Here is a 288,358-nt window from a genome sequence, read left to right as displayed (position 1 = left end):
ACCCCATATTACCCACTTGGAGGGTTATGCTGAAGATTACAGATAATATGTGGAAAGAGACCAACATGGAAGAGATGCTCAATGGATGACAGCGACCTAATAAAAGGGAAATTGAGCATTCGACTCATTCCCTACCTCAATTCCCTAAAATGAAATTCTATTTAATTTACACAAGATAGCACAAACCACAGGCTGGACCATCTACTGTAAATCATAGGATTGCAAACTTCCAGTGAAAGAAATAAAACAATCTTTGGGAGGTTTAGGATCATTGATAAACTGGGCCAGAAGTTTGGCTACTGTGTACACAGCTCTTTGTCCTTTATTTTTCCCAGGAAAGCAAGGGGGAATCTGAGCCCGGGAAACCAGTGCTCTGTAGCCCTGTGCCACCATAATCCCTGCTCACAGCCTTTACCGTCCTCAAATCAGGCTGGTCTGGATGTGACTTATTTCTCTACCTCTTCTTAACAAAATGTTCATGAGTTTCTCCCTTCATCTTTTTTTTTTTTTTTCCACTATCTCACACTAGCTTCCCTGGTTCTTGGCCTCTCGAACAAACTGACCCCGGTGCGGGTTATCATGAATTGTTTTCCATCCCAGGCTTCCTCGGTTCTTGGTTCTACCCACGCAGAAGCACTCCCCAAGTCTGACTGGGGTACCTGTTTGTCATCCAGACCGAGAACACAGGACCTTTGTCTGATGTCTGTTTGTTTTCCCGACAGCTGGTACCCAGTAGGTGTTCGTATCTGCCCACCAAAGAAGCTAATTCTGGCTGACTTAAGCAAGAAAATAATTTATTCAAAGGACGTTGGGTCATGCCCAGAACCTCCCAGAAGCCTGAAGATTCCAGACTCTAGATCTGTGTGGCTAGAAACAAGGCCCCAAAGAGCACCCGATGAATGCTATTCCTCAGGGAAAAGACACTTCTGTCCTCTCCACTCCACTCTTTGCTAACAACTTCCCAATTAAAAATCCAGGACATCTACCCACGCCTGCCTGCAAGAGAGGAGAGAAAGTTGAGATCTAGCACGTTCAGCTTCTCACGTGAGCCATGGCCTCCTGCCCAGCAGGACTTAAAAAGGCAAAAAATTCCTACATAGGATAAGGGTCAAGGGCTGGTCAATCAAAATTCAAATATAGCAAATCATTACTGCACCTACTTCTTCACCTTGACCAGAGTCCAACTTTTTGGTGTTTTGGGGGTTTTTTTAGCCCTCACCATAGCACTAGAAAATTCAGTGCTGGCTACCTGTCTGTTGGAATAAATAAATGAACAATGGCTCTAAGGACATTTTCTTTCTTTCTTCCTGGGCTCCCATGACATCCACCCCATTTCCTTTTGTCCTGAACTTTTAAAGTAGCCCTGATTCCCCCGGGTGGGGGGCCCCCAGAGTGGATGCTGAGAAGAGCAAGCTGTGAGCACAGCAGCCTCTCACTCCCTTTCCTTCAGCGTGGCTGGCACCAGCCCCAGAGCTGCCTGGCTATCCCCTCTTTGGCTTTGTCTTCCCTTTTTCATCATCCCCTTGCCCTTTGGACTTGATAACTGCATTTGGCTCACTTACTTTTTGACCCTGGACACTTCACAGTGTTTCTCAACAGGAGCGCTGGTGCAAAAACACTTCCTTGCTGAGCAGAAACGCCCCTTGTTTGCAGACTCTGTGGCATTCCTGGCCATGCTCACTTAAGGCAAGGACTATGGCACGGTCTTGGTGACAACCAGAGAAAATGGATACAGCTTTTCAAACTGACCCCAGCCTTGGTGGGGAGGGGAAGCATTGCTGTGGAAAGACTGCGCCCACAGGCCACCTGCCCCCTCTGGGGCTGGATCACCGCCTCCCAGTGCTGCAGCTCTGGACTTGAACTGAACCCAGCCAGATGCCTACCTAGACAGGAAACTGCCATGTCCCCTTGGAGGGGGAAGCTTGTCGATCAAAACTGACATTGGCAGGAATTATTAAACAATAATTGAGCAGAATTGGATGGACCTGGACTTTGTATTCCCACTCTTCGGTGTGATTTGGGCAAACAATTAAATCACCCTAAACTCAAATGTCTTTGTGTGTAGAGTGGGAGGTGTTTTAGTGCAGGTGCCCTGGGAGTAGAACTCGAATTGGAGACTTTTGTTCAAGCAATTTACTGGGAGAGTGTTCTCCAGAGAAGGAGAGTGGGTGAAGCAGAATGAGGCAGGAAAAAGAAAAACAAGGAAAGTCTGAAGCATAAATTACATCAGAGTTAGTCTGGCCTTGAGATAAGGGGACTGGCCTTTTGTACCTCCTGGGTCAGTCAGGTGTTGGCCAAGGTCTGGGTGGGGAGGGTTCTCATTGGCCAAGGGAAGCTGCCCCTTCCCCATTCCCAAGGATGTGCCAGTAAATTGTTAATGAGCCGTTTCTCAGGGCAGCCAGGGGACTGACTGAGCAGCAGTAAAGGGGATCTGGGCAGGGCACCAACGGCATCTGTTACAGGAAATGATAATATGTCCCTCAAAAAGTATGGTTAGCACCATGTTTGGTACACAGTGAGTGCTCAGTAAATGGTTTTATTGAGTGGCAAGAATTGAGAGCATACTTAGTGCTCTCTAGCAGGTGTGGTGGGCACAGCAGGCGTGGTGGGCACAGCAGGCTAGGTCACCAGTCAGGAGTCCATCAAGTTCTCCTTCCCTCTCAGGAATCCACCGCACCCCCAACCTAACCCTCACTCTGACAGGCCTCCTCTAGCCTCTGGGCCCTGTGAAATATCTATTATCTACCGTTTTCACAATGCATAGAATGCACAAGTCTTAGAATGCCAAAAATATAAATTAGGAGTCATTGAAGGAAGATGATTGTCCAAGCCCTTAGAGCTTCTTTCCAGAGATAAACAGTGGGTGGATTTGCATAAAGAGGATATTCTTGCTTCTATTGGGAAAGGGAGAAGGAAGGAAGGAAGGAAGGAAGGAAGGAAGGAAGGAAGGGAGGGAGGGAGGGAGGGAGGGAGGGAGGGAGGAGGAGGAAGGAAGGAAGGAAGGAAGGAAGGAAGGAAGGAAAATTCCAGGAAACATTTGTGGGACATTGAAAAAGAAAGTCTTACATTTGATGACACTGTGGCAAAAAGAGAGGAAATTAGAACTAATTGACAGGAAGCAGGGACTGACTAAATCCTCTAGATTGAGGGCCAGGTCTTTCTCCAAAAAAGGAGCAAATAAATCTTTCAGTAAAGTCACTCGCTCTGACTGACTGATGAGAAGAGCGAAAGTCAAGCAGAACTAACGGAAGATGATTTGCAAGATCACCCGCAACTTTCAAAGATTTGAAGAGTTTTCCTGGAAATGAAATATTTTATACCTTGGGTGTAGATACAAAGAAAAACACAGAGGGAAGAGACCACTGAGCTCACTGCCATCACATAGTAGGGCTTGTTAACTTGTTCCTTGGGTTTATTATAACCCCTGAGGGCTCCCACAGAGGTTCACTCTATTTGTTCCTCTTCCTAAAAGGCCTTCCCCCACTTCTAGATAGATGGATGAACTCACTCAGCAAGTATTTCCTGGGCTCTACCACAGGCTCAGCACTGTGTTTACAGGCATGGAGAATAAAGTCGTGGAAAAACATAAAGCCACAAATACTTTCTTCAAGAATCTGACAATCCAGTGGGGGGTGAGTTAGAAAAAAAATTTTTTTAAACTTTTTTTTTAAGATTTTATTTATTTATTCATAGAGACAGAGAGAGAGAGAGAGAGAGAGGCAGAGACACAGGCAGAGGGAGAAGCAGGCACCATACAGAGAGCCTGACGTGGGACTCGATCCAGGGTCTACAGGATCATGCCCTGGGCTGCAGGTGGCGCTAAACTGCTGCGCCACCAGGGCTACCCTAGAAAAAAGTTTTAATTGCATTAATAAATTCATAAATACGTATGACAGTCAATGCTCTAAAAACCAAGCATGTAAGTGCTTTTGAGTGTTTTATGACCAGATGTCTTAACCTTGTCAGGCAGACCAGGAAAAGCCTTCTTGGAGAATAATGACATTAAGTGACAAGGAAGCGTTGCTCAGGCATGGAAGATGGGGCAAGAACAACCCAGGTGTGGGAGCAGCACCTCCGAGGACCCTAGGCTGGAAGAGAAGGTAAATCTAAGTCCTACGCTGGCTGAAAGCCAGGTGCAAATAAGCTTTTCTCCTGAAAAGTCTCTGCCAATTTCCCCTCAGGTATTTAGTCTCTCTATCCCCATCTTTTCTGCAAATTGTCCTGGCATTTTGTCACTCATGAAAATAAGAGTAAGACCACCAATCACATTTATTATTTTTTTAAGATTATTTATTTATGTATTTATTTGAGAGTGAGAGAGAGTATGCACAAGCAAGGGGAAGGGGCAGAGGGAGGGGGGGAACCAGATTCCCCACTGAGCAGGGAGCCCAATGTGGGGCTTGATCCCAGCACCTAAGGTCATGACCTGAGACAAAGGCAGACGCTTAACCCACTGAGCCACCCAGGCACCCCACCAGTCGCCTTTGATGGGACTTACCACATGCCATCCCCTTCTGTAAGCACTTTACCTGTTGTTCTCATTTCTTTCCCACAATTTAGTCACCATTTCAGCTGCATTTCACGGGTGGAGAAGCTAAAGCAGAGACTGTTGAATGCATCGCCCCAGTTCTCAGCTAGTATGTAGAGCAACAGGCCGGGAACTCTTAAGTAAGGCCCCATACTGCTTCCTCAGGAGGCTTTCCTCGTCCCTTTTGTAGGCCTCGCCTTCTCTACCAGATGATAAAGTCGGAGAGAAGGGCCCAGAGAAGGTGACCCATTCGCTTGCCATTCATTCCGCCAATGCTCATTCCGTGACTACTATTTCCCAAGTTGGCGTGTGTCTACCTCCACTCTGGTGCCGCGAGGGAAGGTGGGAGTGGATGGTCACACCACACAACCCAGAGAGCCTTGTCTGGAGCAGAAGATGGAGAGCAGAAGCCTTACTGGGGGGGCAGGAGCAGACGGCATGTCTCATAACTCCTCTTGCACAGCCAAGCATTTGACAACCGATTAAGTGGCTTCATGTGTCACCTCACTTCCAGTAGAATAGCCCTGTGGGTAGTTGTTATTCCAACTACATAAATAAGGAAAAGGAACTTTAGAGTGTCTGTGTGATCTGCCAAAGCCCTACAGCCAAAAAAAAAAAAAAAGGCAAAAAAAAAGCAAAGCATAGATTTCCCCCAGCCTTGTCGAGACCAAGGTCTCCTGCTGCACAGCCTCCCAGCCTGTGTTGTGGGGTCTCCCTGGGTAAATGGAAGGGGGTCAAAGGTCTAAAAAGCCTGTCAGTTTCCAAACCGTAGTGTTCCCTGATGAACACACACACACAGAAATGATTACCAGATTAAGGCAGAGCAGGAGCTATCTTGAGTGAGAGAAAAAAGGTACGCGTGTTGGAAAGGGACACTCAGCAAGCTTCCGAGGTGCTGGCTATGTTCTATTCCCTGCCCCACATGGCAATCATATGAGCATTCACTGTATAATTCACTAAGATATAAATTTGTTTGGTGTACTTTTCTCTGTGTGTGTCACCATGATAAAGTTGTATTTTTTTTTAAAAAAAAGATTTTATTTATTTATTCATGAGAGACACAGAGAGAGGCAGAGACACAGGCAGAGGGAGAAGCACCCCATGTGGGACTCCATCTCAGGAACCCGGGATCATGACCTGAGCTGAAGGCAGACGCTCAACCACTTAGCCACCCAGGTGCCCCCCACCCCCCGATCCATGATAAAGTTTTCATACAAAAGTCTGGTCATTTAAAAAAAAAAAAAAAAAGGTCTGACCATTTCTTTCACCAAAATACAGCCTAACATAGATTATAGAGTCAAGTGGTCCTGGTAAGAGAAACACTTGTGTTGAGTTACTTCTCAGCAAGATCCAAAGGGACAAATACTTGAGAAGGTGGCATAGAAGAGAGTAATGTCACCTGCTCCCTGGCCCAGGACGTGGACCCCAGAGATGCTCACCTTGACTGGTGTGTATGAGAAAGAAGCCCAGAACACAAGTGCAAGACATACGGGACCAGGTGATGTTTCCAAACAGGGGTCAGGGAGGGAATGGGATTATCCATTCTGGAAATGTACCAAGAGTAGCTAAAGGACAGCAGGCAAAATTATAGTCTGAAAGCAGCTGCTTGTGCAAGTCACATCACGACATTCGTGCCCCAGGCTGCTGCCCCCAAGTCACCGCCCCAGGGGCTGGAATGTAGGACCCTCCACTACTCCGTTCATGCAAGACAGCAGAGGCTGGGTGGCCAAGAGTGGGAAAGGGCCACAACTTCACAAGAAGAAGAACCGATGGACGATCCAAGGCCAAGTACGACCCACAGAGGAAAATCTGAGAGCTGTCACTCACATCGAATGCCCCAAGTCTCCATCTTCTCTTTTTTTTCCCTTATATTTTTGGCTCATTATTTTAGGTGCGGCGATCTATTCTGGTTTCCCCAAAGCAATATTTTAGCTATAGAACATCTGTCACCTTGAGAGTCTGAGTGGAACTGCTCTTCATCACTCTGTGACTGGACTCTAATATTCAGACACTGACCCCATTAGCAAGTACCAAAAATGTGCGGTGGGCCAAATCCAGAACACCAGAGGTGTGTGTGTGCACATATGCATGTGTGTGTGCACACACACACACACAGACATCCTGCTTCCACATACTTCATGACATGCTCTACGGCCTTTGGGTCCCAAAAGGATACACATCAACTATTTTATTGCTTTTTGCTGCTATTTTTCTTTTTTTTCCCCCACTTAATTCATTTTTGTGATTATTGACAATGGATCACCTCATAGGCAGAATTTTAATTATTTGTTTAGAAATGCCATTGATACGGTACTTTTTCTACTCTCCTGACTACCTTAAAAATCAAATAAACTATTGGCCCTGTATAAATAACGCAGACAGCTGTCACCTGAAAATTATGAGCCCTGGGTGAGTGATTGAACCTCCTCTCTGAGCCTGAGTCTCCTCATTTATAAACAGGAGCAGGAGGGCATGGATCCCAGGACTGTGAAATAGTGAAATGAGATAATATATGTAAATCGGATAGCACGGCGCACTGCAAACATAAGGTGGCTAATAAGTGTAAGCCCTCGCTCCTCGGCTTACTGACGCCTCTGGAGGATACTGCCAATAAACACAAAAAACACAGTGCATCCTGTGGATTAAAAATGTGATGTTCAAAGGCATGGGGTGTTTTAGTTTCTAAAACAACCATTGTATGTCCAAGAACAGCTCTGTTTATGACTGTGTGTTTTTATCCATCTGGGTTCACTCAACCCTCAATGTATCAGTTAGACTTCCACATTCGGTTTAAATTTCATTTCTCCTGAGGAAGTCTTCCCCAGACATTTCCGCTCACAACAAGCTCCCCTTTCTAAACCCCGCCCCCATGTGATAAATAATACCTTATGTGTATGTGTAGTTTGTGTATATGTATAATTTTTCTGAGTCAACCTGTAGACCTCCAAAGCAAGGATTTAACCAATGTCCCTTTATATTTTCAGAATTTGATACAGCGCCCTGCATCCAGGCAGCTATATATAGATGGTAGTTGGTTGGTTGGTTGATCGATTGATTGACAAGGATTTAATTCTTTTGTTGTAACTATGTAACAGGCTTGTAAAATGTAGAGCTCATACAGGGGAGCCACACATCCTGAAGGCATCCAACCACCAATTCTCCAGCAGCCTTCCACATGGCCCCCCTTAGAAGAGTTGCAGAGAGATGGCCCAGGATCTGTGACTTGGGCCAGTTTGAGATCTACTATAAATCCAACAGCTTAATCCACTGCTCCCCTATCTAGGCAATGAGCAGCATTTCTTCTCTGCTAAAAACAAAAACATTTGTCCAGCTTAGCAAATGTCAGAACAGCAGCATGAGGACAAAAAAAAAAAAAAAAATGAGTGCCATTTCCATGAACCAAAGTTACTGGGCCAACAGCAGATGCATCCGTTGGCATCAGGCAAGGTCCATTATGTAAGCAGCAGTAACACCAGAGATCAAGAGCACACAAAGCCCAAGCTTTCAGGCCTGGTCAAAAGGCCCATCTATTGTCTCTGGCAGACAGTGCCAGAGATAAAGTATCCTGGAGACACAATGTAAGGCAGGCTGAAAATGCATGTGCCAAGCCAAAACGAAAGCCAGGCTGCACAATGGGAACTAGTGAAGGAGCAGCTGGTCCTGGTGGCACCAGACTGTGTCTTTCAGCCCATGTCATCAACACTTGTCCATATAGTAAACATTTTCTGAAGAGGTGCCTGTCAGTTTCCATTTATTTATAAATAAGTGAATGAATAGCATCCAACTTACACATTTTTCATGGTCTTCCCCCCACACACCCCTTTAAATTCCGAAACCAGATGAAAAAGGACACCACGTAGCAAAACGATAACAGGAGGTGAATGCAGCTCTGTCCTGGAAGGAGAGTTGATGAGTGACAGATGATGCACTTTGAGACAATGGAATGAGGCGGTTGCAGGCTATTGTTGGAACAAAAGGAGGTCAAGTCTTGTTCTTTTCTCCTGCCAGGTCACAAAGAGTTGATCACAACTTTTCTTTCAAAGGAAGAGGAAGAAAGCATTCCTAAATCAAGGCTTCCCAGGGCAGGGGGGGACAATCCCAGCACTCCTTAGCTACACTATCTTGGTTGGTGGACAAATATTTCTGACCTTTTATAACTGAACTCTAAGAAAATCCTTTTAAATGCAAATTGGCCATAGTCATCCCATTATCCCTCCTCTCAGAACTATCGAAATGACTGTGAAAAGATAAAATGATACGCATCCATCATGGTCCTTTATGACAGTTTTTGAGTCCAATGGCCGCAGAGTTAAGTTTCCAATCAGCAAAAAATGGCCTTGGAGTTCTTTTCTCCTTACTGGTTCTCTCTTTACAAAAGATAAAAATTTAAAAATTGAGTCAAATTCATCTTAGGTCGGAGGATGCGTTGGAAACAATGCAAACGCGCAAAGAATTAAATAAATGCACCTTCTTTGATACCAGTAATGACATATTCTAGGCCCATCTCAGATGATGTGGGGCTTCCTTTGACAAAGACTCGTGGTGCACAGCAAATGGCCTGCCAGGCTCTGGGTTTAAAGCTCAGGTGACACCTACTGGCCAATTTGGTAGGTTGATTACATTAATTTTCCATTCTTCACCTCTTCCGTGTCCAGGTTCTGACTTTGGTCCCAACCATATGACCTTCTTTGACCAACAGGTTGTTATCAGATATGTAGCAAGCAGAGGGTTAAGAAGTGCTTGCATGTTTCAGGGTTGTGCTCCTTCCCTCAGCCATTATCAGGAGCACTTGCCAGGCCTAGCCTAGTAGATAACAGAAGGCAAAGGGAGCATAACTGAGACCTCCTAGTAATCCCAGCCCAAGCAATCCCAAACTGCTGACAGTCAGCTGACGTCCAGGCATGTAAGTAAGCCCAGCTCAGAGCAGAACTTCCCAGCTGAGTTTAGCCTAAATCATCAACCCACAGACTAAGGAACTAAGTAAACACTATTTTAAGGCACTGGGCTGTGTGGGTTTTGTTATGCAGCATAATTGTGGCAAAAGATAACTGATACACTATGTGATACTGGGCAAATCACTTTACCCTGCACGCTTTAGTTTTCTTCAATTTCTTCATCTGCAAAATGAGTGCACAATGACCTCTTCACAAGGTGGCTGCTGTGCTTAAATTTATAAATTTAGACAAGGTATGGGAAATTATTCAGCACTGTCCCTGGCATGTAAGTGACACATGATCTGTGAGAGTTCCTTCTGTGTCTCATGTTCTGCCTTTAGATCTCTCACACTCATGTCCTCACTGTTGACCTCCATACAATGTAGAAGTCACATGAGCCATCGTGGTACCCTACGTTAAACACTTCAATGGAGTCCATGATATAGATTGCCAGACGTTTAAACAAAAGTCTCTTGTGATACCCAAAGTTTCCTGCAGTGTGCCTGGAATTTCTCAGATCGCTTCAAAGACTTAGCTCACTTGAAAACACATATCAAGGTTGAAGTCTAGAGAAATACCATTGGCTCCCACTGCCCTACGACTGTATCTGAAGGTTGGAGCCGACTCTACCTGCAAAGGGGCAATCCAGAAGAGCTATCTCTCAAGTAAAGATAGAGTGTTGAATAAACTCACAAGCTCCAATACACTTAGATGGGATCATTCTGGGAATCCTGGTCTATGCTATCTCCCAGAGATCCCTAGAGGAATTGAATCTCAATTGCCCACAGCACTAATCTCATCTCTAATACATTCTTTATTGGATGCTTTTCTGTCACCTACTTACTTCCTGTCACTCTCCTACCATTTCCTAGGATCACCTCCCAAATAAGCGGCTTGTATTCAAATCCTTTCTGAGATCTGTATCTGCAAGTTCCAAATGTAAATAATTGTGGAAACCTGTCTTTGGATGCACCCATCTGAAAAACCTAAAAACCTAGATCCCAAAAGCCAGAGCTGGCAAAGTATAACAGGATCATTCCCTCATTTTAAAAATATTTAAAGAGGGTAACATTTCAGGATCTCAGTGTCCAAGGATCCAAGCAGGCCCTTAGCATTTCCCTTCTGGCATTTTGTAGTAATTATCTAAGTGATCTCTCTTTTTCCAAGCTTGTCCCATCCCTACCCCTCCACTGCCCATTTTCCACACAACTGCCACGTAACTCCTCTACTTAAAGTTATTCAGTGTTTTCTCGCTGTCTTCAAGATGAGCTGAATATCCCTAGAATACAAGATCCTTTCCGATCTGGTCATTCCTACCTCCCCGTCCTAATGCACTCCTTACCATCTGCCTATACCTTCCATCTTGGCCATACTAAACAACTTGCAATTCCTAACTCAGCATGCTGTACTTTATTTCCATGCAGGTGCATAAGTTGTTTTCTCAATCTGAAATCCCTTCTTTCCACATACCTACTTGCTGAATCCCAATTCCTCCTTCAAAGCCCTGATAGGGAATGTAATGAAGGGGGCAGCCACATCTACTATGCTGCTGACTATCCCTGTAAAACATATCTCTAACCCATCCATTTGCCTCCAGGTCCACTCCACTCCATCTTACCCTCTCATAGCATCACGTACCTGCCCTCAGTACATTTGCCCAAGTTTAAATTTTATAGTATATGTTAGGTTAACTGATTAATGTCTGTCTCCTTCTGCAGATGGTAAATTCCTATGAGAACAAGGCCAGTTCTACTTTTAACCACTAGGGAGTTCCTAGTACAAGACATGCCACGTAGTAAGCATTCAATAAATCTTCATTAGAGTAATTTGTGAATCACTCCCTGCTATTTACAAAATTTTACCTTGAAATCACTTACATCATTTCACATCTCACATTTTGTATTAGTCAGGGTTCTCCAGAGAAACAGAACCAATAGGATATATCAAGATAGCCATAGGAGGTGATTTATTATAGAAAGTGGCTCACACTTTTATGGAGACATAGAAGTCCCATGATCTGCTATCTGCAAGCTGGAGAATCAGGAAGGCTGGCGGTGTAATTCAGTCTGAGTCCAAAAGCCTGAGTATTAGGGATCTAATGCTTTAACTCCTGGTCTAAGTCAAAAGCCCAAGAAGTAGGAGCTCTGATGTGAAGAAGGCAGGAGAAAATGAGTATCTCAACCGAAGCACAGTAAATTATCTCTTAGACTGCCTTTATGTTTTTTTTAAGTATTTATTTATTTTTTTATTTATTTGTTTATTTATTTATTTATTTTATTTATTCATTCATTCATTCATGACAGACACAGAGAGAGAGAGAGGCAGAGACACAGGCAGAGGGAGAAGCAGGCTCCATGCAGGGAGCCTGACATGGGACTCGATCCCGGGTGTCCAGGATCACACCCCAGGCTGAAGGCGGCGCTAAACCGCTAGGCCACTAGGGCTGCCCTTAGACTGCCTTTATAGTCTATTCAGGTACTCAGTGGATTGAGAGACGGATGTCCACTTGTATTGGTGAGGCTGATCTTCTTTACTCAGTCTACTACTCAAATGTTTATTTCTTCTAGAGACACTCTCACAAACACACCCAGAAATAATGTTTTACAAACTATGTGGGCTTCCCTTAGCCCAGTCACATTGACACATAAAATTAACCATCATATATTCTATAGCAACTTCTTGCTCACATGTCAGTCACTACCATGTAATTGTCATCTTGGGGATCCTGGGAGGCTCAGTTGGTGAAGTGTCTGCCTTCCACTCAGGTTGTGATCCCAGAGTCATGGAATCAAGCCCCATGTGGGATCAAGCAGGGAGACTGCTTCTACGTCATCCCTCTGCCATTCCCCATGCTTGGGCTTTCTTCTGCTTACTATCATTCTTTCTCTCTCTCAAATATATAATAAATAAAAATCTTTAAAAATGATAATAATTGTCATCGTAAGGCTCCCTTCACACAGTGTTCCATAGGAATTCACCATTTATTGAGCTCATGCGCTAAATTAAGGTTTCTGAAAGTATAAGATTATAATGCACAGAGAAGAAGTTTCATTAGGCAGGCTTTGGAGGTTAGATAAGGTTTCAACTGGCAGAGATGATGGCTTAAAAGAAATGGCTTGAATAAAAGGGGAAATGCAGATAAAAGGAACTTGTGTAGGAAATAGTAAGTTGTCACTATGATTGGAAAGTAATTGGAGTGTGTGTGAGAAATGCAACAATTTAGCTGACACGTGTTGAGGGTCTATTACATGTCAGGCACTACTATAAACATTTTATACATATTAACACTTTTTTAAAATAATGAAAGTTAAAACTAGAACAATAAATAAGGGTCAAAATATTGAAGGCTTTGAATGTCATCAAGGGACTTATTCTTTATCTAATGACTGATAGAGATTCATTAAAGGTTTCTGAGCAAACATGATGTATCTGACATCTCAATGCCATGTTATCATAATATTAACCAGGTAATAGCAGGCAACAAATCTAGAAGAGGAAAGAGATGAGGGTAGGAAACTACACTGGTCATGTCTAGAGATACCGATGAGAGTTTTCAAAGAAGCCGACAAAACATGTCCCTTTTTCACATGGTATGAGAAGCAAGAAAGAATAAAGATTTAGTCCACAGACTAGATTATGAAGAGTTAACCTAAAGAGTACAAAGCATTAGGATTGAAAGAGTGGGGAATGGCTAAGTAAATTGCTTAATAAGTAATATGTATATTCTGCGTCTCAATCAATTGCAAAAAGGCAAGAAAGACTAGAGGCCAAAAAAACACAATGTTGACTTAGGCTGCAACAAACCAGAGGAGACAAAATTTGGAAATGACTTCACAATTATCACAAAATCTCAGGATTCGGAAGCACACATCCAGTAGTCGTAGAGCTCATTTGATTCTCAAATCTATTCTACTACAACTTAAGCTGAGTTTGAATACCTCCAGTAGCAGGAAGCTTGCTGCTACCCACCAGGAGCCCATTTCATTTCTGGATAATTTCACTGGTAATAAAATACATCCCAATATTGTATTGAAAATTTGCCTCTCCAGAGCTTTTATTCGTTAATTCAAATTCTCCATTGTAGGCTGGTGAGAAAAGTAATCTTTCCCCATCAGAGAGCCCTTTATATATTCGAACATCATTTGCATAGCAAATCTGAGCCTTCGCTCCTCCAAACTAAATACCCCTCTGTCTTCCCACCATTCTATATGGAGTGCTAGAAGAATGGAAAAACCTAGAGTCAGTGAGTCAGGGAATAGAGTAGATAACTATAAAATATATGCTTTTGGAAAACCTCAGCAGTAAAGGTTAGTGATGAACTGAGATGGTAGCTGGAACAATAAAGCTGAAATTTCAGGTGGAAACAGGTATCTTGGGTAGAAGGAAAGACCTGAGCATACCTCTAGATGAAAGGATGTCAGAAGGAATGGAGATGGGACAAGCAGTACGGTATGACTCAAAGTACCCGACAGAGGAAGAGAAGACCAGGGTGAAGAATGAAGAATTTGAAAGGGAAAGAAATAAATAGAACCAAATCTTCCCAGGAAAACAAGTGAATAGGTCATGTGCTTTGAGAGAAGGAAGCCAATAATTTGTGATGAACAATGTGGAAGGAGAGTGTTGTTGGGATGGAAACACAGGTGTTATAGTGACCCCTGAGGAAACAGAAGACAGTCAGTGGGAGTCAAATAGAAGGAACACTTAACTTTGGTGAGGGCTGGGTGTAAGAGAGAGTGGACAGCTTTCAAATTTGAGTGGGTTTTTCCAACAGCATTTAATAACTCAGATTTTCCCACCTCAGCCCATCTTCCACTCGGCCCTCCAATGCAGGGCCCAGAGTGATCGTACTACTGATTACTGGCAGGAGATCGGGAGGCCCATTGGAGGGAGACAGCAGTGGCTCTTTGTCCCTACTTACACCAGAGTGTACCGTTGTGTGTACACCCACAAGAACATGGCCCAATAGAAACATTATGCTTTATGGGCTTATTAGAGATTCATAACGCTTTCCAAAATTTCCCAAGCCACAATAAAGGGCCAGTGTTCAACACTGTTTACCACTTGACCTATTCAGTTAGAAATAATAGGAAATATATTAAAAGTGCTACCTTTTCATGCTTTTAACATAAGGCTTTGAATTTCCCACGGCATCCCAGTGGATTACTATGAATTACTTTGCAGACACAAAATCCTGTTTGTTTTCTCTCCCACCCAAGACTGTAATCTTTGAAAATGTATTTGTCGAGAGCTAAAGTGGCTTGTTTCTCCAGCAGCCTTCTCTGGAGGGGCACATAACAGCCCCACGTAGAAAGCTCAGTGTTTAAAGAGCTAGGACTCTTTCATGTGTAACTCAGTGCTCCTCTTGTTCCTTTCTGGTTGACTCCTTGGTCTCTTCCCCACTCTCATGGCTGCTTTTCTAAAATTCACCCAAGTTCCCGCCTTACCCACTTACTCTACTCTCTTAGCTAGTGTTTTCCTGTTACCTGTGCTGGGACACCCCCCCACCACCACCACACACACACACCTGTTATCTCTGAACCTTTTTCAATAGTTATTACTTTTTAGAGTGCTATGTCTCTGTAAGAGAAGACAGGGAGTGGTCAGACTTAAGACTCATTGAACGGATATGATGGTGCCCATAGCTCCATAAAAACTGTGATATTGGTGTCACCTGCCCAGCTAGGAGTGTGGATATTCTCATCAAGGTTTATATGACTCATAATCGTGGCCTCCCTTAAGTGTTTTCTTAACTGGTGTCCCACCATTTCCTTTCTGGGAACTCAGCATTACTTGACATTCACCTCAACATCTTGCAGCTTGGGCCTAAGAACAATGAACCAAAAATAACAAGTAAAGGAAACATGCATTCTTTGTTTCTCCCCCATACAAGCTCTTTTTCACTTATAGCATTAACCGGTGCCAAGCAAACAAAACCTCTAGCTGAGGAGGAAGGAACCACAGAGAAACCAGGTTGGTATAAGAGTGAACTGTATGGAGAAAATGTTATATTCTTGGTTTGAATGTGGAGAAGGGCAAAGATAGTAATTTCAAAGGTCTCTGCCTTCCAACTGGGTAATCAGCACAGTTCAACCCAATTTTATCTGAACCTAGCCTTTTAAGTCCACTAAGCCTCTTCTTCTATTTTATTGAGAAAATCAAGGCCGTCCAATAAAAACATAACAAATTTCCCTCTTCTTTTTTTTTTAATTTTTATTTATTTATGATAGTCACATAGAATGAGAGAGAGAGATGCAGAGACACAGGCAGAGGGAGAAGCAGGCTCCATGCACCGGGAGCCCAACGTGGGATTCGATCCCGGGTCTCCAGGATCGCGCCCTGGGCCAAAGGCAGGCGCCAAACCGCTGCGCCACCCAGGGATCCCAAATTTCCCTCTTCTTTATCTGGATTATATGGTGGGTTAGAGACAAGCTCTCTGGGCACAGGCAGGCTAAAGCTTTCTCTGACACTTGCTAGCTATTGGGCAAGTTCTTCAATCTTCCCATGTTTGCAAAGTGTTTCCTCATTATCAAAAAGGTAGAAAATAATCCTGTTTCGCAGGATTGTTCTGCAGTGTATCCAACACCCTGGGTCTCTCTTTTAGTATGAAATTAAAATGGTATATGAAACTCTTGGTTCTTGGTCTGTATTTAATCATGTGGGCCAAATTATGTGTTTAGTAAATGGTTATTACTATAATTTCTTTGTTTTCTGTGCTAGAAATGTGGAAAAGAATAAGAAAATTAGCAAATTATACTTGATAGAAATGCTTTGTCACCATACTCCCTGTCCAAAACAATTATAATATAATTAGATTTGACAAGAGATTGGCCCATCTCTACCCACCTGAAGTTATCAAGAACATGCTTTGAAACATGGATTTTTATGCACTCTCCCTGACAGTGAATGCCACTGTAGGTGTATATTAAAATATTCGCTATAGTTTTAGTGAGACACTTAAAATGAAGCAATCAGAACAGTAATGGTATGGTTTTCAGCAAGATAAAAACTGAAAATCAATTTTAAATCTTTTAAATATAGGTTATCTTTGTCCTTTTTAATGTCTGCTTTTATATTTTACACTATACAACAATTACTAGCACAAGCATGGACGTATGCAATTTACAAATAAACAGATATGCATTTAGTAGCAGAACATGCTCAGTTTTCACTGATGGGGCCCACTATCAAAGGTTTAGAGAATATAGTCTACACTGACCCCAACCAGTGTTTGCCGAACTCTGGGTTATGTGTTACTTCCTCATAAAGATCTATCTCTCATAGTTCTCCATTTCCAAATGAACATAGTCTGAGCTCCTTAGATGTGTGCAAGGGCTTTCCCAACCCTCTTGTATCCTTCCAGATCATGGCAGGAAACAGATCAACATAGCTGAAGAAAGATTAATACCGACAAAGATGTAGGTGTAGAGAAACCACAGGGTGGTGACATGAAAAGATAAATGAAGTGTCACTCCCCTCAAAGTGAGGAAGGGAGGAAGCACTTACCCTTCCCTAGAAGCAGAGAGACTGTGTGAGGAGATCCTTACAGAACCCATCAGGGGAGAGATGCAGCCGGCTGGAGGCACCAACTCCTTTCTCTCCCTTAGCTGCTCCCTTTTGGTTGAATACAACCCAGAGGGTAGAAACTGATGTGGTTTGTACAGGTCAGCCTCCCATGACACAGAATTGGATGAAGGATGGAGATTGAACTTGGAGAAACCAATGGCAGATACCCAGACCAGTCTCTTTCCAAATTTTTCATCCATTCCTACATTCATTAATTGATGTTTTCCTTTTTTCATTCAACAAATTTCTATCAATCATAGAGTCAGAGATTGATCTGGGCACTACAGGTACAACAGGAACAAGACAGCGTCCCTGCTCCCAGGTCTCACACTACGCTCCTGAGTGTAATGACAGGTCACAATGCATCCCATGTGACATGTGTTATGTGCTATAATAGGGAATACTAGAGGATTTGCTTCTGGGAAAATGGCCCTGAGGGTAGCCTCCTGGAGGAGGTAAGACCTGAAGAGTAAGAAAGGGTCAGCCATACAAACAGGTAGGAGAGAATGTTTCAGAGAAAAGAAGTAGTAAGTGCAGCAGCTCTGAAGAAGAATCGTGCTTACTTATGATGATCTGAGGACAAAAAGGAGCCCACGTAGCTGGTGGTTGTGAAGCAAGACATGGGCTTGGGAAGATGGACAGGGACTGTCTCATGCCAGGCTCTGCCAGCTAAGTTAAGGAAATTGGCCAATGATGCGTCATTGAAGCAAGACAGCACCATGCTCTTTCTGGACTGCTCATGCTATCCCAGTGTTGCCAACTTTTGTGCCTCCGTGCCTTTGCTCATGCAGTTTCCCCCTCCTTAAGACCCACCCTCACTCCTCTCTCCAACAGTCATCCTTTGACCCAGTTTATACGTCATTTCCTGTCTAAAGCTTCCCTGGGTTCGCTGGGGCTTAGTCACTTCCTCTTCCATGCTCCTTTAGCACTTTGTACCTCTCTCACTGCTTTGTCACTCTACGTTTACTGATCTTATCTCTCTCAGGACAGTGAACACTTTGAAGTCAAGGACTACTCTACCTTTTTTGCATCCCCACCTTTCACCCGCCCAACTGAAGACACCAAGTCTTAATCATGTTTATGTCCTCCCTACCCTCCCTCCACCCCTAGTTCACCTGGCCGGGGCGTGCCCCATCAGTAACACTCAGGAATGCATGCCAAATGAATAAAGTTACAGAAAACAGACTTTCCCCTAACTCTGGCTTTAAATAACACAAAAAGTCTGCCCAGAAGAGGCTATCATGATTCCTTAGAACTTCCTGAATGTGGAAAGTAAGAAGACAGCTGGAATCCATTTTGACATTTGGAAGGGATTTTTGTTTGTTTCTTTGTTTAATAGAGCAAAGACATTTAATAAATTACTTAAGCATTTATAACAAGTCATAGTTTAAGTTGGTAAAGTTGCATAAATAGATTTGCCACACATTTTGCAAGCTTGCCTTTCCCAAGAATGCAAGGACAGTGTCTTTTTTTAAAGCTGATTTTATGTCCACACTGCCCTAGCACATAGTAAATGCTTATTGAGTAAGTATGTGAAAGAACAAGAATTAGACCTGTTCTGTCCAAACTGTATCCGTATTGGTGGTGACTTCAAGTCATGCTTAATGTGTGTATTGGTTATGCACAGCTTCATCACACATAATTTCAAAATACAACTGCTTCAAACAACAAATATTTATTATTTCACAGTTTTAAACGATTAGAAATTTGGTGTTTACCTAGAGTTTAGAGGGCACCTTTAATTTATATGAGGGTATCGAAAGATGAATGGATAAAGAAGATGTGGTTTATGTATACAATGGAATATTACTCAGCCATTAGAAACAACAAATACCCACCATTTGCTTCAACGTGGATGGAACTGGAGGGTATTATGCTGAGTGAAGTAAGTCAATCGGAGAAGGACAAACAGTGTATGTTCTCACTCATTTGGGGAATATGAATAATAGTGAAGGGGAATATAAGGGAAGGGAGAAGAAATGTGTGGGAGATATCAGAAAGGGACACAGAACATAAAGACTTCTAACTCTGGGAAATGAACTAGGGGTGGTGGAAGGGGAGGAGGGCGGGGGGTGGGGGTGAATGGGTGACGGGCACGGAGGGGGACACTTGACGGGATGAGCACTGGGTGTTATTCTGTATGTTGGTAAATTGAACACCAATAAAAATTAATTTATAAAAAAAATTATATGAGGGTAATAATAAATAATATTTATCAAGGGCTTACTATATGCCACGCTGTTCTAATACCCCCATGTATTCACTCATTTAATCTTCAGAACGCTTTGAGATATTTATTCCTATTAACCTATTCTGTGATGCAAAACTTTGGGCACAGTGAGGTGAGGTTAACTAACTCAACAAAGGTCACATAGCCCGTAATAGGTAGGCCTGGGATCCAGACTCAGTCCAGCTCCTGCGCCAACTCTTTATCTCTAACAGACTGCCTTCAAAGATAGGAATATAGCAATCATTTACTCGATGAAGGATGAAGGTAATATCATGAAGGCTCCTCCCCCTTGTCATTGTCTTATATGGGTCACTATATCTCTCCAAGAAAGATGATAGACTTGGATAGATCCGCTGTCCCATATGTGCCTGATGGCTGCCCATATTTGATGGTAACATCAATAGCCATGAGTTTCAACTTACCAAATTAGCTCAAAGGAATTTCACTCCAGAGCTCTGACAGCATTAGAATGATTGGATCAAATTGTATCTTATTTAATGTAAAAGATAAAAGGTTCTGTCATTAATCTAAAGATTGCAGCCAGGACCGCTGACTATACCTAAACTCTCAGCATAAAACACTGCTCTCTCAGCCAAAAAAAAATGACAAAAGGGGCTGTCAAACAGTGCTTTTAGGGTGTAAATCTCTTGTAGATGAGGTAAGGACCCCAGCGCTTAGAGGGTCTTTATTGTCTTCCCTTCTCCATCAGGAAAATAGAAAAATATCCCTCTCTCACACAGATATTTTACACTGGGGGACACACATATTTTTTCAATCAAATCAAGCCAGTCAAAGAGTTGAATGAGCAATGGGTCTTGAGCAAGGAGGACTGAGTTCACAGCTCAAACTAGCTGATTCATCTGATTCATCAGAGACACAGCTCTTCACCCCTCTGGGTGTCAACCTCCTCATTATAAGAAAAATAAATTGGATGAGAAATTCTCTATGATCACATCTAGCTCTAAATATTATTGATTCTTAAAAGTACAAGTCCATATAAAATGGTGATAGATTCTATTACACTTTGTAACTGTTTATTAACTGCACGTGATTAAAAATCTCACAAAACAGGTTATGGAAATGTGTCATTCATTAAAGGCCAAACACAATGTCACTTTTGAGAAAGAGAGGTGGCTTCAACCAACCCGAGACCTGCAGAGAATTTCTCATTATTCTCTTCTGTCACATAACAGGGGAACACAGTAAAAGATAAGACAGACTTCCCCTTCCTTCCCCATCTCTCACTCAGCTCTGGTCATGGACTGGGACCCTCCTTCACAGGGTGTGTTTAGGAGCAGAAGTTACAATGGGTCTGGGACTGAGGAAGGCAGGTCTATACTGTGCTTTCTTGGGTATGTGGAGTATGGGTTGGTGGAGTCAGATTTCTTTAAGCTGTCTTGAGAATTGTCATGTCTATTGATTTTTTTTATGTCTATTGATTAACATGGGAAAAATACTGAATGGAACCCTCTAGACATAAAAAGCAGGAAGGTTTAGAGGGGGCTCAGGAAATGGGAGGATTGTTCTTGACACTCCAAGTATGACGTAGCGGAAATGTCACTGTATAGGGAACCTGGTCCCCCAGGTAACTAATTGAAGGGTGCTGTGTAGGTCACCTTAGCTTCTGTTATAAATTAAGAAAGTTGCATTAGATTGTTGGTTTTAAACTAAGTCCTTAGACCAGAGGTGTCTCCTGGAAAAATCAGGTGGGTGAGAAGGACACAGACCCGGGTGGGTCACGCTCTTGACTTTCTATTCCATCTCCTCCATGATCATCTTTGTTTTTACCTGTTTGGTACTGGAGTTGAACAAGAGTTCATTTATTTTTTCTAACTTGTGCTATTATAAAGAATAAAGAGTTTGAATCTTCCTAAACTGGATGACATCACACATCTTCAACTCTTTCTATGAGTCCCCATGAATATGACCAAATAGGCATATACTTGCTAGCTGAATTCATTTTTACTCCCATGTCAAACACTCAAAGTGAATTAAAAGTAATACTTTTGAATGTGGGCTCTTTCTCCTCTTGTCCAACAGTGAATTCAGGAGCTCCTTAACAAAATATCTAAATTATATAAATCACCAGTGTCTTCTCTCCACTGGAAAATAAGGCTGTTCACGGTTTTTGACCCTAAAACTCACGTGACTTGTTCTGTCAACTTTCTCAAATCATTATTCCCCTTCTGCTTCACTATGATAATAATTATTATCATTTTTATTCATGAAGGCTTGGTAGACTCCTGGGATAATCATCTCTAATATCATACATCAGCCTTCCTATCTCCACAATCTGAGCAGAGGTTGGCAGCAGCCTTCCCAATGTTTATTCCACCAAAACATGGCCACTTTCTGATGATGCAGACTTGAGTCTTCAATTTCCTTGGCAACCCAAAGTTGAACTTCACACGGTCACTTAAATCTTCTTTGGGGTAGGAAAGCAAAAGGCCTCATTCTGAACCTGGGAAAGGTTCAGAGATAGTAGGAGGGATGACAGAGCCAAATGAAATTGAAATGAGTAAACAGAGCGCAGTACAGTCTTTGTGCATAGAATAACATGTGAGAAATTGAGAATGCTCCACTATATCACCAGGTGCTGCCATCTGATTTGACTCCACAGCAATTATCCCTATCAGACCTGTGGAATTTGCCCAGTCTACATCAGGCTGTTTTTCTATTCCTAATAGATCCCAGAACAAAACTACATTGACGTCCCAGAAGGCATTTTGGTTGTTATCAACCAGCTTTGATTCAAATATCATGGTGGAAGGAAGCAACAGTAACAACATTGTATTCTAGCTCTTGGAATCCATTCTAAGTTTTAATCACATAGAGAGTTCCCTCTGAAGTTTCGTGCTCATTCCACATTACAATATTTGAAGTCCTATATGCAGTGCCGTGTGTTGGAACATTTATCCAACTCATTCTCTATACCTGAAAAATGCAAAGGGTCAGCAAATACTAGGCCTGCCTGCTGCCACAGCTCCTCCTGCAACCCAGGTGTGCACTTAAAATCGATGACAACATTCTTTTCACTCACTCCAGGTGCAACCTCAAAAGAGTTCTCTGAGCATCCATTAAAAATTAATCATAGACGACAGTTAAGAAGAAACTTATTCCTCACCCTGGGCATACCCTTGGTATTCATGGATTTAACATTTATAATTTCAGCCATTCGGAAGCACCCCTCAAGATCATGATAGCTAGATAACTTGGCTTAGTCCAGGTAATCGAATCACTTATGATGAAAACATCCCTCAGCTGATGAGTGAGCCTAACCCCTCCCACTATCTATAGCTCAACACAAGTTTTGATTTTTCTTCCTCCTGCTTTCAAAAAAAAAGCATTTTATGAGAAAAAATATGGACTATGGTAGCATTTATTAATTTGGAGAGTTCATAAATGCTCCTGTTATTTAAAAATCCACTGTTATAACTACTGATATTAATAGCCATGCATGCCACCCCCCCCCCCAATTCTAAACTCATTCATCCTCTACTGTTATTATGGCAAGCAATGGCATGAATATTCAAACAGTTGTTTGGAACAGAAATATGGAAGCCAAGTTCCAATTACCCTCTTAACTCCCTTTACCCCAATTCATGAAAACATCCCATAGATTCTGTCTCCAAATATATCATGATCTGTTCCCTAACCTTCCACCTCCATTGCCTCCATCTTGGTCCAGGTCATCGTCATCTCTTTGCTAGAATGTTGGTCCTGACTGGTCTCTTCTGCCTCTCCCCACTCTGTTCTCTATTCTGTAGCCACAGAAATCACTTTGGAAAGTGAATCTAATCACGCCATAACACCCCCCTCCAACTCCCTCACCACCAATCACACATTCACATGCACTAACAATCTTTCAGTGTGTGTCCACTGTATACTCTATGTGCTGGCCTGCAACAAGATAAGGAATGTACATCAGAACATAAACACAAAGCAGCACACTCCTTTTTTCATTGAGCAAGTCGTGCTACGTGTGTGTGTGTGTGTGTGTGTGTGTGTGTGTATAAGCTCAGTAAGACGTGTTCCAGGTGACATAGTTGATTTACACTTGCACAAGCCCTTTTCTTATCACAGACAGGTAGCAGTTGGCAGGCTAGTAGCTTACTTTCAGACCACAAGCTGAATAGCCCGGGCTTCCCAACCCCAAATAAGGAGGCTCCTGCCTGTCTCTCAGACTTGAATTTGAGTCCTTCTTCCTCTGATCCAGCCACAATGCACTCCTTTTGGGTTCTAGACATAATCCTGTTGTCCTAGAGAGGTAATCCCTTAACCACCACCTGTCCTATAGACTTTGAACTTGATTTCCTCAGCTGGGAATGCCTTTTCCCTGGCTTTTTATTTAAATGATACTCAGGCACCTCCTTCCCGGAACACCTATACAAAACTTCCTCTTTATTCCTCATCACTAGTTAGTCTCCAACTTGACACCATTTCTTGTCCATCTGTAAGTCAATATTTATGTATGTTGAGCTGCTGCTTGTTTAGTCCTTTCTAGACTAGAAACTCCATGAAGACAGAGCCTCCATGGGTTTCTCTGGTTTCACTACTCAGAGAACCACTGCTCTGAGCATGACACATCCCTCCGGTGTGTTATGGTGGATGGGAGCTTCGAGAATACATGGCCAGCCATGCTGACACTCCAAGATGTTAATTTATTTCTTCAAGGCCTCCCAGGATCATTTGCAAAATCAGAGTAAGACGTAGATTCTTACACTCAGGTTACCCAATCTCTAAAGCCACATGTCTCTCACTTTATCATCGCAACAAGTCTCAGCTAGTTTGAGGTTAGGCAACTTATAAAGGAGAGACAGAATTGCTTCATGTGAGTAAACAATTCATTATCCTCACTTAGGATTTTCTCACCCTGAGTCACTGCAATGTTTTCATGTGCATTTACATCACTGACATTCTCCTTAGAGACCCCATCGTATAATAGCTGACATTTATAAAGCAGCCAAAAATTCAGATGCCAAACACTGAAGCCTCCCTGGGGAACAAGACTACTCAGACCCACCTTCATGGAGCTTATGGTTCAGTGAGAAACACAGGCAGTAATCAAGTAATAAACATAAGGAGTGGTGGGTGGAGAGAGCACAGTGCTACAGGAGCACAACACAGGACACTAACAGTTCTTAGGGGTGGGGGAGGATTGACATCTGAGGGTGGATAAGGAGCAAATCATGGGGGCAGAGGAGTGACTCTGGCAGCAGGAGGCTGGAAACGGCCAGGGAAACAGAAAAGGCTTGGAAAGTTAAAGTCCGGTGGGGTTGGACTGCAAACCAATGGGAAGGAGAAGACAGGAACAAGGCCAGTGGGGAGCCAAGAGCCACATGTTACATGGCACAGCAAGGAACCTGGACTTTACCCCTTTATGCTAGGGCTTGATATGCAACACTCCCTATCTCCAAACATCTTATCTTTAAATTATTTACAACAATATTGGGCATGAAACATTTGTTAAGTACATGTTAGGGACTATTAGAGGTTCATGAAAGAATATGAAGCAATGGAAGAAAAAAAAACTGAGACAATGTTAACATCACGGGAAGAAAAACTGCAGAGAAAAGGACCCAGAATCCATACACTATGTGGCTCAGCTATGAAGAAGATTTATGTGTGTGTATGTGTGTGTAGCACTAAAAAGGATTTTACCAAATATGTGATATAACTCTCAACTTCTGAGAGATTGCTAGGCAGTCGGTAGATAATATCTAAACTTGGAAAAATCAAGAAATATCTGTAAAAACAGATACTATTTATTAATCATTATATAGAAATATGAAAGTAAATACCAGAAAAAGGAGTTGAAAGATTTGTAAGCAGTTACTTCCCAGGTAAAGAACCAGAAAAGGGAAATGAGGTGGGCTAAGGCACAGCTGGGCACTGTTCTTATTTTATTATAATCCTTGTCTATGTATTACTTTGTTATTTTTATGATTATAAGCTAGGTCTATGTGTGACTTTTTGACAGAAGAATAAACTAAGCACACACACACCCCCAGCCCTAGCGAATACTAAAAAGAATGGAGAGAGGCAGTCATGATGCTTCCTACTGGCCTTCTCGCAGATTCTGTTCCTGAGTCATTTCACTGTCCAGACTTGCCTGGTTTCCTAAACCAATCAAGTCGGCAGCAGGAACAAAAACATGTTCTCCTTTTGTTGGACATGTCATGTGTTGGGCTTCCAGGCAACTTTTGGACTTGTGGTATTAGAAATAACGAGAGCTGCCTGCTTGGATTCCCAGTTGACTCTGTCTAATGAGATCCTGAGCACAGACCAGGGCCCCAGTGAAGGGAATCCTTTGGGAGTTCCAGAGCTCTCCGGGTCTGCAGAGGAAGCCAGGACGTGGAGGGAAGCTTGAACCCCATGCACAGGGAAGCAAGCTCCAGAGGCGGAGCACCTACTCTCTGATTTGGTTGACTCATTCCCTCATGGGAAGGATTCACGCAATGCTGAAGTGTTACATCTCATTACTTCATGCCCCACTCGCTGGAGACGTGTGGTGCTTAACAAGGACAAAATGCAAACTAGTTTTTATTACCTATGAAGGACAAAATAGTGAGAGAAAGGCCATAATCGAAACAATCTATTGCAGACGGGGAAGCTGTTTTTAAGTATTTTCAAGGACTCTAGAAGGACCCCTTTTACTGACAATGTTGGTTAAAAACCATTATTATGTATTAAAGCAATTCCCCCAATTTTCTCTACCAGACAAAATTTTATCAGGCTACTTTCAGGGACTAGATATACTTGAAAGAAAAAAAAAGTGTTAAAATGTTTTGTAGATGAGAATTTTTACTTCTTCAGAATAAGTTTTACAATTGTAGTGTTCTACATTAAGTGTTATGTATCCTAACGCAATTTCTCCACACTTCAAGTCAACGAGGATACTTATCTCTTTGGTGTGTAGAGTGTTTTTTGTTTTTTATTTTTATTTTTTACTAAAAATTGAATGTTTTCCCAAAACAAATGCCAACTATTTCCTCATTATATGTTAAAAGGATAACTTCCATGTAAGTGACTGTTCATGTCAAATGTTATTAAATACAAACAGCATAATAACTAAAAATAGCTCAAATATTCTAGCTACATCTTGTCAACAATCTTGCTCTAGCCAAGTTCCCCATTAATTGCACCATCTATATTTTGGGAAGGACAGAACCTAACTGTTTCCAAACAAAATTTCAAGCCTGCATAGGATTTCCTTCCTCTGGTTGGTTTCAGTTAAATGAATTAATCTTTTAAAAGGAGAATGCAGAAAGAGAGTCTCCTCCAAAAAACTCACTTTACATTTGCATTTTATCAAGGGCTTTAATTATAAAGTTGCCTGGGTAATTTTTGTTACAGTCATCTTTGGAGAAATTTCAATTTTTTAGGGCATTACTTTCATCTTTTGCCTTATTTGTCCATACATTTTGGACAAATAGAAAACAGTAAATGCCAACTTAAGAAAAGATATTTAGTGCTACAAGGATCTGAAAGCAAAGCCAAAAGAATTTTCTAATGCACTTCAAGCAATATTGTATTAAAAAAATTTATTCAATCACCTTTTCTTTTTTTTTAAGATTTATTTATTTATTTATTTATTTATTTATTTATTTATTTATGATAGACAGAGAGAGAGAGAGAGAGACAGGAGGAGGGAGAAGCAGGTTCCATGCCAGGAGCCTGATGCAGGACTCGATCCCAGGACTCCAGGATCGCGCCCTGGGCCAAAGGCAGGCACTAAACCGCTGAGCCACCCAAGGGTCCCCCAATCACCTTTTCTAAAGTAAGAAATCCAAGTTACTTATGTAAGATACTGAGTAGACATTTTCTGAGTTAGTGAATGTTACTTAATCAATTTTTCTAGTACCCTTTCAAAAGGCACCAAAATTTTAAAATTCAAAACATAGTTTATGGATATCTGGGGAATATGAACAAGTGTAGGATCCAGTTCTTACTCCCTAAATTGAATTGGGAGAAATCATCTTATTGTGAGCATTTTGTCTGAACTGTACTAGAATTCTCCATTAATAAGGCACAACTCAGAGGAATTTCAATGATGTTAATGTGAACAATTAAAGGCATCAAAGTGGCAGAAAGAGAAGAGTAGTAATGGGAACAGATCTGCACTGGATCCTGGTGTTTTACCAGTGAAATGTCCTTAAAATGGGATCCTTAAAAGATGCATCCTACTCAGTGATTTCTGTAATTAAGCATACTATGCTTTATATAAATTTGTATTTAATCCTTACAACCTTTTGAAGGAGATCCTCTAGATAGTCCCCTTGTACTATCTAGAAGAAAAAGAGCAAAAGAAAAAAAAAAGAGGGCAATAATTTGCCCAAGATCATGTGCATTATTGAGTGGCAAAGTCAGGAATTAAATCATGGCAGTTTGGCTCCAGTACATGTGCTTGAACAAACATGTGTAGAGTGTTTACACCATTTTGTTTTAAATATAATTATGCATCACAGAAACACAGCTCTGCATGGAAAAAAAGGTGTGTGTGTGTGTGTGCACATACACGTGTAGTTATTGCCATTACAGATGTCTTCTCTGGATGGTAAGATGGAATGATTTTTTTTCTTATTATTATATGAATTTATAATTTGTAATTATAATGGTTGTATACTGTTTATGTAATAAAATAAATACGAAATATTATTTCAAAAATAAAATTAAATGGTAGCAATTCAAGTTGATTTATTTAATGACTAAATGAAGACAAGGGAGGGGTACCTGGGTGGCTCAGTGGGTTAAGCATCAGACTCTTGGTTTCGGCTCAGGTCATGATATCAAGGTTATGAGATTGAGCCCTGTGTCGGGCTCCACACTAGGTATGAAGCCTGCTTAAGATTCTCCTTCTCCCTCTGCCCAACCCCACTCACACACACACAAGCTACCTCTCTCTCAAAAATACATAAAAAGTTTTAAAAAGACTAACCTTAAGAAAATAAAGACATAGGATTCTATTCTCCTATTTTAATAATAATAATAATAATAATAATAGCTGTTTAATAATAAAATATGGGCAGCCTAGATGGCTCAGTGGTTTAGCGCCTGCCTTTGGCCCAGGACGTGATCCTGGAGACCCAGGATCGAATCCCACATCAGGCTCCCTGAATGGAGCATGCTTCTCCCTCTGCCTGTGTCTCTGCCTCTCTCTCTCTCTCTGTCATGAATAAATAAATAAAATCTTTAAATAATAATAATAATAATATATAAAAATAGCTGTTTGGGGGAGTTTTTCAGGATTAACACTGCCAAGTCCTGTATCTGCACCATCTCATTTAGTCCACACAATTTTTTTTTACATAGGTGTTGTTATTTATCACCCTTCCTTTACAAATGATGAAAATGAGACTCAGAGGGTTTATCCCAGGTCCCGTAACTATAAGTGGCAAAACTAACATCTGAAGCCAATCTCCAGAGCTTCAACTAGTAACTGCTCCAGCTGCAGTCTCTCCTGTGAGACAGGAGTGCTGGCTGGGAAGAGAAGGTACTTCCGTTCCAGGCATTTCCATGCTCTGGATTCGGAGACTGAGACATGTAGAGGAATTGGTGTCAGTCTCAATTCAAAGCTAGACAGTTGGAGTCTTTCTCTCAACTCATGTCTTAAGTAGAAAAAAATGAAAAGCCATTTTAAAGGTCTCTTGATTCAGGAAGAGGATTCTCACTAATCTTGAGTATTTTGTGAACATAAAACACTGAGATAGCCAAAATACTTGTCATTGTGTTATGATAAATTTTGTTTGATTTTCATAAAATAAAATACAGAACCTGAGGTTTTAAAAAATATTTCCACAATCCAGGGGCACCTGCATGGCTCAGTGGTTGAATGTCTGCCTTCGGCTGAGGTTGTGACCCCGGGGTCCCAGGATTGAGTTCCGCATCGGCTCCCTGAAGGAGCCTGCTTCTCCCTCTGCCTATGTCTCTGCCTCTCTCTGTGTGTTTCTCATGAATAAATAAATAAAATCTTTAAAAATTTTTCCATAATTTAAATTGTTCTGAATTCCAATTACAAATGGGAAACAGAATTTAATGTATGTTTTGGCTAAGATCCTATATTTGAAGCATTATCTGAATCACCTAAGCATCCAATAAGAGAATACTATGATTCTAAATAACCAAAAGGATGAGTTTAAGAGGAGCCAGTTTTTTATTATTATCCCAGAAAAAATAATTATGGAAGTTTAGATATGTAACTGCATATGGATTTTGAATAAATTATCATGAGACATTAATTTTGAAATTTAAGAAATGACTCATAAGACCTGTTCATCTAACTTTTGACAATATGTATAAAAGCATGGATGATTTTCAATCAACCTGATGTTAACAGATTCTTGGATTCCACAGATAATATGCTTCCAGAACGTTGGTGGAGGGGTTCTCTGAGGTTGTAGTGGCAATGGCGTATATGATTACCGAGCGATTATTAACATATTCTGATATTTTGTTTCACTTGTAGTGATGTTTAACTAAATAAATATCTCCTGAAGCTAATTGTTAAGAGGTGACAAAAATCACCGCCTTGCTCACCACCTAGTTCTTCAGACAGGATGCAAATGCAGCTTAAGACAATTCTTTCCAAGTGAGAGTTTTGTGAACTACTGAAGACATTTCCTCCTAAGAGCAATTTAAAATATTTCAAAGCTTGCTTATTAAGAGGGAATCTCACTTCTTACAGAGGCTTAATTTCATCAAACTCTACATTTCATGTTTTTATCCCCCAGTGGATTACTTAGACTGGTTTACTTCCCAGTACACAGGGAGAATTGTTCATCCGCACTTCTGTAGTATTGGACAGCACTGTGATACATTTCAAGCCCTAACCACATGTGCATGTTAAAAATAATTATATACTGCCTATCACCCCATAATAGCACTGTCTAGTGGACCCATTAAATTGTTCCTAGGTCTTCCTGTGGCACAGAATCTATCAAGCTCTTTGCTTCCTGCTGGAAGGGTCTGAAAAGCCAAGAGACATTTTCCCTTTTTTTCCTCTCCCCGCTCTCAATCATCCTTCCTACATTTAGCTGAGTTCCTAATTCCTTTTGCTTCTTTAGGAGAAAAAAGCGAAACGGCTGTCACAGGCAAAGGCGGTCTTGCTTGCCCTTTCATCTCCAGGCAGATGAATCAATAAAATATGAAGACAAAAGTGCTCCATCTTCTGGCCGAGGATGAATGTTCACCAGCAAATATTCCCAGTTGTAAAAGGAAGCATTTCATCTCAGGGGCCAGATCCTGGAGACAATTATTGATGAATCCTCCAATACCATCAAGAATAAAACAGCCTTCTCCCCGTCTCAGACTTAAAAGAGTTTTCTTCCAATCTTGTTCTCTTTTGTCCTTCATTCATATCTACCAACCCAAGCCAGCTATCAGTGTGGTAGGCTTGGCATAGGACAAATGTGCCCCTCCTTGTCCCTTCGTTCCCAGCACAGATTACTTAACCTTGGGAATCCCCAGTCCCCTCATCTGCACAGGAGGTTTCTACCTTCTTTGTAATTGTGAGGACTAAATAAAATAAGATTTGTAACATACTGAACCCCACATCTTGCATAGAGGAGCACTCAATACATGTGAGTCGCTCTGATTATAATTATTACTGCGACATTTTTTTTCTTTCACTGTCTCCCTTCAATTCAATACAAATTTTTCAACCTTCCTAGGGCCAAGATGCCAAGTGCAGTGGTAGGATTTTTTTTCATTTGTTTTTATTTAAGTTCGATTTGCCAACATATAGTATAACACCCAGTGCTCACAGTAGGATATTTTTTAATGGAGCCTCTGCCTTCAACAAAGTAATAGTCTGCCTGTAGTCACAAAGAAGACCTCAAATGACTTTGATACAAGTGGAGGTATGGTACATGGCAAAAAGGGCTACCAAATGTTCCAAGACTGTGCTCTCCAACTGGACTGTGTGCACCAATCACACGTGGATCCTGTTAGCTGGTTTTGATTCAGTAAGTCTAGGGTAGGGCCTGAGTTTCTGTATTTCTTTTATCTCTTTCTTCCTTTCTTGCTTTCTTTCTTTCTTTTTGAGAGAGAGAGAGCCCGGGCACACATGAGTGGGGGAAGGGCAGAGGTAGAGAGACAGAATCTCAAGCAGACTCCATGCCCAGTGCAGAACCCAGTGCAGAGCTCAATCTCACAACGGGATCATGGATCTCACAATGGGATCATGACCTGAGCTGAAATCAAGAGTCGGACTCTTAACCAACTGAGCTACCCAGGCACCCCAGATTTTGCATTTCTAATAAGCACACAGGTGGTGCTGTTGCTGCTGCTGGTCTGAGGTCTACTCTTTAAGCAACAAAGTTCTGGGATACTGTGTATGATATAAACAGGGTTTGTATTTAGCTCATGTACATTAGCATAGCTGTACTGGTTTCTTAAAATGCTGGATACCCTCTGATAGGCCATGATCCGTGACAATCCTATTGTTAAGTCACTCATTGACTGTCACCCTGGATACAAATACTACAGTACGCTGGTGGACAGCACAGATGTCACATTTGGTTTTAAGGCAGCATACATGGTATTTAAGGACAGCCTTGAAAGATTAGCCAGATTTTATTTATTTCTACTTGCTTGCATAATATACTCACTTTCCCCTTCCCAAACACCATAGTCACTGTTCATTTGGAATGTGAAGTACCTTCTTATAATTTCCTTTAAAAGAGTGTTCCTCTGAACCATTAGACGTCTTTGGAACAGTAATGTCCCAGTGGTTTTTCCCATGTTCTTATGACTTCATTGTAGCTGTTTCTGGCTTTGAAATGAAATTAAACAATAAAAATGTACAGAGGCATCCAATATGTTTGAGATAAAATCAGGGTCTCTCCCAAGCTGAGGCCAGTCGGTTAGTGTGTTCTGGTGGCCCAATACCCACTCTTGACTTGGATACCAATTTTTAATTGGGGGCTTTCACATATAAATCTAGATGCCCAGCTTGGAATATTGGGAAACGCAGCTGCCCAGAGACCAAATTCACACTCAGACTTCTTCAAAGTCTCCATACACCAGGCAAATCTCATTGTCTTTCACACCATGCACTTCACTCTCTCCTACAACTCAGCCTATGTAGGTATTTGAGTTTATGATTCCATCTTCCCAAAGTCCAGGAGTCATTTTGATTTAGAAAAAAAAAAAAATATATATATATATATATATATATATATATATCATGTGTCACTAATGATATACAACCACTCACACATGGTGATTTTCAGAATACAAGGACAACTAGCTTTTTTCTGGGAAAATAAATCTTAATATAATAATCAGATCAACTTTAAAGCATTAGCTTTATTCGTTCACAGTCTTCATCTTTAATCCATGATTTCAGTATTTGGTTCCAATAGTTTCTTTCTTTCCTTCCCTCTTGTGGATGTGAAAGGGAATCTGAGTAAGGAGAAAAAGGGTAAACCAAGGAATCAATACCCCATTTCATGAGCAAAACATTTCTAAAGGTTATGCTAGCAACTTTGTGAGCCACTAGAGAATTCACATAAAGTAAAGAAACCAGAAAAAAAGTGTGAGACTTTCCCTAGCCTGGGTTCTCTACTCTCAGAATTTTATTACCCACTGGATAAAACCTGCATAAATCACTTTGGTTTCTTATGTCTCATTTGCGCCTTGTGAGAGCTCACAAAATAGAGAGAGGGAGAAAAAAAGACTAAAGAAAATATTTTTGAGTCATTGAAAAGCATTTCAGATTGTCAATAATAGATATAGATTTAAATTAAGGCCCTATTTACCCACTTAAAATATATTGAGTTTTTTTTTCCCTTCCATATTTAAAGGTAGTCAAAAACTACAAAACTGTATCAATACTAAGAAGACAGAGCTCTCTGATTTCTCTCAGATACAAAAAGTTTTCCAGTGTTCTCAAATTTTCAAAATAGATGACTCTTCTCTAGCAAAAGTGTTGCACAATTTGAAAAAACAGGCTTCCAGGGAAGACAAGCTAAAAAAAAAAAAAAAAAAAAAAAAAAAAAAAAAAAAAAAAAGCAGCTTCTTTTAACATAGCTTCAAAACACACCACTGCCTCACTATCTGACTGGACAGCCGATGCGCTGGAGGAAGCTGGCTCGTTTCAACGTTAGAAGGTAGCATGACCCCTGGGCCAATATCCGGCCCCATTTAAAATCTATAGATTCATGACTTTACTATATGTGGCCTGAGCACAGGAGTTTGGAGTCCACAGCCCTCTGAATGTGTGGGACTCTGCTCAGCTCACTGGCAAGCCCTGTGCCCCTTACCTTATCGAAAGGCCAGACACAGTGAAGGCCACCTCCCAAGGTTGTTGGAAAGATCCAGTCAAGAGATTGGAAGTATCTGTACGATGGAGAAGAGCAATACAAAAGTAAGACATGATGTGATGAGTAAAACGTTTAGCATAGTGCCTGACACGTGTGTCCTCTTGGTTAAAAAAAAAAAAAAAAAGGTCCTCAGATCTGTGGTTCTACACTATCATGAACTTCTTGGTCATGAGCTACAGAGACTATTTACACTGTTGGCCTTCTTTCCATTCACTACTTATCCCAACCCTAATACCCCTGGAAACGGCTGAAATACAGAACAGACTTGGTCTTGCTAGTACTCTTACCGAAAGGTTATCCAAGACAGATGCTTAATTAATGGAGGACAGCATTTAATATTAAATGGCCCATAGGATAACCAGAGTGCTACCTTAAAGGGGTACCATATAGATGCTGAAATGCAAAGTGCTCTTCGAAATCCCAGCCACTGGGGGTTCTTAGGCTCGCAAACCAGGGGAAAAGGAGGGACTCTTTCCTAGAAGAGCATCACCAATGAGTCCTTCTGCTTCAGCAACCCGTCTCTCCCTCTCCCCGACTTGACCCTTCTCAGCACACGTCCTGCTGTATGCCTGCCTCCTTGGCTTTTTCTCACCTTCACCATGGACAGACTTCCAGCCTCAGAAGACTGATTCCTCTCTCCCTTGTCGCTTCCTGCTCTCCAGTCAAATGACAAGGTGATATTTCTCCATTTCTTGACATGACTTAGATCACACGACACCTACATGTATCAGGGGTGTTATGGATAAGTTGTCACTTCCCTCGTCCTGCCAATGTCAGGTGCACTGCACACTGGTCGGGTGCCTATTGTATACGAGGCACTGGTGAATACAAAGCTAAATAACTTTCTGTCTGAGCAGCTTACAATATCTAAGGCATCTGTGTCATTTTCTCATGTATAAAAAGGTGTATCATATTTTTAAAGTATAATTATATTTTGCAGGAGTGCAAAAGGGAGTGCAAAATTGTCTCCTTGCTGGTTTCTCCATCACTTTCTAGCCCTTTACCTCTCTTTATCTTACTTTATTACCTTACCTCCTATATTCCCTGACATGTTACATATCTACCTTTTTGGTTATTTATCAGTAGCTATTTTCAACTCCCAGAATGTAAATCCCGCATGAGGGACTTTTTTCTTTTTCACTGCTATGCCCCAGCCCTTGCAACATGACCTGGCACAGAGAAGGCCCTCAATAAAAATTTGTTGAAAGCAAGTCTTCCAGAAAAAGTGGTCTTTGAGTTGGGCTTTGACCAGTGAGAAGGGCCTCAATAATTGAGAAATGGGGAAAAGAATATTCCAGCAGGAGGCTTCAGCAAAAACAAAGAGGTTTCTAAGTACAATCTAAATAAGGTAATAAAGTGGTTTTAAACAGAGACATGAAAAGTTATAGTGGAATTTAACTATTTAACTAATCTTAAGAAAGAAAACAATGTTTGCAACAGTATTGTGATTTAGACATTTCAGTGACATTCATGGGCCAATCTAAGTAATTTTAGAGCAATCCAGGTGCCGAACGGATAACCTGCAATGTAGAGATATATGTATTACTAATACAGAGAACAGATTGAATCCAGGAAGTAGGAGAGCTAGGGAGGAGAAGGAGAAAGGAAGGAATGAGAAAGGCAGGGGGAAGGAAGAAAACCAGACACTTGCCATGGCCTGCAGAAAGTCCTTTCCTTGTATTTCATGAATTTATTTCCAAGAAACCGTGTTCCATTCCTGCAGACCCTGCCTTCCTGACCCCACACTTGGGGGCTGCTGTCCTGGATTTGGATTCTTGGTGACAGTCCTGCATTAGAGCAAACAGATGGGAGGTTTGAGGGGAGGCGTTTTATCAGGAGGCTTTGACATTCTGCCACAAGTTTCCAGCATCGATAGAAATCTCATTCAATTCCAGAAAAAATCCAATAGCATCACCAACAGGGGTGATTAATGGGTATGAGGAGGAACAACATTGTATCCTATTTCCGCACACCTCCTTCTCCTTGTGGCAACCTAATGGTGTTTTGTTAAGGAACAAGGTTTACAGCTTTCCAAATAGTATTTATCTGAAAGGTTTATATCCAGATCATTCCTCTGGAAGCTCGTGGCCTTGCTGGGAATCTTTGTCTGCCATACTGCTCCTACTCGCCCTGAATTGGCTGTGACCTCAAGCCTCTGTCTTGCTTCAAGTCAAAGGTAAGTCTCTCTTCAGTGCTACAGATGACTGCACCAGCTCCCCAGGGAACCTCAGCAGCCAGGACGTAGCCCAGGTGAAGTGCCTCCCCAATCTTTGGGTCCAGCTTTCAGCCACGTTGTCCCAGCCTCTTTTCTGGTATGGAATTTAAAACTCACTACATCTCAGTTGCCTTGAGAGGGAGGTTTCCATTGTCCTCACCAGGGAGAGGGAGAGGATTTGGAGGAACTATGTGGAGGAATAATTCATCCAAACTCACCGAGTCTTCATTCTTGAAAGCAGATAGTAAAGACTGTGAAATTCAGAGCCAACTGGAAATGCCCACTTGGCCTCTACAACTCTAAAATAATAAAAACCCTCAGGGAAGACTGCCTTGCTCATTAGTTGCCTGACAAAACAGACTAACACGACAATTCCAGGAATTTGGATATTGAACTTACCAACCATCCACCCACCCCGGGGAGGCCAACCCACAATAGTGCCTGCAATCCAACTGGGTGATGCGGGTTAGACCAACTCTGGGAACATTTTCAATGCTTAAAAAAGAGCCCAAGGGGGACCAAACAGAGAATGTGGTAAAAGGGGCCATTGACTTTTTCTTTTTTTTTTTCCGTTCATCATCCTCTTGAAATAAAAATGGATTTTTTTCTTCCTTTCTTTCTTTTTTTTTTTTTTTTTAAGTGCAAGCTAGAGAATAAGCACTTCCATTCTTGCAACCCGGCCAGGTCTGGGATGAAAGCAAGTCCTTCTGAAAAAGGATGAAACAGCGGCACACAAACCATGTAGGGGAGAAAGGGTTGGAAGATGAAAACTCTCTTCGTGTCGTCAAAACAAAAACTTGATCAAAGCGCACACCTCCCAGTCTTGAAACACGGTATAGAGATTTCAGTGTGGAGAACAAAAGACTTGGGAAGGGAGAATGAAAACAAAGGAATGGCCAAGAGAAACAGAGAGAGGGGGTGAAACAATGACATTCTTCCAAGACCAGGAAGGAAATTCATCCCAGAAATAAAGGGCACAAAAGAAAGACAAGTGCAGAACAGAAATAGAAAGTGCCTGTGACACGTCGGGCCAGGAAGCCGGTATGACAATATTTTCTCATGGAACGACATTCTATTTCATCACCATATGCTCTAGGAAAACCCAATATGTTCCTGACAGACTTCTAACATTTTTTTCCCCACGATGGTTAAAGCTTTAGGGAACGTGTCAAAGATACTTAGCACCCACTGCATTTTTTTTTGAATATTACACATCAGTAATTCTCCGGCTCATGAATTTTAAGCATTCCACCGCGATTGTTTGCCAATCATTGTCCCCGGCCCTGGCCAACAGGAACGTGCACCAGCAGATCCCATTTGGGTTTTGTTCCAAGATGCTGCTGCATCTGCGAGTGGAAATCAGGTTCGCGGAAAGAAATTTTTTTCAAAGAAAACGTATGATCAGGATGGGATGCCGACAGGGCATGAATGATTTCAGAACCCTGGCCGCCGCTGTTTCCTTGGAGGGTCAGTCACCCCATCCCAGATGGGCTACTCCAGACTAAGTGACCCAAGTGAGAAGTAAACAGGGGGTTAAAAGGAGTCACTTGTGCCATGGGCTCCGCAGGCCTCCAGGGGGCCCTTCCGAGCTGGCTCTGCAGCCTCCTCCCTGCATCCACCTGCGTTTGCAAACCTCCAACCACCTGCGGGTCTCTAAGCGACTGCTCTGGCTTTGTCACCAATGACAAACCACACCTGGAAGAGTGCCCAGCACCCCAGATGGTGTTCTGTAGACACCGCATTAGGCGCTGTCCCCTTTGGCAGGGTGTGTCCCTATGAAACTGCGGTCATCTATTTCTCCCTTTCCCCTGGCTTCCTCCTTGCCTTCTTCTGTGTTCTTTCTGCCAGAGGCTCATTGATCCTCCCAGTCCCCTGTGATTGTCCATCACTCTCCTTTTCCTTCGGGGGCCCTCTCCGGTTACCACACTCTGTTAGCTCCCCAGGAACCCACTATCACAGCCTTTGAACCATCCTCCTCTTCCTCCCGTTTCCCAAAGCCAGACTCTCCCCGTCTCAGACCTACACCCTGCTAAAAATTTCTTAATAGCTTCCTGCTCCCAGCTGGGGTCCTCTCCAGTTCATTCCTTTGGTTCATACCTAGTGGATCTTTCTAAAAATGCTACTTGAAGGCTCTTCTGTTCAAGAACAAAAGCAAGCACTATTTACTGGATAAAGAACAAAGTCCCCATATGATAGCCCAGGGCCAAGGCAGGCGCTGGGCTCTTTGAAGCTGCACCTTCCCACCTTCTGCTGCTTCCCAAAACAAGCCCTTTAAGGTAGGTGGATTGTTCCACCCCCAGAAATGGTGCAATTGCCAGCAGCTCCCTGCCCTGCCTGTGGCACCTTCCTCATCTTTCCACCTATGGATCCTAGCTCCCAGGCAGGCCCGGCTAGCTTCTTGTGACACCCTTGCCTGGACACTCACTTGGGGCTTGGGCAAGTTCTGCTGTGTTTCACAGGCTGCAGATGGGTCTTTTATCTTCCCCAAATAGATGCCAGCTTTGCAAAGGAGCGACCTTCAGTGTAGCATTTATTAAGCACCTGCTGTGTGCTGAGTCCTTCTTGAAGTACCACAGAGCTAGAGCGATGTCTTGGTTAGGGCTGCTATAACAAACCGCCACGGACTGGGTAACTTCTAAACAACAGAGATTTATTTCTCACAGCCCTGGAAGCTGGGTCTCCACTATCAAGGTCAAGCTCTAGTGAGGATGCTCCTCTGAGTCACAGACTACCGCCTTCTCATTATATCCTCACCTGATGGGAAGGGGAGAGAATTCTCTGGGGGTCCCTTGGATGAGGGTGCCAATCCCATTAGTGACGCTCACATTCTGATGAAGCCTTTCTTCTGGGTTGTAGAGGGCAGATTTCTCATTGAGTCCTCATAAGATAGAAGGAGACAAAGGATCCCTCAGAGCCTCTTTTGTTGGGGGGGGGGTTTGTTTATTTATTTGACAGAGAGCAATAGCAACAAGAGCAGCAGAGGGAGAGGGAGGAGCAGACTCCCAACCCAGGGCGGAGCCTGATGCGGGACTGGACGGAGGACCCCAGGATCATGACCTGAGCTGAAGGCAGATGCTAACCGACTGAGCCACCCAGGAGCCCCATCAGAACCTCTTTTATAAGGATACTAGTCCCATTTGTGAGGGCTCTGGCCCCCTTGGCTTCATCACCTCCCAAAGCACCCACATCCAGGCACTGTCACCTCAGGGTTAGGATTTCAGCATATGAGATTTGAGGGGCACAAATATTCAACCATTGCAAGAGGGTTATACTTCTTTTCCATCCCACAAATACAAATAGAATACTGTGCATATCAGAGCTATCCAATGCACATTATGAGTGAATTAATTTCCATAACTTTTACATTATAAAATCATGATTTCACAATCAAACTGTCAAAATTAACCCCCAGAAATGCCTTCCTCATTTCATAGTAGGGAATCTATGGTAAGGATGGAATATCTTATTAACCCAATGTATTGGTAACAAAATTAATACCCAAACACACATATTTGTCTTTTATTTTCATGCTCCAACTGGCGAGACTTTCTATGTCACATCAAGAAAGACGTGTCCTAGATTCAACTTTTTCCACTGGTAATTAATGAATTGTTCTTCTGCCCGAGGCACTTTTTGGCTTCTGTCCCCTGCCCAACAAGGCACCAAGTCTTGCATTCTGATCTCTTATTTTTTCATATGCTTCTCCTTATTTAGACTCAATCATAGGAAACTCAAATCCTATGGAACTAAAGCCAAAGTCAAATAAACTAAAATAGATGTTTCTTACACTCACATACACATTGCCCTAATTTATGGTACACAGTTTCTGAGTTTTCTTGATAATTATAGAAATTTCAAAAAAAATGTTTTTGATCACATAACTCAACTAGTTTCCATTAGATAAAAATATATGTGCATCCAGGAGTATTTTACGTTTGTCATAAAGAGACTTTGGTGCAAGACAGATTGATGTAGCACGTGCTTTATCTTCACATCATGTTAATTAAGAAGATGAGAATATGCCAGATGATACATGTTCACATTTGTTTAGTAGAAACAAGTGACTCAATACTGAAAATCAAACAGTCCAAACAAAACATAATTTAAAAATACATACATTTTCAAAAGTACATAAAACAAAAAAGATGCATAGGGGGAAAAAGCAGCCAACACTAAGATACTAACAACGCTCCCCCCCAGGTATATTCTTATTCTTTCATTCATTTATCCATTCATTCACTAAGTGTACAATCTTAGAGAATTTATTAAGTGCCAGGTACCTTATTAGGCAGTAAGTCATGAGCCTTTTTTCAGCTCTCCAAAATTCCACAACATATATTAATTTTATGATGAAAAATAACCTTTTTAATTATAATTACTTGTGATGATTAATTTTATATGTCAACTTAGCTGGGCCACAAAGTGCCCAAATATTGGGTTAAACAATATTGTGGGTGTGTCATAAGTACATATGCACATATGTACCTAATATGCAATGTATGGAACTAGGTAGACCTATCTACTTACTTGGCTATTTATTTGGGGTTTTTTTTTTTCATCAGTAAATATAACGTTTATAGAAAATCAATAATCAGGACTTCTTTAAGATAAAAAAGAAAATATGTTCATTTAAAGATACTACTGGGGGCACTCCTGGGTAGCTCAACGTTTGAGCATCTGCCTTCAGCTCAGGGAGTGATTCAGGGGTGCTGGGATCCAGTCCCACATCGGGCTCCCTGCTGGGAGCCTGCTTCTCCCTCTGCCTATGTCTCTGACTCTATCTCTCTGTATCTCTCATGAATAAATAAATAAAATCTTTTTTTTAAAAAAATTTATTTTATTTTTTTAATTTATTCATGATAGTCACACACACACAGAGAGAGAGAGGCAGAGACACAGGCAGAGGGAGAAGCAGGCTCCATGCACCGAGAGCCCGACATGGGATTCGATCCCGGGTCTCCAGGATCACGCCCTGGGCCAAAGGCAGGCGCTAAACCGCTGTGCCACCCAGGGATCCCTAAAATCTTTAAAAATAAAAAAAAAATTTTAAAAAGACACACTACTGGATGTCTGGGTGGCTCAGTTGCTTAAGCATCCATGGCTCAAGTAGTGGTCTCACGGTGGTAAGATCGAGCCCCGGGTCCAGCTCTGTGTTCAGCATGGAGTCTTCTTCAAATTCCCTCTCCCTGTCTGCCTTCCCTCCCTTCCTTTCTCTCTCTCTGAAATAAATAAATAAAATATTTTTAAAAATAAAGACACTACTGAGCGAGTGAAATGCACTGTACATGGAAGAGGATACTTGTAAAGTTTATCTGACAAAGTACTTGTGTCCAGAATATACAAAGTATGCTTAGAAATCTGTATTTAAAAGACAGGCAACCCATTAGAATTGGGCAAAAAAACTCAAATAAGCCAGTATAAGTGAAACATTCAAATATAATTGAACATAAGAAAAGGTACTAAATATCATTAGTCATCAGGAAGATGCAAATTAAAATCATAATGACTTAGCACAATGCACACTAGAATGGCTTAAAATGCATATAACCTAAGAAATAAATTATACTTGACAGTTCCAAATTCCAAGTGTTGGCAGGAATGCGAAGGAACTGGAATTACTATGCACCGTAAAGGTAGTTTAATGGTGAATGGTAAATGTCATTTTGGAAAACTGGCAGTAGTATCTACGAAAGCTGTGCTTTTATAAGACCTATGATCTAGTAGCTCCACTCTCAAGCAAATGCCCAGAAGAAATGCATGTGTTCGCTGAAAGACACACACAGGAATGTTTATAGCAGTGTAATTATAAGAGCCAAAACTTGAAAACAACTCAAATGCTCATCAATAGTGGATTGAAGAAATAAATTACAGTATTCATAGAAAAGAAAAGGAACAAACAACTGTTACCAGCCACAATCTATATGAACTTCAAAACACTGACTGAAAAAAGCTTGGTACAAAAGAGTATAGGGACACCCGGGTGGTTCAGTCGGTTTAGCATCTGCTTTCATCTCAGGTCATGATCCCCAGGTCCCGGGATAGAGCCTCGCGTCGGGCTCCCTCCTCAGCCAGGAGCCTGCTTATCCCTCTCCCTCTGCCTGCTGTTCCCCCTGCTTGTGCTCTCTCTCTCTCTTTCAAATAAAGAAATAAAATCTTAAAAAAAAGGGAGTATACGTAAATGGTTCCATTTACGTAAAGTTCAAATCAGACATAATTAATGGTTGGTGCTAGAAGTCAGAGTAGTGGCTTCTTCCATGTTTAGGGGATAGAGCAATGAGGTTTTTTGGGTGCTGGTGGTTTTGGGTCAAAGATGTTGGTTAAAAGGGTATTTTCATGGGATAAAATTTCATTGAACTACACACTTAAGATTTGCACCTTTTTCAGTGGGTATGTTATGCCCCAACTTAAGACACAGTTTAGTAAATGGCACCACCCAGTGTGCTAACGAATTCTCATGGAACATTAAGGTCCTTTAGAGATGAGAATCTGGTAAAAATATTCTCATCCCTCTCCAAAAATAATCAGTGATCTCTTCTCTGAATGTTTTCACTAACAATGGCCTTTTGACCTGGATTACGTTCCCCATCTATTTCCTCCTGTCAAAAATTCCTTCTTCCCTTTTAAGACTGAGTAAACAAGTCCCTCTTCTGTGTGAAGCATTCCCTAATTTCCTTAGGAAGCATTTTGATCGTGTTCTCCTGCATCATGCTCCACTGGTCACACGCACTGCTTCTTCATAATTCCCAGCGTACCAGTGGGCACCTTTTGTTTTCTTTTAACTATTTATGCATTCCGCCCTCTTCTTTTAGTTATTTTTATTTCTGTGTTTTCATTGCTTAAAGGGAAAGATTACATATTCATCATTTGTTTCTAATATTATCCTAACCCACAGACTGTCCCTTGAGCCTGCATATACTACTTCTTCTCTCACAATTTCTGAATTTATACCTCCAGCCACCCGTCTCCCCCGTCCCCGGAACTCGTCCTGTGTATCTATCTGCCAAACTCCTTACCCCACTGGGATTCTAAGCCTGACTCACCCCCTCAAACTTGTGTATTCCATTCTCTGAATAAATGGTGACTCCATGAGTTGGCTCAGGCCAAAAACCTTGGCATCACCCCTAACTCCATTCTTTTTCTCTCAACCCCTGTATCTGATGCATCAGTAAATCCCAGCAATGGTGCCCTCAAAGCATAACCCGAGGCTGACCCTTTCCGGATACCTCTGCCACCAACACCTTCTTCAAGTCACTGTGGCCTTGTGCCAGGAATATCCCAACAGCCTCCTGCCTTTGAACTTCCACTCTTCAGTCTGTTCACACGCTGACTAGCATATCTTTTTAAAAATCTAGGTCAGTGGGATCCCTGGGTGGCGCAGCGGTTTGGCGCCTGCCTTTGGCCCAGGGCGCGATCCTGGAGACCCGGGATCGAATCCCACGTCGGGCTCCCGGTGCATGGAGCCTGCTTCTCCCTCTGCCTGTGTCTCTGCCTCTCTGTCTCTCATTCTATGTGACTATCATAAATAAATAAAAAATTAAAAAAAAATTTAAATTTAAAAAAAAAAAAAAAAAAAAAAAAAAATCTAGGTCAGAGCTCGTCAGTGCACCACTGCCAGCACTAAAATGGCTTCCCACACCCTCAGAGCAACAGCCCTTCACTACCCAATCTTCCTCCTCCTCTTCCTCCCCCCCCCCCACTTCCCTCACACCCCCAGGACTCCCAGTGGAAACCTGCTGGCCTCCTTGCTGTTTCTCCATTACCCCCGGCACTATCCCTACTCCAGGATGTCATACCACCATCCCCTCCACCAGAAGTGTTCTTCCTTCTAGAAGCCAAGGGGCTCACTCCCTTAGTTCCTTCAAGACCTTGCCCAAACATCACCTTCGACCTCAGGGCTTCCCTGGCCAACCTACATTGAATTGCATTCCCACTCTCCCCACCCTGCTTTTCCTCTGTCCTGGCCTTACTTTTGCCAACAGCCCTTAACACCGTCTATATTCTCTACAGATGCCTTATATATTACTCTGCTTTGTATTATCTGTTTCTTCCAATGAAAGAAAATATAAGCAGACGAGGACAGACAGTGGTATCTGTCGTATTCATCAGTATACCCCTAGAGTCTAAGGACTGGGCATTTAACAAACTTTTGGTGGATTAATGAATAAATAGTTGGTATTTAATATGTCATCTAGGAATGAATGAGTAAGTAAACAAATAACTCATAGAATTTCATTTCCCAGAGATACCATGTGCCAATTTTTATCCTTCTCTCCAATTTATTTTACCACGTCAGATAGAAATTTTTCTACATTTCACATTAATCTACCTTTTAAAATTGGTGACACTGATACCATTTAACTCTGTCTTTGTGACTCCGAGTCATTGATAGGAACCTACGTTGCTGCGCAGTGATGCCATCAAAGCTTATCGAAACTCAGGAAGTTAGCTTTGCCCCCCATAAGTTCTGCGCCTGCTGTTGTCATTTCTCTCTATCTTCCCATCGTGCTTTCTTTGAATCTATTTTGGTCAAGCCCTTTTCTAATTTGCATTTTCAAAGTCAGGCTTATTAAGCTAGTTAGAAATCTGTCCCCTGTGACAACAAAGGGACTCTCCAGGGATCCCTGGGTGGCACAGCGGTTTGGCGCCTGCCTTTGACCCAGGGCGCGATCCTGGAGACCCGGGATCGAGTCCCATGTCGGGCTCCTGGTGCATGGAGCCTGCTTCTCCCTCTGCCTATGTCTCTGCCTCTCTCTCTCTCTCTCTGTGTGACTATCATAAATAATTTTTTTTAAAAAAGGGACTCTCCAAGGAGTTAAATTCTAATACTTCAATACTTAAGTGGAACTCAATATCCCGTTTTACTTCTGAGAAGTCAATCTGCTTCCTTCCAAGTGTTACTGTGCTGGCAATTGAAATGACAAGGTAAATGACTTCTGAACACTCTAGAAAATGAGCTATTAATGAAATGTTGGGTAATATATATATGAATGAATATGCATTTCTTGGTACGAATATGTGCAGAAGTATGCATAGTGAGATATTTCACAAGTCTTTAGCACTAGCCTTCTTCAACATAAAGGGGAATGTAAAAAATGGAATTTTATTATTCTTAAATTACTTTTTAAAAGAAAATTATGTACTAAAAGTTCTCCAAAATCTTTTTTCAGTTACATAACTCATTCATACTTATTAAATTCACTATTTGCCTTTTCTCAGGTTCAAATTTAACATAAAAATTTCATGATTTACTTTTTAAAGGTCAGAACTATTTTAATTGCTTTTTAGAATATGACGGTCCTAGTTCAATCACGTGGTATTAATGCCATCTCTCTATGCAACTAATTTAATAACCCTTTAGCCTGTGGATGCAGAAAGTAGTTCAGTTTTTAAAGAGTTGTAACCAGAACCCATTTAAGTCCTAGGATGACCTGATTAGGTTAATAAAAGCTCCCTGAACACCTTAGCCATTTCATGGTGAAGCATCCATTGTATGAAGACCCAACACACGAATACATACCTGGCCTCTTCTATCAACATTATACTGGGTCAAGCTACTTACAGCCACAAGATTATTTTTGTTTTGGTTAGTTTTTTCTTTTGTTTTGTCTTACTCTATCAACAATGGAAAAGCAAAACTGCTTCAAAGAAAGATATTTTTAACTTCCCAGGGCTAATTTCTGTCTCTGGTGCCCTTCCCACATGGATCTCCCAATTATGCGTGTCTTCTTTTTTTTTAAGATTTTATTTATTTATTCATGAGCAACACACAGAGAGAGACAGAGACATAGGCAGAGGGAGAAGCAGGCTTCCTTCAGGGAGCCTGATGTGGGACTCGATCTCGATCCCAGGACCCCAGGATCACAACCTGAGCCAAGGTATCTACCTCAACCACTGAGCCACCCAGGAGCACCTTATGCATGTCTTCTATGCCACCTCTGCTCGGTCTTATTTTCTCAACATGTTCTTCTTCCCTCCTCTGCAAGACCCCCAAAATGAATTTAAAGTCATTAAGTTCAGTTTATGTCATAGTGTTGTGGGCTGAACTGTGTCCTCTCAAAATTCATATGGTAAAGTCCTAACCCCCAGGATCTCTGAATATGACTGTGGGAGGGCCCTAATCCAATATGACAGGTGTCCTGGTAAGACGGAGAGAGCATGACACAGATGTGTGAGCACACACAGAAGAAAGATAATATGAGGATCCAGCAAGAAGGCAGCATCTGTAAGCCAAAGAGAGAGGGCTCAGAAAAAACAACCTGCCAACATCTCACTCTTGAACATCCAGCCTCCACAACTCTGAAGGAAAAAAAATTCTGTTTAACCCACCCAGTCTGTAGAGGATCTTGTTATAGCCACTGTGGCAAACTAAGACTGGAGCTTTGCCACTTGTTAGATATGTGATTTCTCTATTGTGGTGATGACCATTCGTACTTTTAAGAGTTGTTTGAGATCTCTACTGCAGCAACTTCTTGCCAGATACATCTCCAAAGGCAAGGGAGACAAAGGCAAAAGTGAACTATTGGAACTTCATTAAGATAAAAGCCTTTTGCACAGCAAAGGAAACAGTCAACAAAACCAAAAAACAACCGGAAGAATGGGAAAAGATATTTGCAAATCTCTCATCAGCTAAAGGGCTAGTATCCAAAATCTATAAAGAATTTATCAAACTCAACACCCAGAGAACAAATAATCAAATCAAGGAATGGGCAAAAGACATGAACAGACATTTCTCCAAAGAAGACCTACAAATGGCCAACAGACACATGAAAAAATTCTCAACATCACTCGACATCAGAGAAATACAAATCAAAACCACACTGAGATACCACTTCACACCAGTCAAAATGGCTGAAATTAACAAGTCAGAAAATGACAGAATTTGGCAAGGATGCAGAGAAAGGGAAACCTTCTTATGCTGTTTGTGGAACTGCAAGCTGGTGCAGCCACTCTGGAAAACACTGTGGAAATTCCTCAAAAAGTTGAAAATAGAGCCACCCTGTGACCCAGCAACTGCACTACTGGGTATTTACCCCAAAGATACAAATGTAGTGATCTGAAGTGGCACCTGCACCCCACTGTTTATAGCAGCAGTGTTCACAGTAACCAAACTGTGGAAAGAGCCCAGATATCCATCAACAGATGAACAGATAAAGATGTGGTCCATATATACGTATATATAATGGACTACTACTCAGCCATCAAAAAAATCTTTCCATTTGCAACTATATGGATGGAACTAGAGGGTATTATGCTAAGTGAAATAAGTCAACCAGAAAAAGACAATTATAATATAATCTCACTCAAATGTGGAATTTAAGAAACAAAACAGAGGATCATAGGGGAAGAGAGGAAAAAATAAAACAAGATGAAATCAGAGAGGGAGACAAACCATAAGAGACTCTCAATCATAGGAAAAAAACTGAGGGTTGCTGGAGGGGAGGGGGCTTGGGGGATGAAGTAACTGGATGATGGACATTAAGGAGGGCAGATGATATAATGAGCACTGGGTATTATATAAAACTGATGAATCACTGACCTCTACCTCTGAAACTAATAATACATGATATGTAAATTAATTGAATTTAAATTTAAAAAATAAATTTAAAAAAGAGTTGTTTGAAGAGGTAACCAAAACATATGAGGTTCCTAATTTTATTATACATGACATTACCAAAATTTTTCAAATTTAAAAAAATTGAACAGCATTATTACATGTTATACAATTGGGGCTCCATGTTCATTGTGCTATAAAAAATATGAAATTCTCAATTACATCCCATTTGAAACATAATCTTTGACCATGGGTTTGCACATGGCCTATAATTTTGTTCTTTTCTTGACAATTGAACCACAGTTGACTGGCTTAAGATCAATAAATGTCTAATTAAGGATAAATTGTCTCCGTTTTTGGCAACCAGATAATTTCCATCTTTTTCTAAATTGAATTAAGTTTATGAGATCAAATTACTTATCATTAAAACCAGCACTCTTACATTTTCCTTTTTCCATTTCATGCATTTTTATAAAATATGTGCAAAAGCACAATAAAATTCAAATTATTGCATAAAGCACTGCCATAAAGATTAAAATGGAGGATGCCACCAGAACTGAACTATGAGCTGAGAGGCAGCTCTCCCAGGCTAAAAACATCAACTTGTCATTCCAGATCCAAATGTCCAAATTTGGCCTGGAAAAATGAATTAAAGGATCAAATGTATAATCATCCAAATGTGGTTTATATGTAAGTAATAACCCTCTGTTGGCTGGGTGCTTTGTTCTCAATAAGCAATAGCTATTATTATTGTTGTTGTCATTTTTATTATAATTTTTGATGTTATTACATAAATATACTCTGTGTCATGTGCTTAAACAGATTGCAAGGGCCCACAGTCTTCCAGCAAGCATTCATGGGAGCCTGACTGTGGCAGGCACAGGACTGGGTGGTGGCTGTATGATGGGCAGGATTGAGCACTTTAGGTGCTCACACTCAAAGAACAAGTCATATAAATGAGCAGATCAGCCCCAGAACAGCACGGCCAATGAGGCAACCCAGGGGTGTCTGGAATGCTCCACCATCACTTGGCCATCTATCTCTTGTAGAAAAGGGTCATAAGAGTAGAATCAGGAGAGACCTGAGAAGAAGCTGAAAACCTGAACAGGGGAGCAGAAATCATGTAAAACTCCTCTTCCATCCCAGTGCTGGCTAAATTATGCATGCTTCTGTGATTACTTGGTCTGTGATTGGTTGGCAAGTTTGCTTTCCTGAGGCCTCTCCCTTTGGCTTATAGATGGCCACCTTCTTGCTGTGGCCTCACATGGTCTTCCTCTGTGTGCACTCAAATGTCTGTGTCAAGGCTTTCCCTTCTTATAAGCACACCAGTCATAATGGATGAGGGCAGACCTGTATAACAAACTATCTTACCTTATTACCTGTTTAAAGGCCCTATCTCCAAATATAATCCTATTTTTCTCAAGTACTAAGGGTTAGGACTTTACCATATGGGTTTTGGGAAGACTTAATTCAGCCCATAATACTGTGACACGATTTAAAGTTAGTGAGTCTAAATTCATTTTTTACTCTTCTCCTTATCACTGTTTATCAATATTCTTTCAACAATTCTATGACTAATCATGCCCTTGGATGTACAAAGACTTCTGTACACATTTTTTTAATCCCAAGACATTGAGTATGAGATAGACACTGCGGTTTCAGGGGAGAAAACCAAAACTCAGAATGCAGTGTTACCTGATAAAGCTTATGTAGTTAGTGGTACAACAGGTTGTCTTGGTCATTTCAAGCTGTTGTAACAAAATACAAATAGACTGGGTGGCTTATAGACAACAGAATTTTCTTTCTTACAGTTCTGGAGGCTAGCTAATCCAAAGTCAAGGTGACAGCAGTTTCAGCACCTGATGAGCCCCTGCTTCCTGGTTCACAGATGGTTGTCTTTTCACTATAACTTCACATGGCAAAAGAATGGGAGTTCTCTGGGGTCTTTTTCATAAGGATACTAGTCTCATTCGTGAACTTTCCACCTTCATGACTTGAATGTCTTCCAAAGGTCCCATCTCCTAATACCATCTCTAGTTTAGGGTTAGGTTTCAACATATGAATTTTGGAGGACACCAACACTGAGTCTATAGCAGAAGTGACTGCCTAGATCTTCTGACCTCCTTCCAGAAGGTCGTCAGATGTCTAGTCAAGTGCACTTTCCTTTATACCATCTTGCCCTGTGTTATTGTGAAGCAACTCTCCTTAGAGCTCTGATAAAGATCACAACAGCCACCACCTTCTCAAATTATCCAAACTGTCCAAACAATTCACATTAATCACAGACTTATAAATAGGATGATAAGGGGAATCCTAAAAAACAACTAGTTCAACTCTCCACATTTCACTGATAAGGAAACCAAGGCCAAAGAACAAATAACATGCCCAAGGTCACATAGGAAATAGCTGGAGGCTATGACTAGAAAACGATCTACTCCTTCTGTCCTGCTGATAATTCAGTAACTTATTAACCAGACATTTGTGGAGCAATACACGTGGCAATTCAGAGGAACAAATCCACAGCCAGAGACTCCTGGATTCAAATGTGTTTTCCATGATATACACCAGTTTTCACTTAAGATTTTAGCAGCTCAGTTTCTCTTCCGAAAAATTGGAATAAAATAGAAAGTCGGAGTTAAATGAGATAATACAGGTAAAGGACTTGGAGTTGTACCAAATATAGTAAGTACTCAAAGAAGGGAACATGACCTGTTCATCTTCATTACATGTTAGGTAGGTACTATGTAGACACTGTAATAAATAGCATGTTAGTTTCTCAGGGTAGGAGAGATTTTGCCAGTCCCAAAGCAGGACTGCGTAAGAGTTTCACAGACCACAAGCCTTCAGCGGCTGTGTTTGGGGTTACCACTCCAAATTTAGAAAATTTAAAGATAGAAAATTGCTGAACCCAGTGAAATGCCAGATGTTTCAGAGGAGTCAGTCTACCAGTCAAGTCAATATCACATCTGGACGAATACTGGTCACTAACATCTTTCTCAATAATATCCATACACTATTAAATCTAAATATTCTTAACAGAGAAAAATATCCTGGCTTTCTGTGTATAATTCCACCTAGCTTTTACCAGTTATAATGCTCAATGCTAGATACATTTTTGCTAGTAGGTTATAACCACACAATTAGTACCCTTTTCTCCTGGTCAAAGAGTCTACATTTCTGACACTGCCAGAGGAAACAAAGCAATTTTATTTTTAAACTATCATTGTTTTTAGTTCCTTTGTCCACAAAACCATAATGAGACACATACAGGGTATCCAATTTTAGATTTGGTGTGCTACCAGGATATTTTCTTTCAGGAGAAAAAAATTAGAGGAAATTACTGTACAAATAATCATGTCCCTCTGGTGACTGTGCTGGTGACCACTGGGAAAAATAGTTTGTTACTCCCGAGACTTTGCCATGGAAACCACCATACCTGAAGGGGCTCCTAAAGAAACTACACATTCTTCATGACCTTCCCAAATGAAAAAATCTGGTTTGAGTAAGCTAGAAAGGCAAGAAGAGTTTGCTCAAGGATCATAGACTTTATAATCTAGGTTGAGTTATTACTTTTCTTAATGTAGAAACTTGGCAAAAGAGATCAAATAAACATTCTGAGAATTTTATAAAAAGAGACATCTCTGGCAATGATTAAGTTCAGCTAAGCTGGAGCCCAATCTTCCAGCTTAAGGGCAGTGAAAGTGGGGAACCCCAATTCAAGCTCATCTAAGCCATTCCTGACACTTGGCTGTGAGTTCAGCTGGTTCCCACAACTTCCTGTTTTGTTTTGACTTGCAGAGATCACTGACACAGTGTCATATTAACTGCAGAAATATAGATTTTTAAAATTAACATACACATATAAATTTTAAACTATATATATATATATATAAATTATAGCAAAAAGATGAGAAGCTATGAATCTATTTCTTGTTTGTTTTTTGCCTTGGGTAAAAAATAATATATATAAAAATACTCAGGGGAGAAAGATCATTATGAAAAAGAAATATATGCAATTTTTACTCCCCTTCTGTTTGTTAAACCAGGAGAATGAGTTCCTCCTCTCTTTCCCTTGAGCCTCTAGACCATACACATGCTCACACATATCAAGAATTTTTCAAATATACCTAGTATCTACATTGACCCTTGTACCAGTTCTGAGAGGGAAGAAGAAATGCATAAGAGAGAAACACGGGATCCACCGGGCACTATTCCAGGTGTTCCCTCCTTCACGGTGTCAGCTGCCTTTTGAAGGAGAAATCAGTAACCCCCTGTAGACCTAAAAAGTGAGCATTGGGGAGATCAGGTGACTCAGGCCAGGAAAGGGTAGAGTGAGAACTAGGGCAGCATCTGCCAATTGTTCTGCTACGACAGACACCTATGGATTAGGACCTGCCTGGTGTAGACATTCCCCAAATGCTGCCCCAACTATGGGGAAGATGACAGTTTGAGCTTATTTTTTAATTGCAATGAGAAAGAAATTTTCAGAAAATAAAAGGAGGGACCCCTGGGTGGCTCAGCGGCTGAGGATCTGCCTTCGGCCCAGGGGGTGATCCTGGAGTCCTGGGATCGAATCCCACATTGGGATCCCTGCATGGAGTCTGCTTCTCCCTCTGCCTGTGTCTCTGCCTCTCTCTTTCTCTCTCTGTGTCTCTCATGAATAAGCAAATAAAACTTAAAGAGAGAGAGAGAAAAGGAGGGAAAATTGGGGGTGGGGAAGGGAAGAGGAGAGGATAGTTGGAAAGAGGAGAAACTGGGAACAGTACCCTTGACCTCTGAATGCTGTAGGTCTAGAAGGCTGCCAAGCTGCTCAAGGGCCCATGAAGAAAGCAAGTCCTGCCCCTTCAAAGAAATAAATGTCTTCAGGAGGAAAGAAAAAAAAAAGTGTCATGAACAGCTTTCTTTTCCCAGAAACTAGAATGTTTTCTCCTCAGGTCAATGGCGATCGGCTAACTGATCATTTTCTCATTTCTGTTTTGGCCCCAAACAACTGAAAATGACATTTGATGCTCAATTTTATTAACTCTGTAGGACCCTCCAGTCTATTTATTATAGCTCTTTACCTGGCCTTGTCTTTTTTTTTAATTTTATAAATTAATTTTATTGGTGTTCAATTTACCAACATACAGAATAACACCCAGTGCTCATCCCGTCAAGTGTACCCCTCAGTGCCCGTCACCCATTCACCCCCACCCCCCGCCCTTCTCCCCCTCCACCACCCCTAGTTCATTTCCCAGAGTTAGAAGTCTTTATGTTCTGTCTCCCTTTCTGATATTTCTCACACATTTCTTCTCCCTTCCCTTATATTCCCTTTCACTATTATTCATATTCCCCAAATGAATGAGAACATACACTGTTTGTCCTTCTCCGGTTACTGTGGCCAAGTTCAAAAAGGTGTTGCCTGAGTTCTCCTCTGGGATTTTGATGGAATCTTGTCTCACATTTAGATCTTTCATCTATTTTGAGTTTATCTTTGTGTATGGTGCAAGAGAGTGGTCCAGTTTCATTCTTCTGCATGTGGATGTCCAATTTTCCCAGCACCATTTATTGAAGAGACTGTCTTTCTTCCAGTGGATCGTCTTTCCTCCTTTATCGTATATGCCTTGTCTTTTTTATATTTATACGTAACTCACTTTTCCCCCATCATTCAGTCAACAAATATTTAATAAGTGTTCACTATATGCCAGGCACTGAACTATCTGTTGGGTTCCCAATGGAAGCTGCACATACACAGTCTCTGTTTCCAGGAAGACATAGCAATTGTTACACAAAAAGTACCAGAATGAGAAGTATAGGATGGTAGAGGCCCTGGAACAGGTAATCCTGAGCTAATCCTGAGGATATCAGGATGGCCCCAGGCAGATGACATTTGAACTGAGATCTATAGAGCATTAACTAAGAGAAAAACAAGATGAGGCAAGGTTGGAATTGAAGAGCACTTCAAGCAGAGAAAACAACATTTGCAAGGCTCTAGAGTGGAAAGAGCTTTGACAGCAAGGTAAGGAAGTGGTCTTGAGATAGAAAGACTATGTCAACATGTGGAGAGACATGTTAACATATAGTGAAGAATATTAAAGAGTTTGGTCTTTATCCCAAGAATGCTGATGAAGATAGTAAATGACTTGCTTGAAGTCATCCAGCCAGTGACTAAAGATGTGTGCGGGAAATAGCACATAGCAAAATTGAATCAGCTTGTAGCCAATAATCAATGCTAAGGAGAAATCTGAAATAATCACTAAAATCATTACATTAGTGCTTTCACATATCCGACATAATGAAAATTGCTGTTAAATCAAAAATTTAACACAAATCCTATTAAATTGTTATTATTAAACTGTTATTAAATCTGCTATTACATACCCCAGTTTACATATGATAAAACTGTTATTCAGAAGAGTTAAGTGTTTTGCTTGAGATTATTCCAGAAAAGGAGACAAAATGGGACTAGGCATCAGGACTATTGAATCAACATCTTGTTCTCTCCATGAAGCATGCTCCACATGGTGCTTAGCTGATCCTTTAAATCCATGTTCAAGACAGGGTATCAAGAAACACAGCAGAGGATATAAACTTTTCTGTGAAACTGCCCTTGAGCTCTATTCTTGAGACATATAAATGACAGTGGAGGAGAAAATGTGAGATAGATTTTATAAATTATTCTAATAAATGGAAAGTCATTATCTAGATTATTCATGCAAATGTATGATCAATCTTGAATTTTTACAAAGGAAAGAAAACAAAACATCTTTCACCACTGAAAGGTAATTTGAAATTTGTTACACTTAAGATGTTAAAAAATCCAGGCAGGCCTTAGCTTTAGATGCTTTGATTTTAAAAAGCTTTCCCTTTTGGGCAGAAAATTAAATGTTCTTATTCCTATCCCTCATGAGAGGAAAAGAAAAAATTTGAAGGAGTATAGAGAAATTGTTTCCTCTTTTCACATAAACAATGTTCTCTGCTGTTAAGTTGTTCTTATTTTTTAAAAAGATAGGTTTAAGCAACCTTGGGAAATGTAAATGGGGTTTAATCAAAATGGTACTCCTGACAATAAGGGAGAAGGACATCTCATGAAAAAAAAAAAAAAAAAAAAAAAAAAGAGCCATAGAAGAGAGAGAAGTGTCCCTTAAAGTCATTTGGCTCCTGAAGCCGAGGGATCACATGAGTTCTTGGAGGTCCTCAGGTATGCTTCCATCAGCAGAACCCACCCCCCCCCCTCCTTCTCTACATAACCCTTTGGCATTTGTTGAGATCCCTTGGGCCTCAGGGAATATGCATATGACCCTTGACACAGGCTCTGTCTCCTTGGCCATTGGAGTTCACTGAAGCTCTCTGCCACATACATCATAATCTGTCTCTTCCCATCACTATCCATTTTGTCCCCTCCTCCACATCTTTTCCCTACCTTACACCTCTACTTGCCAATACTTTTAAATGACCATTGCTTTGGTTCATTTACAACCCTGCTAGATCTCTGTGGCCCTACGGCCTCAATTTACTTGAGTTCTATCCATGGGATGTTTTGGATGTTGACCCCATCCTTCTATATTCCCTTGCCATCTTCCTCGGTTCATACCATGGGAGGAAACCTGATTGGCCTAGTGAATAGCCCTGTTCGGATTTTGAAACAGCAGTATCTAGCACGTTCCATCATTGACTGCTGGCTGGGCTGCTCTAAGATTGCGACTCTAAGTTCAGGCAGTCACCACTCTCCCAGCAAGCCCTAGTTAAGGGTAACAGAGAGTGGAGAGTAACAGAGCACACAGTGTAAGGGCAAGCTCTGATCTGATACCTGGGTTCAAATCCCAGATATGCCACTTACTAACCATGGGACTTTGGGTAAATCTTTTAATGCCTCCTCTATAAAAGGAAGGAGATTGTAACATCTCTCATTGGGTTGCTGTGAGGACTAAATGAAATAACACATGAAAAAACTTATCACCTATTTAGTACCCAGTAAGGGCTCCACTGGCATCAGCTATTATTACTGTGCATCTCCATGGCTGATCCTCAGCAGGTGGCCATGAGCAGTCCAACTGACTTGACTGGGGACCATGGGTCCAGAGGAAGTCATCCATGGCCCAGTTCAGTCACAAGTGTACAACGTCTTCAATCTTGGCTATGCCGGACAAAGCTCACTAACAGATCTTTTTTAGATGGAAAAAATGCTGGGAGGACTTTGGATTTTTTTTTCTATCTGAACCATTTTCAGATGACCAGTTCAAATCTGCAAAATTAATATATACAAATGTGGGTAACTACTGGGTTAGGCTGTCAAAAGTGCCTTCTTCATTTGAGCATTCTCTGAAATATTAGTGGTTGAGTTTAAACAGATTTTTATGGTTGTCTAGGCATTTGTGTATGTACGTGTGTGTTTTCACAAGAACTCCCTCATTATTAAGTGACCTGTTAAGATCTAGAGGAATTATCAGGTAGCTGGGGAAATTAGCTTATTTAAATTTGGTTCAATCAAGCCAGTTAAGTCACATAAGTAGAATTAACTAAATATTTTTGTTTGAATTAGCAACAGTAACTGTTATATAACTATAGAGAAATAGTTTTAGTCCAAGGCAGGGTAATCTTTGACCCCTCTGAACTGGACTAGAAATAAGATGGCCTGTGAGAGCACCCTAATCTTGAGATGACATGAAGTCACTATATTTTGTTGTCTGACTCCAGGGAGCACCAATCACATTATGTTCTAGAATATACCATTTCAAGATACCATGACTTCTCAAGCCTAGACGTTCCAGAAAAATCTCACTAGGGAAGGGAAGGGAAGATGGTGGGGGTCTCAGACTGACCTTTGTCAGAGGTTGAAGCATAGCTCTCTGACATTGACCAAAAAAAAAACCCTGAAAATTATAAATTGGATTATGGTGATTCCCATTTTCATCCTTTCAATAGTACCCGCCTGAGCTCTTAACCATATGTGAGTGCGGCTGTCTCCCTCTCCAGCCCGTGGTTCAATACAGTTCAGCTCCTGTCTCCATCCTATTCCCAGCATATACCAAGGTCTTTCCCAGCTCAGCCATCCAGTCCCATGTCATCCTCTTCCTCACCTGAAATTCCTCCCGCAGATCCAACTCTTTTATTTCCTATCCTGATACACACCTTAATGTATTTCCTGTGTAGCACCTGTCATGATTTATAACTATTTTATTTCTAAGCTCACTTGAATCCTGAGATCTTTGTTGCTAGACTAAAGGCTTTATGAAAGCAGGGACCGGCTCCATTTTATTTACTATTAGGGCTCCAACATTTAGCCCAATGCCCGGCCCACAGGAGGTAATCAATAAATATCTGTTGAATAAATTGAAGACAAGAGAGAAATCTAAGGGCAATTCATGTGCTACAGGGAAATAAATAAGTGTCTCGTTCTATGCAAATTATATGCTACCTGAATTATGTACCAAAAGAGCCATTCTCTGAAGAACAAAAACTCACAAATGGAATCTAAACTCAGGACTTTGAGTTTCCTTCTAGAATTATGGCATGCAACTCTATTTCATGCACAAGTAAAGCCTTAGAAACAAGGAAAAATCGCATTGATACCAAAGAAACGATGAACTGCTACACCATTCAGTGGTTATTAAAGCACAGACCAGCCCTTAACAGAAACTAGAGATCAACAAACCCCAGTTAGAGGGTGGCTGATAATATGCTTGCCTAGGTGCCGAGTCCTGTCATGTCAGCTCAGCCTTTGGAAAACCAGAGACTGGAGGAGGCTAAAGGAAAGTACACTTTGTTTCTATTGCAATGGGACCTAAGAGGTGCTTGGTTGGGGGTGGGAGGGCAGGGGAGGATTATTATCTTCTTCCCATCAGCTTTGTTCAATGCTTGATCTCCTGAAGCATTCAGATGTAAAAATATGATTACAGAAAAGCTTGGGTTTCATTTTTGCTTTCTGCATTTCTGTACCATTTGAATATTGGCAAAGCAATCTATAATTATTTTTGCTCTTATTCAAAGTACTTTTGTGTGGAATGGATAGGTAGATGTCTCAAGCTCGGCTGTATCTGGGCCCTTTGTATGGTGAGGATAACAGAATGTTCCAGTTAACTTAAAATAACCCACTTGGGGGCTGTCTTCTTAGAAGACGCTTGTCTTCCCTATGGCAGATAAAGCTATTTGTGGGATTTTGTGAGCTCTCTTATGGACCCTCAGAGCTTTCTAAAATCCTCTCTGGACAAAGGTGGGCATTGACAAAATAAACCATCAATAACGATAGGATAAATAGGGGGTGAGTTGTTTCTTGTTCCAACCCATAATAGCAAAGTCCCTTGGATTAAAGGAATCAGGTATTTGGTGGAATGTCCTTGGCTTCTTTTTTCATAGAAAATATTGGAGAGTGAAATTCCCTTTATAGAATTAACCATCTCTGAAAGGTTAGGAGACTCCTCAGATGCAGCATCTCCACAGATCCTAATAGCTAATAATAACAAGTGCTCAATTAAAACCAACCTGGATCTGAATCCTAGCTCAACCACTCCTGGGAATAGGAATATTTCCATTAGATGGGCTGACTCATGGATCAAATAAAACAGAATACAGCTATCACAGCACCTGACTCACAGAAAGCACCCACTATGCTATAGTTGTTATTGTTGTTCCAAGAGAAAGTTCTATTAAAATCATATGGTGCGCCCCACACACACCAAAAAATCATATGATGCTCAATGATGAAAGTGAAACCCCTCCAAACCTCAGGTTTTCTATTTTCTAAATGAGAATAAAACATAGAGCAAGAGTAAGAAGAAAATACTTATGACAGTGATCTGTAAATTATACGGCTGCATTAGCCTGATTTAATATATTAGCTTTATCATTGGTGCTATTAGTACTTGAAGCAATCACAACTGCTGTCACACACCACAAAATCCACAACCAGTTCTCAATTTTCAACCTCAGAATTAAAGATGATGAAGAGACACTATTTTGTCTCCTGAAGGGAGGGGGGAAAAACACAAAATAAGAGAATCATTAGGAAACACAATAGCACATGTTACTGTTAATTTTTTGAAAGGGCATATTTAGCTAATGTTTTCAACCTCACAGCACCAAAGAGTAGGGGAAAGAAGTTAAATATTTTAATGTACATGCAGATGGAGTAAGACAGCTAGATTTGGTTGAAAGAAGGATTCCAAATCCTGTTGCTGTCCCTACAGGCAAAATACAGGGAGGATTTGACAAAATATAGACAAAACCATCGAAAAGAACATCATGAATCTGATCTCAATGGCTGGGGTCTCGGAAACAAGTACTAGAGCATCTCCATGGCACAAAGGTGACCTATTTTTGAGGCAAGAGGAAGGAATTCTCAGCCTTGAGTAAGCAGCAGAATCGCACAGAAAGCTTGTTAAAACATAAGCCACTGGGCCCCACCATTTTATCTGAATTAGTAGGTTGGGGTGCAGCCCAAGAATTTGCATTTCTAGCAAGCTCCCAGGTGATGGCGATGCTGGTCTAGGGACTGTACTTTGAAGACACCTGATCAGTCTAACATAGATACTTCTGTAGTAATGCTCAGCTCCACAAAGATGGTTGGAAGAACATGACAGTGTCTTGTTTTGTCTTTTAATTTTATTAAGGGATAATTAACAAATACAAATGTGTGTATTTAAGGTGTATAATGTGATGATTGCACATACATACACATTGTGGAATGATGACCAAGATCAACATAAGTAACTCATCCATCACCTCACGTGCTTTACTCCTTTTTTTCTCTATCTGTGTGTGTGTATGTGTGTGTGTGTGTGTGTGTGTGTGTGTGTGTGTGTGGTGAGAATGCTTATGATCTACTCTCAGGAAATTTCAAGTACACAATATATATCATTAACTACAGCCATCATGCTATATGTTAGATCCTCAGAACTCTCATTCTTCTTATAACTGAAAATTTATACCCTTTGACCTATATCACTCCATTCCTCCTCTGCACCCCCTCCTAATCCCTGGCAACCACTACACTGCTGTTTCTATGAATATGTCTGTCTTTACATTCCACATTTAAGTGATATCATACACTATCTGTCCTTCTCTGTCTGACTTATTTCATTTAGCATAACATCCTCTGGGTCATCCATGTTGTTGCAAATGGCAGGATTTCCTGCTTTTTTTTTTTATGTTTGGATCATATTCCACGGTGTGTGTGTGTGTGTGTGTGTGTGTGTGTGTGTGTGTGTGTGAATATGTGTGTATATACACCACATTTTCCTTATCCATTCATCCTTCAAAGGACATTTAGGTCATTTCCATATAGTGGTGGTTGTGAACAATGCTGCAATGAACATGGGTGTCCAGCTATCTCTTCAAGATACGGACTTCAGTTCCTTCAAATGTATATGACCAGGAGTGATATTGCTGAACCATATGATAGTTCACTTTTAAATTTTTTTGAGGAAGTGCCATACCGTTTTCTATACTGGCTATACTAATTTACCTTCCCACCAATAGTGTATAAGGGTTCCCTTTTCCCCACATTCTTGCCAACATTTGTTATCACTTGTCTTTTCAGTAATAGCCATCCTAACGGGTGTGAGGTGATACCTCATTGTGGTTTTGGTTTGCTTGACGATCAGTGATATTAAGCATCTTTCATCTACCAATTGGCATTCCATTTGTATGTCTTTGGGAAAATGTCTATTCAGGGCATTTGCCGACTTTTTACTGTATTATTTGCTTTTTTGCTATTGAGTTATATGAGGTTTATTAAATATATTTTGGACATTGAGCCCTTATCAGATAGATATATGGCTCACAAGTATTTTCTCCTAGTCTATACCTTGTGTTTTCAGTTTATTGATTATTTTCTTTCCTATGCAGAAGCTCCCTATGCAGTCCCTCTTGTTTATTTTCACTTTTGTTGCCTATGCTTTTGGTTTATCTAAGAAATTATTGTGAAGACCAGTGTCTGTAAAAGACCAGATCCTTTTACCCCTGTTTTCTTCTAGGAGTTTTATGGTTTCGGGTCTTACATTTAAGTTTCTGATCTGTTGGTGAATGGTGGAAGACAGGGGTCCAGTTTCATGTTTTCACATGTAGATATCCAGTTTTCCCAGCATTTATTGAAGAGACTATCCTTTCCATCCTTTCCCCATTGTGAATTCATGGTGCCATTGTCAAAAATTAGTTGACCATATACATATGAGTTTATGTCTGGGCTCTCTGTTCTGTTCCAATAGTATCTCTTTTATGCCCCCTAACACACTGTTTTGATTACTCTAGCCTTGTAATATAGCTTGAAATCAGAAAGTGTGATGCCTCAAGTTTTGTTCTTCTTTGTCAGGATTGCTTTGGTTATTCAGGGTCTTTTGTGGTTCCATAAAAATTTTAGGATAGTTTTTTCCTATTTCTGTAAAAAAATGCCATTGAAATTTTGATAAGGATGTACTGAATCTGTAGATCATTTTGAGTTGTATGGACATTTTTACAACAATAATACTTTAAATCCAAGAAAATAAGATATCTTTCTACTTATTTGTGTCTTCTTCTCCAATATATTTCATCACTGTCTTATAGTTTTCACTGTACAGGTCTTTAACCTCCTTGGTTAAGTTTATTCCAAAGTATTTTGTTATTTTTAATGCTATTGTAAATTAAATCGCTTTCTTAATTTCTCTTATTTACATAGAAATGCAACTGATTTTTCTATGTTGATTTTGTATTCTGTAACTTTACTGAATTCATTTATTAGTTCTAATAGGTTTTTTGGTGGAGTCTTTAGGATGTAACATATATAAAATCATGTCACCTGCAGAGATAATTTTATTTTTCCTTTCTAATGTTGATGCCCTTTAGTTCTTTGTCTTGCCTAATTGCTATGGTTAGGACTTCCAGTACTACGCTAAACAGAAATAGCATGTTTGTCTTTTTCCTAATTTTAGAGGAAAGGTTTTTAACTTTTCACCATTATGATGTTTACTGTGGTCTTGTCAAATAGGCCTGTATTATGGTGAGAAGCATTTCTTCTATACCTAATCTATTAAAAGTTTTTATCATGAAAAGATGCTAAATGGTGTCAAGTGCTTTTTCAGCACTTACTGAAATGTTCGTATGATTTTATCCCTTGTTCTGTTAATGTTGTATGTCTGATTTATCAATTTGCATATATAGAGCCACCTAGTATTCCAGGATGAATCCCACTTGATTATGGTGAATGGCCCTTTTAGTGTGTTCTCAAATTCAGTTTGCTGGGATTTTGATGAGAATTTTTACATCTATGTTTATCGTGGATATTGGCCTGTAATTTTCTTATAGTATCCTTGCCTTGGTGTCAGTGTAATACTGGTCTTGTAAAACAAATTTGGAAGTATTCCTTTCTCTTCGATTTTTTTGGAAGAGTTTGAAAAGGATTGGAATTAATTCTTCTTTAAATGTTTGGTAGAATTCACCTGCAAAGCCATATCATCTTGGGCTTTTACTTGTTAGGAAATTTTTAATTATTGAACATAAGAGTGTTTGATTTTAAATGGAAGCATCCCTATAAAAAGGTGAGGAATGGGAAATAAAATTGAAATTATGATCAAGATGCTGTTATTTGAGGAATATCTATTCTGTGAATCAATGGAAACCAGAGATTCCTCTGATCCTACTGGCTTGCTGAAATCTCAAAGTATTGTCAGCCTCCTAAGTGACCCACGAAAATGCAATTTAAGAGCAAAGGGAAGTTAGTTTGGCCTGATGAAGGCACCACAATTCTAGGCACTGCCACAATCACCCTGTAAGGATGTGAGAAAGTCAGGCCACAGAGAGCTTCAAGGAGGAGCCCAGCTTTGTGTTCTGTGTCTTTATTGTTCAAGTTAGGCAATTTCTGGTATTACCAGATTTCCAGCTATGACTGAATTCCAGGCCTATGAAAGCATTATTGCTATTGTAACTGGGCAAAATTATCCATAATAATGACCAGCACTTGCTTGTGGCTTATAATGCCCTGGGCACTTCATATTCATCATCCTATATAATCCTTATATCAGTCTGTAAAGTAGGAGCTACCATAATTTTCACTCATTTCTTTTAAAGATTTTATTTACTTGTTCATGAGAGACACACACACACACACACAGAGGCAGAGACACAGGCAGAGGGAGAAGCAGGCTCCATGCAGGGAGCCCGGTGCAGGACTCGATCTCGGAACTTCGGATCACACTCTGGGCTGAAGGCAGGCGCTAAACCACCAAACCACTCAGGGATTCCCTTCACTTATTTTTTTTTAAATGAGGAAACTGAAGTTAGGCAAGTACCTCTAAATCAGAAATCCAGTAAACAACAGAGTTAGATTTGAAACCAGAGCTCACTCACTCCTGATCCTGGTCTATATTCAGGCAACAATTGGCACATGTGAAGAATGATGTGTGAGGTACATATCTATAAGATTTCACTGGCACCTGGGGCATCTGGGTGGCTCAGTCAGTTAAGTGACTCTTCATTTCAGCTCAGGTCACAATCTCAGGGTTGTGAGATTGAGCCCGACATCGGTCTTCACATTAAGCTTGGAGCCTGGTTAAAATTCTCTCTCTCCTTCCCCTTCTGCCACTCTGGGTTCATGCTCTTTCTCTCTCAAAACAAATGAACAAACAAAACAAAAAACTTCCCTGGTGCTAAGAACCTTTAGAAAGGAAATATATTTCCCTAAGTATATCTTCTCATTCCTCTTGAAAAACATGATTATTTCTTATTGCTATTATACAACAAACTACAACATGACGTAGAAAGAAGCAAACAGAATTCCCTTTGTTCCATCAGCCTCATAAATATTTCTTATGTTATTACACCAGCCAGAATTCTCTTTGTCCACAGACTGTACATTGATTTCTACCCAGCCTGGGCTGTCCCCTTCTCTTCTTTAATGCGAATCTTGGTCTTTCTCTTAGTCGCCATACATTTCTAAGCTAAGGAAACAAACATCTGAAGAAAGCTCATGGTTGCCATGATTCAGAACCTAAAAATCCTTCATGGCTTTGCTTTATTTAATACTTCCAACAGTGTCCTCTCCTTTCATGCACGAAGAAATTAGTCCAGTAGTATTGGGTGTCATGGTTAATATCTCGGAGCCAGCCTAGGTGCCCACTGAGTCCATGTCCTTTGACGGCAAAGCCGGCTCTTTTTCTTTGCTTATTCTCCTTGCCCTTTCCACTGCTTCCGTTCATTTCAAACATCAGTGCCATAAAACCTAAAAAGGGAGGGGGAGTAGAAGGTCAAGACGCAAAAGAAATGTTTTAAATAAAAATAAAATAGCTTTTCCTAGTTCTTCAAGTCTTGGTAGAGCACTTACCCCAGCACCCCATAGCATTGGGACCACTGTTGTCATTCAGCTGAGGTCTCTGAGGATCCTTTCCCCTTGAATTAGCTAGAGAGCTATGAATTCCGTGGGTTTGCATATGCGACTGGATGAACTGCTAAGGCCAATTGTACTGTCAATGGTTTGTCTACCAGACATTTGAGTCTGACATGGTGAAAAGCAGTCAGGAAGGTACAGACCTCGTCCCCCCCATGTTCGAACTGTGTAATGTTACACTGCCACCTTGTGGTTCCTTCATCACAAGCTCAAAAATGAAGCTGGGGCTTGACAAAACCAGTCATGGCAACCACAGATTTGGAACAGGGGCTGAAGAAGTGGAAGTTTGGGAGAGAGTACAGAAGAGATGTCCTAACTTGTCAGGGAAAATGTTAAGTCGTGTGTCATAAAATAATTTCCTGGTCAAGGACACAGGACCTGGAGTCAGACAGACCATGGTTTAAACCTACCCACTAAATAACTCCTTCTTTGGGCCTTCTTCTTGTCTGTATAGTCGGAATAGTAATCATTTCTCAGGACTGCTATAAAAATTAAATAAGACAATGCATGCAGAGTGCTTGGCCTTGAGCCTGACACATGATAAGTTTTGCTGTTACTGTGGAGCCAAGACAAGAACCTCTCCAAAGCCCCAAAAAGGCTCTGTCTTCCCCATCACTCTTTCCTTTTCCACTCTGCTGTTCTTTGGTGTGAGGCTTAACCATTTCACCTTTCCCCACCCCTGAAGCGTGACTTTGGAGGAATCAAGCAGAACACATTTCAAATCTCATCTTAATCGGCTAGCAGTTTAATGGCCTTTTGCCAAGCCGTGTAAACTGTCTGAGCCCAGATTTCCTCTCCTGTAAAATAGGGTGAATATTACTCATGTCTCCAGATTATAGAAAGAACTGGAAATAACATATATAAAGCATCCAGTTCAGTGTCTCACATAGTCGTTTTATTCTTCATGATTGTTATTATTGTCATTATTACCTTTCTGCAGGCCAATTCCCCAATCCTTTCTCTGCCCTTCAAGAAGCAGCAAAATCTGTAAGCTCCTCTTAACCATCAAAGGTCCACCAAATAATTGGAAGAGAAATAACTTTCTAATAATGTGCCTAATAATGCAGCTCCAATAAAACATTGTTCAAGGCAATTTATTCACATTTTGATGTTTCTGATATTGAACTGTACTTTATAATCAATAGCTACTTGTATACTTCTGTTTCTTCTCTCCAGTCCCCAACTCCCTCCCTCAAAAAAAAAAAAAAGATTTTGTTAAATCAGGATATATCTCATATTCTATGACAAATTAGGACTTAAGAATATAAATGGATTCTGTTTTCACCCACTCCAATACCCCGAAGTCTAGATTTTTGATGACTTCTTGAATGTTCCTAGCCATAAGAATAGGAATTCCCAAACACACAATGTGGAGCCATGATGCTAAGGAAACAGGGAGGGGGGCCACCCAAAGGTCTCGCCCACCCAGCAATATGAAAATTCCCTTCCTTCAGAGTACGGAACAAGATTGGAACTCTTGCTTCTCCCACTTCTCCATATCCCAGAAACAAATGACAAGGCCTGAGCCCTCTAAACTCAGGTGGGAAAAATTTGGCTCTGTGTTCTGAATGTGCCCACATTTAATCACTCCTGGGCTACCTGACTTGGCAGCACAGATGCTAAACAATGAAACTGCCCGACCTTGCTCCCAGCAGGGAGCTGTACATCCAGTCACCAAAGAACAGCTGGGATCACTGCCTTGGTTTCTAATGAATGAGGACTTGTTGCATAATTGAAAACAAGCCTAACATGCTTCATTCATTAGTGTCAGAAGAAAGCAAGAAAAAACAAAATATGTCCTGATGCTAACTTTTTAAAACCCCCTCTGGTCCATTTGCTTGCATGGAAACTAGCAGCCCATCATCTCCAGCCACTCCACAATTTGGCAATGACTTCTTCTTGGCCACCCCTTGACACTGAAGATAAAATGATCTTTGTAGCTGCTTCATTGGAAAGGTAACATTAGTGTAGTCAAATAACTAATAGGGATAAAGGAATAACTAAACATTTTGCTCTGGCCTAAACAGGCTGTTTCAGCCACAGAGTGCAGCGGGTAGGTCAGCCAACCAATACTTTTTGCTTGTTCTTTATAAAAAGAAAAAACAAAAAAACAAAAAAACAAAAAAAACAACAACAAAAAAAATGAAGTGAACTTGGACACACACCCTCAGGGCCCTAGAGAATGTGTTGGCAGCCAAACTGAGCTACGATCAGTAGCTGTGATAACTGAAGTGCTAATGGCTTACTCGTTCTTTTCTCTCCTTGATGCATTTCTCCTGAGGTTCATTCACACTATCATCAGTTGCCCAAGGCCCTCGAGAGGGAGAGACACCTAGTAGGACACAGGGAGGAGCCATCAAATAGCTTGCCACTAGCTGCCATCTTTACCTGAGCTAAATGGAAACTTTGACACCGACACACAGATTTTTTTGTGTGCAAGTCCCCTCTCAAGACAAGCCACTGACAGGCAATTATAGTGAGTGATCACAGCTGAGTTATTATGTCCAGTCACTGCCCCTCCTATCAGTAGCAAAGCTGAAGAGGGCTTGGTTTCAACTGAATAAAGATTTTTCTGAGAGAAGCCACTGCTGGGTTGCCTTCAACTCAACTGTGGGTCTGTGAGAAGTTTCCAACTCATGCATCCCCACAGCCAAAGTCAATCTCCAAAGAAAGCTTATAAAAGAGCTGGTCTAGAGAATGGCCTGCATTCTGGGCTATTCAAAGACAGGAAGACCAAAAAGACCTTAATCCTAAACAATTGAAAACCCTCTGGCTGAAGAGTACCAGACTGGAGAGGGTTAGCAAAAGGAGTAGGCTTGCAGAGCCTCATGTAAGGCTTGCAGAGACAAAAATAGTAAATCATTTATCTTCAAGGAACTAATCTCTCTTGTTGGACAGAGAATTTTACAAGATGAATTAACCATACTCCTAGCATCTTTTAACTCCCTTTCTTTCCCTAAAAGCATCAAGGAGGTAAGCCAGCTTACAACATTGCATATTTCATTTATTCAACAAATATTACCTGAGGTCCTACCACCTGCCAGGCATTCTGCAACAGTGAAGATGCTGAACCAGTCCTAGTCTGCACAGAGTTTACAGTCTATCGCAGCCAGGTCATGCAGCAGTGAAGTAAACTGGAAAGAGCACTGGCCTCAGAGTCAAGGCGTGTGAGGTTAAGATTAGGCTCTGCCACTGACCTTATATATGTGTCCATGAGCAAATCACATGGGTCTCCCCAACCCTTACTGAAATGAGAGCTGTTTGTGAGTTGCCACATCATTTAATTTCTGTTGTGTTCCTCAGAGCTCTGAGCATCTTGGAGACAGAGGTTTGTGGGAGCAAGCTGGCCACACAGATCTTCCACCCTCAACTTCGACCTCAGCATTTCTGCTTGCTTCTGGCTTAATACATCGGAGTTCAGAGTATTTGAGGGAAAAAAAAAAACTTCAACAGCTAAAATGAAGTTTGAAAACTCTTGCCCTAAACAATATTAAAGTCTATTCCTATTCTGTGGTTTGTTTCCCCAAAATTCATGTTTTTGCTTATTCCAGCATACACCAGTCCTTTCATCTCTGGCAGATAAATCACCTAGGGAAATCTCTCTGAAAAAAGTTCCTTTCCTTGGAACACAGACTTCTCTCATGAATATTATCCTGCTACAACCTTGCATGGCTTGTTTGTCTCTCCTCCTGTCCCCACATTTCCTCTTCTCAATCTTCAAATAGAAGTTCACCAATACATGGTCATCACTGGTATGATCAGCTCATTTCCTCTCAAAGTTAAGATACTTGACACCTTTCTCCTTGCATAAACTGCCATGTTTCCTATTTTAGCCAACATTATAGGCAGCTTGTCCTCCCTGGGGAAGATTTCCGTCTTGAGTATTTGCTTGCTTATAGTCTCCCTTTTCCTCAGAAAGGATCCAAGGCAGTTTGTATGAAATGGAATAAGAATGGAATGCATAAAATACAGAAGGTGGAATGAATAAAATACAAGATTGCGTGACATCTTTAACTGATATCAAAATAATTTATATATACACAATTTAGAAAATAAATATTCTTTTTTTAATAAATATTCTGAACAGAATTTTAATAGTCCCACTTCCCAAAGCCAACTACTTTAAATCACTCAGCTATTTTTTTAAATCTTAGTCATTGCTTTCATATCTCTTAATAATATATCAATATTGCTATTTGTTGATTTTTACATTTTTTACCTGATCCATTGATTTCTACTATTACGGATGAGGAGTTAACACTCACCTTCCCCATTTTCCCAAGGTAAGTGTGCCACTACTTTAGTTAAATCAATATACATTTTCTACTGTGCTGATTATGTATATATTGTTTCTGGAAAAGCCAAGCAGTTTGCTGAGCATGAAACTTAAATGGGAATCTAAAAGTAGAGAAATAAAGACTGGGGGTGGGGGGGAGAGAAAGAGCTAGAAATAAGATTTAAATGCATACTCTATATGAGTATTTCTCTGCTCCATGAATTAACCATCACTGAGCTCACTCCCAGATTTATAATGTGCATAAAAATTACATTGTTAAAGTACAGATCCTGATGCATTTAGACCTAAGTGGGACCTGAGATTCCTGCATTTCTAACAAGCTCCCAGGTGATGCCAATGGTGCCAGCCCACAAACTAGGCTTTCAGTAAGATCACCTCTGATGACTTCCAGCTCTTCTCCACAGAGAGCCCTGAGCCTTCTCAATAATCTCATTCTGTTCTGTTTTCTATGCTACAGTGAGAGGCAACATGGCATTAGCCATAACTACTTGCACGGTGGGAGGAACAGGTGTCCCGTCTCTGTCTTGCCGATGGGAAATGTGTTGGCAGGTAAGGGACTCATGTGGAGCTTAATTGCAGAATTCTCTGATATAGAAAGAGTCTTTCAATTTCTGTCTTCTTTGCTCACAGGCTCAGATGGCATTTAAACACTTCAAAACAAGCTAAAGAGCATGTCTACCTTGAGTCTGATATAGGTCCAAGTCACTAGGGACCAGCCATGCTTCCTGTGTCTTTTTTCTCATCCCTGCTTCTTTTCATTTCTCGAAGGTGCACTTTCTTTGTTCATACCCAACTGGGCTGCCAGCCTTCTGGAGACACAGGTTGATGGAAAAGATATCAAGAGATGCCCTCGTCTCCTCTATTATGGCTGTCCTCCACCACCAAAGAAACTTCTGAATATTCTTGGACAGAGGTACCTGTCGTTTATTACGTGGGTAAAATCCAGGAGTATGCTGCAAATATTTTACAACTATCTGTCAAAAAAGAGGCCCTGATTTGTAGCATTTGCTGATTGCCCTGGTGTAAATACTCCCACTCTAGCCAATTTCGAGCAACCAATGTGACTTTTCTGAACACAGAATTAGAAAGGCATGAGCACACTTGGCTCTCACAAGCTGGTCCAGGCTGGCTCCTGCACATCACAAGGAAAGCCTCTAAGTTTAAAGCCAGACAATTAAAGCTGTATATTCAGTAAAGATTTACAGTTGTTTTATCAACCTTCTCATCACCTCCCTTTACCACCAAATTAAGCTGGCCTGGCAAGGTCTCTAACAGTTGATAATTTTTCTTTATTACCAAGCATTTGGCAGAAATTTTCCCACCACATAAAATTAGGCCCCTGGCCTATGGATAGCTTCAATAAATAGCTTTCTTTGTCTCGTGTTGAATTAGTGCCTGGGACCAGAGAAACAGAATTCCCTTCTTGATGGTTCACATGCATTTGGTAACTGTCTGGAAGGATGGAGAAAAAAATCTGCTTACTCATAGGCTGAAATTAAAATTCAAAATCTTCTACTCTGCCCTCATTGTATAACTCAAGGAATTTATTTCGGACATTGTGAAGGTGTGTTGGAAATAAACACATTTATAAACTGAATTTGCTATCTGAAGGAAATTTGAGACAGAATTTTTATACGGGAACAAAAAGATCTTAAGGCTCTTGATCCACTGTATTTTAAAACTTTGTAAGTGATCAATTTCTACCAGTTTAAGAGTAATTAGTTTAAACTGAAATTATAAACTTTAGGCCATATATCTATATTGACAGCTAGTAATAACAGTGATGGGAGCTCAAACATATTTGCCCAAGAATAAATGGAAGGTGACTCTAAGAAGATTGCTAACTGGCTACAAATTATTCCCCTCCTTGGATAGCCATGTCCTTTGCAATATGACTTTGCAACTTCTCCCATCAACAGGTGAGGTTTACATCTAGCTCTTGAACGTGAGCTGGCCTCACAACTTTTATAGCCCACGAGACTATGACAAAGGGCATGTATGGTGCAAGACTAAGGCTCCAAGAGGCCTTACAGGAATTCCCACTTAGGGAACCTGGTACCACATGAACAAACCCAGGTTAGTCTCCTGGGGGATAATAGACTGACTTCACCGAGTAAAGATGAACCCCAGGTGAGCCCCCTGCCCTCAGCCCAGCCAGACTTCTGCTGACCCAGCACCTAATCACACTTGAGCCCAGTCCAAATTGCTGAATGACAAAATCTTCTGCTAAAGGAAAGAGTGTTTATTTAAGCCACTAAGTTGTGTAGTGATTTCACAACTAAAACTATCACAATCACTTCTAGATTAGAGAAATCTCAAAAGGCACACACAGCGGAGTAATAGGTGGATCGTTTCTTTTTTGGGTGATGATTGAAATAAACTTGTAAAGGGACAATGTAAAAGGACATTAATGAGATAAATGGAGAAAATTAAAATGGAGTGAGTATTGAGGAATTATTGCCAATGTTGTGTGATGTAATAATGGCATTGTGCTTAGGTTAAAAAAATGTCCTTATCTCTTAGGGATATAAATATATACATATACACATGTGTAATATATACATATGTATAATAAATACATACATATACACACCTATGCACATATGTACGCATAGAAATATTTAGGGGTAAAGAGCATTATGCTTGGAATTTGCTCCAGCAGAGCAAAGAGAGGGATGGCAGGGAATAGAAGAGATAAAATGGGCAAATGTTAGTGTTAATGTTTGAGGGTTGAGGGTGACCACATGGCAGTTTCTTATACTATTTTCTCTACTTTTGCATATCTTTGAACATTTCCAAAATAGTTTTTAAAAATATTTCAGCTGGGAAGAGATTTTTAAGGTTGTTCCTGAGATTTTCCAAGTACTGGGAAAGAAAGCAATCACTGAATTGAATAGACCATATACTACAACCACTGGCCTGACTGCTCAGAGAAGCCCATTTCATGATGTCACTATGGAAGCAGAAGGAATCAAGTGATAGACTTGGAAGTTAGATTAGCTGAAAAGCCGTGGTAAAAGTCAGACCCAAGAAAGTAAATCAGCCTACAACTGTAAACCCAAAATGCACTGAATGAAAATTACAAAGCTAATAGGGCAAAGACAAGGAAATTTGGTCTTCTGATTTTAGGTCTAAAGTTTCCCCACTGCAACACTGTCACTCCTTCACTTTATGACATTAAAAGTGGCCACGAGTTGCAAGCAGGGCTCTTGCGGTTGCAAGTGAAAGAAATGCAACCTAAATTAGCTTATGTAATGAAAGGTTAACCACTACCTAGGTTAGTTAAGGTATTAATCGCTAGCTGCCTAGTAGTTAAACCCCCAAACATCAGTGTCTTCTCACAATGAATGTTAATTTTTAGCTCATGCCACTGTTCAAGGGTGGTGTTCTAGTCAGATGGCTAAAGGATCCACCCTTTCCCTGAAGCTGCAGACTCTTACTCAATGACTAGGGACATGAAATGAAAGATCCCTCATGGGGTATGTTTATGGGCTAAGCCTGGAAATGGGTTATATGTGCTTCAACCACATTTGGTGAGAACTCCAGGCCATACTCAACTGCAAAGAGGCCTGGGAACCATAGTCTAGCTATGGTGAACTAGAGGAAGAAGAAATGGGTTTTGGTGGACATACTATAATTTCTGCACAAGTGGGCTTTATGCTTGGAAAGGCAGGAGTCCTACAGTAGCCACAACTGGGTCCAGTCCCCCCCCCCCCCAGTTTGATGACAGGTCTCTCTCACACTCTCTTTTCCTATATTGTTTCTATCATGTTCCATCTCAGCTCTGCCTCATTCTGTCTGCTGTTTTTTGTTGTTTTGTTTGTCTACTGCAGGATGCTCGGGCATCACATTGCTTACAAATATAACTAGCAGGGCTGATGTAGGTACTGACTGTTCCTGTATATCACAATATGCAGTTTCAGCCATCCGTTGAAACATCATGGCTTCCAGTAGAGTCCCAGATGACAGAAATTGCAAATGTGACACTCAGGAAAAGCTGAAATAACATGGTCCCTCCCTCTTCATGCTCAGTTTTGTGGGCAGAAGGACATACACATAACCATAGAGAAAACAGAACAAGGTGGAGGGAGTTGAACTAGAATTATAAACGAGGTGCTCAAAGAATCCAGAGGAGAATACATGCATGGCCCAGAGTTGGAAGAACGTCCAAGAAAGGTGATTTCACTTTGCTTTACGGTAGGTGGGATGTTTAGGAAGAGGAGTCAGTACGCACAAAAGCACCGACCTGAGAGACCACGCACATTTGAAGGAGAAAATGCATGTGTTGGAAGCAAAAAGGCCACAGGGTAAACAAATAGCAACAAACCTATAAGGGAGTCTAAGTACATCAGGTCTTATCCACCAAGCTCAAGACTTTGAATTTGTTTTCCCATAGACTCTCTCCTTGACCAACTCTAGCCAGGCTCTTCTGAGGCCTCTTCCCAGCTAGGCCTCATTCTGACCCATAGAAATAAGAACAAAACACTAACATAATCTCCAACAGCTCAAAGCTGCAGCCCTAGGATGACCCTAGTCCCTCTTAAGTGCCTGCCTGAGAAAACTCAAGGCTGCCCAGAGAATTTATTGTTCCTTTCAGCCAAGCCCTGAAGGTAGAGCCCCTCTCTGTCCCTTAGCCTCCAGGGGAGGGGAGGACCCTAAGTCCAATAAATGCTAATTAGCCAAACAAAGTGGGTTTCACACAGACAAACCCCCTTCCCACTTGTAATTTTTTATTTCCTTGACTCTACTGAGTCCCATAACCCCTTCCCTATTCCCTAAGTCTCCCCTTAAGACACCCAGTCACCTCTGTATAAATCACACTTGAATTCATTTCACACTGGATTGTCTTCCCTGTGGTGGTAATATATACCGACTGCAATCTGTCCTCTCCACCTCACCTAGTATCCAGCCTTGTTTATCTTCCCCTGTTACCATATAGGTAATGGGGACTTTTGATTCAGAAAACAACCAAATGGTCTGCTTTGGGTTTTGTGACTGTTCTTGCTTTATATCTAAGGGTAAGTAAGCTGATGGAGTGTAGCAGGCGATTTGGAGTGAGATGATACCAGACACCTGAAGTCCAGAGAGGAAGGTGATAGAAAATAGTGCAGGCAAGACAAGGTGAAGCCTGAGCTAAGTCTTTGTCAGTCAGGAAAGAAATGAGAACATTTTCTCAGTCAGGATTTGCAAAAGTTGGCTACTGACTGGATAAGGCCAATGAGACACAGAGGACCTGGAAAAGTATCTGAAGCTTCCAGATGGAAATGTGGATGGAGAACACCATTGATTCGTTACTTCAAAAAGAAATATAATTTGTGTGAGCCATATTCCCACATGTTTAAGCTATAAGAAGAAAATTACCAAAGAAAATTCACGGCAAAGAAATTTGCGCATTGGAGGTTTTCAAAGCGATTATAGAACACAAGGCAAATTAAAATAGCAGGGATTACATCATGTGAATTTTGATTTCTAAATAGTACATATGATGTTTCACAATGAAAACCAAGGTCATAAATCAAGTCAATGACTTTGATCTTGCTAAATATTCTAAATTTGGAGAGCTGGACACACGCGCACACATGCACACACATGCACACATACGCGCACACACACACACACACAGAATGTTGTACCTTTAAATAAACCATTCATTTCCTTTTTGCATTGAAAATCCAGATTAAAAATTAAGGGAATCCAGAAAATTATGCTGTCTACTACCCTCAGTAGTTTTAGTTTGTAAATGTTTAACAAAAATAAATCACAAGACTAAACATTCAGTGGAGAATTTCTAAATGACACTAGTAGTAATGCACAAGAACTGGCTAGTATTTTTTAAGAAACTCATAGTAAAATTTTTAGGAAAAAAGAGCCATATTTTTAAAATTTCCAAACAAATATGTTGACATAATGATTGTTAAGATGGACTAAGCATCGTCACAAAAAAGAATGTAAGGGAAGAATTGTAGACGGATGGTAGTTAACATTCCATCAAAAGGGGGTCCCTTTTGGTACTTGCTTTTCTGTCAGTCATCAATGACCATCAGCCCTGGCCCCACTCTCAAGGCTGAGAGACCTGTGTTATTTGTGTGCTTCCTCCTCTGCTGTAAGAACATGTCTCTGCTGTGTTTGATATTGGAATGAATTTTTAAATTTCAAAAACTCATCAAAATAAGATAAGACAAACTACATTTACATGCAGTTTGTTAGGCTTGCTAAACACCTTTTTATCTTTAATACCTGTGTAGTGGGTATATGTCTCCTTATATTGATGAGGAAACTCAAGTACATGGTAGTGAAAGAATTTACTTAAAGTCGTGCCCATCATTAGAATCCCATCCCTGGACTCAAATTCCAGGTCTCTGGCAAATATAAGTTAGCTCCCAATTTATGTTGGGATTAACACAAGTTAATGGGTCTTTAATTATGAACGATATTAAAAGCGTCTAAAATAAACCAGACTAAAGGCAAGTGAATATTTTAGGACTTTTCTATTATTATTTTCATTATTATTAATGACCCCCTGGTGGGATATTTTAGGATATTGGTGAGCCTTGACCTTGGATGCCACACCATCATGCAATTATTAAGTGTCAGAAGAATTGATAGCCTTTAGAAAGTAACAGCAAGGCTGAAATTAACTCCTAGCCAGCATGCAGTTGACAGCTGCTGATGGATGAGAAGGAGTTCAAGAAAGATGTCGTTGCAAAGGACATCACATGTTCCTGCCCCCTGAATCTACCAAATCAACTTAATTTGGCTCAGATTAGCTTCTGTGCTTTCCCCACTATCACTTGAACTATGGTGATAGAAAGAAGTAAAAGCCTTTCCTTCTTCTTCCATTGATCACTGAACTGAAGGGTACTGATCTGTGGATTCCCTTGTTCAATATAAAGAATTGTTGAACTTGGAAGAGATTTCACAGCCAGTTGGAGTTCAGAAGGCTCTGCCGTCTTCTGATTTTGTCAACATGATCTGAATGTTAAGTTAAAAACAAGTAATCCAAATAAAAATTCGGAAAGGGAAAAAGGAGGGCAGGAAAAAAAATGTCCTTTAACACATAGGGATTTTTTTTTATTTTTATTTTTTTTAGCTCTAGAAGACAAACAATTCCTGGAAGAGTGGGTTTTTTTATATCAAAATTAGCTTTGACCTTTGACTCCTTTGGCATATTCCTTCTGATGACTCTTTTAAATGGAACCTCTACCACTGTGGGGTGATTCTGAGCCCCATTCCTTGGCTACAAATCAGAGACTCTAGTCTCCAGCTCTTGGCGCTTGAGCTGGCGCTCCATTCACATCCCTTCTGGCAATTCTCTACTAGATCTAACCTCTTTTGCAAAGCTAAAATCCCAAGGGAGATTTTAGAAAAACTTGCAACATCGGCCTGCAAAGGGCAGTGCGGTGCCATAAGCCCTGGCCAGGACACAAACAAAACCTGAAAAGACATTTAGCCAGAAAACCTCAACCACATAATCGTGAAGATGATTATGACCTTCTCAGGATGCCACATATTTCTTCTTTGGGGAGACTCTGGAAACTGTGGGAGGAGGTGAAGTGTGCAGATAAAACCATCTTGCTGTTTAGAGATGTGGCTTCTTGCTGAGGTATTGGATGTGCCTGCCAGTGGTTAAAGGAGAAAGCAGTGCCCCGAGCCAGACACAAAATAAGAAACTAAAGATGGAAAGTAATGCCCTCCAAGTGCCTGGACCCCTATGGCCCCCCAGGGAGCTGTGGTCCCCATTCTCCACAGCTCCCCCTGGGCACTGTGATCAGAATCACAGAGCAGAGAGGAGTCTCCGGATCCATAGTAGGAAAGTGGGCTTCCAGCACGCATTCTGGGAGGCTGGGTCAGGGGGGAATGCAGGAGAGAAACTGGGAGCAGTTCCAGGGCTAGGGAGACCTGCCCATGAGAGTGGTGGTAACAGGAGCTTTCGAGAAGTTTGGTTCTCTTCTATCCTCCACCCCACTCAGACTCCCCACTTGAAGAGCTTCCTCACACTCTATTCTCTGGCCCTCATGTTTTCTACCATACTTTCAACCTCAGCAGACCCTCTTGTCCCCCTTCCCTTGGTCATTCATCTCTTCCCTCTAGTTTGATGGTTGGGGGCTTGCTGGTCATTGTTCCAAGCCACCCAGGCCCCCTCTTCTAAGTCGTAGGAGTAAATAACTGAACACGTAAGTAAAGAAACTAGATCAGCCTTGATCTCAACCAGTCTCCAGATTTTAACCCTCCTGGTGAACAGGCCCCCCAAACCTGAGTGTTCAGGCCCAAGACTGTCCCACGGGCAGGTCCACTGGCTGGGCTCTCGGTCAACATCTCCACCTGGGTCCCTCTGAGCAAAGAGCACCCAGAGCCCCAGAGTCCCAGAGAGCCATACTCAACCTGCCTGTGCCTGTGCTCCTGACAGCACGATGATTACCGTCCATCCATCAGCCACACAAACACTCCAGCCACCTGTGATTCCTCAGTCTCCCCTGCCCCAAAATATCCACATAATTGTGAAATATCCTCTCCTTTGAATCCACCTTCTTCTCTCTTTCTCTGTGAATGCTCCCACAGTCACAGAACTCTCTACCCTTCCCTGGGGTACTGAACAACCTCCTTCTCAACCTGCATCTTTTCCTACCACCAAACCTGCCAGTGTAGGATGAGCATTCAATTTATCATCCAGGATATTTATGAGTGAAAAGGGCTCTATTCATGATTGCCTCGGGACAATAGATATAACCCTGCTCTATCCTGGGTGTATGGTCACACTGATCCTACTACATCCTTCTGACAGACTGACCCTCCAAAGGCTGAACTCTGGTACTGCACAGCCTGGATGAAAACCTGCACTAACTCACTGGTGCTTATCAAATGGATTCTTCTTTTTTTTTTTAAGATTTTATTTATTTATTCATGAGAGACACAGAGAGAGAGAGAGGCAGAGACACAGGCAGAGGGGGAAGCAGGCTCCATGCAGGGAGCCCCACGTGAGACTCGATCCCGGGTCTCCAGGATCACACCCTGGGCTGAAGGCAGCGCTAAACCGCTGAGCCACCGGGGCTGCCCTGGATTCTTCTTCTTAACATAGCATTAAAGAACCTAGTGTTCAAAGCTCTGGCCCCAAAAAGAAATAAAAGAAAAAAAAAAAAGCTCTGGCCCCTGGGGCACCTCAGTGGTTCAGTCAGTTAAGTGCCCAACTCTTGATTTCAGCTCAGGTCTTGAACTCAGGGTCCTGGAATATAGCTCTACATTGGGCTCTATGGTCAAGCGGGAGTCTGCTTGCACATTCTCTCTCCCTCTCTCCCTCTCCCCCTGCTCATGTATGGTCTCTCTCTAAAATAAATAAATAAATCTTTAAAAAAATGCTCTGGCCCCAGCCCTCCAGCCCTCCACCCCATGTTTTCTCACTACCTTTCTTCCTTCCCTGCCATTCCCACCAAACTCAGGAGCCTATGCTCTCCTCTCCCCAGTGTTTGGCTTTTGCTTTTACCTTTGATAACTCCCCTCCCACTACCCCACTTTCTCCTAATATCCAACTCTTAGTGAGTTTTCAAGGTCCACTATAAAGACCACCCCTTTTGGGAGGTCATTCCTACCGTCAATGTGGCAGCTCTGGAATCAAGCTGTCCGGGTTGAGATGGCAGCTCATCCACTTACAAGAAGTATGGCATCAGACAGCTTACCTCTGTCTTGTCCTCCTCATTTGTAAAAGCTCAGGGAGTTGTTGTGGGATTAACTGAGTATGGACTGAAAGGTGTTTAGGGTGGTATCTGACCTACAGAGGGTACCTCACAAATGTGGGCTCTCATCATGGCTTCCAAATCTACCTTTCCTGTATAGTTGCAGAGCCCTGCTCTTTCTGGAGCTCCCAGAGGACCCCCAGCACATTCTACTCTGTCCTTCAGTGTTTTCCAAGATGAAATATGAAGAGTCTTCATAACAGTAAACAAAACAAAAGCAACAGAGATGGTACTTCATTGGTCCACCCCACCTGATGGGTAGGCCCTCCAAGTGGCCCACGTGACTCCCAAAGAGTAGTCAGAATTTTGGAGGAAGGGTCCCCTCGTGAATTTCACCATATGGGAGATGGGGCCATAAGTGAATAACCCATCGGCAAACACAGCTGCCCTGAGCACTGTGCATGACAGTCATGGTGATGACAGGAAGCCCAAGAGAGTGACAACAGAGCTGAAGGAAGGTGACATAGGATAACAAGTGGACGTGGGAGGGGACAAGGAAATTCTCCACAGGGAGGGAAGCTTGTGTAAAAGTCCTGTGGCAGGAAGGACCACCTCATGATCAGGTGGCCAGGGAGTGACAGCACTGAGAGCAAAGGACAGTGTGGAGTGAAGTGACAGCAAAAAAACTGGGAACCCAGCCACCAGAGCCAAGCCTTGTGAGCCTTGTGGAAGAGATTTCACTCCACCCTGAGACTAAGGGGAGTCACTGAGGGGTTCTGAGCAGGGACCCGGTGGCACACTGGTCTTCTGAAGCAGTTGCTCTGGCAAAAGCATGGAGGGTGGAGGGTCGTGCTAATCTAGAAAATGGACTTAAGCAAGGGGAATCTGCTTCCCTTCTTATGAGACTTCCCGAAGGCTACAAATTGAACACCTGTGGTGAATCTCTAGGGAGAGGGAAAGTTAAGAAGCAGATTTTCATAAATCTGACCCTGGAACTCTATTTTTTCTTCCTGCCATCTATTATTATCTCCTAAAACGTTGTTCCTGGGAACCCCAGTTTAGGAAACACTGATTAGGCTTACACTAGAATCCAGGCTGTGTATGTGAGCCCGAGGGCTCCCTCCGGGCAGGCTGACTCCCTGGATTTTCCTCACGGCCCTCAGCTGCCCGCTTCCCTTGCAGCATTTGTAAATGACGGTCCCAACCACACTATTATGATGGCCATCATCGTTATTTTTACTCTGAGTTACTATTGACTCAGAACTTGCTACAGGTGCTCGACTCAAAGGGTTTCACATATCTCATTTTTTCTTCATAGAGTCTCTCTGAACTGAGGGGATCTTTAGCAAGTGCAAATAAATTTCCATGTGGCTTTTTCGCAAAGACGTACTGAAGCCACCCAACGACAACCTTACATTCTTAGCAATTAAGTTCATCTACCTTATGTTCCTTCCCTATTTTCCTTTCTTCTTTTCAAAGTGGCAGGAGGGGAGGGGAGGTGGGGGCATTTTGAAACCATCAGCAAAAGCATCCTCTGCCCCCGTGAGGTGTGGCTTTTTGGTAACACTGTAATTATAATTATGACAAAGTTGAATGGCTAATTTTAGAAAATGTTTTTCCACAAAGCAGGAGTGAAATGACAGCTTGCTCACAGATGATGAGATGATTCAATATGCAAAGGACTTTTATTTGAGAACCGGGAGCTAGAAGATTTAATGATCAGATACTAAAATCCCTTTTCACCACCTGCCTAGCTGAGGCCCCTCCTGAAGCTCAAGTCCCCAGCAGGCAGGCAGGCCCCCTCCTGCACCTGGGGCTGCTCTCCCTCAGGCCTGGATGGGGAGCCCACCCCCACCCCACCCCCACTCTCCCCAGGGCTTGCAGTAACACCATGTGCCTCCAGGAGTCAGACCCGCTCTATATGCTCTAGAGAAAAGCACCACAGATCATTTAATCTCCAAATCTGGCCCAAATCGCCCCACAAAGGTACAAGAGCTCTTCTGAGAAAGAGAGAGTTGGGACCCAATAAATGGATGCTTGCACCTTCATTTTTATCTTCACAAACACCTGGGCTGGTTCCCAGCAGCTGACTGAATGATGATCATGATAATTGGCAGGGCGGGGAAGGGGGGGCAAGGGGCGTTGAGAAGTGACACTAATATCTGTGTGAAATTAGTTAAGAAATGCAGATAAATAAAGATCAAACTGGCAGGTTTATTACTGATAACAGCTGGATGGAAGAATGCGACTTTAGGCTTCCCCCAAATGCCACCACCCCCACCTTGCAAAGAAGAATTTACCACCCCAAAACCATACAGCTCCCCATGAACAAGACAGACTCTGCCTAGATGAGCGTTCAGTATAGTAACAAGCAAGTGGAAAAACTACTCCATGTGCAGAGGGAGATGAGTGTGCTGGGTTTCTCCGCACCCCCCCCACCCCCACCCCCAGTCTTTCTAGGAAGGAGGAAGTGTAGGAACAGAGAGAAAGTGAAAATCTTCTTCTGGATCTTTTTATGTCTGGGAATTAAGGTAAAAATACCCAAAAAAATCCCTCTACCAAGTCATGAGATGCAACATGTCCATTTTCCACAGACATAATCAGCATGAGAACCACAACAATAAGGACCAACCCTTTATATAGACTATGACTGAGATCACATCAAGGACAGAGCTCAAAAAAAAAAAAAAAAAAAAAGAACAGAGCTCACATCAACTGTGGGGGAGGGGGCAGTGCAGTTGCCAGTCCCCATTTTACTGGGACTTTGTAGTGGACTTTGTGAGGCTAATTGACATGTAATTTACCCAGTTAGTAAGCCAGCACTCACCTTCATCTCGAACCTAGACCATTTTCAACCCCTTGGCTATGGTGCCCTGAAGTAAATCCAAAAGGTCTGATCTCTGTAAGAGTCAGCAGTTCTAATAGAAATGCTCTTTGTCTGGAATTATCCACTATAAGATAAAGTTATCTAGAAGTGAGTGCTTCTGACTCCCAGGGGTCAAGAAAGCCCTTGTTAGGAGACCTTGCAAAGCTGTGGGGCTGCTTCCCAGCTGTTTCTGGCAGAGATGTGATGCATCAGGGCCTGACAGCCTGCTGTGCCATCTGCCCCCAACCACCAAGGACGTGACCTTCAGAGTTGGAATAAGAGCCAAGGGCTGGAGACATTACTTGCAGTAGCAGGATAGAAGTCCCACGTTTGCTTCATGTGGAATGTCTCAGAGGCCAATCCCATGAGGAGCCCATCTGGGCTCTCCTCCCTCCTTGAGCTCCCCTGCTATGTGATTTGGGGCGAGGGGTGGGGGGGACCGATTCCTCACATTAAGCGAGAGGAGTATCCATAGGTGTAGCAGATGGGCTCTGAGGTGGCCCCCAGTGAACCCAGCCTCCTAGCACTCATGCCCTGATGTAATCCCCTCTTCCTGAGGGTGGGCTAGACCTAGCAACTCACTTCTAAGAAAGAAACACAGCAAGAGTGGTGAGGTGTCACATCCCAGATTAGGTTACCAGAAGACTGTGACCTCTGTCTTGGACACTCACCACCACCACCACCACCCCCGCCACTGTCCTGGTTCAGCTGACTCCAAGTGAAGCCAGCTGCTGTGTTGTGAGCCGCCTAGCGAAAGGCCCACTTAGCAGGAACTGATCTAGCCAAGAGCCAGGAAGGAGTTGAGGCCACCAGCAATTGTGCAAGTGAGGGTGGAAGCACATACTCTTCCACTGGAGCCTCAAGGTGATCACAGCCCTGCCCAACACTTTGATGGCAGCCTCTAGAGAGGCTTGAGTCAGAGGCTCCCCACTGGGCTGCCCCAGAAGTTGTTTTTTTTTTTAATTTTTTTAGATTTTATTTATTTATTCATGACAGACACAGAGGGAGAAAGAGGCAGAGACACAGGCAGAGGGAGAAGCAGGCTCCATGAAGGGAACCCGATGTGGGATTCGATCTTGGGTCTCTAGGATCACACCCTGGGCTGAAGGCAGCCCTAAACCGCTGCGCCACCAGGGGTACCCTGCCCCAGAGTTTCCCACAGAAACTGTGAGATAATGAACATCTGTTTATTTGTTTAAGATTTATTTATTTATTTGAGAGAGAGAGAGAGCACACACATGCAAGCAGGGGTGGGGAGGGGCAGAGGGAGAGACAATCTTTAGCAGACACCCCTCTGAGCACAGAGCCTGATGCAGGGCTCTGTCTAACAACCCCGAGATCGTGACCCGAGCTGACATCAAGAGTCAGTTGCTCAGCCAGCCGACTGAGCCACCCACGTGCCCCAATAAACATTTGTTTGAAATCACTAAATTGTGGGATAATTTGATCTACAATTGGGAGATACATCCATAATTGAGCACAGACGGTGACCCTAAATTCTTCCAAAAGATCCACCTTGTAATGCTCTTCTCCCTATAATGACCTGTGGGGGAACAGTGGAACTTTTGTAGGTCCCTGATACAGTGGGAAGTGGGACTTGGTGAGCTGAGCACTTATGGTTTCAAGTATAAAAAGCTTTTGCTGCCCTTATATGCCCCCTCTGTCTAGCCCAGCACCTGACTCTTCCAGAAGAGCAAATCATGTCTCATGTCATCAGCTTCCTATCTAAGGACCTCTCCTGCATTATTAAATATCTTTTTTCTGTGTGTTTCTGTTCTAAGTCTATCTATACATAAGCATATATATGACGTATTTTCCTTATATATTGACACAAACTGTCAGCTCAGTTATAGGAATGAATGAACAGGACTGCATCAAAATCTACTGTATACACTCAGTAAAGATGTGAGTCTATCCACAGAGAAACTGCAGATTCACTGTGCTAAATGGTAAGTGCTGTAGTGAAAAAAAAGGAAGGAAAATTCCCTTCACTTTACTAAGTAGCAGTGGAGCAGGTTTGCATCATACGTGACAATGTATCTCCTAACCGAATATGAAAACAGAAATCATTAAGTGTAATCTCATCACCAAATAGTTGAATCACTAAGACTTATTTTCAGCATCTGTGACTTTCGCATTATAACCACCTCTCCATGAATTTTATTTTCTTCATATAAAGAGATATTTTTTTTGCAGACAAATGCTCCCTCGCTCCCATTTGTTCAAACTCGACTCTCAAACTCTGAAAAGCTCATGGACACGTTTGGCGCTGGAAAAGAGAGAATTGGGACTCTTTGCAAATTAACCCTACTATGAAAAGGCAACTAAGGCTTCCATGGTGGGTCAGAGGGATGACCACCGCCATGAACAAAGAATAAGATATTCCTGCTCTCATATCCACATACACCCATGTGCACACACACACAAGTACACACTCAATCTCTTCCCCTGAAGTAGTGATTTTTTTCTCAATTAATATTTGAACTGCAATAAGAATTTAGATCTCAGGGAATCATTGATTACTGTGGTGATGCTCAAGAGCTCCTGAAATACAAATGATTTTTCCAAAGCTGGATAGACTCTGTAATGCCAGAGGTAGCCCAACATCAACTTCCCCAGAGGAGAAAACAGGTATAATATCTAGATTCACAGGCCAAATGAGGCACTGACTTTCATGCTTTAGGGATCACATTTGCACATTCCAGAAAACAAGCATTGTGAACAAAACTGCCACCAGATTGACCCTTTCCTCATAATGCTTCGACTTCATGCAATTTCAGTCTCATTAGAGCCATCTATGCAAATAACATGGAAAAACAGACCCTCCGGGTTCCCATTAAGAACCAGGGGACGCAGTGTAGCTGCCAGTGGTGCTTGCTCACATGTAGCTGCTGGAGACGAGGGCTGGGACCAGGGGATGCTCTGGTTTCTTAGCTCTGCAATTCCTCTGCGCATAGGAGGCACTCCATAAATCCTTGTAGAGTGGGACAACTGAATTTCATTTTCACAACAAGCTAGGGATTAGAGCTAGTGTTTTTCCATTTTGCAGATGGGAAATCAGATTCATGGGAGGAAATGCCTCAAGTTAACATAGCTAGGAAATACAAAATCTGGAAATCAAATCTGGATCTTTTCACTTTTGAGGTCCTGCCTCTTTCTATCATGAAGTAAAATTGCTCCACAGATGGCATCATTATTTCTAGTATCACATCAGAAGATCTTTTAGATGAACAAAAGGTACGTGAGCTTCGCCTTCCAGGAGGATGTCATTTAGGAAATAAAATAAGATCAGTTTATAACTATTTGCTGCAACCTAAGTGAGGTTGGCTTGAGCCACTTTCAAGGTTCAATGCCGGTCCCAGATTTTTGCCAGGTCCAGTGGGTGTGGTCACATCCAGGCTCTTGCTTTGCTGCCCACACTAGCTCACTTTGGTTCCACACTGCAACAGGCAGACAGACATATTCACAACCACACACCAAAAGAATGTCTGGTTATAACAGACTTTACTGAAGGGTTACAGAGGTAGGGTTAACATCTGGTGTGCGTTCCATTAAACTTGCAGCTTCAGGTTAGACATTAAGTTTCTCTGTTCTTAAGATGCCTTTTAGTCAAGCAAGCATCCAGGAATTTTGGCCACTTGACCCCTGAGGAAATCCAGCCACAGTGCTTATCTGGCCACCTTCTTACTACCTTCGTACACATGCCCCTCTCGCTTCTCTATCCACTCTCTCCTTCCAATCATCTTTTCAAAAGCACAAGGCATTCATCTCATTGTCTCCTTCATAGGAGAATAACCATCACCTTTGTTCTCTGGGCTCCTGCTGAAGGCAACACCATCTTTTCCTGCAAGTCCCTTAGCTGTGCATCTGTGGTTTTTCCTCCCTAAGAGTTATTCCAGGACCAGCTGTTAAAATAATCCACTAAATACCTTACTACAACTGTAGTAGTCCAAGGTTGGCCTGAGAAGCTTAAGAAGATAAAACAGAATTTTTAGCTAGAAAGGAAAGGATCACTTCCGGTTATAGATACTGAAATCTGAAGGGAGGAGGTCGGATTGCAAAAGGTCATCCCCATGCAAAGGGGACAGCATAAGCAAAGAAGAGGCATGGTTATATCTGGGAAAGACACTTGTTCCAGGACCCAGGATTAAAGGGAGAGAAATGGGGAAAAAAGATGGAGAAAGCGTTCTGGAATCAGAGTGTGGAAGGGTTTGGAGAGATCGCAATTTCAATCTATAGGGAGCAAGAAGCTATTTTGGAGCAGGAAATTATTTTACAATCTCAGTGTGGGGATGAGAAATCGAGAAGATCATTTATCAGCACAGAAATAACTTTCCACAATAGCAAAGAAATGTGCATGTAGAATGAAGCAAAACCAGCATTCAGATTCCAGATTTCTCCAGACCTGTCCCTTGACCCTTTAGGAAGCTCCTCAACTGTGACGACCAGAAGGCGAGCACTTTCTCACATCTGCCACTGTTGTCTGTCAACAGTGATCCTCTACTAAGAAAGATTTCTCCAGTGATAGTTTTCCTCCAATTTGGAAAAGAGCAAGGATCTCACCCCAGTGACAGTCCTCCTGTGAATAGACTTTGACCAGGAGCAACCAGTTGTGAAGGTGTCTGAGGGCAGAGTATAACCTATTTGTACCCATTTGTGCAGACACTTTGGAGCTGGATGAATTTGAGATTAAACCTGGTTCTACTATTTACCAGCCACGTGACCATGAGCAGCTCAATTAACTTCTTCGTGAGGACAAGATACAATTGTAGCCTAGATTTAATGTGTGAGCCTTTGTCAGACTCATAGAAAGAATGTATGGAAAGTGTCTGGCACACATGAAATGCTCACCAAAGAAAAGCTCTCATCCTCATTGGCATCACCTTACTCTTCTCACTGCAAGATGCTGCAGAGTTGCGCCCTGTGTGTCTGGGTCTCTCCTACTGTACTCTCCTGGGCATCAAGATCCCCACACACATCCCCTTAGGGCCCTGCCTCGCCCTGGCCTTGCTGCTGATGAGACATGGCTGAGCCCAAGTCAGTTCAGCTTTCCAGGTCAGCAAACCCTTCTGTCCTCAGGCCCACCTCCTTCCTCTGTCCACACTCAAACCCTGCTTCTATTGGAAAGCCCTTCCACATCCTCTGTGCTTGGCCAAATCCCAATGCTGCTGCATGCAGGATGCAGGGCAGGTGCAGGGAGGAGCAGTAAGACAAACGGGGCCCAGGGGTGCCCTCAAGGAACCCGCAAATTAGCAACAACCATGTCTTAGTCACCATTCTGCCTCTGGATCCTGGCACAAAGTACCAACTCCACAATTGTCACTATTGGTGTGGCTTTGGTTAATATTGGAATGCGTGCTAAACTGAAGTAGTAAATGAGTATTTACTTCCAATCCGGAGCTCTTTCATCACATGGAGCATAGTGCAAAGGCTACTGCAGATAGGCAAAGTATAAACCAAAAATGTGTTAATATAGGCTTTTACTGGGATATTTTAGGAGCACAATTTGATCAAAAGTACTGTGGCTGATGAACCAAATGTTAGAAGCAGAATAATCTCTGGTAAGCTTATGGGAACTGAGTCTCAGAGATAACACAGAAATGGGGGAGCACAGTCAGATACAAAATGATCCAAAAAATCTATGAAATAAATAATGAAAAATATTAATAATAAAGATCTAATACATAAATCCATAAAATAGAGCTTTTTTATGACTGTACATTCATTTTGTTTCTCGCAAACCAAAAGCCACTGTGTCTCACTATTTCTTTAGCTCAACAGGTGCTGTGGACTTACACAAGTCTACGCGCTAAGACAAGTTTAAACAAGTTGTTTAATTCTGATGCAGATGACCCCTCTTTTGTTGCTCAGACCTCCACAGGATAGAAAATTCTTAAAAAACGGTCAGAGACAAAGCTGCCAGAATAAGTTTTACCATTAAGTTCTCTGGTATCACAGATAGTGGTTATAAGGTCCTCCAATGTCTTGGCTTACCTGAAAAAGGAATAAATGAGGATTCCTGAAATGCTGATTGATGAAGGAACAAGTCATAAAACATCATGGTGGTGTCATCCTCCTCAGCGACACTATGAATGGCTTTATAACGAGGGCTTGGCCAGTGATGGGGTTTGGTGAGAGCACTGAGCTCAGAGTCAGCATCCTGGATTTTAATGCCAGCATCAGACCAGAAGCTAAATCATTTTGGGAAAATTATTTAATCTCACTGGGCTTTCTATCCATGACTGAAAAAATGAAGGAGTTTTTAACTGCTGACTCTGTACTCTCCTCCCAGCTTTTGATTCTCTGCTATCTATGGGGCCTAAGAAGTTAAGTCCCCTGAGAAACCTGTGCCAGAAGCAGCAGTTATTATCACCATATTTTCTGTGGTTTTCTCTTTGTTCTCAGCCAGCTGGAAATTTCTGAGACTGTTTTTGCTGCCGGCAGAAACCACGGGAAAGGAAGGAAGCACACGTGGGAGTTTTGACCAAGGGCATCTAAAAGCTAAAAAATAAAATATGAGAAAAAAATAGATATAATGAGCCAGGATAACACAGCCATAGACCTTCTAATGAGACAATTGTATCTGAAAAACAGCAAAGTAAAACCACATTCAGAACCAAGGAAAACCTGTGGGAACAATGAGTGGAGGATGCTTCCATTTCCCAAATCTCTGGGCAATGCCAATATCAGGAGATAACTGTTAGGGCCAAAACTTAGCCAAACTTAGCAAAGCTAACCTTACTTTATGGATCCACTGAATTAAAATTATTTGTGTATCTTTCAACAAATTCAAAAATACATGGTTCAGCTGATGAGAAAATGGGATGAACATCAAATTGGTGCTTCAATATTGGGTCTTAAACATTTTGAAACCTAATCATTTGGGAGAATAGCAAGACTTCACTTGAAATAATCCCAGAACTAAGTAATATGAAGGACCTGTCCTGATAAATATCAAGACTTTATTCATATGGTCTTCCCAAATACAGTTTTAGATGAGAAGTGTATATGGTAGTGAGTGGTCATTGAGGTACAGCTGCTTTCCGGTATGAATAGGTTTGTTACACATGACAAAGAGGCCATTATTATGCCTTCTGACTTATAATTTCTGATGTCCTTCATTTAGCAACTGTTTACAGTACATTGATTAAGAGAAACAGAAGTCAGATAGGCTTATATTTGAATTATAGCTCTGCCATTCATTAGCTGAGAGTTGAGTGACATTTGGACAATGTACTTTACTTCTTGGAACTTCAACTTCTACATCTATACAACAAGGATATAATAATGCCTTCCTCATGGAGTTTGAGAAAAGATTTAGAACACCACCTAAAATATAATACATGAACAATAAACTGTTTTTTATCTTGTTGTTGTTGTTATGACCTACTGGTGCATGGTCCTGGAAGATTTTTTTTAAGTACTGAAGAGTTCTCTGCATATTCATTTGTTTGTGAGTTTCCAGTGACTTAGAAGGGCTTAAACATGTGGGCCCTGTATGAATTCAGAGTAGAGGTGGTTGGAGGAAGCTGCTATGATCTACCAGGGCCAAGATATTTCCTTCATCTAGGTAGTAAATTAGTAGCAACAAGCCATCATTCTAGCTGCAACTCTAGAAACAATGAAAAGACCTTTCTATGTAAACTGAGATTGTTAGCTATTTTCTTCCCTGGAGACATATGCTAAATCTTGTATGAATTGAAACCTGGCTTGACATAGCTAGACCTCGATCTTCCAATGGGTGCTTCCCTCATCCCATTATTGCCACCCTTAATGACCTGAGGACTGAGACCTAGGCCACACCCACAGGTATTATTTGTATGGCATAGAAGTTTCTTGCCGACACATTACTACTCCAGGATGTAGCTTTCCGAATGCCTGCAAAAGCAGATCTTCATTCTTACACAGCCCTAAGTGTTAGATGTTCTTATTTATTTAGAGCCAAAATGTACCTCTCTCTAAAATACAGCCTAATTCTAGTATGAAGCTATTCAGAATAAGACTACTACCACACAACAGTTGTTTAAGTGCAGGGAGGGAGTTCTCATACACTGCCAGTTGTCTCTTATACAAGCTAAATACGTCCATTTCTTTTAACTACACCTTATTTCTATATTAACTATGACTCTTTGGGATATCTGTGATAGAAACCTAGCTAACCTGGCTTTTAAAAGGGAGAATTTATGACATGGCTGGGAAATTATAAGGGATTAGAACTGGCTTTATGTATCCCTATGCTTTATCTTCCTTGAGTTTAGTTCACCTTTTGAGAAGCTATTTCCAAATCATTGCAAATATGGCTGTAAGCAAAACCCAGTTGATGCCATCTTCATGGCATATGATTGAAGATCAAGCAGCATCTGCTTCTTTGAACCCCAGCCAAAGTCTTGATTGACCTGGATTGTAATGCTTGTCAACTACTAACCAATCACATGTAGCCAGAGTGATAAAGTGTTCTGACTGACCAGCCTTTGTTCTGTGTCAAGCAGAAGAGAGAAGGAAAGCAGCCCCACTCCAAAAAAAAAAAAAAAAAAAAAAAAGAAAGAAAGAAAGAAAAAGAAAAAGGATACAAATGCCAAAAGTAGGGATAGAGGAAAACCACTCTCATTTAGCAATGTCCTGCTACCAGTTAGGTGACAACGACACCAACAGCGTCATGATTACATTTTTAAAAGCTTGCACAATGGTGCTTAAAGGTGTGAAATAATAAGAAATATATATATTGGTTTCTGCCCCTGGTTCCTGACACAGAGCTCTTAAAACCCTTGTAACTTCCCAAGCAATAGGGGCGCTTGGAACATCTTTCGTTCTAACATTTGGTCTTTGACACAGGTTCCTGAAAGAGAACTCCTAAATCCCTTGGAATTTTCTAGGTGATAAGAATGTCTTTTGTTCTATTGAGGTGACTCTTGGTGGGCTCCAGAATAGCTCCTGGATGGGGTTGGTCATCAGAAAGACCAGCCATAATTAGCAGCCTGGAATGTTCAACTCCATCCTCTATTCTCTGAGAAGGAAAGAAGATATTGAGTAATAATAATCTATCATGGCGACATATAAAGCCTCCATAGAAATCCCTAAAGTAGAGGCTTGGAGAGCTCCCATGTATGTGCCAGGAAATTGATGTACCCCAACTCCACAGAGGAAGAAGCTCCTGTGCCCAGGACCCTTCCAGATCTCACCCAAGGAGAAGGTTGTGGGAACCTCAATTTGTAACCAATTGATCAGAAATACAGGGTACAACCTAGGACTTGTTATTGGTGTCTGAAGTGGGAATAGTTCTGTGGGACTGAGCACTTGACTCGGGGACCTGATGCTCATTTCAGGTGGACCGTGTCTGAGCTGCACAGAGTTGCAGGATACCCAGCTGGTATCAGAGAATTGGTCAGCATGTAAAAAATTCACATATTTGGTTACAGGGAATTAGTATGAATAGTACCAATGGTAGGAGAGAACAGTACTAAGCCCATCTATAAAGGTCATGACCTAATCACTTTCCTGAGTCCTCACCTCTTATTACCACCATATTTGAGGGTTAGGATTCAACATATGGATTTGGGGGGGGACACATGCAGACTACAGCAGGATTTCACATATAATATTTTTTCACAGGGTAACATGTTTCTGTATTACTTATACACATTCAAAATGTATAAATATGTGTATGAGCATGTACACACACATTCTTTTCAAAAATCTATAAAACATGATGAAAAGCTGCAGTTAGAAAGTGAATACATGGAAACACATTTCCTTTTTTGTATGACTTTTAAACATTTTTAATATCTAAAATTAAAATATAATAAAGAAAAACTTAAGTCACTTTCAGGGTGTATCCCGGTCATATACCCTATTCTTGAATTTCAATCAGTGAAGGAGGTTGTCTTGTGTCATTTTGATCATTGTCCATTCTGTCAGCCTCCCCATCTATCATGAGACATTACAAATCTGATGAACAGAACTTCTAATCCATCATAAAAACATTTATAAAAATGTTGATTGATACAAAAACGTGTGGCCTTCTATATAGACTGCTCTCCACACTTATCAGGATGAGGTTTTTTTTTAGGGTACAATTGATTTCTGTTGAGATCCCTGAACTCCAGTTTTCTCCATCGTGCTCAGAAGATCTTTGCTAGATGCCATGTTAAAATTAAAGTATATTGCATACATATAAACAATTCTCCTTATGTATGAAAAGCAGAAAATAAGAATATAAAGCATTGTTGGGGCACCTGGGTGGCTCAGTTGGTTAAGCATCTACCTTTGGCTCAGGTCATAATCTCAGGGTCCTGGGATTGAGCCCCACATCGGGGGGGGCTCAGTGGGAAGTCTGCTTATCTCTCTCTGTCTGCTCTTTCGGGTCTCACTCATGCACATTCACTCTCTAATAAATAAAACCTTTAAAAAGAAGAAAAGAATATAAAGCATTGTTTTTTCAGACAGTGCCATGTGGACCCCTGGAATCTTTCCTAAGTTAATTTGATTGACCCTGTGAGATGAGTTTTTAATGATGCACAAAAGGGTACTCCTAGGGTAAAACAAAATGAATAGCCACCAAATATAGTGATCTCAGCTAAAAGAAATAAGAAGCAGAACTAAATAATTATAAGTGATTATTTAACTTTCTATATTATCATCAGCCTTGTACACTGACCATTCCCTAATAAATGTATTCACCACAGTATTTCATGCACAAATCAGTTTCTGATTATGATAATCCCTTGAATAATAACCTGAGAAATATTCTTGCATGCAAAGAAAATAAAAAATAGAATCAGGTAAAGTGCTTTTTGTCATAAAAGTTTAAAAATGATTTTATTTTTATATAATGGCTGTCGGTTGTATAACAAAAAATATGTACATGTTGCATTTTGAAAAATGTTTCCATCCATATAGAATGCCACGGTAATATGACCCATCTCACAAAGTCCCTTTGCTTGAGAAAGATTCATGAGTGCCATTTGAGAAAAATTGGATCCACCTTCTTTCCATTTAGAAGTGACTCTGGCTTATGTAATAAACCACGTTTTTTTTCTCTCCACCCCCCACTTCCTTTGCTGTCCTCAGGAACATTTTCAGAAGATCAGAAGGTTTATGCCTCTCCATTTCTAGAGCTCCTGCTGCTTCTGCTTATTCACCTCCTGAAGTCTTAATTCTCTGTTTATAACACCACAGTTGGCTACTGTGGAGATAATTTTGACATAATCACACTAGAATTATGACTTGAGGACAGAGAACACAGAGACATGGATGAAATCTTACAATGGTTCCTAAATCACAACGAAAAACCAAAAACAGGATAATTTTCAACCAACTTATCTGTTCTAGCTTTACTACATTTAAAAATAAAATTCACAGACTCATTTTCCCCCCTAGTGGGCTCTTAAAACTCATTTCTAAGGTTATTATTGCAATCATTAACTTTTTCACAGCCAGAATTCTGACAAGGGAGGCAAACTCAGTCACTTCAAAAATGTCATCACTAAAAATTGGTTGAGTCAAACTGGATAAAATGTGCCAGGTAAACCAGGACTTCAGCGCCAGTCAGAAATGAATTTCACACCTAAATCTCATCCCCACTCTTTCCAAGGTAGATAATTCACTGCTGGCTGAATCAACATCAGAAGAAATCCATTCATATAAGTCTAAGTGTTACTGTAAGCCCCTGTTGAACGTCAAAGTAAAATTCAAAGCAGCCCACACTACAATTAAATGGAAGAAACAGACCCCACAGTGCCTCTGTCGGGTGTTGGCAAACACAGATGGGCTGGTACAGAGCCAGAGCCATAAGGAACAAGGAATTGTGAAATCATAGTTGCGCCTACTTTTTGAGTTTCTGTGATGTGTAGTCGCTTGGTTTATTTCCATTTTTCCCCACTGGCTTCTATCTCTCAGAAACACCAAAATCATAGTTCAGACCAATATGATGTCAAAGAGTATAAAGGGGGCACCTGGGTGGCTCAGGTTGCGATACCAGGGTCCTAGGATCGAGTCCCGTATTGGGTTCCCTGCAGGGAGCCTGCTTCTCCCTCTGCCTATGTCTCTGCCTTTCTCTGGGTCCCTCATAAATAAATAAATAAAATCTCTTAAAAAAAATAGTAAAAGGAAAGTATGGTGCAAGTGGTTGGGGATATATCTAGTATAGCTACATAAATAAAAAGTTAAATTATTTTGTAAAGAGAAATTGAAAAGACTGTGGTAGACACAGCCTAATGTGCCACCCCACAGGTCACACTTTTAATTAATCCCCTCCCTAAGAGAGTGGGTTGGAACAACACTTTGCTTCTAATCTACAGAATATGGCAAAGGTCATGGAACATCACTACGGTGTTCATGTTACAAGAAATCTACAAGACTCCACCTTTACCAAACTGGAGGGAAACACTGTCCTGCTGGCCCTGAAGAAGCAAGCAATGGTATGAACTGCCTGTAGAAAGGAGCATGTGCCAGGGAATCATGGGTTCTAGGAAGGGAGAGCCTTAATTCTACAATTACAAGAGACTGAATTCTTCTTTTTTTTAAAAGATTTTATTTATTTATTTGAAAGAGAGAGTGAGCAGAGGGACAGAAAGGGAGATTTCTCAGACAGATTCCGTGCTAAGCACAGAGTCCAATGCGGGGCTCCACCTCATCACCCTGAGCAAAAATCAAGAGGTGGATGCTAAACCAACTGAGCCACCCAAGTGCCTTCTGAATTCTTTCAATAACCACATGAGATTAGAAGACCATGAACTCCAGAAAGGAAGGCAGCCAACCACCTTGATTATAGCTTTGTGAGACAATGAGAAGATTCGGATAAGCTGTGCTCAGACTTCTGACCCACAGGAAACTGTAAGATAATAAATATGTATTGTTTTGAGCCACTAAATTTATGGCAATTTGTTATGTAGTAATAGAAAACTAATATGGTGACCAAAATAATATTCACATTGGAAAACATCTGCATGACCACTTAAATCAAGGACTGGTGCCATCTACAGACCAGAAATCTACAGGATTTTATTCTCCAGATACAGTCCATGCAGTTCTGGATTTAAAAAAAAAAAATGATGAAACCTATCCTCTTCCTGAGAATAAGGTCTGGAAGTTAGGAAGAGGAATTAGTAGACCTAGAGCTGATACCTCTATACCAGTGAAGACCCATTTGTATCCAAAGAAAACATCACTGAAAGTGGCTTAACAATAAAGGAAATTTAATGACTTGGAAAAATGTAAATATAGAGAAATGTCTGTCTAGAATCTAATGAGGACAGATTCAGCTACTCAATGACGTCACTAAAGCCCAGTTTCATTTTATTTTGTTTTTCTAAGAGTCACTCTCTCTGCCTTGGCGTCAAATATGTCCTAAGACTAGCTCTTGCACCCCCATGGTCTCAAGACAGCTGTCAACAGGTCCCAGGGCTGCATGCCTCCTCTTTCAAATCCATCAGGAAAGGGAGTCTTTGTCCCAGTATCTCAGCAAAATTTCTGAGAGTCACATTGTTTGGACAGGCTTAGCTCACATACCCATCTCCTAAACAATCTTTGAGCTGGTTGTGGAGTAGAGGGGGTTAGTGTTAGCTGAATCGTGTGTTCCACTTCTCAAGTTGGTCATGGAATAAACATGATAGAAACACACAAAATCTAAATGCAAATCACAACTCTTTGGAAAGGATCATAGAACATGGATCCAGAGAGGCTAGTAAAAAATGTCTACTACAATCCCAACTCAAAATGGTGAAGTTGACATTGTCCTGAGACTCAAAAAAGAGGAGGGCATTGGGAACTCATTGGGAAGCCCAGTACTTAGGACTCTCTCATCTCAGCCCTTAAGTAGCATAGGGGCTGCATGTGGGGAGGCCTCAGACTTTGTTCCTGCTAAAAGTCTCAGCAAGCAGAGTATTGGGCATAGAAGGAGCTATTGTCTTTGATTCCCACAATGGCGTGAAGCCTAAATGTTGGTTGTGAGTGCAGCTGTGGCTCTAGATCCTTCTCCATGCCGTTTAGTCTTCAAAATCAGTGAGCAAGCAATCTGATGATTTAACTATATGTCATTTCTTTCTTTTTTTGGTGTTTGTCTTTTCTTCATTCAAAACAAATTCTATTTGAGATATTTTGGCATAAACCCACCAATTATCAGAACCTAGTTCAACTCTTCCATGGCCATAAATCAATGGCAAGCAAGAAAATATATACCTCATAGGAACAGCAAATAGAATACATATAGAACCCAGTAAAATTGTCTACAGGTTTTAAGAATGAAGTAAAAATTTCTAAGATCAGTAGAGCTACCTTTCTCTAAAATAGAGTTATTTCAAGAAATAGAAAAATTAGAAATTATCTGACTTGTGATTCTTTGACTTTAATTTTTAGACCACAAGTGTACAATTGAGTTCATCACATGCCTCTGTTCAGGAAACTTTGAATAATTTGTATTTCAATGTGATTCAAGAAACCTAGAGTCCACCACCATGAAAATGGAAATGTTTAGGAAAAAAGAAAAAAAGAATTTCACTGGAAATAGTCCTATGTATCTTAAAAGTGAAATTAACACCAAAGCCATTATAGAGGTACTTAAAAGTAATTTAGACTGCAAAAAATAGAATAAGAAAAATAGTAAATGATGTCAAGAAATTCTCCCTAAATACAAGGGATAAGTTAAAAGCAATGAAAATAATGTACAGAGAAGATGAAATATCACAGCCAATAGATAATAGGTCTCCCTTGAAAAAAGAAAATTAAAAAAGAGAAATAATTGTTAAATAATATAGAAATATTTCTTAGCTGGGAAAAGTATTTTGACTAATTGAGAGTACATACCAGATCCTAGGCAGAACTGAACCTACTTTGATATATGCTGTTTAAGCATTTCTAGCTTCAAATATAAAGAATCAATCTTTTTTAAAATGAAAATACATAGAAATTAATCTATCAGTTGAAAAGATCACAAATAAATTTAAGAACAAAAAAGTATAAAATATCCTCCAAAGAGCCAATATTCCATTGGTCTCCTGTTTCAAATACTAATGACTGAAAATCATGTAAAAATGTCTATAGACCCTTTAGAGGAAAATATGTGCTGCAAGGATTCCATATCCAGGATTCATATGTGATGGCAAAATAAAGACAATCTCAGGTAGGAAACAGCTTGGAATGTGTACCGCCTAGCAAACTTCCTTAAATGAATAATTCAGAGAGATTGAGACATATCTAGGGGCATTGAGATTAATAATTTTAAACATGGTTCTCTGGGAGTTTTATAAACCTTAGACCTACAAGAAAACCCAACTAAGAATCTTAGCCTCTTTTCAAACACTAGGGGAAAAAATTTTTTAGAAATTGGCTGATTCGAAGATGCATATTAGCTAGTAAGTTACATAAATAAGTAAGTAAATCAGGATGTGCTCTCTCAGCACACACATACTTTTTTAAGGACACTTTGGACTCAAGAAGAACATGCATAGACAGAAAAATGCACATAGCACAAGGATACCAGTGAATGAATCTCCACAAAGACAACACACCCAGGTACCAGCACCCAGATCAGGAAATTGAATATGAACATCCCCGAAGCCACACTCCAGCCTCTTCCCAAGGATAAGAATTACCATCCCAACTTGGAACACCCTAGATGAACTTTGCCCACTCTTGCTCTTTATATAAATGGAATCATAGATCTTTCATTAAACATTATGCTTGAGATAAAAACAATTGTGCCTTTACTTTCGTGGGGGAACATATCAGGGTATTTGTCTGTTGATGATGGAGGTCCTATTTAAATTAACATTGGAGTTTTTCCAGTTTGGGGCCATTATTTGTAGTGTTTTGGTAGGAAATCAAACTACATACACAATGATAAATAGGAACCAATGGTAGCCTCAGAGGCACTGTAAGGACTGGCAGAGAATGTGGTGAACTGGATTCTGCTTGTCGCATCTGACACAGAAAACCTGTCCTAAGATCTACTCCTTTTCTATAGATATGGAAATGATCCAATATGGACATAGTATTGCCAGATTGGTTAATAAAAATATATGTTTTAAAAAGCTTGCAATCCAAATTTTTCTGTAAAATCTCCTAATTTTTGATGTTGGATTAATTTTTTTTTTTAAGCTAGAGGACCAATCAGGATGCCGCAGCTGGCAGCCTCGGATGTAGATATCCATGATAGAAGACTAGCTTGCTGGGCTTTAGACTTTGCATGGGGCACATCCCAGGTGACCTTGTCAACAACCAAAATTTATCCTGATCAAATAAGCCAGGCACGAGGCGAAAGCATGCAGAAAGCTGCCCCCTCTGCAGTGTTGGAGAGAATCTTCGTGGGCACAACTGAGCTGGAAAGGACCTCCTTTGCTTTCAAGGCAATAGCCCCGAGGGTCCTGAAGGAGAGATAGATCTAGGGGCTGCCCGTCCTGCAGGATGCCCCTTCCCTCCCTGCTGCTCTTCTCCTTAGAGGTTGTGCTATTTTTTTCCCCCTGGTAATGACTTTGTGACCTTTCTGTAGACTCTTAATTTTCTTATAGAAATTACAACCAGAGGTTGAAAATTTGGGGATGGGGATCAAATATTCCATTATCATATCCCCTGGGGAGAGACAGTTTTACAATCACACATGTGTGAGGAGACTAGTAGATAAAGCACGACCTTCATTCCATAAACCAAAAGCTAAAAATGCTCTATTCATTTTTCTTTCTTCCTAAAATGAAACACATCATTTCTGGCCTTGACAAGAGCTCAGACTATTTCATACTGGCTTTTGATATCACATTTTTGGTTTGGTGGCAGTGGTGGATGGTAATGGTTGTAACGGAAGGAGGTCAGGTCATTTTCCAAAGTTCTAAGTAAGTGATGTCCCAATAAGGCCAAAGTGGGAAGATTAAAGACTAACAGTAAGGTTATCATAAGGCCAAGTTATATAAGTTAGACTCATTTTTCCCTAAGGTAACAGTTCTCAAATCTCTAACAAATGTAAGAATCCCCCAGGAGAGCATGCTAAACATGCTAAAACACAGACTTCCAGCCCCACCCCAGAGTTTCCAGTTCAAGAGGTGGGGGAAGAGTGGAATTTGCCTTCTTTTTTTTTTTTTTATTTAATTTGCAACATATAGTATAACATTCAGGGCTCTCAGTTATCCCATCCCCCCACTAACTTCCCCTTTGACAACTCTGTTTGTTTCCCAGATTTAAGAGTCTCTCATGGTTTATCTTCCTCTCTAATTTTCCTCCATTCCCACCTTCTCTTACAGTTCCATGCACTGTTTCTTATATTCCACATATGAGTGAAACCATGTGATAATTGTCTTTCTCCGACTGACTTATTTCACTCAGCATAATACCCTCCAGTTCCATCTACTTCAATGTAAATGGTAGGTATTCATCCTTTCTGATGGCTGAGGAATATTCTAGTGTGGATAGTGATAGATAGATAGATAGATAGATAGATAGATAGATAGATAGATAGATGATAGATAGATGATAGATAGATAGATAGTAGATAGATGATAGATCATATCTTCTTTATCCACTCACCTATCAAAGGACATCTGTGCTCCTTCCACAGTTTGGCTATCATGGAACATTGGGGTGCAGGTGCCCCTTGGTTTCACTACATCTGTATCTTTGGGGTAAATACCTAGTAGTGCAATTGCTGGGTCATAGGGTAGTTCTAGTTCTAGATTTTTGAGGAACCCCCTCCACACTGTTTTCCAGAGTGGCTGCACCAGCTTGCATTCCACTATCAGTGTAAGAGGATTCCCTTTTTTCTGCATCCTCACCAACATTTGTTGTTTCCTGTCTTGTTAATTTTAGTCATTCTCACTGGGGTAAAGTGGCATCTCATTGTGGTTTTGATTTCTATTTCCCTGATGACAAGTGAGTGATATGTAGTATTATTTCATGTGCCCGTTGGCCATGTGTATGTCTTCTTTGGAGAAATGTCTGTTCATGTCTTTTGCCCGTTTCATGGCCAGATTGTTTTTTGCCAATGACATATCAGATAAAGAGCTACTATCCAAGATCTATAAAGAACTTAACAAACTAAACATCCCCCAAAAAAATTCAGAGGATTTGCCTTTCAAACAAGTTCCTAAGTGATGCTGATGCTACTGATCCAGGGACCTCGCTATGAGAACCACTGATCTACAGAAACCTCCACAAAAGTATCTGTAAAGAGTCTAAGCAATTTAAACTTCTGTAAATTAGATGATTAGAGTTTGTTTGAATTTGTTTTTATAAAGATTCTGCAGAAATATGTTTAGTATTGCATACATTCTTAGGTACCGTTCAAATGAGAATGCTGGTAGCTACAAATGTTTTTCCATTCCCACTTTAATTATTTGAAAATTAATGCACACAAATTTGTTTCCAAGTATAATGATCATTTCCTCTATTATTCAATGCTTATCAAAACAGCCCATTCATTAAACAGATCCACATAAACTACTTTAAGATGTGAGCAAAGTCAGGTTGAAAGGACTAATTCTCACAACTTTAGAACAGAACAGAACTGGATCACAGAATAATTGCTGATTATTATTGAACACCTGAAGGTAAGTAAAAAGCTACATTTGCATCACTTCCAAATCATCCATTGTTCAACAAAAACAAATCATTTTTCTTAGGCAGTCTTTGATTCCAAACTTTCTTCCTTTTAGGCTTTTTCAGAAACAACTAGAAAAGTCTCTAAGGAGGGGAGGCGCCAGTTCCTTGTTTCAACTGGCCTCAAATTCACCTGTACTTGGCTGGGAAAGTCCACTGTTAACAGGTGTGGAACCTTCCAAACCTTAGCCTGGCAGCTCACTCTGAATCTGCTGACTCCCTGGTCAGGACCCACCTGGATAATGCAGACCAGCCCCCCCCCCCCCCCCCCGCCGCCCCCTAGTCTTAAACGTAACATTCTGGGGCTGGTTGTGTTTCCCTCTCACACTTTCCACTTGCTTTAGATCCTGTTGCTACCAGCTTCTCTTGGTTCTATCTTGCTGGCCTCTCCAGGTCTGAGAAGCATGGTGAAACATTAATACGTGTGATTTTAATTTCAAAGACCCTGAGATTGCTTTCCCAACAGTGAGTGGTGCTTGCTCAGGAGGTCAAAGGCTGGTCAATCTTCTTTTTAAGGATCATTTACTGAGTTTGTCTCTTAAAGAACACAAAGGAGAAGTTTGTCCTACCTTTTCTGTTAACTTTTGATTCCTTACGAGCTCCATGGGAGTAATCTAAAGTTTAGGGAGGGCTGCCCCAGAACCTGGGTGTTATCCACTTAATGCCTGCAACTACCCAGCGAGTGAGAGAGGAACTCTGATGCCCTTCCATAAATGCAGCCTAGCAGCTGCCAGAAAACAATAACTTATCCTAGGTCACAGGCTAGCTGGTGGTGAGGTGGGGAGAGCCAACAGGTAGGTTACTCCCAAGGCTATGCTCTCCCTTCTCCTCAAACTGTCTCCCAGAGACCTGCTGTATTTAAAGTGTCTCTGATTCTGCGGTGAGTCGTGCCAGCAATTACTACTGCTTTAGTTCCAGTATTTGTAACGCTGGCCAATCAATAATATTAATAACCCTTAAGTCATATCAGACATCAGGACCTCCTACCAGCCACTATGACTGGAAAGGAGGTCAAGACAGTGCCCTAACTCTTCAAAGGAGGAGAAAGAAGTCACAAGAACCAGGAGAAACCCAAGTACTAAGGATTCTGATAGAATTTTCTCCAAGTATCTATGGAATCATACCAAATTCTTTTAATAGAGTTGCTGCTTAAAACTTGGACTAGGTTATCAAGGAGAAAAAAAATTAAATTTCCTGGACGTGTATGTGTGTGAAAGTACCTGCAACTCTAGTCCTCAACTCAGGCCTTTATCTCTTGGGAGAATGAGGAACTGGCCCCTCCAATGCAGGACCTAGTAAAAGACCTTATATCTCTGTTTTCATCAAAGGTCAGAATGGGTCTCTTCATTCTCCTCCAACAAAGCTGGTGTCAGCCTTTAAAGAAGCAGCCAGAAATTATCAACCTAAAACCAAAATCAGTTCAGGCCCACCTTAACTAAAATGTAAGTTTCTTAGCTCTTCTCTTGCCTCCAAAATCAGGATACATCATACATATTTGTTCTACATGTGAAGTTTTGTAGCCACTCAGCTCAAAATATTAAAGCTACCCAATATTAAGAATTGTCAATTGCTTTTGTTAGTAAGAGTTGAATTGATTTTAATTCATATCTAAGTAGCTCCTTGAGCAACTCTCCAGTTTAAAATCTGGTATCTGTTAGTTTCATTTGATCTTAAACCAGGTGAGAACCTGGGAGCAAATATAAGAGAATACGGGGTCACAGTATTGTCATGACCATGTCATAACATTGGACTCCTACTCCTTATTGGTGAGAGTAAAACTAAGAGCCTATGAATCCTGTTTATATAGGGTTCCTGGACTTCTATGCCTGAAGCATTCTGGAAGAAACAAAGGTGAGAGTGGCTGCCATAGGCAAGTATCCCAACTATGATGAGAAATAATGAATAAGAATTCGGGAATACATCAGTTGGAGGCCATTTAATGTGGGGTAAAGAATCATATGCTGTAAAAATCTGTAACAGTTATTGTATTCTCCATAAAACTGCAGTAAACATAGTAAAAATCATTGCATGTCAACTAGTACAGTGAGTCATAATCAACATAAGGAGGCCAGGTCATCAAGAAAAGGCTTACTGCTGGGCAGTATTCTCTGTTATCAGGTTGAGGAAGTAAATAATACACTGCAGAAATAGGTCTCCTGAAGGGTTGTCAGCACAATTAAAATCATGTAGCACTAAAGGAGAAATTATTAGCGATCCTTAAAATTTGGCAACCTGAATGTGTTCATTCCCAAAGCATTTCAGATTGCTGAGTCTTGCTCTAGAATTACAGACTGGCTAAAACTATTACTGGGGATCTCAGAATATGAGGTCAACTGCTGATGTTTGCATCTGTAAACAAGCCAAACACAGTCTGAAACCATTTTCCACATTGCCCACGGCAAGGGAAGATGGTTATTACAACTAATCCACATCCCCACACCAGGTCTGTAAATAATTAAGGGTTAACGCTTATGGTAGCAGGATGGGTAAGGATCAATGCTATTCTACACACAACTACTTTCTTCATACGGGAAACTCCAAAATCATGGAGTCACCATAAGTCACTGCCATGTGGCCACAGATCAAGTTGTCAAATGGTAGAATCAGCTTACCTTGAGCATGAAAAGAGCTTAATTGAGAGGTAATTCTGCATTGGTGAATCCTAGAAAACACTTCTAATCATGAGAAGTGGGGCATGTGGGTGACATTGGATTTTTCTTTTCAAATTTGCAAGTTATTTTTTCAAAACACGAGGATGGATAAAATCTAGAATGCCTTTTGCAAAATACTTAGTAGCGGTATCTCTGAAAACATGTCTCATTCTGTAATTTAAACCTTGAGGGAAGGGGCTTTGTTCTTCTTCTTTTTATATCCTTATATTGCTGGAATACACCAAAGTACTATAGGAAGGAAGGAAGGAAGGAAGGAAGGAAGGAAGGAAGGAAGGAAGGAAGGAAGGAAGGAAGGAAGGAAGGAAGGAAGGAAGGAGAAAGAAGAAAGAAAGAAAGAAAGAAAGAAAGAAAGAAAGAAAGAAAGAAAGAAAGAAAGAAAGAAAGAAAGAAAATGTTAATGTATATTTAATTGTCTTAAAATGGAATAATCAAAAGGGGATGAGCTTTGTGCCTTCCAAAAAGTATTGTAGGTCACTAAGGGTTTTTTTTGTTTGTTTTATAAAGATTTATTTATTTGAGAGAGAAAGAGCACACATGAGCAGCAGGAGGGACAGAGAGAGAAGGCAGAGAGAGAATCCCAAGCAGACTCTCCAGGGAGCCCAGTCTGGGGCTCAATCCCATGACCCTGAGATCATGACCTGAGCTGAAACCAAGATTTGGACACTTAACCAACTGAGCTACCCAAGTGCCCCCTTACTAAGATTTTTAAAACATTTTTTGTTTCAACCTGGAAGGTATAATAAGTAAATAGTAAACAAACTTCAACATGCAAACTATTCAGCTGGGAAGGCTGAAATCACTTATGTTAATTATTCTCAAAGCATAAAGGACACTAATGACAACCTATCTCCTGTACAAATTAGAGGTTTTCATGTGAAATTTCAGATGCCTTTTTTTTTCTTCACACTGGTCTCCCTCATTTGCAACAGACTGCACACTCTGCTCTTGCTCACTAAAGATACAACAACCTGCCTGTAACTATCCTCTGGGAAAGGACAAAGACATACCAGAGGAAAAAGAGCACTTGGATTCAGAAAGTGAACAACCCCAGTATGGTCCAGAGAAGAGTAAGTCCAGCAATGTCCCCTGGAAGCGTCCAGTAATGGGGCCTCTTCTCTGCATAGGGAAGATGGAGCCATCCGGCCCAGAGGTACAGACCTAAGGTTGTCCCCCTGAGAAGTCTGTCAAAGCAGCACTGTGAGAACCAGAGGAACCTTCTCCACTTTGATCAACAAGCCCCGGGCTGCATCTTTACCTCTCTCACTTTGGGGAGATGAAGGGCCAATGGTCTTGGGACTTCACACTTGCTGTCTCAGCAAAAGACCTTGGATATGCCCACCAGGAAGGAGCCTAGAAGCAAAGGAGCCTGTAGGCTCTCTATGTTACCTCTCCAAGAGCCCACCTGGAAGCCCAAAGAATTCTTCACACTCCCTATTGCGTTTGAGACTCCAATCAAGATGGCCTCTGACCCCAAAAGGGCCCTCAACACAACTGACTGATTTGGACCCCTTCTTGAGCTTCAAGCCCATCACTGAGCAGACTCTTTTCCAGGCCTCTCTTCCAGAGAAAGGAGGCCACTGACCACCCACCCCTGCCACGCAGCCCCCACCCCCCCAACCCCCCGGTCCTCAGGGAACACAGCTCCGAGGCTCCTGTGCTCATTCTGTGTACCACAGAGCAAGATCCATCTCTGGGTTCCCATATTACCCCTCAGGCCAGGGAGTCCTATGATGGGAGATGGCACAGGAAGTCACTGCCGAGGGGATGCATACTTTTCAGGACACGTTGGCTCCCAAGTAAAAGGGTACAGTAGTTTGCAGAAGAAGGAGAATGGAAGCCTACCTCACTTTCTTCTAGAGAAGGTCAGGTTAGCGACAGTCTGTCAGGCACTGGGTAGCAAAGGTGGCCGTCGTGCAAATCCATGCCATTTGAAGACAACCTAGTTTAAAGGCAGAGAAAGAACAAATTGTTCAAATTTCTAATCATCTCTCCCTCCCCACCAAAAAAGAAAATATCTAAAGCATTTTAGCTAGGATGCTTAATTGCTCTCCTTTCCAGATGTCTGCTTTGGAATTTTGGGCAGACTTGAGCAAAACTAACCCGTGTGTTTTTAAATTTTATTTCCAGGAGAAGAATTGTATACATGCACGTGTGTATGTCTTTATTTGCTCTGGTGCCATGAAAACTGCTCACTGTTTACTTTTCCATCTCTGTTTCTGTCCTGACATAGCAGACCTGATGGCATATCAATCAAGGCACTTTGTTTTACAGCCCTCGAGTCACTTAACATTTATGGCTCAGAAAGTCTTAATTTCAAGAGTCTCCTTGAAGAGCAGAGCATTTCACTGTGGCTTTTTGGGGCAAAGTATGACAGCCACATGCAGTCATGATTTTCATTTTGAATTGCCAATGACTTGGCCCTGTGGCTTAATTAACATCCACTTAGTAATTGGTTTTGTTAGGTCAAGAAAATATAAAGTCCGGAAACATTCAACAGAGTTTCAAAGAGAACTTCAGAGGACAAGGATAAAAAGAACAAGACGTGCTGTTTCAATCTAGGCCAACCTTTTAAAAGGCCTCTCCTGACACCCAGGCCTTTAGTTAGGAAGCAGGTAGATTGTGTCACTTCAGAAACCAGCCCTGACACTTGATGGGATGAGCACTGGGTGTTATACTACATGTTGGCAAACTGAATTTAAATAAAAAAGGAAGAACAGAACAGAGAAGAAAAGAAAAGAAAGAAAAAAGAAAAGAAAAGAAGAAAAGAAAAGAAAGAAAAGAAAGAAAAGAAAAGAGAAAAAAGAAACAAAATGAAACGAAACAAAACCAGCCTGAATTTTCAGCATGGTCCTCAGTTTATAGCAGTGGATTTGCCGTCCCTCCCAGGGATGAAGAACCTCTGTGGCAGCAAGGAAAAGATCCATGCTCAATTTCATCCACCCTACTCGCAAGATGGGTAGGAAAGCCCTAATTTCATTTGGAAAATCACAGAGAAAATCTCAGGAAGTAGCCATTGTTTTATTACCAGACCTCAATCCTCAAGCACAAGTTTGCTGTTCATAGTAGGAAGAATGAGACCCATCTACGGGTCTTTGTGGACTTTAACCCCCATTGACCTAAACACATAAACAAAGGCTGAGGACATTTACCAAGCCGCAGGAAAATGCAGATTACTATGGTAGTGTATCAGTTCGCTGTCGCTACTTGACAAACTACCCCAAACCTCAGTGGCTTAAAACAACAACCAGCTATTGTTTTATATATGTGTGTCTACTGGGTGCGAGTTGATGGAGGCTGGTCTCAGCTGGATAGTTCCACTCATCATGTTCCTCAACTTTTTCATGGAAACAAAGAGCTACCCTGGGCATGTTCTTATTATGGTGAAGGAAGAGGTACATGAGGACAAGGAAGCCAGGAAGGCCTCTTGCAATACTGGGGTCAGTACTGCACCTTATTCTATTGGCCAAAGCAAATCACATGAATTAACCCAGGGACAGGAAGTTATGTGTCACCAACAGGGGGAGAGCACAGACGTGTTACTTGGCAAAGGGTGCAGATACAAAAGTTGATGAAGAATGGAATCATTAATACAAATCTACACGTGAAGACCAGAGTAAAGCTCAAAAATGATACCTAATTCAGACATGTCCAAAAAAGGAAAAAAGAGTAGCCTCAGAGAAAGATGGGGATGTTGGTTAGAGTCGATGGTGCAAAAATCTAACAGGATATTCAAGGTATTTTGTTCCTTAGCCTGAGAGCAGTTTGAAACCACTGAATGGATGGATATGATCAGATGGATACAGGATGGGCATGACATTTAGGTGAGAGCGGACTCCAGCAGAACAATTAGAACGGCTAGATACGAGAAGTTAGTAGGTTAGGCTCTGGTGAACACACTGGAGTTAGAAAAAGTATTCAGCCGAGGAGGTATTTAGGAGATAGAATCACCTAGACTTTGTGAATAGTAGACCATTAGGGGTGAGAGGAAGGAAGGTGTTGAAAATGACTGACCTCCAAGCTTCTGGGTGGCTTCACTGGGTAGCAAATAGTTCTGTTCACTGATCTAGGTGACTTTGTGTGGGAGGGTGAGGGAGGGAAGGAAGGGTAGGTGGGGTCTAGGTCTTGACTTCAAGTTTGGGCATGTTGAATTTAAGGACCTATGGATCATCAGAACGGAGATTTTGAGGGTGTAGTTGATGAGAGAAGCCATCAGGGATGGGGATACATACCTGAGAGTTTTTAATAAGGCGATGCTTTCTAGAGCAGGTGAAGTCTGTGTCCAGCTCTGATTATAGGATGGAGTTAGCAGACATACAGCTTAACTGATGGGATGCGTCAGGCCATTCTACAGAAGATGGCATGCAGGTAATTGTTTCTGACCGGCAGGATCTTTGCACGACTATAACAGAACTAGTCTTGGTAAATTCAAAGGCACAACTTGGTCCAAGGGCTTGAGGCTTTAAAAACACTCTGTGCAGTCCAGTATCATAATCACATATTACCAAATAGTAGAACATTACCAAAAACAGGGAGTTAGACGGGAGGTAACCTGGACATCTTGGGTGTCCAGGGATGACCCCGAATTAGTCAATATTGTTTCTCCAGGACGTACTGCAATACTTGGCGTGTGACAAGCAATGTTTGTGAATGAATACATGAAGGCCTGAGTAACTACAATCTGTGAATTAGCATGTTCGATAAACATTTATATATTATCACTAAAAAGCAGCAGTTTTTCATCAGTCATAGACTACTCACTCTATACTTTTATAATTCATGAATTTTTGGTAACCAGCTAAGCATCTGTGGCACAAAGATCCTGTCTACCTGCATTTTTTTTTTTTTTTAGTTTCAGAGGTAGAATTTAGTGATTCATCAGTTGCAAATAACACCCAGTGTTCATCACATCATAACATCAAGTGCCCTCCTTAATGACTATGACCCCCCCCCCCCAGCAACCCTCGGTCTGTTTCCTAGAGTTCAGCATCTGTTACAGTTTGCCTCCCTCTCTGTCTTCATCTCACCTTATTTTCCCCTGCCTTCCCCTATGTTCATCTGCCTTGTTTCTTAAATTCCACATGTGAGTGAGATCATGTGGTATTTGTCTTTCTCTGACTGACTTACCTCACTTAGCATAATACCCTCTAGTTCCATCCACATCATTGCAAATGGCAAGGTTTCATTCTTTCTGATGGCCGAGTAGTATTCCATTGTATGTATAGACCACATCTTCTTTATCCACTCATCTGTTGATGGACATCTGGGCTCTTCCACAATTTGGATACTGTGGACGTTGCTGCTAAGAGCACTGGCAGGTGCCCCTTCAGATCACTATGTTTGTATCCCTTGGGCAAATACCCAGTAGTGTAATCCTTGGGTCCCAGGGTAGCTCTATTTTTAATTTTCTGAGGAACCTCTATATTGTTTTCCAGAGTGGCTGCACCAGCTTGCATTCCCACCAGCAGCATAAGCAGGTTCCCCCTTCTCCACATCCTTGCCAACATCTGTTGTTTCCTGACTTGTTAATTTTAGCCATTCTGACTGGTGTGAGGTGGGATCTCATAGTGGTTTTGATTTCAATTTCCCTGATGCCGAGGGATGTGCAGCATTTTTTCATGTGTCTGTTGGCCATGTGTAGGTCTTCTTTGGAGAAATGTCTGTTCGTGTCTTCTGCCCATTTCTTGATTCGATTATATATGCTTTGGGTGTTGAGTTGATAAGTTGTTTATAGATTTTGGATACTAGCCCTTTGTCTGATCAAACATTTGCAAATATCTTCTCCTGTTCCTTAGGTTGCCTTTTAGTTTTGTTGACTGTCTGCTTGATCTCTTTCTGTGCCCTCCCTCTCTTCTTCATGCACTGCAGACTTTTCAGCAGCTGTTTGCTCAAAGGGCAACTCCCTTCCAGTGGCTCCACACCAGGCTGTGCAGTCATCTAACATAAGGAGTGGGCTCCACAGGAGACCCTGCTGTCCATCCAGGAGATGGGACCCTCACCTTAAAAAAATGTATTTAAACTTAATTTAAATCTTACACTTATTTAATACAAGCCTTTAATATGTCTATTAAATGGTTTAAGCCAGGAGCTGGCCAATGAGGCCCTGTGGACATCCATCTGCTTTTGTAAGTAGTTTCGTTGGAAAGCAGCCACAACCCTTTCATTTGAATACTGGCCTTGGGGGCTCTGACATCACTGTGGTAGAACTGCATCACAGTCACTACAGACCGTAGGACCCACAAAGCTTCAAATATTAACTAGCTGGGGCAACCCGGGTGGCTCAGTGGTTTAGCACCACCTTCGGCCCAGGGCATGATCTTGGAGACCTGGGATCTAGTCCCACGTCGGGCTTCTGCATGGAGCCTGCTTCTCCCTCTGCCTGTGTCTCTGCCTCTCTCTCTCTCTCTCTCTCTCTCTTCTCTCTCTCTCTTTCTGTGTATGTGTGTGTGTCTCTCATGAATAAATAAATAAAACCTTTAAAGGAAAAAAAATATTAACTAGCTGGTAGTAGACAGAAAAAGTTTGCTGACCCCCTAGTATATCAGAGAAGTGCTTGCCTCTGTGCCTACCGATCAGTCACAGTAAACCTTTTCTGCCTTGTGGAATAGACTCAAGTCCTTTTGCAAAAATACTGATTCTTCTTTTATTGTGGTGTTTTAACACGTGGCCTGACAGTGGGGCAGGTTCCTGTAAGTGAGGAGGGCCTAATCTATGACACTCAGTTCTGAAATCAGCTCAGTGTTACGACCTTGATTCCAAGGTTCTCCTTGTGTTTTTCTTACTGTCATTCCCTCTCTCCCTCTGTAATATTCCTCTGAACTCACACCCACTCCAAATTTCTCCTATCACCAAAAAATGCCTTCTGGAAAAAAAGAATTTGTATAGTTCTTTCTTACTGAAGTGAGAAGGACTTTAGGCTTAAGAAATATCTGTGCTCATCTTTCTAAGTAAAACAGAGTATTTTTCCCTTTTAGCTTTCCCCACACCTTATATCAAACACTATTGCATTGCTTTTAAATTCCTCTGCTTCCAGAGTCAAGACCTTCCTGAGGGCAGGGACCACTTAAATACCTTTAAAACTCTAGAACCTATTACGCAGCAAGAGTCTATCTCCAACAGTACTTATTAAAGGAAAAGATGGGTGGAGGTAGGGAGAGGGGCAGGCTGGCAGGCTGTTTGGTTTACCGTGCCATTATCAAATCCCTGATTTATTTGCATTTTGACAGAAAACTGACTTGGAACCAAACAATGAAGCCGCGTTGGTGGGACTGTAAGCGTCAGGAAGCAAGCGGGGGAGATCTCGTGGGTAGGGAGACCTTTCCGGCACCCCTTTAAAATCTATAACAAAAAAACTCTGTTTCACTTCATTTTTTCAGTCTGCCCTGAAGCTGAAAAGGGACATGTACATCCCACGTCTAGGAAAACAAAGGCTAACTTCCTTCAAAATGTAGGAAGAAAGCTAAATATGTTCAAATGGGGTAACATCATGAAAACCAAATGAGAGGTATTTTGAAAGTCACTTTAGAAGAAGAAAGGAGACAAAAACATTGAATGCCAGGAAGACATCCCCCCACCCCTCACCCTCCCCCCAGCCAGATCTGAAGTGGTACAGCATAGTGTTAAGACCTATTGGAATCACACTTGCTGACATTCACTCTCTTCCTCGGAACTCACACTCACTCCAAATTTCTCCTATCACCAAAATAGGCCTCCTGGAAAAAAAAAAATCTTTATAGTTCTTTCTTACTGAGGTGTGAAGAATTTAGGCTTGAACCTTACCTGTCTCTACTTCTCTCTGGCAACGTGGTCTCAGGTGCGGATCTCAACAGCTCTAAACCTCCAAGTCTTCATCTGTTGAAATGACGATGCAAATAGTACCATCTAATAGGCTTTTGATGTGATCAAGAGAACAACTCAAATATTAGCTTTTTTTTTTAAAGAAAGGATGTACTCATTCATTCATTCATTAAGCACTTCCTGTATTTGAGTCACCAACTTATCCTTTCTAAGCTATTCTGATTCCAGGGTGGGATGACCCATGCTTGCAGTTCATCTGAGGTGTCTGGACATCAGATTCAATACGATATTATATCCTCCACAGACTTTTATTTGTTTAAAACCTGTTACACACCCAGCACTGTCTCTAAACCCTGGGTGACACCAGAGAGGGAGAGCACTCCGTCCAGGCTCTTGTAGAGCCTGAGAGCTTGTTAGGAAGGTATTAACTAGAGACTAGTAAGTAACATATTGGTTGTTGAGGTTTTATTTATTTATTTATTTATTTATTTATTTATTTATTTATTTTTAGCTTTTTGGAAACATTTCACACTCCACAGCATCATATTTTACTGTATCACTTTCATTTTTCTCCCAATGTTCTTGGGACATAATTGACGTAGAACGTGGTATAAGTTTAAGGTGTATAATGAATATTGCAAAATGATCGCTGCAATAAATTTAGTTAACATCTATCACCCCTCATAGTTACAACTCTTTTCCCCTCTCATAGGATAGGCAGCAGGCTGTTAATTCATCAGAAGAGGAGACTGTGGTCTCAGGGAGACGGGGCTGGACATGGCTGGAGGGTCGAGGATGGCGGGGCAGCTACCTTGCACAGCAAGACCCGTGTGTGCTTCTTCCATTGACCTCAGCTCCTCTAGAGTGGAAGCTCCATGGAAGCAGGGCTCTTCTCTGTTTTGTTCATTTCTATATTCCTAATGCCTAGAACACAGCCTGGCACATAGTAGATGTTCAATAAAATTTGAAGCACAAAAGAAATCAATTGGTCACTTAGTGAGGTTAGGACAAGCCTGGTAGGGGAAAGTATATGATCCCCCTTCATTTTGTGTATTTTCTCCTCCAGCTACTTACTTGTCTCCCTCCGCCTCCTTTTAACCCTCCCGTTTTCCCAATCGGATCTATGTTTGTCTCTTAAATGTGCTCTGGGTGGGCAGGGATTTGCACAAATATCATTTGATGCCCCTGGGCAGTATTTTGATTCTCATGCAGCAAAGACAGTAGCCTAAAAAGATGGTGAGAGTAGGAGCGACGAGTACCAGCAGCGGCCCTGGGACCCAGAATCCATGTGTATTTGGTGACTGTCACTGACTAAGTCCTGGACGCCACAGCGTCGGGTATGCCCCACAGTGACCAGACTCCATAAGCTGCCTCTGTTCTGTGTTGAAACTGACTTGTCGGGGATGAGTGATGCAAACTCATCAACAAACTTGCTGTTTGTTCACTTACATTCATGAAGGGGCCACTAGGTAGCAGGCCCTGGGCCCTGACCTACAGGCTCCCCATCCTTGCTGCCTTCTCTGGATTCTAGAAAATGGGACATTTGGTAGAAAGTGGAACTAAAGATTACAGTCGCACACGCAAAGGAAAGTTCCCAATAATCTTTTGAGACTCCTAATGGAAAAATATGTCCCAGATTTCACCGAGAGGGCGACAGTTCCATAACTGGAAAGTTTGCCATTTCTCTGTTGATTATTTTAAAAGGGGATTTTTTTTTAAGACTGTTGCTGATTCTTAGTTTGCTCTTCTTATATAATCAACCCATAGTTGCGAGCAAGCATTCCAAATTACACTGTATCGCCTGCATAGACTAAAACACTGTGGTTCTTAAAATAGAATCCCTACCTTTTCTAGTCTCACAACTGCTGGAAAGCCACCTGCTGGAAAAGGTATATTTACCACGAATTTGACTGTCAGGCAAGGACTATCACATCTGAAAAATGAGGCCTCATGAGCTTGCCTGACAGGAAACCACCGGGCATCATTCATAGCAGGGCGAAGACTTAGATAATGCCTTACCCAAATTATTGTACTGTCAATAAGATTTTGACTCCTTTGAGACACACATGTCACTGTAGGACAGTTGCTAACCCCCATAATCTCTAGCATTTTTCATTATTTTCCTTTAAAATGTGCATCCAGGGATTAAAAGCCTTGGTTTAAGCCCACTGCAAAAAAAAAAAAAAAAAAATGCAAATGATGCATTAGTCATATTTCTAAAGGAGGAGCTTTAATTATTCATCTTCAAACATTTCTGCCAAGATAAAGGTCACCGTATAATTACTGCTCCCACCCACTGGCCACTGGCAGGGAAATTGAGAGCAATGCTCCTAAATCCTTGATTCATAGATCACCAAAGACAGAAAGGGTCTCACCTGCAGTTGTCTTCCACATAAAGAAACTGAGGCCCAGGGAAGTGACACACCAAGATGAAATGTAATAAAGGTCAGAGTTGGGAATTAGGGTCGTAAGTGGAGCGCCCTTGCCACTCACTTGTACTGCCCCCTTTATTAGTTTCCTATGGCTGCTGTAATAAATGGCCACCAACCAGGTGGCTTAACACACAGAGATTTACCCTCTCACTGTTCTAGAGGCCCGAAATCCAAAACCGAGGAACTGAGGAGCTGTACTACTTCCGAAGTTTCTAGGTGAGGACCTTCCCTTGCTTCCTCAAGGTCTTCCTTCACTGTGGCTGCATTTAATCTCTGCCTCTGTCCTCAAACAACCTTCTCTACTCTCTGTGCCTCTTCCTGAGGTGTCGATGGATTTGGGGCGCACCCAGATAAGCCAGAATAATGTCATCTCGAGCTCTTTCACTTACTGACATCTGCAAAAAGACTTACCCAAATAAGATCCTATGCACAGGTTCTAGGGAATAGGACATGAACCTATCTTTCTAGGAGCTTCCATTCAACCCACTCCACTTCCTCTTCTACCCAAAGCAGTCACCGTCATTATATCAATCTTAAAAAAACAAGCAAACTTAGTGCTCCCACATGGTCTGTAGTATCTTTTCTCCCTATTTATGTCTTATTAGAGACAGACTTGCATACTCGAACTTGCAATTCTGTCTGTGTCACTCAGCAGCCATGCAACCTTAAGTCAGTTGTTTATATAGCCTTCCCGTTGCTGCGGTTTTCTTGGCTCTGTAATGACAGCAGTGATTTCCACTTTATGGGATGTTGTGAAAATCTGTATGATAATGCATGTTAAAGTATTCTGGTGGTAAGTGCCAGCTGATTTTAAATGATAAAATATTTACCAAGACCCATCTATCCCTTACCACGTGTATACATTTGAGGTCCATGGGGGAGACACATTTCCACCAGCCAAAAACGTTCCTGGCACCAACATGGAAGAGCAAGCTCATTGTTGAGTGTTGACACACGGGTGTGTGGCCTTCTCAGCAGTGGGGGGAGAATTCTCTGGATTCTCTACATTGTTGCTGTCCCAGGCCACACCACGGACATTTTGACTTTCAGCGAGGACAGAATAAGGAGACATTCTGGTACCAGGGAGGAGACAAGTTTATTCCAACAACTACGGGACTACTCTCTTCAAATATGATTGCCTGGAGAAATGCAACTCAGGGTTAGTGTGGTTGTGTTTGGGTTTAGGAATGGGGATGGAGAGGGACGGGCAGGAGGAGGCTGGCAAGCCCAAGCGGGCTGCAGAATCTGGGTCAGGTCTTGTCCACTGAGAACCTCTCAGGTCCAGAATTTTGTTCTGAAGCAAATAGGCAAAATAGCCAAGCATCAAACCAGAAAACAAAGAAGAAAAATGCATTTCTCAAGGATATTTGTTTAGTTGTGCTTTTCCAAACAAATAAAGGCAGCATGAAGTTATACTGTGTTTATACAGAGACAGTGGGTTGCCAGCCACACCCCAAACACTTTTGCATTTATAGTTAGTCCATCTCCTAGCTTAACCTCCCTCTGAGAAATATAGGTATAAGAAACTTCTCTCCCCACCCCCCCCACAGGATGCCACTGCCCTTCACATGTACCATTTTGTTTAGGGAAGGGAAATAAAAAAAGTCTGTATTACGGTAATTGCTTCCAGTAGATAATCAGTCCAGAACTAGACACAAGGATCCTGCATGCATGCCATTTTTTTATAAGAACTAATTACATTTGGAAGAGCAGAAATAATCATTGCAACCATTTGCATTAATGTCATTAATCCAGTGATCTGAATGAGCCTGGTGACACAGACATGGGGTTCTTTCCAGAGCGCCCAGAAATCTAGTCCACTGCCAGGCACGGGAGATGCAGGGCAGGTGTTCTCTACCAATTCATGTCTCTTCATGTCACTATATGCACATGATCTTCCTTACTGCTTTCCTGGGTCTTCATATCATCAAAACTGTGATACTTGATATTTTAATTAATCCATACCTTCTTATGAACATAAAAATGTCATGTCCACAAGATTCTGTTATGCCCTTCCAGGGCCTTGCCCACCTTTCTGGAATGAGAATCACTGGGTTTTTAACATGAAAGCAACAGAGCCAAAGTCAAGACTCAAACCTTGTGCCAGCCATTGTCTTCCTTCTGCTCCATACAAACAAATTGAACTCCAAAACTTGGCCTATGTGCCCCTCAAATGGATGCCTCATGTCAGGTCATAAGGGGGTAGGGAAATAAGAGGATAAGGGTAAAGGAAATGGATAGAATAATTTAACCACCTCTAACGAGGGGGGGGACTGGTACTGCATGTTGCTAGATTGTAAATGCATGTGATTATTTACGACTTAGAATGGAAAAGCACCTTCATTTGAGGACTGTCTGTATATCATTCTATAGGTCAACTTGCCTACTCCTATAAGAAGCTTATTCGAATACCAGCTCTATGTCTAGCGCTAGGCGAGCTGCTTAGGTTCTATACTATGTGAGACAGAGTATGAGTCTTCAATGAAATTATTATAGAATAGAAAGATAAGGTGGGGGTGGAAGTGGGAGGGAGAGAGAGAGAAAGAGAGAGAGAGAGAAATGGCTCTTGCTGTGTGAATCAGAGCAGACTTCCGAAGGAAGAGTGTCCAAGTTGGAATTTAGAGATGAATGGGAGTTTGCCAAGCAAAGTGAAGGTAGGCAGGCAGATGGGAACTACCTGAGCCAAGGCATGGAGACGCAAAGTACAGAGTAGCTTTTAAAGAACAGTGAGCAACTTGCTATTATCACCAAAGGACACATTCTGTGGGAGTTCGCATCAGGAACTGACAGTGATGACTCTGGGCATGTGAGGGTTTGGTTATGGTTTCATCTACTTAGCAAATGTTTATTGAGCTCTTACTAAACAGAGGGATTTACAACAGGAGCTAGGAGCTTAGGGTAAGGGAGGAGATGAGACATAAATCTGCAAAACTACTTTGTAAAGTAAGATACTCCTCACAAGAGAGGACAACATTAGAAGGATGTTTCATTCATTTATGCGCATCAAGGACGATGGATTAAATACCAAATGAGCACCAACCACATCAAGAAATAACACAAGTTTCTTGCACTGAAGGAGCTGGCAATCTAGTGGAGTGAACAGATACATAAATAGAACGTTATATCATAGCATATTCAATAATCAACATAATAACATTTATTGACCACTTACTAAATTCCAGACACTGATCTAAGTGCTTTCTATTGATTAACTTCGATCATCCTCATGCAATAGGTAAATATCATTATTGTCTACATTTCACAAATGGCAACTTCAGGTGCGGAGAGGTCATTAACTTGCTTGATCACAGCTAAGATTACAATCCAGACAATTTGACTCCGCATTCTCAACCATCACTCCGGAGAAACTATGGACGTACGGGAGATGAGCCAGGCTAGATGTGCCCTCGGAGGACTAGTCCTTCTGTTTCCCGAGTAGCTATACCCTCTCTGAGGTCTCTGGGGAATACAAAGATAGCTTACTGAATCTCAGGAAACTACAAAATACTAACACTTACCAGATTGTGAAACATCTAGAGTTCAAGCTCAAGGGTAAATCTTTCCCCCAGAACCCAACGAGTTAACATTTCTCATTGTATTGTTGTAATTTTTCCAGTCCCCATCCAATTCAGGCCCATCTATCGCCTTAAATCCCAACTCTCTTATTAGATGCCTGTAGGGTCTTTCTCAAGAGAAGTATAAATTTGATGGGGAAGCCACTAACATTTCTTTTCAGGGGTCCTCTTGTGGACCCCCAGTATTTTATGTTATCTAATGGTTTTTTAATAGGACTGTGAAAAGTCCTGGCTGGATTTGCATGCTGTTCATTTCTTATGTGTCAGTCTCAATATTCTCTACCCAATGAAACTGGAATATATCTCCATTCAAATTACTGTAACTTTTTCATTTCCTACCTAATTCAGCCCTCTCTATCCTCATAACCACCACAAGCATTGGGTTGGCAAATAGCAAGACGGGGAGAGTTATAAGAAGTTGTAACACTCTAATGATCTTATTATGAAACCTCATCATAAGTAGGCAGTAAAAAAAAGAAAAGTCACAAGATGTCAGAATGCCAAAATATGACCCTTTTCTTGAAAAAGGAAGTCCAGGATGGGGAGATCTGTGTGAGTGAGGATAGTATTTGCCTATAGATGACAAAATTCAACTAGAATAACTTAAACAAGTAAAGAGTATTTCCTTTTTTTTTTTTAAGAGAAAGAGAGAGAGACAGAACAAGGAGGTTGGGGGAGGAAGGGTAGAGGGAAAGGGAAAGAGAGAAAGAATATTAAGCAGGATCTATGCTCAGAGCCCAATGTGGAGCTCGATCTCAGGACCCTGAGATCATGACCTGAGCCGAAATCAAGAGTCGTCACTTAACTGACTGAGCCACCCGAGCACCCTGTAAAAGGGAATTCCTCTTGTAATATAAGCAGAGTCCAGGCCAGAGCAGATGTCAGCAGCCCGACAGGCTCCTTGAGTGTTTCTGTCCTGATGCTATCTTTGCAACACCTCTGGTATCCTTTCAGATATCGAGGCATATTCCAGACAACAAGGAGGGCAAAGACCAAAAAGGAAGAAACTAGCCCACTAGGACCCCTTCAAGAAAGTGTTTCCAGAAGCCACATCCGGCAGCTCCTGTTTGAAGCTCATTGCTACATTTGAGTCACATGGCCCCTGCTAGCTGCAGTCAGATCAAGTGAGTGTGTTAATTCCGCACCTGCCACCTGAGTGAAGCAGGGTTTTCATAGCCAGAAAAATGGAAAGCCCACACATTGGGTCAGCAGCCAGCAGGGTCTGCAACATTACACTAAAGTTTTCCAGTGAAAATAATGAGAGAGAAGAGCAGAGAAAGGGCAAATCAAAGTGGGCTTTAAAATTCAAGAGAACACAGATAATTAAATAAATAACAGCCTAAATTTATTTAAGTATTTTCCCTTTTAAGTTACTTACCAGAGGATCCATGGCACTAATCTCACAAGATGGGTGGGAGTTAGGCTTGGGGAGGGCGAAGCATTGCCAGCTAAGCCACCAAAGTGTAAGCTGTTTTGTGTCGAGATTATGATCCATTCCCTGTTTCCAGAAAATAAATTGCAAAGTAAGAAATACCAGGAAAATAAAGGGTTATCTGTGTATCTTAATAACATGTTTGTCGGGTACCAGATGAAGAGCCACTGAACCATCAGCATCGGGTATCAGATGAAGAGCCATTTGAAGCCAGGAGGGACCAGGTCACACATACGTTTTGGGTAGCTTGGATTGCAAGGGATGCTGGGGGCTGCATCACAGATCCTACTCACCTCTGATCCCTGTGTGCCTCACTGGAACATAATTTACACTGCGGTGTTCAAGGACTTTCTCCTGGTATCCTTCAGGGTCAGAACACTTCAGGTATGTGTGTGTTGCCATTTCCAGGTGAGCTCCCCCATTTGAGGGTTAGTCAATAAGTTTCATGATGTGAACAGTTCAATAAGCATGAACAGTCAATAAGTTTCAAGAGGTGTTGAGGAGGGGTGTGGGTGTCCTCACAGCCCTCCTGGGCCTGGAGCCTGGCGTGGCCTGCCCATCCTTGTAAGAAAGCAGGCATTAATCAGGCTGCTAGCAGTCACTTCCCCATGCCCAGAGGTCTACCCGAGGACTCTCTACATGCCAGCTCTAAGATCTCACTTTCCACCTCTTGACTACCAGTTCCTCGAGTGTAGGAGGAGTTTTGTGGTACTCCCCTGGACTGGAGGTGCTCCCTGGGGCCCTTGTGGTGTTGGAGGGAGCTGCCGATTACCTGGGCCACCCACTTGTGCTACTGAATTCAGGTCCTATTCACTCAGCCTTCTTGCATTGCATGCCCGCTACGGGATAGCTATCGTAACGAGGAGGGGAGGAGGTCGTCAAAGTATTTAGTAACTAGTAAAACATGTGCACTAACCAGCTCGAACCAATGTCTCACCAGTTGGGACAGGCACCGGTCATGAATTACTAGAACCAACTCAATACCAGTCTTGGAATTGGGCACTACCTCACAGAGTATGGGCCTTCTCTCAAAAGCTCTTCTTGTCAAATAATTTACCCCGAGTCTAGAACCTGGAACAGGTCCACTGGAGGCGGTCATCATCATGGAGCAGAATGCTCTCTCTGTGCTGGGGGGCAGCTCCCCCATCATTGCTGTAACATCACCCCCACCTGACTCCTGGCCTTCAGGGTGGTGGCATGTGGAGGCAGAGGTCTTGGTGACAACAGATTCCTGCTAGAGCAGATTAGAGAGAGGCAGCTCCAGGGCTAAATCTGCATCTTCACCTCACTCGTGAAAGGTAAGAATAACTGTGCTATTCTGGGTACAACCTCCATGATTCTGAGGGTGAAGTTTGAAAGCTAAAGATTATCCTTCTGGTAGTTTTTTTTAAAGACTAAAAAAAAAAAAAAGATTGATCGATTGATTTGAAAGAGAGAGAGAGAGAGCATGAGCAAGAGGGGCAGAGGGAGAAGGGGAGAGAGAATCTAGAGCAGACTCCCTGTTGAGCATCGAGCCTGATGTGGGGCTCCATCCCAGGATCCTAAGACGGTGACCTGAACCTAAATCAAGAGTCAGACGCTCAGTCAACTGCACAACCCAGGCACCTTCTTCTGGTCATTTTTTAAACTGGTTTTGTTTTTTTAGCAGAGCCATTTTTGCAAAACTGTCCTTGTTTGGAAATCCAATCCAGGGGGTGGAAGCTGGGGTGGGCCCCACAGTCTCACCATCCCCAGAAGCCCTGGACCCTGAGCAACCTAGCTAGGAAACCACCAAGTGCACTCCTCATTCACAAAAGGGGGAAAGTGAGACTCAGAAAGAAGTGACCCAGCCACGGTGCTAACTGGTTCAAGTCAGACAAATGGAATCTAGGCTTCTGACCACTAGCCCTGGTGGGGCTAGCAAGGCACTTGCAGGGGCAACTGCAGGTTCTGTGTATGGGGTCCGGAAGCCACGAGTGAGTAAGTCACAGCTAACATTTGTTAGCTCCTCAGTCTTCAGGGATCCCTTTCACCCCCACTGTCTCACTGATACAACAATTCAAATGAATACCTACCATCTCATAGGATGTAATAACCCAAGTGAACCAACCCAGAGGAGTTAAGTGATCCACTCAAGGACAGGCCCCTAGAAACTAGAGCTTCCTCTGAACACAGCATAACCTTGATAGAAGTTAGTTAGTACATGTTTAGAGCAAATGTCATGTTTCCCAAAGGCTGGTGGTCCCAGAGCAGGAGCTTCCGTATTAACCTGGGAAATTGTCAGGAATGCAGGTTTGAGGCCCACCCCAGACCTTTTAAATTAGAAAGTTTAGGAGTGGAGCCCATAAAACAGCAATTGGGTTTTTTTAACAAGCCTTCCAGGTGATGCTGATGACAACTAAAGTTTGAGAACCCCCATGCTAAGGAACAAGGTCGTATTTCTATCTCCCCTACAGTCCTACAGCTGCCCTGTGTTGGAGGAGCCCTCAGGAGAGCTGGTGGGAGATGCGCCCTTCCTGTGGGACCCGGGACCTGACCAGTAATTGGCTCTGCCTGCATGTATGTCAGGAAGGAGCCCGGGAAAGTCTGCACCAGGCCCGGTGCTTCTAAATCCTACTAAGTATTCTTTGTCACATGCCTAGCATCATGGTAAATACCACATAGTAAAAGATGCGCAACATCCTGCACCTTACCTCTCTTCATCTCCTTCTGAAGAATAGATTTTGAATAGATTCCCCAAGTCCCAAAGTCATGGTGCACTCAGTGCTTCCCAAGCTTTGATGTGCAAATGCATCACCTAAAGATACTGTTGGAATAGAGATTCCGACTCAGCAAAAGTGAATATTTAATACAGATAATAAGATTGCGGGTTCAGTAAAGACTTTAAATCTCCTTCTAAATGCGTGCGAATCTTTCCCAAGGCCCTAAACTTATCCCCAAAGTTAGAAAAGCAGAGAGAAATTGCTAAGACCGGAGACCCCAATTATTGCAGTTCAAATTGGACATAATAATTTACCACCAGGCATTTGGGGGCTGAGCGCCGTGAAAGCTGATTTGTCCCTAAGGGAGATTCCACCTAATATCCCCTTTAAAAAGATCAATAGGGTGGTCAGAACTGGCGGGATAATCAGCTAGACAGTTGCCTTTCAGGGTTCCAGGAGGAAAAGTCCCTGGAGCACATCCTTTGTGGTAAGTGCTGCTTGGGTAATTGCTTTCATTTGATGGGAGTGCTCTGCACAATCTCCTGATGAATTTAATAGAAAGGAGATAGACCCAGAAGACATCGTGTTATATATTGAGCCACGAGACCAGTTCATCTAAACCTGAGAGACAATTCCCAGATTTTTCTGACTAGCATTACAAGTTGATGCAAACGCCATTAAAAAAAAAAAAAAAATCAAGAGGCCCTAATCTAATCTCTGCTTCCTGAGAATCCCCAAAAATGTGTTACTGGATAATGACTTTCTTCACAACTTAAAGAAACTCCCAAGGACTGTTTGGATGGTGGCCAATAGCAACGAAAAGCCCCAGAATAAAGATGGGTAACACGTGTTGATGGCCCCCCTATTTCCAGGGCTTGCCTAACCACACCTGGGGATTATCATCACAATCCCCACGTATCAAGTTGAGTCATTGCAGATGGTGGCCTGCCCCCCGGTAGCCCAGTGTGACCACGACATTCTGTCTTAAAGGAATTACTGGACTTCCTTATCATATTTTATAAATTTCTCTCCAACTGATGGGGGAAAGAAAGCTAAACAATTCTCTAGTTGGGAAGCAGGACGATATCACCTCGAGGTAGCAATGGGATACCAACTTTTAGGTCGCGATGTTGCTTTATTTGCTCATCTGCATAAATATAAATATTCATTCTGTGATGCTCCAGAGGAGCACTAAAGCAGGGTAAATTCTGTTGGGCTCATTTGCATCAAGCCCTGTAATGATCTGTCACCAATTACTTGAAGTATTCATGTATTTTCTTTCATTTCACTCAGCAGAATCCAAAAAGCCAAGATGGCCTTTCTCCAAGAGACAGGTGGTGAGTGTTGTGCATTGTCATGTTTGCTTTAAGAAAGCCTCGGTAGCTAAGGAAGTGAGAGATGGCTGAAGAGCCCCTTCATCCCACTTTATCTTTGTGTGATGGCAGATGGCACAAGGAGTTTAAACAATATCATCACATCCACGGCAGTGGCTGCCAAACATGCCAAATGATGCCATTGCGTGCAGCAGAACGTGCTGATTGCCAGTGGGTAATAAGCTCTGCAAAAAACCAAGCAATGCTAACATTGTGATGCTTGACAACTGCAAATTTATAACCTGATACAGCCTAGGAGGCGGCTCACTCGTTGAAGCAAACTTGCACAATTGTATGCCCGGTTTGCAGTCGGCGCTGTGCGCATTGGGAACACTGAAAAATTAATGAGATATTATGGAAGCGAATTCCACAAATACACATCTATTTCTGGGGAAGCCAGTTGGACCTGTCCTAGTAGGTTTTTTAAATTCATTCTTGGTTCCATCCATTATTGAAGGGTTATAAATCGAAAGCGGTGATCCTTGATTCTTTACTACCTAGGACAAGAGTTGGCGGCCAGCCGGCCTTCCTGGTGGGCACGCTTCACTGCTGTCTACACACCTGCAGCTGGCGGAGCAGTAGGGCCTCCTGGGTAGTGGCTGTGCCCCATTCTAGTACAAAAGTCTGCCCACATGGCCTCCAATCACTTTGTCATCTGTAGATACACACACATTGATTTTTTTTTTTAAAGTCCTGTAGCTAAATCCAAAGCCCTCTGAGGTTCCAGTCTATGCTGCTCTAATTACTGTTCCAGATGAATCACCCTCCCTCAGCTTTGAGTCCTTCCCTCTAGAGGGGGGTGTGGTAATGGACCAGCCTCAGAAGGGGGTCCTGATGAGTAAATCAAACAATGTTTGTGGAGCTTGCCACAGAGTGGGACATGTGGTAAACATAGCAATCTGTCCTGGCCATAGTGTTGGTAGTATTACTTTATTAGGATCTGGAGGGGATCCCTGGGTGACTCAGTGGTTTAGCGCCACCTTCAACCCAGGGCGTGATCCCAGGGTCCTGGAATCAAGTCCCACATCAGGCTCCCTGCATGGAGCCTGCTTCTCCCTCTGCCTGTGTCTCTGCCTCTCTCTCTCTCTCTCTGTGTCTCTCATGAATAAATAAATAAAATATTTTTTAAAAAATAAAAATAATTAGGAACTGGAAAACTATTTGTTCTCATAACTGAATGCATGGTTGACTCACATAATTTTTTCAAGCATAAAAAAAAAAAACTCATATAAGTGTCTTAGTCAGCTTGGACTGCTGCAACAAACTACCAACGACTAGGAGGCCTAAACAGTAAATACTTATTTCTGGAGTCTGGGGAAGTCCGATATCAAGGAGGCAGCACTGTTGGGTTATGGTGAAGGCTCTCCTCCTGGCTTGTAGGTGGCCTTCTCGCTGCACCCTCACATGGCTGAGAGGGAGCACATTACTGTCTCTTCTTTGTATAATGGCCTAGATCCCAACTTGGGGCCCCACCCCCATGACCTCATCTAAACCTGCTTACCTCCCAAAGTCCCCATCTCCAAATACCATCACATTTAGGGGTTAGAGCTCTAGCATATGAATTTGGGGAGGATACAAACATTCAGTTTGTAGGGACACAGTCTAAACATTACAAATGTTTAGATTCAAATCATAAACTACCGGTACAATTGTGACACCATCGTCATAAACAATGACATGAGATGTTGCTCACCAGTCACTCTCATTTTGTCCCTGTTTAGAGACTCAATTTGACTATTTTCCTGGCAGATCTGAGACTGCTTTGCCTGGGCTCTTTCCTCATATAAATGGGAGCAGGGAGGGTTACCAGGCAGATGTGAGGTCCCAGGAGAAGGGGCATCTCCCACCAGTTTTCCTCCAGAGGAAGGAAGCTGTAAAAGCTGCCAAGGAGATTAAAATGTGCTATCAGAAGGGAAAAACTTACCTAAGGAAGGGAAACCCCTACAAGAACACTCCTATAAGATGACCCATCTATTTTTAGATTTTAGAAGCTCTATTATTCCTCCTAAAGAAGCAACATGTCCCACATGTGCTGGGTGACTGTATGTGCCAAGCACTGGGCTAGATAGCTAAGACACCAAGATGCCCATCACCAACTCATAATTGAGAAGGTTCGACTGGCATGTAAATTAGAAGAAAAAATGTGCTGAATAACTTGCACAGTGTTGGAGGTGGGTAGGCAGCGGTGGAGAATAATTAGTGGAATGACAAAACGTTTCAGCAAATGTTCTCAGTAATGAAAGGAAATTCATTTCTTGAAGGCTCATTTTCAAAAGGATACAATATTTCCTCCCTTTAAAATCAACCTGTCAGGATCCCTGGGTGGCGCAGCGGTTTGGCGCCTGCCTTTGGCCCAGGGCGCGATCCTGGAGACCCGGGATCGAGTCCCACGTCGGGCTCCCGGCATGGAGCCTGCTTCTCCCTCTGCCTGTGTCTCTGCCTCTCTCTCTCTCTCTGTGTGTGACTATCATAAATAAATAAAAATAAAATCAACCTGTCTACTTGCTCCTTCATCTTTTGAGCCTTATGTAGCACCTAATTCACATCTCTATAAATGATAATCCACAGGAATATAATAAACATGCTGCTACATTGTAATGTCTTTCCCCAATCTATTACAGATTTTTCCTTTCTTATCATCCTTCCTTCTCTCCTTCATTTCTTCCCAACCATCAATAACAATATTAAGGATAAAAGCAAGCACATACGGGATGTTTCCAATGACCAGGCACTGATTCTGTTACATGCATTCCTATTTGTGCATGTCAGGGTTTACACATGTTGATTCATTAATTATTCCAACAACCCATCAAGGTCGGTAATGCTACTGTCCCCATTTTGCAAATGGGTAAGCCAAGGCTCAGAGAGGTGGATTGGCTTCTTGAGGTCGCATAGCTCTTATATGGTAAAATGGGGCCTTCTCCCCAGGGGTCCCAGACTGTCTGGCTCTGAGTCTCAGTTCTGACATTGCCCTGCTTCTCCACATGACCACCCCCGGACAAGCTTCTTTCCTTTCTCTCATCAGAGCTCTCAAAATTCTTCCCCATTCTCACCAATTCAATGCCATCTTTGTCAACCACTCCAAAATGTATATATCCACGTATGTCCATTTTGCTGTAGTTCCATGGTACCAGTGGCCACTGCAAACTCCATCCCATCTACCTCTTAAGAGTTATTCAGCTTGAGACTCTAGAACTAACCTTGGCTTATTCCTTTTCTTTGTCCTCTATACCCTTTCAAATACACTTCAAATGCTTCTCATTGCGTCTCCTAGCCAATGCCACCATAGCAGAAGCAATAAGGCCTCGGACAATGGGTCTCTTACTCTAAAGACCTAATGTGACCTCTGGAAGGACTGTCCCCTCCCTCCTCACTGGTATGTCCACAGAGCACTTTGGTCAGGAGGTTGGTCAGACCCGTGGAAAGTAACAGTGAGTGCCCCTCAAGAGAGAGGGCTGGTGCCCACTTTCCCATAGCCCCAACACTGTTTCTGTTGTCTCAGCTTCATTTTCTAACTGGCTGCTGATTTTTAAAATTTCCACTACATGCACTCGCTATGGTTTCAGACATCAACAAAAGGCATATGTCACAATTGCTGTAGGAGGTCTCCAGCTGGCTGCAAGATTCCTTTGCTACCGTGGAAGCTAATGAGCTTCTAACAGATTCCTTTCTCCAGTGCCATAACCCTACCAGAAATACCAGCCACAGCCCTTGAGCACATTCTAGAACTATTATATAGGTCTCCTTTCAGATACACAGGGAACCATCTAACCACAGCAGCAGGAAACCTATGCCTTCTCTTGCTTATAACCTGTCAAGTTGAGTAACTTCCAGAAAACTGCTTGGATCCACTGTCCAGCACCATGCATCAGGCCTGGGGCTATAGAACAAGTTAAAAAATTATCTGTGATAAACACGTATTTGAAATGCAGCCAAGTTGACTTTAGAAAGCCTCCCACATTGTCATGAGAGTTTCTTCCTGGTGAAATGAGCTCTTTCAGTGGGCAATTCATGATCTTTCAGCAGAATACTGAATGAGTCAAAAAAAAAAATGTGAAAAGGTCACACCATATTAAGTTTAAAAACCAGGTTACAAAAGGATGTGTAAGTACAACACCGTTAAAAATTGCTTATAAATACAGTCAGAAAAATGTTTTCAGCAGTTATCTAGGCATAGAGAATATCGGTAACTTCGATTTTGTGCTTTTCTTTGTTTCTCAAATTTTCTGCAATAACTTTGTAATCAGATTTTTTTTAAGATTTTATTTATTTATTCATGAGAGACACAGAGAGAGAGGCAGGGACACAGGCAGAGGGAGAAGCAGGCTCCCCGTAAGGAGCCCGATGTGGGGCTCGATCCCAGGACCCAGGGATCACGCCCTGAACCAAAGGCAGATGCTCAACCACTGAGCAACCCAGGTCCCCCTGTAATCAGATTTTTAAAACTAATATTATTAAAAATAAAAATTACAACAAAAATAAGTGAGCGGTCCCATTCTAAGGAAACCAGAGTTTCTAGAATATTCTGGTATTCTGTGACAGAGAATTATCATGTTGGGCAGCCTTTACCACTCAAGGCTTTATTTAGTCATCTGCTAAGTGAAGACTTGAGCTAACACACTTGAGGCACCTCTGATGCTAACATGCTGTGATCCAGTATTTGGAGAAGTTAGGATAGAGAAAGACATTCCATCACCCCAGGGCGGGTGCTAGACCACAGTTAGTACCTGACTGTCCTGAGCCTTGGATTTGTGTCTTTTCTCAGGTAAAACAAGACCTTTGGACTAGACATCCTGGCTTCTGTCCTCTGGGTCTGACACTCTGTGGTTCTGTGGGTCAGACTATGGCTCAGAAATGGCTTTTCACAAAATGTGCATGCAGTCTGTTCCCATACATCCTAGAGAATGAAGTGGAACATACTGAGGCTGCTAAAGCTGTGTCCTTAAAGAGTGCATGCTTGAAAGTCCCTTTTCTAATGATCTTTAAGCAGGGCCAAGACGAACCTAAGCACGTATCCCATCTGGAAGGCTCTCTGTCCTCTGTGAAGATTGCAGACCTCAGGGCCTGTGAGCTCCATGGCCCCAAGGTAGCTCATACCTTGTTTGCTGCCACGACAGGCCTTCTTTTTGTTGTTGTTGTTGTTGTTGTTGTTGTTGCTGCTGGTGTAGTCATTATTTTAAGTTGTCAAATTATTGCCTTGTTCATAATATGAGCAGAATGTAGGAGAACCCGGTTGGCTCTCTCTGTTGCACACTGAAACCTAGGAAAGCTATTTTATCTTAACAAAGCCATGGCCATAAGAACACTTGGGGGACCAGAAAGCCCCGTGCAAAATGTCAAAAGTTGCTACAATTATTCACCTCTCTGGGTCTTTTTTGATGAAACAACTTCTAAAGGTCTCTTTAAATGTTAAAACCCATATTTCATGATTCTTCAAAAGTTAATTTCACAATTGCACTGCTGAGGATTTACCCCAAAGATACAGATGAAGTGAAACACCGGGGCACCTGCACCCCGATGTTTCTAGCAGCAATGTCCACAATAGCCAAACTGTGGAAGGAGCCTCAGTGTCCATCGAAAGATGAATGGATAAAGAAGCTGTGGTCTATGTATACAGTGGAATATTACTCAGCCATTACAAACGACAAATACCCACCATTTGCTTCAACATAGGTGGACCTGTAGGGTATTATGCTGAGTGAAATAAGTCAATTGGAGAAGGACAAACATTATATAGTCTCATTCATTTGGGGAATATAAAAAATAGTGAAAGGGAATAAAGGGGAAAGGAGAAAAAATGAGTGGGAAATATCAAAAAGGGAGACAGAACGTGAGAGACTCCTAACTCTGGGAAACGAACAAGATGTGGTAGAAAGGGAGGTGGATGAGGGGTGGGGGTGACTGGGTGACAGGCACTGAGGGGGGCACTTATTGGGATGAGCATTGGGTGTTATGCTATATGTTGGCAAATTGAACACCAATAAAAAATTAAAAAAGTTAATTTCAACAAGCATTGCCAGTGAAACCTGGATTAGACTGCCCAGTTCTGGGTTTGGGGTTCTTTGAGGATAGTCTTGTTTTGTTTGTAATACACTGAGAAGGACTCATGAAATTCAGAAGTGTCATTCAAAACAACATTGATTTAGATTACTTCTCATTTTAAACGAAAAACAATGTATGTAAACAGTGCAGCCCATGCTTGGCATGAAGTACAATTGGCATCTCAAAGGCACAGGGACTTATTTCTAACTTATATGTAAGTTCTGTCGTTTGAGTAGCTTGAGGAGCCACTAGCGAGAGGGATGCCAAGGGCCTGCAGTGGGAGACATGGTTTTGGGAATGGCCTGTTCCTGCCATTCTGCAAGCCAGCTCACCGGGGTGGACATGGTTTGTTCTCTCTTTCCTCCCACATTCATGGTGAAACCTGGAACGAAGTCCTGGAAACCCATCAAAAACTTCCCACCGACCAATTAGACTTGAGAAAGCATCAAGAGGCCGTGTGAGAGCTCTTCACAAGTGAATGCACTTATTTCTTGGGCCATTTATTAGTTCTTAAGACTGTGATGCTGGCTCTCAGTTTTGTAGTAAATGGAAAATATTAATTTGATTCTCTGGGGACTTATGGTCCCCTCCATGCTTAAAAAAAAAATGAAATTGGGGGAAGTGTCTCTTTTTTCAGGGGATCTTAAGAAAATTGCATGTATTGTTCATTTTTGTTTATCTGCTACTGAGTTGGCTCTTCGTTCTTTTTTAAAAACATGGCCTCGCAGGCACAGATGCCCGGGGCAACCATTCCCAGTGCAGTGGGGTTGGATGACACAGCATATTCCTGGCGTCTCCCGGGAGCTGGTGCCCCTGAGGTGGTGTGGGGCTGCAGCCCCGATCCAGGGCAGTTCTGGGCAGAGAATTCCCTCCAGGAAGAACCACGGGGCAAAGAATGGGAAGGGAGCAGCAGCCTTCCAAGGCCACAGGGAGCAGGAGCCACCTCACCACAGGGCTGCTGCCTCTGCCCATAAGGCTTTTGAGCTCTGGCTACACTCTTACACAGGAACAACACTGTGTGGGGAGACGTGGGTTCAAGCTCTGGATCTGCCTATGACTTTGACCTTCAGAAAGTCTAGTCCTCCATTTCCTAAACCAGGGGTTGGCAGACATTTCCGTAAAGGTCCAGACAGTAGATATTTTGGGCTTTGCAGTCCATGTGGTCCTTATTGCAACTACTTAGCTTCAGCCACAGAGCCAAAGAAGCTGCAATAGATAATTAGTTAAAAAAGAGAGAGAGAGAGAGAGAGAGAGAGAAAAGAAAGAAGAGAAAAGAAAAGAAAAGAAAAAATAAATAATGTGCATGGCTGTATTACATTAAAATATTATTTGGGTAGTAGTCTTGGTTGATCGCACAGGCTGTCATTTATAACAACCCCTGGGCTAAGCTATAAAAGAGGGATGATGATTCCATCTCCGGCTATCTCATAACATCCCATCACTGTAATGATCACATTGGTTTTCTTCAAAATCTAACCGGTCCTATACAAATGTCAGTTAATATCTTCTATAAGTAATATCGATTGTGTCGGTCACAATGTTAAGTACTTTACCAGCAAAATTTAAACCACAAAGACACTCAGGAAATTGAGATTTAGAGATGATATGTATCAGGATATGTAAAAAGAGTTTAAGTGATACAGGATGTTAGTGGTTCATGTGGGTGTACTGTCCACAGATGGGAGAGAGTTCAAGGTTGGTTCGACCAAGGGACTCAAAACCAAGGACAGAATTTTTTTTCCATCTCTTATCCCTGCCTTCCAGGGCGTCACCCTCATTCTATGTTGTAGTCACAGAGTGGCTGCAGTCCTTGAGGCGAGAGAGAGAGAGAGAGACAGAGAGAGAGAGAAGATCGCAGCCAAAGTCTTGATTTTCATTCCAGTTGGACTGGCTTCAGTCATATGCCCTCTCCTGAACCAACTACCCTGATAAGGAAGGAGAATGCTAATTGGTTTAAGGCAATCAAGACCCATCCTTAGGAGTAAGGCCATCTTGATACATGGCACATGCAAGGCATGGGGAAGATTAGACACTGAGCTGAAAAGTATAAGGTACAGGGAAGGGGAGTACTGAAGCTGGGTGGTAGCCAATAGATGTTCATTATGGAGCACTAACCCCTGGCCTATATGTTACCTCCTTTGCCCAAATAAGCAGCCTAAGAATTTTTTAATTCCACTGTTAACTGCATAATCTTTTCAAACTAGCATTTTCTGTTTTTTTATCCCAGTTTGGGTTTATTTATTTTCAAACGTCCCAGTGTATTTAGAGTATATGTATCTCCCTTTGCACAGTCAATACAAGTTCCCCAAAGTTACTTATATTTTGTAAGTCAAGTAGTAAAATAAGTATACCAAAGGATTCAACATCTCTTTAAGTGGCAAAATTTTCTATAACGGAAAAAATTATTATAGCAAAAATACTATTTCTTCTAAATGTTCCCGATTTATCTGTAGCAATGACTTCTGTTTCTTATGATTATGTTTTTTAAATACTTGGATATTGCCAGATTTCCAGACAACCAATACTCCAGGCATACCTCAGGGAGATTATGGGTGCAGTTCCAGACCATCGCAATAATGTGAATATTGCAATAAAGCAAGTCAAATGAATTTTTTGCTTTCCCAGTACATATAAATGTTGCATTTACACTATGGTGTAGTCAGTCTTTCCAGTGTGCAATAGTATGTCTAAAAAATGATGGTCGTACCTTAATTTAAAAATACTTTATTGCTGAAAAATGCTAGCCACCATCTGAACTTTCAGTATGTCAAAATCCTGGGGTGCCTGGGTGGCTCAGTGGTTGAGCATCTGCCTTTGGCTCAGGCCATGATCCCGAGGTCCTGGGATCCAGTCCCACGTCGGGCTCCCTGAATGGAGCCTGCTTCTCCCTCTACCTGTGTCTCTGCCTCTCTCTCTCTCTCTCTCTGCGTCTCTCATGAATAAATAAATGAAATCTTAAAAAAAAAAAAAAAAAGAACCCTGTTGCTGGCAGTGGGTCTTGCCTCAGTGTGGATGGCTGCTGCTGACTAGGATGGTGGTTGCTCAAGGCTGAAGTGGCTGTGGCAATTTCTTAAAATAAGGCAAAAATGAAGTTTGTCATATTAGTTGACTCTTCCTTTCACTTGAGCACGTAGAAGTCATTGTAAGATTATTCACAGGCCTCATTTCACTATTGTTCTGTCTCAAGGATTAGGGAGGCCTGAGGAGAGGGAAGGAGAGAGATGGGGAACAGCTGGTTAGTGGAGCAGTCAGGACACACACACAACGCTTATCAGTTAAGTTCACCATCTTATGTGGGTGTGGTTTGTGGAACCAGAAAACAATTACAATAGTAATATCAAAAATGATTGATCATGATCACCATAACAAATAAATAATAATGAAAACTTGAAGTATGAGAATTATGAAAATGTGACACAGACATGAAGTGAGTCAATGCTTGGAAAACACACCAAAAGACCTGCCCAATGCAGTGTTGCCACAAACCTTCAATTTGTAAAAACTGGTATATCTATGAAGTGCAAGACTATGAGGGGTGTCTGTACATGGGATGTGAGGAAGCTGTAAGTCAGTGGTGCTCAAAATGGGGTCCCTAGACCAGCAGCATCAGAGTCACTTGGTAACTTGCTAAAAATGCATATTCTCAGGGTGTCTGGGTGGCTCAGTCAGTTAAGAATCCAACTCTTGATCTCAATTCCAGTCTTGATCGTGGGTTGAGTTCAAGCCTTTCATTGGGCTCCACGTTGGGCAGGAAGCCTACTTAAAAAAATATATATTCTCAGACCCCATCAGAGACCTATGAATCAGAAATTTGGGGAGTTGACACTAATCTCTGATTTAACAAGTTTCTAGGTGGTTCTGATGCAAGTTCTAGAAACATTCACTGCATTAATACATGGAAATGGAAACTAGAGAAGATTGGTGGTCTAGAGTTCTTTTTTTAGCACCTAAACTCCTTGAAATAATTGGTCCTTTTGAATGCTTCATCATATTTATAAAAAGTAGTCCTGTTTCCTTAAGTTGATCTTGGGTGGCTGGGTGGCTCAGTCAGTTAAGCATCTGCCTTCTGCTCAGGTCATGATCCCGGGGTCATGGGATTGAGCCTCACATCAGGCTCCTTGCTCAGTGGGGAATCTGCTTCTCTCTCAACCCTCTGCTCATGCTCTCTCTCAGTATCTCTCTCTCTCTCTCTCTCTCTCTCTCTCTCTCAAATAAATAAAATCTATAAAAGAAAGAATTATTAACAAGTTGATCTCTAGTTTATAGAATGAGGGCAGGTTATCTGTGAGAATTATAGTTCCTTCTTGACTTGCTCTAGTTTTCCTACTATATGAAAGCATCAGATCAAGTAATAATAACATAAAGACTGTCTTAATGTTTCATCAATATTTAATGCCTTTATCCAAATCTAAACATCTTCCCAGTTATCAGATATTAACTCATTAGTCCTCTATTTTTAATTTCCTGAATGTACAGGATATTTGGGTCTTTTGCAGACTCAATTTGAATGCTGTTTTGGTCTCAAGTTAATGCCATTGGCAAGAAGAGAAACTTTGAGATTTCTCTGGCCTCGGAAAGCCAAGAAGACCCATTTGATCAGATCCAGTGTTCAACAGGAATTGTGACCAACAGCGACTTCGAACAGAACAGCTCATTTCCCATATGTCCTATGGGGCTTAAATGTCATCTTTTATATTTAGCAAAATTCTTAAACCTTGAAAATACTGATTTCTACATTGTTTTGTAAAGTTATACTCAGGAGCCTTATGTTTAATGTTCTCTCAAAGGGCAAGTTTCAAAATTGGAAAATAAAAAGTAATATGCATTTTTCTTAAAGATCTTCATGAATACATTAAAATATCTACCAACTCATGAATATCTCCTGGATGTGGATTTATGGAGACTTTTAGCAAACCTACAGGAGTAAGTCAGGTGAGTCATAGTGGGAAGATTCCAGTAACTATGTTTTAAAATTCACCGGAGAATCATAAAAAATGTATGCTCATTCTATTCCTGTGGCTTATATACTATATTCCGTCCCCATATAACCTCATGATCAGGAGTTTGGGTTAATAAGCAGAAAATCTAAATGTCTGTTGATGTCTTTCCAATAGATTGCAGATACTAGTGGGGGTTCCGTAACATTTTTCACCTTGCCATGGCCATTTAAAAAAGTAAACATAGCACTTGCTTCATTAGCACAAAACTAGAGCCATACAGAGAAGACTAACATGGCCCCTGCACAACAATGACATACAAATTTGTGAAACGTTCCATATTTGTTTCTAGAATACACACTCTGGAACATCTTCTAGAATATACTCAGGAACCCATCTTGTTCACTGCTGTATCCAGGAGACCTAAAACAGTGCCTGGTATCTGGGACTTACTAAATAACATAAAGACTCCTATCTCTGGGAAACGAACTAGGGGTGGTGGAAGGGGAGGAGGGCAGGGGGTGGGGGTGAATGGTGACGGGCACTGAGGGGGTCACTTGACGGGATGAGCACTGGGTGTTATTCTGTATGTTGGCAAATTGAACACCAATAAAAATGAATTTATTATAAATAATAATAATAATAATAATAAATAACACTGAATATAGAATTTCCTCAATAAATAATGCTGAATACAAAAAAAAGTTAAACACATTCTTAAGATCTCCATCATCCTCATAAATATTTATTTTCAAATAAATGTCCTTTTCTCACATATATTATAAATAAATAATATCTTTCCTCTAAAAAGGAAGAGAGATACCAACAAGAATCTAGTTATAAGAAAACCTTTAAGAAAATATATATTGGAGAGTGGAGAAAAGGAAGTCTTTGGATTTTGCCAGGTGATAAATTCGAAATGGAAAACATTTATAAGAGTGATATTCGAAGCTCATCAATTTTTTATTCCTTACCCGTGGAAGTGTGCCTACTTCTTGTTTTCTTTCTCCCTGGCCCTAGACAAGCTTTGGTTTTGTGAACAGTCTTTTTGGCATCATCAAGGACAATGCCAAGCCTTCAGAGACCTCACTCCCATTGGATTTCATTTCTGTGCTCACGAAGGTGAAATCCTTGTGGGACGTCCCAGCTCCAGGCAATAAATTGACCCCCATCCTGGGAGGGTTGTTCACAGCTGCTTGATTTGAACTACTGCTTGATTTGTGCTACTATGCCTGAGAAAGTTCCACGCGCACCCTCCCACAAAGGAGACATCCTTTCCTCTGCCAGTCAACATTTTCAAAAATAACTTGCAGCTTCTGTTTGCCACTGTCACCTCTCCTGTGTGGGTTATATTAACACAAAATTCTGCATGCATGGAAACACCATTTCCAAGTCTGTTTTTTAAATTACTTCAACTTAAAGCAATATTCATGGCAACAGTTTGTGTAGGCTAATTACATGGTTCAGTTATTCTTCTAACAAAGTGCCAGGCTCGCAGAAAGGAACAAAATAAATCTTCACATCTATGAACATCCTTAATAAGACTTCTGTATGGAAGGAGAAGAGAAAAAGACCCGTACCTCTGGTGTGATAAATGCTACTTATTTCCTAAATAAATATTGACCTCCACCCCAATTTTTTTTTTTTTTTACTTTGACCTTTTTAATCCAGTCCCATGCTCAGGGAGCAAGATTTAAATTTTTATAAGCTATTCAAAAAAACCATAGATGGATTGATATTTATTGAGCACTTACTAAGTGCTCAGGTGTGGGGCTGAGACCCTGTACATGCTAATCTGCAAAATTAGACACACTCCCTGCTTTGGGGGAGTTATCAGTCATGGGGGAGAAATCGATCCAATAATGACGTTATGATATAATCAAATTGAGATAAATACTGGGGAGAAAAGAACAGAGATATTATGAAGAAAGCTTCCAGGCTGGCACAGATGGTGAGGTAGTGACATAGGAAATCCTTTGGGAGGCAATGATGCTCGAGGTAAGAGACGAAGGAGTATTTAATAAGGTGAAACAAGCATGAAATTAAGTGAAAGTAAGGAGATCCTTAGTAAAACTTTGAAAACAGATTTGACTAAGATGTGCTCTGAAAAACAAGAGAAAGAATATAGTGTTGGGAATTAGATAAAAATCTCAGGATTTCTCAATCCTTCAGAATATATTTAAATTTAGTTTTTAGTAAATAGTCTGGAGAAACATCAACTTCTCATCAAAACACATAAGTTGTATTCGTCTGCTCAGGCTGCTATAACAAAATATCGCAGAGTGGGCAGCTTTTAAACAACATAAATGAATTTCTCATAGTTCTAGAAGGTGGAAATCCAAGATTACGGTGCCAGCATGGTCAGGTGGGGGTCCTCTTCTGGTTCACAGATTTCCCATTGTATCCTCACGTGACAGAAGGAGCTAGAGAGCTCCCTGGAGCATCTTTTATCAGAGTGCTGATCCCATTCACAAGGGCTCCACCCTCATGACCTAATCTCCCAAGGGCCCCCCTCCTAACACTGTCACATTAGGGATTTGTATTTAACATATGAATTTGAGGGGACACAGATATTTAGGCCATGGCATTAAAGCCCTTATGGCCTGCTAAGCATGGGGCATTTAATAGGCTCTCTCCTAAAAGTCTATAGTAAAACCCACACGTGAATGCTTCATATTGTATTACAAATGCGCAAAGATGGGTTGTAAAAGCTTTTCCTAAATTTAAATCATCCTGTATCAATCAGGTTAAATTCATTTTTGTGCCACATTAACAACCTCCAAATCTCAGTGGCTGGGTGTCCTCGCTCTGGGACCCATGCGGAGGGAACAGCCACCATCTGGAGTGTTACCTGTGTTCATGGCAAAGACATTAAGAGAGGAGGGCAGAGTACTCACTGACTCATCAAGTTTCTGCCTGAAGCAATCCATGGCCTGGCTGTTCACAGGGCAAAGGTCAAAGAGAGTCACACGGCCAAGCTGCCCCTCAGTGGAGTGGGTACCTATACTCTTCCGGGCAAAGGGAACCGGTGAAGAGTAATACCCCGGTGCCTCACAAGAAGCCCACTGGGGGCAGACTGGGGCATTTGTTATTCACAGGTGAGTCATCTGTGCGAGTCACTGAGAAGAAGAAGGAGGTGTGGAGAGGTCAGATCATCTGGCCCAGGTCACAGAGCTTGTGGAACTGGATTTCTAAGACTAACTCTTCATGGTCTTAACAATTGCCTCTTGGTAATGGCATCTGTCAAGGCTCTCAGTGCCCTCTGAGAAGTCCTGCTCTCTATTTCCAAGTCTTTCCTGCCCCCATATCAAAGCCCCCGACATGAAAATAAACTCGCATCATCATCTTTCAAATTACTTCTTGCTGGGGCACCCAGGTAGCTCAATCGGTTGAGTGTCTGCCTTCATCTCAGGTCATGATCCCAGGGTTCTGGAATCAAGCCCCACATCAGGCTCCCTGCTCAGCGGGGAGCCTACTTCTCTCTCTCCCTCTGCCTGCTGCTCCCCCTACTTGTCCTCTCTCTCTCTGTGTCAAATAAATAAAATCTTTAAAAAAAAAAATCATTTCTTGCTGAAGCTGAAACGTAACCTTTCTCTCCAGAGTGTTTTGTCATCTGAGGTCCTGCCACAAAATATTTTCTGGGCTTCTGTTATCTCTGTCATTACTATTGTCACTTACTTTAGTGGCCTTATAGTCTGGGTCTGCTTTCTCTACTCACCGTAGTGGTGATGTTACCAGGAAGCACACGTACCTTCCTTCTCTCCCTCCATCACATTATGACACTGTTGGAAATCCCTGAATGGGACCCATGACTCATCATTTTAATCAATAAATCTATCAAGGAGCACATAAGGCTAGCAACGTGGCAGGCACTATGGAATCCTGAAGAGAGCATCTGCCAGGAAGGAGGCAGACACATTGGCCATGAGAGAAGGCAACTGTGATTCCAAAGAAACACTTCTCTGAGGGAGTGGCATGTTGGGTGGTGTCCTCCATTTGACCCTCATATTTGTAAACATATACATCCGGATGGGCCATCTGCCCTCTGCTAAAATAAATGTGTGATAGCTTACAAGTGTGAAGTCATTGCAGCGGATTTAAGACACGATGAAAGTTTTACAAGATAAAAGTAACAACATCTAACTCTTCATCAGATTTAACACGAGAACAATGGGGGGGGGGGCAAATTTAATGCTGTTATTTTTGGAAGCCAGCAGGAGAATCAAGTTTATGGATATTTTTGAGGACTAGCTGATGATGAGGTCAATCACGTACTATCCATGCCAGCTTAACACCCACCAACATGAGCACCGAAATCAAAGGCAATGTTTGTGATCAGGAACCACATGGGCTGTGTAGACCTCAACAAAGCATAAACAGAGGTAAAGGGTGAATTAAACTAAGCTGTCCAAAGTGAGATTTTCTTTAAGTATAGGAAGTGGGGGGGGTGGCTTATTGAGGAGTTACCTGTTTGTTATGGGAATACCGTTTTTGTTTAAAAAGTGTTTATCACAAAGACTGCCTGTTGTCCACAGTCACAGCTTCCACCTGACAGTGGTGACTTTCTCATTTCCCGGCCCTAGCTAATGGTAAAGGTGAAGGGAGAAAGAATGTCTGTGCTCTCCTTGCTTCTGAATTTCCTTCTGTCCTGCTCTTTTTGCAGTAGCTCGGAGAGCCACCAGACCTATTGCCTCAATTACTCAGCCACATCTTTTATGTTGAGAGCCTGAGGCAAAGATATGACTTTGGAATTTACTTCAAAGTCAAGTACCATTTCCTTTTATGTTTTCCCTAGGACTCTTTGGATGTAACAGGTTCTAAGAGTTATTACAGACCATGTAAAAGGGAAAGAAGAAAAATAAATGATCAATAATACCTTTTAATGACAAATCTGCTTTCCCTGTAAATAACTAGTCCACTGGACACTTAGGAATTGGCAGTGGTGCCCATATGGAAACATTATATCATCTTTCCTAAGATTTGGGTAGGTAGGGCTTAAAAATGCTCTTTGTTCTTTGGTTTATTTGTGGAAGAAATCGGTACATTGTGTGGCTTTGTGACCAGACATTTGGCTTTTGTAGGATTTGGCCCCAGGAAAGTCCTATTGCACAGAAGCCAGGAGCACCACTTAGATTGCCATTTATGGGAATGGTGACCCCTAGAGCACCTCACACCTCACGGGGCACAAAGTTAGTGTTGCCCAGGGAGCTGTACAACATGGCAGCCATGGGTCCTAAAGCAAGAAATTCCTGTAGGGGAACTTAAACATTTGCTAATAAGAATAACTGGAAAGATGGGAAGCCCGGGTGGCTCAGTGGTTTAGCACCACCTTCAGTCATGATCCTGGAGACCCGGGATCGAGTCCCACGTTGGGCTCCCTGCGTGGAGCCTGCTTCTCCCTCTGCTTATGTCTCTGCCTCTCTCTCTCTCTCTCTCTCTCTCTCTCTCTCTCTCTGACTCTCATGAATAAATAAATAAAATCTTTAAAAACAACAACAACAAAATAACTGGAAAGAATTTTCCCTGACTTCCCTAGTTCCTTTGATCCCTTCAGTATCATGCCAGAGCCCTTCTGTATGATCCAGAGAACATGGCCCAAGCCTTTCCAGAAAATAGCTCTTCCCTGCAGCTGTGAGAAGCCCCTGCCAGAGCACCATCTCAGAGGCATGGGAGGGAAGGTGGCCACGGGCCCGAAACACTTCGCTGTGAATCACTGCGCCTTTGCTGTGGTCCACATGTGCCAGAAAGCCTGGGTGTGGCCTGGCCAAGATAAGAGAGATGATCTTTGGGAAGAGACTTGGCCCCATTTTTGTAGCTTCAGCCTTTCAGTGTTTAATTTGCTACTCAAACTAAAACCTCATTAGATTTCCAAACGTATAAATAATCCTGTGGCAAAATTTTCCCTGGAAGCTGATGGATTGGATTCCTGGCCAGGGCCCCAAACTGGCGAGAATCCAGGTCCATGTCTCCCCCTTCCAAGCTAGGGCAGAGATTAATTTAACCAAGCTCAGCCACTGCTTTCAAGTAACTGTGGAAAACCCCATATCAACTGGCTTACATTTATCTGTGAAATGTATATAGCACCTGAGATATTTAAGGAAAAGAACTAGGGAGGGCCATGTCATAGTGGTAACATACAATACTCTCACAACGCGTAAGGCTTTACCAGGCACTTGCTCAAACATCTCTTAATCCTTAGCACAAAACTCTGAAGCTGATTACATGGTCTCCATTTGTTCCTGAGGCTCAGAAAGATGATGTGACTCTATAAAGTCACATGGCCAGTAGATGGCAAAAAAGAACCTGGATAAAGGTCTCCAGGAAAAAAAAAAAATCAATGCTCCTTACACCACAATTATTTCTTAGTCCTCAAGGCAATTTCCCATTTCTGGGGAGCTGTTAGCGTCATGAGACAAAGCTGAGGAATCAGGGGGAGGCTCTGGAGAAATGGGAGGTGCATCTGCCCTCCACAGCCCCACAGTACAGAACAAAAGGATCATCACTGATAGTTGATAATCATAGTATTAAAATATACAATAAATACAATAATTATATACATAGTGCTTATAACATGGAATAATTATAATACATAAGAAGAAGAAGTAGTAATAATAATAAAGGTGAAAAGATGACTCCTTCTTGAACTCTTGCTATGGCCAGGCACTGTGCTGCATGCTGGGCATGCACCATCTCTTTGTCTGTACAATTCCCCTGTGAGCACTGACATTATCCCCATTTTCCAGGAGTTTAGACAAATGAGGCAACTTGTTGGGAATTAGGGTCACTCTGGGCAGAGGGCAGGAACGATTCACATGCAGTCCTGTCTGAAGCAGACATGCGTTTTCCTTCTCTGTTTTGATCTACACAGCATGGTTAAAAATAATAATAATAATAATAATAATAATAAATTAAAAAAATTAAACAGCGTGGTTGGAGAACTGAAATCTGTGTCATGCTATGGGCTCCCTGGAACCAGGAATGCACCTGGAACCTGAATGGATTTACCCTCTGTACCATGTGGGACTAGGCCTTATGGGTGTCTATATGTGGTGGTGGTGGACACTGATGGGAGTTGAAGTCTCCTTGCTCTTTCTTAGACAGTTGAGATGAGACAGAGAAAGAGACTAGAAACTTGATACGAGCTCTGTCCATAGGCTTCAACTAAACAATAGCTTAGAGCTCTACCTGCTGTAGACTGTTCTGGGCATTCATGTAGATGAGCTCAAGACCCCTCAGCAACCTGACAAGACAGGCACTCCTGTCACTCGAATTTCACAGTCGAGTCCTAGGGAGCTTATGTAAATTTCCCAAGATTCCACAAGCACAGGCTGCCCAGCCCAATGCTACATCCCCCTCAAGACAGATTGATGAGAAGAATGTTTTTGTCTGGGGCCTGAATTCCTGTCACTGTTCCCCTAAACACACTCGATACTTATTATAAAACAAAAGCAGGCTCTATTGATCTAGACTCATCCATGAAAAAGCCTTTTATGTCCAATCTTTCTTGACAGAGAGGTTCTTTTCTTCCCTAATGCACCAAAAAGAAGAAGAAGAAGAAGAAGAAGAAGAAGAAGAAGAAGAAGAAGAAGAAGAAGAAGAAGAAGAAGAAGAAAGAAAGCCAATAGGGAGATGAAAGAAAAACTTATGGCTACTTTCAGAATCATCAAATATCTTTATTCTCTCTACTGAGGCCTTTCAAAATTCTAAAAGCTTCCAATTATCCCTGCCTGGATCTTTGGCTAAATTGTTTACTACTGATGCTTCTTGCCCGACTGTTATCTGGGGGGTTCGGATGTTTTTACAGTCTCCCTGAATCCCAGTGGGTGCTGGCAGCCAGAGCTGTCCCCTGAGGTGTGGAAATCTGGGGCAATGGCCCAGGACTGTGTTTTGAGGAAATCCGTTACTGAGGCTCCCAACCACCCCAGCTGGAATGCAGCTGCCAGTGAGTCAGCATGGAAATCAGCCCCAAAGGCCACAGGTGAACCCCTCCGCCACCACCACCACCAATGTCTTTTCTTTCCACTGGTTCCACCCCCAGCCTTTCTGCACCTGGAGTCTCTGCTTCCTTCTCTATCCCTTACAGCCTTGATGAGAATCACAGCCGTCTTTGACCTGGCTGAGAACTTGGAGATGATCTAGTACCTTCCACTATTTCCCAAAAGAGGAATCTGGGATACGGAGAAGGGAGGGTGATCCCTCAGCAAGCCTTGAAGCCTGGATCCTAGGGCTCCATCCACCCCATACCCATGTGCTCACTTTCATGACCTGCCATCTGTATGTGGCAAAGTGGAAAAGACTGTGTCTGCCCAAATTCCTGTGAGGAATGAGCACTGAATGTTTTCAGAAGAAATAATTTCAATAAAGCTGCTAGTGTGGGTAGACGAGAACCCCACAGATATGGTCAAACTTTGAAAGACAGGTGCAAATTGCTAAGCATGAGGCTGGGCAAGAGAAGGGGTAAGTTCAGCAGTGAGAGAGAAAGAGCTCTCTTTTCAGAGAAGGAAATGGAACCAGAAAAATGGTGGGGGGCTGTGGGCTGTATATTTGACCCCTCCCCTCAACCCAAAATCTTCAGTAAAATAAATGTTAAATAATAATTCATAATTCATAAAATGTTTTCCCTGAGTGGGTTTACAGTGGAAACCAACATAGGAAACTAACCAAAAGACTTAACTTGGCATTTGGCCCATGCTGTTCAAGAGAGAAGCAGTATGGGTACAAACAGAATCCCAGGGGCCAGAGAAAGCCATTGGAATCTCAGTGTCCCTCAGCAAGTACGTGAATATCTACAGAAGGGCTTTCGGACTTCCCTGGGCCATTGAGCCAATTGTACCCCGATCTCCAAAGTGCGAAGGTTGACATCTGGGCAGAAAGATGGGTGCAGCTATCTTTGGGGAAGCGAGAGGAGCCTCTACAGTATGCCTTGGGCCCTCCAGAGACTGGCCCTGAAATGCCAGGGTCATGAGACAAAGGACTTAACTGGAAAGTGGAAAACAGGCAATAGCCTGGGGCAGGAAAACATTTAGTTAAGGGTAGGACCCTTTTACAGCTCAACACAGGCGTGAGTGGGTGGGAGAAGGGAAGAGGAAGAGAACACATGTCCTTGATGGCACCTAGGTGCATAGTAGCCAGAAATTTGGCTCCATGCATCATGTGTCACCAAAAAGCCAGGGCCCCTCCGTTCAAGACAGTGTCACGTTCAAAGAAACAGTCCAGTAGATGAAACAAATGGAAGAGCTATTCTCATGTTTGCTTGTGTTTCTCAAATACCTTTTATGGAAATCCAGTGCATGAGCCATGGCAGTACTCACTAAGAGTACTGTCTCTCTGTCTCCCCAGTGCTCACACACCCTGCAACTGCCTCTTGATCCAAGCTCTCTCTATTGAAAATTGTCTTGTCTTTGCCTCTCCCCATTCCTTGCTGCTCTGTATCAGGTAGATCAATTTAACCTCTTGGACTTGTGTTTTCCTTTTCCCTTTCTTACCCTGATTCTCAGCAACAAAAGAAACTCAAGGAACTGTCCCAACTAGCAAAATCCCTTCCTTTCCCATCTACCCTCCAGTGTTCATTCTCAGTTCTCCTAACTATGCATCACAATGAGCATGGGAACAGAGCTGGTGAAACTAGAAGTCTCCCCCAAGGGCCAGGGAGAGGGAAGAAGCCAATGGGTGAGACTAAAGTCTTAAGTGAGAAGGGTAAACAAAGCTGGAGCACGTATATTGATACATCTTATCACTGCCCCTAACGGGAACACACATACTCTAGGACATTTAACAGATTTCAAGTATTTCCTGTGTATCAAAATCTTGATACATTTCCCTGCTTGGTGGAGTGCTGATGGCGGCTGCCTTCACCATCATTACTGGGAAGGCAAGACATCTGAACAAGGATTCTTTCATTTCTTTCATTGGCAAATAACAATGTCAGTCCCACAATAATACTTAACCATGTTTAAGGACCCCATTTTCAACCTTGAATTTGGCACCTGTAGATAGATGTTTGCTAATGACAGTTTAAGATGGAGTTTTCAAAACCAAAGTCTAGGCCACAGGCTTATAAACTTGCCCACCAAGCTCACAGGTATATCATGTCATTCCTGAATAAGGTCCCTAAGAGTTTCTTGCATCCAGGCTTCTTGGTGCCTTGATAGGAGAAGTGATATTCTAATATATCTGCTTTTGTCTTCCACAGCGGTGAGAGCAAACAGAACAGTGCAGCCGGCTTCACTGGCTGAGCTGCTGGTGGCTGCACTTCACAGGCTGACGTGGTACCTACCCTCTGTTATTGCAGTAGGAACTCTACAGAGGAAATCGTGATCAATGCCATCAAGGAAAAGGTGGAGAAGTCCATCAGTAAGTCCTTGAGACAGGTGCCCCAGAGCTCCCGAGTGAGCTTACTCAAAGAGATAGAGGGCTCTGTGGCTGCTGTGAACCAGGAGCGCTTCCATCCTAGAAGCTAATTCCATTAACTTGAGGTCATGGCTCTCAGAAACATGGATTTGACACACAAAACAATGGGCTCCAGGCACACCCTGGCAGCCTCTATGAGAACACCAAGCTTGTGGAGAATGTGAGTCTGTCTCCAAGGCCTTCAGAAGTGAGTTCAGGCAGGAAAAGACCTACTTCCCAGATGACTGAAGGCACTTTGTTTTTAACATCCATACTGAACCCACACACAAAGTAAATGGGGGTAAACACCACAGGGAGCCTTTCTGGAGGATAAATTACATTCATTTTATTTATATATATATATATATATATATATATATATATATATATATATATTTTTTTTTTTTTTTTTTGGTCACTGAACTCCAGGGCCAATAACATTATGCTAATTGCAGTCTCAAGAAAGAACTAAAATTTGAGAATAGGAACTAAGCAAGCCCAACGATGACTTTTTTTTTCTTTTTCTTTCTTTTTTTTTAATAAATTAATTTTTATTGGTGTTCAATTTACCAACATACAGAATAACACCCAGTGTTCATCCCGTCAAGTGTCCCCCTCAGTGCCCGTCACCCATTCACCCCCACCCCCCGCCCTCCTCCCCTTCCACCACCCCTAGTTCCAACGATGACTTAAGTTAATTTGTGGATCTTTGTATAATTAAATTCAAATAAAGAAATCCATGACACATGCCCATAAACCAAGATTTCCTGGGAAGCATCCAAAAGGAACAACTCAAATTGACGATTATCAGCTCTACAGAAACAAAAAAAATTTTTTTTTACAAGTTCTGAAGTAAAATAGCCATTCAGTTGGGAGCTTCTTTTCTTTTTAGATTTTTCTGTTCAAATTCTAAAATGACCCAAGGAACTAGAATTGAGCTTCTTGATGAACAAGACAAAAACTCAGTTAAAGACAGATTTAAAAAAAAAAAACTTTTGAAGTCATTTTGGAGATTATTACCCATTTTGATAGGTTAGTGAGGAAGACAACAGCCTCTCTTCTGGAGATTTCTCAATAAAATATGGGTCCTTGTCATTGAGGGAAGAGATTCCTGTGAGCTTCCTGTAAGTCTATGACTTTAAAGATGACGAATTCTCTAGAATTCCACCCACCATGTGATTCTATGGATCTATGATTTTTTTTCATATTTCCAAAAATTATTTCAAAACTTCAATAGTAATATGTTTTGTAATTTTTTAAAAGATTTTATTTATTTATTTATTTGAGAGAGAGAGTGAGTAAGAGAGAGCAGGAGCAGGGGCAGAGGGAAAAGCAGACTCCCCGCTGAGCAGGGAGCTCAGTGTGGGGCTCCATCCCAGGACCCTGGGATCATAACCTGAGCCGAAGACAGGTGCTTAACCGACTGAGCCCCTCAGGTGCCCATAGTATGTTATTTTTTTTTATGTTATTTTAAAATGTTGGAAAATTAATACAAATCCTCAGAAGGTAAAATGAGTTCTTCTCAAAAAGCAATAATTTTCCTTATCATGAAGTGGATGTAGGTTTTATAATTAGTACAAAAAAGATATGTTTGCCCTTGTTCATCTGATTTTGTCCCTTCTAATTAAAGGCTATAAGGTTTAGGGAATAAGATAAAGCTACCAAAGGCTTTATTCATATTATTGAAATAAAAATGCACAATACATTGCCAACTTGCTGAATTACAATAGTTAAGCTTCGTTTTTCTCTGCAAGTGGCTGATTTCAAATTAGTGAGTTTTTTGAAGACATTTAAACAGCAAGCAATATGTTAAATGAACCTAAGATATGGTTTGTCTCCAGGGGCAGTCAGCTTCTCTAAATGATTACTATGGATCTTGGTTAAATTTTGTGCTGTAATGTCACATGCATTTAAGACTATATTGATTGTGTCTTGTTTTTTCAGGGGATCTTGAAGGAAAGGTGAAGGCTTGACAATTTCCAAAAATGTCAACCTCTACAGGAGATTAGAGATAATCTAATCTTTGGGATAGAGATAAAAGATTTTTTGGGATGCCTGGGTGGCAGGGCATGATCCTGGAGTCCTGGGATCAAGTCCCACATCCAGGTCCCCACATGGAGTCTGCTTCTCCCTCTGCCTGTGTCTCTGCTTCTCCGTGTCTCTCATGAATAAATAAAATCTTTTTTTTTTTAAAAAAAAGCACTTTTCATTCCAGAGGTATAAAAAGGATCAATTAAGACTTGTGTCCTTTTCTAGAAGTTTGTCATTTAAGTAGAAATTAATACACGAGTCTTAGAAAGTCCCCAGTTGTCCACTAGAATAAGAAATCGAGTTTTATGAACAAGAAGTGAAGCTTTCATCCATGTGACCTTGTATGTGGGAGGCTGACATTACCAGCCATTCTCGGGGTGGCCCTTCTAAGCAGTTTCCATTCTGTCCCATTCTCATGTCCACCTTCCAGCATTTCTGAGCGTCGCCCCCCTTCTAACTATCTAGAATGCATTGCCCCAGCTCCTGGGATATATTCTCCATCGATGACCAACAATCTCTCTCTGCTGTTCTCCCTTGTTTAAAAAACATTTTTAAGGAACACATGTGTGGCAGAAAACATCGTGTCACCAACCAAGAGACACTTTCTCTCCACAGGAAAATTAACTCCTGCAGGTAAACCACTGCTTCCTTTACCAACTCAACATCCTTGCTTGCTACCTTGTAGCTTGTCCAGTCATTGTGAACAGAAGTGTGGGAGGAATTGTATTTGCCTCTCTATGGCCAAGGCCATGGAAGCTGTGGAGCAGGGCCTCCTGGGGACTCTCACACCCCTGGTATGATCTGGTATGATCAACGACTTCACATTGTGAAGGCCACAGGTTCTCCACTTTCTCTCTGTACAATGAGATAGCCATGTCTATCTCACAGGTTGTTGATCAAATGAAATAATAGACAAAAAGAGCTTAGCTGGTGGTCTGGAACATGGCAAACACTGGGTGGCATCTGCTGCCATCTTGGTTTTACTCCCCCGGTAGGCAGGGCAACCATCCTGTCAGTGCTGGTCAGGCCCCGTTATGTTGTGCTACAGGTTGTGCTAGGTAAGTACCCTTGGAGGACAGGAAGCACTGCACACCCCTGTCCCTGAGGTGGGGAAGTTTTGCCGCAGCGAGCAGACCTGCAGTGCAAGTTCAGAAGGGTGAAGAGTCTGTGAAGCTGGTGTACCTGAGCAAGGCTGCATGTGGTCCATGGGGCTGCAGGCGGGCCTGAGGCCTTAGGAAGGCTAGAAGTCCCTGGAAGAATAGGTGGGATGACATCCCAGATAAAGAACAGAGCCGGAGGAAAGGATTGGAGGCAGAGAAGCCCCTGAGGATGTAGGTCCTGGCAGCTGGTGGTGTGGAGGCTGAGCCCCAGAGGCCGACTGCCAGCCTCACCTCCTGGCTGTGCCCATTCTGCCTCTGTGACCCTCGGCCCCTTCCAGAAACCCTGCCGCCCTGTGCTCCCCTCCCTCTGTTGTGAGGATTCAATGAGCTAACGGATGGAGAGGTACTGGAAAGCATGGCTGGCACTGAGTCGGCACTCAGTTAATGCCATCATGATCAGAAAGGGCTGCCAGACTGAAATAAGACTTGCAGTCATTCATTTACTCACTTCTGCACGAACTCCTCGACTGGCCCCCTGCTGCGTGTGAAGCCTCGTGGGACACAGGGTTGCCTATTTCCAGTATTTCGTCCAGGGAGGAGGTGCTGGGTGGTAACTCCTGATTGAATGCACATTGTTGAGAACCTGTGATATTTTAGGGTTTGCCCTAGATGTCAGGTTGGGACACAGTGGCCACCTGGCAACTGCTGACCAGGAAGGGTAGACATGTGTCCAGCATTCTACATCAAGGGGCTGCTTCATGCATTTTCTCCTTCCAGTGAGTTATGCAGAGAAGTTACACTTAATCCCATGGTATAGACGAGGAATCTAAGGCTATAATCGTGCTCAAGTTCACCTGGCACATCAAACACCTGGGGACCAGGCCCGCGTCAGGCTGCCTCAGCATAGATAAGCTTCCAGAATCACAGCAACTGGCTTGGCAGCCAAGTTGAGGGGCCCAGCCAGGAAACTGCTAACAACAAGAAGTTGTTGAGTTCTTGGACAGGAATGATAGGTTTCCAATGCTGATGAAGAAAGAGTTAACCAGAAGCAAAGCGCCAAAGGGCGCATAGAAGGAGACCAAAGTAGAGAGACCTTTACTTTGTGAGTGAAACTCCTCAGTGAAGCAGGGTGAGGTGAGAAGAGCCTGGGCCTGGGCTTCTCAACTGTTCCTTTCCCCGTAAGTCGTGCCTTGCCCACGTCCACTTGAAAAGATGACAATTTTGATTTTTTTAATTATTCGCCACTTCAAAAATAATTATACCACAGCACAAAACCAAATCAAAGTAAGGAAGCAAAACAACTCTGCACTAAGACTGCCTTTCCCTACAAAATTGGCCTCCACTTGGCATTATCAGAGACTTTGATTCGCCCCTTGCTCTGTCAACCCTGTGAGGTGTACTGGCCTATCCTAAAATGTCAGAAATGCACATAAATAGAATAAGGTAAATGTGAGAGAGATTTCAAAGGTGAAGGCAGGAGGACTTGATGATTGATAAAAAGAGTCAACAGGAAATGAGTCGAAGACACCCTCAGGTGTTCTAATCCGTGTGCCTAAAAGGTTGGTTGAATAATACTGAGGATAGACAAGAAAGTGGGTCAGGGAGTCAGTTTTAGGATTCAAGTGTAGGTGAGAAGTCATGATGAGAAGTCATGTGGAAGCTGGATAAACATGCTCACGACCATCTCTCAGTGAATAGCCATGTCAGATGTGGATTCACTCGTCACATGGGCTCGGGGTGCTTGCATGGAGTGTGGGTCGGAGGCTGGCTCTGCATCCCTGGGGAATGGCTTTTTCTGTACGGCCCAGCATGAGTCACCAGTGAGTCTACATTCTAACAGGTGGGAGGGAAGAGGGGACAGGAGATCAGAGCCCTGCTGTTTAAGGATGTGACCCAGAAGTTACACACTTTTGTGCATATCCATCTGTAGATTTAGTTGCTTGGCCATATTTAGCTACAAGGGAAGCTGGGAGGTGTAGTATTTATTGGAAGTGGACATGTACACACTGAAACTCAGAAATTCCACTACTACAAAGGGGGGGTGAATGGTTTTTGAGGGACAAGCAGTGAGCAGTCCTTGCAGCAGCTTGATTTGTGAAAATGAAAGTTTCTAGTAGTAATAGTTTAAAAAAATATTCAGGGACAATTCAAGATTGAATAAAATGTACACTGTCTCTCCATGCAAGTATGGAATCTTTCCTCTAAACTGACAAAAGGGGAGGAAATAGAAATGAACCCTTAATATTTTATCTATGACTTAACCTTAACCCCACAGTTTCCTGGGATTTACAGTAAATGAGAAAGAGAAAAAAAAAAGAGTGAGAGAAAAAGAGCTTCTAGAATAATATTAAGTATTTTACTGATTTTTCTTATCGTTTCTTTAAACATCTGTTATGTCTACCTCGGAATGGATTGCCTTTTCCTCTGAAATTATTTACATTTAACCACTCCTATTTCTAATTTCCAGGGAAATCGAGTAGACTAGGGAAGGCTAATCCTCATTCTAATACTCGATTTCTCTTCTACTACTATCCCCTTCTTGGGGAAAAGTACAAAAGCCCACTTGCCTGACGTAACTATAAAAAGTGGTATTAGAAAAGTTTGTAAATCTAAAGCTACATAACGAATATTTAAACATGTACAGACACGTTGCAGAAACTTGGGAATGACTTTTTTTAAAAAATTTTATTTATTTATTCATGAGAAACAGAGAGAGAGAGAGAGAGAGAGAGAGAGAGAGAGAGAGAGGCAGGGACACAGGTAGAGAGAAAAGCAGGCTCCATGCAGGGAGGCCGATGCGGGACTTGATCCTGGGTCCCCAGGATCAGGCCCTTGGCTGAAGGTGATGCTAAACCGCTGAGCCACCCAGGCTGCCCCATGACTGTCTTAATCAGCGACGGCTGTCATAACAAAATACCACAGATGAGGCCACGTAAAGGACAGGACGTTATTCCTCTCAATTCTGGAGGCTGGAAGTCCATGATCAGGTCGCCAGCTGGTTAGGTTTGTGGTGAGGGCTCTCTTCTCAGCTTGCAGACGGCCTCCTTCTCAGTGGCCCCATGCGGCAGGGAGAGAGGCCTTTCTTGTGTATCCTCTTTCGATGGCTCTAATCCTATTGGATCAGGGCTCCACTCATATTTAATCTTCCTTACTTATTCCCAATATAGCCACAGTGAAGGTCAGGGTTTCAACACAAGAGTTTGGGCGGCGGGAGGCACAATTCCGTTCACAGCAATAACAAAATGCCTTTTCTTTTTTTCTAGTCATGTGTACCTTTGCCAATGACCGCCCGGATGAGTCAAAAGGCCAAAATACTGCAAGTTCCATTAGTCGATAGATGTGGCCTAGGCTTAGCTGGAACCACCGCAAATACCATCCGCATTATCTTAGATCCACATGGAATGCATCACAAGTATAATGTCTTTAAAGTTGGAAGCCTGGGCTCACATCAAATCTCTGCTTTCGGCAGAAATCAATGCAACAGTAATGCAGTTTTCTGATCCGCATGATTAGAGCTTCCAGAGGTATAAGCCTGGTGTGCCCTGATACCCACTCTGTCTTGTTTTCTAGGGGATTCTTTGACTGAAAAAAAAACAACAACAACAAAAAAAAACTTTCTGCTTACTATTGCCAGCCCCAATTTTGCCTTTTTTTGTCCCCCTCAGGAAGCACAAGATTCCTAGATGTTTATCTGTTTCTCTCCGACAATTTCCTCTTAGTTATAAAAGTGCCACAAAAAGGTAAAATGCTGTTATTTCTAAATAAGTCTGCTAAATAAGGTTAGAGATATTCCTAAATAGGCTGTGTTAAAAATTTAAAGATTGTTCTACATCACATAGGTTTCACCCTCTAAAAGAAATAGAGGGGGACACCTGGGTGGCTTAGCGGTTGAGCATCTGCCTTTGGCTCAAGTCATGATCCTGGGGTCCAAGGGATCGAGTCCCACATCGAGCTCCCTTCATGGAGCCTGCTTCTGCTTCTGCCTATGTCTCTGCCTCTCATGAATAAATAAAATCTTTTAAATAAATAAATAAATAAATAATAAAAAATAAAAGAAATAGAAATACATTCTTAGAAAGACTCCAGCTGTATACTTGTGAAATAAGTCCCAGAAGCCTAGACTTTTTGCCTGACCTGCCTAAGTAAGTGAAGCCAAACTCCTTTTGCCCATATTGGCCTTTGTCTACCATCCACGGCCGTGTTGTTGGTATCGTGATGAGCTACACTGCCTTCCAGATTGTCCACCAGAGCAAAAGCAGCCAGTGAGTGGAGCTGTGGGCGGGGGTTGAGGGGGGTCTCTAAATCTCTAAACTTTCTCTTGTCTTGGGCTGAGGTGATCTTCACCCTCATTTTGATTTGAAAGTGCACACAGTCCCTGAGAGATGATGACCGGGGAGCCCTGGGCTCTCAGTGTCTACCTGTAGGTAAGACCTGCAGAAGCCAACTGAGGTATAGCTGGCATCGCAGAATGAGTCAACTGGGGGCTAACGCCACAAAATCTCTCCTGAGAACGGGCATTTCTTCCATGACTGGAGTATCAGTGGTTACCGTTATGGTGGCTGTTACCATGCATGAGGCCGTGGGGTCTTGCGGTCCACTCAAGGCTTTCTGCTTAATGTCCCCCTTCATAGGGTGCTCCCCGAATGACATGTGTGAGTGGCCGCAGGAGTGGGGACTCCCCCAAGGCTCTCGGGCATCTGCCCCTCAGAGCAGGGAGGAGGGGCTGCAGTGTGTCATAGGCCCTCAGGGGCCTACTGTTGGTTCATCCCACTTCTTTACCAAATGACTCAGCCTTACACAGAGGTAAGATCATGAGCTATTTTACATCTTTTAAGAACCAGAGCTTCTAGATGGCATGTTGGCTAGGTGAGCTAAATAATTTAGGGATCTTTACGTAGTAAAATAGATACCCATTAATCCATCTGTGAATAGCTGATCGGTGATGGGGAAGGAACTGGGTGCTGCAGGAAATTAGGAGTCACAGTTTTGAGAGCTGGATGGCCTTCTTGTGTTTTAAACTACCCAGACTAGTGTGTGTGAATAAGTCAAGCTCTGAGAAATCGTCATCCCCTTCAAAAACCATGAGGCCAACACAGCTTGCCTCCACTTCAAATAGTGGCACAGATCAGAGCATGAGAATTACTGGCAGCCCATAGTAACCATATAATAAGATATGTTGGTTTCATGCTTCACAACTGGATTCCAAAATAAGGAATGTTGGGATGCCTGGTTGGCTCAGAGGTCGAGCGTCCTCCTTCTGCTCAGGGCGTGATCCTGGGGTCCTGGGATCGAGTCCCACATCGGGCTCCCTGCAGGGAGCCTACTTCTCTCTCTGCCTGTCTCTGCCTCTCTCTGTGTCTTTCATGAATAAATACATAAAATCTTAAAAAAAAAAAGAAAAGGAATGTTATGTTTTAAATTCCTCTATTTTGTTTCCTCTTTGCTATTTGATGCACATTATATGTCATGCAAATCACAATCTTTGACACTCTTTTTTTCTCAATTGAGCATCTTATATTCAGCACCTTAAGTCATTCAATTATTTACAAACCATAGGCATGGAATCTACTTAGAGTTTAGTGTTAGATTCCATGGATAGAGTTGGCCAAAAGGAGGCTCCCCTTTCTGACTCAACCAACAGAGTACAAGGGAGAGATACTGGAAATGAAAATCTTCCCAATGATGCAATGGAGACTTCAATGTTTCCCAGTTGTGAGCATCACTCATTATTTATTCAGACAATGAAACTTGGGGATCGGGAACACTATGTATGTTAAAGCTTTAAATCGCTAGGTATTGGACGGAAATGCTTTCCAAGATCCAGAAAAAAAATAGCTGGAGTTCAAGCACTTATTTCTAAAAACTGATTTGGTTAAGGATGCACTTTAGGTATGTGCATCAGTAGTTACTTTCGACTTATTGCACTATTTTCTTCTTTACTTTCAGAAACGTGGAGGCTCCGACACTGGTTTGCTGTGTCCTTTGCTTACTCCTGAGCTGCAAACAGTAATAAAAGAGGGTGGTTCATGCCCATCTCACTAGACAGATTAGAGGACAAAAGTATTGATCTACTCCCCATGTCAGGTTTTTGTTTTTGTTTTTTGTTTTGTTTTTTTTGTTTTTGTTTTTGTTTTGTTTTGTATCATCCAGCTTCTCTGTTTACCATCACAGAGTTTTGTAGGGTCCTTTTTGGGGGTAATAAGACATGAATCCAATTTAAATCTTCATAAAATGCAATGCTGAGTTCCTAGGTGGCTGTCACTCAGTCTATGGATTAGTTCTGGAGAAAGTCGGGCTTGGTTTCCAATGCGTGGATAATCCAGCTCTGCCGCTCCCTAGCTGCGTGACCATGAATTTTCTCCGCCACAGGTTTGTCTCTTGGTAAAATAGGAATATGGACCTCGGTGGGTGGTCAGGAGAAGGAAATGAAACGAGGCCTGCAAAGCACTCGATCAACTGCCGCCCAGTATTATGGTACCGTGGCCAGGGCTATCGCCGTTGGTAGAGCACCGATGGCCCACAGCGTGCCGTGCCAGCCTGAGATACCGCAATAGCCCGGTGGAAGGAAACATGCCAGAAACCAGTCTATGCACGGATGCCCCAGACACGTGGACACGGATGTGGCTACGGCAGAGACACGGGGTCATCCCCACGCACCCAAGCCTTCCTGAGCGCCCCCGGACAGCCAGGCACTCGGTGGGCACCCCGGAGCTACAGAGACAAGCCAGGAGCAGGCCTTGTGGGGGGGGGAGCCCTCCAAACGATCAGAACTCAAGAGTAAGTCCTGTCGTGAGAGCCCCGAGACTCCGGAGACTCCAAGACACCCCAGCTCCTGAGCGCTGGGTCCCGGCCTGGGTTCGGAAGGAAGCAGCGGCTCCTCCCGCCGGGGAACGGGCCTGGGAGAGGTGCGGGCGCGAGAGGACCCAGGGCGCCCTGGCCGGCCGCGACCCCGCGCCGCTCGGAGCGCCCGGAGCGGCCAGGGCACCGCCGAGGCGACCGCGGCCAGCGCAGGTGCAAACTCGCGAAGGGAGGCGCCTGCCGCGCAGACCAGGGCCCCCGGGGGCGCCTGCGTCGGGACACGGGCCTTCCGCCCTCCCTGCTTCCCACTTCCAGGAAGATTCGCTGAAGGGCGTGGGGGTCGGGCCCAGAGGCCTCACGTCTCACGTCTGCATTGGCGGGAGCAGCGCGTGCGGCCGGCAGAGCAGAGGGCGATTCCAGAGAAGGCCTGAAAGGGGCGTCCCAGGGGCGCCCCAGGGGCGCGGAGCCTCTGCCGGGGAGGGATCCTCCTCCCCGCGGGGCTGGTGCTGGGCAGAGCAGCGCGGACGCGGACGCGGACGCAGACGCAGACGCAGACTCGGACGGGCGAGGCGCTCCGAGGCCCTTGTCCGTGCGGGGAAGCGTCACTGGCAGAGGCGACCCCGGGGCGCGAATCTTTCCTCGCACTACAGGGGCCTCAGCTAGAAGATGGTAGGGGGCCCGGGGGCCCCGGGGGCGCAGCGGTTTAGCGCCGCCTTCGGCCCACGGCCTGATCCTGGAGACCTGGGATCGAGTCCCACGTCGGGCTCCCCGCAAGGAGCCTGCTTCTCCCTCTGCCTGTGTCTCTGCCTCTCTCTCTGTCTATGTCTCTCATGAATAAATGAATGAAATCTTTTTTTTAAAAAAATGATGATGATACAGGGACTTGAGGGGAGGAAGCCGTCAGAACCCTGGGGGGCAGGGGTGGCGGCTTAGGGTGAGGGCTCAGGTTATCCCATATCACGGGTTACCTTGGGAGATGCATTTTTTTTTTGAAAAAAAAAATAATGAAAACAATCTTTTTTTAAAGCTATATGTCCACCATTTTATTTTCTGATGTTACTACCATCTCATTATATATATATATTTTCCCCATTCCTCTCATCTATTATTTCAACTGCTGAGACACGTAGTGCATGAAGCAAACTAGCAGCAGAGTGAGAAAGAATAAGGGGTAAAAAAAGAAGAGATGGTGCTTCGGAGTGATTGACAACCCAGTTTCAAATCCTGGCCATGTCCTTTACAAGCCGGATGAGCTTGGAAAAACTAAATCAGGGGGATCCCTGGGTGGCGCAGCAGTTTGGCGCCTGCCTTTGGCCCAGGGCGCGATCCTGGAGACCCGGGATCGAATCCCACATCAGGCTCCCGGTGCATGGAGCCTGCTTCTCCCTCTGCCTGTGTCTCTGCCTCTCTCTCTCTCTGTGACTATCATAAATAAATAAAAATTAAAAAAAAAAAAAAACTAAATCAGTTTCCTGGTTCCTAAGTAGGAACTAGAGGGCCTATTCGGTTGGTGTGTGGCTTAAATGACACAAAAAGGAGGAAAATACGGCCCAGTGCCCAGTACACAGTAAGGGCTTAATAAATGGTGTCAGTTATTATAATTATTATTATTATATTAGAATGTCAGGCAAGAAAAGGGGCAATTCTTGACCGCATATTTCCTCTCATTTTATTTTACAGGCCTAGCTGGACTGGTTCCCTATGCTTACAAAGTCCCCTGTGCCCATATTACAAATCAAACAGACGAGGGATGCCTTGAATAATTGGGAACTACAGTTGCAGTTTTTGAGGCAAATGGACTCCAAATCCAGCCAAGAACAACAACTTGATCTGTAAAGCCTCACTTGCTACGAGGAATTTATAAAGAGGAAAATCAGGGAGTAAAACAAAGGCAGTCAGATCTTTTTTCCAGAAAGTCATTTTAATAGCCCTCTCAACCTCAGAGAAGCTGGACAGAATTTCATGACCTTAAGAGAGTTTGTTGTGTTAGAATTTAGGAATTAGGAGGCTTAGACCACTGAGTGGTACCTGTGATACTAGACTAGTTCTTGCATTAAGAAAATAAAAGTCTTACATTCGCTTTGATACTGAAATGTGTCCCAGCCCACTGGCAGGGAGTCTCAGTTAGACCCAGACGTTTCATCGAATACAAATAATGACAGCGAACGAGCACCGGCTTAAGGCTCAGCTGGAATAAAGGCTGGTGCCACCTCCTCCACCCCTGAGGGCTACTTGATGTGACCCGAGGACCAGCCTGGCTTGGTTTTCTGTTTGTTCCTACACCTAAACTAACTGTATAGGCTGCAGAATCGCCGTGTTGTATTAATAATTCAAGGAAGAAGCTTTCATTTTAAAAAGCTCCTGCTACCAAAAAAAAAAAAAAAAAAAAAAAAAAACAGAACAAAACAAGCGGGGGGGGGGGGGGTGCTTTTCCCAGTATCTCCTGTCATTTCTCTAAGAGACCAGCTAGGAAATGACCCAATAGACTGCTTCTTTTGCAAGAGCAGAAACCACACCAACACTTCTTTTTGTTTGTTTCACATTTCACATAGTTTGGGAAGGCTGAATTTTGAGTCAATTTTTTGGCCTGTTTTGACGCCCTCAGATTTGGTATTTTTGCTACATCTTAACTTGTTTATAACCCTTGTTTTGCTGTGATTTCACTTTAAATACAAAAGTAACATTTTAAAAAGGAGTGGTGGAAATCCAAGAAACAACAGCTACATACTTTTCCATATTTTTATTGTCTATATTTTACACACACACTATCCCCCTAACATGCTAAATTTCTTCTTGAAAGTGCCCATTTTCCACAAGGTAAGCCATAATTGCATTTCATAAAGCCCCACTAGTCTTCAGCTAAGGAAGGAAGGGTTTTCATATTTAAATGAGCTCTATTTGGATATAGGTAGTGAAGTTTCAGCCTCGGATTTTTTTTTTTTTTTTGTAATCTATATAAACCCACCACATTCATTAAAAACAAATACTCCAGGTTCTTACACTGAGGAACGGTTGGATTTCATATTAAATGATTTGTCTTTGTGATCTTTTTCTAGCACTTGGGCTGAGAAATTCTTGCCTTGCACAACGTGAAAACAGACATCAGCAGTGGATAGCAGCACTCTTATTACAAGCCCAAATGGAAAACATCAAAGGTTCTATTTATTTTATAGAGTTTGATTCTTCAGATTTGACATAAGGAAAAAAATCTCACTCCAGGCCTTTTAAATAATATTAAATGGGAAATCTTGTGTATTTCCTTCACCAGCTCTTGGGAAGGGCAGACGGTAAGAGGCAAAGGATGTGGACATCTAGTCCATATCATGCAAAGACATTTCAGGAGTTAACTGTTTCCTTACACTCGCATAGTTGACACAGCCATCATCATGTTCTCCTGGACTAGAGGTTCAAGTGCTGCTTCTAAATTCTGCAGCTTAAATAGAACAATGGGGAAAGAACTGCTTTTACGCTGCATGATTGGCTTTGAAGGTTGCAATCAATTTCCAAAGTCCCGGTACACAAACAATGTGATGTCAGCTTATATGAGGGGCCCCTGCCATAGTGACCTACCTTTGAAAATATGCCAATGTTGATACAGCTATGGAGGGGATACAGAAAGCAGCTGTCTGACTCTGATATCTCTATCTCAGACGTTTCCATTTTTGTCTTTCCCCAGGAAGGTTTTCATCATAGCAACAACATGGCCAGACAATTAATGCAGTATTGCATTACTCTTAATAACTCAATTTCCTGGGTCACCTCCCTTGGTCTGTTTTTCAAGTTACGCCACTTGTTAAGAACTATTTCCATACAAAATGGAAATTCAAGAAATTCAACTTTCAAACTTATCTATATTCTCGGCGCTCATTTTTCTAATTAGTCATCATTGACTATTACGGTTCCTTGATTACTCATAACTGTTTTTCCAACTACTATACCATACTCATTTAATCCATTTGCATTTTCATAGATGATTAGAGATATTTATGATATATTAGATTTAAGAAAGAAAATGGGAAATATGCAAATGTTCCTTAGTCTTCAGTTTTAAAGAGTAAATCAGTAAACACAAAGGTAAATATTAGTCCAAATATGTGAAAAATTCATATATTTTAACAGAAAACATGGATGGCACAAATAACAGCAGCAATCTCGTTTCATCAATAATCAGGATACCAAGAATCTATCTTTATTTACATTGCCTGCAGAATCCTCTGAAATATAAGGATCTAAAACAAGTGGTGCACCCTTTTTAGATATTAGGGATTAAGACACTCTTTCAAACTTTTGTAACACTTAGTGATGGGTTAGAAGGAATTGTGCATCTTAAAAGAGTTCCAGAATTTGAGAATTTGAGCCAGGAAAATCCTCAGTATAGAGGAATAATGACTGCAACAAATGTGAACTATGAGGAATTTTTTGGCAGGCATATACTGATACCTAGACTACCTAATAATGTTTTAGTAGGACTTGAGGGAAGCATGGTGCTATTTAAAATTTGTAAAGGGTGAAAGATCAGCTGAATGGAGCGTCAGGAGGAAAGCAATGCCCACTGCTTGTGCTCGGTATGGACTCTAGCATCTCACTTTGTCTATGTCAAGAACGAAACTTAATTTCCTACACGGTTTGTACATCAGTCTTACTGCTTTGGAGTCCTCACATGCAATAATAATTCTGATGTATACTTTGCTCTCCTAACAAATTAAGCAATCAATAAGGTCTATATTTAATAGTCTTAAAATTCCTATTTGCCAACAGTTTCCTCATCTCAGGTATATTTTATAATACTCTCAGAAATCCCTGAGATTAAATTCCCTTATTTTAAGGAAAAAAAAAAAAAAAGAAAGTATCTGTGCCAGTTTCATCAGATAGCAGTTTTACATGGGAGCTTTTCATAGAAATAGTTAAGATATCCTTCTCTGAACCTCATTTTTTGAAGATTGATGAAGTTTGTCATAAAACTACTTTCTGGTTTTGAGTGGTGTGTGTGTGTGTGTGTGTGTGTGTGTATGTGTATGTGTGTTAGCACAGTATAATCAAGTTTATTTGGCAGAAAGGACTTGAAACATCATTGGTATTTTTAGGAAGAAAGGCAGCTTGAATTATATTGTCATGGTGCAATATACTATTGACTGCATTTAAAAAACTAGTTCTTATATAATCAGATTATATAAAAAAGAAATCCACATATTTCAACTTCAGGAATGCTAACTTTTGCAATTTCCAAAGTGGAAGTATTAAATTTATCAATTTGGGCTTTAAGTTAAAGGATGGAAAAGAGAGGATGATGCCTGAGGAAGTCACGTGCACAGTTGAGGAAAACACAGATTTCACCACGTAAACCAGGCAGTACAGATGAGTGCAGCATAAAGGGTGAAGCACTGCTAGAAGAGAGTGTCACACTCTCTGTATAATAATCTCAGATATTAGAATAAGTGGAAATAAGAGGGGGCAGCCCTGGTGGCTCAGCGGTTTAGTGCCTGCCTTCAGCCCAGGGCATGATCCTGGAGACCCAGGATTGAGTCCCATGTCAGGCTCCCTGCATGGAGCCTGCTTCTGCCTCTGCCTGTGTCTCTGCCTCTCTCTCTCTCTCTACATCTCTCATGAAAAAATAAATAAAATCTTAAAAAAAAAGAAAGGGGAGGAAGATCTGGAAAGCAATAACTACATTAATGTTTAAGAATAAATGAGGGGTAAAAAAGGGCAAAGAACAGGGACTAGATTTCAAGTGAGTTCCTAGAGATGGAACCCAGATAAGACTGACAGCAATTATGAGGAGAAAACAATATAGATTTATGCAAAGAAGATTTAGGAAGAAATTTCTGGCCAAAAAATAATATACATATTTTAGAAAAAAAATCAACAATCATCTTACAGGAATTTTTAGATATAAGCCAACACAAGAGGAAGGTAATGGACAGGGATGAGGCAATCTCTTGGAATTCCTTCCTAAAGTCCCCTGAGTCCACTAAGTATATATGTGTGTGTGTGTGTGTGTGTGTATATACATACATATAGATATATATAAATATATTTATATATATAAACATATATTTATATATATTTTTATAGCTATTTTCACCCTTAAATCTCAATCAAGGGAGAGAAGACTGAGTAAATAAGCATCAAGATATAAAACAGCTTATGAATACACTATATACAAAGAAATATTAGCACTTCTGTGTTCATCACAGCACTATTCACAATAGCCAAGAAGTGGAAGAAACCTTAATGTCCATCAATATGAATAGATAAAGAAAATATGGTAGATACATACAATGAAATACTGTTTCAGCCTTCAGAAGAAGGAAATTCTGCAACTCAACAATACAGAAGAAACTTGGGCATTATGCTAAGGGAAATAAGACAGTCACAGAAAGAGAAATACTGTGTGACTCTACTGACATGAGGTATCCAAAGTAGTCAGATTCATAGAATCAGAGCAGACAGTGGTTTCCAAGAGACGAGGAAAAGGGGATTTACCAATCAATGGCATACAGTTTCAGTGAAGTGACATGAGAAAGCTCTAAAGGTCTGCTGTACTATACAACTAAAAAGCTGTCAAAGAAGGTAGCTCTCATGTTAGGTATTCTTACCACAATAAAATTTTATAAAGAATCTGCTATATATGTAAACTGGAATTCTATAAAGCTCACAAAATAACATATCTAATATATAATCTAGTAAATTCTTTTTTTTTTAATCTAGTAAGTTCTTAAAGATATACACATTAAACTCTTCAGAGGCAAGCACATTCGAGTAAAATGAAAGAACACTTCCAGAACTTTGGTTCCTGGGAAAAACACAATACAGAATGATGGCATCCTGAGCCTTCAGATGTGTATCTTTAAATGGTTACCTGGGTACTAAACTTAGATAAACAATGAAAGACGGAATTACTTTGATATTGTGTAATGTTTCTTTGTAGTTGTTAATTTTCCACAATAATGAATGGAAAGGGAATGAATGTCTTAAGTAAAATGGCTTTAGTAATTTCTCTTGAAATTATGAACTTACTATTCTAAGTTGAACATCAAAGCTTACCCACTCTCTACAATCCAAGGGCAAAGTTCTAACATTCTGTAAATAAATACAAAATGGTTGCTGTTTTATACTCTTTTTTAAATAGACAAAATAATTTATAGTCACAGAATACATCTACTAGAAAGAAATGTTTTTTAATATCATCTTTAACAAATTAAAAAAAAGCAACAATTCAATAAGGATCCTTCCATTGTTCTTTATACAGTTTTAAATGCTGTTGTGTAATTTATCAGTTACATTTATAATCAATAAACCTTCCACTCACTGAGTTTAGAAATTACTGTATTTACTGAGCTAAATTCTCTCACAAAATAAGGCACAACTACATGATCACAAGTAGTAAACACAATACAAATAATGAGTTCAAAACCTAAATGAAAAAATATTCATGCAAAAGTTTCTATAGAAACTATGAATATATGATCCAGTTCAAGGAAGTACAGAATGTCATATACATAACTGCATCATGTTACAATAAATTCATTACTTCTACACAGAAAGAACCTATTTCCAATTCTATTTTATACAATTTTACATAAATTTAGTAAGTTTATGCACAATATTCACATCTGCAACAATAACAAATTGATCATTAAAATTCAGGCAAAGGGCAATTAAAACACGATAATGTGTGGCACATTATAATTACAGAATACCATTCATCAAGCTCATGTCTAGGAATACTAAATTGATGGCACATTTAAATCTTATGGATCAAATCATCCATGGTTTTATAGCCAAAGTGCATTAAAAAAAATTGCTATAGTCAAATAGCTCATGAATATCAAAATATATGATCATAATTTGCTCTCCACTTAAAAGCTAAACATTTTTATGCAAATGCAAAGTTAAAAAAAAGTGGCTTCAAAGTTCTCAAAACTATAAAATAATCTTAAAGCCTTTCTAAGAGAGATGGGAAACTAACAAATTTGGCAGTTACTATGTGACATTACTGTGAGGAAACTATTACACTAGCTAATTCCACATTAAGAGGTAGTTGAACAAAATGTTATTTGTACACTGCATTGAGGTCTTTGTGTTTGTTTCCCTCTTTTTTCTTCAAAATGAACTAATTCTATACCAGCATTTTTGTCTTCTTCCTATTAAAGGAAAACTATAGGTATAGTTTATTGTACACTAACCCAGCAAAACTTGACTTTAATTCACATTTCTGTGCTCGGGTTTGGAATTTACTAACGTGTGATGCCAACAGACTTTGCGTTTAGAGCCAAAAGCTCAGATATGCCAGCTCTAACTCACTGACAAATAGTACCAGCAAACATCTAAAATATAGAGCCAATAAGAACTCAGAGGATGACTTTTTATTAAAAGAAAAAGAAAATTCTGTTTCCAAAACACTTTAAATTCAGAGTTAATATGCAAAAAAAGTTTTATTTCTAATATTATTAGTATAGTAGCCAATGGTAAATTATTCAGGATCTATAAAATGAGATCTAATTTTCATTTAGCCAATCAAATGCATATGGTTTTATTTGTTGTCCTCCCCACAATTTTTTTGTGAATATGCGGGTGGGGGACAAGACAGGGAAAACTCCTTCAGTGCACCCAATTAGGAGATGAAGTAAACAAATATTTGAATCTAGAATTCTCATGAATTTGTATGATCTTAAAAAAAAAAACAGTGCTATATCTATTTTTCCAACACAGAAAGTTTCTAAGTTTCATATTAAGTTTCTTATGTGTTAAAGTGTAGAATTAATACTATTGAAAGGATTTATAAGTATATAAAAATGCATAAATAATTTTAGCTCAATTTATATTATCCAACTATTATTTTTAATAAAAAAAATCATTGTATTTCCTCTTTAAATAAGCTCAAGGATATTTGTTTATCCAAATCTAGGGACTCAATCAGGGTCCTTAATAGCTACTGACAACAGGATTTACTTAAATCAATTTTTTTAAAATAATTAAATGAATATATGGCAATCTCTTTTAGTTCACAGATGTTACAGATAAAGCATAAACACAACTTTATTTCACCATGATATCTGAAAGCAAGTGTATATTATAAACTATTGCAAATGAAATATTAACTCCCATCCTTCCCCGCTATTATTACTAAATGATTACTGTGCACAAATGGATAACTTCACATTTTTTCTCTAGAAAGAATAAACCAATATTAATGACCTCTACAGATGTTTTCCAATTTGCCAAATTAATAAGATCATGATAAATTAAAGTTCAATTTCATTTTTCAGGATACAAATAAGCTAGCTTTTAATTACCCTTAATTAGCCATTTTCAGTTCTGATTATAACTTTGGGATTCCCAAATACATTTGTTTTTGGTGATATTCTATTCTCCACCTGTTACTTTGAGATAATTTCACAGCAATATTTTTGGGAAGTAAAAAGATTTACCAGCTGGTATGGAACCCCAAATTCAGAATCATTTTAAATTTAAAGTTCACGACTTTCAAAAATGTTTCCCTGTTAGGTAAGAAAAAAATGTAAAGTAGAATATTTAATGTCTCCTTACCATTTGTATTTGTTTTCACAGATAAGACTAAAGCAGTATCAATTATTGGCTTTAAGATGCAAAATTATAAATAGTGAAGCTGAGCTATGCTTGGAAAGGTTAAACCAAATAAAGGGAAAAAAATAGATCCATTAAAAAAGCAAACTCAGATTCCCAAAGAGGCAGGAGAGACAGTATGAGGCTAATCTCAAATTAAAATGGAAGTTTTTCCCACTTAAAAGAAACTGAGAATAGAACCATTATACAATTTCTATTATTCATCCTCCAACTGGGGTGAGGGTGAGAAGTTTTATAGAATTCTTCATTGAGAATATGAGAGTTTAAAAATGAGATAGAAATAAGACAAATAAAAAGAAAAATTAACCCTAATCTTTAAAATACAATCCCAGGATAACCATAAAGTAAGCAAACTGATTTTACAGAGGTTTCCAGAAATTCTACCCAAGAGAATTTAATAAATATTGTTAAAACAAAAACCATGTTCGAATTCATGGTTAATATATATTTCAACATAAACTGCATTTAGAACACTTGAGTGGTAAATTTATAACGTAACAATGCAATTGAGCTATGGATCTATATATAAGAAAAACAGCTTTATAGTTCTGTGCATGACTTCACAAAGATTATTTAATATAATTAATGTGCTATTGTGCAACATATATGATGTGATAATATCGCCCATGTACATTTTTGTACACGAAATTTGGGAGAAAGAAGTAAGCTAAGGAAGTGTATTCATGTCATTTGTGAACAATGAAATTATATTTAAAAAAATACATTGCTATTTTCTGTCCAAAGTTTATTTACATTTCATTGGCTAATTCTAAACTTGGCATGAAAGCTGTTCCAGGGGTTAAAATGGAAAAAAGTGATGAAAGATGAGCCCAAGTCTCACAAAAATAGAAGAGTTTTTACTTGATAACATTCCAAAATATATGAATTCTAATTTGGTCTAATATTGCAACCACTGTCCAAATCAAATAGTAGTCCAAGACCTCTATTAAGTGCATTTATTAAAAATCTAATGTTAGTGTAATACTACTCTGACATTGTGATAACCCATTATCCTTGCAAGTCATTGAAACATGCATCACAGACACGAACAGGCTTCTTGGAAGAAGGAGTTAAGGCATTTTTGGCTGAACACTCAGCACAGAAGATATTTCCACACTGTCTGCAGTGATGCTGTAAATGACAAAAATTAAACAATTTCAAGCATATGACTATACCAAAAGCATTATGAGACTACAAGAATACTGCAGACTGCATTGTGAAGGCATATTAACTTTCAAGTGATTAGTGTCTTATTTAATAATATAATATTTCAATATGTCAAGTTAATCCCTTAGTTATCTGAATGTTTCCTATTTATCAGATATTATGTTAAACACTTTACATGAAATTTATCATGGAATTCTCAAAAGTACCTTAAGAGGCATCTAAAAAGTGATGATAAAGCACTTCACTTTATCAGGTGAAAACCATTCCTATTTGCCAAGTATTTCAGGCATAATTTTGTCAAGGGGAATATAAACCTGAAATATCACATGGTATTATTTAATTTTTTTTAATATCTGCTTTTTCTTTAAAAGAACCCAATGATGACTAAAACATATGAGTTTAATACTGGCCCATTGGTTCAGAAAATGATTATTCCAGAGAGTAACCCAATAGGAAGGCAACAACTAAATTTAAAACTAAAATTGAAGCACATATGCTGACCAGAAACTAGACTGTATAAAACTTAATGATTCTACACAGTTGCAAAGTAAATCAATAAATAGAAAACATTTTAATCTGTCAAATGCAAGATATTTTGATGATTAAGACATTAATTGATACTGAGAAATAAAATCCAGAACCACAGCAATATGAACAAAATCATTTACCCGTCTCACTGTTACTGAGAAGCCTTTCCCACAGGCCATACAGTTTTGTACTTCATTGTCTTCAGCCCATTTCCTATTTAACGCTTGTGTATGTTTGATCTATTAAAAAACAAAACAAACAGCTAGCTGCCCATACATTATAATATTCAACATTTTAAAGACTGATGCATAATTTCTAATTGGGTGCCCAAGCTTTATAATTTTGACTTATAGGCACCACTGGATAGAATTTTAAAAATCGGAAATGCTTTGGTCAGCTTCCATTGTCAAAAGTTACTACATTCTTAAGTCCGAATGATAAAAATAAATAAATAAATAAAGTAAATCAAATTTTAGTCCTCAAAGTCATTGGTAATTTCTAATCTTTAGCGATTTCCCATCCATGCTAATCTTTCAACCTTCCTCAGCACCAAGTCCATTGCTTCTTTAACACATAGTGACTCACCTATTCCTTGGTGTTTCTGAATTTTCCCAGTACTGAAAATTCATGAATGACAAGGCTTTATAACTAATCCCAGGGGTCTCTCAGGCAAATTCTTTTTGCTTTTATTTAACTATCCATAACACCTACTTTGTGGTAGTACTGACAGTAACCATTCAAAAGTATTTATTAAATACAGGAGTTTGTTTTTTTTTTTTAAGATTGAAAATATGCTTTTCACTAAGAGTTCATTCCAGTCTGAAAAACAGCCTCACATTACCAGATGACTTACTTGAAGGGACTGATTTTCTCTACCCAGTTCCTGCACCGCTGCAGTGGTATTATCCAGCTTTCTTTGCAATTCTAGGACTTTGGTTTGAAGTTTTTCTATTTCACCTTCTCCTTTAAGATATCTAGAACAGATTGCAAAGACACCATTAATTTTTTTTAATGATAAAGATGCTTCCAGAGCATAGATAATAAACTACTTCAGTAACTTCAAATATAATACATTAATTTCAACCATCTGATTGTTTTAAGAGTTAGTTTCTAAATAGCTACATAAACACTTGCAGGACTTATATACTTTTCTTAAGATTCTTCCATTTTAAAAATTGTGGAAAAAGACTACATTTTCATCACCAAGAATGGAAACAAACTAATTTTACTAGACATCAATCACCTTTCTAGTAGTGCTCTCCTTTCATCCTGATTATTCTGAACTGTAGCTTCTAGTACTGCAATTTCACCCCGTAAGTCATCTGTCTGTTTCTCGAGCTCACTGACTCTCCGTTGACTGGACTGCCACTCCTTCTTTACAGTGCCTAAGTTTTCATTTAATGCTGTAATCTGCATGGTAAGTTTAGCTTCGTTTTCTTCATGCTTCTTCATTCCTATTTCTTTTTCTTTTATTTCAGAATGCTGAGAAAAGAACAGTGAGAGAAAAGAAACCTATTACAAAAGTAATGCAAAATAAATTTATTTAGCTATTGAATTTAAAATATTGGCAACACAAATACTATTACTTCTTTAGGAAAGAAGGCAGGATATATTTCATTTTACACTAATTAAATTGATTCCACAAGTATCTGTGACTCTGAACTGGCTCAAAGGCCATAATGCTGAAATAATGGTCAGCAAGCTTCTTACAAGAGCAATTAACATAAAGCAATTTGAGAATTTCCCTTTCTCACTAGAGCAGGGGAAGAACACATAGTTAGGGAGAGCAAGGTGCTCTGGACACAAAGTCGGCATTTTCAGTCTCAAAATCCACATGCATCTTTTTCTCTATCAACCTGCCAAAACAAAACAAAACACAAAACAAAACAAAAATACAAATTCTTTAAATCACTGTGTGAACTTGAAATTGCAAATCTTCAACTAAAACATTCAGCACTCAAGTTATGTGGGGATATTTGGACTTAATTCAATAGAGGAAAGCCAGATGCTTCCCATGTTGGCATGCACAATTTAGGGAAGGAAAAGTAGACTTTAGTCATCAAAATTCCAAACTGAAGTTTCCGTTCTCCCTTATCAACCTTCACTTTGATCAAACAAATGAGTTTAGCGTTATTAGCATTCATGCCATTTACCTCAATCTACATAGTTGTGGATTTGTTTCCCTAGCACTAAAAGTCTTTTTATTTCTTTGAATTATGTTTAATTGAATTTTCACTTATATAAACCAAAATATAATTAAAGACTAAAATATTTCCAATCACATATCAGCTCTTTGAACAAATCAGATCTCCTTTCTCAATCAAAAATTAAAATACTAGGTGAGAGTATTTAAATCCTAACTTCTAAGGAGAAAAATCCTCTTACTGGATTGACTTAACAAAATCAATTACAAAACACACTCCCACCATTAACTTACTGACCAGTTTAGCTTCCTTCTCAGTAAATTCTTTCTTGAGCTCATCTTCTTCCTTTTTCACCTGCTCTTTTAGCATTTGCTGGTTTCTCTTCTCCTGTTCAAGGGTGGCCTTCAGAGAATCTACTTTCCCTTGAAGCTCTAATTTCTGCTGAATCAAAAGTTGTTTGGCATCCTTGAGATTTGTTACCTCCTATTGAAAAAGGCCAAAAATAAATCATCCTTTATGGGAAATATTTCCAAGCATAGCTGATATTTATACAAGTTATCATAACAATATATATAATTTGAGTTTTAATCTCTTAGGAGATTCTTAAAGTTCAATATTTTAAGCAATTGGCTAAAAAGATGCAAGATTATTTACTTTCTGCTCAACAACCATTTAAATTTAAGTAATAACCTTACATGCATGTTTTGATTAAAATATGTGAAAAACTTCTACCTCTCTGTTTTCCCATTCTTCACTTAGCAAGTTTACTGGTCACCACCTTAGGCATCACACACTGTGTTAGGTTTTAAGAATATATATAAAGATGAATTATATACATTAATTGCTTTAAGGAAGTCACAGTGTGCAATAACATAATGATATAAAGTGATAAATTATAAAGCAAAATAAGTATATTGGTAGACATAAAAGGTAATGAGAGCACTCAAGAGAGAATTTAACCTTTCTCTAAGAAAATTAGTAACATTTTACAAAACAAATTATAGACAATTAGTTTTTTCAACTGGCAGCCTAGTGAAAATGTTCAAAATAGAAAGGGAAAATGTTCAAAACAGATTATTAAAAGATTTCAGGGAAGAAAAACAAATAAAAAAACAGTATTCCCTAAAAATCTTAATTCTAAACTCTTAAATATTTTTAAGTTTACGATCTATAAGCATGATTTTCTAAATCAATATCTTTTTTATTTTATTTTCATTTTTTAGGTAGTCTCCTCATCTAGTACAGAGTTACTTTGCTTTATTCAGTAATCTGAAAACATAAGTAACATAGTTTCAATATACATATAGTATATTGTGTGTGTATAGATACACACTATTCAACAAAAGGGTGAGAGCAGAGTATTGTCAAAACAACAAAACAATGTGTGGCATACAGTAAGTTCTCAGTAATATATTTATTTTTTATTTAAATGACAATAGAGTACAGAGGAAAGAAAAATGATTATCTTAACATACCTTTATGCTTTCTTGCTTGTGGGACTTGAATTCTTCACTCAATTTAGCAATTTCTTTTTCCTTTCTACACTTAATTTCCTCTATCTCTGCCAATTTAGATTTTTCATTTGCTAGTTCTTTCTCTTTCAGTGACTGTAGAAAAATAATTTATTAAAAAGTAATTTTAAAGTAAATACTTAACTGAAAATCAATGTAAGAAAATAACTGCTACTATTTAGGACACTGTCTCTTTCTACTTAACTTGAGCAAACTACTTACCTTCACTTGCCTCTATGACCTTATTTATACAATGTGAACAACAGTAAGATCTTTATAAGCATTAAATACTGTTAATACCATAAAATGAATAGTATCTAGCCAAAATAAGAACACTGCAAAATTTAGCCAAAACTACCATTCTTATTCTCTCATTAATGCTGTTATCACTATTACTATTATTACTAGCAATATCTTTATAAGGCACTAGTTAATAGTATTACATATTACCTAATTTAATACCTATACTAAATAGCTCTTTTTAATCCTCATTTGATAAGTAAAGGAACAAAGGGTTTAGAGTACATCTAAGGAGAGCTATTGAAGATAAAGGTGATGCCTATATTAGGTAAGAGATTTGACTAGATGATTTCTAAAGCCACTGCAATTCTCAGATTCTAGATTTAGTCAGAAAATAAAATAAATACCTTTTCTTTTTGAATATCTTGTAGTGTTTTACACTGCTCCTTCAACTGCTGTTCTTTCTTTGCAGAATCCTGCTCCAACGCAGCCTTGGCAGTTTTCAGTTCTTGAATCAATTTATTTTGGTTTCCGATTTGATTTCTGTTTGAAATCAAGTCCTCCTGTGCTAGAGAAAGCTTCTCTTCTACAGACTTTTAAAAACAATTTTCCCAAATTATTATATGTCCTTTTTTTTTGTTTTTAGCAAATTTCAACAGAAACACAACAGCATAAGCACAGTAGAAAGCAAAATACTATAAAAAGATAGCCTTATACCCTTCAGTAAGATCACGCAAAAGAGAAAGAACACTAGACAACTCTGTTAACTCTTTGCCTAAGGAAACAATTTTAGTATAAGACACTTAATAAAATTGAAGCAATTCCAAAACCTTTAGAAATAATCCATAAGTATTAAATATCAAATAAGAAGGGATCATATCAAACACCCTCAGGGTGGCGGGGGGGGGGGAGAGAGAGAGAGAGAGAGAGAGAGAGAGAGAGAGAGAGAGAGAGAGAGAAAAAGAAGAAGAAGAAAGAAGAAGAAAGAAAGAAAGAAAGAAAGAAAGAAAGAAAGAAAGAAGAAGAAAAGAAGAAGAAGAAGAAGAAGAAGAAGAAGAAGAAGAAAAGAAGAAGAAGAAGGAGGAGGAGGAGGAAGAAGAAGAAGAAGAGAAAGAAGAAAGAAGAAAGAGAAGGAGAAGAAGAAGAAGATGATGATGATGGTGATATGGGAAGACATGAAAAACAATTTAAAAAGAGATGTATTTAAATGCTACATCTATATTACATATACATAAATGTCTTATAGGATCTATGATGTCCCTTGACATGCTGAAATCTTTAATACATAAAAAAAAAAAAAGGTTTTTATCTTGGGGGAAAAAAAAAAGAAAAACTGTATTTCACGTCTACCAACCTGATCAAGTGAACCAAAAGAAAATCAACCAGACATCTGGGGCTCTATTTCTGACAAAGCCATTAGCCCAGGCTCTTAACTTCCAATCTATATGGTACAAGTAGTGTTGTTAGTTAACAATGTCCATAGTTACTCTTCTAAAGCCGAAATACTTTGTGAAGCCAAAGCTGGTGGAAAGGGCAAGCTTTCTGATCTAGTATGTTCCATTTCAGGGTAGCTATGGCAACAAGTGGGTGATGGAAGGTGGCAGGAACCTTGCCACTCTCAGTTGCAACTGTAAAGAATCATCAGGGAAGGAGAGGAACTCTAAGATGCTCTTCTACCATCTGGAAGAAGTTCATCTTTCTTATTCTGTAGACACAGTTCCTTTGAAAAGGAGGCAGAAGATAAAATCTAGGAAAGATCCCTGCTGGCTAGGCATGGCTATTCAATGAAAAAAAAAATAGATAAAAAAATTTTAAATGAAGACCTTATTTAAGTAGTTTCTCAAGCTTTCTTAAGGAGAAAGTTTATTCCTTACAAATAAACCCAATTCAGAAGTCTTTCTGATAAAAATGAAATTTCAATTTCCAATGGCTTCCAATGAATACTAAAAAACCCTAAGGTTTCTTAAGTCACTAGTCCTTTACTAATCAAGCAGCTAACCATTAACTGAGTGTGCTCCTTAGGTAAACAGGGAGGTAAAAGAGAGTCCTTGACTTAAAGAAGCTGACTCCATACCTGAAAAACAGAACCAGCATGTAAAATGGAAGCTATACACACTAGGAGAACATTTGCTATGCATCAAATGCACAGAAAAACAACGTGTGTGAGAGAACCTTGCCTGGAATGTGTTTAAAGAAGCCTTCATGGTAAATGTGGGAACTGGCATAAGTATCACAAAGGGTGAGAGTGATTTCAAGTAAAAATAATACAATTTGACAAAGCCTAGCCCATACAGTCTATAGCAATTATTATTATCAGCTAATAGAGGTCCTGATCTAACACTACCGACCAAGGCTTGCTAAAGACTAAGTTAACAGTACCCCCAATCTCTGCCCACAAGAATTCCAAACTGCCCATGGTATAAATGACATCCAATGATATCCAAAAAAACATTTTATTTGTTTTTCTTCCCTGAAATCTTTTAATAATCTGTTTTGAACATTTTCCCTTTCTATTTTGAACATTTTCACTAGGCTGCCAGTTGAAAAAACTAATTGTCTATAATTTGCTTTGTAAATAGAATTTTAAACTCCCAAAATCCCAGTGACTAAATCTTTAAAATCAAGCTCAAAATCTGCACTCTTCTTTTCTGAAGATGCCTAGACATATTGCTCTTATCTCTGAATATTTGTCTCTGTCATTCAGTGATATACTGCCTTGCATTTTAAATATTCCTTTTATCTTTCTTGTTGCAGTCCATATTATTTTCATCTGCTCAGCATCTCTTTCTTTAAGGGACTCCCCTCTCCCACTCAATATTTTGTGGACCTATCTTTAACCACCCTACTCCCACTGGAACAGGCAAATCCCTGAGTATATCAACTACCAACCTTGACCCCTGAATACCACAGTCACATTACAGCAGTGCAGTTAAAAAGAAATTTCTGCAGCATTCTGTGGTAACTACTGTTTCTTGCCTGCCCAACAATTTTTCCCTTTCTTCTTTTAAAATAAAACTTAAAATTCTAGTTACTGCTTTTTCTTGATGTCTGGTTAAATGACATAAGGAATGGTATAGGCTAATGGTTTATATTTAATTCTAAACTTACCAGGGTACAAAATATAAGTTAAATTCCACTTCTATCTCTCTTCAACAGTAAAGAATAGCACAAGGTATAGCCAACTTGAAATATCCAGTCAACAAGCATATAAGTATTTCATAAATAATCCAGCAGATGGGGCTAAAGGCATAGATCAGGCCAGCTTGTCTTCCATTCTACTGGTGTCTTGAAGTAGTACACTGTCAGCCCACAGATGGCAGCCTTGACTTAGGCAGGTGTCATGTAACAAAGTTCTCAATCTCTCCCTTTCTCACTTCTAAGCAACAAGATCATATAACATCACTGAAGCAAAAGAAAAATAATGGCTGAAACCATGTCTTACTCTGGTCCATAAATATCATCTGAAGTTCTCCAGGAATTCTTTTTTTTTTTTTTTTAATTTCCTAAGTAGTTCAGATACTTCTCTTTTTGGAAGCATTACTAATAGAATTCAGCAATGTTATATTTTATATTTAAAAATCCTAGCGAAATGATAACAAGAGTAAAGGGCTATGAATCAGAACTGGGATCTAATCATGGGTCTGTCATTGTGCAACTCTGGGCCTGCCACAAAGCACTCCAGGCTTTAGCCTCATCTGCAAAAGGAGGCTTTGGAATAGAGGATCTAGCCATGTCTCTTAATAGTTGAAAACTCCTCAGTAGCCTTATTCCTCCACTTTCCCTTTTTGTCCAAACATTTCAATCTTTTGAATTTTTCTTTCATGTATAAAATTATTAGTATACAATGTAGTTTTCAAGCATAATAAAAAGAGCTGTTAGCTTAGTGAACGAATACTGATCTAAGAGCTCTATGTCCTGTCACCATGTTATGCTCTTGGGTAAATAATACAGCTCTATGAGAAAAAAATCAGTATGATTTCTAAAGGACTTCTACAATCAATTATTAAACTTCATCTCTTTGATCAGATAAACATTCTTCTAACTCATCTACATTCTCCATCCTTACTGTTTCTGCCATCACATGTACCTGGATTATGCCATGTGTCCTCTCTAGTCTCCACACTCAGCCCTGTTGCTCCCCAATCCATTCTTTATCCTCAGCCAGTCACTGACCTAACCTACAGATCCAAGCAAATCTTTTCTGTGGTCCCTCTTGCCTTTAGGATAAAGTCCAAACTCTTCCACAGACCTTCCCTGCCTTTTAATAGTGTTAAAAAGAAAAAAAAATACCAATAATTTAAAACTACTAGAAAACAGAGCAATTGAGACACTCTCTAAATGTCAGGTGGTATTTTTTTCTTATAACAACTCGGCATGAGGAAAATTCTTTGACCCAAGTTTCCTATTTCTTTGTCAAATCATTAGTCACCACTGGTTCCTGTGGTTCCATTGTGGCCTATCTGTATTTAGCCCTCCTGTTTCACCCCATCTCTCTCATTCATCTCTTCTGCTCCTTCCTCTTGAACTTTAAGCCCAGTGTAATCAATTCATACCTTCATTAATGGAATTTATGGAGAAAAGAAGATAGCCTCTTAACTAATCTCCCTACCTCTAGTTTATCCAGGTCCAATCCAGTAGTCCATAAACCTCTTCCAGGTTAAGTTGTCCAAAGTACTATTTTCTTCATTTTATTCCTCTGCTGAGACTCTTTATTTCCCCCCTCAAATATAAAGTCCAATCATCTCTGCTAAGCATCTAAGATACTTCATGATTTGATCCCGAACTTTTTAAACTTAACCGCCAGACACAAAATAGCATGGTAGTCAACTGGTAACTACCTCCTGGCTCTGGTCATTTCCCCTGCAGCACTTTTTCCCAAATGTGCCTAAGTGAAATGACCTTCCTCATGACTCTATATATTCAAATTCTATATATCCTTGAGAACCTGTTCAAGTCCTTTCTCCCTCATAAAGTCTTCCCTATAACAGCCTATAATAAAATATAGACATACTATATTTATATATAATGTATAAATATCCTGTGATTTTCAACAAAATTTTTCAATAATGTACTTTAAATTAAACAAATAAAAAAAACTAAACAGGGAAGAAACAAAAAGCATAATACTTCACCATGACAAAAAAAATAGAACTAGCTGAATCTTCTGGGAGAGAACAAAAATGTTCCATTTATCTTAGAGAACTCATACTTAATGCTACATAAAAACTATCCTTTTTGTATATCCTTCATTTTAACATGTTATTTTAATCAGTACAGTACTGATTAAAACAATACTGTCAAGAACAAGGTTTCCATATATGTTTAGATAATTAGGGTTAAGTTTACTTTGAGCTAAATCTCTTAATTTTAATCATTAGACTTTCTGGTAGTCTTGAGAAGTTGACCAATATAAAAAACTAAAGTCAATACTGCCTGACAAGCAACAGGAAAATGCTTGCATTTTCACAAGTGGTTTACATTTTAAAACTCCTTGGATTTTTCCAACAGCAGTCCTTTCTAAAAGTTACCTTCTTCCATAGACAGCAGTCTTTAGATAAGCTAATAATGCAGTAATTAACATATTTCCAAATTATTTTATTATTACAGATGTTATTTTTAAATGTCTGTGTTTAACCTATACATTTTATAATAATATAAAACAATTTAAATTTTAAAAAGCATGTTACAAAAAAAAAGGCACGTTACTCCCAAAAAGAAGCATGACATTCTACAAATACTAACATTCCCTTGCCCATCTGGCTCAAATCAACCATTTAATGAATGTCTATAAGCAACTTACTGAGTTTTTGTGATATATTTTACTATACCTTAAGATCTTGCCTGGTGGCAAGAAGCTCAGATTCCTTCCCATAGAAATCAGACTGAAGCTGCTTTAGATTATCCTGACTTTTTTCATAGGTATTTTGTAACACTGACATTTTTTCTTTCTCTGCTGCAAGTTCCTGGGCTGCTTGTGTGGACTGCTGCTGTAGTTTACTCTCAAGTTCTGTCTGGAACACACAATAGTTATTTAGAACAGTATGCATATCGAAAACCAGTTACAAATATAAAATGAAATCCACACAACTAAGAAGATTCCTAAGAACAAAGTAAACAGCATTTAGGTCCTAAAATTCTTATTTAATCAAGAGTAACTTACTTACTCATTACAAACTTAAAGTATGTACAAAATCCAAAATCTAACAAGTCCCGATTTAAAAACCAAAAAATAAAAAAGCATTAAGTAAAGAAAAAAAGTATTTCACTGGGTGATATCAATGTGTCGGGAGACTGAGAATAATAACCACATTCTGATAGAAGATGCAGTGCTAGATGCTTTAGAAGAGAATGTAAGTTAAGGTTGAACTAATGGAAATTTCTATATGAAAGAAATGAGTCATTACTGTGTTGAAGTCTATCATTTCCACTCCTTGAAATTCCAGAATAACTTGGGAAATTTTTACAGGTTATCTTTATTAACAAGGCAGAAGAAAAGGGAAAATCTTGCAAAGGTCTGACACTTCTCTAAACTTGTCTTTAGTTTTTAAGATTCAGGAGATATGTACAAATATGACATACTTAAAATTTGTGTGCACATTAGGAAAATAAACACTTGGCTTTTAAAATAAAAATACTACTTCAATGCAACTTTTGTTGACCAATGACCAATGACCCTCCTGCTCCAAAATTCAATATTCATCTCCTTGTCCACATCTTACTTAACCCCCCAGTTGTACCTGAAATAGCAAATGATGTTCCCTCCTAGAAACATTTTTCAAGCTTGTTTTCATGGCACCTATCTTAATGATCATTCCTTCTTAAAATCTTTTACTAGTTCTTCTTTTGTTTGGTCTCTCAATATTGTAGAACCCCAGGGTTCTGTCCCTGTCCTTCTTTTATTCCATACATAGTCTCTTTCTAAAAGATCTCAACTACACTCATGGCTTTAAATATCATTTATTTACAACTGACTTCTGAATTATGTTTCTAGCCCTAACCTCTCTGCCTAAACTTTGGCCTCATTATGATCAAGTACTTCCCTGACATCTCCATTTCAATGAGAGACAGATATCTATCTTAAGCAGAACTCTTGATCCTGACACTGCTCATCAAAAAGCTGCTACTTTTCCCCAATAAATATAATCAACTATGCACTTGTATAAGCCACAAATGTAGTTATTCTTCTTTCCATCATCAAATGTAGTTGATTCTTCTTTCCATCATCTCTCATCATCTAATCTATCAGCAAGTTCTGATGACTCAACTTCCAAAATATATTCCCAAATCATCCACTCACTCCTAACACTTCAGTTCATGCTATCATTATAACTGTCTGGACTACTACCGACACTTTTTCAGTGCCTTCTCTGCTTGCTCCTTTATCCCCCTGTAGTCAGACTGTACCATTTTCCACTCAAAATTCTCCAATTGATTCTAATTATTCTTAGAACAAAGTTATCATTATTATTGTCTTATAATCTATAAATTTGCATGTATATGCTTTGGCCCCTGTCTACTTCTCTGAGCTCATTTCATATCATTTTCTACTCTTCCACTATATTTAACCAATATTGGTCTTCTATTTTTAGAAAATCCCAAGCTTGCTCTAGCTTAAGGTCTCTGCACTAGTTGTCCACCTGGACCTTTGTATACACAGCTCTTGTCTTTCATGTATCAGCTCAAATCTCTTCAGATTTGATCTCTTCTTTGATCACCCAGTCTTTAGTAGGACTCTGTCCCATCACTGTCTTTCATATCACCCTCTTTAGTTTCTTCCCCAAGAAAGTGTAAGCTCCATGAAAACAGTATCCTTGTCTGTTCATGGCTATATCTCCAACACCCAGAATTGTGCCATGGTATAAAATAGGTGCCTAGTAATATTTCTTAAATGAATAAATGACAAATAGATTGGAGGTGGAAAAGCCTGGGATGACTATTAATAAGCTATTCTAATAGCCTGGATAGAGAACAAAATAGCCTGGACTAAGATTGTGGTCATGGGAAATAAGAAAAGAGAATGGATTCAAGAGAGCTAGGAGGCAGACTGACAGGAGGTGGTGCTAATACCTATGGAGGAAAGGGGGTTTGATCTCCCTATATGTTATCTCATAGAATCCCATGTCACCTCCTTTCCACTTCTTCCAATTTAGATTCTTTATGATGAATAATTCCTGGACATCTTTTTTCATCTTGAGAACTATATTGCTATTACACATTTTCTTTTATAGAATACTACTTCTTTGCTTTAACACTTTTCCCCCCACAAATCTAGTTTTCTTTCTCTTTAATCTAATCTTCATGGCTTTCAACTAAGCCCTCTGCAAAAATCTCAGTAACAACCTTTAATTAAAGGCCCTTTTGGGCTCATATTTGGGCCATCATTATCCTTACTCTGACAAACTCATTCATTCATTCATTAAAATAATTATTGATGGTTTATTTGTCAAAAGACACAGTTCTCTGACCCTAAGGAACTCAAATATATTAGTGGGGAATTAAAGAAAAAAAGACATCAATGAAACAGTTTGATAGTTGCTTTAATAGAAGTAAACCCAAACTTCCAAAGGAGAATACAGGAAGGTCGGTCATTTACAATTTACCCTTCACAAACTGACCAGTTTTTGCTCTAAAATTGATCTGATCACATTCCATCCTTCTTAAAAATCTTTATTAATCCTCCAATATTAAAATTTTAAAGTGGAAACGATTATATATCATCTACTGTGATCTGACTTCATCCAATTGTATTGCCTTATCCCTCCCCTCACTTCTCCATTTACCATGTACTCCAAAAGCTAATGTTCTTTAATGATATTTTCTAAGTCTTACAAACATTGCTAATATTGTTTAGCTCCTTGAAATATCTAATTTCCTCTTTTTTAATGTTTCAAAATTATAATCATCTCCAAAGGCCCAGTTAAAATGCTAGCTCCCTAGAAAGCCAGTCAAAATTTCCATTAAGTTCTAATTTTTCTCATATTTCTGTTTAAGTTTGTTTCATTCTTCTTTATACATTAGTTTTTCCCTTACATACCTACTTCCTTATTAAATTATAAGCTACTTGAGAGTTAAGGGTGCTATCCTATTCATTCTGTATTCCCACAATAGATTTCAAATAAATTTAGTATAGAGGCCTTGACTTATTTGCAGGATCCTACTTACAGGATCCTTGATCAGTGGCTCCCAAACAATCATATATATCCAAAATGTGTGTGTGTGGATTACATAAGTGCATACACATACATATCTAGATCCATTTAAACACTGTTTTTTTTTTTCTATTTCACTGTGGGACAGTTGTAACTTTGTCACAGACCATCACTGCATAGTCAATCATGCACACCGACATACTTCCATGTAATAGCGAACTATTTTGCTTATATACTGCACTGGGGACAGTCCTGCATATTTTAAATATGTTTTCTTAATCTTTATAACAACTCTACAACTCCATTTTATTTAGCCCAGAAAGATGATTCACTTCCTTATGACCATAAATCTAATGTGTCACACAAAATTTAAATTCAGATCTTGCCTAACTCCAAAATTTAGCCTTCTTTCCATGCTACACAGCTCCCCAACAAAACCAAATTATACTTGCCTTTCAATGATTCTCTAGTTACTCTAAATTCAAAGTCTAATTTACATTGACTATCAACCCAACATTCCCCAAAATGCCATTCACCATCTATCCCAAAGTTAAAAAGTGTGCTTATTTTAGCATCCATACACTAACAGAAACTAATATAGCCATGGATGAATGTTTGTGTCTCCCTAAAAAAAGTTCATGTTGAAGAAGCCCAGATCTACAATGTGATGGTTATTTGGAACTGTGACCTTTAGGAGGTCATCAGGTCATGGGAGTACAGCCCTCATGAATTAGTGATTAGGGATTAGTGTCCTTACAAAAAGAAACACAAGAAAGATCATCTCTCTTTCAGCCATATGAAGATACAGCAAGAAAGTATCTGTCTACAAACCAAGAAAGGGTCTTCACCAGACACCAGACATGCCAGTGTCATTATATTTGACTTCCCAGCCTACAAAATTGTGAGAAATAAACACATTGCTTACACCACCAAGTCTTGATATTTTTGTTATAGCAATCCAAACTATGTCATCTACCAATAAAAGCATTTCCTTTAAATCTCATAATTCTTTTTTTAAGCTCTCATAATTCTTAAGGTGTAATCTAGTAAAGCCATGTAAAGTATAGGCAATATACATTAATCATAAATCTAAAAGAAATCATATTGTAACTAATAATTTAAGAAAATGTGCTAAAAATAGCTGGGTTTTATTTTTTTTTAATTCATGAAGGTATGCTATAAAAATGAAGATCTAGGGAATACATAAATATGAGATTAATAGATTGGGGGAAAAGAATTAACTCAAGACACCAAAGCATACAATAAATGTATTGTGATAATTATATACTGACTTACGATTATATATAACACCAAAAATGCACAGGCAAATTTGTCTACTGTTGTTTGTGTTATTAGAAAATTACTCTTTTGTAAAGAGAAACAGAAATAGTTGACAGTTGTCAACATAAAATACCTATTTGCAGGTTAATTTTTTTTCTCTCATAATGTGATAGCCCACTCTTAATGACAGGACATATTTTGTTTGTTCTACATAAGAGAGATTTCACTTCTCAGGGCGTCTGGGTGACTCTGTCGGTTGGTTATACATCCAACTCTTGATTTCAGCTCAGGTCATGATCTCAGGGTTGCATGTGAGACAGGGTTGTGAGATGGAGCCCATATCAGGCTCCATGCTCAGTGCGGACTCTGCTTGAGATTCCTTCCCTCTACTCATTCCCACCATTCCTCTCCCCTGCTCTTGCTCATATAGTGTCTCTAATAAATAAATAAATCTTTAAAAAAAAGAAGAAAAGACTTCACTTCTCTCATCTCCATTGACCAACTGGCATGCACATAGCAACAGTAATGAAAAGTTATTTTTGTTCAACTATTAAGTACAATCTATCTTGTCAACTCTTGGTACAGACAAGTACTAAAATATATTTAAGAATAAAAAATAAAAAAAATAAAAAATAAAAATAAAAAAAAGAATAAAAAATAGATGCTCAATAATAAATTAGAATAGTTGAGAAATGAAAACCAATGAGATGTAACTTGAAATATCAAACAATTTTAACTATATAAAACCTACACTCCTGAATTTTTTTAATATGTACCATTTTATGGGTTTTGTTCTTGATTATCTTCCCTTAATAAGGATAATTTATTTTTAAATTCCTTTAAAATTTTCTAATGCACTAGAAATATTATATAAATTATTTCCATAACATTAAGTGTTAATTATATTATTACATAAAAAGGTAATTTTAGGGCAGCCCCTGTGGCGCAGCGGTTTGGCGCCGCTTGCAGCCCAGGGTGTGATCCTGGAGACTAGGGATCGAGTCCCACATCGGGCTCCCTGCGTGGAGCCTGCTTCTCCCTCTGCCTGTGTCTCTGCCTCTCTCTCACTCTCTATGTCTCTCATGAATTTAAAAAAAAAAAAAAAAGGTAATTTTATATCAGATGATTAATTTTAAATAAAGATTATCTAAAAACATGGTTCTAGTGAATGGAAATCCAGACTTACATATTTAATTACATAATTAAGAGCTTTTATACATTAAAAAATACTTAGAAAAATTACTTAGAAAAATTTTGAACATATATAAATTTTTCTTTGCTGCAACTCATCTGTTATCATATTATTATCTTAACTGCAAAGTTTTTCTTCCCATAAAAAGTAAACAAATATCGTATTACTTACCTTCTGTGAAATAGCAGTTTTAACTTCTCCTTGGAGTGCTTCAATTTGCTTTTTCTTCTGTTCAGTCAATTGCTTCAGCTCATTTATGGTCCCCTGAAGTTGTTGTTCTTCTTTTTCCTTTTGTTTTAAAGTATTCTGGGCCTGTACAACTTGTCCCTGAACTGAATTGAGTTCCAACTTCAACTGATGAGAAGTCTAAAAGAAAATAAAATCTGTTTATTAGCATTCATCATTCAATCAAGACACGTTTACTGGGGACCTTCTAAATGCCAAGCACTACTCTAGGTAGAAACTACTAAGCCTGGTGGCCAAAGGTGACCAGCAGTAAATCAAAATACCAAACAAAAAAAATCTCCTCATGGAGCTTTCCTAATTGACACTATTTACTATTAGATAACATGCCAGATTAATCTTCAATATGTGTTTAACCTTACCTCCCTTTCTAACTTGTAAGTATATATTTGGTATATATTATACCAGTATATATTATAGAGCTTATAAATGAGCTAGAATAGTATAAACTTGTATTGTAGAAAATAGGTATATTGACATCAATCTTTAGATTTCTGGAATGTCTACTATCTTTCAAGAATATTCTCAAAATGCCAACTTAGCTTATTAGCCATGATTAATCAAAACGGATAGCTCCATATCAACTATGGCAAAAAAAATCATTTTTGGCAAATATGTTTAGTCTATATCTGATGATACTAAACTATACCACGTAATAGTTTCCTCATTCAGAGCTCTGGGGAATATTGTGCTACTACCTTGTTTTTATAATCTACTAGGATATAATTCTGTTCAAAATTAGGTATCATACAGAAGTCACGTTGAGGTTCTACTATGGTCAAAGTGAACTACAATGATCTCCTGCCCTTCCAGCCAAAGTCATGTTTCCATGTTTTATGCATTTTGCCTTATGAACTTAACTTGAGCGTTTGACCATATTCAAAGAATCTTGAAAAGTTTCACTTCTAAATGTGGTTGCTTCAGCTTATCTCCCACACAAAGGAAAATATTTTTGTGCAAAACAGGAGTCAGGTAGTGTAACAATGATGATTATTATAATATGATAACCAATGATAAAGTGAAAACTAACATTTGAGCATTTATTTTGTCATTTTGTTATGTTAAGAGTTTCAAGCACTTTGAAATATTTAAACCTATTTATCTCTTATAATAATCCTATGGCATATTTTCTCAAAAAACAAGAAAGTTCTCAAATATACAACCTAACCTTACACCTAAAAGAGCTGAATAAAGAACACCAAATAAAGCCTAAATTCAGCAGAGAAGAGAAATAACAAAGATTAGAGCAGAAATCAATGAAATAGAAACCAAAAGAACAGTAGAACAGATCAACACAACTAAGAACTGGTTCTTTGAAAGAATTAATAAGACTGATAAACCCCTCACCAAACTTTACAAAAAAAAAAAAAAAAGACCCAAATAAATAAAATCATATAAGAAAGAGGAGAGATCACAACCAACACCAAAGAAATACAATTATAAGAATATATTATGAGCAACTATATGCCAACAAATTAGACAATCTGGAAGAAATGGATGCATTCCTAGAGATGTATACACTACCAAAACTGCAGGATGCCTGGGTGGCTCAGGGACTGAGTGTCTGACTTAGGCTCAGGGCTCGATCCGGGAGTCCCAGGATTGAGTCCCGCATCGGGCTCCCTCCATGGAGCCTGCTTCTCCCTCTGCCTATGCTCTGTCCCTCTCTCTCTGTGTCTCTCATGAATAAATGAATAAAATCTTAAAAAAAAAAAAACAACCAAATTACCAAAACTGATACAAAAAGAAATAGAAAATCTTAACAGACCCATAACCAGCAAGGAAATTGAAGCAGTAATCAAAAATCTCCCAACAAACAAGAGCCCAGGGCTGGATGGCTTCCCAGGACAATTCTACCAAACATTTAAAGAAGAATTAATACCTATTCTTCTGGGGACGCCTGGGTGGCTCAGTGGCTGAGCATCTGCCTTTGGCTCAGGCCGTGATCCTGGAGTCTCCAGATTGAGTCGTGTATCGGGCTCCCTGCACAGAGCCTGCTTCTCCCTGTGCCTGTTGTCTCTGCCTCTCTCTCTTTGTATCTCTTACGAATAAATAAATAAAATATTTAAAAACAATACCTATTTTTCTGAAGCTGTTTCAAAAAATAGAAATGAAAGGAAAACTTCCAAACTCTTTCTATGATGCCAGCATTACCTTGATCCCAAAACCAAAGACCTCACCAAAAAGGAGAATCACACACCAATATCCCTGATGAACATGGACACCAAAATTCTCATCAAAATACTAGCCAATAGGATCCAACAATTCATTAAAAAGATTATGCACCACGACCAACTGGGATTTATTCCTGGGCTGCAAGGGGGTCCAACATCCACAAATCAATCAATCTGATACACTAATAAAAGTTTAGTTTAATAAAAGAAAGAACAAGAACCGTATGATTCTCTCAATATATAGATGCAGAAAATGCATTTGATAAAGTACAGCATCCTTTCTTAATTAAAACTCTTCACACTGTAGAGATAGAGTGAACATATCTCAATATCATAAAAGCCATACACAAGAAGCCCACAGTGAGTAACATTTTCAATGGGGAAAAACTGACAGCTTTTCAAGAATACAAGAACACATAAGGGATATCCACTATCACCGCTGCTGTTCAATACTGTACTAGAAGTCCTAGCCTGAGCAATCAGACAACAAAAATAACTAAAAGGCATCTGAATCTACAAAAAAGTCAAACTCTCACTCTTTGCAGATGACAAGATACTCTATAAAGAAAACACAAAAGACTTGACCCCAAAATTGCTAGAAATTATACAGGAATTCAGGAAAGTGGAAGGATATAAAATCAATGCACAGAAATCAGTTGCATTCCTGTACACTAACGAGACAGAAGAAAGAGAAATTAAGGAGTCCATCGCATTTACAATTGCACCCCAAACCATAAGATATCTAAGGAATAAGCCTAACCAAAGAGGTAAAGGATCAGTACTCAGAAAACTATAGAACACTCGTGAAATAAATTGAGGAAGACACAAAGAAATGGAAAAACATTCCAAGCTCAGGGATTGGAAAAACAAATATTGTTAAAATGTCTATGCTACCTAGAGCAATCTATACATTCAATGCAATCCCTATCAAAATACCATCAAATTATTTCACAGAGATGGAACAATAATCCCAAAATGTATATGGAACCAGAAAAGACCCCAAATTGCCAAAGGACTGTTGAAAAATAAACCAAAACTGGTGGCATCATAATTCTGGACTTCAAGCTCTATTACAAAGCTGCAATCATCAAGAAATATGGTACCGGCACAAAAACAGACATACAGATCAATGGAACAGAATAGAGAACCCAGAAATGGACCCTCAACTCCATGATCAACTAATCTTTGACAAAGCAGGAAAGAAAATCCAATGGAAAAAAGTCTCTTCAACGAATGATACTGGGAAAACTGGACAGCTACATGTAGAAGAAAGAAACTGGACCATTTCCTCACACCATACACAAAAATAGACTCAAAATGAATGGAGATAGGAATCCATTAAAATCCCAGAGAAGAACACAGGCAGCAACTTCTCTGACCTTGGCTGCAGCAACTTCTTGCTAGACATGTCTTCAAAGGCAAGAGAAACAAAGGCACAAATGAACTTATGGGACTTCATCAGGATAAAAAGCTTTTTGCACAGCAAAGGAAACAGTTAACAAAACCAAAAGGCAACCGACAGAATGGGAGAAGATATTTGCAAATGACACATCAGATAAAGGGCTAGTATCCAAAATCTATAAAGAACTTATCAAATGCAACACCCAAAGAACAAATAATCAAATCAAGAAATGGGCAGAAGACATGAACAGACATTTCTCTGAAGTACACATGACCAGCAGTCACATAAGAAAATGCTCTACATCACCTGGCATCAGGGAAATACAAATCAAAACCACAATGAGATACCACCTTATTCTAGTCAGAATAGCTAAAATTAACAAGTCAGGAAACAACAGATGTTGGCGATGATGCACAGAAAGGGGAACCCTCTTACACTGCTGGTGGGAATGCATGCTGGTGCAGCCACTCTGGAAAACAGTGTGGAGGCTCCTCAAGAAGTTAAAAATAGAGCTACCCCATGAACCAGCAATTGCATACTGGGTATTTACCCCAAAGATATTGATGTAGTGATCTGAAGGGGCACCTGCACCCCAATGTTTATAGCAGCAATGTCCACAATAGCCAAACTATGGAAAGAGCCCAGATGTCCATCGAGAGATAAATGGATAAAGAGGACGTGGTATATATACAATGGAATACTACTCAGCCATCAAAAAAAAAATGAAATCTTGCCATTTGCAACGACGTGGTTGGAACCAGAAGATATTATGCTAAGTCAAATAAGTCAATCAGAAAAGGCAATTTTTGCATGATCTCACACATATGTGGAATTTATGAAACAAAACAGTGGTTCATAGGGGAAGAGAGGAAAAAGTAAAATGACAAAATCAGACAGGGAGACAAACCATAAGAGACTCTTAATCATAGGAAACAAAACTCAGAGTAGCTAGAGGGGAGGAGGTGAGGGGATAGGTAACTGAGTGAGGGACATTAAGGAGGGCATGTGATATAATGAGCACTGGGTGTTATATATGACTAATGAATCACTGACCCCTACCTCTGAAATGAGTAATACATTGTATCTCAGTTAACTCTATTTAAATAGAATTTTTAAAAATTACAATAATCCTGTGGCATAGATTATTATTAGCCCCATTTTACTGCTGAGGAAACAGGAGCACAGAGAGATTAAGCAATTTGCCTAAAACAAGGCAAAAGAACATACCTAGCAAATGGCACAGTCAGGATATAAATCTGGACAATCTGGATTCAGAGCTTGGCACTAAGCCACTATAACTTTGCCACTTGATGACTGGTATCTAAAACACAGGTGGTCGCCTCTGAATCAATAACCAGACTACAATCACATAAAAGACTTCTGAGGTCTAGGTTTTGCTGCTTTAACAAACCAGATCTCTAGAAAAACTGTATTCCTAGACTCTAACTGCTAGAGGTAGGTCTTCAGAGAATAAGAATTATATATTATACCCATTTAGTTACTCATTTGCTTGCTTATTTTTGATGGATAGTAATAAAAGCATTAATCACAGAAAAAACTATTGTTATACAACCATTAACATACCATTAAACATAGACATCCATGAAATAAAGAGCCATTACAATGTTATTTCTATGGAAAGCCTATCAAGGTATTTTTCCCAATCATAATAATGTTCCTTAATCTAAATTATCTAGTTATAATTCTATAGTAAGTTGACTCAATTAACTTTATTAGTTATAATCCTTTGAGTCTTTTATTATAAACTAGCTTAAATCTTTTTAGTAGTAGATAGAACATAAATGACAATTTTAAACTATTTTTGTGATCCATTACATTTCAGAGAAATAAACTTCCTTTGACTTAAGTCAGTGTGAAATTATTTTGAAAATACAGACTTTATTATTCTTCATATTTTATTTACAGGAAAAAATCTTACCTGCTTCTCTTTTTCAAGTGACTTTTTCAGTTCATTCTGTTCCTTAAGTGTATTCTCTGTCTGTACCTGAAGCTGATGCTTTAATTCTTTGCAAGTTTTTTCCTAAAAACAAATGAAAACTACATTATACAGAAAGTATTTGTAGTAAGTTTAAGAAGTTTGATTTATATGCTTAGTAAGATCCACACATGGACATAAACTACAATCACTGATGGTTTAGCATGGGATAGAATCATCTATTTCAGTTATACAACAGTCAAATATTATAGCAGTAAAGTAGAGGGACAGAAAAAGGTTAAGAGCTTCTATCATCAACCAGCACAACACTTTAGGAACCATATTTTTATGTCACACAATTAATTGTAATTAATTAACTTGTCATGCTATTTTAAAAGTAGGATAACAAGGGGCACCTGGGCTCAGTTGGTAGAACATGTGACTTGATTTCAGGGTACTGAATTCAAGCCCCATTTGGGCAGGGAGCTATTTTTTAAAAAGCTCATAAAAGTAAAACAACAATATTCAACCAAATGGAAGAAAGGAGGGATGCCTGGCTGGCTCAGCGGTTGAGCACCTGCCTTCAATCCAGGGCGTGATCCTTGGAGTCCCAGGATCAAGTCCCATATTGGGCTCCCTGCACGGAGCCTGCTTCTCCCTCTGCTTCTGTCTCTCATAAATAAATACATATTTTTTTAAAAAATGGAAGAAAGGAAATTTTTGCAAAAGAAAGTGTTAAAACAATAAAGAATAATTACATATTACTAAATATGATTTATATTACATATAAATGTTTATGTATACATATATATTATATACATATAAATTCACATAAAACAATCACAACTTAAGGGGAAAGATGTAAAGATAGGAAATGTTTTCTCCAAACAGAAAGGAACATAAAAGTAACCATACAAATATATTTTTTGTGCTACTAAATACTTTCACTGACTTTTGTTATTTAAAACAAGAGAATTTTACTTTTGCTGTTACTCTGTTATTCCATGTTAAAATCTTTTTTTTTTTGAAGATTTATTTTAGAGAGAGAGAGAGAGAGAGCAAGAGAGTGAGTACGAGTGGGGGGAGGGGCACAGGGAGAGAAACTCAAGCTGACTCCATGCTGAGCCCAACAGGAGGCGGCTCAATTCCCAGGTTCCTGAGGATCATGACCTGAGCCAAGATCAAGATGCTTAGCCAACTGAGCCACTCAGGGATTCACGGGATAAAATATTTCTGAGAATACAAGCCCCCATTAAGCATTTCCTGAAACTGTGTGACTTTTGTTTCATATAGTTTAAATATGTTTTACGGTATCTCTAAGACATGGTATTATCTAGAGTCTTAGAATATTCAGTAGAGAATTAGAAAGTTTCTAGTACCAGAATTAAAAGTCAACAAGGTCTTTCTGATCTTTTTGGTTTTTTTCAGGCAAGTGAATAACATTTGTACCAGCAGCTACATTCTCTGTGAAAATGTCTCTGAGTACAAATAGGCAGCTATCTCTCACAAATCCATTGTAACACAATAGAGAAAAACTGTATATCCAACTAAAAGCATCCTGGGCCTCTGGAAATTTTACACACAAACACTAATATCTTTTTCTCAGGTTAAGCAATCCCACTTTCTTTCCTCATAAGAATTATTTAAAATCACTTAAATTTAGGATAAAAAGTCAACAGCAGGTTTAAGAAGAAAAACCAGTATATTTTAAATAAAAATCACTTCTACCTAATGTAGTGAACATAAACAACTAACCAAATCTAATATAGCAGCTTTTCCTTTCTGATTTTCCTTTTCAAATTCACTTTTAGAGTTCTTCAAAGATTCAGAAACTTTTGAAAAATTCTCTTTTGTTACAGAAAGCTCTGTCATTAGAGTTTCTTTCTCCATCTTCACTTTTTGTAGTTCTGCTGCTGCTGTCTGAATTTTGTTATTCAATTCCTTGTGCTGCATCTTTGCATCTTGACTTAAATTTTCAATTTCTCGTTTAAGGATTTTTTTTTCTTCCTCTTGCTCGGTAAGCATTTGCTTAATATTTTCAAGGGCTTCAGATTTTTTCTGTAGATCCAACTTTGTACTGGATACTCTAAATATTTAAGAAACAAGTTTTTAAAATAATGCATAATTTACCATTCCTAACTTAGCATTAAAAATTGCTATTTTTAAATTAATAATTTTGTTTTAAAACTTTGTGTAGTTCAGAAGTAAAAATCATAATTTAATGTCATAAAACTGAAAATCCTTAAATCTGATCTGATTGCTTAACAGATAAAGATGGTTTTCTTCAAGTTAAATAAATTAATGGTAAAGCCAAGACTATCTAAGACTCCTTACTTAATCCAGTCTTGTCTGTTGCAATGGATGCCCCTCAAATTGTACATATAGCAGAGCCTCTAGTCTACAATAGCCAGAAAAGGTACTTTAAAGAACCTATACATTGTGTTAGCCCCCACCCATAGAGAACTTTGTCTTCTTCCTTGAAAATATAAAATACATTGTTTCTTTATATATTAAGCTTCAAAACATGATTAACCCCCCAAAAAAAACCCCTCAAATTGTACATATAGCAGAGCCTCTAGTCTACAATATCCAGAAAAGGTTTTCCATGTACTTTAAAGAACCTATACATTGTGTTAACCCCCACGCATATAGAGAACTTTGTCTTCTTCCTTGAAAATATAAAATACATTGTTTCTTTATATATTAAGCTTCAAAACATGATTAACCCAGGAAAAAAAAACTAAAAAAAGAGAGAGATGTTTCATTTCAAACATAGAGAAAAGACGAACTATTTACTTTATTCTAGAGCCTAGCGGATTATACTACAGACTTGTTATCTTTTGTCCCTTAACATTAAGTTTTCTACACCTGAGTGAATAAGCTTCACGAATAAGGAAATGAAGATATAGCTTTAAGAAAGTTAAAAACTGCTGCTGCTTTGATAAAAGGAATAAAATTACTCACCAAAAGAAACACACACACACACACACAAAGAAAAACACATTTATTAAAGATCAACCATTTTTAAAGTGAAAATAAAACCAGATGCAAAGTAGTATTTCTGGAATGCATACTACTTCTGATATACTTTATACAATCAGTATAAATTTAATATGTTAAAGAGAGGTTGTTAAAAGATGTACTAGCCACATTGTGGAAGGTGGGTATTCATACAATACCAGAATTATATTTATACACAACTCTAAAATTAGGACTTGATATATATAACTATGCTACTTTCCCATAATTATTATAAAATCATAAGACTATGTGAATCAAAGAAGGCAAAACAGAAATAAAGCCTTCTGTGTTCACTGTAAAACTAATTTTAAAAAGGGTCCTAAAGGAAATAAAAATCTACAATCATAGTTGGAAACTTAGCACTCCTTTCTCAGAAACTGACAGAACCACAGGGGGGAAAAAAGGGCAAGTATATTGAAAGTTAAACGTTATCTGGAATGAATAAATCAAGGGAACAAAAAAATACAAAATAGGGAACCTGGTCAATGGTATTGTAATATTGTCTGGTGACAGATGGTCACCATTGTGGTGAGCTTAGCAGAACACATAGAGATGCTGAATCACTATGCTGTATACCTGAAACTAATGTAACATTGTGTGTCAACTATAGTCAAACAAACAAAAAAAACCTTTTTCTAAGCATTATTAATCACCTTGCCTAGTTGGTATTTATAAAACACTTTATCCAACAGAGAATATACATTGGTACACATGGAAAATTAACCAAGATAAACCATACACTGGGTGATAAGACCATATGAAAAGTCTAAATTTTACAGAGTATGTTCTCTGTTCACAGAATTAAATTAGACGTCAGTAACAGCTATCAAGAAAAGCTCCAAATACTTGGAAAGTAAACAACATACTTCTAAATACTCCATGTATCAAAGAATAAAATCACAAAGGATATTAGAAAGTACATTACACTGTACACTAATGAAAATATATTGTAAGATCACAGTTGGTAGTACAGTTGGATACACAGATGGGCCTTGATAAAAGGGGAAACTTTACCCTGTTCTTTGGGCTGAGCCCTGGGATCAGGGGTAAAGTTTAGCCAAACCCAGATGTGTTTACCTAGTCTTTTTTCCAAGGTAGTACAGGAGAAATACAATATTCCACATAAAAAATAAAAATAAAACAAAACATTTCCATAAAGTATATAGACCAAAAAAAAAAAAAGACTTTAGTATTAAAAGGTTTCTCTATCTCAACATGATAGGGAAGCCTGAGTGAGTTCTAAACATAAGATTAGAACATACAATAGAAATGGGCCCATTTACATTGAGCCCGTTAGAAACGGAAGCACCTTTGGGATTACAGGGCCTTGGGAATGGAAGAACAAGAACCAACTTGGAAGTCATCTTCATGGACTCATGACTGGGTTCCAGAAGTAAATTAATTTAATTAAATTACTCAGGGGATGATATAAGGGATCACATGTGCTCCCCAAATACCTATGCACCCTAAACCATGATGCTAACAGTGAGAAGGAATGCCATGCAATGCACTTCTATATCTTCAAATTCAAAGTATCAGGACTTATTTCACTAGAAATAATACAAGAAATTTTTTTTATCATCACTCCCAAACAAAGACAAAAACCATAAAGCTGTCAAACAATTATCATCAATCTGATGGGTTTTTATTTCATTTTCCTAAAGGATATCTTTCCAAGGCTCTCAGCTTCCATTTTTACTACTGAGAGTCAAAAACCTTCATACCCTTGGCACAGATCAAGTCGTCAACTCAAGTGGCCTATTTGGCCTTTAAAGGTAAAGTCTACTGAAATGTGACTAGTCATAAGCCCTCCTTTGAAGATATATCCAGATGAATGGAGTGGAACTGATTTTTATCTACCAAAATTCTGGCAAGTTATGTGTCCACTGAAGATCTTATGGAAAGACCCAGTGCAAACATCAACATCAAGAACAAGCTAAGCAAGAGACTAATTCTACCTCAGAAGTGAAGAAAAGATGCTCCATCTCAGCACTTTTATAAAAATATGAGTTATGTCTGCAGGCACACACCCCTTCTGCCACCAAGGACATCTGAATTTTCATATATCACTGAATCTTTTAGATCCTAGTATCTTCTAAACTAACCTACCCTTATACTCAGAGTTGTCATAAGCCCATTAAGCACTTAGTGCAAATGGGAAAAGACAATCTTCCTCAAGGTAATTTATTCTATCTGTTGAAAATGTGTCATGCTATACTACGACATATAATAATCACCTGCAGAAACCTGACAAAATACAAAGAAGGTGAGTAACTGAAAATGAAACAGATACTACAAAAGGTGAACAGTCACAGGGAAGCTTCCACATTAAAAAGCTATAAAAAGAAGAACAAACTGAAACCAAAGTCTACATTAGAAAATACTAAAGAGAAGATGAGAAATAAATGAAATAGAAAATTGACAAAATCAGGGATGCCTGGCTGGCTCAGTTGGTAGAGCATGCAACTCTTAATCTCCAGGTTGTGAGTTTTGAGCCCCTATTGGGCATGGAGCTTACTTAAAATAAAATAATTTTTAAAAATAAATAAAGTTCTAATCTAAAAAAATTTGACAAAATCAAAAGTTTTTTTTTATAAAATTGATAAACCCCAAGTTAGATTGATCAAGAAAAAGATAGAGAACATAAATTACCAGAGTAAATAATAAAGACATCACTACAGATACTACAGATCTTAAAAGTGTAATGATCTTACTGTACTGATAAATTTGAAGTTTAGATGAAATGGACAAATTTCTTCAAAGACACAAATTACCAAAACTGACTCAAGTAAAATATTTGAAAACAGTTAATAGCTCTGTATCTACTAAATAAATAGAACTCCAAATTAATAAGCAACCCAGAGGGAACTTCAGGTCAGTTGATTCATTAATGAATTCAATAAAACACTTAAAAAATAAATTATACCTATCACAAACCTTTCAGAAAGAAAGAAAACTGTCAATTTATTTTTAAGACCAGCATAACCTTGATTCCAAAACCATGATGATGATATTAAAGAAACTGCAGACCAACAAATCCCCATGAATGCACAGAAAATTCTAAGCAAAGTATTATCAAGGCAAATACAGCAATATATGAAAAGAATAACACAAGATGATCAAGTAGGAATTATCCCAGGAAAGCAAGATTGGTTTACTATTTAAAAAAGCAATCCATGTAATTTACCATATTAACAGAATAAAGGAGAAAAATCATATGATCAATAGATACAGAAAAAGAAGCTGACAAAAAAAGTTTTAACAAAACTAGTATGGATAGGAGTGCCCTCAATCTGATAAAGGAATCTAGGGGAAAAAAAAAAAAAAAATGCAGCTAACCTCAAAATGAATGATGAAATATTTCATGTTTCCTATCAAGGCCTGGGAACAATGCAAGAATATCCACTACCCTTTTATTCAAAAGTTCATTGGAGATGTCAGCTAACAGTAAATAAAAAAAAAAAAAACTTTTTAATGAACACAAAAGGCTTACAGATTGAAGAAAAAAAGAAGTAAAACTGTTGCTAATTCACAAACAGCAAAGCTATCCATTTAGAAAATTCTAAAAACTCTACAAAACAAAAATGTGAATTTAACAATGCTAAAGGTAGTGAGATTCAATTGCATGTTTATACAAGCCACAAGAAATCAGAAAATTTTAAAAACAATTCCAATTACAATAAAATTGAAAAACATAAAATATTTAGGATTAAATTTAACAAAAGATATTTAGGATTCCTATTTTTAAAACAACAAAATGTTGATGAGAGATATTAAAGAAAACATAAATACTAGAGATATACCATGTTCATGGACTCTGTATTCTTAAAACATTAATTCTCTGCAAATTGAATTACAGATTCATTGTAATTCCAATCAAAACCCAATAATTTATTTGTAGAAATGGATAAGTTAATATTAAAATTTATATGGAAAGCAATAAACTTAAAAGACTCAAGACAATCTTGAAAAACAATTAAGTCAGAGGGCTGATACAATATGGTAATAAGACCTATACCACAAAGCTACAAAAATCAACATGCTATCAGGATACCACACAGAACATAGACCAATGGAACTGAATAGAGCCCATAAATAAACCCACATATACTAGGTAAACTGCTTTTGACAAAGGCACCAAAGGCCACTCATTGGGAGAAAGAAGTTTTATCAAAAAATGGCATTAGAACAACTTCATGATGAACGGGAAAAAAAAGATGATCCTGGACCCCTATCTCATACTTCTTACAAAAAGAAGTTCAAGGCAGATCCTATACCTAAATGTAAAAACTAAAACTATAAAATTTCCATAAGAGAATTCTTCATAAACCATGGGGATAGGCAGAAGTTTCTTAGAAAAGATACAAAACATTAAATATAAAATAAAACAAATAACAAATTGAATTCAACCAGAATTTAAATTTTTTTTTTCACTGAAAGACACTACCAAAAAAACGTAAAGCAAAGCTGCTAGGAAATGTCTTGATAATCTAGCTGTCTGTCTGGTTAGCTAGCTGGTTATCTGGAAAAGGATTAGTATTTTGAATACATAAAGAATAATAAGAAGATCCAATGAGAAAAAAATTTTAATAGGCAAAATAATTTACACTTCACAAATGAAGAAATGCAAATTAAGCCCACAATAAGATACCATTTAATATTCAATAAATAGCTAAAATTAAAGAACTAACAACACCAAATACTGGCAAGGAAATGATGCAACTGAAACATTCCCAGTAGGAGTATAAAATGGTACAGACACTTTGGGAAAAAGTCTGGTAGTTTTCATACAGTTATTTAAGCATACATCTATCCCACCATGACCCTGAACTTTCACAAAAATGCTTATATAAGAATATTGACAGCACCTTTATCCAAACAGATAAAAAATGCAAATAACCCAAAAAATACCCACCAACAAAAGACTAGATAAACAAATTATAGCATATTCATTCAATGGAACAATATTTATTCAACTACATGGATAAATTTTTAAAACAGTACCGTAAGTGAAAAAAAGCCAGTCACAAAAAAAAAAAAACAACCATACTGTATGATTTCAATTCAAAACTACACAACATCAATGTATAGACACTGAAATCAAAACTATAGCATCTACAAGGTATTGACTAGAAGGGCACCCCAAGGAAACTCCATGAGTAATAAAATTTTTGTGGGGAAGGGAGCACATATTATTACACTGAGTACACACTTAATAAAAATCAAATTGTGTATGTGAGATCTGTGCATTTAATGGTATGTACATTTTACTTCAATAATTTTTAAGGGAAGCCTGGGTGGCTCAACGGTTGAGCATCTGCCTTTGGCCCAGGGCCTGATCCCGGTTCAGGGCTGGAGTCCACTTCAGGCTCCCTGTGGGGAGCCTGCTTCTCCCTCTGCCTATGTTTCTGCTTATTTCTTTGTCTCTCATGAATAAATAAATAAAATCTTTAAAAATAATAATAATAATAATTTTTAAAAAAGATAAACTGATTCTGGTGTTTTCTTTGTGCTCATAAATACAATCTGTCAAGATGCATCACAAAGCTGAATAGAGTATTTATTTTAAAAAAAGGTATACATTCCATATTTGGTATAGTCCCTCAAAGAGGAAGACTGATTGTTCTTGGGTGATATATATAAATACTCCTCTATTTGTTACTTTCACATTAACTTATTCAAATCAGTGAATAACTCAGAACAATTGTTTTAACCCAGAGAAATGAGTACCACATTACTGTTGAAAAGAGACCAGATGATCCAAACTTTCAATCCTTTCTAGTGATAGTAAATTTAACCATATTATGACAGCTTTATTTTTCACTCATTCATATTAACATCAGAGTTTACAGAATCAACGTAAGAAACATTTAATAAATCTTTAAGCACTGCAAAAGCAAAACTGAAACTGTAAGATTTTAATACTTAGTTTATAATCCTCTCCCTTAAAGTAGTTTAGCTTACATTTCTTTCTCCATTTCAAGCTGTTTACTCAATTCTGTGACTCTAAGCTCTAAATCTGTATTCAGCTGTCTTTGTAGTTGTAGTTCCTGCAAAGCTTGTTCCTTGCTTCCTTTAACTTCGAGAGTATCAGCTTCTAGTTTCTATGGAAGAAATATAATACAGTAACCATTTTAATGTCAATAATTATCCATCTATTATTAAATATAACATTTATGTTTATATTTACATTGGTGTCGACACACAATAATAACCGTAAAATATTTATGATATAATAAAAACACATTTTTCCTTCCCAGCTATTACTGAGTAAAGGAACTATTTATTTTGGAATCTTTCAGAGGACCTACCAGGCTTTATACATGACAGGCAGTCACTAAGTTTCTACTTTCAAACGTTAACTCTAAAGAGAATAAACTTAAAATAATTATATCTATTATTTGAATAAAAGTTATTAATTCAAGTATGAAAAAACTAGGTAACAGGTTCACACATGGGCCCACTTAAAATATATTATCCTTTATATTCAGTGAACAACACCAATGTAATTATAAATATCCAAAACTAACATGGAGTTGTCATGTTATCCCTCCCGTTAACACCTATTGGCCCTAAATATAAAGTCAGTTAAATTCTTGGTTTTGCACCTTTAATTAAGTTCTTGGTTTAGAGATGGCTGTTCTTCATAGTATAGTTTCTGTCTCATACACATACATACAACTGTATTTTTACAAATTTACAAAATCAAGCTGTTAAGTATAAAGTTTAAATATTGATGAGCAAGGCATTTTCTTACATAGTTGTAATAATTTTGCACCCTAAATATTATATAAACCAATCTCTGTATCTGTGGCACTTACTCAACACTTACACTGGATATTTGATATAAACTGTAAAATTTTCAAACAGCTATATAAAACACATAGAATACTTCCTAAAATAATTACCAAATGTTAATCACATGAGACATTCTTGGTTCTAAATAACTACTTGTAGAAGATACCCGAAGAGAATTCTCATTAGATGCTTTTCAGTAAATGGTCTCTGTTCTTTTCAACCATTACAAAAAGTCATTTGTCATTACTATTATCACTGACCATAATGAAAAGAAAAATAAATCCCTAAACAGAATTGTAAACATAAATCTTCCTCCATGTTGTATCAGTGTATGTGTGCATGTATATATGTATACTTATATATGTGTATACATACACACACATATATATATGCAGAAATATATATATATATCTAGAAAAGTGTTTCATCTGATTGTGAAGATATAACTTACATACACATAGTCATTTGAGATATAGTTAATTGATAGTAGATCCCATTTAAAGGAAAAAGGACTGAGGTCAAATCCTCTTCTGAAAGGTCTAGTCATTTAATCTCTTTAGTAAATCAACACTTTCACTTGGAATCGTGTTAAAGTAAGCAGTAGTTTACCACAGCATAAACTTATTATTAAACTAAAAACAAAATTCAAAAGGTATAAATTTTAAGTTTAAAAAAGGAAGAAGTCTGTCATATGTGAAATATATATTGGAATAGGAGCTAAAGCGATAGGAATGATGGAACAGAAGAGGCTTCATAACAACAAAATGATAAGTTTCATATAATTACAGAGTAGATCCCTGGTTGGTTGTTTCTTTGCAATAGTTACACATTACAAAAAAACTAGTATACATGTTAAAGCTGCCATTTGTAAAGCTACCCATTAATGAAGTTAGAAGTAAAGATGGAATTCAAAAATAAAACTTGAATATTACATATAATTTAAAGTCTTATATCACAACTTCACTCGTGTTTACAAATTTAAAATCTTCAATTCCTTCTAGGTTATCAGTTTCCATTACTAGAGCAGCAGAAAATATAGGTAAATTTGATATCTTTTATACAAACCTTAATTTGACCTTCTAATTCTTCAGTTTTTTGTTCTAAAGAGAGGTGTTTCTCTTTATATTCTTTAAGATGACTTTCCAGCTGACTGCAATGTTCTTGCTTATCCTGCAACTTTGTAGTGACCTGATCCAACTGAGTAGTGATCTTATTTAACTCCTACAGACAAGCACAATTGAAGAAAACTTTAGTAATAGGAAGGTTTACTTTATTGTATGCCCAAATGTTTCATCAAAGTAAAATTGAAAATTCTAATTTTATTTAAGAAACTATTGGAGTAAGACTAGAAATAAGTCTAATAATGAATCAAAGGTTGTATTTACCAGTATAAAGGACCTGAACTGAAACTGCACACAGTATGAGCTACCAAGTTTATATGCATAACCAGTCAATAACCTTTTCTAGAAAGAATTATTCTAGGAGTCAAAAGATAATAACAATATTAAATAGGCTGATAATAAAGTAACGCTTTTATATTATAATTGTTTTCAATGTTCAAGATGCCATTTTAAAAAATAACATTTAAAAACAGTGACTACATATATGAAACTTGTTAATTTGTAATATCTAGGGGCACTGAAAGAACAAAATACAAATTACCAGTAGTAAATACCACCCATAAATAGTCCCTATTAATGTTTTGATAATTTTCCTTTTAGTCTTTTCGGTATGTGTCTTTGTCTTATACTTTTAAAACAGGAAGAGAATCTTGCTTTACATACTGCTTTATTTTAACCTTTAACATAAAAATGTATAATGAAATTGTGACATCATTTTCTAAAATATAATGATATTTGACTGCATAAATTTCTATTTTATTTGATCCAGATCATTTTTTAGCCAAATGTCCTGTTTTAGATTCCTAGATTGCTATAACCTTTCTGCATTTTATTAACAGAAATGTGAAGAGCATCCTAAAAGCTATGATTTTTTTTTAAGACTTTACTTATTTATTCATAAAAGACACAGAGAGAGAGGCAGAGACACAGGCAGAGGGAGAAGCAGGTTCCCCGTGGAGATCCCAGTGCAGGACTCAATCCCAGGATCCCAGAATAACGCCCTGAGCCAAAGGCAGATGCTCAACCACTGAGCCACCCAGGCATCCCCTAAAAGCTAGGATTATTCCCTTAGGATAAAGAACTAAAAAGAGCTAAAGAATGAAAAATCCTAAAGTTCTTGAAAAATATTGCCAAACAGCTTTCCTCACCACCATTAAAAGGTTGAACTAACATAGCCAACCACCAACAATGTATTCTTTTACACCCTCTCCAAACCTTCTAGTGTTAAATACAGACATCTTACCTCAATAAGGGCATCTTCTCTTACTATACTAATTTACAATTGATTCTTAATGAACTTGAACATTTGCTAACATATATTTGATCATTTACTTTTTTTGTAGGTTTCCTTAATTCTTATCTAAGTGTTTTAAATAAAAGGATATTAAGCCCTTCATCAGACACATTTCAGAAAATGTTTTATTCTTCTGCTATGTGCTTTCAAACTTTGTTAGTGATATTTTGGGCAGAAAAATGTTAGACTTTTATGTGGTTATTCTTATAAATACTCTTTCTATTACAGTTTCTAGCACTGACCTCGTGCTCAGAAAGTAGACATATTTAGCAAAAATGTGAGTAAAGTTATAGAACATACACAGTAATTCTATGTACATAAAAATAGCAGTGTGTGTGTGTGTGTGTTGTGTGTATGTGTGTTTATATATAAATGTATACACATGTATTTATTTAATGCTTATAAAACTCTGGAATGATACATACAAAATTTAAGAGCAAACATTCCATCCAAGGAGCAAAAAGGGATTAAAGCTTAGGGTAAAATATAGAAAACAAAGTTTTTAGTTTGTTAACTTAATATATTACAATACTGCTTTAAAAAAAATTAGACCAACAACCAGTGTTACCTATAAAATAAGTATAAATTTTAAAAATTTCTGTCTGGTAAAACCTGAAAAATATTTTTCAGTATTTTTATCTTGGCCCTAAAGTAGTAAGCTTTTATTGTATCAGCAGTATTGAGAAAAGTAACTTCTGCACTCCCTATAACCCTCCTTATTCTTACCCCCCAAGATAAAAGAGTAACTCTTACTGCAATGGAATACATGGTGGTACTCTTTTCCTGCTTCTAAGTGGTAAGTATATCCAAGTCATGGCCCAGATTACCTACTGAAAACAGGTGTGAAAGTTTGGTCTTCTTTCCCAATCATTGGCACTTGATGGAATGCAACAATTCAACAATTAGGAGTAGATACTTCAGCTCCACACCATGGCCTATACTAAGGAGTAATATAATATTAAGAAGCCCAACCACAGGTGCACACCAGTTAAGCTTTATCAAAAACAAAAATGAATTTTTATCTTCATCTGTCTGACTCCTGCATCCAACACTCAACTGATTCTGAAATCAGGGAGAAATTAAAGGGAAAAAGCAAGTTGATCAGGACATTAATAAAACTGAGAATCACTTTTATACTTTTATACATGTATGCAATTAATTCATCTAACAAAACATTACATTATCGGATGAAACTGCATCAGGTTCACCTACCTGCTGTTTATCTTGTAATGCATTTTGGGCTGTGTCCAAATGATTCTGAAGATCTGCTCTCTGAGCAGTTTTTGCTGCTTCTGCTGATAGCAGTAATTCAGTTTTGGCTTTAATCTGTAACAAAATTGACCAGTCATTTAATTCATATTTAGTTCTTGATTTCCTCTTGCTTGAATATGCATTGCTTCTGTCACTAAATTATTTTAAAAATTAGGTCCTTCGGGGAAAAAAAACGTAAGGATTTAGACATTGAAAAATAAGTATGTGATAATCCCTAAAACAGGAATGAGTAGGAGAAAAAAGACTCCTAATAATGTTTGCATAAATGATGAAGTTTATGATATAGAAGATGATATATATGCCCCTACATGACACCAAAACACTTCTCCCTCTCTCTTTTTTTTTAATTTTTTTTTATTTATTTATGATAGTCACACAGAGAGAGAGAGAGAGAGAGAGGCAGAGACATAGGCAGAGGGAGAAGCAGGCTCCATGCACCGGGAGCCTGACGTGGGATTCAATCCCGGGTCTCCAGGATCGCGCCCTGGGCCAAAGGCAGGCGCCAAACCGCTGCGCCACCCAGGGATCCCTCCCTCTCTCTAATTGGACTCCAAATATTGGGTTAACATACAACTCATCTACAAATATATATTCTCTTCTTCCAAGTTATTAAGTATCCCTTATATTATATTTCTTATTTACAATCGAATTATTTTCCTAATATAAAATCAAGGCTTAGAAATGTTTCTATAACCTTCTCTACTATAGTATAGAATGAGAAACCAACAATAAGAATGGAAAAAGAAATACTTTAATTCCCATCCCATCACTGATTCATTGAACAAGACCTATATTGGCCTCTGAAAGAATGTATATTAAAAACATATAATAGTACATAAAAAGGGTTTTTTTAATTAAACCTTTAAAATAAAATCTAAAAATCAAAGTCGAAAAGTTTTTAACACAGAAATATAATGGTATAATAGAAAATGACTTGAATTTCAAAAAAAAAGGATTTCATGAAAAAAGAAAAGAAAAGAAAGAAAAGAAAAGAAGAAAAGAAAAGAAAAGAAAAGAAAAGAAAAGAAAAGAAAAGAAAAGAAAAGAAAAGAAAAGAAAAGAAAAGAAAAGAAAAGAGATCGGGTGGTTTCAGATTAGATTGCCAGAAAACATTTAAAGAGCAAAAAAGGCAAACACGAAAGCTCAACAAACTAAACACAACCTTTATTTAATTCCTATTCCCAATGTCTTTCCACTAGTAAGTAAAGTAGAAAGAGGGAGATGGAGGTGAAGATGAGGGACAAAGAAAGACACAAGGAGAGAGAGACAGAATTTATATTTGATGGCTTAAATAAAAGTTTTATTCAGACAAACTCACATTAAATTGCATAATTCAACATTACCTGTATGTCAAGCTGGGAGACCTTCTCCTTGCTCTCATTTAATTGACTATTCAATTCATTGACACTAGTTTCTAAAGAAAGAACACGGTCTTGTGCAGCTCGAAGATGTGCCTTCTGCTCTTGTACTTGGTCATGCAAATTCTCCTGGGCTTGTTTATGGCTTTCTGACTGATTCTTCAGCTTCTCTGTTAGTTGAGTTACCTATCGTATAAGCAAGACTCTAATTATGAAGGTCACAAATGATATTATAAGAACTAAAAAAACAAAACAAAACAAAAAAATTTAAGGACCATGAGAATATTAAAGTGCTTTATGATAGGTTATTTCATATTTTTTAAAAAAATTTATTCACATTTTTCCAAAAATAAGCACTCAAAATTATAACAAATTCAGAGATTTCTATTATTTTTAAAACCACCTCTACAGAGCTATAATTTACATGAAATAAAATTCACCAAATTTAGTTGCACAGCTTGAGATTTAATAAATATATACACTCATTTAACCACTGCCACAGATGGAAAACATTTCAATTACCCCAAAAGGTTTACTTATGCCCCTTTGCAGTCAGTACCCTCTACTCATCTCTAGCCCCAATCACTGATCTAAATAATGAGTTCCTTATATATTCTGAATATTTCTGAATTATCAGTTATATGTTTTGCAAATATTTTCTCTTAGTCTGTGCTTGGCTTTTACTTTTATCATGATAACTTTTGAAATGCAGGCAATTTTAATTTAGATGAAATCCAATTTATGTGATGTTTCTTTGGTGTACCTTGCTTAGAGTTCATTGAGTTTCTTGAATATGTGGGTTCATTATTTTTAATCGAACTGAAATTTTTTTCAGCCATCATTTCAATAAATCTTTTTCTCCTCCCCATCCTTCTGTCACATCAATTATATGTAAGCTAGATTACATGATCCTGTCCCACAGGTCACTAAAGCATAGTTTTTTCGTTTTGGATTTTTGGGGGGTTTTTTGTTTTTGTTTTTTTTTTAGTCCAGCCTTTTTTTCTCTCTGTGCTTCATCTTGGACAGTTTCAATGGTTTGTCTTAATGTTCACTACTGCTATCTATTTGGTTAATTTATTAAGCCCATCCAATGAAGTTTCAATTATACATTTCTATTTAATTCTTTTTTTATCATCTCTACTTCTATTTCATTATAATTTTTCCCTTATACTCATAAGCATATTTTAAGAGCCATATATGTTTTCTTCTTCTTTGAACGTCAGCAATTTTTTGATATTTATGGAACAAGTCTTGATTTTGTTGTCTTCTTTCAAAAATGCTGAATTTTGTTCTAGCAGGCAGTTAATATACATGCAGTTCAGCTGGATCCTTTTGAGGCTTATTCTTGTGCTTTAATTTTTTTTTTTTTTATTTACGATAGTCACACACAGAGAGAGAGAGAGAGAGAGAGAGGGGCAGAGACATAGCAGAGGGAGAAGCAGGCTCCATGCACCGGGAGCCCGACGTGGGATTCGATCCTGGGTCTCCAGGATCATGCCCTGAGCCAAAGGCAGGCGCTAAACCACTGTGCCACCCAGGGATCCCTGTTCTTGTGCTTTATTAGGCCAGGTGTACACTAGCTTTTACCCTATGGCAGTTTAGTTTTCTATGGTGTGACATTTCTGGGGTTTTACTAAATGTCCCCCAAGTGTTCAACCACTTCTTTATTCCCTTGCTGGAACCTGAGCATCTCCCAGTCCTGACCACGTCTCAGTTTGCAGCTTCCTAGTAACTGCTCACAGCCCGGCCTCATGGAATCCCACCGTGCCAATGCAAAGTGCTGCAGCCAGCTAAGGACCCAAGTGAATCCCTCCGTAGACTGCTGGGGCTGCTCTCTCCCCTGGCCCCGCCCCTCTCTGAAAGCTGCCCTGCAGGGGTGAGGTGCCCCACCCTTTGTGAACTCCAGTCTCTCACCCCTGAGTGCAGTGGGACTGCTGTGCTCTCCCTGGAACCCCCCAACCTGCACCACAGTCTGGAAAATGTCTCCAAGTCAGAAACTAGAACGGTCAAAAGGTTCACTTCCCTTGCTTCTCCTTTTTTTTTTTTTTTTTATAATATTAACTCTTTTTTTTTTTAATTTTTTTAAATTTTGTTTTGTTTTGTTTTTTTTAATTTTTTTTAATTTTTATTTATTTATGATAGTCACAGAGAGATAGAGAGAGAGAGGCAGAGACATAGGCAGAGGGAGAAGCAGGTTCCATGCACCGGGAGCCTGACGTGGGATTTGATCCCGGGTCTCCAGGATCGCGCCCTGGGCCAAAGGCAAGCGCCAAACCGCTGCGCCACCCAGGGATCCCTCCCTTGCTTCTCCTAAATCAAAGCCCCACACTGCTTATTGTACAGTATCTGGAAGCAGTGGTTTTACACATTTTTCCCCTACTTTTCTAGTCATTTATGGTGATAGGACCAAATAGGTATTTGTTACTCCAACAAGGCAGGAAGCTCAAGTAGATAGGTTTGTTTTTATTTATTCTTTTAAAAAGAATTAGAAAAGTGCCATTACCTATTGATGTTTTGTTTTACAATTGTCTCATTTAGATACTTATAACTCTCTTTTGGGACAATTCTTCCAAAAAAGTAACTATAAATTCTTTCAGTTTGAAAATATATTAAGCAAAATTTTGTAAATTTCTCTTAAACTACATATAAGCAACTTACCAAAATTATTAGCTATGTATTTCACAGACATATAATGACCAAAATATAAGTAACTAGTAAGCCTGCATATTAACCAATACATAGTGACAACTAACACTTGATTAGTACTTTCAGTTTATAAATATACGTTGTTATTCATTCTTTTTTCAAAACATCACAAAATGCCATGAGACAAGAATGCACTGTTAATAACATCTCTAATTTTCTAATGAGCTGATGACAAGGTGAAATGATTTGCTTGTGGTCACACAGGTCAAAAGTTACATGCTGGGACATGAACTGATACTTTGTCAGATTATGCTAACTTACTTTTACTACAATAACAACCTACCTCTAAGGTAAATGAGATGTTATTTGTCAAAAAAAATAATACTTAAAAAGTACTAAAAATTACCAGAATAAAGAGTCATTTAAATAAAGCACTTTTAGTAAGATTTACAAACCCAATTTTAGAAACAGAATCATTTGTCATGCTTACTTGTTCCTGTAAACTGTGGTTTTTTTCTTGTAACTGGTTAAGAACAGCAGTCTCTCCTTCACCAGCCTGAATTTTTGCATAAAGATCTTCTCTTTCTTTTTCTAGTAAGGAAATATTTTCTTTACTCTTCTGTAGTAAGGCTTCAAGGTTCTGGATCTTTTGGTCTTTATCACCAATTTGACGTAGTACTTGTTCTAAATCATTCTGTAAAGAAGTGAAAACTACTACCTTAAGGATAAAGAACTTAAAAAATTATTCCTCAAACAAAATGATTGATAATACATTTTACAACTCAAAATCTTAGTCTTACATTTTTTAATTGCTCATTACATTGTAACATGTATGGTAAACATGGTAAACTTAAACAATTAGAACTATGTATTTAAAAATATAAATCTGTATTGATAATAAACTAGAATTTAACTAAAAACAAAAAACAAAAAAAAAAAAAAACCTTCAATTAGCCACATTCTTACTCTAACATTCGGACCTACTGCCCACTATTATTCTTGTTTAACCCATTTCAGATCTATGAGACTCTCCTCATTCCTTAGCATACCAGGCACATCAGGGCCTTTTTTGCACTGTTTCTGCTATCTAGAAAGAATACCTTTCCCACTAAGTCACATATGGCTCATCCCCTCTCCTTCAAATGTTTGTTCAAATGTCACTTAATCAGGCCTACTCTAACCATTACATTTAAAATTGCAGCCTTTCGGGGTGCCTGGGTGGCTCAGTCAGTTAAGCATCTGACTCCTGATTTTGGCTCAGGTCATGATCTCAGGGTCTTGAGACAGAGCTCCACATTGCTGTGCTCAGCAGGAAGTCTGCTTCTCTCCTTCACCTTCTGCCCTTCCCCCTAACTCATGCATGCACCTGCTCACTCTTTCTCTAAAATAAATAAATCTTTAAAAAAATAAAATAAAATTCCGGCCTTTCCCAATACTCCTTCTCCTGAATGTTTTTTCCATATCCATAGCACTCATCTTTTAAAACACTAAATAATTTATTTATTTTTCATGTTTATTTGTCTCCCTCCACCCCCTCACTAAAATGTATGCTCCACAAGGTGAGGATTTTTGTCTGCTTTTTTCATTGATGTATCCAAGATACATATGCTCTAAGATATTTGTTTAATGAACTGAAAAGTAAAGAACTGCACTCTAATACACACACTCAGGAAGGCTCACTTCAATATTCCAATAGGGCTCTTCTATTGATATATCAAAGGACCACTTCTTTTACTCTACCAAGGGCCTAAATGTTACACAGAGCAGGGTGCATTAGTCCACACCCAGACAATGCCCATTAATATTCTGGAGCTATCTAACCCACAGCCTTTGGCTTGGTCCAATCATTCTAAGACAGCCAGAGAGAACCTCTCCCTAGAATCAGGCCCTAACAAGCCCCTCTGCAAACCTTATAGTACACCACACTATCTTGCTCAAACAGAGTCAGCAACCACCTGGTACTCTCAATAATTTGCACCAGTATTGCACCATCTGAGACCAATTTCAAACATGTTTCTCATCTCCCTAAGTTTCAATCACAAAATGATGAAAGGCACCCTAACCTTTCTGTTCTTATTCTCTGCTCCTGCCACTAATGACCCCTTTTTCCACATCCCACTCATCATCTTGAACCACAGCTCCAGGCCTAAGCGTTTTTCCAAAACAGTCACTCTATTTCCAAGTCAGATGTGAAATTTGGTTCACTCTTTACAGATGCTGATACCTCCTTAACACTATCAGATACATAAGGACCATTCTGCTAGGCAAGCAACAGAGATTGATTCCTTCCTGGTTTTTCACCCCAAAACTCTCCCCATCATGTAAAAACTTCATGCTGCTTTGAGGAATATGTCACTCATTTATTCTAACCTCTATTCTGTGTTGCTATCATCTATAAACCCCTACCTCATTCACTGAAGACTTGAGACCTGATTTAGTTTTTCTCTCAATCCCAATTTCTGCCAATTTCCTGGGAAACACAAAATACATAGAGAATTAAGAGCACAGCCTCAATATTCATATCATCTTAATTCCTGGACCTTTACTCATCCTATTCAATCACTCACATGTAGGATCTTGTAATCACTTGAAATTGTTCCAGATGAAAAATTTCAACTCTCCTACTCTATGGCCACAACTTCCTGACCATGTTCCAACTTCATGACCTCATTTCTGTTCTTCAATGTCAAAGAGACATTGACCTCAATTTTCTTCTAGTGTATGTAGCTTACATCTCATTTCTCTTTCTGAACCTAATATAATGGATATGGACTAACCTTAACTATTCTCTTAGCTATTCAACATTCTCCAATTCCTTTCACCTCCAAATTCCCAATACAGCCACCCAAAAAAAGGCCCAATCCTAGATCAATATTATAACCAATAATATTATAATCTGCTGACTCCATACCTACATTTCCAAGTACTGTTAGAGCAAAATCATAAATCTTCAAAGATTGCTGCCACTACAGCGTTCTAGAGTCCAACCTCCATTATACACTCAGGAGCATCTTGTCAATCCTCTCACTTGACTAAGGTTCTCATTCTCAAATATTTGCCTCAGTAACTACTTAAAAGCTTCAAAATTCTCTCCAGATTCATAATCTCTGCCTGCCTTCCATTAAACCATTACCATCTCCATCTTTATCCAAAAAAAAGGGAGAGGTGGGTGAATTTTTAGGGGTGATGTGCCTTGATTTTCCATCCCCTTATCTACAAAAATAGGTAGGTAGTAGGTAGGTAGGTAGATAGATCCATATTTGTTTCCTCAGACTTCAAAGAATATCCTTCAAAAGAAGATAAATTTTACCACTACCCATTGTTCCTATTACCTCATAGTTTTTGTTGTTTTTTTTTTTACCTCATAGTTTTTCAATACTTTATTACTTCAGTCACCTCTCCTTCAATATGCTCAATCATTCCCTCTCTACCAGTCCCTTTGTCCTAGACTATCAACATGTTCGAGTATCTTTTTTTTTCTTTTTTTTTAAGATTTATTTTTATTTATTTATGAGAGAGAGAGAGAGAGAGAGAGAGAGAGAGAGAGAGAGAGGCAGAGATACAGGCAGAGGGAGAAGCAGGCTCCATGCCGGGAGCCTGACTCGGGACTCGATCCTGGGACTCCAGGATTGCACCCTGGGCCAAAAGCAGGTGCGAAACCACTGAGCCACCCAGGGATCCCCCGAGTATCTTTTTTTTCAAAAACACTTCCCAGACCAAACTCCATTCATTTCTGCCCAGTTTTTATACAATTCATATTTAAATTTCAAAAGAAATTCAAATTCACTTTTCCAACTTCCCCCATCTCTCATTTACTCATCAAAAAGCAGCTTGTTAAATTATGTTTAACAAGGTCAATGACTTATTAACATATAAGAATATATACTTACAACATACAATTACAGTTTAATATAATGGAGATTTTTCACTTATCATACTTGGCAATCCCCACTACACATCCACATTTGAAGCTGCTGATTACTCCCAACCTTTGACTCTCCTCACTCTTTTGGCTTCCACTCTGCAGGTTCTCCTTAATTACTTTGATCATTCTCCTTCTTTGGGCTGTTCTTCCCCCATTCATCCATGCCATTAGGTGCTAGTATTTCCCAGAAGTTCTGTGTTACCAGTTATCTGTTCTCCTCATTACACTCCCTCCCCAGATGATCACATCTATTCTAATAATTCCATTTACTCCATATATACGGATGTTTCTCACAGCTAATACATACATACATACATACACATATATATATACACACACACATATATATGTATACATATATATACAGCTAATACATATATATAAAATACATATGTATATATGTATATATATATTAGCTCACAGCTATATATACATATATAGCATGGTTCTCTCCTCCAAGCTTTAAATAAATATATCCTATAGGTTCCTCAACCATGTCCAAACCTGAACTTACCACGGTGAAGTTGTAGCCAATGAAATGGGCATTTGTCTCACATCCACTCACACAGTAGATGACACCTCCATTTACCATGTACCCAGTGTTATCTATCTGGAAGTCATTCTCTCTCTCATTCCCTACTAAAAATTCCCTAATTATTAAGTCCTACTTATTTTCTGCTCAAGTATTACTCATATTTGCCCTATGACATCTTTTAACAATTGCTTGAAATAAGGACATTATTATTTTCCATCTAAACTACTGCATATATTTGTCTTTTGGCTGAACTCCTGCTTCAGATATTCCCTCTGAAATCTACTTTTCACACAACCACAGCAATGACCTATTTAAAAATCAAATCTGACTACAGCAGTTCTATCTTGAGACCTTCAATACCTTTCTATCTTCAAAGATAAATGTCGCCCAAGACCTTCTATAAAACTTACTCATGTCTAATGCTCTGGCCTCTACTCTAACTAATCTCTAAGTTATATTTTAAGCTTCAGCAAAACCTAAAAGTTTAGTTCATGTCAGCTTTAGTATCCTTGTCCTTTTAATTTCTATTTGGAACATACTCCTTACTATCATCATCTTCACAACCCAGAAACATCTGCACATCCTTTGCAACTCAAATTGTCACTTTTAAGAGGTTTCCAATGACTGCTCTTTTCCAGACTCTATCTCAGATAACTGCCCTCTGTGCTACCATAATAATCTTCTATACATATATTCATCTAGAACAACACTGATTACATCTCTTTAATTAATTTTAGGACTTTTCATGTTTCCATAATGAAACACTTTGCCTGGCCTCTTTGCCATCCTTTTCTTATTCTTCCCCAGAGAATGAGAATTTAACTAACTGAAAGTTTAGAATAAGGAACTAAAGCATGTTTAACTCAGCCCCTTGCTCTCCCCTCAGTCTAAGAGACAACCTGCCTAAAGTTATTGAAAGCTTGTCATTTCCAGCGTGGTCTGTGACCAGATGAATAAATTTAATTCTGGGGTATACTATAAAAAAGCACACTTGGGGGTGCCTGGGTGGCTCAGTGGTTGAGTGTCTGCCTTCAGCTCAGGTTGTGATCCCAGGGTCCTGGGACTGAGTCCCCAGACCTTCTGGGGAGCCTGCTTCTCCCTCTACCTATGTCTCATTACTCATACCCCTTCTCATCACTCATACTTTCTAGTCACTGGCTTCCTGATATTCCTTAAACATGTTCCTGCCTCACAGCCTTTTAATGTACTGGTGCTCTCTCTGATATCCACATGTCTCACACTCCCCTTTTCTTCAGGCCTTTCATCTTCTCTGCCAATCTTATCTAACACTGAACCACCCCTTCCAGCCTCCCAGATTCTTTCTACTCCCTGTCCCTTTTGTATCTCCATAGCACTTGTCACCATCTTAACACTACATATTTTGCCTACTTACCTTGGCTTTTTTTTTTTTTTTTTTTGGCTTTTCTTTTGTCTCCCTCACTAAACTCCATGAGAGCAGATAGCTTTGTCTATTTCATTTGCTGCCATATCCACAAAATCATTTCCTTAGCCAAGAGTAGACATGAATACACATTTGTGACCCAATAAATGAAATAACAAGTAAATGAGTACAATATTTTTATCTCTATCCATCTGACTCCCATCCCACTCTCCAAACTCAGAAGGTAAAGATAGGCAAGTTACTTACAGCCTCCTTTAAATTCCAACATTGTTTCTGTGTGCACATCATTAGACTGCCATTTTCTAGAAGGCAGGCACTGTGTCTTACTCATTTCTTTATTTTCAGTGCTTACCAGTGCCTGACATATATAGCTAAGTAATATTCAATGAACTAATGAAAGACTGAAGGGATAAATGAACATCAAAGTCAAATTCATTTCAAACACTTGGGTACCCTCTTCCCCTCACTGTAACAAAACAAAAATTTTACTTCTTTCAATCTTCTAAGGTACACTATAGAATCTATATAAATTTAACCCAATCTCTTATATTTTCTATACCTACAATTCCAAAGTTCATATGATAGCTCTGAAGCAGGGAAAGATGGGACAAATAAATATCAAGTTCTACTGTAGAAAACACAAAATGTTCTTTTTTACTGGGCTAACTAAATCAGGAAATTTTATTTGCATTTTTTAAGTTTTTCAAATATGGTATTTTTAAACTAATAAGTAATAATTTATTTTGTATACATAGTTTAAATATATTTTATTTAAATAAACTTAATAGGTAATTTAGTAAAGAAATTTAATAAAATTTAAATATTTTATATGAATATGTCTACTTATAATAAGTCGTTATAATTTTAAAATAGAAAATTTCAAAATAGCAATTGAAAGAAACAGAGTTTCGAATTATCCAGATACTGAAAACTATCAAAACCATTCACAATCAAGTTTTTTTTTTTTTTTTTTTTTTTTTTTACTTATGATAGTCACAGAGAGATAGAGAGAGAGAGGCAGAGACACAGGCAGAGGGAGAAGCAGGCTCCATGCACCGGGAGCCCGATGTGGGATTCGATCCCCGGTCTCCAGGATCGCGCCCCGGGCCAAAGACAGGTGCCAAACCGCTGTGCCACCCAGGGATCCCCACAATCAAGTTTTTTGCATTATACAGTTTTACCACAAAAAATGAATCATGATTTGGTTAATTTCTGTTTAAAAGGCTAATATTTACCTGAGCTTCTCGAAGTTTTGCTGTAGTGCTTTGCTGAAGAGCTTGTTGTTCTTGATGCTGTTGCTTCATTTTATCTAATTGATGCTGCAATTCTGTAGAATTTGTTACTTTTTCCTTCAACTTAAAAAAAATGTAGACTGTCAGTTGACAACTTAAAGGCATAATGCTATCATTCATAAAGATCTGGCATTACTTTAATTCTCAAAATTCTCAAGTCTGAAGAAAAAAACCTAAATTCTGACAATATATAAAATCAACTTTAAAAGCAATATGTATTACTTATAGAATCTTAATCTCATGATTATGAAACCATTCTCTGGGAACAGACTCTAATCCTAAGAACAGAATTCTTCTCCCAGGTTGGCATTTAGTTTATTAATGCTTTTTGTATACTAATATGATCAAGGAATTGATTACATACAGATTTTTTGTAATAATAATCTAAACCATAGTATCAATATTTGTTTTATTTTTTTCCACAACATTATCATTGCTTACTAGAAAATAATGGGGTCATCTACCACAGCTAAGATTCTGAATCTAGAATAAAATCTATTGATGAAGTTACAGATTTTAATTCTCATTGTTTGTTCAATCCTAGTAAAAGAAATAATTTAATGATAACTTTTACTTTAACCAATAGTTACCATTTTTGGCAACACCTTTAATTAGGAGAGCATTCAATTTTACGCTTAAATTGTAAAAGTTAAAATTCTTAAATGTAAACTCAAAATTTATATGCACCCAATATGTGTCATTAAAGATCCTCACTGTGTTCCTGTTAAGCTGTTTTATTGGGAAGTTGTTCTTAGTGGTTAGGAAGACTCCTCCCTTTCATCAGCCTCATAAAGGTTGATCCCCAGAATCTATCTTGCCTAAAGCTAAAAAAGTAGTCTTCTTATAACACATTTTAGTTGAGAACTTTAGAGAATACAGTCACAACAAAATGACTTAATACAGCTAATAATAAGTAGGATGTTTGTAGTGGGGAAAAATAAATGCCACAATTTAAAGTTTAAAAAAAAATGTCCAATTAAAGCTCTTGAAAAAAACTGAACCATAATAATACTTAAGATGCCTCTAATCTATCAATAAACTATTATAAACTCATTTGATGTGTTAGCTTACCTGTTCTTCTAAACGAGAAAGTTTGAGCTGTAGATCAGCCACTTGTTGTTCTTTATCCATCAATTTTTCACTTGAAAGTTGTCTCTGTTCCTTTAGCCTACCATGAGCTTCACCTAGTTGACGTTCTGTCTCCAGAAGTTTGCTATGTAACTTTTAAAAAGAAATTAGTTTGTATAGTCCATATATACTATACATCATCCCCACATCACTATCACCACCTACCTACTTTCTAAACAATGTTTTCTTTTTACCAATATAAGTATAAATCTTAATTTTCATACACTTTGGAGGAACCTAAGATTCAACTGAATTTTAATCACAGCTTTAGGGTTTTTTGTTATCCTAAACAACAACAACAACAACAAAATTACAGTGAACCAAAGGCTCTTATTTGGACTTGGGTGTTAGAAGCATTTGAGGAACTTAAAATAATAAAATAAAATTTAAAAATCAAGATGCTCAGGGCACCTGGGTGGCTTAGCAGGTTAAGCTTCCAACTCTCGATCTCAGCCCAGGTCTTGATTTCAGGGTTATGAGTCCAGTTAAAAAATAATAAATAAATAAATAAATAAATAAATAAATAAATAAATAAATAAATGAATGAATAAACAAATAAATAAACAAATAAATAAAGAAACAAACAAATAAATCCAGACACTCAAGGCACACACTCATACCTGTTCCACAGTATTTTTTTTTAATTTCATAGTGATTGTTTTTTCATAGTTACGTACCACCACAATTAACTTCCTACATCTGAGTATTGAATAGAGCATATAGCAATCCCAAATCCTCGAACTGGCACATAATTTCCAAATAAAGGAGAAGAAAGACTATTTTTTAAAAAACTATTAGGTGGCCTTCATTCATTAACTTTAAAATTGCCACCCAGTTAAAACTAAAGGAGAGATCTGTCCTAGAGCTAAGATCCATCATTTTCTCAAATTCTTTATTTTTCTCTAATAGTACCAGAAATCGTAGTCAGTTTGTCTTGGGGGAGAGGGAAGATCCATTTAAAAAAAGAAAAAAAGCTTGTATTAATTTCAGAAGAATTACTTCATGAGTGCTGGGAATATAGAATGAAAATGAACTGTATATTTTTAAAAGTTGCAAAACATTTAGCAAGGCTTACACATTAAGAGTGTTCCTACATACCAGCCTTATAACACATGCAAAAACATGTGCCTCAGCAAAATTAAAAATTAATAACACCCTGTACAATTGCTTTCAATTAAAACTATTCACATTAAATGTGAAAATATTAACATGCGTCATGTTTATACTTATATGTGCTACACATGCATATTTCTCCATAAAAATTCATATTTGGTCATGATCAAAGTTCTATCAGAAAAGTGAACACTCACTATTCTCTTATGCTGTGAAACAACCTGTGGCTATTAGAATATACTCTATCCTTAATAAAGAAAACTAAAGTTAATTTATTTTATTTTATTTTTTCTAAAGTTAATTTTAAAAACATGTTTTCGTCTAACTAAAACAAATCTAAGAGAATGGATTTATTTTAATCTTGTCCTTAGCCAGCACTCTGACATCTTTCTTCTTATGCCTTTTCTTAAAATGCAGTGGATTAGCTCTGTAAAGTAAGTTTCAAACCTTCTCACTACAACAATTAGGCACAATTCTAATATGCAAAAGCAAAGGAGGCCTTCAAGGTAAACTCATCTTACAAGCACCTAGACTGTGTGATCTCTTACAAACTGGCATCACCCACATCTAGCGTCTTAAACTTGCTGGATAAGAATCTCCGCTGATGAAGAGATACAAACTTTGGTTATAAAATAAGTCACAGAGATGAAAAGTACAGCATAGCAAATGCAATCAATAATATTGTAATAAAACAGTAGAGTGCCAGATGGTGACTACACTTACCATGGTGAGCATTCATTAACATACAGATTTTGCCAAATCACTATGTTGTACACACATCAAAAAAATAATAAAAAAAGAATCTTCTGATATCATTGTTAATACACAGATAATCAGACTCCTTCCATGTAAGATTAGATTTAATACATTTAAGCTAAAGCCCAGAAATCCATGTTTTCATAACAACAATCAGATGATGTTCAGCTTCAGGACTTTAGAAATCCCTTGCCAAAAAGTAATACTTTAAAAAGGAGTAGTTTTCAAACTCAACAGCACAGAACAGTTAATTACAGGGGAAACGTTTGAATATGCCTGTGCCCAGGACTATACAAGAGATTATGATTTAATTGGACCAAGGGAGACCTTGATATTGTTAATTTTTTAAATCTCCTCAGGTAATTCTGATGTGCAGATAGAACTAAGAACCAACCAAATTAAAGAGAACTATTGCTCTGAAGTGAAGATTTACTAAAGGGATGAGAAAAAGGGATATGTACTATAAAGTCTGAAAAAAGCCCATCAAAGGGTAGGAGCGGACCAAAAATCACTTAAACAATGATGCCTATACCATTGTAGAGTAAACATGTTAAAGAAAATGAGGTTAAATCAATAGTAAAAATAGTAAACACTGAAATTATTAATAGTCTACCCTATTTTGAGATACACATATATATGTATATATTCCATAATAAATTCAGTTTGTACACCTATATATATAATTCTTTACTCGTTATATTGCTAACAAAAGTGTCAAACTCTATCCTAAATGCTAATATTAACTAAGGTGGGCTGGTGCTTAACAAAATCCATCAACACATGGGGTGTCTGGGTGGCTCAGTCAGTTAAGCCTCTGCCCTCAGCTCAGGTCATGATTCCAGGGAGCCTGCTTCTCCCTCTCCTTTTGTCACTCTATGTTCGCTCTCCCCCTCTCTCAAAATAAATAAATAAAACATTTAAATCAATCAATCAATCCACTATTCTATTCAAGATGCAGGTTAGATAATTTTTAAAAATTAAAATGATAAAAAAAAATTAAAATGATGACAATCTGATTTTTAATTATGTAACATCATTATTTACACATCTGTGGCTATTTACACATTTGTGCTCATAGACACAAATATGAAGAATATAGGCTGCTTTGTCTTCAAGTCTTTTGTTGACAGTTGCCAGCTATCTACTTTGTCACTACTGAAATCGGTGCTAAGGACACAATAGAGAGCAAAATAAACCCAGTTCATGCCTATACTCTTTAAGAATATAAAAAAAAGGTTTAACGTGAGATTTATTTCCATCCTTCTAATAAATATTTGCTGAAAGCCCTAAATACACAGGCTGACAGAGTAGAAAATAAATTTCTCACATTAAGGAGTTCATAGTCCAAGGGGAATGGTAGACTACATGCAAGTAAACAAAAAACTAATTATACAATGTAAAGTGTTATAAAGAAGAATAAAAAAGCCTGCTGAAATAAAAAAGGGGTCCAAAATATATGGAAAACAAGCTATTTAAATGGAGCAGTCCTGGAAGTTTTTATTGATGAAACGACACCTGAGCCAGCCTTTTGAAGAACCGAAGTCAAGGGCACACTAAGAAAAAAAACATGGGCAAAGGACCTAAGGCAGGAAAGTGCTTGGAGCATTGGTGTGTTTGAGGAACTAAAAGGAGATCAACACAGCTTAACAGTGGTAGGAGATGAGTTTGAAGACACAGTGTGGGCGATGCTACACGCAGAACTCACAAGCCAAAGTAAGATAATCTGGATTAATTTCAAAGTGTAATGCAAAGCCACTGTAAGCAGACAAAGTGATATCCTTCATGTTTTAAAAAGATATCTCTGCTTCTGCATGGAAAACAGATTAAGGAGGTCAAGAGAAGGAAAACTTTACGAAGGCCAATACAGTAGCTTAAATTAAGAGCAGGAGCAGTGTAGATGATGAGAAGTGGAGAGATTTGAGACATATTTTGAAGGAAGAATGCTTAAAGAAAGAAGATAAACGGTATCACTTAAAGGTCTTCAGTATAACTTCTTTATTTATCACAGAATTGTGACTAAACCACTAATCACATGTTCAAGTCTTTATCTAAAAATATGTTTGAGTAGGTTCTCAAAAATTCCTCATGCTCCTCGTCCCACTGACAACCAAATAAAGCCCAAATTCCTCGGCCTGCTATTCAAGACCCCACATAATAAGGTTCCAAATGCTGTTTCCCATCACAATAGTCCACTATTACACTCACTCTATATTAAGAGATATCCTTTCCTAGTTCTTACAATACTTTCCTGACACTAGTTTACTCTCACTAATTCTTCCTCCTGGAAGATTCTCCTACCTCCAAACTTGTCAATATCTGCCTAGTATTCATTATTTCATGTACCACCTCTGTTTTACACAAAGCTTTTCCTGATCAAATAACTGGATAAAATGATCACATAAAGTACTGTGGGGGAAGAAAACAAATGAGGAACTCTTCCAAATGATCCCTATATGGGATCATTTTATTATAATCCTCACATTCTTTGATATAGGATAGTACTTACCTTATCCTCAATGAGATTTCACAAAACCATCTAAGGTAAGTATGGTTTCCTTTTTTCAGTTCTACATCTCCCAACAAATAAAACAAGTTGTCTTTTGGAAACCATAAATGCCAAATTTTATTTATGTGAAATGAATGTCATATATCTAAGTTATTCACTAAAACATCTGCTGATTAACAATCAATGTGAGTGGGGTACCCGGGTAGCTCAATTGGTTAAGTGTCTGACTCTTAATTTTCAGCTCAGGTCATGTTCTGAGGGTCATGAGATATAACCTCACATCAGGCTCTGTGCTTCATGCACAGTAGGCTTGAGATTCTCCATCCCCCTCTCCTTCTTTGCCCCTTTCAGCTCATACTTGTGTGCTCTAATAAATAAATAAATCATTTTTTTAAAAAAAAGGCAATGTGCCAAGTAGTGAAAATAAAAAATGAGTAAGACATGGTCTTTGTACCCAAAGAGTTCAGAATCTAGTAAGGAAAGACACATAAGTTATGATAAAATACTATACTGTAGCAAGTGAAACGATCAAAATATATACATGCTTAAGCCAACGTTAGGGGGTCAAAGGAGGGAGAAATGGCAATGTTCAGAAAAGGACTTCTAGAAAAGTGACAAGTGAAGTAAGTGATGTGTTCGGCAAGGAGAAGAGGAATAAGAAAACTATCTCAGGCCAAGAGACAGAAGGACTGATGCCATAAAAACAAGGATCACTACCATTTAAGTGAAAATAGTTGAATGTAATCAAAAAAGTGGCTGAAGCCTTCAATGTCCCCTAAATTTCCATTTTTCAATCAATTTTTAATGTTACCTATAAGAAATAATAAGAATACAGAATTTAAGTTTGATATTATAAAAATAGTTAAGATTAATATGGTTTTTGTTTTAAAATATCTAATTTTTATATTATTAGTTTAACCATAATTATATTTTGAAAATTTAGTAACAAGAAAAAAGATAAGAATTTCTACACTAAAGAATGATCAACAATTTGAATTAATTACAATTAACTAATATATGCTGAGTACCTACCATGTGCCAGGTACCATCCTAAGTAATTTATAGGTTATTAACTCATAAACACTTCACAGGAATACTATATAATGAGTGCTAATATTTTTTTCTCATTAAGGAAAACTGAAATTAAAGGAAATGAAATCTGACTCAAAACTGTCAGCTGTGAAAATTAAGAGTCAATTTTTCTTAATTACAATATTTTTGTAATTTAAAATTGTATTAACACGATTAATTAATTGTATTTTTAATTTAAAAGTTAATTTTTTTAAATGACAATATTTTTTTATGAACTATATTATGGTCAAATAACTATCAAGAACACTAAGAAACCATAGGAGGAATTACAATAAATAAAAGCAACATCTCTTACTTGATTAACTTCACTTTGGAGTTGTAACCCATGCTGGTCTTTTTCTTCTCTTTGCTGTTGTAGCTGTTTAAATTCAGCCTTAAGATGCTGGTACTTAGTCTCCACTTCTGATAATTCTTCTTTGAGCTTTTGTGTAGCTTCTCCCTTTTCACCTAGTTCTGCTTGTATTCTCTGCAGGGAGGTTTCAGATGCAGATAATCTTGACTGAAGTTGTTGACAATCTAGATCTTTTTGATGAAGGCTTGCTTGTATATTCTTTCTACTCACACATTCTTCATTATGTTTCTCCTCTAACTGAGTGAACTCCAGTTCTTTCTTCAGCAACTTTTCAGACAAGTTCTGAAATATCAATGTAAAAATTTCCTTTGCTAATATTTGCAATTATTCTAATTATCCAATCTTTATAGCAGTACCATCAAAATTAGTCAAAACTGCAATATAAAAACAGTGAACATATTCTAGCCAAAAAGGATTAAATTATTACATGCTAACTTATTTTATTTTTGGTCCTCTTGGCTAAACTCTACTAATATAATTTAAGAATTACCAACAAAATTTTGATATAAAGTCAAACACTAAAATCTGCTGGATTTCTTAGGGTATGCAACATATTTTTATTCTACCATTTGAGTTAAATATTAAAACTACCTTCCACCATCAAAACTTATTTTGAATAACAATATCTAATGACAATTCTGATTTGGGGTGTTGTAATTTCATAGTTGATAAGAGCTTTAGCATATCAATATTATTCACTGTTCTGGTATGCAGATGCTGATTATTTTTGCTCTTCTTGCTAAAGACTTTTTTTTAAGAGTCATAAGTTTAACTTAAATATCTTTCTAGTTATGTAAAAATAGTGATCTAAAAACAATTTACCCATCTAATATTTTGTCGTGTTACTAATATTTTTAAGTACAAAATATAAAAATGACACCTCCTCAAAGATTTGGATCGACCAGTCTAATCAAATGTAAAAATCTGGTTTAAGTGTAGGTGTTACAACTAATACACTTTGTTTTAAGTCAATACACTTACACATAAGACATAGATCAGAATTTTGACTCAATTCTTTAAGAAAGATAACTAAATAGGAAGTCACTATAAGCATCTGACAAGTCAATCTGTGTTAAGCGCCCAGACTGTTGGTTTTGGCTCAGGTTACAATCTCAAGGTTGTGGGATCAAGCCCCATAACATGCTCCAAGCTGGGTATGGATACTACTTAAGATTCTCTCCCTTTCCTTCTGCCCCTCCCCTCTTATCTCTCTCTCAAAAAAAATAAATAAAATAAAATAATAATGATAATGATTAAAAATAAATGATTGTTAACTCTAATTCATTACACAATTGTCATTGGGTAAACAAAATTCGTTCCTTCTAAATGTTCAGTTCTCGATTTCCTCATCAATTATTCACTCAACAGATTATCTCAGAGACAATTTCCCTGTATTACTCCATTTTTCACTTTGTTACTTGCCCAGGTAATGAGAATGAATGCAAAAGGATGGCATTTCTTTAATGTTTGCTGGTTTACAAAGGAGTTTCAGAGATCTCATCTCATTTGTTCTTCAAAAGAGCTTGGTGACAAAGAACAAATTGAACTACTATAAATTCCCGACATCTCATATTCTTTTATGCTCTTAGGTGTTCCCATGCCTTTTGCATATCTAGCTCTCAAAATGAATTGCCATTAACCCTTCTGCCATGTGAAATGTTCCTTAGGATCCCTGAAGATTAAGCTAAAAAGTTATGTCTTCTATGAAAGCCTTTCCTGACTTACTAGGCAGTAAGTTAGGAAAACTTCCACCTTCATCTTGGCCCAATGCTGTATCACACTTACCAAATAAAAACAAAAACAACAAACACTGAGGTGCTTACGAAAAGCCAGATACTAGTCTAAGCCCTTAAAAGTCTATTAATTTATTTAAGACACATATCGCTCCTGAGATACAAGTGGGTAAAATATCATCTCTTAGCAGAAGAGGAAACAAACTTGGAGAGGGTGTCACAGTCAGTGGCAAAGTTGGGATTTAAACATGCCTTTGACCACTGTCCTACAATATTCCTCAATATGCCACTTTGTAATACAGTAGTAACACACAGCAATAGAACTACTAGCCATAGCTGGCTCTTGCTTCAGACTATCAAGCAACTTAATAATAGGACTGCTAGAAAGGGAAAAGTAATAGAAGATGGAAAAGAGGTGAGAGGTGAAACCCAAAAAATTACTCAGTCTCTTACAATGACCTATATTAGTAGCTTTAAGTAAGCATATGATTTTTCCAGAATTTATATAAGAATAATTAAACTGAGCTGCAGAATTGTGTTTAAATGTCAAAGTATGATTTTTATTAGAAACTAAGTTTCTTCAATATTCCCCTTTTGTTTTTAAGGTTTCAAAGGCAGTTAATTACAAAACACTTATCTAATGCTGAAGATCTTGACAGTAGCATAAAAGCAATTATTTTTTCCATTCGCTGTAAGTTAAAATATTATCTATCCACCTTGATGCTGCTGAGCCACACACAAAAACAGCCCAAGGCATTTTATGAAATGGCCTTCATAAGACTATGTGCAAAGACTTCCAAATTCAAAATGTAATATCACCACTGTCAACAATTACGGTTTGCCAAGGACACAGGGTAGGGAGGGGTGAAAGAGGCAAATAGTAAGGATAATAAGAAAAGGATGCATGTCTGTGCTTACTTTAACTGGTGAGCAAATCCTAAGCAGGAAAACATTTTGGAAAAAAAAGTGAGGTCTTATAACTTATATAAGGATTATTAAGATTAATAGAAGATTCTATTATTCCCTAGTCAATAATATTCCAATTTTATCAGACTAAATCATCTTGATTTATATATTATTCATGAAATAGCCATAATACTTCCTTTAATAATGTGTGTGTGTGTAAACATATATACAATTTGTGTTTCATTATCTGACTACACATTTGAGGCTATCAATGTCAAATAATGCCCTTTATTAACAGTTTACTGTTTTAAAATTGCATGACAAATGACACTGATCATAAGCATTCACATCATGTACACATCCTGGTCAGTTTCCAAAAAGTAGAACGTCAACTCTGATCTGAAAGGAATTAAAAATCAAACTGAGGGACAAAAATAAAACTAAATTTTATGTAGATGTCTTCTACATATAGCTTGATAGGAGAAAAAGGGAGGTGGAAGGGTAAACAGGTTTTAATAAGCCAGACAAAAAGATCAAGTCAGCATCAAGAATTGACAAAGAAATGAACAATGGTAAACAGATATATTTGGAAAATTATTTGAGATCACCTATTAAATGTGAACATGTGTGTAGCCTACAATTCAGCAAATTTACTTGGAAGTACATAACAAAGAAATTTTTAACACAGATGCATGAGATTTGTATGTGAATGTTCATAGCTGCAATATTTATAAGAGCAAGGAAAAATAAAATCTATGTTAAAAAGTAGAGAAGTATGCATAGATCACTTCTACTGCATACCAAAGAATATAACTGTCACACAGAAGAGCATTAATGGTATCAAATTATAAGGTGAGCTAGTTGCTTTTTTCATGAAACACCATTTTCACTGGAAAGAGTAACAGACAAACCATTATTATTCAGACTTGGGTAAGAAAAGAACCTGTCACTTAAGAGAACAGAACTGATACTATAATAAATAATAAATATAGTATAATAATACAATTCAGCTTTCACATGAAGCTTAGACTTTTGGAAAACTTGTATCCATCACCATGAGCTTGACACTTCCTCGTACTTAAAGTCTGTTCTGAGATTGATGGTGATATTGACAAATGATACTGTTTTTATATGGTACAATGAAATCTGTCAATATTTGGAATATCTGCACAACCAATATTTTCCACCTAATGCATGATGTTATAAAATCATGCACAAGAAAGATCCACTCAAAATGTAAGAAAAACTACTAAATTTAATGTTACAAGTATAAAAATAGCATTGGTATGGTTTCAGACTCTCCGTTGTAACTAACTTTTGAGAAACTATGCCTTATCTAGTTTTGGTATAGTATCAGATAAAAATAGCTATATATCTGAAAAGGTTATTAAGATATTCCTCTTTCCAATTACATATCTATATGAGACTGAATTTTCTTCATACCTTTCAACCATATTACAACAGATGAAATGTAAAAGCAGATATGATAATCCATCTGTTCTAATACTAAGCCAGACATTAAAGAGGTTTGCAAAATATAAAACATTACCACTATTTTTTGTTTTTGAAAATATGGTCATTAATATTTAATAAGGTTCTTAAAATAAATACATATATATTTTTTAAATATATGTTTTAATCTTTAATATACTAAGTACCCATAGATATAACCCAAAAAAATAAAACCTCCTTGGGGTCCATAACAATTTTGAGAATATGTAGCATTCCTGAGATCAAAAGTTTGAGAACTACTGGCCAATGGCACAAGCAACAAATTGCAGGTAAAAATTATATCTATTATCTCACACAGTTTCTGGGGGTCAGGAATTCAGAAGAGCTTAGCTAGTGGTTCTACCTCAGGGTTTCTCATGACATTGTGGTTAAGTTGTGGGCCAGAGCTATAGTCTAACAACTTGACAAGAATTGGCAGATCTGCTTCCAAGTTCGTTTACCTGACTGTTGGAAGGAGGCTCACAGTTTACAGTCAATTTGTTTTTTTCTCCCTCTACCATGTTTTTTTTGGTGTTTCCCTTGTTATATTTCACCAAAATATTAGGTTCAAGCAAAGCCAACAAATTCATTCAACAAAGTGTTTAATGACTCCCTACTTCCTCACCACCAAAAAAGTAAAAACATAAAGAAAAATACTAACCAATACCTGCCCTGCCCCCAAACTAAATGTTATCTGTTGCTCATCTATAAAGAAACAAGGTGGGAAATATTAACATTACAAAATTCAAAATAAAGAACAAAGTTGAAGGTCTCACATTCCCTGATTTCAAAACTTATTAAAAGCTACAATAGTCCAAACAGTATGGTACTGGCAAAAAGACAGAAATATAGGGGCACCTGGGTGACTCAGTGGTTGAGCATCTGCCTTTGGCTCAGGTCATGATCCCAGGGTCCTGGGATGGAACCTCTTATGGGGCTCCCTGCGGAGAGTCTGCTTCTCCCTCTGCCTATGTCTCTGCCTCTCTGTGTCTCTCATGAATAAATAAAATCTTAAAAAAAAAAAAAAAACAGACATATAGTATAAGGTATAAGGTTATCTGGTATAAGGATAGAGAGCCCATAAACACTCACTCACATACATGGTCAAATGATTTTTAACAATGGGTGCTCACTTTGGCAGCACATATACTAAAATTGGAATGATACAGAGAATATTAACATGGTCCCTGCACAAGGATTTTTAACAATAGTGCCAAAACCATAGGATAAGGACAAGTCTCTCAACAAATGGTCCATATGCAAAAGAATGAGAGTAAATCCTTACCTTACTCTATTTAAAGAAAAAAAAAAACGTCAAAATGAATCAAAGACCTAAACTTAAGACCTGAAACTATAAAACAATTAGAAGAAAACAGGGAAAAAGCCTCATGGCACTGGATTTGACAATTATTTCTTAAATATGACACTAAAGGCAAAAACAGAGAAACTGGATTATATCAAGTCAAAAACTCGGTGCATCAAAAGTGTGATTGTAATTTATAATAAGGAATATACATTTGGGTTTTCATTCTCATTTCTGGAAGAGCTCCAAAAACCCTTGGAAGTGATAAGAGCAAAGAAAATGTCTTTTGTTATTCATAGCAAACCCCTTTCAACCACCATTGAGTTTATGTTAATGAAGTGATTTTTTAAAAAGCCCTTAACTAAGGATGAGGGCTGATCACCATGGCAATCAACCAGGATTAAAGGGTTAGAACTTTCAACCGGACCCCCACCAATGACCCCCACCACCAACTCCCAACTATCACCAAGACCTCGGGAGGAAAGAGGAGCTGGAGGTCGAATTAATCACCAATGGCAAATAATTTAATCAATCATGCCTATATAAGGAGGTCTCCTTAAAAACCCAAAGGGACAGGGTTTGGAGAGATTCTAGGTTGGTGAACACAGAGAAAGCACCCAGAGAGAGCATGGAAGCTCCATGCCCCTTCTCACACAACTTACCTAAGGATCTCTTCCATCTGGCTACTCTTGAATTATCATTTTTTAAATAAACCAGTAGTCTGGTAAGTAAAATGTTTTCCTGTGTTCTGTGAGTCACTCTAGCAAATTACTTAAAGAAAGGGTTGTAGGATGTAGGAGCCTCCTATCTACAGCCATTTGATGCAAAATACAGGTAACAAGATGGACTTTCAATGGGTGTTGGGGTAGGGGCACAGTCTTGTGGGACGAATCTCTTACACTGTGGGATCTGACACTATCTCCAAGTAAATGGTATCAGAATTGAATTACATTGTATGACACCAGCTGGTGTCACAGAACTGCTGATGTGTGGAGCACTCACACATCTGGTGTCAAAAGTAAAGGTATAATAATATGGTATTGAGATAGAGAAGACACAAAGGAGAATTTTTTCTTTACAGAAGACGGCCCTGAATGGGTTGCTGTTCAAAAAGTGTAGAGTTTTAGTTCTGCAAGATGAAAAGAGTTCTAGAGATTGATTTCATAACAATGTGAATGTCCTTAACACTTAAAAACCAGAATAAGTCACATTGTACTTGTGCCAATATATATGTAACACACACAAGATTAAACTTTAAGATATACAAATTCAATTCACCACTATATGTAGTATTTAAATTCTTACCTGATTTTTCTGTGTTAATTCATTAAGTGAACTTTTAAGTTTTTGTAGTTCCTGCACATATACAGCAACTTCCTGGGGGCCTTTGGCAAGTTCACTCCTCAGCTGGCTTATTATAGCCTGAAAGAAAGAAAAGAAAGAGAAGGAAGGAAGGAAGGAAGGAAGGAAGGAAGGAAGGAAGGAAGGAAGGAAGGGAGGGAGGGAGGGAGGAAGGGAGGGAAGAAAAGAAGAAAGAAAAGAAAAGAAAAGAAAAGAAAAGAAAAGAAAAGAAAAGAAAAGAAAAGAAGAAAAGAAAGAAAAGAAAATTAGAGAAAACTAAAATGGAAAAGGAAATGGGAGGATCCAAAGGTTTTTAAGTTACACAGATTTTTGTCACTGTTGTTAAATTGAAATAATACTTAGAAGTTTCAACTCAGTTCTTTTCCCTACCACTCCTATAGCCACCCCACATCATGTCTGAAAATTAATATTTAAAATTTATCCAAAATGCACTTCATTTATTTAATAATGCAAGAAATGAAGAGCTGGCATCCTACTTTATGTGTCTGAGTCAGCATCAAACTGTAAATTTCAATTTACTGGCTTTGAAACTCTATACTTCAATCCTTCTGGATTTAAAGAAGATATGCAAGCTATTGCCTATATTTTCTCCCAATTTCTATCGGATAGTCTTTTCTTTTTACTTTAAAACATGTTAAATAAATGCAAACATACAATACAGAATCACTTGGAAAGGTGGTAAATCATCATTTTGACTATAACGTAAAGTCTTTGTCCAAAGAAGTTACATAGTTTTATTAGATAAAGTTTCATTAAGCTGGGTCACTCCATGATCAGGTATAATGGCTGGACATGAATTTGCTTTAATGCGTTTTAAAATGTTTTAATGAAATTAAGACAATGGTCTGATCATTTAAAAAATAATAGAAAACTAAGCAAAGCTCTTCGAAATAGAAATTTCCTCTACATGAAAGTTTCAAACAACTCAAGAGAAAGAGACTAAGTACTGTTTTTAAGTATGGTTTCCTGCAAGTGATATTAACAAAACAACTCTGTATTTCTAATACTGCTTATTGGCTTCACTTATTACATTCCCCAAATTACAATCATTTTCATTGTCTATATTCTTTATTAGTAAATAAACTTCACATGAAAAATATAAATTTTTTAAACTTTTCTTAACACATCAGTAGTTATCTGTATCAAATATTACAAATGAGTACTTTCATTTTCAAGGGAGAAACCTTAGAAGGCTATCAGTTTATCTTGACAATAATGCCGAGAGATCTTCTGGTACTCTTCTTTTGGAAATTCTTCCAGTATGTATGGCACTTTTTGTTTTTTTTAAAAGGATTCTCGTTTTTTAAAAGGTATGTATCTTCATCCATGACAGTGCTTTGGCTTAAAGTTTTGGAAACCATCTAGTAAAGGAGATTAAGTAATTGAACTGAATGATCAAACACTTGGACTTTTATTATTTTAATAGCCCTAAGTTAATGAAATTAGTTTTTTGAGTATTTTCCAAACTGGTTTAAAGCCAGTTAAAAGAGGTTTCAAAAATGTTTTTATGAATGACAGCATGTCTAAGATACCTTCCCGGCCTGACTTTGTAAGGAAAATATTCATGTAAATAAACCAATTCTGATACAATGAAAAGCAATCTATCACACTGCTTTATAGTTACAGCCTATACAGCATGTTTCAATAACAACTGATATATATGTAATATGTTATATGTATATTATATACTTAAAAGAAGGAAATGCTGGGTTTGTTTTCGCTTTTAAGTAGGCTCCACACCCACCATGGAGCTCAGTGTGGTGCTTGAACTCATGACTCTGACATCAAAACCTGAGCCAAGATCAACAGTCAGATGCTTAACTGACTGAACCACCCAGGCGCTCCAAAGAAGGAAATGTTTAAATATTTATTATTTTTAACTACATTCAAGTTAAAGGTATAACCTAATAACTTCTTTCTTAAACTGATCATGTAAACCTTATTAATATTGGGAGTTTATTTCAATCTATTTCTAACAACTTTGAATCTCAGATCATTTTCTACTAGTAGCATTATGGATGTTAATAGAAATATTAGGAACAATTTGGCTATTTTAAATTACTATGTATCAAAGGATTTAGCAAAGTACATACAAATAGAAATAACAGTATGTATGTATGTATGTATTTATTTATTTATTTATTTATTTATTTATTTATTTATTTATTTATTATTTATTTATGATAGGCACACAGAGAGAGAGAGAGAGGCAGAGACACAGGCAGAGGGAGAAGCAGGCTCCATGCACCGGGAGAGCCTGACGTGGGATTCGATCCAGGGTCTCCAGGATCGTGCCCTGGGCCAAAGGCAGGCGCCAAACCGCTGCACCACCCAGGGATCCCAACATATTAAGATGCAAATTATGAGTATATTCCATGATTCTGCATTTAAGTTTATAAGATGTAGTAAGCCAAGAGTAAGTAGTATCTTTCTAGTGTCTACCTTGCTGATTAACTCCAACATAGAGAAAAAACAAGCAAACTGTAAAGCAAATGTATCAAAAAATATTGTTATATTTTATGGTTTTTAGACACATTATGAGTTTATAATTTTAATACCCAAAGAATTAAACATTAGGTATATCATTTATCCTTTGTACGCTAAGTGTATTTATTTAACTAGAATTTTTTAAAAAGCAAGCATTTGAAATTTTTTATTTTACTCAAGGGTGGAAAAAAGAAAGATGTGGGAAGAATTTATACCAAAAGTATATTTTAGTCATGGGCAAGGAGAGGAGGCGAGTGAATTACAAAACATTCACTTTCTCTGTTGTACATTATAAATCATTTTAATCTTTTACAATAAGCATGTATTATGCTTGTATGAGGGAAAAGATAAAAATTTTTAAAAAGTCAAAATTTGCAAGAAATAGATATATTCCAGGCAGCCGCAGTGGCTCAGCAGTTTAGCGCTGCCTTCAGCCCAGGGCGTGATCCTGGAGACCCAGAATCGAGTCCCACATCAGGCTCCGTGCATGGAGCTTTCTTCTCCCTCTGCCTGTGTCTCTGCCTCTCTCTCTCTCTCTCTCTCCCTGTCTCTCTCATGAATAAATAAATAAAATCTTAAAAAAAAAAAGAAATAGATATATTCCTTGTTCAAGTAGGACTATGGGTGAAACTCCAACAAAGATGGTTCTCCACACTGACTTTCCTCAGTGTATAAACACAGGCCAGACTCATCTGTCCCTTGAGGCTTTAAGTTACACTCCCTCTTCCTGGGAATAATTGCTCTCAATTCTTCACCCTGATTCTTGCTTATTTCTCACACATACCCTCTTTGAGAAGACCTTCCTTGATAATTCTATCTAAAACTGTCCCATGTTATTGCCAGCTTCACTACTGCGCATACATACTCTGCTTTATTATTTTTTTCCCAGTTACCCCATCCCCCCACCCTACTCCCTTTCAGCAACCCTCAGTTTGTTTCCTTTAAGAATCTCTTATGGTTTGTCTGCCTGATTTCGTCTTGTTTTATTTTTCCCTCCCTTCTCCTATGATCCTATTTTGTTTCTTAAATTCCACGTGAGTGAGATGTGAAAATTACCTTTTCTGATTGACTTATTTCACTTAGCATAATATCCTCTAGTTCCATCCACATCATTGCAAATGGCAAGATTTCATTTCTTTTGATAGCAGAGTAGAATTCCCACACACACACACACACCACCTTCTTTATCCATCTGTCAATAGACATCTGGGTTCTTCCCATCCATAGTTCGGCTACTGCTGCTATAAACATGGGAGTGCATGCACCCCTTCAGATCACTACATTTGTATTTTGGGGGGTAAAACCCTAGTAGTACAATTGCTGGGTCATAAGGTAGCTCTATTTTCACCTTTTTGAGGAACTTCCATACTGTTTTCCAGTGTAGTTGCACTAGCTTGCATTCCTACCAGCAGTGTAAAAGGGCTCCCCTTTCTCCACATCCTTGTTGTTTCCTGACTTGTTAATTTTCCTGCTTTATTTTTATTTATAGCCCTTAGCATTAACTGACTATCATGCTTTATTTATATACTGTCTAGCTTCTACAAAGAAATATAAGCTTTGAGGGATCCCTGGGTGGCTCAGCAGTTTAGCGCCTGCCTTTGGCCCAGGGCGTGATCCTCCGATAAAGATCGAGTCCCGCATCGGGCTCCCTGCATGGAGCCTGCTTCTCCCTCTGCCTGTGTCTTTGCCTCTCTCTATCATGAATAAATAAATAAAATCTTTAAAAAAAAAAGAAAGAAAGAAAGAATGAATGAAACATAAGCTTTATGAGAGTAGGCACTCTTACTCACTGTTGTATTCTCTATACCTAAAATAGTTGCTGACCCCAGACATTCAAAAAATACTCACTAAAGGAATGAGTGATTCGTCTCCAAGGTGTTAATAGATTTCTGTTCCCAGTATATCAGACCCAACAAAATAGTCTGCAATTCCCTGAAGCCATGTTATTGAATTCAACATTGGATCTTTACTCTTAAATCTTAAATTAAAAAATTAAGAAAGATATTTTGAGCAAACATCCTGCTAGTGCTTTAGAATGATAATTATTGCCCTAATACTATATTACTAATAATCATTTAAAGATGGTTGAAATTTGCCTGATTAAAAAAAATGAAAGTATCTTTGAAGTTCTGAGATTGCCTTAAAACATAAAATTGCCATATGACAATAGGAAGTACTATGTATTACTAATAATAAAAACCTTCCAAAAACACATTACCTCAAGTTTAAGCATCTCCATTAGAAAGCAGAAAAAAAAAATAGTAAAATGATGGATGAAAGGTGGAAGACAAGACTGACAAAAAGTACACAATGAACATACAAATGTCCAAACGTACTAAATCTGATCTCTGATATTTGCATGCTTTTAAAAGATACTTAAGTACTCTCTTTAATAATTATGCACGAGTATAATCATCTTTGTTCCATCTTTATAAATACTTTAGTTTTGAAAATGAATTTACTTGGAATACAAATGCAAATAAAATTCTTAAAAGATCATTTCCATTTAATACCAAATACAAGTTGATTATGGCTTTGATATTTTCAATAATGTAAATTTTTTAAAATAATACTTTTTTAACCCTTAAATCCTCGATTTCTGATCTATAACATAGCTATATATAAAGTATTTTCAAATGCTTTGGAATGAGTTTTTTTATATGCTTTCTAAAATATCGGGACCAAAAAACTGTCAATGAATTCATGAGATATATATAAATAAAGTAATGGAACACAAGAACATACTTAATAATGTAAATTAGATTATGCCTTCAGCCTTAATTAGAAATACCAAATAAATCATTACATTTTTATCTCCTTTAGCTCCTTTTAATGTGTTTTGTTTCAGATACCAATATTTAGGTTCAATAAAGTAGTAATATATGAATTTTTTCATTCATAATTCACTAACAAATATGAGAATAAATAGGATTGAATTTTAATAAATTAGTAAAATACATGTCAGATATTTCAAAAGTAAGCAGAAGCTAAAAACTAATGGAGTTATAAACAAATAAATGAAATGGAATATCTAGACATTAATTTTTTAATATGAAAATGGTATAAAACAAGTCAGAAGTATTTTAAGTTGTATTCAATATAAATATTACAACATACGATATGGCAAAATATAAAAAGTAGTAACAGTATTAGATCAAGATTAACAGCACAGATTTACTTCTAAGGCAATCATCAGACCACCCCATATGAGAGAGAACATGATAGGGACAGACTACAAGCTTTGGAGAAGACCAGAGTTCTAGTCCTAGTTTCCTAGTATGAGGGGCATGAACTTAAAACAAGTTATTGACCTTCATTGAGCCTCAGATTCCTAACATATAAAGCAAACATAATACTCCATTTGCAGGTTAAAAGAAACAAATGAGACCATATATTTAAAATACCTGGCATAGTATCCAGAACCTAGTGGTGCTTAAAAAGTAAGAGTTTGTTTCCAATAATAAATATTACTCTAACTCTTATGCTACCATTTCCTAAAGTTGTTCAAAATACTTCAGTATAATGTGAGGTCTCAATCATTACATACCTATTAGCTAACTAAGAAGGGAGTATTATCCTTGTTTTATTAAAAATATGATTTATTCAGCATGAACAAATCTCTTTATTTTAAAATTTATTTCAAAATACTTAAAAAGGTATGCCTGGGTAGCAGTGGTTGAGCATCTGCCTTTGCCTCAGGGCATGATCCCAAGGTCCTGGGATCAAGTCCCACATTCTGGCTCCTTGCAGGGAGCCTGCTTCTCCCTGTCTCTGCCTCTCTCTGTGTGTCTTTCATGAATGAATGATGAATGAATGAATGAATGAATACATAAATAAACAAACAAGCAAGCAAGCACTTTAAGAAAATGTGAAAGATGTGAAGAATGGATTTCTATACCATTTTTCTTTTCCAGAAACATCTTTCCAAGAGAAAAAAAAAAATCATTGTTTCCCACAGGAAGACGCTAAATCCTTTTCTCCCAAATCTTACTCTAGTTATACTTTTTCATCTTAAATGACCTCCTCATGACATATAAAGATAATTTATTCTACATGAATAAAAATACAAATTTATAAAAATCTTTCATATTAAAATAATTATTAAATATTACTCAGAAATATTTTCCCACATATATTTTCCCAAAATGCAAGTAAATATATAAATTTATTCTCCTGTTCTAATTCTACTTCTTTAACAAGTATATTTAGAACTCCATATTCTCAGCAAGAATAGGTCAGAGAGGACTGCACTTTAAAATATAAACAAAAGAGAATATAATTTTTTAAAAATCTGAAAAATACTAGTGGGCAGGCAGATTTAATCAAAAGTAATTCTTATTAAGTACAGAAATAAATGACTCGTTTCACCCAGATTGAAGTATTTCTGCTTTCACATTATCAGAATGGGATTTCTTCCTCAATGATACTTATTTGATTAAGCATCTCCTTGATTACATTAGAAGCTTTTTAACTGACTTCTGTAAGTTCATGAACTCTCTGAAATTGTTTTAAAAACTGTAGGGTTAGGTGTCATTGGGCTACAAAGATCAATTTTAGGAAATCTGCATCTGAGTTCATAAACTTTGAAGTCTGAGGTGCTAATAAGCACCATAAAGCTTCACATACCTATGCATGTTATAGCCATAAACTTTCACCACTCCCTCATTGACAAGATTCAGGAGGAAGTAAGACAAAGGACAACATGGTTATCTACAATATTGGTATTCCATAGCTAATTATGTTACTAATTACGAATAGAGTGGCTTTTAGATCACCAGCTTAAAAGACACTAGGAGAGAAATGCAAACTGAAATGTCATTATAATTCAGATTTTTAAAGTGAAAATATGAAAAGCAGAGGTCCATATCACATAAGGGAGCTTCTTAAGAACTACAAATAATAGTTAATAAAATATTAATAGATAACAAAATATCCTCTGTAATATAGTAAAAGGAAAAAGGTTAGCATTTTTAAGCAAATATATTTATTACATATCCTAGAACTTGTCCTATACTGACATAATCATATCAACAGGATTAACAGGCCAAAGTCAAGTCACATGACAAACAGCAGAAGAAATGAAAACATTTATCCTGGAAGAAAAAGAACTCAGAGTAAATGTGAACAGTCTTCAAATATCTCATGTGGAAAAAGGAACAATTTATTCTGTGTAATTCCTAAGAAGAATTGGAACTGGTGCATGTAAATTATAGGAAAACAGATGTCAAATCAATGGAATGGCTGACTTATGAAGAAAAATGCACCCCCCCCCCGCCCCACATACACACACACCACCTAGCAAGAATTGGGAATCACCTATCAGATGCTATGAAGTGGAATCTTGGGTAAAGTATCAGACTAGCTGATTTTTAAGATTTCCTTCAACAACGTAATTCAATAATTAACAAGGAAAAACAAGTCTACTAGAAATTAAGTTTTTCCTAAATACTTTTTCTGAACATTGGTAATACAAGTGTAAAAAATGAAATCATACCCATATCAAACTGAGATAAACTCAATTACCACTTATTGACTAGCTTGGGTCAAATTTACCTTTAAATATCATCTCTCCACAATATACGTCATTTATTAAATAAAATAATACTCTTGTACATTCTTTGAATGTCTAACTTCATAAAGCAAAGTTAAATATTGTCTCTCAGACTAGACTGACCATATACAAATATCAATCAGAACAAATGAAAGCAAATCCTGTTTTGATAGATCACTCAGAAAAATCTCAAATGTTGGCTTTACTCAACAGTATATACTATTCAAGTTAACAACAATCACAATACTGAACTTATTTACCTCTGAGTTAGCAAATTCTGCCTGTAACTTTTTGCACTCATCTTTGAGTTTTTCAGATTCTTTCTCACGTTCCAAGGTCATGTTGTCCATTAGCGTTTGAACCTGGACCAGTTCTTTCTTCAGCACAGCAACATCTTCTATACCAGGTCTCTGAAGCTGTAAAGCACATTGAAAATGAAAATAATCTTTGATATCAATTATTGCACTGCAAACACTGACAACTGATATCTTTCCCCCACAAGCCTCTCTACTTCCCAATATATGTCCTATTTAATAGTATTACCACTTAAGGTATAAAATAGCAAATTCATAATTTCCTTAGCGTCTTATTTGCTGTCGTTCTTTCACAAACTACACCCAATGGTCATAACAATCACTTGATAAATGTCACATTTTGAAGCATAAATACCTCATTTTCTATCCTAGGAAACTGGTAATAAAGGAGCAGATGTAAGCATAACAGGGTTTGCTGCAGGTTGATATGGTTGAGTCTGTTCATATATTTATTGAGTGCTTAATAAAGGACAGGAGTCAAGGACAGATTCAAGGTTGTTACACATTGGGAGAATGCTGAAGATATATGATACCAATGACAGAAATATGGTTGGGGAGAAAATATGATGACTTGATGCTACACTTGTTGAATTTAAAATAAAAGCTACAAATGCAGTCAGAAGTATCTTAATAAAAATTGATGGATTTATAAAACCAAAGTGCAGGGAATCAGTCAGGATCAGAGATGCAGATACAGAAATTAGCAAAAAGACAACATTAAGATAGAAACAACAAAAATGTTAAGATAATAAATTTTGTATCATAGATTCCATCTCTATGTAAAAAATCCTATTAGGATATGTGTAGAAGATAGAACTATAAGAATTTTTATTTTCTCCATTTCCTCCATACTTTCAAATTTTTTTCATTTTTAATTTACAAAATTATAAAAGTACATTCCAATAAATGGTTTCTAAATTACCAATTCAGTCTTCAGATCTTGAATTATAGTTGTTTCTTTGTTTAATTCTTCTGTCAGATGTGTCACTTTTTGTTCAGCAGCTTCTCGAAGACTCCTTTCTTCATCATATTTTGACTTTACATCTAATTACAGATAATTATATAAATATTAGTTTCATGACATTAACTCTAAGAAAGGACAATTTTACAAATTCCTGTATATTACCCAATGCATATCTACATATCACTGATTCAAATTCACATTCCTTAGATAACCATAAATATATACAATAAACTTTTACTTCTGATTAAATGAGATGAACTTAAACTAATCAAATGTTTTTGTCTACATAAATTCCACACAGCAGTGTTACTAATTAGCATTTTAATGTATACTTGATCATGTAATTTTACCTAAACGCACGCATTTTTTTAAAAAAGTAATTGATTAGCATAACCAAATGTTAAATCTATATATGATGTAACTTCTTCAAAATGTTACTTGTTAATCTTTAAGCATACCTCCCCCAAGAAAAATTCATCTTCTCTAAATTTCAAGAATTTTACAGAAAAAAATCAGTCCTTTGAAAGGAGGAGGTGAGAAGACAAATAATTTATATAGAAACTCTATTATTAAATTCCAGTAATCACCACCACAGTCTATAACAAATGCCTTATCACACTACAATACAATACGCTAAAATCAATGCCTTATTTCTAGGATATACATTCGCAGAAAGGTAACAAGACTGATTTATTGGCTAAAAAAATCTGATTCAATTTACCTGCAATTTCAGTGGCAAGTTGGGCTGCTTTCTGTTCAAATAAGTCTTTCATTTGCTTAATATTAAAATTTTCTGTTTGGGCTTCTTCTAATTGTTGTTCCAAAGACCTTAGTTCTACAAAAAAGTATCACTGTTATTCAAATACATAATTAATGCTAATTACATTTCTTAAATTGTTATTACTTATATCCTAATCATTGTAGTAAGTAAAGACAATCAACATAAAAAAAGACATGAATCATCCAGGTACAAAGAGTATCTCAACATTTTAAGAATTAAGCATATCTAATTCATTTAAATCACAAGTCATAATTTATAAACATATAAAACAAGTTAAATATTTAGCATAATGCCCAAATAATCCATAAATATTTGTGTCAAGCTTATTTTGACTTCACATATTATTTTCTTATAACCATCAACTGACCAGAAAGATATTCTGCCTCTCTAAATAAAATTTATTTTAATGAGAATGAAGTAAGAAATTGTTTAAAATCAAGGTCTTAAATAAAATCACTAAAATATGCAGTCAACTCCTAATACTTCATTCTCATAAAAAGATTTCAGAGAGAAAGTAAATAGAACAGCTAACCTCAAAATATAATTTTAATTATTCATTGAGCATTGCTTCAGTTGAAGTCAATTACAAAGATGCTAGTTTCATCATTTTATTTCAAGAGAAAAAGAGTACATCACTCCTTAAAATAGATTTAACTTTTCATTAAACTATACTGATGTAATATTCCAGAAGTCTATTTATAAGTACAGAATATAACGAACTAAGAAAACACTAAGATTTTTGTTGACTGATTAATTATGGAGTTCACAGGTAATACTCTAAACCTAAAATATGACTATTATTTTCACTCTTTTAAAGCCATAAAGTATAACCACAGTACAAATTCATGTAGCAGGCATTAGGAAAAAAGTCAAAAGTAAAAAAGAATGAGCAAGAAGGAAAAAAAAAAAGAAAAAATATCTGTTTTAAGTTACCTGCTGATGAGTCAGCCACCAATCCATCAGGTTTAGATTCCTCAATGAAAACAAAACATAAACAAACACATTAAAAGGAAAAGATAATACTGTTACCATTGTCAGTGTGAAAAAATCTCTAAAGCCACATTCTGTCAGGGAAGTAACAAGGTTTTAATGAAATTTTGGTCAGTTTACAATCTTCCAAATTTCTAAACTACGATTAGGCAGACTGGCATAACAATCTAACTGCAGTTACTGCTTCTAAGAATTTTATATTAATATATATTTTATTATGGGTCTTGAAATAGATAGCATCTTAAATTCCATAAATTCAGTAAAGTTTTTTTTTTGTTTTGTTTTTTGTTTTTTTAATGTGGGCTCCACACTGGGCTTGAACTCATGACCCTTAGATCAAGACCTGAGCTGAGGTCAAGAGTTGAATGCTTAACCAACTTGAAGCTACCCAGGCACACCAATAAAGACTTAAAAATAACATAAATTATTATGAATTATAAACATAGATTCTAAAGCCAATACTTAAGTCAGCAGATAAGATTCATAATCCTATAAGGGTGCATGGGTGGTTCAGTCTGGTTAAGCATGGACTATTGGTTTCGGCTCAGGTCATGACCTCAGGGTCGCAGGACTAAGTCTCAAGGCAAGCCCTTCACGCTCAGTGAGATTTTTCTCTCTGCCCCTCCTGGTCAATCCCCCTAATCAATATATATATATATATTATATATATATATATATATATATATATTATATATATAATATATATATCCCTTTCTCTCTCTCAAATAAATAAGTAAATCTTTAAAAAAATGTAAAAGATTCAATCCTATAACATATAAAATTTGCAGAAGCTAAAATATGCCATAGAGCTATCCCTGGCATTAAAAGCACAAATTTTTAATTCAGAATTATAAATCATCTTTTTAAAAGCAGAAATTGGGGCACCTGAGTGGCTCAATTGGTTAAGAGTCTGCCTTCCGCTCAGGTCATGATCACAGGATCCTGGGATAAGAGTCCAGCATCGGGCTCCACGCTCAGCATGGAGTCTGCTTCTCCCTCACTCTCTCTCCCTCCCTTCACTCTTGCTCTCTCTCTCTCTATTTCTCTCTCTGCTGCTCCCCCCCCCCCCGCTTGTGCTCTCTCACACTCTCTGTCAAATAAATAAAATCTATACTAAAACAAAAAAGCAGAAATAATATATTACATAAAGTTAATTTATTATGCACATTAGGAATAAAACACTACACTGATTAGTCATTATTTCCATATTCTAAAGAATTATACATATCTGAAAGAGTTTAATAAGGCATTTCATAGCATATCTGCCTTTTTATTTTCCTACACATTAGATTCAGACATATTGGTTGATAAGAATCATCAATTTTTAAATACATTTTCCCCAAAAAATCACTTTCCTATACCAAGGCAATTTCACTTGCATTATAGAGAATTTATTTATTAAATGTGAAATAGTCATCCCAAATGTAGAAAACAGTTTCCTCTGTTTTCAGGTACAGAAAATAAATACAGCATATGTTTCATGTTAACTGTTAATGCATCTATGTAAAACATGAGTAAATGAAACGTAAATATTGTAGATTACTAAAAACTTCTTTCCCACTTCAAATACAGAAGCTGAGTAGTAATAAGAATGTTACCTTGTTCTCATTTGGGTTTTTTTTTTTTAGTCCAAATGACAATTTTTGGTGAAAAAAACAAAAAAGGTGAAAAGCCTGAATTCACAATATACTAATATGCAAAGGGATCACTAATTATTTTATAAAAATATTACAACTATTATTGAAGGGTATCTACTTTATTATTACAAATGAAAAGTATGTTTGATAAAATTCATTATTCCATGATTCTTTAAGTAGTTGTTATATGAAAGCAGATATAATTTTAACATAAAAATCATAATTGGTTAAGGTTTTCTTTAGAAAATATGATAAACTATATACCAACAGAATCTTACCCTAAAAAAACCACTTTTGAGACCAATGATTTGGTTTTCCCATGTATTATTTTTATATGCAAGATACATCCACGAAAACAAAAGAAACAAAAGCAAAAATGAACTATTGGGACTTCATCAAGATAAGAAGCTTTTGCACAGCAAAGGATACAGTCAACAAAACTCAAAGACAACCTACAGAATGGGAGAAGATATTTGCAAATAACATATCAGATAAAGGGCTAGTTTCCAAAATCTATAAAGAACTTATTAAACTCAACACCAAAGAAACAAACAATCCAATCATGAAATGGGCAAAAGACATGAAGAGAAATCTCACAGAGGAAGACATAGACATGGCCAACATGCACATGAGAAAATGCTCTGCATCACTTGCCATCAGGGAAATACAAATCAAAACCACAATGAGATACCACCTCACACCAGTGAGAATGGGGAAAATTAACAAGGCAGGAAACAACAAATGTTGGAGAGGATGTGGAGAAAAGGGAACCCTCTTACACTGTTGGTGGGAATGTGAACTGGTACAGCCACTCTGGAAAACTGTGTGGAGGTTCCTCAAAGAGTTAAAAATAGACCTGCCCTACGACCCAGCAATTGCACTGTTAGGGATTTACCCCGAAGATTCAGATGCAATGAAACGCCGGGGCACCTGCACCCCGATGTTTCTAGCAGCCATGTCCACAATAGCCAAACTGTGGAAGGAGCCTCGGTGCCCATCGAAAGATGAATGGATAAAGAAGATGTGGTTTATGTATACAATGGAATATTACTCAGCCATTAGAAACAACAAATACCCACCATTTGCTTCAACGTGGATGGAACTGGAGGGTATTATGCTGAGTGAAGTAAGTCAATCGGAGAAGGACAAACAGTGTATGTTCTCACTCATTTGGGGAATATGAATAATAGTGAAGGGGAATATAAGGGAAGGGAGAAGAAATGTGTGGGAGATATCAGAAAGGGACACAGAACATAAAGACTTCTAACTCTGGGAAATGAACTAGGGGTGGTGGAAGGGGAGGAGGGCGGGGGTGGGGGTGAATGGGTGACGGGCACGGAGGGGGACACTTGACGGGATGAGCACTGGGTGTTATTCTGTATGTTGGTAAATTGAACACCAATAAAAATTAAAAAGCTGTGTCTGTACACACACACATATATAAGTATTTTTATTCTATTTTTTTAAAACCCAACATTGGTTTAAAAAAAAAGAACCCTAAAATTGTTAACATAACCATTCTTCTAATTTTCAAACAATCTGCACTAATGTAAACAAAAAAGTTAATAACTCTTTCCCTACTATTAGACAATTTAGTGACTTCCAATTTGTCATAACACATGCTCTGAAGAGTTTCAATATTGTCGGAACCTTTATTTTTTTAACCATTTAGGAATATTGTCAGAAAATTAGAATTAATGCAGCCTAGTATAAAAAAAACTTCACAGGTAATAGGATTCTTAATGGAACACCTTTAAGAAGTTACATATTAGCTTCCCAAATATTTGTTTGCATTCATTAGAATTACAAAAGACATACACTATAAGCTATTAAATATAGTAAACTAGAAGTTACTTCTATCAGGCCACCTGCTTACAAAATGCGTATTTTCAACAACTAATAACACAACTTCTAATAAACAAACAACTAATAAACACACATCAAGTATTTAAAAGCATTTACTTGCTGCTGGAGCCCTTGAAATTTTTCTAATTCTTTCTTTAATTCTTCTGAGTACCATTTTTCTTCCTAAGGAAAAAAAAAGATTTTTAATTTCAAGAGATTTATTATCTGAAACACTGAAAATAAACAAATATAATCATTTTTATTGTTACCTTAAGTGATGCCTGAAGGTCTTGGACCTCTTGTCTAAGTAGTGTTATATCATCTCTAAACATAAATTGAGGAAGAAAGAAATTAATAGCTAATGTTCTCTAACAACCTGGTCTCTTAATAAATCATGGCTAATGACTGTACATTAATATTCTAGTTTTCTCAATTTAAAAAAATGCCTTAGAATTTTATGTATAACCCTTAGAAAAATACTTCTATTCCAAAAGCTCATAGTTTATAAATGGAAAAACACTTTATCATAGAAATGATATAATCATCAAGTACCTGAGCCAGAAACAAAATATCCCCATTAATCTACCAATAATATGGATCAATAGCTTCCTATTGCAGTTAGTATCCAATCTAAACTAATTAACAGGGACTATACAATCTATACAGTATAGTTCCTGCCTTAACACTACTCCTCACTCACTCAGCTCAGGCAACACTGATTTCTTTCTGTTCCTTGAGTCCTGTCAAACCTTCTCACATTCTATGCTCCTTACCCTAAGAGTCAATGAGACAAAGAACAGTGAGCACACTACTCAAGGCCCTAACACAGGAAAGAGATCATATCACATGTGTTCATAACAGCATTATACTTCAAAGCGATTGTACTGTACCGCTTCAGAGCAAGAGCCTCTCCTCCATGACTTGAGTCATTACCAGCATCATGAACTACCTCATAGTGTTTGAAAAGTTCATCAGCAGATCCAAGGGATTTCATACACTGGGGACATATGAAACCCTACAAAAAGAGGCAGGAATAGGTCACAAAATGGTGTTTAATACTGTTAAGACAGCAATGTATGTATCACAAAATACAGTCAACTGTTACTACTTACACCAATGGTGCCATTAATAAATTGTAATTTAAGATGTTAGGCCCAAATTCTGGTATTGTGTAAAGGTACTGTCTGCTCTGGTTGAAATTTATAAAACAAAAAGAAAACCTTTACAACCATCTTTTAAGTTGAATGAATCGATGGCAATACGAAGTCTAATTTGAGACGTTAGTTTAATCTAGAAGACTAGTTGAAAAGATCTATCATCATATCTTCTTTCTTTCTAGATATCCCCTTAGTAAAATAATATCTGCCCCAATCGACTTCATAGGAATGAGAACAAAAAAATAAACATAAAGTATTCTGATCACTGAGGAAGAAAGTAATATAGTAAATAATTTAGAATTACCTCAGAATATTTACAATGATTGAGAAGCACTATAGTCAGTAAATTCCTTGCTAACCTAAGATTAACACTGTAAAAGCCTAAAGTTAATAGTCCCATTAAATAGTACACATTTATAAATAATCTCAGAATTATACGGCTATGGCATACAAGGTCCTGCATGAGTATTCCCTCAATAACCTAACCACTCTGATGCCTGGAAATCTCTCACTCTCTCCAACTATACTAACATTTCCACTCCTCCGACTTAACTATGTTCCCTAACATACCATGGTATTCCACGTTTCAGGGCCTTTGCATATATACTGCTTTTTCCCTCCAGCACTATTCTTTGTAGCTTGTCAAGTTTCTACATTCACTATAATACACAACACAACAGAGCTTTTTACCCATGTTGGCTAGTGTAGTATTTTTGAACATACTCTCTATTTTCTACATTGAATATTTATTTCATAAAATAAAGTAACGACCGGCTGGCTCAGTCATTAGAACATGTGACTCTTGATCTCAGGGTCATGAGTTCAAGCCCCACATTGGGAGTGAAGCCTACTTCATATCTATATAAAATATGAATGAACCTAACAGGGCAGAATTTGTCACCAAAAACAACAACAACAACAAAAATAAAACAGAAGAGCTTTAACAGTTTGCAGATTATAAAACCTTCCAAGGACAGCCTAAGCATAATAATAAATGCTCTAAACAAGTAAAAACTAAAAAATAAATAAAAATTTCTCCTTCATTGGATGCTCACAAACAGCACATCATCATTTCTCATCTACATACGTTACGAGGCAGAATCAAGGCTCGCGGCATCCTGGGGATACTGACATGCAGACAAACATTAGCAGATGATGACATAACACAAGGATCCATAAAGAGCTATGGGAACACAGGAAAAGAGAACTCCACCTGTGCCTGTGGCAGGAGTTAATGCTTTATAAAAAATACACAGATATATAATGTATCTATGTATATACACTGGCTATGGGACACTGGAATAAGGTACTTTTAAAGACTGAATGGCAGTTACTTGTCAGAAATAAGAGAAAGGCATTCTAATAAAAGTGTGGAAGGAGGTTTGAAACATAGTCACACTGCATTTGGGAAACAGGTGTATCCTGGTCACAGAGCCAGAGGGAAAGGCAGAGGCACAACAGGTAAACGAATGCAATGATCTCCTATGAAACTCCTGAAATGAGCAAAGCTGGAAGTATTAACAATGTAACTCTGGACATTTGAATGATGCCATTAGGCCACAGAGATCTTTGGTGCTCAGCACTGTCTTTTGGATGAATGAATATTCCCAGCCTATGTGCTAATCTAACTGATGTTATGCTCTTTCTTCAAAATCACCTATTATCTACCATCATGTTTTATAATGGCTCCACGTGATGCTTAACTTGTCATTCTTATAAGAAACTCCTATCCAGTACTGTTGAGCTAACATGCCTTCACTGTAACAGTACATCAACCCCTATACTATTAAGCCTGTCATTTCTCTTTTGCATCTCAGCTTCTACTAGTAATAGAAAGCAAATTATAGAATATTCCTCAGAGAATCCACATACCAATTATACTATTTAATCTTTTTAAATCTATTTAATCTTTACAAGTTTGGCTTTTTGACTACTATCTCTACTTCCAGATTTTGGCTCTAGATACCTAAGAATTGGAGAAAGCTAATGTCACATTAAGGTATGTCATACCTTCTTAAAGCTTCTAAATATTACCAGGTTAATACTCCAGAAAGAACTGATTCATCCCTAAAGAGAAATTTTAGAAATTCAGTAATATATATTTATTATAGAAATATTCCACCTAACTGAATATTCCATATGATTCACCTAAGTGAATTTTCCATGCTTAAATAACACATTAATTTGGGGACATTTCTGATAAAAATAAATCTTTCTAAAATACATATACTTTCTCACCTTCTTAAATAGATGATATTAAACTATTGTTTGATGTCTCAGAGGCATAAGTATTAATCACTGAATGGGTGACTTCTATTTTATTAATTCTAGCCTCTTTAACTTCTATATCCACATTTTATAGTTTTTTCCTACACCCTGTTTTGTCTTTCCACAATCATTTCTTAAAAGTATTCACATGCTATATCTAATAATGCCCACCTGATATAGATGAGAAGGATAAAGAAAAAAGTTTATTAGAACCACATCACTCATTTAAAATGACAGTAACATAAGCTCAGAATGAATATCTGAGGGATGTCTTATGAATAAAGTGCATGATCTTTATAGTTCATGAACTTTGTAATACTAATTCTGGATATTAAGAGACTGCTTCTCTATTTTTTTCTCAACCACCTCCAAGGGAACTAAAGTTAACTAGATCAATAACTCCCACAAAAATGTAGACTACAAGAAAACACTAAAAACTGGCAGTTACATTTCCCTTAATCATTCCAAATTTCTCACCAACTTCCACACACACACATACACACACACACACACACACACACACACACACACACTGTACTTAAGATTAAAAACAGTAAGCCCCTCACTCTTAGCTTTCAGTTAGCTCTAATCCTTTCTCAGATACACTGCAGCTAAGAACCTGACTTGACACTTCTGGCATCCCTGTTATACCAAGTGTTCTTTCAATTAAAAAGAAAGTTCTCATTTAAGTAGGTGATGCTGTGTCTTTTCATTTTGGTTAACCCATAAAGAAGAAAAATTGACACACATGTTCTGAAAGGAAGACACTGGTGAAATGCTAAGGAGAACGCTAAGAATCTTTTACGCCTCTCCCCTTGCTTGCACCAGGTAACTAATTTAACTGGTATCCTCCTATAATGCACCCATTTTCCCCATAACCCTAGAAAATGTCCTGGTTTAACTGTTTCCCAGTGAAGTTTTTCTGGGGTTCCCCTCAAGTTGAATCACCACAGCATTCTTTTTGCAAATATTTATCACAGAAATTTCCTGGGATAGATATCATATCTTACTTACCTTTTTATCTCCTTTACCTACCAAAATACATGGTACATAAGAAGTTCACTATTAATATGATAAATAAGTGTATGTCTGGTAAAATCTTTTTCTTATATATGTAATTGCCAGACAGAGAAACAAACTTTTTTTTTTCTTTCTGGGTACAAGAAGTTTCCTTCTTTTGTAAGATTTGCAAAAGAATGGGGAGAAAAAACTGTTTCTTTTGTTTTTAGAATACTGCAACAATTTTCAAAGGAAAGAGTTCATCTAAAAATTTTTTTCCAGCCTGCAAATGGGCAATAGTTCCCCTCACTGGCTTCCACCCTCAGCCTTAGATAAACCCCAGTCCCACACACTACAGAGAAACATTTGGGTAATCCACCATTAATGATGAGTAGTGCCATTCTGTCACCTTCCTCAAGTCCAGGGCGTCAAAACAAAGATTGAAAGAGTGGTAGATCCAGATTCTAATGCCATATATTTTCTCAAATAAAGACAGTAGCAATTAATATGCAAAGTCTTCTTTCCATGTAAGAGTAAAGCATTTTAACCTAAAGCATTTTAAAACATTCATCAGCATTAACTAAATAATAAAGATAAAACATACAGATGTTGAAATCAAATATCATCCACTCTATATTTCAAATTTCATGGCAAAATTTATGCAAAAATATTAACTTAAACTTTTATATTTGTTTACAGATTCACAAAAAAGACAGCTGCAAAAAGTAAGAGCAACCCAATTTCCCAAGAGCCTGTTTTCCTTATTGAACCTTTCCTTAAGCATGCATAATTAAAGCAATCCATATTCCCTTTGTAGCATAAAAAGTTAAGTAACACACCAAGGCAAGAAAAAACAAAGCTATTTTGAGCAACCCATAACCAAGCTGCTAAGGCAAAATACATAGGACCCACAGTAACACTGGAGTCATTAAGCAGTTCCTGTCCTCTTGCTTCATTTTCAGTGTGCACTTGCTGGTAATGCTCCGACAAATCAATAGCAGTTATACATCTTTTCATACATAATGGACAGATGAAACCCTGTGAAATAACAACTTTTAGGAGGATATACATAAAAAGTTATTTATAAATCAAAATACAGACAATGAAAACAGACACAATAGGAAAATAATTAATATATCTCTTTTTAGTATATGTAAGGGAAATTTTCACATAGTAACTATATAGAAAAAGTGAAAGATCTATCCAAAATAGGACAACTAAAACTAGTTTCCATTATTTTGCTGGAAATTCCCATTGGTTCAATTTTATTATAGTTATCAGTTGCTTTAGTTGGAATATTAATTACTCTTTTTGTTTAGGACACTTTGTCCTTATTTATCTGAGAGCCAATATTGGCAAGTTAGCCTTTATTTTAGATCAAGAAATGATTGGCAGTTACAACAAACAGCTCTATATGAGATAATGTTCTCAACAACAACAAAAAAAAGTTCTTAAAATGAAAGCAATTTTTAATCTGCACCATATTCCACTAGCCTAAGTCCCATTTTTGTCCACACTCATAATTCCCAATAGAGGACCCTTCCTTCTAAATTTATAAACAAAACAAAATCATTTTCAGTCAATCTCCCAGATTCTCCATACCTAACAATAGCTCTACTTTAAAATGTGGGTTGCCACACTGATCTACAGTTTAAAGTAAATAAAATGAAGACTATAGTGAAGGATAACAGATTATAAAGCTGTGAGTTTTTGTGTCAAAAATAGATGTGGATTTGAGATTCAACCAATGCTGACGATACAACCTTAAGGAAATCACTTTACTTTACTAAATGTCAATTTCCTCATCTATAAAATGGAGCTAATGTTGGCACCTATTCCTCTAGAGTTACTGTGCAGTACACAAAATCCTTAGTGTAGTGCTTGCAACATTTTAAGTGTTCAATAAATATTGTCATTAGATGTGTGGTTAGAAAAGAAAGAAATGAAGTCAGGAAGGGCTGAAAGGCTAGAAGAAAAGACAGGAATTAAACACCTGAAATATTCAGCAAGGCCAAAAAAAGTAATAAGAATATGAGAAGGTTATAGGGGCTAGGTAGTCGTGGTAAGGAATGGGAACATTTGGTCTTAACATCTCAAGTCAACTATTCTGCCCAGTAATAAGGTGGAAGGTACTGTTATGAACTTGAGTAGCTAGAAAAGAATAAACATCAATAGCATTGAAAACTTATGAACTGGGAGGCTAGGATGTTCCTTGAGTCATTAATGTCACTTAGGATAATAGCAAAGGAGACAATGACTATAAACAAAGTCCCAAGGTGGGAGGCAAGGCAGGGTAGCAGTTAAGAACCAGGCCTGGGCTTGAATCCTGGATTCACACCACTCTTAGTAGCTTATAGTACCTTCAATTTCCTCTTCTGTGAAATGGGGTAATAGTAATACCTATTTCTTTGCCGGGGGGGAGGTGGGGGTCCTCATGAGAATTAAATAATACATGCACCGTGTTTATCATAGCATCTGATACAAAGAAAACATTCAATAAATGTTAGCTATCATTATTATCATTATTCCTTTTGTTAACAACCCTTAAAGGAGATTAGCCAGGGGATGAAAGTGAGGAATATGAATTCTTTTTACTGAAAAAAGGGTTATGTTCAGGCAGCCACAGTCCAAAGTGCTGGAAGTACAGAATAATAATTACTTAAAAGAACACATCAGTGCATTTATTTCTGCCATGATGGCTTTATGCTGCCTCTCAATTTACTGGTTTCTTCACTCTCAGCTTCCATGTACAATCATTCAATCTTTCATTCAAAAAGTATGTACTGAGTGTGATTATGAGTGTGATTCCAGCCATTATGCTCTTTGGTTCTGAGAACATAATTTTAAAATAAGGCAAAGCCCCATCCTCAGGAAGCTTACAGGCTTCTTGAAAAAGTCATGAAAGAAAATAATTACATTTTAGACCCCACTAACCAGAAAACCCTATTAGAACTGCCTTCAAAATATATTTAGAACCACAGGACCTCCACTGTCACCACTCTGAGCCAAGCCACGGTACCCTGTACATGGATCACTGCAATCGCTTTCCACAGTCCCTCTGCTTCTCTCCTCACCCCACTAACAGTTTACTTTCCACAGAGCAGCAAGAATGTATCCTATAAAAATGTAAATAAATTTTGTCACTTCCCTAGTCGGAACTCTCCAAGGTCTTCCCATCTCACCAGAAGTAAAAAACCTAAGTCTGCACAAAGGCCTCTGAGGCAGGCCCCTAAGGCCCTGAATGAGGTGAGCCTGATTACCTCACAGATCCAGTCTCTCCTCACTCACTGCGCCCCAACCACACCAGCCTCCCTGCTGCTTTTTCGACAGGCTAGGCTCCCACCTGGGAGACTCTCTACTTGCTCCACGTGAACAGAACACAGTGGTTCCAGGAACCACATGACTCATTTCCTCACTTCTTCGGTTCTTCCTGGGCTATGCCTTCTCAGAGAAGTCTTCCAGACAATCCTATTTGAAATTGCAACAACCCAGAACACTTTCTATGCTTCCTTCCCTACTTTATTTTTCTCACTAACACCAATCGTTTCCCTCCGTCCATTTTTTGTATGTTTTGGGGATTTTGCCTATTTCCACTTACTAGAACATCCTCTACCAGGATAAAAATTTTTGACTATTTTACTCACTGCCATATCTCTAGCATCCGGAATGATGTCTGACAACAATATATATTTGGTAAATAAATGAATCTTACAATAATAATCTTACCAAAAGGATAGAAAATACAATTTCCCAGAAACACACAAAAGAAGCATCTATTCCACATGTGAGTCAAGTACGGTTTACTGAAAAAGTAATTATCTGTAATGAGACCTAAAGGATAATCAGATGTTAACCAGACAAAAAAGCAAAAGGGCAGGTAAGGTATGGGGATCAGCATACAGAAGCCCAAAGATAAGAACAAACTTGGCATACCTTAAAAGCAGGAGTTCTGTATGCCTGGATCACAGAGCACAAAGAAATACAACCGCTCATATAAGGTCAACTGATTTCTCATAAAAGGGAAAATTTAAATCAATGGGAAAAGGTAATATTCTCAAAAAATAGTACTGAAATAACCTTATAGAAAACTGGTTTCCATATCCATATGAAAAAAAAAGGGACCTCAACCACTACCTCATACCACACACAATATTTTAAAATAAATCAGACTTAAATGTATATGCTAAAATGATTTTTTAAAAAAATATCAGAAGCAAGCATAGCAGAAAGTCTTTGCAATCCTGGGGTGTAGGCAAAAAAAAAATTGTAGATGGACCCAAAAAGCACTAACCAAAGAGAAAGGCTGACAAACTGGACTTGACCAAAATTCAAAACTTCTCTTTGAAAAACACCATTAACAAAATGAAAAGCCACAGAAAAAATATACACATCACATATATCTGATTATGGTGTAAAGTCCAAAATTATGGCCCAATACTATGCCCTGCTTTGTCAGGTGGTGATGGGAGAGCTTCAAATGGCCTAACTGCAAGTGCCCTTCCCACACTGCTCCCACAAAGAACATCCTCTAGTCAAATACCCTCCTCTTGGAGGTTTAGTCTGTAAAGTGCATGACTCTTGATCTCTGGGTTGTGAGTTCGAACCCCACATTAGATGTAGAGATTACTTAAAAAATAAAATCTTAAAAAAAAAAAAACCTCCTCTTCACAGAGCCTGCTTATCCCTAAGTAGCAGGTTTCAGTTCCCTGCCAGCCCATAGAATAATTCAAACAAGCCAATGACAATCTCCTGCAGGAACCAAGAGGCACCCCATCCTCTTGATAATAACATAAACCCTGCCTCTCACAGCCCATGGTTGTTCATTTTGTTCCCAAGTTCAGTCCTCATATGGCTCTTCAAGGCATACAGTGTTCTCCTGGGCCATAAGTATATGTGACTAGCAAACTGCTGTTGACTTCAACCTGTCCAGTGTCAGGCTAATTGTATGTTCAGCCATCCCTATAAGCCTACAACAGCCTTAACCAATAAGGATAAATAGGAGGCAATCAAAATATTGATAAAGAACTTATACCCAGAATAGATTAAAAAAATTTTTTTTATAGTTCAAAAACAAAAAGATAAATGATCCAACTTTTAAAATGATTAGACTTCAGGGATGCCTGGGTGGCTCAGTGGTTTAGCCCCTGCCTTAGACCCAGGGCATGATCCTGGAGTTCTGGGTTCGAGTCCCACATCAAGCTCCCTGCAGGGAGTCTGCTTTTCCCTCTGCCTATGTCTCTGCCTCTGTGTCTCTCATGAGTAAATAAATAAAATCTTTAAAAATAAATAAATAGGGATCCCTGGGTGGCGCAGCAGTTTGGCGCCTGCCTTTGGCCCAGGGCGCGATCCTGGAGACCCGGGATCGAGTCCCACGTCGGGCTCCCGGTGCATGGAGCCTGCTTCTCCCTCTGCCTGTGTCTCTGCCTCTCCTCTCTCTCTCTCTCTCTCTCTCTCTCTGTGGCTATCATAAATAAATAAAAATTAAAAATAAATAAATAAATAAATGAAATGGTTTTCCAGTTGTAGACTAAATGAATAGATTGACTTGCCCCATTTCCTCCTGCTAGCTACACCTAACATCCCTAGACATTATATATAAAACAAAAGAAACATAAGAGAATTCTGAAAGGTGATGAGAAGGTGGACCAGCTAAGCATCTCAGGATCCAAGGACTGACATAGTAATAAATACACTGGGTTTTCTTTTGCCTCATATATTCCAGACTGGGTACTAGGGAAGCTGGCAACCTAGACACTTTAGTGAGCACTTACAAAAAGAGCCTGCCCTCTCCAGCTAAAGGACCAGGAAAATCAGTGGTAGTTTCAGTGGTTACCAAGGATGGAAGTCAGACTAGAAAGGGATAAAGAGTGAACAAAGATGTTTGCTTCTGGCAATACATTAAATAGTCTGAACTATCATTCTGATGATAACAACTAAAGAAAAATTGGGGGTGCCTGGCTGGCTCAGTCCATCAAGCATCAAACTCTTGATTTTGGCTCAGGTCATGATATCAGGGTCCTGTCAAACTCTGCACTCAGGGGGGAGTCTGCTTGAGATTCTCTCTCTCCACTTCCCTCTGCCTCTCTTGAACTTTCTAGCCTCCAGAGCTCTGAGAAATAAGTGTTTGTTGTTTAAGTCACTCAGTCTATAGTACTTTTGTTACAACAGCCATATTAAGAAAACATTATATATCAATATATAACAAAATATAAAATATGACATAAATATGACATAAATAAAGCAAAATATTGCTTTATTTATATTTCTTTAAAGTCCTGAAGACCCAAGTGTCTGGGTGGCTCAGTCAGTTAAGTGTCTGACTCTCGATCTCAGCTCAGCTTTTGATCTCAAGGTAATGAGTTCAAGCCCTGCACTGGGCTCCACGATGGACGTGGAGCCTTTGTAAAAAAAAAATAATTTAAAAAATTAGTCCTGAAGACCATATTTCAAATTCCATATAGATGGCTAAGGGGACAAAGTTAAAAAATTGTTCAAAATGGGATGACAACTTTAAGGTAAAGGGGAAACATACCTGAGAGAGAGAGGCTGATAGAGTTATCACCTGAGACCTTGACACTTATGTACCCTAGCACTGGGCATATGAACCTCTCTACAGCAGTATTTGTATGCTGATAGGAAAAATTCATGACATAGGTAGAAACTAAAGTGGCAGGAGGGAAGGAAAGAGAAAATAAAATGAGAATGTAGAAAAGAAGAGAATCCAGAACACAAGAGAAAGGATTGAAATCTGATAGGAAAAGAGAACTATCTTCCATGTATTAAAGTAAGAGAGAATAAAGATGTATGCAAATAGCTTTGGTGACAAAACAATTGGTGTTCACCTAATATTTCCTAATATAGAAGATGCCTGAGGGAAGGTGGGATAGAGTAAGACACAAGAGAGATTTGAGGATAAAGAAGAAAGTAAAACTATCTCCAACAGTAGGAAAATAACACTAATAAGTAAATACAGCAGGATTACCAGGCGCTGCTCACTACCCACTGGAGATTTTTTTGTTTTGTTTTGGCCTGACTGAGGTTAACAATTAAGTTTTCTCTTAATAAAGTTCAACTGATACTTTTCTCTTAACTCTCAGGGTCTTCTTAGATCTCATCATGGTTAATATCCATATATATGAAATCAGATGGCCAGAAAGAGACAAAACAGGGAGATGAATGGATAGAGAGACAAACTCAGAAAGACAGAAGACAGACTCACCAACCAAGAGGTACAGAAGGGGGAACACAGGAAAGGGGACTGGGTTGACAGTACAACTGGGCCCAGAAAGGGGCAACTGACAGAAATTGTCAGAGTAGAATGTGAGTACATCAATATCTTAGGGACAATATTAGTGGTGGCTTTTATGCTCTTCTTTTTCCTTTTCTACTTTTTCTATAATGAGCAAATCTCATTTGTTAAAAATAATAATAATAATAAAGCAAGGCTTTACTACTAAGGCTGACTTCTCCAAAAATTTGAGTTCTTTCTTAGATTTATTTACTTTCCTCATTAATTTTTAATAAACTTTGATAGATAAAAGCTCTTACAAAATCATAAATGAAGACAGCAAATAATGTATAAACTTTATAGATAATCTCATTTTTCATTTTAGCTCAGTAGTCACGACAGTGCAAACACTATCACCTGGTAATTTTTATAAACAGATTTTAAAATCTTAAGTTGAGATGACATTAACATTGAAGATAATTTCACAATTTAATTTTCAGTCTTAATATACACTTTCTCAGTTCTTACAACTAAATACCAGAATTTTTCTACAAGTGATTCAAAAGTCACATTCCAGTTTGTTAAGAAGGATGAGAATGTTTCCTACAATACAATTACTGACCATTACTCCAAATATCTGTTCACTTTCCCTTAAATAATACTAAATTGTTTTGCCAAATTATTTCCATACCTCTGAAGAGCTTTCATTATTGACATCTACTGTGTTTATAGGAGCTGCTGATGAATCTAAATCAGAACCTTGAGAGCCAACTCTCCCAGGAGTCTGAAACACAGAAAAAAAAAATCAAAGTAGATATTAATAATATACTCACAAACTATTTAATAACCTAAACAATAATCAGGGCTAGCCTCACACATAAAAGTAGATGTCCTCTCAATATAATAACAAACTGTACTAGCAGTTATCCTTTATTGAAGACTATGCCTAATACTGCATCAAGATCTCTGCATGCATTCTCTCATTTTTAGTCTTTTTAAATTAATAAAAAGCTTATTTTTATATGTATTGCCTATAGTCTTCAACTCACTTTCACAGAACATTTTAATCATAGTGCCATCTCTGAGAGACGCAGGACATATGTCACCTCTATACATGAGAAAAGAGATTCAAAGTAGCCCAAAGACTTCTCAAGACTGTACTGTTAACAAAAATTAGAAAAAACTAAAACGCTGATCTTCTGATTCCTCTTGCATTGTTGTCTATTACACCAACTAAACTATAACATGAGAGTTGCTCAAAAGACCAACACAGATCATTCATGCCAATCATTACCAATTTGTCTTCAATACTTGATATTCCATTATCAAAAATACACAGTTTGGAGGATTAAAGTTCTTTTTTCTTTTTCGCCTGCAACACTTATCCTCTAACGTTATTATTCATTAATACTTAGGTGTTACCATAAAGGAACTAAAAATCTAATAAAGTACTGGGCAAGAAGAAAGATTTGGAACACAACAACCAACTTAATAATCCTTAGTAAAAAACACTTTTGGTACATACTTTCATCATTCTCACTTCACACAAAAGAGAATTGAGGTGTGGAAACTAAGTAATTTGCCCAAAATCACATGGCTAATCAATGAGAGAAAGGATTGTAACTCAAGCAGTCTGGCCCATAATCACTAAACCATACTGGTGATTTATGGACACTTCCACTGAAATGTACCTCAAGCACCCAAGACTGAGAGCAATTCACTGTACTTGTCTCAACACACAAACATCCTATTCATCACTATTAAATATTCGACACGGATGCCAAATAAGGAGGCAATGATACTTTGAAATTCACTAATTGAAATGATTATAAAAGCTACACAGAAAAATGAGAAAACATACACACTATAATTACGTATGGTGGCTCAGCGGTTGAGACTGGCTCAGGGAGTGATCCCAGGGTCCTGGGATCAAGTATCGCATCGGGCTCCCTGCAGGAAGCCGCTTCTCCCTCTGCCCCTCTCTGCCTCTCTCTGTGTCTCTCATGGATTATGTCTCTCATGTCTCATAAAGAAATAAAATCTTTTTGAAAAAAAATACAGGGCAGCCCCAGTGGTGCAGCGGTTTAGCGCTGCCTGCAGCCCAGGGTGTGATCCCGGAGACCGGGGATCGAGTCCCACATCAGGCTCCCTGCATGGAGCCTGCTTCTCCCTCCACCTGTGTCTCTGCGCCTCTCTCTCTCTCTCTCTCTCTCTGTCTCTGTCTCTGTCTCTATGAATAAATAAATAAATAATATCTTTTAAAAAATAAATAGAGGAGGGCAAGATGGCGGAAGAGCAGGGTCCCCAAATCACCTGTCCCCACCAAATTACCTAGATAACCTTCAAACCATCCTGAAAATCTACGAATTCGGCCTGAGATGTAAAGAGAGACCAGCTGGAACGCTACAGTGAGAAGAGTCCGCGCTTCTATCAAGGTAGGAAGACGGGGAAAAAGAAATAAAGGAACAAAAGGCCTCCGAGGGGGAGGGGCCCCGCGAGGAGCCGGGCTGAGGCCGGGGCGAGTGTCCCCAGGACAGGAGAGCCCCGTCCCGGAGGAGCAGGAGCTGCACCAACCTTCCCGGCGGGCGGAAAGGGGCTCGCAGGGAGTTGGAGCAGGACCCAGGAGGGCGGGGATGCCCTCGGGCTCCCGGGACACTAACAGACACCTGCGCCGCAGGAGAGTGCTCCGAGCTCCCTAAGGGCTGCAGCGCGCACGGCGGGACCGACCGGAGCAGCTCGGAGGGGCTCGGGAGCGGCTCCAGGGAGGGGCTGCGGGCGGGAGCGCGAATCCACCAGCGCAGGCCCCGGAGCACAGGGCGCCGGGACACAGCCCAGGATCCGGCCTCCCCCGGGACAGGCAGAGGCCGGGAGGGCCCAGGACAGCAAGGACGCTCCTGCCCCGAGCTGAGCAGATCAGCGGCCCCGCCCCGGAGCCTCCAGGCCCTGCGGACAGAGAACCGAGAGCCCCGAGCCCCGTAGTTCCTGCGGAGGCTGAATCCAGGCTTCCAGAGTTGCCATAGCAACTGCTGCTGTTCCTCCTGGGCCCACGGGGTAAACAACCCCCGCTGAGCCCTGCAGCAGGCAGGGGCAGAGCAGCTCCCCCAAGTGCTAACACCTGAGAATCAGCACAGCAGGCCCCTCCCCCAGAAGACCAGCTGGACGGACCAGTGATACTCCCCCGTGTTCCAATACAACTTGTTTTTGGCCACTCTGCACTGAGCAAAATGACTAGAAGGAAAACCTCACCTCAAAAGAAAGAATCAGAAACAGCCCTCTCTCCCACAGAGTTACAAAATCTGGATTACACTTCAATGTCAGAAAGCCAATTCAGAAGCACTATTCTACAGCTACTGGTGGCTCTAGAAAAAAGCATTAAGGACTCACGAGACTTCATGACTGCAGAATTTAGATCCAATCAGGCAGAAATTAAAAATCAATTGAATGAGATGCAATCCAAACTAGAAGTCCTAACGACGAGGGTTAACGAGGTGGAAGAACGAGTGAGTGACATAGAAGACAAGTTAATGGCAAAGAGGGAAACTGAGGAAAAAAGAGACAATCAATTAAGGGACCATGAAGACAGATTAAGGCAAATAAATGACAGTCTAAGGAAGAAAAACCTACGTTTAATTGGGGTTCCCGAGGGCGCCGAAAGGGCCAGAGGGCCAGAATATGTATTTGAACAAATCCTAGCTGAAAACTTTCCCAATCTGGGAAGGGAAACAGGCATTCAGATCCAGGAAATAGAGAGATCCCCCCCTAAAATCAATAAAAACCGTTCAACACCTCGACATTTAATAGTGAAGCTTGCAAATTCCAAAGATAAAGAGAAGATCCTTAAAGCAGCAAGAGACAAGAAGTCCCTGACTTTCATGGGGAGGAATATTAGGGTAACAGCAGACCTCTCCACAGAGACGTGGCAGGCCAGAAAGGGCTGGCAGGATATATTCAGGGTCCTAAATGAGAAGAACATGCAACCAAGAATACTTTATCCAGCAAGGCTCTCATTCAAAATGGAAGGAGAGATAAAGAGCTTCCAAGACAGGCAGGAACTGAAAGAATATGTGACCTCCAAACCAGCTCTGCAAGAAATTTTAAGGGGGACTCTTAAAACTCCCCTTTAAGAAGAAGTTCAGTGGAACAATCCACAAAAACAAGGACTAAATAGATATCATGATGACACTAAACTCATATCTGTCAATAGTAACTCTGAACGTGAATGGGCTTAATGACCCCATCAAAAGGCGCAGGGTTTCAGACTGGATAAAAAAGCAGGACCCATCTATTTGCTGTCTACAAGAGACTCATTTTAGACAGAAGGACACCTACAACCTGAAAATAAAAGGTTGGAGAACCATTTACCATTCAAATGGTTCTCAAAATATACCCTAAAAACTATAGAACACTTCTGAAAGAAATTGAGGAAGACACAAAGAGATGGAAAAATATTCCATGCTCATGGATTGGCAGAATTAATATTGTGAAAATGTCAATGTTACCCAGGGCAATTTACACGTATAATGCAATCCCTATCAAAATACCATGGACTTTCTTCAGAGACTTAGAACAAATTATTTTAAGATTTGTGTGGAATCAGAAAAGACCCCAAACAGCCAGGGGAATTTTAAAAAAGAAAACCATATCTGGGGGCATCACAATGCCAGATTTCAGGTTGTACTACAAAGCTGTGTTCATCAAGACAGTGTGGTACTGGCACAAAAACAGACATATAGATCAATGGAACAGAACAGAGAACCCAGAAGTGGACCCTGAACTTTATGGTCAACTAATATACGATAAAGGAGGAAAGACGATCCACTGGAAGAAAGACACTCTCTTCAATAAATGGTGCTGGGAAAATTGGACATCCACATGCTGAAGAATGAAACTGGACCACTCTCTTGCACCATACACAAAGATAAACTCAAAATAGATGAAAGATCTAAATGAGAGACAAGATTCCATCAAAATCCCAGAGGAGAACTCAGGCAACACCCTTTTTGAACTTGGCCACAGTAACCGGAGAAGGACAAACAGTGTATGTTCTCATTCATTTGGGGAATATGAATAATAGTGAAAGGGAATATAAGGGAAGGGAGAAGAAATGTGTGAGAAATATCAGAAAGGGAGACAGAACATAAAGACTTCTAACTCTGGGAAATGAACTAGGGGTGGTGGAGGGGTAGGAGGGTGGGGGGTGGGGGTGAATGGGTGACGGGCACTGAGGGGTACACTTGACGGGATGAGCACTGGGTGTTATTCTGTATGTTGGTAAATTGAACACCAATAAAAATTAATTTATAAAATTAAAAAAATAAAAAATAAAAAAAAAATAAAAAATAAATAAAATAGAATAAAATTTTAAAAATACAATTATGTATAAAAAACTATTTATAAGAAATTCAAAGGATATATATATCCCAAAATACAAATAATGATTTCTGTAGCAAGACACAGTTATGGATATTTTGGTTTTTAGTTTTTCAGGCTCGGGTTTTGCTCATTTTTCTTTTTTTTTTAGAATTTTAGATCCACAGTTAAATTATTTGTACACTGAAATTTTTCTTAATATTAAAAATAGTAAAAAAAATAAGTGGACCTCTCCAAAATGGATGATCTACATTCCTGTCATATTTTCCCAAACTTCTTAAACTTTCTAAGCTTATCCAAAGTGTGGCTTTATTGTTTTCAGTTAAAATCCATAAAATTCTCACGTTTTAACTATTCTGTTAGCTACTCTCCTCTAAAAAACAAAGCAAAATTCTTTCCCAAAACAGCATGCTTTAGACATGAATTTATAAATAAATAAAAGCCAGCTATCTGGATTTAATGATACTCATGCACCTGGCAAAAAAAAAAAAAAGTAGCTCAATGTTGAATAAGTCAAAGACCCTTTATATTACATACTTAATATAAAGAATTGTATAACACCAGAAATTCATTTTTGACCCATCAACATTTCAACAGCTTCACGCCACAATGGCTTTTAAAATTAGTGACCCCATTCTTAAAAGCACTGGAAACTAAAGCTGTATCTCCCAAGGATTACATTTTTCCCACATTTCTGTATCTTTTCTTTTTCCAGATTACAGGTGGCTTTTCATTTGAGATTTACCTTCCCTGTGAAGTAAGCAATTCAGAGATACATCTACATAATCCTATTATCCTCACCAAAAATACCCTTTCTTATATTTGCCTAAAATAGTCCTTGTCAACAGATCTAAGAAAGTCCAAGACAATGGGGAGTAAAAGGAAAAACAAGAGAGAAACTATCGATGCTTTTCATACCCATATTTTAAACACATTCTCCCTGACTGTTGCTAAATTGTCTAATAACTTCTTGTTCTGTTAAGTCACTAAAATCCCATTACTTCAATGAGAAGTCCAATTACAGTAATGATGACCCTGAACAAATAATCTAAAGCATTCTAACTTTTCTACTTATAAAAGTTTTACTTTGTGAAAACAAGAGGATAAGTATAATTTGTGCTAGGGGTGCCTGGGTGGCTCAGCTGATTAAGTGTCTTTGGCTCAGGTCATGATCTCAGGGTTCTGAAACTGAGCCTCACATGGGGCTCCCTGCTCAGCGGGAAGCCTGTTTCTCCCTCTTCTCCTGTTCCCCCTGCTTGTTCTCTCTTGTTCCCTCTGTCAAATAAAGAAATAAAATCTTAAAAAAAAAGAATAATTTGTGCTAAAAATTTAAATAGATGAGTATCATCCAAATTATGTTTCTATAGAAAAGTATTACCTAAATTTAGAAATCTTTTATAGTAACCAAAAAGTATGTAACACATTTGTTCATCTCCCTTGGAATATCTAGCATTCTGTAAGGCTCTGGATGTCAAAAGGAGGACACTGGGTATAAGGAGAGCATAAGAGAAACAAGGACCATGCCTTGGGGTAGACTAAAACCTGGCCAGAGAAACCAAACTAATGTAAACAAAAAGAAGTAGGAAACAACTTAAAAAAATTAAATGCTAAATGGAAGAGCTCTGAATGCAAGCAGAGTTCTGAGAAAAAATAAATCAATGCTACTTGCAATATTTGAAAAAAAAGTTCATTCCTTGAAGGAAAAGTCATTTCAATTTTCAAAATTTAAGAACTTTTTGAAAACCTAACTGAATCTCAAGTTGGTGGTAAAACCAACCACATAGAAAATAATTATTTCAAATGATTTAAGAACTACATAGACTTAGATATAATACAAGGACAAAAATAAATGCTTTTAAAACACAGTAACAACAACAACAAAAAAAACACAGTAACATTCAATAATCTTATTAATGGTAATATCAGTACTGTTATATTAAAGCTACTTATGTATTTTTTAGGAAAAAATAACAATGTTAAGAATCAAGATACTCAGTATTAGACAAAAAAGATATAAATTCATAGTATAACTATTTCATACTCTTAAATTTGAATTCATGTTTTGTTTTGCCATATATATGGATATAACTACTTCCTAGTTCTTATTACTTAAAAGCAATGACAACCCAGAAGCAATGAGCACCCTTAGAGCCCAAACCATTGTTATCTAAATAGTATTCCCCACTGAAAGGAACCAGGGGTATTTGGAGAAATGGCTGATTTCAGCCTGGAGAAGAAATGTTACAAGATGAACCTGGGACATACTGTTGTGCCAAAAGCAAAGTAGCTAGTAAATACTAATCAGATACTGTCAAAATGACAAGTCACTTTGAAGGCACTTCCAGTAGCTAAAGCAGGGCAATTTGCACATCAAAAAAATCTCACTGACTTCAATTGATTGAAACCTACTAAATATATATAAACCTATGAGTTCATAAAATATATTTAAAACTTCATGAGTTCTCTTTAAGGACAGAAAAAGTCAAAAGACAAGCAAGGCTCATTCATCATTGCTAAAGTACGTACCAATTCTTATCTGAAAATTAGTATTTAAAGAAAAAGTATTAAGCATTTACCCTGCCCTTCCAGAAATTCATGGTAACCAAATGGTCTGCTTGATGTTGAAAGTTCTTTACAGGAAAATGTCAGTTAATGTATGCAGAAAAAATGAAAGATTTAGAAAATCATCATTTTGCAAATGTTGATAAAATCAGTCCTTTCCACATAAAGGACATAAAACCTTTCATGAATTTCCTCTTTCAAATAAATTCTACTGTCCTTTAAATTCTATCATGTCTCTTATTTATACTCTTTTAACACTAACTCATAATATAAAGAAGAAAGTGATATCTGCGTTGAATCATTACAATAATGACCCTCAATGAATCACCCCTCTGTTTTAATGCCCTTGTAATTTTCTTGTGTAATTCCCTCCCACATGCACTCTGGCCACTAAACTCACTTTGGCTAATGGTAGAGTAGCAAATGAGATACAAGCAGACACTTGAAAAGTACCTGCACAATGGGATTTGCTCTCTTATTGATGGAAACTCTTCTGCTACAATAATATAAGCCCAGACTAACCTTAGACTTATGTGGCCCAACAAATACAATCAGCAATCTGAGTAAGTACCTTAGACAGTACCTTAGACTATCCATTCCAAACAAACTGACAAATAACCCCTGCTTATATGAGTAACTTCAAGAGAGTCCAGTAGAAGAACTACTCAGCCAAGCCTTCCAAAATTGCTGACCCACAAAATCTAGAGCAAACAAAATGGTGGTTGTTTTAAGTCAAAGCCAAAGTTTGAGTATGGTTTATTATGCAACAGGTACAACTAGATATAGTAGATGCAATGTAGTAGCTTCTCCACAAAAGAGAAAAGGAACCTTTCTGAGGCTGGGGACCCTATACAGAATGAGGTACTCATCACAATTCCTAGTAAGGACATAATAAAAGTGTCTACTTGAATTTAATAGGACATCCAATAGTTTTAGCACATTTTTAAAAAAGGACTAATGTAACTACTCCAAGTTTACATCATTCTTTTTTTCATCTTTTCTTTTTTAACTGTTTAAGTTAAACAAGTAACTGGAAAACTAAATGACAATTGTCAATCTAGTTTTCAGGGCATTTGAGTAATATCAAGATGTTTTATTTTTTGACAATGGTCATTGGTGGAAATAATGTTGGAAAACCAAACCTCTCACACATTGTTAGTGGGAACATAACTAAATGCAAAAAAATGTACATACTCTCTGACCTAGTACTTAGGAAATTACTCAGTGAAAAAGAGTACCACCTATACAAGCACAAGCAAAAGTACCGCCTATATATGTACGAGCATGTTCACTGCAGTATTGTTTGTAACAGCAAAACTGGAAACAAAACTAAATGTCCTTCAACAGGGAACTAAATTTTGATAATTCATAGAACAGAATATAAAAGAAATAGTTCTGGGACACCTGGGTGGCTCAGTTAATCAAGTGTCCAACCCTTGATTTCGGCTTAGGACATGATCTCAGCTCAGGCCATGATCTCAGGGTCATGAGATCAAGCTGCACATGGGGCTCCGTGCTAGGCATGGGGCCTGCTAAAATACTCTCTCCCATTCTCCTTCTGCCCCTCTTCCCCCCCCCCCCCGCCGACTCTGCCCACTTTCACATGCACTCTCTCTCTCTCAGAAAGGAAAAAAAAAAAAAAGTAATTCTCAAAGTGCTGCTACTTAAAAAGCCTCCAAACTATATTAAGTAAAAAAATTTCAAACTCATACAAAGAATAGATCATATTTTTATAATATTAATGGATATAAGCATCAGAAAATTCTGGGAAAATACAAAGAAACTATTAGCAATGATTACTGGGGAGGGGACCCTCTACTCTTCATTTTATATCTTCTGTACTCCTCTAATTCTAACTCCTGGATATCAGCCTCACACTCCACATAAAATTTGTGTCTTAAGTCCTTCCTGCTCATTCTAAGTCTTCAACCTTGAAAATGGTCACTAATACTCTTCATTCTAATCTCCACTATAATTCTACCACCTTTAAACTTGTCTCATAATTCATTTTTGCTAATTACTTTTTTTTTGTCCTCAGAGTTCCTTCTTATTTCTCTGCCTTCTTAAAACCGAATATATCCTGATCCATATTAAATCCTGAAGTAGAAGGCTTACTTAGACTTTTGCAATAATATGACCTAAAAAATTTATGGCACCAAATAACTCCATAGATGCTTCTCTATCCATCATAAAATCACACACAATATTAGTAAGCTTCTTGGAGCACCCAGCTGGCACAACAGGTAGAGCATGTAACTCTTGATCTCAGGTGTGGTAAGTTCAAGGCCCTATTGTGGGTAGGATACTTCAAAGAAATAAATAAATTTTTAAGAAATAGCAAGCTTCTTTACCAATATACCACATTTAACTCTAACTTATTTATATCAGCTTTCAGCTGAGAACAATTCTTATTTTCTGAAATGTGAGCAATTTCACCTAACCTAGAGCCATCCTACAACTTTAATGAGCAAGCAAATACAGCCACCCATGTTGTTAAATTATTAATACTAAACTGGGTGTAATCCCTATTCAATTTGTCTTTCCAAGTAACTTCTAAGAGATTATCCCCCCCCGTTGCACCTAATTCCAACCCTCTCCAAAATATCTTGTGTTAATACACAACATACTTCTGCATCCTAAGTCTTTCTTGCCTGACCTACTGACACACAATACTACACTCTGCCAGAGAAGGGGGTCAGAAACATATACTTACCTAATATAACTAACTCTTGTTTTCAGCAGGGCCTATCAAGTGTTCCAAAAATAAAAGTCCACCTATATCCAGGAATAGTGATTCAGAATATAGAAGCTGGAGTCACATGGACCTGCATTTGACTTCTAGTTTACCCACTTAGAAGCTTTGTAGATTTATTTAACTTCTATAAGCCCAAACTCCCAGTTGTAAAGTAGAACTAATAATGTCAGCCTCATAGAACTCTTGTAAGGATTAAATGAAATAAAACATTTAAAATGTTTAAACCAGTGCCTAGCATTTGATATACCACAAATAGTAGTCGCTCTCATCATTATTAAGACTAGAATCAAACTTGAAAAGTTGGAGAGCATCTCAGAAATTATGTTCCAATTGTATTACTTCATAGATGATGAAACTAAGCCCTAGAAAACATATCTGGCTTAGTGGACAGACATCACTCTGCTATCTAATGGTAAAGTTGCAATTAAAACTTAGGTTTCCCACATCCCAATTCAATATTCTTTCTAACCAAAATATTTCTTAGTCATCTGATACCCATCAAGACACTTAATTTCTCTAATCTCAACTTCTTTAATGATAAACTACAGGGATAGATCACGGATCATGATCATGGATCCTTCTAGCTCTAAAATTCCCATTCCCTGATTCATTTGGGTCCTAAACTGGCTAATTTAAAAGCAAGTCCATAGAAACAGTCAACTATATTTCTAATCTCTATATATACTTATGGACATTTCAAAACTCTAAAACTTCTACCAGTTATTATTAATGGTTACATGAAAATAATTTACCTCTCAAAAGCAGCCAGGTCAAAAAAGAAGAAAGAAGAAGAAGAAGAGAAGGAAGGAAGGAAGAAAGAAACAAAGAGCAGCCGAGTCAGTAAGTGATTGAGATTATTAAAACTATAGATAAGTTATTAGTAACTTAATTGGGTTTGCAGACATCATATAGTTAAGTCAATACTAAGTAAAAGAGTAATAGTTTTTTACCATTTAATATATTTTGAATATCTAATGTATAATTAAATATCTAACACATAGTTAAAATTGAACTACATATGTGAAGCAAATTTAGAGTATTATGTGTTTTGATTCAACAAATATGGATAGGCAGACACAAAAATATACCAAAATAAGGGTTCATACTCTAGTTTGGAGAAGAAGCCACTTTTCATTTTTGAAGTTTTAAAATCTCTCAAGGGAACTGGGAATGGTGCTGATAATAAAACTTCCTGAACACAGCATCAATGGGCCATGCTCAAAATCCTAACAAATGGTCTTACACAGCACTTTAGAATCTAACAGAAATTCTAATCTACTGGGTATGGATTCCTATTATAAAAGATACGTAGATTATCAGTTTCAAAGAAGTAGAACACAAAGCTCATAAAAATTAATATCTATCCTGAAAATTCTCATCTTTTATAATATAAAAATCTCTAACAAAGACTATTCAAATAGATGACTTGTAATTCGAGTTCCCAAGGAAACAGACTCTGAAACTCTGAAATCTGCAAGCAGGTTTATTGGGCAGTGCTCTCAAGAACACCTGTGTGAGCACAGGAGCAGCATGACTGGGCAGAAGGAGAAGATAAACAGCACTGATCAGCAACAGAGTTGCCACAGCAGCCTCAGCTAATCTTAGCAAGAGTCCTGAAGCTAGATGGCCCTTTACAGAAGTCCCAAATCAAGGCAAGAAGATGATTCTTTGTATTCCCCACATTGAACAGTAATGAGGCTGCTTCCAAGAAAAGAGCAAAATCTTGCATGAGGCAGCTTTATTTTGTTAGGGCAACTCCCAGAAAAGGATGCAGCTTTATGCCATCAGCAGCCGTAACTCTAAGCAGCTAGGGCAATGTGTTTCCATCCTGAAGAAAGATCTGAATGCTGCATCAAAGCATCCACCACCATGAATGTACCTTACTTGCATCTGAGACACTCATAAAGAGCCATACACCAGAAGGGCAGGGGGTGTGGCAGATCTCAGTAGAGAAGGAGACCTACTATCTTCTGGAACCTACTACATGCAAGTAGCATGACAGTCACCTTACACAAGTTATCAAATTTTATCACTGAATCCTTGCTTCCTGAAGACAGTTTTTCTCAGCAAAGGTGCTAGAAAATAGGGTAAACGTTATTTGGACTTGTTACATAACTCACTTAAAATGCTACTTTAGGGTTGCAAATGATCTGCATTTGTAAAATCTTGGTACTGAAAATCTTGGTACTTTCTTGATTTTCAAATAACAGCTTTAACCTAAAAAGCACTTGAGAAATCACCTAAGGTAGTGCACTCACAGTGGACAGATAAGGAAAGTGAAGCCCAGAAAAACTCAATGATTTGCCAAAGAACGTGAACTCAAATCTCCTGATTCCAAATTACTGATTTCCCTATTTTGCCCTGGTGACTCTATACCCAAAAACTTAATAAAATCAAAATAACCCTGAGGCATGAATCTTATTGTAAAACTCAATACCAGCTTCTTCTGAATCATTTGCATTTTCAAAATCATGCGCATAAGAAACTTGAGTTTTATACTAGTTAAAGAAATGTCAGTTGGTAGTCTGGCTAAATGAAATATTCTCTTTCTATTAATAGTAGTAGCTAACATATAACCTCTCTGACAGGCAAGAATACCAAGCTCTCTGTCTACATTATGTCATTTAATGCTTAAAACAATCTTTTGAATAAAGTCAAAGGGATTGCTTCCATGTAGCCAAGGGACGGAAAATACAGTTAAAGAAGCTAAATAAGTTGTTAGCTAAGATTACAAATGTAATGCACAAAGCTGGAATTCCATCTGACTTCAAAGCTTGTGCTCTTAATGTTAAACTATCCACTATACTACACTTTTGCTTCTTTTCAATTTTCCTTCTCTGACCTACTTAAATTTCTGTGATGTACATGGTTTATTTTCATAACCAGAAACAAAATTTTATTTTCAAATATTTTTATCTTTAAAACTAGATTATTGGGGATCCCTGGGTGGCGCAGCGGTTTAGCGCCTGCCTTTGGCCCAGGGCGCGATCCTGGAGACCCGGGATCGAGTCCCACGTCAGGCTCCTGGTACATGGAGCCTGCTTCTCCCTCTGCCTATGTCTCTGCCTCTCTCTCTCTCTCTATCATAAATAAATAAAAATTAAAATAAAATAAATAAAATAAAATAAATAAAAACTAGATTATTGCTTAAAATATTTAAAAGTTGCAGATATGAGGTTATATCAAAAAATAAAGTCCAAAGTATCAATGAGACTCTAAAAACTTCTATATTAGCATAGTTATGTAAAACTTAGCCATAAACTGAAATGAGGGGATAAAGGATGATTTTAAATTTCAATTACTGGTATAGTCTAGGCAATACTTAAACAGATGTCAATGCAACTAAATTATTCATGTTATTATTGTACTAAATATGTCAATCAATCATTGCGCAGGCAAAAGCCATGTTTCCATTCCTAAAGAAAGCTATCTTACCATACGCCATGTTGAAAACATAGTCCAAGATAGCCAGTTATATGACTGTGTCTATTGCCAACTGACCAAAGATGTAATCAGCTGGATCAAATAGCAGATATTCATAAGTTAGCTAGCAGCCAATAAAATGGCCCAGTAGCAAAAAAAGAAAAAGTGCCCAATGCCAAGAGTGAACTACTGCTGAGTTCCATGATTAGGCCTGTGAATTGCAATATATGAAAAGAAATGATTAATTAACACACAAACTGGCACTAAACAGATAAACAGTGTAATCATGAGGTAAAGTAAGAGTACATAAAAGTGTTCAGCAAATCAAAGCTATAACCTCACCAAAGTTTCAAAAGACCAAAGACTCTGAGTATGCAGAAGCTGTGAAGAAAAAAAACTAGAATAAGTAATAAGTAATAGGTAAGAAAATTAGCTGAGAGGTGAAACAAAAGTATTTAGATACAGGGAACACAAATATATTAAGAGTCACTGAGTCCCTTAACAGTTCAACTCTACAGTGAAAATCTATAAAGCCCAGTCAAGAAAGTCCCTGATAGCACTGCCATGGAGCCTTTAAAGCCTTCCAGTAAAAATGTCTGAGAGGATCAACCCCATATTAAATGTTTGGTTCTGAATTTCCATGAAATTCCATCTTTCTTACTGCTGAGCGCATCCTTATACTCACTACTATGCTACTTTTGAGCTAACCTGATGAATTCTTTATTCCTAGAATCAAATGAACTTAATCATAACTATTATCACTATTTCAGAGCCATGGTAAAGTTTATTTCTAGAAGAACAATGTGTAAATTGTATGTTTCATGGTACCACAACTTCTAGAAGGAATAGTCCTAAGTATTATATAACCACACTCCACTTCCAACCTCAGTTGACTAAACCATCAATGAACGTCTTTGGCCATCCAGAGACCTAAGCATGATCCAACGAGAAGATGCAGAGGACATTTTAAAGTCTTCTCTTGGATTTTGGGAATTGAGACATTGGACCAATTGGTTATACAAAGCTAAGGTGAAAAGTATACAGAATTGAGTGGTCAGATGACCATCTGGGGTCTTGAACACACTGAGTAAGCAGCAACAAGGAGGATGGTCGCAGAATCAGAGACAAGATGCCAGCAGTCTATGAAAGAGTAAAAAAACAAAGAGAAGAAATGCCTCTGTCTCTAACACCATTCTCTTAAGGCCCAAGTGTACAGCAATTCTTGCTCAATGATCATTTTGAAACTTTATAATAAACCCCCCTTTCAACTTAAACTAATTGAGGAAGTTTATAATCCTTGAAAATAAAAATCATTTATCAGAATGTTGTCCAAGGATGACAAATTTCATTCATGTATTTAATATTTAATTAGTTTCTGCTTCCTCTATTCCATATTCCTCAGAAAGTAGTCTGTGCTCCCTGATTCTACTTCCTTACTTCCCAATTTGTCCCTGTGACTCTCCTAAAACTGAACTAGGTATGACTCAACTGTTCCATTCAGTGGACACTTCTCAGTACTTACCTCTCTTCAAGATATGTATTTGTACATATCTTATACTTGCCTCCACTTGTCTCCTAAGTGCTGGACCTATATTTCCACCTACTTTATGAACATCTCCACTGGGATGGGCACTCATCTAGCTCACATTCATCTTCCTTCCCAAACCTGTTCTTCTTCCCTCTCTATTCTTTACCTTAGTCCAATTCCACCACCCCCTCAGCTGCCCAAACTACTCAAAGGTCAATAAGCCCTATCAATTTTACATCTTAATTTTCTTGAAAATCATTCTTTCTCTATCCCCAAAGCCATTGTCTAAATTCAAGTTTTCTTTATCTCCTGAACTGAAAACTGAAGATCCAGAAATTGATACAATAGAGGGACTTCAGAATCTTTTTTTTTTTTTAAGAATTCCAAATGATTCTAATGTGCAACAATTTTAGGGGCGCCTGAATGGCTCAATTAGTTAAGCGTCTGACTTCAGCTCAGGTCATGATCCCAGGGTCTTGGGATTAAGCCCCACACCAGGCTCCCAGCTGGGTGGGGAGTCTGCTTCTCCCCCCTCCATCACACCTGGCTCATGCACGCGTGTGCTCTCTCTCCTCACTCTCTCTCAAATTAATAAAATCCTTAATTAATAATAATAATAATAATGTGCAGCAATTTTAGAACTAAAAAGTTATTATTTTCTAGTCAGTCTCTTCCCTAATGGAGCCACCCTCTCTAAAGAGTCACCAAGTAGTCAACATATATTACTGAAAAACATCAAGCATCAAATACTAAGTTAGATTCTACACACTAAAAAAGAAAACAAAATCCCTCCACTAAGGGAGCTCAAGTCTAATAGGGAAATGGTGAAATAAACAAATTACAAAAACAACATAAATTTTCTAGAGATCTGAACTCAACTACCATATACTAAATGTCTACTGAATGCTGGATACTGCAGTGAATGCTTCATGAACATTACTTCATTTAATCCTTCCACAACACTGTGAGATACATAATATCCTCAACTTACAGATAAAGCAAATTTCAAGCTTTTCAGAAAGCTTGAAATTTTGTACAAGATCTCACCCTCATAAATGGAGGAACACAGGCCTTAAATGATGGTCTAGTACCAAAAGCCTGTTCTAATTAGTATGGGGATGTTTGGGGAGAAGAAAAAAAAAGTAATCGAAAAACTCCCAGTGTCACTTGAATTGAGCAATGTCTACAAATGAGGTAGGACAGTCTGAACAGAAGAAAGCTCTTCTACAGAGGTATGAAAGGATGAGAGAATAGAGTAAGTTGGAGAAACAATTAGTGAGAATGGAAAGGTCAAGAGCATGTTCAGAAAGGTAGGTGACGATGAGCCTAAAATCCTACAAAAGGACAGAGCATTATGGGCCAAGTGTACCAAGGCAAAGAGTTTGGACAACTCCAAAGGGCACTGATTATTCATCAACATATTTTAGACGAAGAGCGATACATTCAATTTACTTTTTATAAAGATTACCTATGAAAAATATTTTTGGAGGGTTTTCCTTATTACAAATTTGATAATTTAAAAACTTTCTGGGCAGCCTGGGTGGCTCAGCAGTTTAGTGCCTGCCTTTGGCCTAGGGCGTGATCCTGGAGACCAGGGATCAAGTCCCATGTCAGGCTCCCTGCATGGAGCCTGCTTCTCCCTCTGCCTGTGTCTCTGCCTGCCTCTCTCTCTCTCTCTCTCTCTCTCTCTCTCGAATAAATAAAATCTTAAAAAAAAAAAAACTTTCCATGGCTCCTTACTGTATATAGTATAAAGTCCAACCTCTTTCTGGTCTCATCTCTTATAACTACTCACGTCCACATGCAGAAATATTCACAACTCTTCTAATGCTGTGCTAGACTGTTTCATGCTCTTGCATTTGCTTGGTCCCTGTCTCTAAAGATGGCTTCTCTTCCTTGCTCCTCTTTGCCTATCACTTCCAGCCTCTGTAAGATCTTCCACAATCTCCAGTCCAACAATCTCCCCCCAAACCTTCCCTCACAGGATTACTTTTTCTTTTGTACTCACCGAACTCTTCCTCTGGGTATCTATTAACACTTATCACATTACTTTGTAATTATTTAAGTATCTGTCTCCCCCATTAAAACTCCTTAAGAGTTTTTTTTATCCCCAAGCCCAGCAAAGTAAGTAGCACAGAATAAATGCCCAATGGTGTGATGAATGTCTACACAAACATACATGCATGTTTAAAAAAAAAAAAAAGAAGAAGAAGTGATAAGAGAAGTATTCCTTAAAGAAATTTGGAGTATATAGTAATAATAATAAAATACCAACATTAGCAGCAGGTAACATTTACAGAGAGCTTACCATGTGCCAGATACTGTCAAAGACCTTGACAGGTACTCATTCAGTCAGTCCTTACAACAACAATCCTATGAGACAGGTACTCTTATTACGATCATTTTAATGAGACACAGACAAATCAAATAACGTGCCCAAAGCTACTCAGCTAGTAAATGGAATACAAATACCACCCCAGGACTATGGCCCCAGAGTTCAGGCTATTAACCACGAATCATACGGTCTCTTTGACACAAGCAAAAGACCACCAGGATAAGAACAGAAAACTTAGTTCTAGCCCTGGTTCTTTTATACCTCAATCTCTATTCTTAACATACTAAAAATAAATCTACACAAAGAGAAAATAATTCCACATTTTAAAATTTAATAAATTAATAATAATTCCATCAAACTTAAATGTGTAACCAGACAGGGAAGCCTTCCCTAATATCTCAGTTTAGATCAGGGCTCTCTTGCTATATGCTCGTGGATCTCCCCATGCCTTTGCTTCTTAAGACTCATTCATGTGACCAAAAAGCTATGGGATTCTCTGAACAGTTCCTCTTTCACTAAGCTCCACAGGGGTTTACGTCTCTTCACTCATCAGTGTATCCACAGCACACGGTGGGCCCATACTAGACATCTGAGGAATAGATATGCTTGAAAGGTCTTCTGGGGCTGTCTGGATGGCTCAGTCAGTTGAGCGTCCAACTCTTAATTTGGGCTCAAGGTTATGATCTCAGGGTTATGAGATTGAGTCCTACATAGGCTCCACACTCAGCATGGAGTCAGTCTGCTTAAGGATTTCTCTTCCTCTCCCTCTGTCCTTCCCCTTGCTTGCATACAGGTGTGTGTGTGCACGCACCTCTCTCTCTTTCTCTCAAATAAATCTTAAAAAAAAAAGGTCTTCTTCCCTATTCATCACCCTGTTTTCTGTCACATTGTCATCACTCTAATGCAAATCATAATTTCTCAGAGCCTAAAATATTAAAATTTCTATCTGATCTCTGCCTGTACTCCTTTACGGGTTGTTTGAGGGTTTTTTGTTTTTTTTTTTTTAAGATTTTATTTATTTATTGGAGACAGAGAAAGAGCACGAACGGGGGAGGAACAGAGGGTGAAGGAGAGAGAAGCAGACCACTCACTGAGCAAGGAGCCCAATATGGGACACGATCCCAGGACTCTAGGATCATGATCATGACCTGAGCCAAAGGTAGACACTTAACCTACTGAGCCACCCAGGCACTCCTCCCCTATGGTGTTAATGTATCACATGCAACTGACCAATTAATCTTCCTAAAAACAAACATTTTTAACTTCTACTTTGTGCCTAAAGAAAACCAAGATGTCACCCCCAAAATATGCCACTTTGGCATATTGATTATTTTTAATTAAAGGCACTAAAACAGCAGGTACACAAGAACACTCTGACCCTCTTTCTTCTTCCTGAAAGGAGATAAAATTCTCATGGGAAAGCTCCCTCGCTGTACAGGGAGAGAAAAAGATATTCTCATCACCAAAGACAGAAAATTTGCGGCTGAGAAATCTGTATAAACAACCCTGTTAAACTAACCCTTATTATCTTGGCTACTTCTAACATTCAGTATGCAGGAGAGGCACAATTTCATCCACCTTCTTTGGGTGTCTGGTACCCAAATTCTGTAGAAAGACTTTAAATTCTCTTGTGAAGCTGCCTGTGTATATGTAAAAATTTAATAAAATGTGTATCCTTTCTACGTTAATCTGCTTTATATGTTTAATTCTTAGGTCCAGCCAGACACCCAAAGAAGGTAGTGGAAATTTTTGCCTCTCCTGCATACCAAATATATTTCACTGCTTAATAAAATCTTATTGATTTCCTAATGCCTACAGAATAAAGTTCAAAATGTCAGATTTGTCTGTTGAAATAAATGAGAAGGAAAGCCACCCCAGACTTGGATTTCTAATACCATTCCCTACTATAAGAAATAAGGCTCCTCAGAGAAATGGCTAATTTCAGGACTGGGAAAGAGTAATGGATGAGCTTAGAATACACTGTTATGCCAGAAAGTAAAGGACTAAAAAAAAAAAAAGAAAAAGAAAAAGAAAGGAAGAAAAAAAATCATAGGACCATGTCAAAACATAGGAGCCACACTGAAAAGGCTCCCACTGTTCAAATATGAGCACCAAAATAATTAAGTATCATAATGAGTTATAAACCACTTTTAAAAATTGAAATTATGAGTCCATTCAAATAGGAAAGAAGAAAAGAAGCTGAGAGGGAGGAAAAGAACAGGAAAGCCAAAGATCATCTGGTAAAGGTGAAGGGAATGCCAGAGTGGAAAAATCATCATTTTACAGTCATTACAGAGAAGACTAGATCGGGCAAGAATGAACAATGAATGCTAAATTAATGGCAAATGTTGGTAAGGAGCAAGATATGTACATGATCTTCTAGGTAGATGCCTATTAAATGTAAAAGAAGAAAATAATAATATTATATAATAAAAAAATTCGGCTACCCCCGACCTCTTGACAAGGTAATCAAAATTAACAGCACCTACGGAGGACAGAAAGACATCATGGGCCTCCAGATGTGGTAAGGTTTAAGCTACTTGAGGCTAAGGACTGTATCTTATTCACTGCTGTGTCCCCAGTTTCTAGCACATAGCAAGTGTTATTAATATCTGTTTATTAAAAGGCAATATGATTCTCCCTCTGCCTGTGTCTTTGCCTCTGTCTCTCTCATGAATAAATAAAAATAAAATCTTAAAAAAAAAAGGCCATGTTCAAAGGAAGGAGGAAGGGCATGGAAAAATGAACTTATTCCCATCTCTGCATCTTTGCTTATACTGTTAACTCCTTCCTAAAAAGAAACTTTCTTCTCTAAGACCTCTCCTAAACACACACACATTCCTCAAAACCCCGTCTCATGCTCATTTTCTCCAAGAAGACTCCCCACTCACCCAGGTTCATTCTGATCTTTCCTTCTCTGTACCACTACAGCCTTCATTGTGTGTATCATTTTTGTTAGCATTTAACCACATCCTTAAGGAAGGATATGATATTTTCCCCATATCTTCCACAGTGATCAGCATAGTGCCAATCATATTAATTTGAGTAGTGGAGAAAGGGCAACGAGGTGCCAGAAAAAGGGAAATGGACTGAGTTGGGAAAATCTGGCTCTGAGACATCTCAGTTTTGACATCTAACTGTGTTGCCTTAGATAAATCAGTTAACCCATTTTTACTTCCTCATTTTTAAAATCAGAGAGGGACCTGTTGACTATAAAAAGCTGTTTATTTCTACAATTCTAGAATAATTAAATCCAATTTTTCTTTAGCAATGGTATTTATATATGCCAGTGAAAGGAAATCTAATACACTAAATCACAGTAAATTTCTTAAGAAATGGCAACAAAACTTACAAATTGCCTCAAGTAATAAATACTGATCATCCTTCGTCTGACCATCAAGCACTTTATTTTTCTTTTTAGAGATCTTATTTTTAAGTAATCTCCACACCCAACGTGGAGCTGGAACCTGTAACCCAAAGATCAAGAGCCAGCCAGGTGCCCCCACAGTCATCAAGCACTTTAAATTCATATTTCTCTTCAGAGGACCATTAAGCAAAACAGTCAATACATACATACTGGAGCTACCTTAATTTATTTTGTTCTAATTCAGATCCTTTCAAGCCTTAGAAAGCCAACTTTTAGTAAGCTAATGGAAAGAAGAAGAAAAAGCAGCAGCAGCAAATTTTGTCAAGTACCCTGGGACCTTATTGTAAACGTTCAAATACTGAGTTACAATGGATTGTAAGCATATTGTCCGTATCTTCTTTCGAAAACGCTTTTTAAAGGACACTATTCAGAAGAAAATAACAAAAGTTAAAAAGAAAAGGCCATCTAAAACAGAATATTAAAATAATGCAATATAATCCCAAAGCACAGAGACCATTTCAAACAAATCTCTAAATTAGCAACTTTTGTCTTAATCTTGTATCTTATTACCTCTGTTGAGAAACAAGATTTATCAGGGTGGGGTAAAATAAAACGGTTGCCATGTTACATAAAGATTCTAGTTATACTTGTTAGTAAATACCACCTGTGGACTTAATAATAATAGTTTAGGTTCTAAACTAGTAATACAAGTCACCAGATTTCTTTAAGGTTTTTATCAAAACACCCCTATTATATGCTGAGCAATAGCAGTGAGCCATCTGCAAGATAAAGCTGAACTCCTCTGAAGGTAGTCTAAGTCCTCTAGGGATCCAGCCTCTACTACCCCAGCATCTTCATCTCCCACCTATCCCTGCACCTCATTTCACTTCCTAAACTTAATTGTTCACATCCCTCCTACCCTTTCATGACTTCATGCCTTGGCATTTCGGGCTCCCTCTTGCCTGACATGCCCCTCCCTCTTTGGAGCTGCGAATATGACCTCCTACCAGAAGCTTCTCCTGAGGATCCCAACACCCTCACACAGAGGCACCCAGGGCACTCTTCTTCTATTACACAGCACTGTAATCACTGTTAAATGTCCACTTCCCCTACCTGGCTGTGAGTTTTAAAGGGAGGACCCATACCTTATAAACCATTTCCCAGTCCCTTGCATATGTCTGGTGATTACTGACACTCAATATAAATACACAAGGGGAAAAAGTTAACTGTGAGAAACAATTCAAATTTTCCTATAAAAGAGTATACACACTTAACACAGTGGTTCTCAATCAAGAGATATTTTTGGGGTAGCCCCGGTGGTGCGGCAGTTTAGCACCGCCTGCAGCCTGGGGTGTGATCCTGGAGACCCGGAAACAAGTCCCACATCGGGGTCCCTGCATGGAGCCTGCTTCTCCCTCTGCCTGTGTCTCTGCCCCTCTCTCTCTGTCTCTATGAATATCTTTAAAATATATATATATATATGTATATATACATATATATATATGGTTGTCAAATATATATATATGGTTGTCATATATATGTATATATACATATATATGGTTGTCAAATATATATATATGGTTGTCAAATATATATATATATATATATATATATTTGGTTGTCACAAAAGGGGAAAGGGGTGGGGGGAGGGGTGGAGTGCTAACCGCATGAAATGAGCAGAAGCCAGAACATCATCTTAGAATGCAAAAGGACAGCCCCCCACAAAAAAGAACTATCCAGTCACAAATATCAGTAGTGCCTTGGTTAAGAAAGTCAGTTGCCGGGCAGCCCCGGTGGCTCAGTGGTCTAGCGCCCCCTTCAGCCCGGGGCGTGGTCCTGGAGACCCGGGATCCAGTCCCACATCAGGCTCCTTGCATGGAGCCTGCTTCTCTCTCTGCCTCTCTCTCATGAATAAATCAATAAAATTAAAAAAAAAAAAAAGTCAGTTGTCAACTGACTTATTCATATGTGATGATCACATGTCACATCTCAGCAATGATCAGAATCCCAATTTTGCAGTTTCATTTGAAACTTCTGTAATAGTCGTGCATGCACCAACACATGGTCTTTATATAGGGACGGTCCTTAGACAACGGTAATGCTTAACAACATTAAACCAAGAGGACGGGAAAGCATCCCGTATTTCCGAAAACTATAACTACCAGAAGCTACTCTTCTTTTCAAAGTTTATTCATGTATTTTTTTAATAACCTCTCCACCCAACGTGAGGCTCAAACTCGGGACTCCTAGGTCAAGAATGGCATTGCTTCTACAATGAAGCCAGCCAGGCGCCCCTACCAGAAGCCACTCCTGAGTCAGGAAACACTTCGTTTTATTTATCAACTTGACTAATTTTCAGATGTGCAACTATAACGGAAACACAGTCTGAGGGATGAGGGGATAATCGGTTCCTCCAGGTCGGACTAGAAGGAAACCCTCCAAGTACCACAAGTAAATCATGCACACTCGTCTTTACTGCTGGACCCAGGAAGGGACGGCAGGGGTAAAGGGCATGTCCTTGCTATTGCCAAAATCATCAGCTTATCAAGATTTCTGACAAAACCACTGCAAAAAAAAAAAAAAAAATCATCAGATGTCAATACAGGGTGGCAGATAAAAAAGTTAACTATTTCTCCCCTGATGCACGACCAAGTCTCACATGACTTGACCATTTCACAAAGCTGTGCAGGAGCCAAGGACACTCCCTTTCCATATAGTGGATGACTCAACTGTCTTTGGCACATTCCTTGGCTAAATACTACAAATTCACTAATTTCTTCCGTCCTGTGAACCAGTAATCCTACTCCCTCAGTAACCAACTAATCAGTTTGCCCCAACTTTTCAATCGTTTACAGTTTGTTGCAGCTTCTCAGATTCCAAAAAAAAAAAAAAAGGAAACGAAAAGCTATCCCAAACAAAACCTTGAGTGACAGCAACGCTTGTAGGAAATGATACTCTTCTTATTCTAGGAATCGATCTCTAAACAACACACGTACAGCTTTCCAATGCTCTTGCTTTACAGCTTCAGGTTTTTCCAGCTTTCCAGTAGGGACAGCGCTGGCAGAAAGTGACGGAGCGAGCGTTGAACACTAGACGAAGCGGACTGCGAATTTATTCTCGGAGAGCTCAAAAAAAAGGTACCGGGGCTGAGAGGGGGAAATGCATTTTTAATTGGGGGAGGGAAAAAAAAAAAAAGTTTCCAACAGTGAGTAATCTCCTCCTCCTCGGCGGGTTTCGCCAGGAAGTGTCGGGACCACGACTGGGCCCGAGCTAGGCCGGGCTTGGGCACGTTACCCCGCGAACCCGCGGCCCAGGGCGGCAGGTGCGCGCGAAGCCGGGCGGCGGAGGGGCCGGGCGCTCCCCGCCGGGCGAGGCACCGACTCGGGTCGGCAGCGGCGTCCCCGGGCCGGGGAGGAACGCGCCGCACCACACCCTCCCGCCCCGCCGCCCGCCGCCCGCCGCCCGCCGCCCGCCGCGCTGACAGCTCCGCGGGGAGCGCGACGCCGGCCGGGCCTGGGCGCGCGGGGCCGCGGGGGCCTCGGCGGCCGCCCGGGCTCCGGCCCGCCCGCCCCGCCGCGCCGCCGCCCGCCCTCCCCCGCGGCCCGCCCCCGGCGCCGACGGCCGAGGCCTAACCACCTCCCGGCTGCGGGGCCTACAGGAGGAAGGAGCCACCGCCTCGGCCCCTCAGCGCGGCGGCGGCGGCGGCGGCGGCGGCGGCGGGCTCCGCTCACGTGCCGCCCGCCGGACGGCTGCACTCGCTTACCCTCTGCAGAATCCTCCTGAACATGGTTTCAACGCCGCCCGGGCCGCCGCGGTGACTCTCCGGACCGTGCGCGGGCCCCCTCACGACCCGGGGCTGCGCGAGCGGGGGACACGGAGTCGGGAAGGCACCCGCGAGGAGGCCGGGGCTAGGCGGTGGGGCCGCTCCGGCGGCCCCGACTTCCCCACAGGCGGCGACTGGGAGCGCGCGCCCGCCGGCCGGGCCGCCCCCGTAACTGACAGCCGGGCGGGCCGCCCGCCGCCGCCGCCGCCGCCGCCGCCGCCGCCACGCCCTCCCGGCCTGTCCGTCCGCGGGGGGCGGGGCCTCGGGGGGCCCGGCCCGGGCCTGCGACCAATCGGAGGCGGCGGCGGCGTGGGCGGCCGCGTGACGGACAGGCGGCGGGACGCTGGCGCCGCCCCTCCTTCCGGCGGGCCGGGGGACGCCGCGGCGGCCGAGCGCACGCCCGCGCTCCGTCAGGGGCCGTGCCCGCGCGGCGGCCGCGAGCCCGCGGGGGGAGGCGGGCGGGCGGGGAGCCCCGGGCCCCGCGGGAGGAGGGCCCCGGCGAGGGTCCGCGCCGCTCCGTCCGGCTGCTCGGCTGGACCCTGCTCTTGACCGAGGCTGCACGGGACCCTCACTTCCGCGGCAAAGCGGGGAGTCGCGGACACGCTTCTCCCGTCCGCTGGGCTTCCCGCCTCGGCTTCGATCCCCGGTCTCCTTTCTGTCCTCCCTTCTCGCTTCCGATTTCGGCCAGAGAGAAAGTAAAGAAGCAGAAGGAAGGAGAGGGAGAAACGACTTTGAGTTGGCAAGAGAACTTTAGGGGCGTCCTTTTTGGATGGTCGCATCAGTCTGTAATGGGCGGAGGTCGATAACCCCTTCTCCTTGGGAAGCCCCTGTGTGGCCCGACTCCCAAGGAATTTCAAGTCCTGTGCTGCTAACAGGCGTATCCACTGGAGCAACGTTAATGCGTCTGTTTCAGTAAAAAAAAAAAAAAAAAAAAAAAGAATTAGAAGAAGAAGGTCACAGATAAACAGGGCGTGCGGACTTCAAACTGACTTCCAGGCACCACGTCGTTACTTAAGTCCAAAAATCATAGCTGGGGTGGCTCAATCCATGCAGCGTGGGACTGTGGATTTATTCTCAGGTCTGGGATCTCCGGGCGGTGGGACCGAGCCCCGCCTGGGGCTCCAGGCTCCGCAGAGTCGGCTTGAGAGTCTCTCTCTCCCTCAGCACCTCCCTCCTCACATGGGCACCTGCCCGGCTCTCCGTCTCTCTAAAATACTTAGATCTTAAAAAATAAATATAAAATAAAATAAAATAAAATAAAATAAAATAAAATAAAATAAAATAAAAAGATAAGATGATAAGATAAATAAAATAAAATAAAATAAAATAAAATAAAATAAAATAAAATAAAATAATAATAAAATAAAATAAATCACAGCTCCGGAGTCCCACCATTCTGCTAGCATTCACAAGCCAAGGTTCAGGAGCTTTACCCTGGGACGAAGAGGGAAGACTTTAATATTGTTTAAATAAGAAAGAAAAGGAAAAGAAAAAAAGGAAGAAAAGAGAAGAAAGAAAGAAAGAAAGAAAGAAAGAAAGAAAGAAAGAAAGAAAGAAAAGAAAGAAAAGAAAGAAGAAAGATGGGCAGCCCCGGTGGCACAGCGGTTTGGCGCTGCCTGCAGCCTGGGGTGTGATCCTGGAGACCCGGGATCAAGTCCCACATCGGGCTCCCTGCATGGAGCCTGCTTCTCCCTCTGCCTGTGTCTCTGCCTCTCTCTCTGTGTGTCTATGAATAAATAAATAAAATCTTTAAAAAAAAAAAAGAAAGAAGAGAGAGGGAGGGAGGAAGGAAGGAGGGAAGAAAAGAAAGAGGGAATAATGTAACTGGCCTTGCTGCGGGAGAGGGGGGAAACCTCAGGTCTACCCCAAGCAATGAATGGAATGCTTTTTTGCAAAGTACTTCCAGATGGTTTGAAAAGATGCAGCAAATATTTTCAAATGAGTTGATATAAAATGTTTTTGTAAAGTGTAAAGCCATTATTATGTGGTGTGATATGTTTCTATTCCAGACATGTTCTGTTTTTTATTGTGTGTGTGTCCATAGTGCAGCAAAATAGTCATACCTACAACTAATACATTATTAATCACCATTGATAATAGTGCACTTCAATATTTCCAGACAAACATAGCAAAGTGCAAGTTTCCATCTTTCTAGACACAAGGTGCTTTATTTTCAGACAACATGGGAAATACTTTGACCAACATAGGGAGATAAAAACTATGTGCCCTAATAAATATATAATTGGTCTCTGTTGCTGACACAGAGTTCCTAAGACCCTTGTAATTTCCTGATTGAATGGATGCTAGGAGCATCTTTTGTTCTAATATTTAATCTTTGACCCTGATTCCTGACACCAAAGCTTCTAAGATCCTTGGAATAGCCACAGTGATAAGAGTATATGCTAGTGAGAGGACTGGTGGTTGAGGGTCCCTCAATAGTTTTAGGATGGAGGCTAATCTGCAGAAAGATCAAGGCATGATTAGAAGGTTGCAATTTTCAGGCCCACAATCCCCCCACCTCCAGGAGGAAAGAGGAGCTGGAAGAGTTAATCACTAATGGTCATTGATTTAATCAATCATGGCTGTTTACACAATAGAACCTCCATAAAAATCCTAAACCATGAGGATTAGAGAGCTTCTAGGTTAGTGAACACATCAAGGTACTAGAAGGATGATGTGCTCAAAGAGAACACGACAGTTCTGCGCCCCTTCCCCCATATCTTGACCTATGCATCCCTTCCCTTTGGCTCTTCCCGAGTTGCATCTTTTATAACAAACCAGTGACAGTAAGAAAAGTGTTTCCCTAGGTTCTGTGAACTGTTATAGCAAATTTTCAAACCTGAGAAGGGTGTTGTGGGAACCCCCAATTTATAGCCAATTGGTTCAAAGTTGACAACCTGGAACGTGTGACCAGTGTCTGAAGCGGGGGTTATCCTGCGGAACTGAGCCCTGACCCTGGAGGGTCTGCACTAACTCCAGGTGGTTAGTATCACAACTGAATTTAATTAGAGGACACCCAGTTGGTGTCCACAGAATTAGCAAATTACCTGCTGCAGAATAAAACCCCACACATTTGGTGTTAGAAGTATTATAAGTAGGGGCACCCAGCTGGCTCAGCCAGTAAAGCATATGACTCTTCATCTTCAGGTGGTGGGTATGACCCACCCCATATTGGTTGTAGAGGTCCTTATAAATAAAAAATAGGGGCGCCCGGGTGGCTCAGTGGTTGAGCATCTGCCTCTGGCTCAGGTCATGATCCTGGGATCGTGTCCCACATCGGGCTCTGGCCGGGAGCTTGCTTCTCCCTATATGTCTCTGCCTCTCTCTCACATGAATAAATAAATAAATCATTTTAAAAATTAAACAATTAAAAACTTTTTTTAAAAGTGTGTTGTAAGTAGAGATGGGAAACAAGTTTTCCTTTTTTCTCCTTTAAAGTCATATTTGTCTCCCTTTTTTGTTTATTTTTCAAAAATTAATCTAGTTTAAAGCTGCTTATAATTTCACATGCTAAGGCCTTCTACACTGGAATTCTCCTGTGGAATTTTTTGCCTAATAATATAAGACACTCTCATCTGCTCAGCTGGATGGCTTATTCAAAAGTTTGGGTGCTCCCCTGCAGCTTATGATATGACTGGAATAACACACTAGAGAACTTATTTGCTCAAAAGTAAGTAAGCGGTGAGTGAGACATAATAATGTAAGAATACCCTTCACTAATTTAGCAGCTCCCACACATAACCGTTGTGCTTACCCTGCCTTGCCACTAATCCCCGTCTGTTCAGCTCTTTACATTAATATTCCATTAATGCTTTGACTCCATCAAGACCTCCAGTTGATTGACTCCTCTCACCTTCTTACTATCAGCTGCTTCTAGCACCTCATTTCCATCAAAACCTAACTTCAAGTCCATGATCCAACTTGATAAGCGCCCATTCTTATGAATATGCTTAACTTCTTCACCTCTCTCTTCTTGGTCCGTTGTTTTCATCTAGCAGAACCCAAACCCAGCTCTCCATCCACTGTGTCTGCACAAGGGCAGCTGAGTACCGTCAGCGGTGCACAGGTACAGCGGGGGCTACGGCACTTCTTTTACATTAATAACCACAGAGCTCAGACAGGCTCTCGACACTGTCTGGAAGCAATCTTATTTCCCTTTCCTGGTCTTCTTTCTCTTCTCTGGTCTTTCTTTGTCCAAAATGGCTTATACACCCATGGTGGTTTCACTGTCTTACATCGCACTTTCTTCTTAGGCCACTCCAATCAACCAATCAAGCCTCCTTCTCAAAAATAAAATAAATAAAATAAAATAAAAGCCTCCTCACCTATTCGAATGAGACTGCTCATGTTGTCTAATCCCCGAACAACTTTATTGCTTTGGCTTTATTTGACCCTTGTTTACACCGAGAGCAGTTGACCACTCTTTCCTCAAATTATTTTATTCTTTTGGCTTCCTTGACAATTCACTTTCTTGTCTTTCTCCTCAATGATCATTCCGTCTCAGACTCCTATGACTTTTCTACTGCATAACTTACTGTTCAAAACTCCCTGCTTTGTCTACAGTCCCTCTTTTTATCTGTCCCACAGAGCCTGGAAATGATTTCAACCAGTCTCCTGGCTTTGAATTTCATCTGTCTGCCCAAGACCTCCAAGCCTATATCTCAACACTGACCTCTCCCCAGATTGCCAGACCTGCACAACAAACCATCTACACAGCTCTCCTTGGATGTCTCATGAGCATCTCTAACTTAACATGGCCCATACAAAGCTGTTTCATTTTTATTTTCGAAACTACTTCTCTGCCAGTTTGCCTGTCTCACTAGATACTACTACCAGGAATTTAGTTGGATCAAACCAAAAATCTTGGAGTTATCTTTGATTTCTCTTTTTCTCATCACTTCCCCTTCTTCCAGCCGATCCACCAGAAATCCTGATAGGTCTACCTCCAAAGTATATCCTAAATCTGTCACTTCTTTCCATTCTCTGCCTAGGCCATAGAGCCTTCATCTCTTGTCCAGACTACTGTAAGGGTTTCCTGGTTGGTCTCCCTGTTTTTACTTTGGCTTCCCTCTACTCCATAAACTACACAGCAGCAAAGAACAGCTTTTAAAAATGCAAATCAAATAATGTCACTGTCCTTAATTGAAGCTTCCCACAACAATCACAATAAACTCCAAATACTTCATCCTGGCTCACATATCTTGTCTATCTGGCCCTGCCTCCTTCTCTGCTTCCCATTTATAACACTCTCCCCTTGGTTCACTATGCCCCAGCCTCCTCAATCGCACTAAGGTCATTCCTGCCTTGTAGGAAATATTATTCCCTGACATCTTGTGGCTAACTTCATGGCATTCATATTGCACCTGAAAAGTCTCCTCAGGGGGGCACCTGGCTGGATCAGTCAGAAGAGCATGTGACTCTTGATCTTGGGGTCATGAGTTCGGGTCCCACACTGGGTATAGAGATTACTAAAAAAATAAATAAACTTCCAAAAAATCACCTCCTCAGAGATATATTCTCAAGGATCACCTTATTTGATGTGGTCTCCAAACCATCATATCACCCATTTTAATTCTCTGCATAGCAGAGCAAACTATCATTTCTGACTTTTTTATCCTTGTATTTATGTCCATCCAATAATAATATAAGTTCCCTGAGTGCAAGGACCTTGACTCTTTTTCACTGCTCTATCCTCAATAACTAAAACAGTGCTCAATAGATATTTGTGGAGGAAAGAAGGAAGGAAGCAAGCAAGCAAGGAAGGAAGGAAGCAAGCAAGCAAGAAAAGAAGGGCTGTTGTTTGAATGTTTATGCCCCTACCCCAAATTCATACTTGCATCCTAACCCTTGAAGGTGATAGTAGTTAGGTGGGGGTCTTTGGGAGGTAATTAAGTCATGAAGGGAAAGCCCTCATGAATGTGATTAGTATTCTTATAAAAGAAACCATAGAGTTCTCTAGTCCCTTCCTCCATGTGAAGATTAATAATAAGTCTGCAATCCAAAAGATGGTCTTCACTCAACCATGCTGGCACCCTGATCTCAGACTTCCAGCCTCCAGGACTATAAGCAATAAATTTCTAATACTTGATCTGTGGAATTTTGTTATAGCAGCTCAAACTAAGACAGAAGTATATAACTACTTGTGTAACAGTTGCCTCACAGAGTTCCTCAACTTAGTATCTTCCTACTTGTGAAGATATTACTCAAATCCAATGATCTTGAGAGCAATTTAATAATCTTTTGATCCTACTTGGTGATCTATTTTCTTTTCATTTAGTACGTATGTATGTTATGTGACTCTTGAAAATTTCCCACTATTTATGGGAAACAACTTATACCTGACCTTTAAGTTAGAACATTTTTCTTCTTTTTAATTTCACATGACAACCAAATAATTCATTTGCAATTAGAAGCAATTCTATGAGCAATCACAACACAATAAGCACAGTGCAGGTGATAACGTTGTATATGTAAGGCAAAAATAGTTTAGGAATTCTAAGGAAGGGCAGCCCCAGTGGCTCAGCGGTTTAGCGCAGCCTTTGGCCCGGGATCTGATCCTGGGGACCTGGGATCCAGTCCTGTGTCGGGTTCCCTGCGTGGAGCCTGCTTCTCCCTCTGCCTGTGTCTCTGCCTCTCTCTGTGTGTCTCTCATGAATAAATAAATAAAATCTTTTAAAAAAATCTATATTAAAAAAAGGAATTCTAAGGAATATACACAGGACTACTAACCATATATTTGGCATCAAGTAGATTTTTTTTAGTAGATTTTTTTAACTTAATTGAATTGCTCACTTTTAACAAATTATATTAGCAGCACTGAACCAACTAATTGAAGCCTAGTATCAAGTTGTGCTTCTTTCAGCCCTTGAGGGCAGTAGGAAGAGGGAAGTAAAGGCAAGGACTTCAAAAGAGTGGGGAGATATATGAATTCTCCAGAAGTCACTACTGGTTTCCTCCATACTCTAGTTGACTTGATTAACCTCAAGAAAGGTATCAGGTCTCCACTGGCTTTCTTCAGAAGCAGCTTTAGTGAAGATCCAAAATAACAGTTAATGTTTTAAGATCTATTAAAAATACTGCCCTTAATATTTATGTGATAGGCTATAGCCAAGCCTATTGCATTTAAGTCACAAATTAGTGGAGTACAAAATAGACCATGGAATCATGCAGAGATGACACAAGAAAAATTTCCATCTGTGATAACAGGTGGACCTCTTGAGTCCTGAGATGGCCATCCCATCCAAAATGCATGGTTGGGATTTCTGACCTGGGAGACTTCTCATTCTGCCTAGATTTTCCAAAACCACACGTGTTGAGAACTAGACTAGCAATGGGGTCTAAGATAACTCATCTTTTTTATCTTGTGAATATTCTTTACATTGCCTATTTGAAAAAAAATTCAATAGTAAATCAAAGTGAAATTGGTATGAAGCTAAATCTAAGTCATCATTCTCATCAGCTTTCAAACTGAGAAAGCAATCTGTGGACTCCCTAACTGAACAGCTAACCAGATGCAATAAGGCACAAGGACTTCCATAAGAGATGGTGTGGATGCACTGTAGAACTCAGATACCTGAAGGTGTGTTCTTACATGCTTCCAAAGCATGTGTGTGAAGTCAGGTGAAGTTATTTCATGAGTTTGGAAGAGAGATGTCATCCAAGCATTGGTCAGGACTAGCATTTCCTTGGGTTTTCTCAGTCCACTGTTTTTCTAAATTTGTTCCTTCAAATCCTATGTTCTCAGAGGCCACCTCAGAGGATGAGGAGAAGCAGTTGAGGCCCTACATTATTCACCCTTGCTTAAGCTAATGTAGTTTCACTTTTATCTGTTCTATATAATGGAATTCAGAGTAAGATTTATTTCAACAACAACCACAAAAAAAAAAAAAAGGAATGTATCAATCAGGGGCCCAGAGGGAAAAATATAATTGAAGATATTTTGAAGGAAGGGACTGTTTAAATAGATACAGTCAGAAGTTAAGAAAACCAGGAAGAAATGGGAAAGCACACCTAGGTTAGCAACAGCAGGAGCTACCACTGGTCCATCCCAACAAGGAGCAAGGAAGCCTGTGGATTTGATGAGCAGATCCAATTAGCCTCTGGAAGCTGAGCAATTAAGATCTCATGTTAAAAAGGAGCTGAGCTATCTTTCCTCTGGAAAAATGTTGGAAAATAAACTGGATTCTATATGTTCACATATACTAGGTCTAAATAATTAAAAGCAAAGAGTCTGGCCTAGTACTAGACATGTTATCCATGTTGTCTACAACACTATCTAAATATCATACATGAGTGCACTGGGGATCAGAAGTTGGAAATTTATCCATGCCTACAAAGCTCTGATTCTTTCCATATACCACATTGAAGGTAATAATAAAAACAATGGTTAACATCTTAAAACTCTTCAGTTAAAAAGTTCTGGAAGTGGATAGTGGGAATGGCTATACAATAAAGTGAGTGTACTTTATGTCACTAAGGGTCCACTTAAGAATAATTAAAATGCTAGATTTTATGTTAGGTACATTTTACCACAATTAAAAAAGATGTGACAGTGAAAGCAAGGTGTTGGAATTGATGCTGGCAGGCCAGGTCTGAGGACCCAAAATGGGTCCTGCAGGACCACCCAAGAGTGTCCTTGACTACATATAGGATAGAAATCAAATGTGGGGCACCTGGCTGGCTCAGTCAAGTAGAGTATGCAACTCTTGATCTCAGGGTCATGAGTTCAAGCCTCATACTGGGCTTAGAGCCTACTTAAAAATGCATAAATAAATAAAAGTTAAGGATACAAATCAAATGTGGACCAGAAGGAAGTGAGAGAAGAGTTTATTAAAGATGTAGAGAGAGCATAGACATAGAGGGAATGTCCAGGAGACTTGGAAAGGAAAAGGAGAATGAGTCTCATCTTTGCTTGAGGTCTGGGGTTTTTACTGAGGACGATGGTCTGGTGTAGGTGTCCTTACAGGCATCCAGGAACTGGTCAAACAAGTCCTTGCTCAGGTGTCCTCCATAAGTCACTGATGCTCTGGAGTCGGGTCTTGGCATCAAGGTGTCTGGAGTCAGTGGTCTTAGAAAACATACATGATGATTTCATCTTGTCAGCCCCTAGATATTATCTATTGCACTGGAAGGCTCCGAGAAATCATAAACTCCTTGACCTTTATAAGGAGGACAAACATTAAGGCCTCAGTAAGGCAGAAGTGCAGGTCCTAGCAAGAACAGAAGCAGGAAAGAAGCAAAGAAAAAAAACAGTTTTGTTTTGTTTTTTTTTTTTCCACAGAGAGACCCTTCAGTTTCTTGTGTCAGAATGATGCAAGGAAGGAGTCATGAGCCAAGAAATACAGCCAGCCTCCAGAAGCTGGAAAAGGCAGGGAAACATTGTCTTGTTGAGTCTCTAGAGGGAACCATCCCTGAAGACACCTTGACTTAAGTCTAGAGAAACTAATTGCAGACGTCTCACCTCTAGAACTGTAAGATAACAAACCTGCACTGTTAAAAACAAAACCAAAAACAAACTACAAAAAGCCCCTCTCTTTTTAATGAACAATATGTCCATTGAATTTGGAATTTATTGATTGTGACACAGTGTAACAGTGTCACAGTGTAACTCACTTAACAGCCAATGTCTGTTAAGTGAGTTTTGAGAAATGAGTAGAAGGAAGGAAGGAAGGAAGGAAGGAAGGAAGGAAGGAAGGAAGGAAGGAAAGAAAGAAGGACGGAAGGGGAAGAATTCTATTTCAGACTACTTGTTGGTAGTAAACTTACTGGGTATAGCCTCCAAAACACATAGCCTCTTTTTTCCCTGTGGTGATTTTAAAATATGCCTGAAAAAAAAAATACATGTGAAAATTCTTTGACATTCCTCCCACCAAAAGATAGACTCTAATTCTTCCCTTGAAGATAAGCAGGACTTCGTGAGTTGCTCCAAATGAATAGTTGCTGTATGACTTCTGAGACTAAAGTGTTTAACAAATACAAGTGGAATGTTTACTTGTTTGTTTGTTTGTTTTATGCGATTGTTAGTTCAATAAATTTTCCAAGAAGCTGCCTTCTTTGGAAAATGGTGTCATGAACTTCAAAGTGAAGCTTCTAGTCATGTACCAGAACTGTTCAACCTCGGAAGGACCTTACCTGAAGGTATACAGAAGAGTGACAGGTATTATTATTATTACCTACCTCCCACACCTTCCCAATAGGTCACCGGACATTCTTATGGTTTCTATTACATATTATTTATTTGCTGGTGATCCCCAAATATGCAGTCTGTCTCTCTTCTAAATATGAAGCCAAGGGGTGCCTGGATGGCTCAGTCGGGTAAGCAACAGACTCTTGGTTTTGGCTCAGGTCATGATCTCAGGATGGTGCGATCAAAACCCAAGGAGGGCTCCACACTCAGCAGGGAGTCTACTTGAAATTCTCTTTCTTTCTCTCTCTCCCTCTCTGTCCCTCCTCCCATTTGCACACACACACACACACACACACAGTCACTCTCTCTAAAATAAAATAGAATTCTTCAATAAATATGTAAATAATATGAAGCCCAAATATTTAACAGCCTACTGGACAAATGCACTTTGATCTGCAGAACCCTCACATTCAGTTTGAAATATCTAACCTCTAAAGTGACTCATCGTCTGCCTCTTCTGCTCACCCTTCACTCAATTCCCTATGACCTCCAGGGTTCCTGTATCACTGCTGGCACCAGCATGCCCAAGCTAGAAACTGTCCTCTTTTTTTCTGTCCCTTTTTCACTTTTGTCCATATTCAATTAATCACCCACTCCCATAAATTCTACCTCACATCATCCCATTTTTCAACTCATTCCATTCTAATCTGAGATGCCAACTCATCTCTGTTTTGGGTCTTGCCTTTCTTTAATTCATTCTTGACACTGCAGCTGGAGTGATCTTTCTAAAGCAGAAATCTGATCAGCATTACTCCCTTGCTTAAAATTTCTCATGAGTTCCCCATCATTTTGAGGATAACAATTCAAATTCCTTACTGTAGCTTCCAAGGTCATCACATGCTCTTTCTCCAGCTACCCCTCTGTCCTTATCTCTTGATATTATTTCCTTTGCACTGGTACAACCCAGGCATACTGAATTATTGCAGTTTTCTGGTTCATTAGTCTTTTCCTTACTCTAAGCCATTACATATGCTACTCCATATGCCTGAAATGTTCCCTACATTCCTGAATGTTCCCCTCCATAAGCCTGAAAAGTTCCCTACATTCCTGAATGTTCCCTCCATATGCCTGAAATGTTCCCTACATTCATCCTCCCTTTGTCCAATTCCTACTTATGCCCAACTCTTGCCCCCCACCCAATACTCCCTAACTAAGCTACACAACCTATGTGCACCTCAGTTTTGTACCCAATCCTTTTATGGGAAATAAGACACTTTGGCCGACTCAAAACATTCTAGGCTACAGGACAAGTTTGTCCCTAAGGTACATCATTCAACTACCTCCTCTTGTTCTGATTGCAGACTACCCCCACCCCCCGATTTTTCAATTATAATTGGCTTCCCAGGTAGTTTTGTCTGTAAAGGGGAAATGCACTGGTCCTGTTGATAAGCATAACAATCCACATGAATATTTTATTACCCATTGTAAATTAATAAAATGACATTTCAGTCTCAGTGAGTTGGAAGAGTTTGCCAAGAGAAAACTTTACTTTCAATGTGCTGACAAAAGTTCAAGTTTTGAGCCTGCAAAGCAAAGATTCAGAGCTTGTACTATAGTGAATTTACCAATGCAAATGAACTTCCTGAGGTCTCTTGACAGCCAGTTGGCCTCCCTGGGTTGCATAATTAGAATGATGAGTTGCATAGAATTTAGACCTACCACACTTCAATCGCTGCCTTATGATTTGATAGAAACTCAAGGCTAGAAGATTCCAGACGCCATCTATTTAAGTAATATGTTGCTTAAGCCCATAGACAGCTTTTGAATAGTCTGAAAATCTAAAGTAGAATATCATAGTTGAGGTTTAAATAAATGGTCCTTTATAATATCCTAATCTGAAAATGTCTTACCACAGAAATGGTGAGATGAGTGAGGAATGAGAGATGATAAAGTACTTTATTATTCATAGTCAAATTATTATTGTGTAAAAAATGTTTTGGGTGAAAAAGCAGCTCTCATACAGACTTTCTCTCCTCTGTTATCTATCTGTACTTAAGAAAAAAAAATCAAAACAAAACAAACAAACAAAAAACAGGGGCACCTGGGTGGCTCACTTAATTAAGCTCCTGACTCTTGGTTTTGGCTCAGGTCATGATCGCAGGGTCATGAGATTGAGCCCTGCATGGGGCTCCATGAGCAGGACAGAGTCTGCTTGAGATTCTCTCTCTCCCTCTCCCCCTGCCCCTCCCTGGCATGTGCTCTCGCTCTCTCACTCTCTCAAATAAATAAATAAATCTTTAAAAAAGAAATTACATATAGTCTTTCTCTTATAGAATTTCCACTGGGTCATTTTCTGGAATTTCCATTTCTCTGCTGAGATCCCCTATCTGCCTATTCATTTTGACCACATTTCACTTCAAGTGAAGTTAGGAATATGGGTCATGGGATTGAGCCCTGTGTGGGGCTCCATGTTCAGTGGGGAGTCTTCTTGAGAGTCTCTCCCTCTCCCTCTTCCTCCCCACCCCAACCCTGTTTGTGCTTATGCTCTCTCAAATAACTAAATACATTAATTAATTTAAAAAATCTTTTTTTAAAAAAAGCTCTTTCTTTTGTTAAAAGAGAAAAAAATCTATCTGATAACTCAGAGCAATCATCTCATTCATTTTATCACTTCTAAAAATTTTGAAATATTTAATATCAACATCTTCAAGATGGTCAACATAAAAAACACATGGTACACTTTTTAAAAAAGTTTAAGGACAATGCTTGTTACAGATTAGTTGACTAAAAAATGAGATACCAAAAGATATTTCATTAGACAGATTTTAGTCAATATATAAAATGGACAAGCAAACCAATTAATCTGGTGAGAAAATTAGAGAAGAACTTTCAGAAAACACAGTTTCCTTTCTCTCTTTTTTACCATGTAGGTGAGGAAAAACTTTTCCTCGACCTTCTCAGCTTAAGTATCTGAGGATCTGCAAACTGAAGGAACAAAAGACAGGTTAACAGGAGAAAAGACAATTTTTATTGATGTTCATATGTATATGTGCATAAAGACTTCACGAAGCTAAAGGAGGAGGAGGAGGAGGGGAAAGGGGAGAGGAAGGAGAAAGAGAAGAGAAAGAAGAGAAAACCCCAAAGAAGTAGTTGGATTTGCGGGCATATATATCATTTTACCAAAGGGTGATATGTTGAGAAGTGACTAGACAAAGGAAAAACGGTTTAGGTATTTCAGGCAGATAAATGATAGGAAAGTGACTTGTGTAGGGGCTGAGGGCAGGTTGCCCCTAAATGGGCTACTTTGGCACGCAGACTATTTCAAGCCAAAGGCCATCAAGACCCTGCAGGCTCAAGAGAAACTTTTACCCCTCCCTTAATCACATAGAAGAATCTAAATTGGAGGTCTTTCCTAGAATAAGGGTCATTAGCAGAGACACATGAAATCTGAGTCACCTGTCTGTAGTCCCGGGCAAACATTTGTTTACCAAATATTTACTCTTTTTCATCTTCCTGTGAATGGAG

At 39.1% G+C, this 288,358-nt stretch overlaps 2 protein-coding genes, 1 long non-coding RNA gene, 1 other non-coding gene and 1 pseudogene across 4 annotated transcripts; 3 read left to right on the top strand and 2 right to left on the bottom strand.

The window, feature by feature from the left end:
* Positions 1-32,543: 32,543 nt before the first annotated feature.
* LOC129516958 (uncharacterized) lies at positions 32,544-33,594 on the bottom strand. Its single transcript, XR_008665906.1, has 2 exons — positions 33,520-33,594; positions 32,544-32,659 (listed from the first exon to the last, which is right to left on the bottom strand). It is a non-coding gene; the product is annotated as an uncharacterized LOC129516958 (long non-coding RNA).
* Positions 33,595-96,621: 63,027 nt separating this feature from the next.
* PLEKHG7 (pleckstrin homology and RhoGEF domain containing G7) lies at positions 96,622-157,121 on the top strand. Its single transcript, XM_055336456.1, is given in 28 exon segments — positions 96,622-96,852; positions 99,145-99,254; positions 102,719-102,827; positions 102,885-103,069; positions 103,110-103,427; positions 117,675-117,796; positions 120,971-121,011; positions 126,038-126,128; positions 127,459-127,607; positions 131,927-132,025; positions 133,047-133,166; positions 136,700-136,730; positions 136,733-136,788; positions 142,219-142,252; positions 142,255-142,311; positions 142,314-142,379; positions 144,360-144,381; positions 144,383-144,426; positions 144,429-144,462; positions 144,972-145,014; positions 145,016-145,079; positions 149,212-149,269; positions 149,271-149,286; positions 151,493-151,574; positions 151,577-151,630; positions 155,401-155,496; positions 156,462-156,498; positions 156,500-157,121. Coding segments are annotated over 28 exon segments (2,439 nt in total). The 3' UTR covers positions 156,570-157,121.
* Positions 132,275-132,372, top strand: LOC129517051 (U6 spliceosomal RNA; annotated as a pseudogene).
* A 2,380-nt stretch (positions 157,122-159,501) lies between the features above and the next one.
* Positions 159,502-274,893, bottom strand: EEA1 (early endosome antigen 1). The gene is made up of 29 exons (XM_055336671.1): positions 274,648-274,893; positions 250,236-250,328; positions 238,783-238,907; positions 238,162-238,216; positions 238,010-238,075; positions 234,354-234,393; positions 233,361-233,474; positions 232,598-232,719; positions 231,622-231,777; positions 223,267-223,383; positions 216,472-216,810; positions 210,653-210,802; positions 209,525-209,644; positions 202,918-203,121; positions 199,767-199,967; positions 198,364-198,477; positions 195,802-195,957; positions 193,903-194,042; positions 186,673-187,003; positions 184,921-185,022; positions 179,334-179,528; positions 173,369-173,551; positions 167,948-168,133; positions 167,265-167,396; positions 166,087-166,272; positions 164,889-165,127; positions 164,499-164,619; positions 163,786-163,884; positions 159,502-163,081 (listed from the first exon to the last, which is right to left on the bottom strand). The coding sequence occupies exons 1-29, from the start codon at positions 274,669-274,671 to the stop codon at positions 162,959-162,961; spliced, it is 4,233 nt and encodes a 1,410-aa protein (XP_055192646.1). The 5' UTR covers positions 274,672-274,893; the 3' UTR covers positions 159,502-162,958.
* LOC129517050 (U6 spliceosomal RNA) lies at positions 221,784-221,886 on the top strand. Its single transcript, XR_008665936.1, has one exon. It is a non-coding gene; the product is annotated as a U6 spliceosomal RNA (small nuclear RNA).
* Positions 274,894-288,358: the final 13,465 nt, after the last annotated feature.

Source organism: Nyctereutes procyonoides, unplaced genomic scaffold, assembly GCF_905146905.1.
Source record: "Nyctereutes procyonoides isolate TBG_1078 unplaced genomic scaffold, NYPRO_anot_genome, whole genome shotgun sequence".
NCBI classification, from domain to species: domain Eukaryota; kingdom Metazoa; phylum Chordata; class Mammalia; order Carnivora; family Canidae; genus Nyctereutes; species Nyctereutes procyonoides.
The sequence above is the reverse complement of the archived record's forward strand: the minus strand, read 5'-3'. Positions and strand labels throughout refer to the sequence as shown.

What these genes read in the sequence shown, in the direction of transcription:
- EEA1 (XM_055336671.1), bottom strand. Translation starts at nt 274,671, where the DNA reads ATGTTCAGGAGGATTCTGCAGAGG. An exon ending in GGTGGCTGACTCATCAGCAG is followed by an intron (nt 233,475 to 234,353) that starts GTAACTTAAAAC and finishes ACTTTTTTGTAG; the next exon opens with AACTAAGGTCTTTGGAACAA. An exon ending in AAGATCTGAAGACTGAATTG is followed by an intron (nt 231,778 to 232,597) that starts GTAATTTAGAAA and finishes TGTGCTTTACAG; the next exon opens with CTTCAGAGACCTGGTATAGA.